This window comes from Engystomops pustulosus, chromosome 7 (genome assembly GCF_040894005.1).
Source record: "Engystomops pustulosus chromosome 7, aEngPut4.maternal, whole genome shotgun sequence".
Lineage (NCBI taxonomy): Eukaryota > Metazoa > Chordata > Amphibia > Anura > Leptodactylidae > Engystomops > Engystomops pustulosus.
Window position 1 is genome coordinate 177,920,401 of NC_092417.1, and position 239,801 is coordinate 178,160,201.

The 239,801-nt window shown below is 47.0% G+C and overlaps 3 protein-coding genes across 4 annotated transcripts; 2 read left to right on the top strand and 1 right to left on the bottom strand.

Moving 5' to 3' along the window:
• Positions 1-11,037: 11,037 nt before the first annotated feature.
• On the bottom strand, positions 11,038-12,985 carry FJX1 (four-jointed box kinase 1). The gene has a single exon (XM_072119047.1). The coding sequence runs from the start codon at positions 12,540-12,542 to the stop codon at positions 11,355-11,357; it is 1,188 nt and encodes a 395-aa protein (XP_071975148.1). The 5' UTR covers positions 12,543-12,985; the 3' UTR covers positions 11,038-11,354.
• Positions 12,986-36,439: 23,454 nt separating this feature from the next.
• Positions 36,440-136,844, top strand: PAMR1 (peptidase domain containing associated with muscle regeneration 1). The gene is made up of 11 exons (XM_072119048.1): positions 36,440-38,482; positions 39,569-39,745; positions 72,868-72,996; positions 77,816-77,930; positions 83,637-83,854; positions 84,996-85,103; positions 88,425-88,637; positions 130,474-130,540; positions 131,318-131,568; positions 132,923-133,215; positions 133,863-136,844. The coding sequence occupies exons 1-11, from the start codon at positions 38,386-38,388 to the stop codon at positions 134,397-134,399; spliced, it is 2,205 nt and encodes a 734-aa protein (XP_071975149.1). The 5' UTR covers positions 36,440-38,385; the 3' UTR covers positions 134,400-136,844.
• Positions 136,845-144,878: 8,034 nt separating this feature from the next.
• Positions 144,879-234,763, top strand: SLC1A2 (solute carrier family 1 member 2). Of its 2 annotated transcripts, XM_072119055.1 has the most exons (12): positions 144,879-145,313; positions 194,496-194,635; positions 195,905-196,057; positions 200,701-200,951; positions 201,220-201,376; positions 202,002-202,128; positions 205,291-205,524; positions 216,259-216,453; positions 216,690-216,824; positions 217,505-217,733; positions 220,943-221,008; positions 227,450-234,763. In XM_072119055.1, the coding sequence occupies exons 1-11, from the start codon at positions 145,297-145,299 to the stop codon at positions 220,976-220,978; spliced, it is 1,674 nt and encodes a 557-aa protein (XP_071975156.1). In that variant the 5' UTR covers positions 144,879-145,296; the 3' UTR covers positions 220,979-221,008; positions 227,450-234,763. The 2 variants fall into 2 exon arrangements, with proteins under 2 accessions (XP_071975156.1, XP_071975155.1); XM_072119054.1 differs by lacking the exon at positions 220,943-221,008 and having other exon boundaries at positions 144,880-145,313.
• Positions 234,764-239,801: the final 5,038 nt, after the last annotated feature.

Here is a 239,801-nt window from a genome sequence, read left to right on the forward strand (position 1 = left end):
ACGGTACATCTACCTCTACACGTCCTTCTACGGTACATCTACCTCTACACGTCCTTCTACGGTACATCTACCTCTACACGTCCTTCTACGGTACATCTACCTCTACACGTCCTTCTACGGTACATCTACCTCTACACGTCCTTCTACGGTACATCTACCTCTACACGTCCTTCTACGGTACATCTACCTCTACACGTCCTTCTACGGTACATCTACCTCTACACGTCCTTCTACGGTACATCTACCTCTACACGTCCTTCTACGGTACATCTACCTCTACACGTCCTTCTACGGTACATCTACCTCTACACGTCCTTCTACGGTACATCTACCTCTACACGTCCTTCTACGGTACATCTACCTCTACACGTCCTTCTACGGTACATCTACCTCTACACGTCCTTCTACGGTACATCTACCTCTACACGTCCTTCTACGGTACATCTACCTCTACACGTCCTTCTACGGTACATCTACCTCTACACGTCCTTCTACGGTACATCTACCTCTACACGTCCTTCTACGGTACATCTACCTCTACACGTCCTTCTACGGTACATCTACCTCTACACGTCCTTCTACGGTACATCTACCTCTACACGTCCTTCTACGGTACATCTACCTCTACACGTCCTTCTACGGTACATCTACCTCTACACGTCCTTCTACGGTACATCTACCTCTACACGTCCTTCTACGGTACATCTACCTCTACACGTCCTTCTACGGTACATCTACCTCTACACGTCCTTCTACGGTACATCTACCTCTACACGTCCTTCTACGGTACATCTACCTCTACACGTCCTTCTACGGTACATCTACCTCTACACGTCCTTCTACGGTACATCTACCTCTACACGTCCTTCTACGGTACATCTACCTCTACACGTCCTTCTACGGTACATCTACCTCTACACGTCCTTCTACGGTACATCTACCTCTACACGTCCTTCTACGGTACATCTACCTCTACACGTCCTTCTACGGTACATCTACCTCTACACGTCCTTCTACGGTACATCTACCTCTACACGTCCTTCTACGGTACATCTACCTCTACACGTCCTTCTACGGTACATCTACCTCTACACGTCCTTCTACGGTACATCTACCTCTACACGTCCTTCTACGGTACATCTACCTCTACACGTCCTTCTACGGTACATCTACCTCTACACGTCCTTCTACGGTACATCTACCTCTACACGTCCTTCTACGGTACATCTACCTCTACACATTACAGTACTTCTACCTCTTCACATCTTAATTATAGTAATGAGATGACTCTGCTCATCATGTCTTAGTCTATTCAGCAAAGCTAATAAGTGAGCAGTTTTGGATGGAACAGAAATGTATCTCCAAAACCTCTCATGATGAAAAATCTACTGTGCTGCATGTACAGCTTATGTGCAAGCCTCTGTGTCTCCTTGGTAACAGACTACAATCCAACTCTTTGTAGTCTGACCCTACGCTTACAGACCTCTTTGTGCCACTTACTTCAGTAAAGATTGATGGAAAAACTACAGCTTCTATGCGTCCTAATATTTTTACTGGCTCATAGTGATGAGATGACTCTGCTCATGTGTCTTAGTCTATACAGCAAAGCTTGAAAGTGTGAAGTAGAATCCAGGAAACAGCATCCTGTAGATCATCACAAATATTTTCAAATACCAGATTTAAATATTATGGGGCAGATTTACTTATCCGGTCCAGTCGCAATCCCGCGACACATTGTCCGACGAGGATTCGGGTCCGGCAAGATTCACTAAGATCGTGCACTTGAGTTCTTGCATGTGTCGCTGCTCCGCCGAGGTCCGCTGGAGTTCACCTTCTTCTTCCTGGTGCATGTAAGTGCGACACAAAGTGCGACACAAATCCTTTTTTAAAATTTCGCGGTTTGTCCGAATCTGTTGGGTTGTCCGATGGCCACCTCCCCCCCCCCCCCATTTCTGTTGCATGCAAGCCAGCGCCAGAGCACCACAATCCGATTACCTGCACCAAAATCCCGGGGAAATAATTGTGAAACCCGACGAAAATGCGGCGTTCGGACCCTTAGTAAATGAGCCCCATTGTGTCTTCCTGATGTTCCTTAAAGGGCCTCCTGTACTATTCCCATTCTTAAAGGGTTAATAAGCGCTGAGTAGCACGAAAGCTCCAGGCGGTGTGAGAGAAGGAGCTCAGAGATCTGCTCTCTCCGCACTTTCCGAGTAGATTAGACAGTGACGAGCAGATGAGACGTCTCTGAGAGACCCGTGTGACCGCAGCCCCCGACATAAATCATCCCCTATAACCTGCCCCCGAGAGGCCCAGGTGGAAGCTGTGACCGGGCCCAGGGCTCAACCTCCCGAAAAATTATCTAAACCTCCCATCCAAGTAACCACCAGCACCAAGGGAACCCGACCCCCCACTTCTAGGACCCACATCCCCCACCACCACTATGGTTCTGATGTCACCAGCACCAGAACCAGGGCTCAACCTCCAGCACATTTACCTAAACTTCCCAGATATGTAACCACCAGCACCAAGGCAACCCGACCCCCCACTTCTAGGACCCAACACCCCCCCCCCCCCCCACACACACACACTGCGGTACTGATGTCACCACCACCAGGGGAACACGACCCCAACTTCTAGGACCCAACACCCCCCCCCCCCCACACTGCGGTTCTGATGTCACCACCACCAGGGGAACACGACCGCCCACTTCTAGGACCCAACCGCCCCCCCCCCCCCCACACACTGCGGTTCTGATGTCACCAGCACTAGGGGAACACGACCCCCCACTTCTAGGACCCAACCCCCCCCTCCACACACACACACACTGCGGTTCTGATGTCACCAGCACCAGGGGAACCCGACACCCCACTTCTAGGACCCAACCCCCCCCCCCCACTACGGTTCTGATGTCACCAGCACCAGAACCAGGGCTCAACCTCCAGCACATTTACCTAAACTTCCCAGATATGTAACCACCAGCACCAGGGGAACCCGACACCCCACTTCTAGGACCCAACCCCCCCCCCCACCCCCCCACTACGGTTCTGATGTCACCAGAACCAGGGCTCAACCTCCAGCACATTTACCTAAACTTCCCAGATATGTAACTACCAGCACCAAGGCAACCCGACCCCCCACTTCTAGGACCCAAACCCCCCCTCCACACACACACACTGCGGTTCTGATGTCACCAGCACTAGGGGAACACGACCCCCCACTTCTAGGACCCAACTTCCCCCCCCCCACTCCACACACACTGCGGTTCTGATGTCACCAGCACCAGGGGAACACGACCCCCCACTTCTAGGACCCAACCCCCCCCACACACACACACACACTGCGGTTCTGATGTCACCAGCACCAGGGTTCTGGATATCAGATGAGGAGATAAAATATTCAGTTGCACGGAATTTCGCAGCTAAAAAGCTTCTAAATATAGAGGAGGTGAAACTCCCCGGAATTATCACACGGAGAATATCAGCAGGGAAGACGTGAGCGGAGGTCGGAGGGTAACGTCTCTCGTGTGCCATGGGCCTTCCATACAGAACATCAATGGGTCCATGTTCTTGTATCTTATAAAGAAGAAGAATCTACATCTTCAGGTTGATATTGTCCATAGGGGGCGCTATAAGTAATAGCTAAATGATTTCTCCTCAGTGGTTGGATAAGCAGTAAAAGTGACGCCCCCAATTCTAAGTAAGAAATACGCTCATAGACGCTTTCCCTTCCCCCGCTCAAGTGAAACACAATGGGGGTCATTTACTAAGGGCCCAGATCGCGCTTTTACCTCGCTTTACCCGAATTTTTCCATTTTGCAATGATTTTCCCTGATTTGCCCCAGGTTTTTGGTGATCGGATTGTGGTGCATCGGCGCCGGCGTGCATGCGACGAAAATCGGGTGGGCGTGGCCGTACGAAAACCAGACGGATTCGGAAAAACCACTGCATTTAAAAAAAAATAAAGTGTGCCCAATGGGGAAGATTTACTTACCCGGTCCATTCGCGATCCAGCGGCGCGTTCTCTGTGAAGGATTCGGGTCTTCCGGCGATTCACTAAGGCAGTTCCTCCGGCGTCCACCAGGTGTCGCTGCTGCGCTGAAGTTCATCGGAACGCACTGCAGTTCACCGAGCCATCCTGGGTGCAGGTAAGCGCGTGTCCAGCGACTTCCGCTGCGTGCACGCCGGCGCCGATGCGCCACAATCCGATTGCGTGCGCCAAAATCCCGGGGCAATTCAGGGAAAATCGTCACAAAGCGTAAAAATTCGGGTAAATCCCCGTGAAAAAACTTGATTCGGGCCCTTAGTAAATTACCCCCAATGTATCAGTCAATAGGGGGCGACAAGGAGAAAACTTCTTCCCAGGATGGAGGATGAGAGAATAATGATCCACCCAGGGACAATCCGCGATTTACAATAAAGATAAGTCAACTGTGGTCCGAGTGTGCATGTGTCTGCTTTGTGTCTACAGCTTCTGTGCAAGTTTCTATGTCTCCACGGTGACAGACTACAGTACAAACCCTGTGTAGTCAGATCCTGCAGTGATACTTCTCACTGCCCTCTACCTACCTGAAAGATGCTGCAAAATGGATGGAACAGAAATGTAGCAAAAAATGTAACAACTTGGAAACATCTCATGATGAACAAAATGACTGTGCTGCATTTACAGCTTATGTACAAACCTCTATGTCTCCATGGTAACAGACTACAAACCTTGTGTAGTCAGACTTTCTTCTATCTTCTTGCCTTGAGGATTTGGGGAAAATGAAGCAATTTTATTTTTTTTTTTAGAAAATCAGATGTTTTGGGACTACACTGTAGCTTCTGTCTCTTTGTCTCTATGGTAACAGACTACAAACAAACCCTGTGTAGTCAGATCCTGAATTAATAATTTTTTTTTTCATGTCCTCTACCTGTCAGAAAATTATAAAAAAAAATGTGCATAATGGAAGGTTTAGTGTATAATAATAATACAGAGGGTTCGTTTTAGTCTATGCAGAAGTGCATTGTGGGTGTGTCTTGGGAATGACATGGACTCCGCCCCTATGTGACATGGTGCACCATGGGTTAGTAGATATCTATAGCCACTGTCATAGGGAATAGTCAATTATCTCTGCTTCAGCCAAGAAGCAGCGTCGCTGGATCCGGCACAGAGGGGGTTAAACATGAGGCGCCATCTGCCAGCGCCGCTTATAGACCCATAGAACATCGCACATCCAGAGCTGTTATCTTGGACCAGAACTCGCCCCATCTGTTGGAAATTCTGTCGACTTTACATTTAATGAACAAACTAGAGATAAGCGGCGCCGGCCGCCGCTACGGAATTTATTATAATATTCGCTACGCGCGATCCATCATCATCAGCATCATCAGTGACAACAGGAGCAACAGAGGACACGGAGAGGTCACAGGTCACAGGCCAAGGTAATGATGAGCATCAATGTGACAGCGGTGCCAGGGGAACAATCACACCTGTACCCGAGGGCTTTAAGGGGCACTAAAGCCCCTCGACTACATTAGAAGGCGCCAGCGTTACACAGGGCACATGGTAGGTATAGAGGTATAAACCTGGTATGTGATGTTAGTAACAGCTGGACTGTGATGTATGTTTTTATATTCCAGGATTGTAGCTTCTGCTCACACTGCTGTGCTCTGTGCTCTCTGCAGCCAGTGTTATGTATTGTCCCTGGAGAGATGTGTAATCAGACCTCACACTGCTGTGCTCTGTGCTCTCTGCAGCCAGTGTTATGTATTGTCCCTGGAGAGATGTGTAATCAGACCTCACACTGCTGTGCTCTGTGCTCTCTGCAGCCAGTGTTATGTATTGTCCCTGGAGAGATGTGTAATCAGACCTCACACTGCTGTGCTCTGTGCTCTCTGCAGCCAGTGTTATGTACTGTCCCTGGAGAGATGTGTAATCAGACCTCACACTGCTGTGCTCTCTGCAGCCAGTGTTATGTATTGTCCCAGGAGAGATGTGTAATCAGACCTCACACTGCTGTGCTCTGTGCTCTCTGCAGCCAGTGTTATGTATTGTCCCTGGAGAGATGTGTAATCAGACCTCACACTGCTGTGCTCTGTGCTCTCTGCAGCCAGTGTTATGTATTGTCCCTGGAGAGATGTGTAATCAGACCTCACACTGCTGTGCTCTGTGCTCTCTGCAGCCAGTGTTATGTATTGTCCCTGGAGAGATGTGTAATCAGACCTCACACTGCTGTGCTCTGTGCTCTCTGCAGCCAGTGTTATGTATTGTCCCTGGAGAGATGTGTAATCATACCTCACACTGCTGTGCTCTGTGCTCTCTGCAGCCAGTGTTATGTATTGTCCCTAGAGAGATGTGTAATCAGACCTCACACTGCTGTGCTCTGTGCTCCCTGCAGCCAGTGTTATGTATTGTCCCTGGAGAGATGTGTAATCAGACCTCACACTGCTGTGCTCTGTGCTCTCTGCAGCCAGTGTTATGTATTGTCCCTGGAGAGATGTGTAATCAGACCTCACACTGCTGTGCTCTGTGCTCCCTGCAGCCAGTGTTATGTATTGTCCCTGGAGAGATGTGTAATCAGACCTCACACTGCTGTGCTCTGTGCTCTCTGCAGCCAGTGTTATGTATTGTCCCTGGAGAGATGTGTAATGAGACCTCACACTGCTGTGCTCTGTGCTCTCTGCAGCCAGTGTTATGTATTGTCCCTGGAGAGATGTGTAATCAGACCTCACACTGCTGTGCTCTGTGCTCTCTGCAGCCAGTGTTATGTATTGTCCCTGGAGAGATGTGTAATCAGACCTCACACTGCTGTGCTCTGTGCTCTCTGCAGCCAGTGTTATGTATTGTCCCTGGAGAGATGTGTTATCAGCAGGAAATACACTATATATATATTCCAGTAATGTAGCTTCTCTGAGTGCACTGGAGGTGTGTCCATAAATGGATTTATATTCCAGGATTGTACCTTCTTCCAGTTCCTCACACTGCTGTGCTCTTAGATTACTGCAATTAACTTCTCTACAGACGCAAACGTTATACCAGTCTTTTAGTTTAATGCTATACCAGGGAAAAGGTTGTGGAGTAGCCCAATGCATAAAGCTGAGAGCACAGCAGTGTGAGGACACGCCTCCGGTGTACTTGCAGAAGCTACAATCCTGGAATATATATATATAATTGGTATTTCCTGCTGCTACTAATAATATACACAAGACCACTCAGCTCTCCGGTGACAATACATAACATTGGCTGCAGAGAGTACAGAGCACAGCAGTGTGAGCATGCTCCTCCAGTGCATTCGAAGAAGCTTCAATCCTGGAATATAAACCCATATTTCACAGTCCTGCTGCTACTTACAACATAAACAAAGTTATGATTGCACATCTCTCCTGGGACAATACCAAACACAGAGCACAGCAGTGTGAGGACACACCTACAGGGCACTTGCAGCAAAATAAATTCATAAACCATAGTCCTGCTGCTACTAACAAGGTCTGATTACGCAGATCTCTTTGTTTTTCCCATACTAATAATTGTTGCGCATTATATTAATCACTTGTGTTAACCCTCTGTTATTCCTCCTGTAAATCTATGAATGAATTGACAAGTGGGTGTGACCATTCTCCAATATCACTGTAGGGGGAGTCTCCATAGTCAGACCATAATACAGTTGGGGTCTAGCACAGATTTTGCAATGGAGCCATGAAGTTATACCCCTCACCCCTGTAATAACGAGGGGGTTTTTACTATTCAGGCCCCTCCCCTTTGACACAGAATTGTAATCTGGCTCTGGAGGACCCAATGCATTGAGCCCTTACATGATCAGCCCTTATGTGAGAGCTGTGTAATACTGCATATCACCAGAGGGGGCGCTCCAGGGAACCTGCTTCCATCTTACTCTCCTGATCCCAAAATTTCCCAAATTTTAATACAAATTTTAAAAATGTTATAAAATTTTATAATAGAAGTTTTTCACCGGTTTATCTCTATTTCTGCCGTATCCATAGCAGCAGGGGGTCACTTTATAATCCAGTTGCTAGGGGTCACGGCGCGGAGTAAAGGTCACCCCCAAAATCCAATCAGCCCTTTCATGTTATTTTGTGTCTGAGAAGCTTAAACTTTATGAATGTGTCAGGATTTAGGGCGGATTAGGAGCAAACGCTCTGGCGGGTCTGGAGACAGAGGAGGCGGGAGGTGGGGGGGGGGGGGGGGGTCTGGCTACAAAAAAATTCGGGTCTTTGATGTGGAAAATCCCTGCCGGAGGAGGGGGGCCGGATCCTCGGTGATCAGCAGGTGATTCATATCCAAATGCATCAATTTTGCAGATTTATGCCAACTCCTTACTGCTATTCCTATAGAGATGTAGCAGAGCTGACCGGGTGTAGGGCGACATTGGGAGACCTATGTAAGTGAGAATAATGCATGGGGTTTGTCTGCAGTCCTATGTAAGAGCAAAAACACATCAAGATACGGGACTAAGAGCTGAAAGTGTCCCCCGACAAACTCAGCTCTGCTACATCACATTCATTTCAATGGGAAATCAAAGCAGCGCTAGATACGTAACACTATTTATTTGGTCCCTCGTTTCTACTACAGTCAGTGGGGAGCGAAGTCCAGCGCTGTCCATACAACACCGGACCCATCGTCATCATCATCATCATCATCATCATCAGTGCATCGGCCTCACAGCGCCACAAGCCTAATACAAAAGTCGTCTAATATAAAAGGTTCTGTAATAACATCGGTAACAACATCGCAATCCCTGGGCAGTAGTCTACATCATTGCTTAGTGGTTTACAGGAAGATATTGTTCTCTGTTATCAGCCACAGTATAATCTATACAATGGTGAATGTTATTAGTAGCTTTAAGGGAACCTGTCAGCAGGTGGGAACCCACAGACTGCAGCCAGTGTTATGTATTGTCCCTGGAGAGATGTGTAATCAGACCTCACACTGCTGTGCTCTGTGCTCTCTGCAGTCAGTGTTATGTATTGTCCCTGGAGAGATATGTAATCAGACCTCACACTGCTGTGCTCTCTGCAGCCAGCGTTATGTATTGTCCCTGGAGAGATGTGTAATCAGACCTCACACTGCTGTGCTCTGTGCTCTCTGCAGCCAGTGTTATGTATTGTCCCTGGAGAGATGTGTAATCAGACCTCACACTGCTGTGCTCTGTGCTCTCTGCAGCCAGTGTTATGTATTGTCCCTGGAGAGATGTGTAATCAGACCTCACACTGCTGTGCTCTGTGCTCTCTGCAGCCAGTGTTATGTATTGTCCCTGGAGAGATGTGTAATCAGTCCTCACACTGCTGTGCTCTGTGCTCTCTGCAGCCAGTGTTATGCATTGTCCCTGGAGAGATGTGTAATCAGACCTCACACTGCTGTGCTCTGTGCTCTCTGCAGACAGTGTTATGTATTATCCCTGGAGAGATGTGTAATCAGACCTCACACTGCTGTGCTCTGTGCTCTCTGCAGCCAGTGTTATGTAATGTCCCTGGAGAGATGTGTAATCAGACCTCACACTGCTGTGCTCTGTGCTCTCTGCAGCCAGTGTTATGTATTGTCCCTGGAGAGATGTGTAATCAGACCTCACACTGCTGTGCTCTCTGCTCTCTGCAGCCAATGTCATGTATTGTCCCTGGAGAGATGTGTAATCAGACCTCACACTGCTGTGCTCTCTACAGCCATTGTCATGTATTGTCCCTGGAGAGATGTGTAATCAGACCTCACACTGCTGTGCTCTGTGCTCTCTGCAGCCAGTGTTATGTACTGTCCCTGGAGAGATGTGTAATCAGACCTCACACTGCTGTGCTCTGTGCTCTCTGCAGCCAGTGTTATGTATTGTCCCTGGAGAGATGTGTAATCAGACCTCACACTGCTGTGCTCTGTGCTCTCTGCAGCGAGTGTTATGTATTGTCCCTGGAGAGATGTGTAATCAGACCTCACACTGCTGTGCTCTGTGCTCTCTGCAGCCAGTGTTATGTATTGTCCCTGGAGAGATGTGTAATCAGACCTCACACTGCTGTGCTCTGTGTTCTTTGCAGCCAGTGTTAGGATTTGTCCCTGGAGAGATGTGTAATCAGACCTCACACTGCTGTGCTCTGTGCTCCCTGCAGCCAGTGTTAGGATTTGTCCCTGGAGAGATGTGTTGCTGTATATGTTGTTAGTACCAGCAGGACTGTAAAAAAGTTTTATTCCAGAACTTAACATGTATGAGAGTCCTCACACTGCTGTGATCTTAGTGCTCTGCACTGAGTTACTTTGCATCTCCTCTAGTCTGAGAAAAAAGGCTTCTGGATAAATACTACAGAAGTCACTAAGAGCAACAGGAAGTGGCTTTGCAGTACAATGCAGAGCACTAAGAGCACAGCAGGGTTAGGATACATTCTAAATCTTGGAATAGGAATCCACAGTCACAGTCCTGCTTCTTCTGTAGAACATACACAAAGGTCTGATTACACATCTCTAGAGGGACAATACATAATACTGCAAAGAGCACAGCAGTGTGAGGATACCCCCAGTACACATGGAGAAGCTACAATCCTGGAATATAATGCAATATTTCACAGTCCTGCTGCTACGTACAAAAAGGTTTGATAACACATCTCTCCAGAGTCTACAATACCTACCACTGGCTGCACAGGGCACAGCAGTGTGAGGATATGCCTTTATAGCACTTGAACAATATACACAAAGTTCTGATGACACATCTCTCCAGGGACAATACATAACACGCTGCAGAGAGCACAGAGCACAGCAGTGTGAGGTCTGATTACACATCACTCCAAGGACAATACATAACACTGGCTGCAGAGAGCACAGAGCACAGCAGTGTGAGGTCTGATTACACATCTCTCCAGGGACAATACATAACACTGGCTGCAGAGAGCACAGAGCACAGCAGTGTGAGGGGTGATTACACATCTCTCCAGGGACAGTACATAACACTGGCTGCAGAGAGCACAGAGCACAGCAGTGTGAGGTCTGATTACACATCTCTCCAGGGACAATACATAACACTAGCTGCAGAGAGCACAGAGCACAGCAGTGTGAGGTCTGATTACACATCTCTCCAGGGACAATACATAACACTGGCTGCAGTCTGTATGGTCACATCTGCTGACAGGTTCCCTTTTTTCATATATTAGGTTTTTTAGTCCCTGAAATGTTAGAATTATCTCCTCCATCCCTGCGGCTCAGAAAGTGGCCCCCAGCCCGTGGCTCTCCGGCTGCTGCTGAACTACAACTCCCATCATGCAGAGCCATCGGCTGGAGACCCCTGACCTAGAATCAGTAGTATCTGGCAGAAGCCCCTCGGACTCCCCCTCTGCACTGGTCCTGGGTAACTGGTCTCTGGCTCTCGGACGCCAGTTAACCCTTTATCAGCTGTACTTGCCTTGGCAGGTCTGTACATGTCTATAAGTGACCCCCACCCTATCCTGCAGGATCTGCGCCTCTAGATCAGTCAGTGCACCCAGATCTGCCGCCAGGGGCTCCCGGGCCGTGTAGAGGGCGTGCAGCTCCTCCGCCGCTCTGCGCCCCAAGTACAGTTCCCGAAGTCGCCTGGCCACGCCCCTGCGGAACAGGCAAACCGTGCCCAGGAGCTGCCCGTTGTATTTGTCCCAGGTGTCCCGCAGGCGGTACCCATGGACCAGTCCTGCCTCGTTATCCAGTAGTACCAGGGTCCCATCGGGGGTCCGGTGCAGATTGTTGGTTCCTCGTAACATGACGCGGGGGTCCCACTGGAGACTGAAGAGGTTGCTCACTAGTCGGTCAAAGTTGGCAGTCAGGTAATCAAAGAGGATGAGATCCCCCCATTGTGCCAGCTCCACCACCCCAGGGTGACCCCAGCGAAGCTCCTCACGTAAGGGGTGCAACTTGCCATCTTCTGCGCGGAGGGCCAAAGGGGGCAACACGGAGCTAAGATTGTAGAGCCAAGGGGTGATAGTGACCAACGACCCCGACGTCCATCCGGTGCCACCCAACTCAGCTTGGACCGGCGCCCACTGAGCGCTACCCACTTTGGATAGGACACAAGGTGGCACGGTGTGAAGACCCAGGAGGCGAGAGAGGTAGAAGGAGAGGACCTCTCCCTGGATCTGCTCCGGGTTAATCCCATAGCGGACGCACGCCCGGCTCCCATCCGATAGGGTCACCAGTCTGTTAGTGCTGCGCCCACATCCCTTCTCCATGGACACCACGCTCGCCGTCCGGGCAAACTCCTGCCAGTGTAAAGTGTATTCATCCGAGAAGCCCTGGGGCAGTGCCCGCTCCACTGCCCGGGCCCAGAAGACCCCCTGCTCCAGAGGGGTCAAGGTCTGTGAGTAGTTTCCCGCATTCGTGGTGCCCACTGGGTGCCCATAAGTCGTAGTTCTATGTTCAGATCCAGGAGAGACCCCCTCAGTTATTGGGGGCGTCTGCGGGGAGAGTGCAGGGAGGCGCAAGGCTCGGGGTGCTCTTTGGGGCAGATATCCTGGGTGATCAGTCGGGTGGGGGTCTTTCCATACCCAAAATATACCCCCAACCAGAAGGAGGACTCCGGATACAATCAGAGCCACCGCTGCTTTCATCCTGGAAGGAAATCCTCGGAATATCCTCAGAGAAGACCCTTACTTGTGGTGTCGCCACATCCCCGGGGTCAGGGTCTGGTCCTTTCCTCCTTGAGGGGGCACATGGTGGGCACGGCCAGTTCTCTGTGCCCTGGAGTAAAGTGCTGTAATGGGCACATTGCAGGATGATGAACTAGAGGAGGCTCATTGTGTCCTGCGCGCGGCACATGCTGGGGGCTTTGTCTCCTGGCGGCGAGACCCTCATGCCAGCCGGGGGGCTCCCAGTTCCTAGAAAGTTGCGCTCAGCTCCTTGGGTAGAGCAGGAGATGGTGCAGTCCCCTTGGAGGGTGGGCAGGGGGCACACAGGGCGGGCAGGGGGCTCAGTCTGCTGCCCCTCTGCCAGGCTCCCTCTTATCTCCTGTGAGGAGCATTAGGCTTTGCATCTTCCAGATGAAGAAGAGAATATTCCCACACCCTCCCCGGCCCACTCATGACCCGCCAGCTCCTCCTCTTAAAGGGGCTGAGTCCTCCCAGGCTAATTCTGTGACAGCAAGTAAAGGATTCCAGATACAGGCGGGGAGGGTCTCCATTCACAGCTAGAGCTGCTGCAACACTGAAGACTGACAATAACCCTCTGGGGAGATAGTCACCAATCTGGGGAGAGCATTCATGGGTTATTTAACCTTTTTGGGAATCCTAAATGCATGAAACTAGAAAAGATTATAAAAAAATCCAATGCAAAACTAATAAATCATATAAAACAAATTTAGGATAAATTCATTAACAAACTCAGCTCTGCTGTACCCGAAACTCAGCACTGCTGCACCACTGTATCTGACTAATGTTATATAGGAATTAAAGAGTAAATGCTTTAAATGTTTGATATTGATAAATAATATTGTGATGTACAGAATGACAAACTCAGCTCCGCTACATCACTACAGCTCCCATGTTCTTATAGTGAATTGAACACTGGACTTTAACAGGTTAATGTCCCGTTTGGAAAATATTCACAAATTATATGATCACATTGTGATCTATGGAAGGACAGACTCTGCCCTGCTACAAATAAAACTAAGCCTCAATGCCCTTATATTGAATATAAAGGGTTAATATTTCAAGTGCAAAATATTTACAAACTATTTAATCCCCTAGGGATATCCAACCAATACAGCTCTGCTACATCTAAAACTGAACCCTAACCTCAGCTCTGCTACATCTAAAACTGAACCCTAAACTCAGCTCTGCTACATTTAAAACTGAACCCTAAACTCAGCTCTGCTACATCTAAAAGTGAACCCTAAACTCAGCCCTGCTACATCTAAAACTGAACCCTAAACTCAGCTCTGCTACATCTAAAAGTGAACCCTAAACTCAGCCCTGCTACATCTAAAACTGAACCCTAAACTCAGCTCTGCTACATCTAAAACTGAACCCTAAACTCAGCCCTGCTACATCTAACACTGAACCCTAAACTCAGCTCTGCTACATCTAAAACTGAACCCTAACCTCAGCTCTGCTACATCTGAAACTGAACCCTATACTCAGCTCTGCTACATCTAAAACTGAACCCTAACCTCAGCTCTGCTACATCTAAAACTGAACCCTAAACTCAGCTCTGCTGCATCTAAAACTGAACCCTAAACTCAGCTCTGCTACATCTAAAACTGAACCCTAACCTCAGCTCTGCTACATCTAAAACTGAACCCTAACCTCAGCTCTGCTACATCTAAAACTGAACCCTATACTCAGCTCTGCTACATCTAAAACTGAACCCTAACCTCAGCTCTGCTACATCTAAAACTGAACCCTAAACTCAGCTCTGCTGCATCTAAAACTGAACCCTAAACTCAGCTCTGCTACATCTAAAACTGAACCCTAAACTCAGCTCTGCTACATCTAAAACTGAACCCTAAACTCAGCTCTGCTACATCTAACACTGAACCCTAAACTCAGCTCTGCTACATCTAAAACTGAACCCTAAACTCAGCTCTGCTACATCTAAAACTGAACCCTAAACTCAGGTCTGCTACATCTAAAACTCACCCCTAAACTCAGCTCTGCTGCATCTAAAACTGAACCCTAAACTCAGGTCTGCTACATCACTACAACCACCTTCACGTGTGAAATCCATCAGAAACTTAACCACAATCACATTAGAACACAGGACGATGACAAACTCAGCTCTGCTACATCTGCAGCATCACTACAGCCACAGTTACACTAAAGAGGTAATAGGCGCAATTTCGCTATATCATCACAGTGCGATGTACAGAATGACAAACTCATCTCTGCTACATCAGTCGCCCGGGTTTATATATTGAATTAATCAGTGACACAATCAGATTGTGATACATACAGAAGGACAGACTCAGCTCTGCTACATCTGAAGCGGCTCGTGTTCTTATATTTGAGCGACACTCGCTGCATTAAAGGGTTAACAGCTCGAATTCAAAATATTTTCTGTTATTTTTTTTTTGTTACTTTGTGTCATTGTTTGCATCAATGTATCGTTTTTTGTCTCCATCTGTGTCAGCAAGGAATTAATTCAGCTTATCCCCCCCCCCCCCAAACCTTAAAGGGGCAGCCTCAGCACATTGTCCTGTAGCCCCCCCTGCAGGGGTCAGGCTTGGGGTCATCCCCGCAGGGTCCTAGACTCCCCTCCTTGTGTCTCCTTAATTAGGATCTGTTGCTTTTCCACCAATCTGCATGTAGTGCTGCAGAGCCGGGGCGCCCCCTGCTGGACACAGAGGGCACTGCAGATAATATTTTACTGGTAAATGAGTTTTTAGGGGAGTATTTTGGGTTTTTTACAGCTCACAGGGGTGTAACAGCTGCGGTATCCGCTCTCGCTAAAGGTCACGGTCCACATTCACTTTTACATCACGTAGAATTTATTTACGGACCTTCCCCTGCACAAGATCCTAGAAGAAGAGCTTCCAGTGTTCCATCTGATTCTGCGCCCCCATGACAACACTTACTGTAAAGGCATTGGGTGACATGAATGGGGTCTAATATAATGACCCTGCACCCATACATCAGATGTGCTGCCGGATGTGGGGCAATTGTGACATTATTTAGTGTTGGTTTAGTTTAGAAATTTATTTTGTGCAAAAAAATATTATAAATCTGGTCCAAAAATGTGTAATACGGAAAAATACAATTTTCTGGATCCGTTTTCAACAGTATCAGGGCTGATCAGATCCCATATTGTTATATAAGGTAACGGGTAAGTTGGTCCTCATCTATGGGATGTGAGGTTAGTATAGGTGATGTGCGATAGCCCCACCCCTGTCCTCAGGTGGCATCTGGTATTGCAGCTTAGTCTCATTCATGTCATTTTCTTTGAAGAGTAGCTGTGATTTCTTGTCCTATTCATCTCCTTTAAAAAGAAACTGTGTGTCCTCACACTGCTATGCTCTGTGCTCTCTGCAGCCAGTGTTATGTATTGTCCCTGGAGAGATGTGTAATCAGACCTCACACTGCTGTGCTCTGTGCTCTCTGCAGCCCGTGTTATGTATTGTCCCTGCAGAGATGTGTAATCAGACCTCACACTGCTGTGCTCTGTGCTCTCTGCAGCCAGTGTTATGTATTGTCCCGGGAGAGATGTGTAATCAGACCTCACACTGCTGTGCTCTGTGGTCTCTGCAGCCAGTGTTATGTATTGTCCCGGGAGAGATGTGTGATCAGACCTCACACTGCTGTGCTCTATGCTCTCTGCAGCCAGTGTTATGTATTGTCCCTGGAGAGATGTGTAATCAGACCTCTCACTGCTGTGCTCTGTGCTCTCTGCAGCCAGTGTTATGTATTGTCCCTGGAGAGATGTGTAATCACACCTCACACTGCTGTGCTCTGTGCTCTCTGCAGCCAGTGTTATGTATTGTCCCTGGAGAGATGTGTAATCAGACCTCACACTGCTGTGCTCTGTGCTCTCTGCAGCCAGTGTTATGTATTGTCCCTGGAGAGATGTGTAATCAGACCTCACACTGCTGTGCTCTGTGCTCTCTGCAGCCAGTGTTATGCATTGTCCCTGGAGAGATGTGTAATCAGATCTCACACTGCTGTGCTCTGTGCTCTCTGCAGCCAGTGTTATGTATTGTCCCTGGAGAGATGTGTAATCAGACCTCACACTGCTGTGCTCTGTGCTCTCTGCAGCCAGTGTTATGTATTGTCCCTGGAGAGACGTGTAATCAGTCCTCACACTGCTGTGCTCTGTGCTCTTTGCAGCCAGAGTTATGCATTGTCCCTGCAGAGACGTGTAATCAGACCTCACACTGCTGTGCTCTGTGCTCTATGCAGCCAGTGTTATGTATTGTCCCTAACTTACATAACACTGGCTGCAGAGAGCACAGAGCACAGCAGTGTAAGGTCTGATTACACATCTCTCCACAGACAGTACATAACACTGGCTGCACAGAGCACAGAGCACAGCAGTGTGAGGTCTGATTACACATCTCTCCTCAGACAATACATAACACTGGCTGCACAGAGCACAGCAGTGTGAGGTCTGATTACACATCTCTCCAGGGACAATACATAACACTGGCTGCAGAGAGCTCAGAGCACAGCAGTGTGAGGTCTGATTACACGTCTCTCCAGGGACCATACACAACACTGGCTGCAGAGAGCACAGAGCACAGCAGTGTGAGGTCTGATTACACATCTCTCCAGGGACAATACATAACACTGGCTGCAGAGAGCACAGAGCACAGCAGTGTGAGGTCTGATTACACGTCTCTCCAGGGACCATACATAACACAGGCTGCAGAGAGCTCAGAGCACAGCAGTGTGAGGTCTGATTACACATCTCTCCAGGGACAATACATAGCACTGGCTGAAGAGAGCACAGAGCACAGCAGTGTGAGGTCTGATTACACATCTCTCCAGGGTCAATACATAACACTGGCTGCAGAGAGCACAGAGCACAGCAGTGTGAGGCCTGATTACACATCTCTCCAGGGACAATACATAACACTGGCTGCAGAGAGCACAGAGCACAGCAGTGTGAGGCCTGATTACACATCTCTCCAGGGACAATACATAACACTGGCTGCAGAGAGCACAGAACACAGCAGTGTGAGGTCTGATCACACATCTCTCCAGGGACAATACATAACACTGGCTGCAGAGAGCACAGAGCACAGCAGTGTGAGGCCTGATTACACATCTCTCCGGGGACAATACATAACACTGGCTGCAAAGAGCTCAGAGCACAGCAGTGTGAGGTCTGATTACACATCTCTCCAGGGACAATAGATAACACTGGCTGCAGAGAGCACAGAGCACAGCAGTGTGAGGTCTGATTACACATCTCTCCGGGGACAATACATAACACTGGCTGCAGAGAGCACAGAGCACAGCAGTGTGAGGTCTGATTACATATCTCTCCAGGGACAATACATAACACTGGCTGCAGAGAGCACAGAGCACAGCAGTGTGAGGTCTGATTACACATCTCTCCAGGGACAATACATAACACTGGCTGCAGAGAGCACAGAGCAGAGCAGTGTGAGGTCTGATTACACATCTCTCCAGGGACAATACATAACACTGGCTGCAGAGAGCACAGAGCACAGCAGTGTGAGGTCTGATTACACATCTCTCCAGGGACAATACATAACACTGGCTGCAGAGAGCACAGAGCACAGCAGTGTGAGGTCTGATTACACGTCTCTCCAGGGACCATACATAACACAGGCTGCAGAGAGCTCAGAGCACAGCAGTGTGAGGTCTGATTACACATCTCTCCAGGGACAATACATAACACTGGCTGCAGAGAGCACAGAGCACCGCAGTGTGAGGTCTGATTACACATCTCTCCAGGGACAATACATAGCACAGGCTGCAGAGAGCACAGAGCAGAGCAGTGTGAGGTCTGATTACACATCTCTCCAGGGACAATACATAACACTGGCTGCAGAGAGCACAGAGCACAGCAGTGTGAGGTCTGATTACACAGCTCTCCAGGGACAATACATAACACTGGTTGCAGAGAGCACAGAGCACAGCAGTGTGAGGTCTGATTACACAGCTCTCCAGGGACAATACATAACACTGGTTGCAGAGAGCACAGAGCACAGCAGTGTGAGGTCTGATTACACATCTCTCCAGGGACAATACATAACACTGGCTGCAGAGAGCACAGAGCACAGCAGTGTGAGGTCTGATTACACATCTCTCCAGGGACAATACATAACACTGGCTGCAGAGAGCACAGAGCACAACAGTGTGAAGTCTGATTACACATCTCTCCAGGGACAATACATAACACTGGCTGCAGAGAGTACAGAGCACAGCAGTGTGAGGTCTGATTACACGTCTCTCCAGGGACGATACATAACACAGGCTGCAGAGAGCTCAGAGCACAGCAGTGTGAGGTCTGATTACACATCTCTCCAGGGACAATACATAACACTGGCTGCAGAGAGCACAGAGCACAGCAGTGTGAGGTCTGATTACACATCTCTCCTCAGACAATACATAACACTGGCTGCAGAGAGCTCAGAGCACAGCAGTGTGAGGTCTGATTACACATCTCTCCAGGGACAATACATAACACTGGCTGCAGAGAGCTCAGAGCACAGCAGTGTGAGGTCTGATTACACATCTCTCCAGGGACAATACATAACACTGGCTGCAGAGAGCACAGAGCACAACAGTGTGAGGTCTGATTACACTTCTCTCCAGGGACAATACATAACACTGGCTGCAGAGAGCTCAGAGCACAACAGTGTGAGGCCTGATTACACATCTCTCCAGGGACAATACATAACACTGGCTGCAGAGAGCACAGAGCACAGCAGTGTGAGGTCTGATTACACATCTCTCCAGGGACAATACATAACACTGGCTGCAGAGAGCACAGAGCACAGCAGTGTGAGGTCTGATTACACATCTCTCCAGGGACAATACATAACACTGGCTGCAGAGAGCTCAGAGCACAGCAGTGTGAGGTCTGATTACACATCTCTCCAGGGACAATACATAACACTGGCTGCAGAGAGCACAGAGCATAGCAGTGTGAGGTCTGATGACACATGTCTCCAGGGACAATACATAACACTGGCTGCAGAGAGCACAGAGCACAGCAGTGTGAGGTCTGATTACACATCTCTCCAGGTACAATACATAACACTGGCTGCAGAGAGCACAGAGCACAGCAGTGTGAGGTCTGATTACACATCTCTCCAGGGACAATACATAACACTGGCTGCAGAGAGCACAGAGCACAGCAGTGTGAGGTCTGATTACACATCTCTCCAGGGACTATACATAACACTGGCTGCAGAGAGCACAGAGCACAGCAGTGTGAGGTCTGATTACACATCTCTCCAGGGACAATACATAGCACTGGCTGCAGAGAGCACAGAGCACAGCAGTGTGAGGTCTGATTACACATCTCTCCAGGGACAATACATAACAGCTGCAGTCTGTATGGTCACACCTGCTGACGGGTTCCCTTTAAGCTTTGGAAGGTTTAGAAGAAAAACATCCTGGATCACGGGAGAAGTCGCGTTTGATTGACACAGGAGCCGATAAGCAAATTATTCTCTCTGGGGAATTCTCCGGGCTGATGGCTCCGATACTGACACTCGCACAGATGCCTAATCACCCTCTGTGATATAAATGGCGCCACACCTGATGCCATCTTATTATACTCCATGTGATTGGCAGCTATTTACACTGGGTGCATTTTAACCCTTCGGCTGATTTTGGCGATTTGTCAGAAAGTTACTTTATTATGAGAAATTGTGAAAAGTCCAGAATCCTCCATTGTTCCTCCATCACCGGCGCAGAGGTGCACGGTCCTTTAAATTAACCATTTGTCATCCAGTCCAAGCTGCTACAGGGGAAATGTGGCAGCATCTCATCCATAACATGATGTCATTGTACGGACTGTGACATTTCATGATGATAAGTGACAACTGACTGATAGATGCTGAAGGTTCTGTACAATCCATAAGGGGTTCACATACTTTATGTACATGAATCTAACACCTGGTTCTGGCTGCTGATGTTACACTCACAGGGATATTTTGTTGCAGTTAGTGTTAGTTACATTTTAACCGGTACAATGCCGCCTCCTGGTGGATAAGGCTGGTACTGAATACAATATAGTGATGTGTAAGAGAAATGTATGATGATCCTAGTGTGCAACTTTACATCTTTCACTCTTTGTTTTATTGCAGCCAATTGGTAAGAAATAAAAATACATTTTTTGCTCATTAATGTGCCCTCTGCCCCCCCCCCCAGTAATGTGCCCTCTGCCCCCCCAGTAATGTGCCCTCTGCTCCCCAGTAATGTGCCCTCTGCCCCACCCAGTAATGTGCTCTCTGCCCCCCCCCAGTAATGTGCCCTCTGCCCCCCCAGTAATGTGCTCTCTGCCCCCCCCCCCAGTAATGTGCTCTCTGCCCCCCCCCCCAGTAATGTGCTCTCTGCCCCCCCCCCCCCCAGTAATGTGTCCTCTGGCCACCCCCCCCCCAGTAATGTGCCCTCTGCCCCCCCAGTAATGTGCCCTCTGCTCCCCAGTAATGTGCCCGCTGCCCCCCCCGTAATGTGCCCTCTGCCCCCCCAGTAATGTGCCCGCTGCCCCCCCAGTAATGTGCACTCTGCCCCCCAGTAATGTGCCTTCTGCCCCCCCAGTAATGTGCCCTCTGCCCCCCAGTAATGTGCCCTCTGCCCCCCAGTAATATGCCCTCTGCCCCCCCAGTAATGTGCCCTCTGCCCCCCAGAAATGTGCCCCCCCCAGTAATGTGCATTCCGCCCCCCAGTAATGTGCCCTCTGCCCCCCAGTAATGTGCACTCTGCCCCCCAGTAATGTGCCCGCTGCCCCCCCAGTAATGTGCCCTCTGCCCCCCAGTAATGTGCCCTCTGCCCCCCAGAAATGTGCCCCCCCCAGTAATGTGCACTCTGCCCCCCAGTAATGTGCCCTCTGCCCCCCCAGTAATGTGCCCTCTGCCCCCCAGAAATGTGCCCCCCCCAGTAATGTGCACTCTGCCCCCCAGTAATGTGCCCTCTGCCCCCCCAGTAATGTGCCTTCTACTCCCCAGTAATGTTCCCTCTGGCCCCCCAGTAATGTGCGCTCTGTACCCCCAGTAATGTGCCCTGTGATCCCCCAGTAATGTGCCCTCCGCCCCCCAGTAATGTGCACTCTGCCCCCCCCCAGTAATGTGCACTCTGCCCCCCCCCCCAGTAATGTGCCCTCTGCCTCCCCAGTAATGTGCACTCTGCCTCCCCCCAGTAATGTGCCCTCTTCCTCCCCAGTAATGTGCACTCTGCCCCCCCCAGTAATGTGCCCTCTGCCTCCCCAGTAATGTGCGCTCTGCCCTCCCAGTAATGTGCACTCTGCCCCCCAGTAATGTGCCCTCTGCCCCCCCAGTAATGTGCACTCTGCCCCCCAGTAATGTGCCCTCTGCTACCCCCAGTAATGTGCCTTCTACTCCCCAGTAATGTTCCCTCTGCCCCCCCAGTAATGTGCCCTCTGCCTCCCCAGTAATGTGCCCTCTGCCCCCCCAGTAATGTGCGCTCTGCCCTCCCAGTAATGTGCACTCTGCCCCCCAGTAATGTGCCCTCTGCCCCCCCAGTAATGTGCGCTCTGTACCCCCAGTAATGTGCCCTGTGATCCCCCAGTAATGTGCCTTCTACTCCCCAGTAATGTTCCCTCTGCCCCCCCAGTAATGTGCGCTCTGTACCCCCAGTAATGTGCACTTTGGGGTTACATGTGATAAGGGGGTGCATTATAGTAGTCTTGTTCCTGTACATAGGGACATAATATCCTTCTCTGCCCCTGAAGCAGCTGCCGGCACTACAGTATATAGTATTGTGTGAAATTTATGGGGAAGCTGGAATATTCCAATGTAGGGGAATTGACAAAAAAATTGCATTGTCAGCATTTTCTTATGGGCTTCATTTCAGCTTTCACCTTGTGTTCTCTTTCTCCTTTGGGTCAGAACCATCCTGGAGATGACACCAAGTGATTAAGGATTTATCATGTTTTATTGCAGATGTCATGAAGCCACCACTGAGGTCATTGGGATGGGTCTATGGAGGTGTCCTATGGGAGGGGGCGACATTTACATTTTTGCCTCAGGCAGCAGAAAGGATTGTACCTGGACGTATTTATTCCGTTTATGTTTTGCTCTCTGCGCTGCCATCTGGTGGTGAAAAGGTGAACTGCAATTCCTAAAATCTTCCCTCCTGTGTGTTCTCACATTTTGTCGTTTTCCCTGCAGCCGCTTGGGAGTCACAGTATTAGGAAACATGTCTGACATTCCCAGAAATTCTACGGATTCTAACTGCTGGAAAGGAGGAGCTGCTGCTCCCTGCTCACTGTGGAGAGAGACCATGAAACGTTCCTCCTCCCTGCTCACTCAGCAGTCATGGATTACAGTATAGATGGTTTGGGCAGTAGCTCGGGGGCCCCAACCTTCTAGGGGTCCCATCGCCATCCACACCACCCACCAAATTTTATACTAAGAAGGACCTTCACCTATGAAATCCTCATATGTCTGTTCCTGCTCCCAATACTCATGTACACTAGAGCCACTTCAGGACCTTTAAAGGTCCCCAAAGGTCCTGAAACTGCAGAGTGAAAGCAGCAGAAGGGACTCCATTCCCTCCATTTCTGGTCGCTTTGGAGAGAAGCTGCTGCTGCTGCTGCTCCCTGCTCACTCTGGAGGGAGGGGAAGATCATGTGATGCTGCTGCTCCCTGCTCACTCTGGAGGGAGGGGAAGATCATGTGATGCTGCTGCTCCCTGCTCACTCTGAAGGGAGGGGAAGATCATGTGATGATGCTGCTCCCTGTTCACTCTGGAGGGAGGGGAAGATCATGTGATGCTGCTGCTCCCTGTTCACTCTGGAGGGAGGGAAAGATCATGTGATGATGCTGCTCCCTGTTCACTCTGGAGGGAGGGGAAGATCATGTGATGCTGCTGCTCCCTGTTCACTCTGGAGGGAGGGGGAGATCATGTGATGCTGCTGCTCCCTGTTCCCTCTGGAGGGAGGGGGAGATCATGTGATGCTGCTGCTCCCTGCTCACTCTGGAGGGAGGGGAAGATCATGTGATGCTGCTGCTCCCTGCTCACTCTGAAGGGAGGGGAAGATCATGTGATGATGCTGCTCCCTGTTCACTCTGGAGGGAGGGGAAGATCATGTGATGCTGCTGCTCCCTGTTCACTCTGGAGGGAGGGAAAGATCATGTGATGATGCTGCTCCCTGTTCACTCTGGAGGGAGGGGAAGATCATGTGATGCTGCTGCTCCCTGTTCACTCTGGAGGGAGGGGGAGATCATGTGATGCTGCTGCTCCCTGTTCCCTCTGGAGGGAGGGGGAGATCATGTGATGCTGCTGCTCCCTGTTCACTCTGAAGGGAGGGAAAGAAAATGTGATGCTGCTGCTCCCTGTTCACTCTGGAGGGAGGTAAAGATCATGTGATGATGCTGCTCATTGCTCACTCTGGAGGGAGGGAAAGATCATGTGATGCTGCTGCTCCCTGCTCACTCTGGAGGGAGGGAAAGATCATGTGATGCTGCTGCTCCTTGCTCACTCTGGAGGGAGGGGAAGATCATGTGATGCTGCTGCTCCCTGCTCACTCTGGAGGGAAAGATCATGTGATGCTGCTGCTCCCTGCTCACTCTGGAGGGAGGGAAAGATCATGTGATGCTGCTGCTCCCTGTTCACTCTGGAGGGAGGGGAAGATCATGTGATGCTGCTGCTCCCTGTTCACTCTGAAGGGAGGGGAAGATCATGTGATGCTGCTGCTCCCTGTTCACTCTGGAGGGAGGGGGAGATCATGTGATGCTGCTGCTGCTCCCTGTTCACTCTGGAGGAAGGGGGAGCTCATGTGATGCTGCTGCTCCCTGCTCACTCTGGAGGGAGGGGGAGATCATGTGATGCTGCTGCTCCCTGTTCACTCTGGAGGGACGGAAAGATCATGTGATGCTGCTGCTCCCTGCTCACTCTAGAGGGACGGAAAGATCATGTGATGATGCTGCTCCCTGTTCACTCTGGAGGGAGGGAAAGATCATGTGATGCTGCTGCTCCCTGTTCACTCTGGAGGGAGGGGGAGATCATGTGATGCTGCTGCTCCCTGTTCACTCTGGAGGGAGGGAAAGATCATATGATGATGCTGCTCCTTGCTCACTCTGGAGGGAGGGGAAGATCATGTGATGCTGCTGCTCCCTGTTCACTCTGGAGGGAGGGGGAGATCATGTGATGCTGCTGCTCCCTGTTCACTCTGGAGGGAGGGAAAGATCATATGATGATGCTGCTCCTTGCTCACTCTGGAGGGAGGGGAAGATCATGTGATGCTGCTGCTCCCTGTTCACTCTGGAGGGTGGGGAAGATCATGTGATGATGCTGATCCCTGTTCACTGGAGGGAAGGGAAGATCATGTGATGCTGCTGCTCCCTGCTTATTCTGGAGGGAGGGAAAGATCATGTGATGATGCTGATCCCTGTTCACTGGAGGGAGTGGAAGATCATGTGATGCTGCTGCTCCCTGTTCACTCTGGAGGGAGGGGAAGATCATGTGATGCTGCTGCTCCCTGCCAGGATGTCGCCCTGCGCATGCGCCATAATATTGTGCCATCGTGTGACCACATATTATGGAGTTGTCCTAGTTAAAGAGAAGGAATATGGACGGATGTTCGTCCCTGGCGTCAGCCCTGACTCCGTAATATCCTCACAGCCACTGATGTGATCATATATAATGTATCCCCCATTATCCGCAGGACCTTTATTATACACCCGGGACCCTCCTGTAGATAATTCTCCTCCATTAATATTCATTTACCATCAGGAGGAAGGAAATTGTGTTGGTAATTGAAGGTAAACAGAATCACGGAGAAGGATTTGCTGACAATTCCTCGAAATGCGCCTCATCATTCCGACATGAAGGGGGAGTATATGGAGGCACGAGGCGCATTGTGCTCGGATCCCTGTGATGTCGTCAGGTTCATCCGAATGGACCATCGGTGAGGTTGAGGAGCTCACATGATCTGGAGCTGCCAATCATATGATTTTAAAAATTAAAGGGGGTCCTAGTTCCATGGACCCTCCTCAGTTAATGTCTGCATTGTATAGGGCACTTTATAATATTCCCAGAAATACTTTCAACATTTGTCATTTTAGAGAAAATTCAGTTTTTATATTAATGTAAATTATCTCCCTGGTACATTGTGGGCGGGGCCGTGACTACTGCCGCACTCATGGTCTTCTTTCTTATACAATATTTCTACAAGGATGTCAGTAACTGTGGCGGGAGCTGGACTGCAAAGATTAAACAGAAGACAACAGCTGCCTGGTGATCCTGCCATGCCTCAGGGGCTCCGGTAGTCACGGCCACGCCCCTTGATGATAATTTTTTATATAAACAAAGGCTGGATTTTCTATAAAGAGTGAGATTAATAGAAAACAGGAGAGGTAGGTCTAGAAAGATTATAAAGTACCCTACACAATGCTGGATTCACTTGTACATTATATGAGATCTGGAAGACTCCTCTTAAAGGAATATTTTATTAGCTTCATCTCTTTGACTCCTTTAATAGGCTGCACTTCGCTGATTCCAACGCAGTTGGAATTTTTTCTCTAGCCATCACCATTCCTGAGCAAACAGTGTTGTTAGTGGAAGCACACAATATTACATACTGAAAAGTGGGCGGAGATAAAAACTCTGCTGTAGCCCAGTACCGCCCTCCTGACTGACTGATGTTGATCTAATATAACTGATTGCTCGGGAACGCTGGGGGCTAGAGAAAAAATTCCAACTGCGTTGGATTCAGTGGATCGGCGGCTATCAATGGAGTGGGCGTTGCTTGCGGTGTTGAGTGGTCTCCTTTAAAGGCAATTTTCCAATAATACCTCCCCTATTCACCGCATTGGAGGTAGGTAAATGATGTTTGGTGGTCGGACCTCTGGGATACCCTATGATCATAAGAATGGGGACCCCGGATGGGTGTCACATGGGTCTTATGTAAAGTCTCAAAGAGGACAAACGTTTTTGCTTTTACACTCAATGTTTTTGCCCTTTTAGTTAACCCCTTGGGTGACCTCTTGTGGTAGATGCGCCTACAATGGATTTCTTGGATCATGTGAGGCCCGGGACATCAACATATGGCGCAACAGCAATAACAGGAATTCCAAAAACTTGCATCGTCATGGTAACGGGGAGTAAACAGGATGATGTCACAGCTACAGCGAGTGGAAAAAAACATCTCAGTATAAGCAACGGAGCCGGAAGGTTTATGAGACTTTGTGACTTTCTTGGTGGTTTTGTCTTCATTTTTTCATTGTCTCATAGTACCTGGTACCTTCACCCATCACAGGAGACAAGTAATGGGTCAACTGAACCCCGTGACCACCCTGGGGGTCCCTGCACTGGGCTCAGATCTACCTGAAAGTCCAGATTAGGCTTCAGGCTATAAGCAGCAGCTTGATGAGGGTCTTAGCTGTTCCTGCCTATGACATGCAGCTAGAAATGGATCATAAAGCTGTGATCCCGGAGCTTCGGTGGTTATAGGAGTCCAATATCTATTCAAAGATGGTGGAAAGAGTCACATGGGAACTGCAAAACATGTAAAAAAGGGCAATGAGCTTGACTATTAGAGCACAGAGCACAGCAGTGTGAGGACACTCCCCCAGTGCACTTGGAGAAGCTATAGTCCCGGAATAAAAATCCATATTTCACAGTCCTGCTGCTACTAACAACATTGACAAAGGTCTGATTACACATCACTCTAGATACAATACATAACACTGACTGCAGAGAGCACAGAGCACAGCAGTGAGAGGACAGGCCCCTAGTGCACCTGAAGAAGTTACAATATAAATCCATATATCACAGTCCTGCTGTTGCTAACAACATATATAAAGGTCTATTTACACATCTCTGCAGGGACAATACATAACACTGGCTGCAGAGAGCACAGAGCACAGCAGTGTGAGGTCTGATTACACATCTCTCCAGGGACAATACATAACACTGGCTGCAGAGAGCACAGAGCACAGCAGTGTGAGGTCTGATTACACATCTCTCCAGGGACAGTACATAACACTGGCTGCAGAGAGCACAGAGCACAGCAGTGTGAGGTCTGATTACACATCTCTCCAGGGACAATACATTACACTGGCTGCAGAGAGCACAGAGCACAGCAGTGTGAGGTCTGATTACACATCTCTCCAGGGACAATACATAACACTGGCTGCAGAGAGCACAGAGCACAGCAGTGTGAGGTCTGATTACACATCTCTCCAGGGACAATACATAACACTGGCTGCAGAGAGCACAGAGCACAGCAGTGTGAGGTCTGATTACACATCTCTCCAGGGACAATACATATCACTGGCTGCAGAGAGCACAGAGCACAGCAGTGTGAGGTCTGATTACACATCTCTCCAGGGACAATACATAACACTGGAGGCAGAGAGCACAGAGCACAGCAGTGTGAGGTCTGATTACACATCTCTCCAGGGACAATACATAACACTGGCTGCAGAGAGCACAGCAGTGTGAGGTCTGATTACACATCTCTCCAGGGACAATACATAACACTGGCTGCAGAGAGCACAGAGCACAGCAGTGTGAGGTCTGATTACACATCTCTCCAGGGACAATACATAACACTGGCTGCAGAGAGCACAGAGCACAGCAGTGTGAGGTCTGATTAAACATCTCTCCAGGGACAATACATGACACTGACTGCAGAGAGCACAGAGCACAGCAGTGTGAGGTCTGATTACACATCTCTCCAGGGACAATACATAACACTGGCTGCAGAGAGCACAGAGCACAGCAGTGTGAGGTCTGATTACATATCTCTACAGGGACAATACATAACACTGGCTGCAGAGAACACAGAGCACAGCAGTGTGAGGTCTGATTACACATCTCTCCAGGGACAATACATAACACTGGCTGCAGAGAGCACAGAGCACAGCAGTGTGAGGTCTGATTACACATCTATCCAGGGACAATACATAACACTGGCTGCAGAGAGCACAGAGCACAGCAGTGTGAGGTCTGATTACACATCTCTCCAGGGACAATACATAACACTGGCTGCAGAGAGTACAGAGCACAGCAGTGTGAGGTCTGATTACACATCTCTCCAGGGACAATACATAACACTGGCTGCAGAGAGCACAGAGCACAGCAGTGTGAGGTCTGATTACACATCTCTCCAGGGACAAGACATAACACTGGCTGCAGAGAGCACAGAGCACAGCAGTGTGAGGTCTGATTACACATCTCTCCAGGGACATACATAACACTGGCTGCAGAGAGCACAGAGCACAGCAGTGTGAGGTCTGATTACACATCTCTCCAGGGACAATACATTACACTGGCTGCAGAGAGCACAGCAGTGTGAGGTCTGATTACACATCTCTCCAGGGACAATACATAACACTGGCTGCAGAGAGCACAGAGCACAGCAGTGTGAGGTCTGATTACACATCTCTCCAGGGACAATAAATAGCACTGGTTGCAGTTTGTATGGTCACAGCTGCTGACAGGTTTCCTTTAAATGTCTCTATGATCTCACAATGTCTACAGGGGGTCTGACAGAAATGTGAATGTTGTGAGATAAGTCAATCAAGAAAGAAAAGTAACATTTCATTGTTTCCTTGTTTTCTGTTTGTGCCAGAAGATGATTTTGCCTGTCCGCGAGTTTCTTGCCAGGACGTGTTGAAATTCATATGGAAGAGATGGAGCAACACGGAGAACGTGTCTGAAGGCGCATGACAAGCTAATAAATAAGAGTCTCCTCATCTCCAGGAGGAAAACATCACGAGGAAAGATAAAGGAGGAATGTAAATATGTCTGGAGCTGCACCATGTCCCGTCTATAAAGAGATGTGCACATCATTACTTGTTATAGCCTATAGATCACTACTATAATACTGCCCCTATGTACAAGAATATAACTACTATAATACTGCCCCCTATGTACAGGAATATAACTACTATAATACTGCCCTCTATGTACAAGAATATAACTACTATAATACTGCCCCCTATGTACAGGAATATAACTACTATAATACTGCCCCCTATGTACAGGAATATAACTACTATAATACTGCCCCCTATGTACAGGAATATAACTACTATAATACTGCCCCCTATGTACAAGAATATAACTACTATAATACTGCCCCCTATGTACAGGAATATAACTACTATAATACTGCCCCTATGTACAAGAATATAACTACTATAATACTGCCCCCTATGTACAAGAATATAACTACTATAATACTGCCCCCTATGTACAAGAATATAACTACTATAATACTGCCCCTATGTACAGGAATATAACTACTATAATACTTCCCCCTATGTACAAGAATATAACTACTATAATACTGCCCCCTATGTACAGGAATATAACTACTATAATACTTCCCCCTATGTACAAGAATATAACTACTATAATACTGCCCCCTATGTACAAGAATATAACTACTATAATACTGCCCCCTATGTACAGGAATATAACTACTATAATACTGCCCCCTATGTACAAGAATATAACTACTATAATACTGCCCCCTATGTACAAGAATATAACTACTATAATACTGCCCCTATGTACAAGAATATAACTACTATAATACTGCCCCCTATGTACAGGAATATAACTACTATAATACTGCCTTCTATGTACAAGAATATAACTACTATAATACTGCCCCCTATGTACAAGAGTATAACTACTATAATACTGCCCCCTATGTACAGGAATATAACTACTACAATACTGCCCTCTATGTACAGGAATATAACTACTATAATACTGCCCCCTATGTACAAGAATATAACTACTATAATACTGCTCCCTATGTACAAGAATATAACTACTATAATACTGCCTCCTATGTACAGGAATATAACTACTATAATACTGTCCCCTATGTACAGGCATATAACTACTATAATACTGCCCCCTATGTACAGGAATATAACTACTATAATACTGCCCCCTATGTACAAGAATATAACTACTATAATACTGCCCCCTATGTACAAGAATATAACTACTATAATACTGCCCCCTATGTATAGGGATATAACTACTATAATACTACCCTCTATGTACAAGAATATAACTACTATAATACTGCCCCCTATGTACAGGAATATAACTACTATAATACTGCCCCCTATGTACAAGAATATAAATACTATAATACTGCCCCCTATGTACAAGAATATAACTACTATAATACTGCCCCCTATGTACAGGAATATAACTACTATAATACTGCCCCCTATGTACAAGAATATAACTACTACAATACTGCCCCCTATGTACAGGAATATAATTACTATAATACTGCCCCCTATGTACAGGAATATAACTACTATAATACTGCCCCCTATGTACAAGAATATAACTACTATAATACTGCCCCCTTTGTACAAGAATATAACTACTATAATACTGCCCCCTATGTACAAGAATATAACTACTATAATACTGCCCCCTATGTACAGGAATATAACTACTATAATACTGCCCCTATGTACAGGAATATAACTACTATAATACTGCCCCCTATGTACAGGAATATAACTACTATAATACTGCCCCCTATGTACAGGAATATAACTACTATAATATTGCCCCCTATGTACAAGAATATAACTGCTATAATACTGAACCCTATGTACAAGAGTATAACTACTATAATACTGCCCCCTATGTACAGGAATATAACTACTACAATACTGCCCTCTATGTACAGGAATATAACTACTATAATACTGCCCCCTATGTACAAGAATATAACTACTATAATACTGCCCCCTATGTACAGGAATATAACTACTATAATACTGCCCCCTATGTACAGGAATATCACTACTATAATACTGCCCCCTATGTATAGGAATATAACTACTATAATACTGCTCCCTATGTACAAGAATATAACTACTATAATACTGCCTCCTATGTACAGGAATATAACTACTATAATACTGCCTCCTATGTACAAGAATATAACTACTATAATACTGCCCCCTATGTCCAAGAATATAACTACTATAATACTGCTCCCTATGTACAAGAATATAACTACTATAATACTGCCCCCTATGTACAGGAATATAACTACTATAATACTGCTCCCTATGTACAAGAATATAACTACTATAATACTGCCCCCTATGTACATGAATATAACTACTTTAATACTGCCCCCTATGTACAAGAATATAACTACTATAATACTGCCCCCTATGTACATGAATATAACTACTATAATACTGCCCCCTATGTACAAGAATATAACTACTATAATACTGCTCCCTATGTACAAGAATATAACTACTATAATACTGCCCCCTATGTATGTGAAAATGTCAGAATCTGGATTATGGTTTGTAAAACCAACTACATACTCCTGAAGTCAAACTACCGATCCAGGACTATATTCTTTGACCATAGTGGGTAGTACTAGTGCTGGTTACAGAGACCTGGTACAGTAAAATAATTTAATATAATATAGGATATAATTCAGACATAAAAAAATCCAGCTAATGACCACAAGGGCAGCTTCTTCTTCTAGATGAAAGCTCCTCAGGGGTGTGGCCACATCAATTTAGATAAAGTGGAATAAGTTCAAGTGGATGGGGAATAATCCAGTGAAATCAAGAAAAAAATTCTACAGCATATAGGGAAGACCATCAAGGGTCGTACAACAGAATTGCGGGATTCAGAGAAGAAGAGTTCTGCAGCCTCCTCCTGGTGAGAATCCCTCAGGGGTGTGGCTAATGATATACGGATAAATTGGAAGGAGACAGTGAACAATCCAGATACAATGAAATAAACTGTGCTGTGTATAAGGACATATCAACTACATATCATCTGGGTTAACACAACAAGGGGCAGCAAAGCTTGGGGATTCCCTTGGGGGTGTGGCCACAGCAAAATTAAGAACATGGAAGCAGTCTGATTAAGGATTGAACACTCAAGTTAAATTATCCAGGGACCAGCAAGGGAAGTATTAACAGAAGTGGATAGTCTAGAAAAGAAATCAACTTAATAGCCACAAGGATTAACAGAGTTCCTGACCCACATGAGAGTCCTTTGGGGGGTGGGGTGGGTGTGGCCACAGTAATATAGTCAAATTTAAATGTACGGCACAGTGTACGGAGTCAAAAGCATCTATAGACCACCAGGGGCAGTACAACATAAGTTCACAGCCCAGAATAGAAATCTATGAGGGGGAGGAGCATCTTGGTCTAGATAACAGCTCCTCAGGGGTGTGTCCTCAGCAACAGAGATAAATAGTCCAATCTAAGAGCACACACTGTATAATCTAGTAAAATTTATCAAAATGGTGTAAAGTAACTAGAATCAACAGAAGCGGAGCCAAAACTCACTGCAAGATTTGGAGAAGAAATCCTCTTACTGATCACAGGGGGCAGCCAAATTTTAAATTGTCTTCCATGTGAGTTCCTCGTGGGTGTGTCCACAGCAATATGGATACATTTGCAAGATCAGGGTAGACAGCTGATAACAAAACTTGCACAAGCTGAATCAATCCTCAAAATGGCTATTGAGGGTGCGGTTGCAATTCCACACAACAGAAAATTCTCAAATTTCTATTCCCAAGTGATGTTTACACAATAAAGATTTGTTTACCTCCTTACTTAACAACGTTACTCAGTTTTATTGCTGTTTTAGCTCCTGTCACTCAGTGATGGTCAGTGTAAGACTCCAGAGTGTGAGTGGGGACACTCTAAGCAGACACTTCATGATCACACTATGCTGTGAGATACTGTGTGATGACAATGTGCTTAGATTATCAGGTTACAGGGTTTATCTACACTTTCATTTACCTTCTGAATATTGTACTAGTCTCTGACACATAGAAAGAGATTAGACAGATCAGAGAAGATGATATCCACGAGATATGCATAACATTCTCAGCTCTGCTACATCTCAGCTACACATTATCTGATCTGATGGCCTCCCTCCCCCTCCCCTGGATAAAGAACTTATCTGTCTGTAGCTCTCCTCACATTGTTATTTGCTGGCAGGAAGTCTGTGTGTGTGTATAAGCTCATCCTGGAATACAAGGTGATGGCTGGAGGCAGCATCAGACAGGAAAGCAAGATGTCTGCCCCGACCCTAAATTCAGAAGATCCAGGGTTGGGTCCAAGGGCAACCAAAATTGTGTACAGCAGCGCTGATAGATACAGGATGGATTTATAGCTGTGCAATGCTGGATATTTGGTAATAACAGTGGATTATAGAATGCGTTATTTTGTTACCCTGAGTATATTTAAGAATCTTGTCTTCAGGAATATCCCTTTAAGTCATGTTTTTGTAATCCTGGACAACCCCTTTAACTGTAGTTGTAATAAATGTTCTTGGGTCTTCTGGGTACAGTGCAGGTGCATTTTACATCCTCTCTTCCCCGTGAATCTCTCCCGGGGCGAGCTGGGTATTTCCTTCTATGTAGATATTTCCAGGCTCTCTGGGTTCTTCATTACAGATGTGATCGGTGGTGGCGGCCGCCTTGTAAAACTTCCAGCGCTGTTCAATGTTCCGCACAGATGTCAGAGAGATTTTCAAAAAACCGCTGAGATCAGGCGGAGAACACGGAGACAAGTTTCCATTTATTAAAACTTGGGCTTCTCCAAGGAAAATGTTTAAACAATGAATTTTATGTAAAAATCCAAGGAATTGTGCAAATACAGAAAGAGAAAGAAAAAAGCTGCAAGTCTTATCTGTCTATCTATCTATGTTGTATCTATCTCCTATCTATCTCCTATCTATCTATCTATCTATCTATCTATCTATCTATCTATCTATCTATCTCCTATCTATCTATCTATCTAATATCTATCTATCTATCTATCTCCTATCTATCTATCTCCTATCTATCTATCTATCTATCTATCTCCTATCTATCTATCTATCTCCTATCTATCTATCTCCTATCTATCTATCTATCTATCTATCTATCTATCTATCTATGTTGTATCTATCTCCTATCTATCTCCTATCTATCTATCTATCTATCTATCTCCTATCTATCTATCTATCTAATATCTATCTATCTATCTATCTATCTCCTATCTATCTATCTATCTATCTATCTATCTATCTCCTATCTATCTATCTATCTAATATCTATCTATCTATCTATCTATCTCCTATCTATCTATCTCATATCTATCTATCTATCTCCTATCTATCTATCTATCTATCTTCTATCTATCTATCTATCTATCTATCTATCTATCTCATATCTATCTATCTATCTATCTATCTATCTCCTATCTATCTCATATCTATCTATCTATCTATCTATCTATCCATCTCCTATCTATCTATCTCATATCTATCAATCTATCTATCTATCATCTATCTAATATCTATCTATCTATCTATCTATCTATCTAATATCTATCTATCTATCTATCTATCTATCTATCTAATATCTATCTATCTATCTATCTCATATCTATCTATCTATCTATCTATCTATCTTCTATCTATCTATCTTCTATCTATCTATCTATCTCCTATCTATCTATCTCATATCTATCTATCTCATATCTATCTCCTATCTATCTATCTATCTATCTATCTATCTCCTATCTATCTCCTATCTATCTATCTATCTATCTATCTATCTATCTCATATCTATCTATCTATCTATCTATCTATCTATCTCCTATCTATCTATCCCCTATCTATCTCCTATCTATCTATCTATCTATCTCCTATCTATCTATCTATCTCCTATCTATCTATCTATCTATCTATCTATCTTCTATCTATCTATCTCCTATCTATCTATCTATCTATCTATCTCCTATCTATCTATCTCCTATCTATCTATCTCCTATCTATCTATCTATCTATCTATCTATCTATCTATCTCATATCTATCTATCCCCTATCTATCTCCTATCTATCTATCTATCTATCTCCTATCTATCTATCTATCTCCTATCTATCTATCTATCTATCTATCTATCTCCTATCTATCTATCTCCTATCTATCTATCTATCTATCTATCTATCTATCTATTCTATATATCTATCTCCTATCTCCTATCTATCATCTATCTATCTATCTATCTCCTATCTATCTATCTCCTATCTATCTATCTCCTATCTATCTATCTCCTATCTATCTATCTATCTATCTATCTATCTATCTCATATCTATCTATCTATCTATCTATCTATCTATCTCATATCTATCTATCCCCTATCTATCTCCTATCTATCTATCTATCTATCTCCTATCTATCTATCTATCTATCTATCTATCTATCTATCTTCTATCTATCTATCTCCTATCTATCTATCTATCTATCTATCTATCTCCTATCTATCTATCTATCTATCTATCTATCTATCTATCTATTCTATATATCTATCTCATAGACAAATCTTCCAAAATACTCAATCTTGGCACAGATCAAACAAGGAGGTTAGAAGGAGTTTAGAACAGACTACACACCAGGCTTGTTTGTAGTCTGTAACCATGGAGACACATAGTTCTGTTAGTAACTGTATACTCTTACACAAAACAATGTAACATTTGAATCAAAACAATTTATACAGTTTTCTTCTTTGGGAAAATTTGTGCAGAAGTCTTCACCCCCTTCTGTTTCCATACAATATTATCTGCAGATTATGGGACACTGACAGATCATTCACACTGAGGGGATCAATGAGCCCCCAAAATATTGGGACACAATAAGAGAACATGGAGCTGTAACCCCTGGGTCTGTTTACATCCCTCCACCCCAGACCCAGGGACGTCCCATTCTACAAATGTCACTATTACGCAAAGTATAAATGACTTCATATTTGATGGGTGTTTGGGGGGATGGCGTCAATGACGAGGAATGTTATTACAAACACATGTATTGGACTCCGAGATGGGAATTTTTTCCAGACTTTATGCCAGTTCAGGACGGGGTCTGCAGAGAGTCATAATGTAGACGTCTCCATCTGCTCAGACAGATCTGCCTGCTGCTGGTGAGTGTACCTGCTCAGCGCTCCTGGCCAATGTGTACAGGGGCAGCTGAGTCAGTGACCCCAGATACTGCTGCAGCGGGTCCCCGTAGACTCCCAGCTACTGTCTGTGGGCTGCTCAGATAGTGACCCCAGATACTGCTGCGGAGGGTCCTATAGAGCCCCAGCTACTGTCTGCGGAGCTGCTTAGTCAGTGACCCCAGATACTGCTGCAGAGGGTCCCCGTAGAGCCCCAGCTACTGTCTGCGGAGCTGCTTAGTCAGTGACCCCAGATACTGCTGCGGAGGGTCCCCGTAGAGCCCCAGCTACTGTCTGCGGAGCTGCTTAGTCAGTGACCCCAGATACTGCTGCAGAGGGTCCCCGTAGAGCCCCAGCTACTGTCTGCGGAGCTGCTTAGTCAGTGACCCCAGATACTGCTGCGGAGGGTCCTATAGAGCCCCTGCTACTGTCTGCGGAGCTGCTCAGTCAGTGACCCCAGATACTGCTGCGGAGGGTCCCCGTAGAGCCCCTGCTACTGTCTGCGGAGCTGCTTAGTCAGTGACCCCAGATACTGCTGCGGAGGGTCCCCATAGACCACCGGGCTACTGCCTGCAGAGCTGTTTAGTCAGTGACACCAGATACTGCTGCAGAGGGTCCCCATAGACCACCGGGCTACTGCCTGCAGAGCTGTTTAGACAGTGACACCAGATACTGCTGCAGAGGGTCCCCGTAGAGCCCCTGCTACTGTCTGCGGAGCTGCTTAGTCAGTGACCCCAGATACTGCTGCGGAGGGTCCCCATAGAGCCCCTGCTACTGTCTGCGGAGCTGCTTAGTCAGTGACCCCAGATACTGCTGCAGAGGGTCCCCATAGAGCCCCAGCTACTGTCTGCGGAGTTGCTTAGTCAGTGACCCCAGATACTGCTGCGGAGGGTCCCCGTAGAGCCCCTGCTACTGTCTGCGGAGCTGCTTAGTCAGTGACCCCAGATACTGCTGCGGAGGACCCCATAGAGCCCCTGCTACTGTCTGCGGAGCTGCTTAGTCAGTGACCCCAGATACTGCTGCGGAGGGTCCCCATAGACCACCGGGCTACTGTCTGCGGAGCTGTTTAGTCAGTGACACCAGATACTGCTGCAGAGGGTCCCCGTAGAGCCCCAGCTACTGTCTGCGGAGCTGCTCAGTCAGTGACCCCAGATACTGCTGCAGAGGGTCCCCGTAGAGCCCCGGCTACTGTCTGCGGAGCTGCTTTGTTAGTGACCACAGATACTGCTGCGGAGGACCCCATAGACCCCGGGCTACTGTCTGCAGAGGGTCCCCGTGGACCCTCGGCTATTGTCTGCAGGGATCTGGTGGAGCAGGGATCCCACCTCTGCTGCTTAGTCACTGACCCCAAATACTGCGTCGGAGGGTCCCTGTAGACCCCCAGCTACTGTCTGCGGAGCTGCTTAGTCAGTGACCCCAAATACTGCTGCGGAGGGTCCCTGTAGACCCCCAGCTACTGTCTACGGAGCTGCTTAGTCAGTGACCCCAGATACTGCTGCGGAGGGTCCCCATAGACCCCCAGCTACTGTCTGTAGGGTTGCTTAGTCACAGACCCCAGATACTGCTGCGGAGGGTCCCCATAGACCCCCGGCTACTGTCTGAGGGATCCCACCACTGCTGCTTAGTCAGTGACCTCAGATCCTGCTTTTGCATTGTGTACGACCGTCATCTGCAGGGCACTAAGGGTTAAGGCAGCGGAGTGTTTTTGGGGTGACGTAGTCTGGAAGACCCCAGTGGAAGCGTCGGCTGAGGGTGTCACTGCCTGAATGATAAAATAGTGTGAAACCTGAGCCCCCGGCAGAACCAGCATGAAGAGACGGAGACCCTGAATCCATGCGGAGACACCGAGCTGGGAGCGACACCATGACCCTGCGCGCGGCTCTGCTCTACCTCTGCGCCCTGCACATCTCTGCCCACCCCCGGGCATCAAGTGAGTACCGGCCGCCCTCCCCCCGCCCTGCAGGGCTCATCTCCTTCTATTAGGTGCAACTGTTACAACTTTCTGCTCTTCTTGCCTTGGTTACATTTCATTACATAATAGATGGAGAATTAGCTTTATTTCTAATAAACAGCGCCCCCCCTGATCCACAGGCAGTGCCTGGTACTGCAGCTCAGCCCAATTTACCCCAATACCTGAGCAGAAGGAGAACAGTTCTGAACACAGGACCTGAACTTATACATTAATAAGAATACGACTACTACAACCAGCATGGAGTGATCATCCAGGAGTAGTAGTACCTCACACATTGCTGCCTGCTCCACCACCAGTGATGCTATAGGGGAACAATGAATACTTAATCCCTACTCCATATATTTACACACACAGCGCCCCCCAGAGGAGGACCCTTCACATCTCCGTGTTTACTAACACAATCGTCTCAGTCCAGCTCTCTTTAACCCCTTAATGGCCAATGACAATTTTGCACTAAAATGTGAACTAGTGAACTTCTAATAATCCTGTAAAGCAATGTAGATGACATATTTCTTATATTCCAGAATATTTGGGAATCCATTACATCCCATATGGATGTAGTGTCTACAGATGACAATGTGTACAGTAAGATGTAGCAGAGCTGAACTGGTCGTTACATTGTTTCATTGTCCAATCACTATTTAAAGTCCGACACCTCATTGCGTTTTGCCAAACAAACTCGGCTCTGCTACATCGTGAGACGCATATATTTGTAAATACAGCAGAACGCCAGGAGTAGTAATAGAAGGAAACCATCAGCATGGAGGGAGAATGTTAGTCATGGAAAACACATCATCATCCGAATAAGAGTAAATTGTGATCCAGCATATTATCCTGCGTCACCACGATGGGGTCAAACAGGGAACTAACCAGGGAGACCCATTCATGTCTATGGGCGAGTGTTGTGAGCATGCTCAGTGAGAACTTTATACATAACCATTAACCAGATCATGATCCTGTGTTATCTCTCTATCACCATTTATGTTACAGCCCCTGCAGTAATGTAATATCTGACGTCTAACGCTGATCATTTGATTTCTCAAGAATATACAGTGATCAATGAAAACTGCCCCGGAGCCGAGTGGAACATCATGTGCCGAGACTGCTGCGAGTATGATGTAGTAGAGTGTGCATGTCCAGGAAGTGAGAAGAAGGTGGGGTACACCATCCCCTGCTGCCGCAATGAAGACAACGAGTGCGATTCCTGCCTCATACATCCAGGTATCCAAAAGCAAGAATATAAGTACTATAATACTGCCCCCTATGTACAGGGATATAACTACTATAATACTGCCCCCTATGTACAAGGATATAACTACTATAATACTGCCCCCTATGTACAAGGATATAACTACTATAATACTGCCCCCTATGTACAAGAATATAACTACTATAATACTGCCCCCTATGTACAGAATATAACTACTATAATACTGCCCCCTATGTACAGGAATATAACTACTATAATACTGCTCCCTATGTACAAGAATATAACTACTATAATATTGCCCCCTATGTACAAGAATATAACTACTATAATACTGCCCCCTATGTACAAGAATATAACTACCATAATACTGCCCCCTATGTACAAGAATATAACTACTATAATACTGCCCCCTATGTACAGGAATATAACTACTATAATACTGCCCCTATGTACAAGAATATAACTACTATAATACTGCTTCCTATGTACAAGAATATAACTACTATAATACTGCCTCCTATGTACAGGAATATAACTACTATAATACTGTCCCCTATGTACAGGCATATAACTACTATAATACTGCCCCCTATGTACAGGAATATAACTACTATAATACTGCCCCCTATGTACAGGAATATAACTACTATAATACTTCCCCCTATGTACAAGAATATAACTACTATAATACTGCCCCCTATGTACAAGAATATAACTACTATAATACTGCCCCCTATGTACAGGAATATAACTACTATAATACTGCCCCCTATGTACAAGAATATAACTACTATAATACTGCCCCCTATGTACAAGAATATAACTACTATAATACTGCCCCTATGTACAAGAATATAACTACTATAATAATGCCCCCTATGTACAAGAATATAACTACTATAATACTGCCCCGTATGTACAAGAATATAACTACTATAATACTGCCCCCTATGTACAAGAATATAACTACTATAATACTGTCCCCTATGTACAGGAATATAACTACTATAATACTGCCCCCTATGTACAAGAATATAACTACTATAATACTGCCCCCTATGTACAGGAATATAACTACTATAATACTGTCCCCTATGTACAGGAATATAACTACTATAATACTGCCCCCTATGTACAAGAATATAACTACTATAATACTGCCCCCTATGTACAGGAATATAACTACTATAATACTGCCCCCTATGCACAGGGATATAACTACTGTAATACTGCCTCCTATGTACAAGAATATAACTACTATAATACTGCCCCTATGTACAAGAATATAACTACTATAATACTGTCCCCTATGTACAAGAATATAACTACTATAATACTGCCCCCTATGTACAGGAATATAACTGCTATAATACTGTCCCCTATGTACAGGAATATAACTACTATAATAATACCCCCTATGTACAGGAATATAACTACTATAATACTGCCCCCTATGTACAGGAATATAACTACTATATTACTACCCCCTATGTACAAGAATATAACTACTATAATACTGCCCCCTATGTACAAGAATATAACTACTATAATACTGTCCCCTATGTGCAAGAATATAACAACTATAATACTGCCCCCTATGTACAAGAATATAACTACTATAATACTGCCCCCTATGTACAAGAATATAACTACTATATTACTGCCCCCTATGTACATGAATATAACTACTATAATACTGCCCCCTATGTACAGGAATATAACTACTATATTACTGCCCCCTATGTACAAGAATATAACTACTATAATACTGTCCCCTATGTGCAAGAATATAACTTCTATAATACTGCCCCCTATGTACAAGAATATAACTACTATAATACTGCCCCCTATGTACAAGAATATAACTACTATATTACTGCCCCCTATGTACATGAATATAACTACTATAATACTGCCCCCTATGTACAGGAATATAACTACTATAATACTGCCCCCTATGTACAAGAATATAACTACTATAATACTGCCCTCTATGTACATGAATATAACTACTATAATACTGCCCCCTATGTACAGGAATATAACTACTATAATACTGCCCCCTATGTACAAGAATATAACTACTATAATACTGCCCTCTATGTACAAGAATATTACTACTATAATACTGCCCCCTATGTACAAGAATATAACTACTATAATACTGCCCTCTATGTACAAGAATATAACTACTATAATACTGCCCCCTATGTACAGGAATATAACTACTATAATACTGTCCCCTATGCACAGGAATATAACTACTATAATACTGCCCCCTATGTACAGGAATATAACTACTATAATACTGTCCCCTATGCACAGGAATATAACTACTATAATTCTGCCCCCTATGTACAAGAATATAACTACTATAATACTGCCCCCTATGTACAGGAATATAACTACTATAATTCTGCCCCCTATGTACAAGAATATAACTACTGTAATACTGCCTCCTATGTACAAGAATATAACTACTATAATACTGCCCCTATGTACAAGAATATAACTACTGTAATACTGCCTCCTATGTACAAGAATATAACTACTATAATACTGCCCCTATGTACAAGAATATAACTACTATAATACTGTCCCCTATGTACAAGAATATAACTACTATAATACTGCCCCCTATGTACAGGAATATAACTGCTATAATACTGTCCCCTATGTACAGGAATATAACTACTATAATAATACCCCCTATGTACAGGAATATAACTACTATAATACTGCCCCCTATGTACAGGAATATAACTACTATATTACTGCCCCCTATGTACAAGAATATAACTACTATAATACTGCCCCCTATGTACAAGAATATAACTACTATAATACTGTCCCCTATGTGCAAGAATATAACTACTATAATACTGCCCCCTATGTACAAGAATATAACTACTATAATACTGCCCCCTATGTACAAGAATATAACTACTATATTACTGCCCCCTATGTACATGAATATAACTACTATAATACTGCCCCCTATGTACAGGAATATAACTACTATATTACTGCCCCCTATGTACAAGAATATAACTACTATAATACTGTCCCCTATGTGCAAGAATATAACTACTATAATACTGCCCCCTATGTACAAGAATATAACTACTATAATACTGCCCCCTATGTACAAGAATATAACTACTATATTACTGCCCCCTATGTACATGAATATAACTACTATAATACTGCCCCCTATGTACAGGAATATAACTACTATAATACTGCCCCCTATGTACAGGAATATAACTACTATCATACTGCCTCCTATGTACAAGAATATAACTACTATAATACTGCCCCCTATGTACAGGAATATAACTACTATAATACTGCCCCCTATGTACAAGAATATAACTACTATAATACTGCCCCCTATGTACAGGAATATAACTACTATAATACTGCCCCCTATGTACAGGAATATAACTACTATAATACTGCCCCCTATGTACAAGAATATAACTGCTATAATACTGCCCTCTATGTACAAGAATATAACTACTATAATACTGCCCCCTATGTACAAGAATATAACTACTATAATACTGCCCCCTATGTACAGGAATATAACTACTATAATACTGCCCCCTATGTACAGGAATATAACTACTATAATACTGCCCCCTATGTACAGGAATATAACTACTATCATACTGCCTCCTATGTACAAGAATATAACTACTATAATACTGCCCCCTATGTACAGGAATATAACTACTATAATACTGCCCCCTATGTACAAGAATATAACTACTATAATACTGCCCCCTATGTACAGGAATATAACTGCTATAATACTGCCCCCTATGTACAGGAATATAACTGCTATAATACTTCCCCCTATGTAAAAGAATATAACTACTATAATACTGCCCCCTATGTACAAGAATATAACTACTATAATACTGCTCCCTATGTACATGAATATAACTACTATAATACTGCCCCCTATGTACAGGAATATAACTACTATAATACTGCCCCCTATGTACAAGAATATAACTGCTATAATACTGCCCTCTATGTACAAGAATATAACTACTATAATACTGCCCCCTATGTACAAGAATATAACTACTATAATACTGCCCCCTATGTACAGGAATATAACTACTATAATACTGCCCCCTATGTACAGGAATATAACTACTATAATACTGCCCCTATGTACAAGAATATAACTACTATAATACTGCCCCCTATGTACAGGAATATAACTACTATAATACTGCCCCCTATGTACAAGAATATAACTACTATAATACTGCCCCCTATGTACAGGAATATAACTACTATAATACTGCCCCCTATGTACAGAATATAACTACTATAATTCTGCCCCCTATGTACAAGAATATAACTACTATAATACTGCCCCCTATGTACAAGAATATAACTACTATAATACTGCCCCCTATGTACAAGAATATAACTACTATAATACTGCCCCCTATGTACAGGAATATAACTACTATAATACTGCCCCCTATGTACAAGAATATAACTACTATAATACTGCCCCCTATGTACAGGAATATAACTACTATAATACTGCCCCCTATGTACAGGAATATAACTACTATAATACTGCCCCCTATGTACAGGAATATAACTGCTATAATACTGCCCCCTATGTACAGGAATATAACTGCTATAATACTTCCCCCTATGTAAAAGAATATAACTACTATAATACTGCCCCCTATGTACAAGAATATAACTACTATAATACTGCTCCCTATGTACAAGAATATAACTGCTATAATACTGCCCTCTATGTACAAGAATATAACTACTATAATACTGCCCCCTATGTACAAGAATATAACTACTATAATACTGCCCCCTATGTACAGGAATATAACTACTATAATACTGCCCCCTATGTACAGGAATATAACTACTATAATACTGCCCCTATGTACAAGAATATAACTACTATAATACTGCCCCCTATGTACAGGAATATAACTTCTATAATACTGCCCCCTATGTACAAGAATATAACTACTATAATACTGCCCCCTATGTACAGGAATATAACTACTATAATACTGCCCCCTATGTACAGAATATAACTACTATAATTCTGCCCCCTATGTACAAGAATATAACTACTATAATACTGCCCCCTATGTACAAGAATATAACTACTATAATACTGCCCCTATGTACAGAATATAACTACTATAATACTGCCCTCTATGTACAGGAATATAAGTACTATAATACTGCCCCCTATGTACAAGAATATAACTACTATAATACTGCCCCCTGTGTACAGGAATATAACTACTATAATACTGCCCCCTATGTACAGGAATATAAGTACTATAATACTGCCCCCTTGCTGGGAGGTTGTGTGTGAGCAGAGCTCCTGAAGTCTCTTAATGCCTGGAGATAGCCCAGGGCGGGGCCACCCTGGGTGGGGAACTTCCCCAAGCAAGGCCCAGGCTCCAAGGCCTTCTCTGGGAGGAAACTCTCAGACACCAAAAACTGAGGATGCAAATAATCCTAAAGTGAAGTCTGTGAGTAAGGTGCAGAATGTCAGTGGCTCCAGTACAGCCGGAGTTTGTGAGATAAAGAAGGTGAATGTTTTGGAAAAGCAAGAAGCAGCAGTGAGTTCCAATCTGGTGAAACCATCTCCCAGTGTTAATGTGCAGCAAAAAACAGTGAGTGAGACCAGAGCGCTGGGTCAGGCAGCAGGGAAAGCTGTGCAGGAGCAGAGGCAGCCTCCATTACAGGCCTCAGCTGTGCCCTCTACACCTCCATCCAGGCACAGGAGGACATCCCTGGAGCGCCAGACCATCCTGGAGAACCTGCAGCAGTCTGTATTCATCCGGCCTGAGAGAACCAGGTCTGGGAGTGGAGGTAACAAGACTGTAAGATCTGTGGAGGCCGAGGTGAGACCAGCAGGGAGGCCTCAAGCTGCTACCAGCGCTGTCACTGGCAGGAAAGTGGGACCCAGTTGCAACATCCCCCACCGGGGCCTAGCCTTTTCTCGGGGCCTGGAGTCAGCCTGGGCCCGCAGTACCTGAGTGGCTGGCGGTTGCGGCCTAGGCACGCTAGTGTCACGGTGCTTGGTATGGGGAACCGGAGGGCTGTCCTACAGCCTGGCAGGTCTCCAGCAGGGTGGTGTTGGCAAGAAATGATGAGGGAGAGGCTGCTATAGCGGATCTCCCTGGGGCAACCCTTTGGTGTCTAGAGTGTAAGTCTCTGTGTGGTGGACAGGGTGCCCGTGATGATGGAGGTTGTAGTAGCAGGGACCAGACGGAGGCAGAGGTTGAAGAAAACAACTTACAGTTCTTTATTGGAACCGCAGGAACTTCAGCAAACGTGCCTTTAACAGAGTAGATGGAGTGCTGGAGAGGTATTCTGGAGGGAGCCGCAGGAGTAGAGCACCAGCCTGGATGCAGGTGGCAGGCTGGGCGGTAGCTGTGTCCTAGTAGGATGCTTCAGCTTGTTCTCAGGGGCTTCAGGTATCACCCTTAAAGGTAGGATGATACCCCTTTCCTCACTACACTAACTCCTAACTTCCCTCTTTCTAGGCAGGGGCTAGGCTCTTCCTGCTCTTGGTCTGGTATGCTGACTGACTAGAACTCTAGCTGGTGTCCTGCAGACCCTCAGGTCTGACCAGGACCGGTCTCTTCTCCCTTCTGGGAGAGACTGCTCTCTTCTCTCTCCTGAGAGAGACTCTTCTAGAATATTCTGAGCAAGGGGTTTTATCATCTCCCCTTGGTCAGGTGGTGGCTGCTCCTCCAGTTACCTCTCAGCTTACAGAATACATAATGCAATACATGTGATTGGTTATTAGACTCTTACATCACACATTACATTTAACTTCTGCCTTGCCAGGCAGGATTAACCACTGCAATGTCCCCTGTGTTATGTGATGACATGCTGTGGGGCTCATTCGCAAGCACTACCTCGCCATTGCATCGGCGAGGGTGTTGCATACCCCGGGGGCAATTGAAAGAGCCGCCCTCGGCTCGACTACAGATGTTTTGGGGCACAGAGGGGGCTAAGGGCACTTCTGGGAAGTGCAGGCTATGTGAAGGTGTAGGGACAAACCGCCCATGGTCCTGGAGACAGGCACCTGGGTTGGTGTCGGACTAAGACAAAGATATGTAGCTGTATGACAGTTGGTCGCTGACGCCATTAAACCGAACTGTACAGTAGGAAAGGTGTGGTGTCATGTCCTGTAATCCACTCCTTGCACCAAGGCCTGTATATTTGTTTTGTAAACACTTCTTCCCTGGCGACAAATATATAATGTGTCTACCTGCATTGCATTAGCACATGCGACACGAGTACCTCCTGACGTCCTTACCCATAGGATGAGTGGCATCCAGGTGCTAGCTCTGTAACACCCCCGGTCCCCGTAGGACCCGCAGTTTACGGACTACCCCCATGTGCAAACCTCGGTTTGGGGTTAAGGTAACAATCAGTGTTTTACACAAAAAGACGGTCCGACACAGCCACACTACAACCTGGAAAGCCTATAAAAGGGTTAATGCATACTACTGGCAAACAGACAGGGTACAAGCATATTGTAAGCTCACATTGGCTTAGGAGCTCAATGGGTACATCTCTTAAACGTTGCAAACGTTACATAGGTAAATAGGCTACTCAGGGTAGCACGGTAGCAAATGTCTCTTTACCTGAAAAGGAAAGGCATGAATGTGCAAACAGAATGTCCGTACCTAAAAAGGAAGGCATTAAGTGCAAAATGATAATAAATAAAGTGGCAACTTTTCCTCAAGATTGGCAACAGTCTCTCAGAAGGTCTCCAATAGGAAAGTCCATCTTCTGGGCACAGCCCTTGATGTGGGGAAAAGTGCAATAAAGTTGCAAAGGGTCTCCTCTAGTGTAGAGGGACAGAGTCCTTTGAAGAAATCTCTTGACTGAGATAAATAAGGGTAAGAGTCTCAGGACAGTTTCTGGCTCTATAGGGGATAGGACAAAAATAAATATTTACAATAGACAAAGTACCTGAAGAGGGCTTTCAGCCCATCAGGGGTCACTCAGTATCGCTGAGTTCAGCAAAAACAGGATCCAGTGGGGAATCCTGTATCTCCCAAGCAGTAGGAGATTCCGGCTGGGGACACCCGGTGGCAGTAGCGGGTACTGCAGGTGCAGCAATATCCTCCTGCCTTTCAGGGGGAGGAGCGCTGTCGCCCGGGATATCAGCTGTTCCAGCCGGGGGCTCAACTGAGCCAGGGACCACAGAGGGGTCCAGCAGTACATAAATGGGAGCCTGCGGCAGCGCCGAGGCTTCTTCCAGCTCCGGTTCTTCCGGGGCCAGGTCATCACCCCAGTGGTAACCAGCAAGGGGAGATGCGGGCCTAGACGAAACCTCCGGACAAGGTTCGCCAGCCGGGACGTCTTCTCCCACAGAGGAGCTACGGGACCTAGCCAGGCTCCCAGCAGGGGAGACAGCGGGGGTGGCGCCCTGTATCATGCCCGGCCCATGGATGGCAATGGGACCCGTACTCACGATTATCGTGGATGGGGCATTCACGTGGGTCACCGCCTGTGGACTCGCAGCCGAAGAGGAGGAAGTGTCTGGAGACTCCGGCCACTCGTCATCCTCGTACGGGAAGTAGCGGTCCTCATCTGAGTCAGGGATCCGGATCACCCCAGCCGCCCACGGTCCTCGGGGACCCTCCTGCAGGGAGAACTCAATGCACTCGCCCGGCTTCAAGTTGTGCTGGCTCTCCGGCAGATCAGGCCTCTTGACGGACCGGCGGGGTATAAAGACTTCCCGTCCGGTGTAGTCCTGGGTGGCGAAGCCATAGCCACGTTTTTTGTCAAAATACCGGACCATGCCGGTGGTGCGGTCCTTCTCCACCCAGGCTCCAGCTGCCGTCCGGCCGGCCATATACCGCTGGGCCTCCTTCTCACGACGGCGTTGCTCCGAGACAGCGTCCCGGAGTCGCTGGCGGGTGGCCTCACCTCGGCCTCGAGGCTGCGGAGGTGTCGGTGCTGGGGCCCGTGGCTCCGGTGCAGGCTCGGGCCTCCGCGTGGGTCGGGCAGTTGCCGGGACAGGAGCAGGAGCAGCCGGAGGAGCTGGAACCGTCTCGGCAGGGCTGGCAGGCCGAGTAGCAGGGACAGCAGGCCTCGCGGCAGGTGGTACCGCAGCAGTAGGCCCAGGCGCTGGCTCGACCGGAGTCGGGGCCTCACCACGTGGCGCCTCCACGTGGGCCCGGGGCATCGGCATGGCAACCGGGAAAGGAACGAGGAACCGCCCGGGGGGTAGCTGGTACTCTGTCACCGTCTGGACGTACCTCCGGGTGACGAGGGCTCGGGTCAGTCCTCGATGCAGCCGGTGCCCAGCAAAGGGCCTCCGGACCGGCTGTGCAGAAACCACGACCATGGTCTCTAACATTTCGTAGAACTCTGGACGCTCCACAGGAGGCAATGGCGGAGGACCCCACATGATGCAGTCCTCACTGTCCAAAATCCGCATGAGTTCTGGCGTTTCTCTGAGGCGGGGCAGGAAGTCCGCGTCGCGCCAGGGGGAGGAGTCCAAGTTCTTCCCGCCAAGAACTGTGGCGGGCTCTAATTTTTCCTGCGCCACAGGAGGCGGGGTTCGCGCCCTTCGCGCGTGGGTGGAGCTTGGTGCGTCGTCTGGGTTTCCCGCCAGTGAAGATTTTGGCGGGCTGGAATTACTTGCTGCGCCACAGATTCTCTGAGGTAAAATCTTGATGTAGCAGAGCTGGTACAGTTCGTGCAGGGATTAACCTCTTGTGTGCTGGAGCGGCGCTCGACAGCACGTGGCAGCAGTAACACAGTCCAATGCAGAAACACACAAAGTCTCTTGGGCCTATATCCGAATTGCAGCAGGGTTAGGCAATACAGTTTTTGTAATAAAGGATAGTCTTTAATGCCGTAACAAGGCACAGAAGTAAATATCCTGTTCGTGACGCCACTTGCAACATCCCCCACCGGGGCCTAGCCTTTTCTCGGGGCCTGGAGTCAGCCTGGGCCCGCAGTACCTGAGTGGCTGGCGGTTGCGGCCTAAGCACGCTTGTGTCACGGTGCTTGGTATGGGGAACCGGAGGGCTGTCCTACAGCCTGGCAGGTCTCCAGCAGGGTGGTGTTGGCAAGAAATGATGAGGGAGAGCCTGCTATAGCGGATCTCCCTGGGGCAACCCTTTGGTGTCTAGAGTGTAAGTCTCTGTGTGGTGGACAGGGTGCCCGTGATGATGGAGGTTGTAGTAGCAGGGACCAGACGGAGGCAGAGGTTGAAGAAAACAACTTACAGTTCTTTATTGGAACCGCAGGAACTTCAGCAAACGTGCCTTTAACAGAGTAGATGGAGTGCTGGAGAGGTACTTGGAGGGAGCCGCAGGAGCAGAGCACCAGCCTGGGTGCAGATGGCAGGCTGGGCGGTAGCTGTGTCCTAGTAGGATGCTTCAGCTTGTTCTCAGGGGCTTCAAGTATCACCCTTAAAGGTAGGATGATACCCCTTTCCTCACTACACTAACTCCTAACTTCCCTCTTTCTAGGCAGGGGCTAGGCTCTTCCTGCTCTTGGTCTGGTATGCTGACTGACTAGAACTCTAGCTGGTGTCCTGCAGACCCTCAGGTCTGGCTAGGACCAGTCTCTTCTCCCTTCTGGGAGAGACTGCTCTCTTCTCTCTCCTGAGAGAGACTCCTCTAGAATATTCTGAGCAAGGGGTTTTATCATCTCCCCTTGGTCAGGTGGTGGCTGCTCCTCCAGTTACCTCTCAGCTTACAGAATACATAATGCAATACATGTGATTGGTTATTAGACTCTTACATCACACATTACATTTAACTTCTGCCTTGCCAGGCAGGATTAACCACTGCAATGTCCCCTGTGTTATGTGATGACATGCTGTGGGGCTCATTCGCAAGCACTACCTCGCCATTGCATCGGCGAGGGTGTTGCACAGTCCCCATCATGGACAATGTCATCCCCCAGTAGTGACAGCCGCAGCGCGCCAGAGCCCACCAGCGGCACAGAGGCCCGGACCCAGCAGCAAGTCATTACCCTCAGCATGTAACCAACCTGCAGCCTCTCCCAGTCCTGTGGCTGAGCGTGCACCTGCAGCCTCTCCCAGTCCTGTGGCTGAGCGTGCACCTGCAGCCTCTCCCAGTCCTGTGGCTGAGCGTGCACCTGAGCTCCACCTCGCTGATCAGATCCCAGCGCTCGTGAAAAGACTGGAAAAGCTGAAGGAGCAAAAACTGCTGCTGCAGAAAAACATCGACTGCGCTTACAAGCTGAAGGCAGCGAATCCTGAGAGACACGAGCTCCTGGACAAGAAACTGGCCACACTGGCCAAGCAGCTCGCAGACAACATTACCCAAACTGAGGCAGTCCTGGAGCAGATGGGACCCCTGGCAGAGACCTTCAGGAATCAGGAGCGCTTCCAGGCACAGACACATGGAGGACCATCATATCCTGCACCCGTGACCTGCCCTGATGTCGTCCAGCAGACCCAAGTAAAGCCAATACTGCAGCCGCAACATTCCCCTACCACAGAGCCAGTGATCAGCCACTTACAGCAGAGGCACTACAAGTCCCAGCAGCCTGCAATCTGCAGCAAGAACAGAGACACCTGACTGATGGTGATGGTGCAGTGCAAGCACCACAAGACTCAGATGACATCTCCTCGCAGAAAGACTGTAGAGACGTTCCTGAAGGTAACACTGCAGCAGCGCAGCAGAGCTCCCAGGTGACACCAGAGCAGGACAATCAGGACTCTGCTGTGCCTGTTACTGACTCTGCTGATCCTAATGTTACAGACTCTGCTGGTCCTAATGTGTCTGATACTGCTGATATGTCTGTGGTTATTGCTGCCAATGTCTGTGATATAACTAATCCCTGTATTGATACCTCCGTATTTGATAATATTCCAACAGAAGGGGCTTCACCATCTGTCTGGGATGTTGTTATAGAGCAGTCAGAGCAGTGTATGGAGGCTGGGCCATGGAGGCTGATGGTGGGGAGGTGGTAGAGCAGTCCAGTGCTCAGGATTTTCCTCCATTAGTTCCTGATGGTGGCGCAGACCCCCCTGTTTCAGGTGCTCAGCAGCGCCCCAAGTCACAGCGTGGTACCGGTCCTGATCAGACCTCCTCTGGCAATGCCTGGAGCCGGGGTGCACCATCCTTTACGTCCGGCTCACATTACACCGGTCAGGCTTTTAAGAGGAGGAACGTGGTTAGGTTTAAGCACAAAGGGGCCAAGGAAGACCTACCTGACCGGAGGTTTGTTGTGAGATCTCTGCTATGTGACCAGATGGGTTTCTCGCCAAGTGACATCCTGGCAGTTATAAACCTCCCAGACCGCCAGGGATATGACGTGAGCTTTAAGTTAATGTGTAACTTGGACTGGTTTTGGGCCATCTTCCCCAGGTTTAGGGATGCTGAGGGGTGGAATAATTTCAGCTTCATCCCCATCTCTAGGCCTGGTCAGGTTACTGTCACCATTATCTTCTGGAATGAAGCTGTGCCCCCGCAGGATATTGTGCTCTGGCTCAGGAGACATTGTGACCTTATGTCAGAGCTCACTAAGACCCGGGATGAGGACCGGATCTGGACAGGAGGGTGGAAGGTCCTGGTAAAATTAAGACAATATAATAACATAACCCAGCATCTGCCCAACTCCTTCTTCATTGGTCGTGAGAAGGGGGTATGCTTCTATCCAGGTCAGCCCCGCAGATGCTTCAAGTGTGGTAGGGTCGGTCACATCGCCAGTAACTGCTCTGTGGTCAAGTGCAGCCTGTGTGGGGATATCGGCCATGTGAGTGCGGACTGCCAAAACATCAGGTGTAACCTGTGCGGTGAGATCGGCCATGCCCACAGGGATTGTCCCAATGCCTGGCACAACATATGTAAGAGCTTCCCTGATGAAGACCTATTGGCAGGGGCAGATGACCTGGGGGAGGAGGAGGCTTTGGTGTCAGGGTCAGCTCAGGTTGGGCCAGAACCTCAGTGCGTTGAAAATTATATCATACCAGACCAGCCTCAAATAAACACCATGCCAGAACCAGACCAGCCTCAGATTAAAACCACACCAGTACCAGACCAGTCCCAAACAAAAATCATTGAGGGGAACATGCAGGTTGTCCAGCAGGTTGTACAACCCTCAGTGCCCATTCCTTCTCCAGCACCAACTTCTACAAAGAGAAGGAAGAAAGATACATCCACCCGTAAGCCAGAGGGTGAGTGGACCACTGTCCAAAAATCATCTAGGATGAGGGTGGATAGAACGGCAGATGTGACCATGACCGTAAACAGGTTTAGTGTGTTGTCAGAGTCAGATGCGGAGGAAGAACTAGAACGTGAATTGCAGAGAATGGTAGCAGAATATGAGGATGAGCCAGATATAGATCCCCCATCCAAACGGAGACCTCAGGCAGTAGGGCCAGAATCTGAATCCGATATGGATACAGGTGGTCAGCAGGAGGGCTCGGACTCAGACTTATGATGATGGGGTTACTCTCTCTGCTTCTTCTTATGGCTCTAATGGTGGATTTTCACCTTAAAGTCATCTCGACTAATGTAAACAGCATTAGGGCAAGGAAGAAAAGACACGCAGTGTATGAACATCTACATTATCTCGATGCCGATGTCTTTTTCTTACAGGAGACTCATCTCAACAGTCTTAGTCACTTAAGAGAAGCAGAGAGGGAATGGCGCTCAGGTCCATCCTTCTGGTCGCTGTCTGTGGAGCCTTGTGCCGGGGTCTCCATACTGTTTAATACACACGATGTCACCATACATAGACTTACCGAGGTATTGATGGGAAGGTGTCTGGTGCTGGAGGTTACCATCCGAGGTAGGAGGCTCCGATTTATTAATATCTATGGTCCACAGACAGTGACTGAAAGGGTAAATCTGTTTAATGAGGTAAAACCCTATCTCTTTACATCTGTGCCTGTAATCATGACGGGTGACTTTAATGCCACCAGAGCATCTAGTGATCGATCCAGTGGTAGACCTCTCACCAGGGACTCCAAGGTCTTGAATGCTATAATCTCGCAGTCAGGTCTATCTGATGTGTTTGTGCAGGGTGGTAGGAAACCCAAATTTACCTACTCCTGTGCTGGAAGATCTAGCCGGATAGACCTGGCGCTGGTGAGTCCTATGGAGGTCATAGGAGAGAGGAGCGAAAAGTGTGTTCCCTATTCAGATCACCTTGCCTTATATTTTTGCTTGGGTGCTAGTGAGCGGCCTGATATGGGAAGAGGGTTATGGAGACTTAACTCTAGTCTCTTGGAAGAAGGTTTTGTCCAGGAACATATCCATTCTCTTCTACAGGGTGAAATGGAGAGAGTGGATTTCTATAACCACATATCTGACTGGTGGGAGGACGTCAAGGAGGAGATCCGGTCCCTCTTAAAGAGACTGTCAGTGAAGAAGGGTAAGAGTAAGTACAGCCAGTATCTCAAGCTGCGGAGAGAATTGGAGTCACTCTATTCGGCGGGTGGGGATGAAAAACAAAAGATTGACCGACTGAAATCTGAAATAAAGCAGTATCAGTACAGCCGCTACACGCCCCTGGTTGTGGAGCGCGACTATGGAAACTTAGTCACGCCTGATCCATATGAGAGTTGCCGGGAACGTGTGGCTAAGAAATCGATCACAGGTCTCACTGACTCCCAGGGAGTTTTGCAGGAATCGCGGGAGGGTATCCTGGGGGTGGTGAGATCCTACTATGCTGAATTATTTCAGAAGAAGGTTTTGGATAAAGAGAAAATGGCTCAATTCTTGGAGGCAACTCCAGGCCCTGACACTAGAGATTTGGACTTTACTCCTTTGACAGCAGGAATAACAGAGGAGGAGGTTAAAGAGGCCATTGATAAGTTACATCTGAAGAAGGAACCAGGTCCTGATGGGATAACAGCTGAATTCTATAAGAAGTTTAGAGACCTCTTAGCCACGATCCTTGTGGATGTATTTACAAATTGTCTAGAAAATCACCTGATGCCTCCATCCATGAGAGTGTCCTCCCTTATTCTGCTGTCCAAAGGTAAGGAGCCTAGTGACATCAAGAACTGGAGGCCGATCGCCCTCTTGAATGTCGACAGGAAGATTCTGGCAAAAATTCTGTTCTCTAGATTAGTCTGTTTGTCCCCGGCACTGTTGGCAGGCTCTCAGTACGGCACAGTAAGAGGGCGGAACATCTCTGGAGCAGTCATCTCGATAAGGGAGATGTTTGAGAGATGTAAAGCTCTGAGGTGTGGGAGATATGTTGTAGGTCTGGACCAGGCTAAAGCCTTTGACAGGGTTGATCACGATTATCTATGGGCCACTTTGTCAAAGTACGGTATTCCGGGACAATTTATAGATTGGCTGAGAACTTTATACAGAGAGGCGAAGAGCTTTCCTCTGATCAATGGTTGGCAGGGGGACACTTTTGAAGTAGAGGCAGGGGTGCGACAGGGCTGCCCCCTGAGTCCACTGCTGTATGTGTTTGCCATAGACTTGTTTCTGCGATCACTGCAGCGGTGTGATTTTCAGGGGGTGCCGGTCCCTCATTGCTTGCCTTTGAAGGTAGTCGCCTACGCGGATGATGTGACTGTGGTGATATCTGAGCCTCGTGAGGTGGAGATGTTGTCTGCAGCCATCAGAAGTTACTCAGAGGCCTCCGGGTCTCTGGTCAACCTTGAGAAGAGTCAGGCTTTCTGGACATTGGATGCTGCTCCTGGCTTTGATCTGCCACAATTCGCCAAGGCCTCCACCCATATTAAGATCCTTGGGGTGAAATTCGGGAGGGAAGATAATGCCAAACTAAATTGGGAAGAGAAGTTGGATACCGGAAATGTAAAGGTTCAGCGATGGAAGAACTGGAGGCTGACCTATAGAGAAAGGGTTACTCTGATGAAGACTTACCTGGTCCCTGTCTTCCTCTACGTCTCTGTCGTCTTTCCTTTGCCAGAATCTTTCTCCGCTAGGCTCTTTAGCCTGTTCTTCCAGCTTTTATGGGGGAACAGGTTGAACCCAGTAAAAAGAGGGATCACCTACCTGCAGAGGAGAGAGGGTGGGCTGGATATGTTAAATCCAAGGGTTTTCTTTGACTCCATGTTTCTGAAAGTTAATTTTGGTTGCCTGGACTCAAACAATGGTCTCCTGTGGGTAAGTAGTGTCAGGGACTGGATATTGCCTTTTGCAGAGTCTTGGGTGCGAGGCGGCAGTCTCAAGAGGGGCCGATGGACTCCTGGCTTCCTCCCCCAGTATCTGGAGTATGGTCTGAAGTGTGTCAGGATGTGGAAGCTGGAGAAGTCCTACATTGTCAGTAACACCAGGAGGGATCTCTACTCTAGGATATGTCGGGCTTTCTACCACTCACCACTCGCTCTCAGAGACTGTGTGACCACCACCTTGCAGAAAAGTCTCAGGTTCCTCAATGTGAAGCGACTTCCCCCCAAGTTGTTTGATATCTCTTGGTTGTCACTACATGGGAGGTTATTTGTGAGAGGGAACCTAAAGTTTGTGAGTGTGGCAGATAGGAAGTGTCCCCTGGGGTGTCAGCAGGAGGAGACGATGGAGCATTTCATCTCTGAGTGCTGGGGAGGGAGGAAGATCTGGAAGGAAGTATCTGACCTGCTGAACATCCCGAGGCTGCAATTCCTCCAGTACCCGGACATCATCTATGGCGTCCCATCTCCAGATGGTATTATAGATCCGGGAACCATGTATCTCATAATAACAGTGATAAAGTATTACCACTGGCACGCCAGAACCCGGGTGTCCCTACACAGAGAGGACTATAACTACACGGCTGTGGTATCCCAAATATTGTCTGAGCTAAGGTGGATAAAATCACTGGAAGTCAGAAAAGACCAGAGAAATAGGAAATTATGGAGGAATATATCTGGTGTTTAATTTCTATATATATTGAATTTACATTTAACTTTTTCCTTTCCAGCAGCAGCAGCTATGGACTCTATAAGTTAAATTTACTTTGAGTTAATATTTTGAATACTAATTGTACATACAGAAGAATGTATTTATGATTTTGTATTTTGCTTAATTGTATTTTTGTTGGTTTTTTTACAATAAAAATTGCCCCCTATGTACAAGAATATAACTACTATAATACTGCCCCCTATGTACAGGAATATAACTACTATAATACTGCCCCCTATGTACAGGAATATAACTACTATAATACTGCCCCCTATGTACAAGAATATAACTACTATAATACTGCCCCCTATGTACAGGAATATAACTACTATAATACTGCCCCTATGTACAGGAATATAACTACTATAATACTGCCCCCTATGTACAAGAATATAACTACTATAATACTGCCCCCTATGTACAAGAATATAACTACTATAATACTGCCCCCAATGTACAAGAATATAACTACTATAATACTGCCCCCTATGTACAAGAATATAACTACTATAATACTGCCTCCTATGTACAGGAATATAACTACTATAATACTGCCCCCTATGTACAGGAATATAACTACTATAATACTGCCCCTATGTACAGGAATATAACTACTATAATACTGCTCCCTATGTACAAGAATATAACTACTATAATACTGCCCCCTATGTACAAGAATATAACTACTATAATACTGCCCCCTATGTACAAGAATATAACTACTATAATACTGCCCCCTATGTACAGGAATATAACTACTATAATACTGCCCCCCTATGTACAAGAATATAACTACTATAATACTGCCCCCTATGTACAGGAATATAACTACTATAATACTGCCCCTATGTACAGGAATATAACTACTATAATACTGCCCCTATGTATAGGAATATAACTGCTATACTACTGGCCCCTATGTACAGGAATATAACTACTATAATACTGCCCCCTATGTACAGGAATATAACTACTATAATACTGCCCCCTATGTACAGGAATATAACTACTATAATACTGCCCCCTATGTACAGGAATATAACTACTATAATACTGCCCCCTATGTACAAGAATATAACTACTATAATACTGCCCCCTATGTACAGGAATATAACTACTATAATACTGCCCCCTATGTACAGGAATATAACTACTATAATACTGCCCCCTATGTACAGGAATATAACTACTATAATACTGCCCCCTATGTACAGGAATATAACTACTATAATACTGCCTCCTATGTACAGGAATATAACTACTATAATACTGCCCCCTATGTACAAGAATATAACTACTATAATACTGCCCCCTATGTACAGGAATATAACTACTATAATACTGCTCCCTATGTACAGGAATATAACTACTATAATACTGCCCCCTATGTACATGAATATAACTACTATAATACTGCTCCCTATGTACAGGAAAATAACTACTATAATACTGCCCCCTATGTACAGGAATATAACTACTATAATACTGCTCCCTATGTACAGGAATATAACTACTATAATACAGCCCCCTATGTACAGGAATATAACTACTATAATACTGCCCCCTATGTACAAGAATATAAATACTATAATACTGCACCCTATGTACAGGAATATAACTACTATAATACTGCCCCCTATGTACAGGAATATAACTACTATAATACTGCCCCCTATGTACCGGAATATAACTACTATAATACTGCCACCTATGTACAAGAATATAACTACTATAATACTGCCCCTATGTACAGGAATATAACTACTATAATACTGCCCCCTATGTACAAGAATATAACTACTATAATACTGCCCCCTATGTACAAGAATATAACTACTATAACACTGCCCCCTATATACAAGAATATAACTACTATAATACTGCCCCCTATGTACAGGAATATAACTACTATAATAGTGCCCCCTATGTACAGGAATATAACTACTATAATAGTGCCCCCTATGTACAAGAATATAACTACTATAATACTGCCCCCTATGTACAGGAATATAACTACTATAATACTGCCCCCTATGTACCGGAATATAACTACTATAATACTGCCACCTATGTACAAGAATATAACTACTATAATACTGCCCCTATGTACAGGAATATAACTACTATAATACTGCCCCCTATGTACAAGAATATAACTACTATAATACTGCCCCCTATGTACAAGAATATAACTACTATAACACTGCCCCCTATATACAAGAATATAACTACTATAATACTGCCCCCTATGTACAGGAATATAACTACTATAATACTGCCCCCTATGTACAGGAATATAACTACTATAATAGTGCCCCCTATGTACAAGAATATACTACTATAATACTGCCCCCCTATGTACAGGAATATAACTACTATAATACTGCCCCCTATGTACAGGAATATAACTACTATAATACTGCCCCCTATGTACAGGAATATAACTACTATAATAGTGCCCCCTATGTACAGGAATATAACTACTATAATACTGCCCCCTATGTACAAGAATATAACTACTATAATACTGTCCCCTATGTACAAGAATATAACTACTATAATACTGCCCCCTATGTACAGGAATATAACTACTATAATACTGCCCCCTATGTACAGGAATATAACTACTATAATAGTGCCCCCTATGTACAAGAATATACTACTATAATACTGCCCCCCTATGTACAGGAATATAACTACTATAATACTGCCCCCTATGTACAGGAATATAACTACTATAATACTGCCCCCTATGTACAGGAATATAACTACTATAATAGTGCCCCCTATGTACAGGAATATAACTACTATAATACTGCCCCCTATGTACAAGAATATAACTACTATAATACTGTCCCCTATGTACAGGAATATAACTACTATAATACTGCCCCCTATGTACAGGAATATAACTACTATAATACTGCCCCCTATGTACAGGAATATAACTACTATAATACTGCCCCCTATGTACAGGAATATAACTACTATAATACTGTCCCCTATGTACAAGAATATAACTACTATAATACTGCCCCCTATGTACAGGAATATAACTACTATAATACTGTCCCCTATGTACAAGAATATAACTACTATAATACTGCCCCCTATGTACAAGAATATAACTACTATAATACTGCCCCCTATGTACAGGAATATAACTACTATAATACTGCCTCCTATGTACAGGAATATAACTACTATAATACTGCCCCCTATGTACAAGAATATAACTACTATAATACTGCCCCCTATGTACAGGAATATAACTACTATAATACTGCTCCCTATGTACAGGAATGTAACTACTATAATACTGCCCCCTATGTACATGAATATAACTACTATAATACTGCCCCCTATGTACAAGAATATAACTACTATAATACAGCCCCCTATGTACAGGAATATAACTACTATAATACTGCCCCCTATGTATAAGAATATAAATACTATAATACTGCACCCTATGTACAGGAATATAACTACTATAATACTGCCCCCTATGTACAGGAATATAACTACTATAATACTGCCCCCTATGTACAGGAATATAACTACTATAATACTGCCCCCTATGTACCGGAATATAACTACTATAATACTGCCACCTATGTACAAGAATATAACTACTATAATACTGCCCCTATGTACAGGAATATATCTACTATAATACTGCCCCCTATGTACAAGAATATAACTACTATAATACTGCCCCCTATGTACAAGAATATAACTACTATAACACTGCCCCCTATGTACAGGAATATAACTACTATAATACTGCCCCCTATGTACAAGAATATAACTACTATAATACTGCCCCCTATGTACAGGAATATAACTACTATAATACTGCCCCCTATGTACAGGAATATAACTACTATAATAGTGCCCCCTGTGTACAAGAATATACTACTATAATACTGCCCCCCTATGTACAGGAATATAACTACTATAATACTGCCCCCTATGTACAGGAATATAACTACTATAATAGTGCCCCCTATGTACAGGAATATAACTACTATAATAGTGTCCCCTATGTACAGGAATATAACTACTATAATACTGCCCCCTATGTACAGGAATATAACTACTATAATACTGCCCCCTATGTACAAGAATATAACTACTATAATACTGTCCCCTATGTACAGGAATATAACTACTATAATACTGCCCCCTATGTACAAGAATATAACTACTATAATACTGCCCCCCTATGTACAAGAATATAACTACTATAATACTGCTCTTTATGTACAGGAATATAACTACTATAATACTGCCCCCATGTACAAGAATATAACTACTATAATACTGCCCCCTATGTACAGGGATAAATATACTATAATACTGCTCCCTATGTACAGGAATATAAGTACTATAATACTGCCCCCTATGTACAAGAATATAACTACTATAATACTGCCCCCTATGTACAAGAATATAACTACTATAATACTGCCCCCCTATGTACAGGAATATAACTACTATAATACTGCCCCCTATGTACAAGAATATAACTACTATAATACTGTCCCCTATGTACAGGAATATAACTACTATTATACTGCCCCCTATGTACAGGAATATAACTACTATAATACTGCCCCCTATGTACAAGAATATAACTACTATAATACTGCCCCCCTATGTACAGGAATATAACTACTATAATACTGCCCCCAATGTAAAGGAATATAACTACTATAATACTGTCCCCTATGTACAAGAATATAACTACTATAATACTGCTCCCTATGTACAAGACTATAACTACTATAATACTGCCCCCTATGTACAGGAATATATCTACTATAATACTGTCCCCTATGTACAAGAATATAACTACTATAGTACTGCCCCCTATGTACAAGAATATAACTACTATAATACTGCCCCCTGTGTACAGGAATATAACTACTATAATACTGATCCCTATGTACAAGAATATAACTACTATAATACTGCCCCCTATGTACAAGAATATAACTACTATAATACTGCCCCCTATGTACAGGAATATAACTACTATAATACTGCCCCCTATGTACAGGAATATAACTACTATAATACTGATCCCTATGTACAGGAATATAACTACTATAGTACTGCCCCTATGTACAAGAATATAACTACTATAATACTGCCCCCTATGTACAGGAATATAACTACTATAATACTGCCCCCTATGTACAGGAATATAACTACTATAATACTGCCCCCTATGTACAGGAATATAACTACTATAATACTGTCCCCTATGTACAAGAATATAACTACTATAATACTGCCCCCTATGTACAGGAATATAACTACTATAATACTGTCCCCTATGTACAAGAATATAACTACTATAATACTGCCCCCTATGTACAAGAATATAACTACTATAATACTGCCCCCTATGTACAAGAATATAACTACTATAATACTGCCCCTATGTACAGGAATATCACTACTATAATACTGCCCCCTATGTACAGGAATATAACTACTATAATACTGCCCCCTATGTACAGGAATATAACTACTATAATACTGCCCCCTATGTACAGGAATATAACTACTATAATACTGCTCCCTATGTACAGGAATATAACTACTATAATACTGCCCCCTATGTACAGGGATATAACTACTATAATACTGCCCCCTATGTACAAGAATATAACTACTATACTACTGCCCCCTATGTACAGGAATATAACTACTATAATACTGCCCCCTATGTACAGGAATATAACTACTATAATACTGCCCCCTATGTACAGGAATATAACTACTATAATACTGCCCCCTATGTACAAGAATATAACTACTATAATACTGCCCCCTATGTACAAGAATATAACTACTATAATACTGCCCCCTATGTACAGGAATATAACTACTATAATACTGCCCCCTATGTACAAGAATATAACTACTATAATACTGTCCCCTATGTACAGGAATATAACTACTATAATACTGCCCCCTATGTACAGGAATATAACTACTATAATACTGCCCCCTATGTACAGGAATATAAGTACTATAATACTGCCCCCTATGTACAGGAATATAACTACTATAATACTGCCCCCTATGTACAAGAATATAACTACTATAATACTGCCCCCTATGTACAGGAATATAACTACTATAATACTGCCCCCTATGTACAGGAATATAAGTACTATAATACTGCCCCCTATGTACAGGAATATAACTACTATAATACTGCCCCCTATGTACAAGAATATAACTACTATAATACTGCCCCCTATGTACAGGAATATAACTACTATATTACTGCCCCCTATGTACAGGAATATAACTACTATTATACTGCCCCCTATGTACAGGAATATAACTACTATAATACTGCCCCCTATGTACAAGAATATAACTACTATAATACTGCCCCCTATGTACAGGAATATAAGTACTATAATACTGCCCCCTATGTACAGGAATATAACTACTATAATACTGCCCCCTATGTACAAGAATATAACTACTATAATACTGCCCCCTATGTACAGGAATATAACTACTATATTACTGCCCCCTATGTACAGGAATATAACTACTATTATACTGCCCCCTATGTACAGGAATATAACTACTATAATACTGCCCCCTATGTACAAGAATATAACTACTATAATACTGCCCCCTATGTACAGGAATATAACTACTATAATACTGCCCCCTATGTACAGGAATATAAGTACTATAATACTGCCCCCTTGCTGGGAGGTTGTGTGTGAGCAGAGCTCCTGAAGTCTCTTAATGCCTGGAGATAGCCCGGGGCTGGGCCACCCTGGGTGGGGAACTTCCCCAAGCAAGGCCCAGGCTCCAAGGCCTTCTCTGGGAGGAAACTCTCAGACACCAAAAACTGAGGATGCAAATCCTAAAGTGAAGTCTGTGAGTAAGGTGCAGAATGTCAGTGGCTCCAGTACAGCCGGAGTTTGTGAGAGAAAGAAGGTGAATGTTTTGGAAAAGCAAGAAGCAGCAGTGAGTTCCAATCTGGTGAAACCATCTCCCAGTGTTAATGTGCAGCAAAAAACAGTGAGTGAGACCAGAGCGCTGGGTCAGGCAGCAGGGAAAGGTGTGCAGGAGCAGAGGCAGCCTCCATTACAGGCCTCAGCTGTGCCCTCTACACCTCCATCCAGGCACAGGAGGACATCCCTGGAGCGCCAGACCATCCTGGAGAACCTGCAGCAGTCTGTATTCATCCGGCCTGAGAGAACCAGGTCTGGGAGTGGAGGTAACAAGACTGTAAGATCTGTGGAGGCCGAGGTGAGACCAGCAGGGAGGCCTCAAGCTGCCACCAGCGCTGTCACTGGCAGGAAAGTGGGACCCAGTCCCCATCATGGACAATGTCATCCCCCAGTAGTGACAGCCGCAGCGCGCCAGAGCCCACCAGCGGCACAGAGGCCTGGACCCAGCAGCAAGTCATTACCCTCAGCATGTAACCAACCTGCAGCCTCTCCCAGTCCTGTGGCTGAGCGTGCACCTGCAGCCTCTCCCAGTCCTGTGGCTGAGCGTGCACCTGCAGCCTCTCCCAGTCCTGTGGCTGAGCGTGCACCTGAGCTCCACCTCGCTGATCAGATCCCAGCGCTCGTGAAAAGACTGGAAAAGCTGAAGGAGCAAAAACTGCTGCTGCAGAAAAACATCGACTGCGCTTACAAGCTGAAGGCAGCGAATCCTGAGAGACACGAGCTCCTGGACAAGAAACTGGCCACACTGGCCAAGCAGCTCGCAGACAACATTACCCAAACTGAGGCAGTCCTGGAGCAGATGGGACCCCTGGCAGAGACCTTCAGGAATCAGGAGCGCTTCCAGGCACAGACACATGGAGGACCATCATATCCTGCACCCGTGACCTGCCCTGATGTCGTCCAGCAGACCCAAGTAAAGCCAATACTGCAGCCGGCAACATTCCCCTACCACAGAGCCAGTGATCAGCCACTTACAGCAGAGGCACTACAAGTCCCAGCAGCCTGCAATCTGCAGCAGGAACAGAGACACCTGACTGATGGTGATGGTGCAGTGCAAGCACCACAAGACTCAGATGACATCTCCTCGCAGAAAGACTGTAGTGACGTTCCTGAAGGTAACACTGCAGCAGCGCAGCAGAGCTCCCAGGTGACACCAGAGCAGGACAATCAGGACTCTGCTGTGCCTGTTACTGACTCTGCTGATCCTAATGTTACAGACTCTGCTGGTCCTAATGTGTCTGATACTGCTGATATGTCTGTGGTTATTGCTGCCAATGTCTGTGATATAACTAATCCCTGTATTGATACCTCCGTATTTGATAATATTCCAACGGAAGGGGCTTCACCATCTGTCTGGGATGTTGTTATAGAGCAGTCAGAGCAGTGTATGGAGGCTGGGGACATGGAGGCTGATGGTGGGGAGGAGGTAGAGCAGTCCAGTGCTCAGGATTTTCCTCCATTAGTTCCTGATGGTGGCGCAGACCCCCCTGTTTCAGGTGCTCAGCAGCGCCCCAAGTCACAGCGTGGTACCGGTCCTGATCAGACCTCCTCTGGCAATGCCTGGAGCCGGGGTGCACCATCCTTTACGTCCGGCTCACATTACACCGGTCAGGCTTTTAAGAGGAGGAACGTGGTTAGGTTTAAGCACAAAGGGGCCAAGGAAGACCTACCTGACCGGAGGTTTGTTGTGAGATCTCTGCTATGTGACCAGATGGGTTTCTCGCCAAGTGACATCCTGGCAGTTATAAACCTCCCAGACCGCCAGGGATATGATGTGAGCTTTAAGTTAATGTGTAACTTGGACCGGTTTTGGGCCATCTTCCCCAGGTATAGGGATGCTGAGGGGTGGAATAATTTCAGCTTCATCCCCATCTCTAAACTTGGCCAGGTTACTGTCACCATTATCTTCTGGAATGAGTCTGTGCCCCCGCAGGATATTGTGCTCTGGCTCAGGAGACACTGTGACCTTATGTCAGAGCTCACTAAGACCCGGGATGAGGACGGGATCTGGACAGGAGGGTGGAAGGTCCTGGTAAAATTAAGACAATATAATAACATAACCCAGCATCTGCCCAACTCCTTCTTCATTGGTCGTGAGAAGGGGGTATGCTTCTATCCAGGTCAGCCCCGCAGATGCTTCAAGTGTGGTAGGGTCGGTCACATCGCCAGTAATTGCTCTGTGGTCAAGTGCAGCCTGTGTGGGGATATCGGCCATGTGAGTGCGGACTGCCAAAACATCAGGTGTAACCTGTGCGGGGAGATCGGGCATGCCCACAGGGATTGTCCCAATGCCTGGCACAACATATGTAAGAGCTTCCCTGATGAAGACCTATTGGCAGGGGCAGATGACCTGGGGGAGGAGGAGGCTTTGGTGTCAGGGTCAGCTCAGGTTGGGCCAGAACCTCAGTGCGTTGAAAATTATATCATACCAGACCAGCCTCAAATAAACACCATGCCAGAACCAGACCAGCCTCAGATTAAAACCACACCAGTACCAGACCAGTCCCAAACAAAAATCATTGAGGGGAACATGCAGGTTGTCCAGCAGGTTGTACAACCCTCAGTGCCCATTCCTTCTCCAGCACCAACTTCTACAAAGAGAAGGAAGAAAGATACATCCACCCGTAAGCCAGAGGGTGAGTGGACCACTGTCCAAAAATCATCTAGGATGAGGGTGGATAGAACGGCAGATGTGACCATGACCGTAAACAGGTTTAGTGTGTTGTCAGAGTCAGATGCGGAGGAAGAACTAGAACGTGAATTGCAGAGAATGGTAGCAGAATATGAGGATGAGCCAGATATAGATCCCCCATCCAAACGGAGACCTCAGGCAGTAGGGCCAGAATCTGAATCCGATATGGAGACGGGTGGTCAGCAGGAGGGCTCGGACTCAGACTTATGATGATGGGGTTACTCTCTCTGCTTCTTCTTATGGCTCTAATGGCGGATTTTCACCTTAAAGTCATCTCGACTAATGTAAACAGCATTAGGGCAAGGAAGAAAAGACATGCAGTGTATGAACATCTCCAATATCTGGACGCTGATGTCTTTTTCTTACAGGAGACTCATCTCAATAGTCTTAGTCACTTAAGAGAAGCAGAGAGGGAATGGCGCTCAGGTCCATCCTTCTGGTCGCTGTCTGTGGAGCCATGTGCCGGGGTCTCTATACTATTTAATACACACGATGTTACCCTACATAGACTTACCGAGGTATTGATGGGAAGGTGTCTGGTGCTGGAGGTTACCATCCGAGGTAGGAGGCTCCGATTTATTAATATCTATGGTCCACAGACAGTGACTGAAAGGGTAAATCTGTTTAATGAGGTAAAACCCTATCTCTTTACATCTGTGCCCGTAATCATGACGGGTGACTTTAACGCCACCAGAGCATCTAGTGATCGATCCAGTGGTAGACCTCTCACCAGGGACTCCAAGGTCTTGAATGCTATAATCTCGCAGTCAGGTCTATCTGATGTGTTTGTGCAGGGTGGTAGGAAACCCAAATTTACCTACTCCTGTGCTGGAAGATCTAGCCGGATAGACTTGGCGCTGGTGAGTCCTATGGAGGTCATAGGTGAGAGGAGCGAAAAGTGTGTTCCCTATTCAGATCACCTTGCCTTATATTTTTGCTTGGGTGCTAGTGAGCGGCCTGATATGGGAAGAGGGTTATGGAGACTTAACTCTAGTCTCTTGGAAGAAGGTTTTGTCCAGGAACAAGTCCATTCTCTTCTACAGGGTGAAATGGAGAGAGTGGATTTCTATAACCACATATCTGACTGGTGGGAGGACGTCAAGGAGGAGATCCGGTCCCTCTTAAAGAGACTGTCAGTGAAGAAGGGGAGAAGTAAGTACAGCCAGTATCTCAAGCTGCGGAAAGAATTGGAGTCACTCTATTCGGTGGGTGGGGATGAAAAACAAAAGATTGACCGACTGAAATCTGATATAAAGCAGTATCAGTACAGCCGCTACACGTCCCTGGTTGTGGAGCGCGACTATGGAAACTTAGTCACGCCTGATCCATATGAGAGTTGCCGGGAACGTGTGGCTAAGAAATCGATCACAGGTCTCACTGACTCCCAGGGAGTTTTGCAGGAATCTCGGGAGGGTATCCTGGGGGTGGTGAGATCCTACTATGCTGATTTATTTCAGAAGAAGGTTTTGGATAAAGAGAAAATGGCTCAATTCTTGGAGGCAACTCCAGGTCCTGACACTAAAGATTTGGACTTTACTCCTTTGACAGCAGGAATAACAGAGGAGGAGGTTAAAGAGGCCATTGATAAGTTACATCTGAAGAAGGCACCAGGTCCTGATGGAATAACATGTGAATTCTATAAGAAGTTCAGAGACCTCTTAGCCCCGATCCTTGTGGATGTATTTACCAACTGTCTAGAAAATCACCTGATGCCTCCATCCATGAGAGTGTCCTCCCTTATTCTGCTGTCTAAAGGTAAGGAGCCTAGTGACATCAAGAACTGGAGGCCGATCGCCCTCTTGAATGTCGACAGGAAGATTCTGGCAAAAATTCTGTTTTCTAGGTTAGTCTGTTTGTCCCCGGCACTGTTGGCAGGCTCTCAGTACGGCACGGTAAGAGGGCAGAACATCTCTGGAGCAGTCATCTCGATAAGGGAGATGTTTGAGAGATGTAAAGCTCTGAGGTGTGGGAGATATGTTGTAGGTCTGGACCAGGCTAAAGCCTTTGACAGGGTTGATCATGATTATCTATGGGCCACTTTGTCAAAGTACGGTATTCCGGGACAATTTATAGATTGGCTGAGAACTTTGTACAGAGAGGCGAAGAGCTTTCCTCTGATCAATGGTTGGCAGGGGGACACTTTCGGAGTAGAGGCAGGGGTGCGACAGGGCTGCCCCCTGAGTCCACTGCTGTATGTGTTTGCCATAGACTTGTTTCTGCGATCACTGCAGCGGTGTGATTTTCGGGGGGTGCCGGTCCCCCATTGCTTGCCTTTGAAGGTAGTCGCCTACGCGGATGATGTGACTGTGGTGATATCGGAGCCTCGTGAGGTGGAGATGTTGTCTGCAGCCATCAGAAGTTACTCAGAGGCCTCCGGGTCTCTGGTCAACCTCGAGAAGAGTCAGGCTTTCTGGACATTGGATACTGCTCCTGGCTTTGATCTGCCACAGTTCGCCAAGGCCTCCACCCATATTAAGATCCTTGGGGTGAAATTCGGGAGGGAAGACAATGCCAAACTAAATTGGGAGGAGAAGTTGGAAGCCGGAAATGTAAAGGTTCAGCGATGGAAGAACTGGAGGCTGACCTATAGAGAAAGGGTTACTCTGATGAAGACTTACCTGGTCCCTGTCTTCCTCTACGTCTCTGTCGTCTTTCCTTTGCCAGAATCTTTCTCCGCTAGGCTCTTTAGCCTGTTCTTCCAGCTTTTATGGGGGAACAGGTTGAACCCAGTAAAAAGAGGGATCACCTACCTGCAGAGGAGAGAGGGTGGGCTGGATATGTTAAATCCAAGGGTTTTCTTTGACTCCATGTTTCTGAAAGTTAATTTTGGTTGCCTGGACTCAAACAATGGTCTCCTGTGGGTAAGTAGTGTCAGGGACTGGATATTGCCTTTTGCAGAGTCTTGGGTGCGAGGCGGCAGTCTCAAGAGGGGCCGATGGACTCCTGGCTTCCTCCCCCAGTATCTGGAGTATGGTCTGAAGTGTGTCAGGATGTGGAAGCTGGAGAAGTCCTACATTGTCAGTAACACCAGGAGGGATCTCTACTCTAGGATATGTCGGGCTTTCTACCACTCACCACTCGCTCTCAGAGACTGTGTGACCACCACCTTACAGAAGAGTCTCAGGTTCCTCAATGCGAAGCGACTTCCCCCCAAGTTGTTTGATATCTCTTGGTTGTCACTACATGGGAGGTTATTTGTGAGAGGGAACCTAAAGTTTGTGAGTGTGGCAGATAGGAAGTGTCCTCTGGGGTGTCAGCAGGAGGAGACGATGGAGCATTTCATCTCTGAGTGCTGGGGAGGGAGGAAGATCTGGAAGGAAGTATCTGACCTGCTGAACATCCCGAGGCTGCAATTCCTCCAGTACCCGGACATCATCTATGGCGTCCCATCTCCAGATGGTATTATAGATCCGGGAACCATGTATCTCATAATAACAGTGATAAAGTATTACCACTGGCACGCCAGAACCCGGGTGTCCCTACACAGAGAGGACTATAACCACACGGCTGTGGTATCCCAAATATTGTCTGAGCTAAGGTGGATAAAATCACTGGAAGTCAGGAAAGACCAGAGAAATAGGAAATTATGGAGGAATATATCTGGTGTTTAATTTCTATATATATTGAATTTACATTTAACTTTTTCCTTTCCAGCAGCAGCAGCTATGGACTCTATAAGTTAAATTTACTTTGAGTTAATATTTTGAATACTAATTGTACATACAGAAGAATGTATTTATGATTTTGTATTTTGCTTAATTGTATTTTTGTTGGTTTTTTTACAATAAAAATTGCCCCCTATGTACAAGAATATAACTACTATAATACTGCCCCCTATGTACAGGAATATAACTACTATAATACTGCCCCCTATGTACAAGAATATAACTACTATAATACTGCCCCCTATGTACAGGAATATAACTACTATAATACTGCCCCCTATGTACAAGAATATAACTACTATAATACTGCCCCCTATGTACAAGAATATAAATACTCTAATACTGCCCCCTATGTACAAGAATATAAATACTCTAATACTGCCCCCTATGTACAGGAATATAACTACTATAATACTGCCCCCTATGTACAGGAATATAACTACTATAATACTGCCCCCTATGTACAGGAATATAACTACTATAATACTGCCCCCTATGTACAGGGATATAACTACTATAATACTGCCTCCTATGTACAGGAATATAACTACTATAATACTGCCCCCTATGTACAGGAATATAACTACTATAATACTGCCCCCTATGTACAAGAATATAACTACTATAATACTGCCCCCTATGTACAGGAATATAACTACTATTATACTGCCCCCTATGTACAAGAATATAACTACTATAATACTGCCCCCTATGTACAGGAATATAACTACTATAATACTGCCCGCTATGTACAAGAATATAACTACTATAATACTGCCCCCTATGTACAGGAATATAACTACTATAATACTGCCCCCTATGTACAGGAATATAACTACTATAATACTGCCCCCTATGTACAAGAATATAACTACTATAATACTGCCCCCTATGTACAAGAATATAACTACTATAATACTGCTCCCTATGTACAAGAATATAACTACTATAATACTGCTCCCTATGTACAAGAATATAACTACTATAATACTGTCCTCTATGTACAAGAATATAACTACTATAATACTGCCCCCTATGTACAAGAATATAACTACTATAATACTGCCCCCTATGTACAGAATATAACTACTATAATACTGCCCCCTATGTACAAGAATATAACTACTATAATACTGCCTCCTATGTACAAGAATATAACTACTATAATACTGCCCCCTATGTACAGGAATATAACTACTATAATACTGCCCTCTATGTACAGGAATATAACTACTATAATACTGCCCCCTATGTACAGGAATATAACTACTATAATACTGCCTCCTATGTACAAGAATATAACTACTATAATACTGCCCCCTATGTACAAGAATATAACTACTATAATACTGCCCTCTATGTACAGGAATATAACTACTATAATACTGCCCCCTATGTACAGGAATATAACTACTATAATACTGCCCTCTATGTACAAGAATATAATTACTATAATACTGCCCCCTATGTACAAGAATATAACTACTATAATACTGCCCCCTATGTACAAGAATATAACTACTATAATACTGCCTCCTATGTACAAGAATATAACTACTATAATACTGCCCCCTATGTACAAGAATATAACTACTATAATACTGCCCTCTATGTACAGGAATATAACTACTATAATACTGCCCCCTATGTACAGGAATATAACTACTATAATACTGCCCTCTATGTACAAGAATATAACTACTATAATACTGCCCCCTATGTACAAGAATATAACTACTATAATACTGCCCCCTATGTACAGGAATATAACTACTATAATACTGCCCCCTATGTACAAGAATATAACTACTATAATACTGCCCCCTATGTACAAGAATATAACTACTATAATACTGCCCCCTATGTACAAGAATATAACTACTATAATACTGCTCCCTATGTACAAGAATATAACTACTATAATACTGCCCCCTATGTACAAGAATATAACTACTATAATACTGCCCCCTATGTACAGGAATATAACTACTATAATACTGCCCCCTATGTACAAGAATATAACTACTATAATACTGCCCCCTATGTACAGGAATATAACTACTATAATACTGCACCCTATGTACAAGAATATAACTACTATAATACTGCCCTCTATGTACAAGAATATAACTACTATAATACTGCTCCTATGTACAAGAATATAACTGCTATAATACTGCCCCCTATGTACAGGAATATAGCTACTATAATACTGCCCCCTATGTACAAGAATATAACTACTATAATACTGCCCCCTATGTACAGGAATATAGCTACTATAATACTGCCCCCTATGTACAAGAATTTAACTACTATAATACTGCCCCCTATGTACAAGAATATACCTACTATAATACTGCCCCCTATGTACAAGAATATAACTACTATAATACTGCTCCTATGTACAAGAATATAACTACTATAATACTGCCCCCTATGTACAAGAATATAACTACTATAATACTGCCCCTATGTACAGGAATATAACTACTATAATACTGCCCCCTGTGTACAGGAATATAACTACTATAATACTGCCCCCTATGTACAGGAATATAACTACTATAATACTGACCCCTATGTACAAGAATATAACTACTATAATACTGCCCCCTATGTACAAGAATATAACTACTATAATACTGCCCCTATGTACAAGAATATAACTACTATAATACTGCCCCCTATGTACAGGAATATAACTACTATAATACTGCCTCCTATGTACAAGAATATAACTACTATAATACTGCCCTCTATGTACAGGAATATAACTACTATAATACTGCCCCCTATGTACAGGAATATAACTACTATAATACTGTCCTTGTGTTGTGACCCTTCTGTAACAATGTTGCCCCATTTTCTCAGGATGTTCTATATTTGATAACTGTAAGTCCTGTAACAATGGCTCGTGGGGCGGGACGCTGGATGACTTCTATGTGAAGGGCCGGTACTGCTCGGAGTGTCGGGTCGGCTGGTACGGTGGAGACTGTATGAGTGAGTATTATCTATCGGGTTTAGTTTCTGGCTGTAATATACAGGGGAGAGTTCTCTAATTAGTAGCAATACTGTGCTGTTCACATTTCCTGCATCGCCCCCCACAGGGGATATGGGGCATTACACACTTATGGTTACAATTAAAGGGATATTCCCATTTAAGCAAATAAATGTTATTGTTTTATGATAAAAAGTTCTACAATTTTCCAATCTACTTTCTGTATCAATTCCTTGTGGTTTTCTAGATCTCTGCTTGCTGTCCTGCAATAGAAATCTTCTTGTGTTTACTAATAGTGGACAGAAATCTGACCGGGGTCACACAGGTGCACAGCTCGTTATGTCGTTATAACCAGCTTAGCACCTGTGTGACATCACATGACCATGGATATAACAAGCCGTGCACCTGTGTGACATCACATGACCAGGGATATATAACGTGCACCTGTGTGACATCACATGACCATGGATATAACAAGCCGTGCACCTGTGTGACATCACATGACCAGGGATATAATGAGCTGTGCACCTGTGTGACATCACATGACCATGGATATAACAAGCTGTGCCCCTGTGTGACATCACATGACCAGGGATATAATGAGCTGTGCACCTGTGTGACATCACATGACCATGGATATAACAAGCTGTGCACCTGTGTGACATCACATGACCAGGGAAATAACGAGCTGTTCACCTGTGTGACATCACATGACCCGGGATATAACCAGCTTAGCACCTGTGTGACATCACATGACCGGGGATATAACGAGCTGTGCACCTGTGTGACATCACATGACCAGGGATATAACGAGCCGTGCACCTGTGTGACATCACATGACCAGGGATATAACGAGCTGTACACCTGTGTGACATCACATGACCAGGGATATAACGAGCTGTGCACCTGTGTGACATCACATGACCAGGGATATAACGAGCTGTGCACCTGTGTGACATCAAATGACCAGGGATATAACGAGCCATGCACCTGTGTGACATCACATGACCCGGGATATAACGAGCCGTGCACCTGTGTGACATCACATGACCAGGGATATAACGAGCCATGCACCTGTGTGACATCACATGACCCGGGATATAACGAGCCGTGCACCTGTGTGACATCACATGACCAGGGATATAACGAGCCGTGCAACTGTGTGACATCACATGACCAGGGATATAACGAGCCGTGCACCTGTGTGACATCACATGACCAGGGATATAATGAGACGTGCACCTGTGTGACATCACATGAGTAAGGATGTAACGAGCTGTGCACATGTGTGACATCACATGACCAGGGATATAACGAGCCATGCACCTGTGTGACATCACATGACCCGGGATATAACGAGCCGTGCACCTGTGTGACATCACATGACCAGGGATATAACGAGCCGTGCAACTGTGTGACATCACATGACCAGGGATATAACGAGCCGTGCACCTGTGTGACATCACATGACCAGGGATATAATGAGACGTGCACCTGTGTGACATCACATGAGTAAGGATGTAACGAGCTGTGCACCTGTGTGACATCACATGACTAGGGATATAACGAGCTGTGCACATGTGTGACATCACATGACCAGGGATATAACGAGCCATGCACCTGTGTGACATCACATGACCAGGGACATAACGAGCCGTGCACCTGTGTGACATCACATGACCAGGGATATAACGAGCCAGGCACCTATGTGACATCACATGACCGGGGATATAACGAGCTGTGCACCTGTGTGACATCACATGACCAGGGATATAAAGAGCTGTGCACCTGTGTGACATCACATGACCAGGGACATAACGAGCCGTGCACCTGTGTGACATCACATGACCAGGGATATAACAAGCCGTGCACCTGTATGACATCACATGACCAGGGACATAACTAGCCGTGCACCTGTGTGACATCACATGAATAGGGATATAACTAGCTGTGCACCTGTGTGACATCACATGACCAGGGACATAACGAGCCGTGCACCTGTGTGACATCACATGACTAGGGATGTAACGAGCCATGCACCTGTGTGACATCACATGACTAGGGATGTAACGAGCTGTGCACCTGTGTGACCCGGTCAGATTTCTCTCCACTATCAGTAAACAAAGAAGCTTCCTATAGCAGCACAGCAAGCAGAGATCTAGAAAACTGAGGAGTTGATACAGAAAGTAGATTGGAAACTTGTAGAATTTTTTTTATACAAACAATAATTTGCTGTAATTGGAAAATCCCTTTAATGTTCCTGGTCATCATGTAACATTCTGAGGGGAGCATCGGGGGGCACTGTTCCTACATCTGCCCCTCTCGTAGCTGTCACTATTCCATAAGTAACAAAATATGTCAGGAATGATCCTCCTTGCTCTAATACCCCCCTTAAAGGAAATGGTCTTAAAGGGGATGTCTCATCTATTTTTCATACTATTTATCTATTACCATTGGTAAGTGTCCGAATCCTGGACCTACCCACTCATCCTCTATTTCAGGCTGTGGTTAGTGTCCGAACCTGTACAGGGGACACCTTAGGCGCCACTTACTCTATAGTGGCCAATTAAGTGAATTGCAGTTCTTCCATTCAAGGGAGCACGTCACATGTCACAAGCCCCGCCCCCTTTCAGACCGAGGAGCGATCCACCAAATTTTGAACACTTAGCAAATGTAAATCTGAAATTCTTTTGTTATTTCTCTGAGATTTCTCTTGTGCAGGATTTCTTGAATACAGTTTATATTGGCTATTGTGCGCATTAATCAAATCCATCTGAACAGGGGGCACAAAAGGGACAGCAGCTGTAGAGGGGGAAGGAGACTGATTCTGTGCAGAGCCTGTCCCCAGCAGCTGTAGAGGGGGAAGGAGACTGATTCTGTGCAGAGCCTGTCCCAGCAGCTGTAGAGGGGGAAGGAGACTGATTCTGTACAGAGCCTGTCCCAGCAGCGGTAGAGGGGGAAGGAGACTGATTCTGTGCATAGCCTGTCCCAGCAGCTGTACAGGGGGAAGGAGACTGATTCTGTACAGAGCCTGTCCCCAGCAGCTGTAGAAGGGGAAGGAGACTGATTCTGTGCAGAGCCTGTCCCAGCAGCTGTAGAGGGGGAAGGAGACTGATTCTATGCAGAGCCTGTCCCCAGCAGCTGTAGAGGGGGAAGGAGACCGATTCTGTACAGAGCCTGTCCCAGCAGCTGTAGAGGGGGAAGGAGACTGATTCTGTGCAGAGCCTGTCCCAGCATCTGTACAGGGGGAAGGAGACTGATTCTGTGCAGAACCTATCCCAGCAGCTGTACAGGGGGAAGGAGACCGATTCTGTGCAGTGCCTGGCCCAGCAGCTGTACAGGGGGAAGGAGACTGATTCTGTGCAGAGCGCCCCCCGCAACTGTAGAGGGGGAAGGCTGATTCTGTACAGAGCCTGTCCCCAGCAGCTGTAGAGGGGGAAGGAGACTGATTCTATGCAGAGCCTGTCCCCAGCAGCTGTAGAGGGGGAAGGAGACCGATTCTGTACAGAGCCTGTCCCCAGCAACTGTAGAGGGGGAAGGAGGCTGGTTCTGTACAGAGCGCCACAAGCAGCTGTAGAGAGGGAAGGAGACTGATTCTGTGCAGAGCTCCCCCAGCAGCTATAGTGGGGGAAGGACACTGATTCTTACCAAAACCCAGCTCTGAGTGATCTGAGAGCAAGAAAAAATAAATAAGGATTTTTCTGATACGAAAATGATTCATGAATTAACCCCTTTTTGCTATATCAGAAGAGGGGGGTAATTAAATCGCTGCCTTCCTCTTCTATACTGAGTGCCCATGATGCAATGCAGGAGCTGTCTGAAATCTGGTTACTGTGTCTCCCCAGGAATATTTCTCCTGTCGGTGTCTACAGGAATTCTCTTATTCATAAAATTCTTGCATTCTTCCATTATTTTTAACCCTCGCTACCCTGGTGCATGCCCTGAAACGCATCATGTGCCCAGATATCTCCCTGTCCCCAACGTCCCCCTATGAACCCATCATAAAAATAGCTGCGGATCGCCCCGGAACACCATCTGCTCCGCCGTCTGCCTCCTCGCAGCGCACGGCAAATGAACTTTTGTGTAGCAGGAGGATCCATCGGCCGCAGCTGTCACTTCCCTTGGAAACCGTGTGTGATGGAAAACACTGAGAAGTCTCCGGAATGCGCTTTTTTATGCATATTTTTGGGTTTCAGGTTATTTATAGCGATGCTCTGCTCCGTTAACCCCGCGCGCCGCCTCCCTCAGGGGGTATAGAGAGACGCAGAGAGGTAATAGGCAGCGTTCCTGGGTCTCCTGTATGGTGGTACCCGTAACCATGGAAACAGTCCAAAAAATTCCACAACAGCAACACTTGGGCAAGACGAGAACGGAAAAATGCGAGGAAGGCCCTTAACTATTTCACTGCTGGAGCCAAGAGGCTGCTGATTCAGTACAATGTATCACAGGCCATATTATGATCTCAATGTACATTGTTACATTTTAAAGAAGGTCTCAGGGTTAGGGGTTAAAAGGGGAATCGCACAGATGCTCCATATTTTATACCCCTGCACCCCTGGAAATAAAAATTAGCCTAAGTATAAAACCCAGTGATTTTTTTGTCTACCGGATCAGATCTGTGATGATAGATTCATGTCCTAATGATGGAACCTACACATAGCAGTGCACAGAGGAGGCCACTAGGGGGAGCTCCAACACATCCCATTGTATCACATGGAGGCGGATGGGGATTAGAAGGGGTTTGATTTAATGCATATTGGATCATATAAATTATTTTTTTTTTTACGCAAAGGGTTAAATTTCTGGTTTCTTCTTGTATAGGATGTGGGGAGGTGATACAAGCCGCCCGGGGAGAGATCATGCTGGAGAGTTACCCCTTCAATGCTCACTGCGAATGGAGCATCCAAGTGTCGCCCGGATATACAGTGCAGCTCAGGTACCGACCCAAGGTCCTATAAGTACAACTGTACGGCCCGATCATGGACGACGTCTGCATGTATGTTCTTCCTGGTATAATGAGATCCCTCCAGATTCACAACCCAAAATATTCTGATCTGATAATTGTCTTTGTATAAAAAATCTTGTATTATACTCCAGAGCTGCAGTCACTATTCTGCTGCTGGTGCAGTCACTGTGTACATACATGACATTACTTATCCTGTACTGATCCTGAGTTACATCCTGTATTATACTCCAGAGCTGCAGTCACTATTCTGCTGCTGGTGCAGTCACTGTGTACATACATGACATTACTTATCCTGTACTGATCCTGAGTTACATCCTGTATTATATCCCAGCGCTGCACTCACTATTCTGCTGCTGGTGCAGTCACTGTGTACATACATGACATTACTTATCCTGTACTGATCCTGAGTTACATCCTGTATTATACCCCAGAGCTGCACTCACTATTCTGCTGCTGGTGCAGTCACTGTGTACATACATGACATTACTTATCCTGTACTGATCCTGAGTTACATCCTGTATTATACCCCAGAGCTGCACTCACTATTCTGCTGCTGGTGCAGTCACTGTGTACATACATGACATTACTTATCCTGTACTGATCCTGAGTTACATCCTGTATTATACCCCAGAGCTGCACTCACTATTCTGCTGCTGGTGCAGTCACTGTGTACATACATGACATTACTTATCCTGTACTGATCCTGAGTTACATCCTGTATTATACCCCAGAGCTGCACTCACTATTCTGCTGCTGGTGCAGTCACTGTGTACATACATGACATTACTTATCCTGTACTGATCCTGAGTTCCATCCTGTATTATACCCCAGAGCTGCACTCACTATTCTGCTGCTGGTGCAGTCACTGTGTACATACATGACTATACTTATCCTGTACTGATCCTGAGTTACATCCTGTATTATACCCCAGAGCTGCACTCACTATTCTGCTGCTGGTGCAGTCACTGTGTACATACATGACATTACTTACCCTGTACTGATCCTGAGTCACATCCTGCATTATACTCCAGAGCTGCACTCACTATTCTGCTGGTGGAGTTTATGCGGTATGTGTCAGTGGCTGTGATTTATAAGGATCTCCTCTCCATTGTGTAATTTTTGTTCTGTCTTGTGAATCGTGACATCTCATGCTCCCCTGAGGTTCTGCGTTGTGGGGGGTCTCATCCTCTCGCCCCCTCAGTGTCACTTTATCAGCAGGGTTACATTTGTTTTCTTGGCTCAGTGGGTAAGAGTGTGATAATGGTTTCCTGGGAGGTCACAGTGTAATTTGGAGTGTGAGCTCCTGTGGTACAGGGCAGATGTGAGTGGTGAGGTCTGTGTACTGCGCTGTGGTATATGTTAGCGCTAGACGTATATTAGGCTTTTATGTATCTTAATTCTTCCAATAATCCATAATGAGTCTAATGAGGATAAATCCCTGGTCCCGGATCATCCCCCTATTACACCCTCCGAATAATAATCACTGTAATTAATCCCATATAATTAGTAGAAGATCTCCTGGAAGCCGCGAATCATAGAACTACAGGAGGTCTCACCAGCCAGAGGTCTCCTCACCAGCCAGAGGTCTCCTCACCGGCCAGAGGTCTCCTCACCAGCTAGAGGTCTCCTCACCGGCCAGAGGTCTCCTCACCAGCTAGAGGTCTCCTCACCAGCCAGAGGTCTCCTCACCAGCCAGAGGTCTCCTCACCGGCCAGAGGTCTCCTCACCAGCCAGAGGTCTCCTCACCGGCCAGAGGTCTCCTCACCGGCAAGAGGTCTCCTCACCGGCAAGAGGTCTTCTTACCGGCCAGAGGTCTCCTCACCGGCCAGAGGTCTCCTCACCAGCCAGAGGTCTCCTCACCAGCCAGGGGTCTCCTCACCAGCCAGGGGTCTCCTCACCAGCCAGAGGTCTCCTCACCGGCCAGAGGTCTTCTCACCATACAAGGGATTCTCCTCACTGGCCAGAGGTCTCCTCACCAGCCAGAGGTCTCCTCACTGGCCAGAGGTCTCCTCACCGGCCAGAGGTCTCCTCACCAGCCAGGGGTCTCCTCACCGGCCGGAGGTCTCCTCACCGGCCAGAGGTCTCCTCACCGGCCAGAGGTCTCCTCACCGGCCAGAGGTCTCCTCACCGGCCAGAGGTCTCCTCACCGGCCAGAGGTCTCCTCACCGGCCAGAGGTCTCCTCACCGGCAAGAGGTCTTCTTACCGGCAAGAGGTCTCCTCACCGGCCAGAGGTCTCCTTACCGGCCAGAGGTCTCCTCAGCAGCCAGAGGTCTCCTCAGCAGCCAGAGGTCTCCTCATCAGCCAGGGGTCTCCTCACCAGCCAGAGGTCTCCTCACCGGCCAGAGGTCTCCTCACCAGCCAGAGGTCTCCTCAGCAGCCAGAGGTCTCCTCAGCAGCCAGAGGTCTCCTCAGCAGCCAGGGGTCTCCTCACCAGCCAGGGGTCTCCTCACCAGCCAGAGGTCTCACCAGCCAGAGGTCTCCTCACCGGCCAGAGGTCTTCTCACCATACAAGGGATTCTCCTCACTGGCCAGAGGTCTCCTCACCAGCCAGAGGTCTCCTCACCGGCCAGAGGTCTCCTCACCGGCCAGAGGTCTCCTCACCAGCCAGGGGTCTCCTCACCGGCCGGAGGTCTCCTCACCGGCCAGAGGTCTCCTCACCGGCCAGAGGTCTTCTTACCGGCAAGAGGTCTCCTCACCGGCCAGAGGTCTCCTTACCGGCCAGAGGTCTCCTCACCAGCCAGAGGTCTCCTCAGCAGCCAGAGGTCTCCTCACCAGCCAGGGGTCTCCTCACCAGCCAGAGGTCTCCTCACCGGCCAGAGGTCTCCTCACCGGCCAGAGGTCTCCTCACCAGCCAGAGGTCTCCTCAGCAGCCAGAGGTCTCCTCAAAAGCTGGGGGTCTCCTCACTGGCCAAGGGTCTCCTCACCATATGGGGGTCTCCTCACCAGCCAGGGGTCTCCTCACCATATGAGGTCTCCTCACCATATGGGGGTCTCCTCACCAGCTTGGGTTTCCTCACCATATGAGGTCTCCTCACCATATGAGGTCTCCTCACCATATGGGGGTCTCCTCACCAGCTTGGGTTTCCTCACCATATGAGGTCTCCTCACCAGCCAAGGGTCTCCTCACCAGCTGGGGTTTCCTCACCATATGAGGTCTCCTCACCGGCCAAGGGTCTCCTCACCAGCTGGGGTTTCCTCACAGGCCAGGGGTCTCCTCACTAGCTTGGGGTCTTTGCAACAGCTGGTGTCTCCTCACTGGCCAGGGGTTTCATCGCTAAACGGGGTCTCACCAGCCAGGGGTCTCCTTACCATTAATGAGTCTCCTCACTATCAGGTGGTCTACTCACCACGGGTCTCCACACCAGCCAGGGCTTCTTCACCAGTGGGAGGTCTCCTCAACAAATAACGGTCTCCACACAAGCCAGAAATCTCCTCACCAACCAGAGCACAGAGCACAGCAGTGTGAGGTCCCACTGTAGTTGGAGAAACTACAATCCTGGAATATAAATCCACATTCCACAGTCCTGCTGCTACTAACAACATACACAAAGATCTGATTACACATTTTTCCATGGACAATACATAACACTGGCTGCAGAGAGCACAGAGCACAGCAGTGTGAGGTCTGATTACACAGCTCTCCAGAGACAGTACATAACACTGGCTGCAGAGAGCACAGAGCACAGCAGTGTGAGGTCTGATTACACATCTCTCCTGGGACAATACCTAACCCTGGCTGCAGAGAGCACAGAGCACAGCAGTGTGAGGTCTGATCACACATCTCTCCAGGGACAATACATAACACTGGCTACAGAGAGCACAGAGCACAGCAGTGTGAGGTCTGATTACACAGCTCTCCAGAGACAGTACATAACACTGGCTGCAGAGAGCACAGAGCACAGCAGTGTGAGGTCTGATTACACAGCTCTCCATAGACAGTACATAACACTGGCTGCAGAGAGCACAGAGCACAGCAGTGTAAGGTCTGATTACACATCTCTCCAGTGACAATACATAACACTGGCTGCAGAGAGCACAGAGCACAGCAGTGTAAGGTCTGATTACACAGCTCTCCAGAGACAGTACATAACACTGGCTGCAGAGAGCACAGAGCACAGCAGTGTAAGGTCTGATTACACATCTCTCCAGGGACAATACATAACACTGGCTGCAGAGAGCACAGAGCACAGCAGTGTGAGGTCTGATTACACATCTCTGCAGGGACGATATATAACACTGGCTGCAGGGAGCACAGAGCACAGCAGTGTGAGGAGAATACATAATACTGGCTGCAGAGAGCACAGAGCACAGCAGTGTGAGGTCTGATTACACATCTCTCCAGGGACAATACATAACACTGGCTGCAGAGAGCACAGAGCACAGCAGTGTGAGGTCTGATTACACATCTCTCCAGGGACAATATATAACACAGGCTGTAGAGAGCACAGAGCACAGCAGTGTGAGGACACGCTTGCAGTATACTTGGATGACTTCCTAGCAGCACATAAATGGTTACGCTGTGGCGGTATTTCAGGACTTGCGCCATTAGGTGGTATGACTGTACTTGAGCTGCTATTAATTAAACGTGTCCCATGTGGCGGCACATAGTGTGAATGAGTATGAATTATTGAGTGTCCGCCCTTCCCCCGCTCTATCTCCTCCTAATATGTGATGTTCCGGGTGGGGGAGTATTAATAACTCGTCAGCCGCCCGGGACTCAACAATATGAGACTAAACGAGGGGGAATCAGGTCCCCAGATCCATTCGGCATCATTGCAGGATTTATCCTTTAATAAACGCAACAGATTCTCCATTACTGTCCGCGTTATTAACCCTTCTATGTCCAGGACTGGAGACCCATATGTATACATCATCTGCTCATCTGTACATCAGTGCGAGTGACCACCAGGGGGAGCTCAGCTCAGAGTTGTATTCATTCAGTTTCTGAGCTCCCCCTAGTGGTGGCTGAAGGCAGGAATAATTTCCCAGACTGATATAAGATTTCTGACCTGAGCAATCTTGCATTGATTGGTCGAAAGTGTGAGACCTTGTGACCTACCAGGGGTAAGCTACATGAAAACATGCAGGAGGGGTCCAGAGTCGCTCATGTGTATGATCAGCTCACATATGAAAAGCCTTCCCTCGTCTATTTTCACTGTTAAAGGGGTTGTCCAGAATTGGAGAATTATAGCTGCATTCTAACAGAAACAGCGCCCTTCGTGTCTACAGGTTGTATGTGGTATTGCAAGACAATTGCATCAAAATGAGTAAAGGAAAGCTGCAGTACCAAACACAACCTGCAGACAGGGGTGGCGCTAGAAGAACCCGGCCATGTTTTTGTAATCCTGGTTAACCCCTTTAAACATGGATGCCTACAAGTGTTACATATGAATTGTTGCACCCCCCCTGACTTGACTCTTTATTTCCTCTGATTTGACCCTTTATTTCCTCTGATTTGACTCTTTATTTCCTCTGATTTGACTCTTTATTTCCTCTGATTTGACCTTTTATTTCCTCTGATTTGACCCTTTATTTCCTCTGATTTGACTCTTTATTTCCTCTGATTTGACCCTTTATTTCCTCTGATTTGACCCTTTATTTCCTCTGATTTGACTCTTTATTTCCTCTGATTTGACTCTTTATTTCCTCTGATTTGACCCTTTATTTCCCTGCAGGTTTGCAATGATAAGTATGGAGTTCGATTACATGTGTCAGTACGATTACCTGGAAGTGCGGGATGGCGACAACGTGGACGCCAAAATCATCAAGCGCTTCTGTGGGAACGAGCGACCACAATCCATCCGCAGCTCGGGGAACGCTCTGCATCTCCTCTTCCGATCCGATGGGTCTAAAAACTTTGACGGCTTCTATGCGACCTTTGAAGAAGTGACAGGTAATCGTTCTACAATCCTGGTATATCATCTATGATCCGGCCGTTAGGGAGAGAGATCTGATGTTCTGCAGCACTCCCGCAGGACAAAAGGAGTATTACACTCTATTCATTGAAATCAATAGGCTGATAATGTAATGAATAGGGACAAACTACAGGTCCTCCAGGCTCTTCAAAGACACTTTCCACTCACTGGTTACAGAAATACAAAGTATTCTGCCAGTGGCTCCTCCCACATTCAGTACTTTTTATCCTTTGGTTCCACCGTTCAGGACAATCTGGACATTGCACTAAAGGATAAGCAAAGAGTAGTCAAGTACAGGCTGAGGTCAGGGCAGGAAATTTGTCATGGGGGGCAGAACATTTACGAGGCCCAGGGGCATAACTATACAGGTAGGAGCCATAGCAGCTGCGTGTGTGTATATGCTGTATGTATGTGTATATAGTGTGTGTATATGCTGTATGTATGTGTATATAGTGTGTGCATTTGATGTATGTATGTGTGGTGTGTATATACTGTATGTGTGTGTATTTGCTGTATGTCTGTATATGGTATTGTGTGTATGTGTGTATATGTGATGTGTATATACAATATGTGTGTATTTGATGTGTATAGACAGTGGTTGTGTACAAGACATATATATATATATATATATATATATATATATATATATATATATATATATACTGTATGTGTGTATGAGATCTGTATATTCTGTATGTATAAATGTGTGTATGTGTCTAAAAGTGATGAATGTGTATGAGTGTGTATGTATATAAGTATATGAATGTATGTGTGTATATATGAGTGTATAAATGTGTGTATGTGTGTAAAAGTGTATGTATGAGTGTGTATATAAATCTATGTATACATTTGAGTGTATAAATGTGTAAAATGTTATGTGTATGTATATAAAATTGTGTACATATGAGTGTATAAAGGTGTGCGCATGGGTGTAAGAGTATGATTGTACATGACTGTATAAACATGTGAGTGTACAAATATGTATATTTTTTAAGGGAAAGGGGGTCCTATTCAGGAGGTTGCTATGGGGTCAGAGACAAATTGAGGGGGTATACAACTATATACAAGCAGTAAGTTCTGGGTTGATTGACCGGTGTTAACCCTTTGTTATGCCTGTAGTGTGCTCCTCTACTCTGTGCTACCACGATGGGACCTGTATAGTGGAGAAGAGCGGATCCTATAGGTGCGCCTGCCTGGCCGGATATACGGGAAGACACTGTGAAAGTGGTGAGTACCGGAGCCTGTAGTGAAAAGCGCTGGACTTGTAGTCCAGCTACCCCTTTTCTAGTACACAACGATATGCTGCTGGCTTAAACATCTGCAGACTGGTACGTTCCCTACATTGTCCGACATTTCAACAATGTTTCCAATCAACAAGGGGAACATTAACACTTAAGTGTCGATCAAGTCTTCCATTTCTAGGAGGAATAACAGAGGAATGACACAATGGGGGTCATTTACTAAGGGCCCAATTCGCATTTTCCCGACGTGTTACCCAAATATTTCCGATTTGCGCCGATTTTCCCTGTATTGCCCCGGGTTTTTGGCGCACGCAATCGGATTGTGGCGCATCGGTGCTGGCATGCACGCGACGGAAATCGGGGGCGTGGCCGAATGATAACCCGATGGATTCGGAGAAACCGACGCATTTAAAAAAAAAGTGTCGCGGGACAAGCGCTTACCTTCATCCAGGATGGCTCAGTGAACTCCAGCGCGTTCCGATGCTCTTCAGCGCAGCAGCAACACCTGGTGGACGGCGGAGAAACTGCCTTAGTGAATCGCCGGAAGACCCGAATCCACCGCACAGAACGCGCCGCGGGATCGTGACAGGACCGGGTAAGTAAATCTGCCCCAATGTTCCTGAATTGTTCCATCTGGGGGGATGATTAGAGATGATATTTTGTGGTGTTAGGGTGCGGTATCCATGTACACTAGGAGGGAGCCGCCGCAGCAGCCGCAGCAGGAGCCGCCTGATTGACTTCCTGTGCTATTTCTAAGGACAGGGGGGATAGTGCGCTGCCTTGTTAATGATCAGAGGAGACGACTTGGAGGACGCTTTATCCATTATTCCCACATTCCAGATGCTCCTGTCACTCGCTCCCGCGCTCATTACAATAGAATTTTTGATGTGAACATTTTTATCATCGCTCATTTCCGCTCCCGCAGATCCGCGGCTCTTGGTTTTACCCAAGTCTCCAGAGAATGAACCTGAAATTGGCTGTCACTTTGAGTTTAGGAAGGGAATGTGGCACAACCTGGACGTGTAATGTTCCTATTATATGAGATCCTGGAACAGTTACGGCTGTAAATGTAGAGAGGTTTCATTCACTATCACCCACAAAATTATCAGGTACAGATAGTGCTCCCTCCTTATCTCTACCAGTAAATGATGGATAGTTCTTTCTCCTTGTCTCTGCTGTACATGATGTAGGTACAGACAGTATTGCCTTCCAGCCCTCCCTGTAAATTATGCGCACACAGATAGTGCTGCCTCCTTATCTCTACCAGTAAATGATGGAGGTGCAGATAGTTCTTTCTCCTTGTCTCTGCTGTACATGATGTAGGTACAGACAGTATTGCCTTCCAGTCCTCCCTGTAAAGTATGTACATACAGATAGTGCTGCCTCCTTGCTCCACAGTATAAATAATGTAGGTACAGATAGTACTGACTTACAGCCCTCCCTGTAAATTATGCACACACAGATAGTGCTGCCTCCTTGCTCCACAGTATAAATAATGTAGGTACAGATAGTACTGACTTACAGCCCTCCCTGTAAACTATGTACCCAAAGGTGATGCTGTCTCCTTGTTCCGCAGTGTAAATAATGTAGGTAGAGATAGTACTGCCTCCTTGTTTCTCCCTGTAAGCGATGAAGGTACAGATAGTGCTACATCCCTGTTCCACAGTGTTAATAATGTAGGTGCATGTGGTACTGACACCCTTTTTCTCCTTGTAAATGATGAATGTACAGATAGTACTGCCACCCTGTCTCTCTGTAAATGATGAATGTACAGATAGTACTGCCACCCTGTCTCTCTGTAAATGATGAATGTACAGATAGTACTGCCACCCTATCTCTCTGTAAATGATGAATGTACAGATAGTACTGCCACCATGTCTCTCTGTAAATGATGAATGTACAGATAGTACTGTCACCCTGTCTCTCTGTAAATGATGAATGTACAGATAGTACTGCCACCATGTGTCTCTGTAAATGATGAATGTACAGATAGTACTGCCACCATGTCTCTCTGTAAATGATGAATGTACAGATAGTACTGCCTCCCTGTCTCTCTCTAAATGATGAATGTACAGATAGTACTGCCACCATGTTTCTCTGTAAATGATGAATGTACAGATAGTACTGCCACCATGTCTCTCTGTAAATGAGGAATGTACAGATAGTACTGCCACCATGTCTCTCTGTAAATGATGAATGTACAGATAGTACTGCCACCATGTCACTCTGTAAATGATGAATGTACAGATAGTACTGCCACCCTGTCTCTCTGTAAATGATGAATGTACAGATAGTACTGCCACCATGTCTCTCTGTAAATGATGAATGTACAGATAGTACTGCCTCCCTGTCTCTCTGTAAATGATGAATGTACAGATAGTACTGCCACCCTGTCTCTCTCTAAATGATGAATGTACAGATAGTACTGCCACCCTGTCTCTCTCTAAATGATGAATGTACAGATAGTACTGCCTCCCTGACTCTCTCTAAATGATGAATGTACAGATAGTACTGCCTCCCTGTCTCTCTGTAAATGATGAATGTACAGATAGTACTGCCACCATGTCTCTCTCTAAATGATGAATGTACAGATAGTACTGCCACCCTGTCTCTCTCTAAATGATGAATGTACAGATAGTACTGCCACCCTATCTCTCTGTAAATGATGAATGTACAGATAGTACTGCCACCCTGTCTCTCTGTAAATGATGAATGTACAGATAGTACTGCCACCCTGTCTCTCTGTAAATGATGAATGTACAGATAGTACTGCCACCCTGTCTCTCTGTAAATGATGAATGTACAGATAGTACTGCCACCATGTCTCTCTGTAAATGATGAATGTACAGATAGTACTGCCACCATGTCACTCTGTAAATGATGAATGTACAGATAGTACTGCCACCATGTCTCTCTGTAAATGATGAATGTACAGATAGTACTATCTCCCAGATTTTCTCTGTAAGTAATGTAGGCACAGATAGTACTGCCTCACTGCTTTTTTCTAGTAATGAAGATGGTACATATACTTCTAGTACTTCCTCCATGTTTTACTTCTTTCTATAAATGTTAATGGTGCAGATAGTGCTACCTCCCTGTTTCTCCCTGTAAATGATGTAGGCACACATAGTGCTGCCTCCCAGTTTTTTCTGTAAATGATGTAGGCACAGATAGTGCTGCCTCCCAGTTTCTCTTGGAGATCGTACTACTTCCCAGCATGTAGTGATAGCACGTGTAGTACAGGCTCCGTGCCTCCTACTGTTGTCGCCTCACACATCATTACTCACGTGGTACTTTCTGCTCCCAGTTATAGAGGAGAAGAGCTGCAGCGATCCGGGACCACCTCTGAACGGATATAGGAAGTTATCGGAGCAGGTGGGCTTCACATATGGGAATCGGGTCAAGATCGGTTCCACCATCCACTTCTTCTGTAACAACTCCCATGTCCTCAGTGGGAATCAGGAACGGAAATGTCTCGAAACCGGTCAATGGTCTGGGAAGCAGCCGGTCTGCATTAAAGGTGAAGTATGACCAAGCAATTAAAGACGCTGTCCAGCAAAAAGCTAAATATAGTCTTACTGTATATATACCTGTACATGCAGAACCTCGGGGGATACAACATACTATACATAGAACTGCCCCTGGAGTAGGGTCTGCAATGACAAAATTTGGTGTCTGGTCCTGACCCCCCCCCTCCCAAACTCTACTGTATGTATAGGAAGCCATATAAAGGAATTCATATCCCATAATCCTCCATTCCAACAAGACAAATTATTAAATTATAGATTACGATCTGTAGAGAGTGATTTCCCCGGAGAACATTCTGGATAAATCATTGCTGACCCGAGCTGTCATTTATAGAAGTGGAGAAAATAGGAAAACACCTCATATACGATTATATCCAGGAATTATCCACAAATTAGTCGGCAGGTATCAAAAAAATAATTTAAAAAAATCTCATTTCATCTATCTGTCACATAAATGTCAAAGCGCCCATGCTGACCCCTGACCACTGCTGGCTATGATAGAAAGGTGTCAGGACACACAGGACATGGCAGCTCGCTGTGTATGGGGGGCGTAGTCACAGAGGGGTCAGAGCACCCATGCTGACCCCTGACCACTGCTGGCTATGATAGAAAGGTGTCAGGACACACAGGACATGGCAGCTCGCTGTGTATGGGGATGTAGTCACAGAGGGATCAGAGCACCCATGCTGACCCCTGACCACTGCTGGCTATGATAGAAAGGTGTCAGGACACACAGGACATGGCAGCTCGCTGTGTATGGGGGGTGTAGTCACAGAGGGGTCAGAGCACCATGCTGACCCCTGACCACTGCTGGCTATGATAGAAAGGTGTCAGGACACACAGGACATGGCAGCTCACTGTGTATGGGGGTTGTAGTCACAGAGTGGTCAGAGCGCCCATGCTGACCCCTGACCACTGCTGGCTATGATAGAAAGGTGTCAGGATGCAGGACATGGCAGCTCGCTGTGTATGGGGGGTGTAGTCACAGAGGGGTCAGAGCCCCCATGCTGACCCCTGACCACTGCTGGCTATGATAGAAAGGTGTCAGGACACACAGGACATGGCAGCTCGCTGTGTATGGGGGGTGTAGTCACAGAGGGGTCAGAGCACCCATGCTGACCCCTGACCACTGCTGGCTATGATAGAAAGGTGTCAGGACACAGGACATGGCAGCTCGCTGTGTATGGGGGGTGTAGTCACAGAGGGGTCAGATCGCCCATGCTGACCCCTGACCACTGCTGGCTATGATAGAAAGGTGTCAGGACACACAGGACATGGCAGCTCATGTGTATGGGGGGTGTAGTCACAGAGGGGTCAGAGTGCCCATGCTGACCCCTGACCACTGCTGGCTATGATAGAAAGGTGTCAGGACACAGTACATGGCAGCTCGCTGTGTATGTGGGTGTAGTCACAGAGGGGTCAGAGCACCCATGCTGACCCCTGACCACTGCTGGCTATGATAGAAAGGTGTCATGACACACAGGACATGGCAGCTCGCTGTGTATGGGGGGTGTACTCACAGAGGGGTCAGAGCGCCCATGCTGACCCCTGACCACTTCTGGCTATGATAGAAAGGTGTCAGGACACACAGGACATGGCAGCTCGCTGTGTATGGGGGGTGTAGTCACAGAGAGGTCAGAGCACCCATGCTGACCCCTGACCACTGCTGGCTATGATAGAAAGGTGTCAGGACACACAGGACATGGCAGCTCGCTGTGTATGGGGGGTGTAGTCACAGAGAGGTCAGAGCACCCATGCTGACCCCTGACCACTGCTGGCTATGATAGAAAGGTGTCAGGACACACAGGACATGGCAGCTCGCTGTGTATGGGGGGTGTAGTCACAGGGGGGTCAGAGCACCCATGCTGACCCCTGACCACTGCTGGCTATGATAGAAAGGTGTCAGGACACACAGGACATGGCAGCTTGCTGTGTATGGGGGGTGTAGTCACAGAGGGGTCAGAGCGCCCATGCTGACCCCTGACCACTGCTGGCTATGATAGAAAGGTGTCAGGACACACAGGACATGGCTGCTCGCTGTGTATGGGGGGCGTAGTCACAGAGGGGTCAGAGCGCCCATGCTGACCCCTGACCACTGCTGGCTATGATAGAAAGGTGTCAGGACACACAGGACATGGCAGCTCGCTGTGTATGGGGGGTGTAGTCACAGAGGGGTCAGAGCACCCATGCTGACCCCTGACCACTGCTGGCTATGATAGAAAGGTGTCAGGACACACAGGACATGGCAGCTCAATGTGTATGGGGGGTGTAGTCACAGAGGGATCAGAGCGCCCATGCTGACCCCTGACCACTGCTGGCTATGATAGAAAGGTGTCAGGACACACAGGACATAGCAGCTCGCTGTGTATGGGGGGTGTAGTCACAGAGGGGTCAGAGCGCCCATGCTGACCCCTGACCACTGCTGGCTATGATAGAAAGGTGTCAGGACACACAGGAAATAGCAGCTCGCTGTGTATGGGGGGTGTAGTCACAGAGGGGTCAGAGCACCCATGCTGACCCCTGACCACTGCTGGCTATGATAGAAAGGTGTCAGGACACACAGGACATGGCAGCTCCCTGTGTATGGGGGTGTAGTCACAGAGGGGTCAGAGCACCCATGCTGACCCCTGACCACTGCTGGCTATGATAGAAAGGTGTCAGGACACACAGGACATGGCAGCTCGCTGTGTATGTGGGGTGTAGTCACAGAGGGGTCAGAGCACCCATGCTGACCCCTGACCACTGCTGGCTATGATAGAAAGGTGTCAGGACACACAGGACATAGCAGCTCGCTGTGTATGGGGGGTGTAGTGACAGAGGGGTCAGAGCACCCATGCTGACCCCTGACCACTGCTGGCTATGATAGAAAGGTGTCAGGACACACAGGACATGGCAGCTCCCTGTGTATGGGGGGTGTAGTCACAGAGGGGTCAGAGCACCCATGCTGACCCCTGACCACTGCTGGCTATGATAGAAAGGTGTCAGGACACACAGGACATGGCAGCTCGCTGTGTATTGGGGGTGTAGTCACAGAGGGGTCAGAGCGCCCATGCTGACCCCTGACCACTGCTGGCTATGATAGAAAGGTGTCAGGACACACAGGACATGGCAGCTCGCTGTGTATGTGGGATGTAGTCACAGAGGGGTCAGAGCGCCCATGCTGACCCCTGACCACTGCTGGCTATGATAGAAAGGTGTCAGGACACAGGACATGGCAGCTCCCTGTGTATAGGGGGTGTAGTCACAGAGGGGTCAGAGCGCCCATGCTGACCCCTGACCACTGCTGGCTATGATAGAAAGGTGTCAGGACACAGGACATGGCAGCTCCCTGTGTATAGGGGGTGTAGTCACAGAGGGGTCAGAGCGCCCATGCTGACCCCTGACCACTGCTGGCTATGATAGAAAGGTGTCAGGACACAGGACATGGCAGCTCCCTGTGTATAGGGGGTTTAGTCACAGAGGGGTCAGAGCGCCCATGCTGACCCCTGACCACTGCTGGCTATGATAGAAAGGTGTCAGGACACACAGGACATGGCAGCTTGCTGTGTATGGGGGGTGTAGTCACAGAGGGGTCAGAGCACCCATGCTGACCCCTGACCACTGCTGGCTATGATATAAAGGTGTCAGGACACACAGGACATGGCAGCTCCCTGTGTATGGGGGTGTAGTCACAGAGGGGTCAGAGCACCCATGCTGACCCCTGACCACTGCTGGCTATGATAGAAAGGTGTCAGGACACACAGGACATGGCAGCTCGCTGTGTATGTGGGGTGTAGTCACAGAGGGGTCAGAGCACCCATGCTGACCCCTGACCACTGCTGGCTATGATAGAAAGGTGTCAGGACACACAGGACATAGCAGCTCGCTGTGTATGGGGGGTGTAGTGACAGAGGGGTCAGAGCACCCATGCTGACCCCTGACCACTGCTGGCTATGATAGAAAGGTGTCAGGACACACAGGACATGGCAGCTCCCTGTGTATGGGGGGTGTAGTCACAGAGGGGTCAGAGCACCCATGCTGACCCCTGACCACTGCTGGCTATGATAGAAAGGTGTCAGGACACACAGGACATGGCAGCTCGCTGTGTATTGGGGGTGTAGTCACAGAGGGGTCAGAGCGCCCATGCTGACCCCTGACCACTGCTGGCTATGATAGAAAGGTGTCAGGACACACAGGACATGGCAGCTCGCTGTGTATGTGGGATGTAGTCACAGAGGGGTCAGAGCGCCCATGCTGACCCCTGACCACTGCTGGCTATGATAGAAAGGTGTCAGGACACACAGGACATGGCAGCTCGCTGTGTATGGGGGATGTAGTCACAGAGGGGTCAGAGCGCCCATGCTGACCTTTGACCACTTCTGGCTATGATAGAAAGGTGTCAGGACACACAGGACATGGCAGCTCGCTGTGTATGGGGGGTGTAGTCACAGAGGGGTCAGAGCGCCCATGCTGACCCCTGACCACTGCTGGCTATGATAGAAAGGTGTCAGGACACAGGACATGGCAGCTCCCTTTGTATAGGGGGTGTAGTCACAGAGGGGTCAGAGCGCCCATGCTGACCCCTGACCACTGCTGGCTATGATAGAAAGGTGTCAGGACACAGGACATGGCAGCTCCCTGTGTATAGGGGGTGTAGTCACAGAGGGGTCAGAGCGCCCATGCTGACCCCTGACCACTGCTGGCTATGATAGAAAGGTGTCAGGACACAGGACATGGCAGCTCCCTGTGTATAGGGGGTTTAGTCACAGAGGGGTCAGAGCGCCCATGCTGACCCCTGACCACTGCTGGCTATGATAGAAAGGTGTCAGGACACACAGGACATGGCAGCTTGCTGTGTATGGGGGGTGTAGTCACAGAGGGGTCAGAGCACCCATGCTGACCCCTGACCACTGCTGGCTATGATAGAAAGGTGTCAGGACACACAGGACATGGCAGCTCGCTGTGTATAGGGGTGTAGTCACAGAGGGGTCAGAGCGCCCATGCTTACTCCTGACCACTGCTGGCTATGATAGAAAGGTGTCAGGACACACAGGACATGGCAGCTCACTGTGTATGGGGGATGTAGCCACAGAGGGGTCAGAGCGACCATGCTGACCCCTGACCACTGCTGGCTATGATAGAAAGGTGTCAGGACACACAGGACATGGCAGCTCGCTGTGTATGGGGGGTGTAGTCACAGAGGGGTCAGAGCGCCCATGCTGACCCCTGACCACTGCTGGTTATGATAGAAAGGTGTCAGGACACACAGGACATGGCAGCTCGCTGTGTATGGGGGGTGTAGTCACAGAGGGGACAGAGCACCCATGCTGACCCCTGACCACTGCTGGCTATGATAGAAAGGTGTCAGGACACACAGGACATGGCAGCTCGCTGTGTATGGGGGGTGTAGTCACAGAGGGGACAGAGCACCCATGCTGACCCCTGACCACTGCTGGCTATGATAGAAAGGTGTCTGGACACACAGGACATGGCAGCTCGCTGTGTATGGGGGGGTGTAGTCACAGAGGGATCAGAGCGCCCATGCTGACCCCTGACCACTGCTGGCTATGATAGAAAGGTGTCAGGACACACAGGACATGGCAGCTCGCTGTGTATGGGGGGTGTAGTCACAGAGGGGTCAGAGCACCCGTGCTGACCCCTGACCACTGCTGGCTATGATAGAAAGGTGTCAGGACACACAGGACATGGCAGCTCGCTGTGTATGGGGGGTGTAGTCACAGAGGGGTCAGAGCGCCCATGCTGACCCCTGACCACTGCTGGCTATGATAGAAAGGTGTGAGGACACAAAGGACATGGCAGCTTGCTGTGTATGGGGGTGTAGTCACAGAGAGGTCAGAGCGCCCATGCTGACCCCTGACCACTGCTGGCTATGATAGAAAGGTGTCAGGACACACAGGACATGGCAGCTCGCTGTGTATGGGGGGTGTAGTCACAGAGGGGACAGAGCACCCATGCTGACCCCTGACCACTGCTGGCTATGATAGAAAGGTGTCAGGACACACAGGACATGGCAGCTCGCTGTGTATGGGGGTTGTAGTCACAGAGGGGTCAGAGCGCCCATGCTGACCCCTGACCACTGCTGGCTATGATAGAAAGGTGTCAGAACACAGGACATGGCAGCTCGCTGTGTATGGGGGGTGTAGTCACAGAGAGGTCAGAGCACCCATGCTGACCCCTGACCACTGCTGGCTATGATAGAAAGGTGTCAGGACACACAGGACATTGCAGCTCGCTGTGTATGGGGGGTGTAGTCACAGAGGGGTCAGAGCACCCATGCTGACCCCTGACCACTGCTGGCTATGATAGAAAGGTGTCAGGACACACAGGACATGGCAGCTCGCTGTGTATGGGGGGTGTAGTCACAGAGGGGTCAGAGCGCCCATGCTGACCCCTGACCACTGCTGGCTATGATAGAAAGGTGTCAGGACACACAGCACATGGCAGCTCGCTGTGTATGGGGGATGTAGTCACAGAGGGGTCAGAGCGCCCATGCTGACCCCTGACCACTGCTGGCTATGATAGAAAGGTGTCAGGACACACAGGACATGGCAGCTCGCTGTGTATGGGGGTTGTAGTCACAGAGGGGTCAGAGCGCCCATGCTGACCCCTGACCAATGCTGGCTGTGATAGAAAGGTGTCAGGACACACAGGACATGCCAGCTCGCTGTGTATGGGGGAGTGTAGTCACAGAAGGGTCAGAGCGTCCATGCTGACCCCTGACCCCTGCTGGCTATGATAGAAAGGTGTCAGGACACACAGGACATCGCACCTCGCTGTGTATGGGGGGGTGTAGTCACAGAGGGGTCAGAGCGCCCATGCTGACCCCTGACCACTGCTGGCTATGATAGAAAGGTGTCAGGACACAGGACATGGCAGCTCGCTGTGTATAGGGGTGTAGTCACAGAGGGGTCAGAGCGTCCATGCTGACCCCTGACTCCTGCTGGCTATGATAGAAAGGTGTCCGGACACACAGGACATCGCAGCTCGCTGTGTATGGGGGTGTAGTCACAGAGGGGTCAGAGCGCCCATGCTGACCCCTGACCACTGCTGGCTATGATAGAAAGGTGTCAGGACACAGGACATGGCAGCTCGCTGTGTATGGGGGGTGTAGTCACAGAGGGGTCAGAGCACCCATGCTGACCCCTGACCACTGCTGGCTATGATAGAAAGGTGTCAGGACACAGGACACAGCAGCTCGCTGTGTATGGGGGGTGTAGTCACAGAGGGGTCAGAGCGCCCATGCTGACCCCTGACCACTGCTGGCTATGATAGAAAGGTGTCAGAACACAGGACATGGCAGCTCGCTGTGTATGGGGGGTGTAGTCACAGAGAGGTCAGAGCACCCATGCTGACCCCTGACCACTGCTGGCTATGATAGAAAGGTGTCAGGACACACAGGACATTGCAGCTCGCTGTGTATGGGGGGTGTAGTCACAGAGGGGTCAGAGCACCCATGCTGACCCCTGACCACTGCTGGCTATGATAGAAAGGTGTCAGGACACACAGGACATGGCAGCTCGCTGTGTATGGGGGGTGTAGTCACAGAGGGGTCAGAGCGCCCATGCTGACCCCTGACCACTGCTGGCTATGATAGAAAGGTGTCAGGACACACAGCACATGGCAGCTCGCTGTGTATGGGGGATGTAGTCACAGAGGGGTCAGAGCGCCCATGCTGACCCCTGACCACTGCTGGCTATGATAGAAAGGTGTCAGGACACGGGACATGGCAGCTCCCTGTGTATAGGGGGTGTAGTCACAGAGGGGTCAGAGCGCCCATGCTGACCCCTGACCACTGCTGGCTATGATAGAAAGGTGTCAGGACACACAGGACATGGCAGCTCGCTGTGTATGTGGGGGTGTAGTCACAGAGGGGTCAGAGCGCCCATGCTGACCCCTGACCACTGCTGGCTATGATAGAAAGGTGTCAGGACACAGGACATGCCAGCTCGCTGTGTATGGGGGAGTGTAGTCACAGAAGGGTCAGAGCGTCCATGCTGACCCCTGACCCCTGCTGGCTATGATAGAAAGGTGTCAGGACACACAGGACATCGCACCTCGCTGTGTATGGGGGGGTGTAGTCACAGAGGGGTCAGAGCGCCCATGCTGACCCCTGACCACTGCTGGCTATGATAGAAAGGTGTCAGGACACAGGACATGGCAGCTCGCTGTGTATAGGGGTGTAGTCACAGAGGGGTCAGAGCGTCCATGCTGACCCCTGACTCCTGCTGGCTATGATAGAAAGGTGTCCGGACACACAGGACATGGCAGCTCGTTGTGTATGGGGGGTGTAGTCACAGAGGGGTCAGAGCGCCCATGCTGACCCCTGACCACTGCTGGCTATGATAGAAAGGTGTCAGGACACAGGACATGGCAGCTCGCTGTGTATGGGGGGTGTAGTCACAGAGGGGTCAGAGCACCCATGCTGACCCTGACCACTGCTGGCTATGATAGGAAGGTGTCAGGACACACAGGACATGGCAGCTCGCTGTGTATGGGGGGGGTGTAGTCACAGAGGGGTCAGAGCACCCATGCTGACCCCTGACCACTGCTGGCTATGATAAAAAGGTGTCAGGACACACAGGACATGGCAGCTCGCTGTGTATGGGGGGGTGTAGTCACAGAGGGGTCAGAGCGCCCATGCTGACCCCTGACCACTGCTGGCTATGATAAAAAGGTGTCAGGACACACAGGACATGGCAGCTCGCTGTGTATGGGGGGGTGTAGTCACAGAGGGGTCAGAGCGCCCATGCTGACCCCTGACCACTGCTGGCTATGATAGAAAGGTGTCAGGACACACAGGACATGGCAGCTCGCTGTGTATGGGGGGCGTAGTCACAGAGGGGTCAGAGCACCCATGCTGACCCCTGACCACTGCTGGCTATGATAGAAAGGTGGCAGGACACACAGGACATGGCAGCTCGCTGTGTATGGGGGAGTGTAGTCACAGAGGGGTCAGAGCGCCCATGCTGACCCCTGACCACTGCTGGCTATGATAGAAAGGTGTCAGGACACAGGACATGGCAGCTCGCTGTGTATGGGGGGTGTAGTCACAGAGGGGTCAGAGCACCCGTGCTGACCCCTGACCACTGCTGGCTATGATAGAAAGGTGTCAGGACACACAGGACATGACAGCTCGCTGTGTATGGGTGGTGTAGTCACAGAGGGGTCAGAGCACCCATGCTGACCCCTGACCACTGCTGGCTATGATAGAAAGGTGTCAGGACACACAGGACATGGCAACTCGCTGTGTATAGGGGGTGTAGTCACAGAGGGGTCAGAGCACCCATGTTGACCCCTGACCACTGCTGGCTATGATAGAAAGGTGTCAGGACACAGGACATGGCAGCTCGCTGTGTATGGGGGGTGTAGTCACAGAGGGGTCAGAGCGCCCATGCTGACCCCTGACCATTGCTGGCTATGATAAAAAGGTGTCAGGACACACAGGACATGGCAGCTCGCTGTGTATGGGGGGTGTAGTCACAGAGGGGTCAGAGCGCCCATGCTGACCCCTGACCACTGCTGGCTATGATAGAAAGGTGTCAGGACACACAGGACATGGCAGCTCGCTGTGTATGGGGGGTGTAGTCACAGAGAGGTCAGAGCACCCATGCTGACCCCTGACCACTGCTGGCTATGATAGAAAGGTGTCAGGACACACAGGACATGGCAGCTCGCTGTGTATGGGGGGTGTAGTCACAGAGGGGTCAGAGCGCCCATGCTGACCCCTGACCACTGCTGGCTATGATAGAAAGGTGTCAGGACACACAGGACATGGCAGCTCGCTGTGTATGGGGGATGTAGTCACAGAGGGGTCAGAGCGCCCATGCTGACCCCTGACCACTGCTGGCTATGATAAAAAGGTGTCAGGACACACAGGACATGGCAGCTCGCTGTGTATGGGGGGGTGTAGTCACAGAGGGGTCAGAGCGCCCATGCTGACCCCTGACCACTGCTGGCTATGATAAAAAGGTGTCAGGACACACAGGACATGGCAGCTCGCTGTGTATGGGGGGGTGTAGTCACAGAGGGGTCAGAGCGCCCATGCTGACCCCTGACCACTGCTGGCTATGATAGAAAGGTGTCAGGACACACAGGACATGGCAGCTCGCTGTGTATGGGGGGCGTAGTCACAGAGGGGTCAGAGCACCCATGCTGACCCCTGACCACTGCTGGCTATGATAGAAAGGTGGCAGGACACACAGGACATGGCAGCTCGCTGTGTATGGGGGAGTGTAGTCACAGAGGGGTCAGAGCGCCCATGCTGACCCCTGACCACTGCTGGCTATGATAGAAAGGTGTCAGGACACAGGACATGGCAGCTCGCTGTGTATGGGGGGTGTAGTCACAGAGGGGTCAGAGCACCCGTGCTGACCCCTGACCACTGCTGGCTATGATAGAAAGGTGTCAGGACACACAGGACATGACAGCTCGCTGTGTATGGGTGGTGTAGTCACAGAGGGGTCAGAGCACCCATGCTGACCCCTGACCACTGCTGGCTATGATAGAAAGGTGTCAGGACACACAGGACATGGCAACTCGCTGTGTATAGGGGGTGTAGTCACAGAGGGGTCAGAGCACCCATGTTGACCCCTGACCACTGCTGGCTATGATAGAAAGGTGTCAGGACACAGGACATGGCAGCTCGCTGTGTATGGGGGGTGTAGTCACAGAGGGGTCAGAGCGCCCATGCTGACCCCTGACCATTGCTGGCTATGATAAAAAGGTGTCAGGACACACAGGACATGGCAGCTCGCTGTGTATGGGGGGTGTAGTCACAGAGGGGTCAGAGCGCCCATGCTGACCCCTGACCACTGCTGGCTATGATAGAAAGGTGTCAGGACACACAGGACATGGCAGCTCGCTGTGTATGGGGGGTGTAGTCACAGAGAGGTCAGAGCACCCATGCTGACCCCTGACCACTGCTGGCTATGATAGAAAGGTGTCAGGACACACAGGACATGGCAGCTCGCTGTGTATGGGGGGTGTAGTCACAGAGGGGTCAGAGCGCCCATGCTGACCCCTGACCACTGCTGGCTATGATAGAAAGGTGTCAGGACACACAGGACATGGCAGCTCGCTGTGTATGGGGGATGTAGTCACAGAGGGGTCAGAGCGCCCATGCTGACCCCTGACCACTGCTGGCTATGATAGAAAGGTGTCAGGACACGGGACATGGCAGCTCCCTGTGTATAGGGGGTGTAGTCACAGAGGGGTCAGAGCGCCCATGCTGACCCCTGACCACTGCTGGCTATGATAGAAAGGTGTCAGGACACACAGGACATGGCAGCTCGCTGTGTATGGGGGTTGTAGTCACAGAGGGGTCAGAGCGCCCATGCTGACCCCTGACCAATGCTGGCTGTGATAGAAAGGTGTCAGGACACAGGACATGGCAGCTCGCTGTGTATGGGGGGTGTAGTAACAGAGGGGTCAGAGCACCCATGGTGACCCCTGACCACTGCTGGCTATGATAGAAAGGTGTCAGGACACACAGGACATGCCAGCTCGCTGTGTATGGGGGGGTGTAGTCACAGAGGGGTCAGAGTGCCCATGCTGACCCCTGACCACTGCTGGCTATGATAAAAAGGTGTCAGGACACACAGGACATGGCAGCTCGCTGTGTATGGGGGGGTGTAGTCACAGAGGGGTCAGAGCGCCCATGCTGACCCCTGACCACTGCTGGCTATGATAAAAAGGTGTCAGGACACACAGGACATGGCAGCTCGCTGTGTATGGGGGGGTGTAGTCACAGAGGGGTCAGAGCGCCCATGCTGACCCCTGACCACTGCTGGCTATGATAGAAAGGTGTCAGGACACACAGGACATGGCAGCTCGCTGTGTATGGGGGTGTAGTCACAGAGGGGTCAGAGCACCCATGCTGACCCCTGACCACTGCTGGCTATGATAGAAAGGTGTCAGGACACAGGACATGGCAGCTCGCTGTGTATGGGGAGTGTAGTCACAGAGGGGTCAGAGCACCCGTGCTGACCCCTGACCACTGCTGGCTATGATAGAAAGGTGTCAGGACACACAGGACATGACAGCTCGCTGTGTATGGGTGGTGTAGTCACAGAGGGGTCAGAGCACCCATGCTGACCCCTGACCACTGCTGGCTATGATAGAAAGGTGTCAGGACACACAGGACATGGCAACTCGCTGTGTATAGGGGGTGTAGTCACAGAGGGGTCAGAGCACCCATGTTGACCCCTGACCACTGCTGGCTATGATAGAAAGGTGTCAGGACACAGTACATGGCAGCTCGCTGTGTATGGGGGGTGTAGTCACAGAGGGGTCAGAGCGCCCATGCTGACCTCTGACCACTGCTGGCTATGATAGAAAGGTGTCAGGACACACAGGACATGGCAACTCGCTGTGTATAGGGGGTGTAGTCACAGAGGGGTCAGAGCACCCATGTTGACCCCTGACCACTGCTGGCTATGATAGAAAGGTGTCAGGACACAGGACATGGCAGCTCGCTGTGTATGGGGGGTGTAGTCACAGAGGGGTCAGAGCGCCCATGCTGACCCCTGACCACTGCTGGCTATGATAGAAAGGTGTCAGGACACACAGGACATGGCAGCTCGCTGTGTATGGGGGGTGTAGTCACAGAGAGGTCAGAGCACCCATGCTGACCCCTGACCACTGCTGGCTATAATAGAAAGGTGTCAGGACACACAGGACATGGCAGCTCGCTGTGTATGGGGGGTGTAGTCACAGAGGGGTCAGAGCACCCATGCTGACCCCTGACCACTGCGGGCTATGATAGAAAGGTGTCAGGACACACAGGACATGGCAGCTCCCTGTGTATGGGGGGTGTAGTCACAGGGGGGTCAGAGCGCCCATGCTGACCCCTGACCACTGCCAGCTATGATAGAAAGGTGTCAGGACACACAGGACATGGCAGCTCGCTGTGTATGGGGGGTGTAGTCACAGAGGGGTCAGAGCGCCCATGCTGACCCCTGACCACTGCTGGCTATGATAGAAAGGTGTCAGGACACACAGGACATGGCAGCTCGCTGTGTATGGGGGGTGCAGTCACAGAGGGGTCAGAGCACCCATGCTGACCCCTGACCACTGCTGGCTATGATAGAAAGGTGTCAGGACACACAGGACATGGCAGCTCGCTGTGTATGGGGGGTGTAGTCACAGAGGGGTCAGAGCGCCCATGCTGACCCCTGACCACTGCTGGCTATGATAGAAAGGTGTCAGGACACACAGGACATGGCAGCTCGCTGTGTATGGGGGGTGTAGTCACAGAGGGGTCAGAGCACCCATGCTGACCCCTGACCACTGCTGGCTATGATAGAAAGGTGTCAGGACACACAGGACATGGCAGCTCGCTGTGTATGGGGGGTGTAGTCACAGAGGGGTCAGAGCATCCATGCTGACCCCTGACCACTGCTGGCTATGATAGAAAGGTGTCAGGACACACAGGACATGGCAGCTCCCTGTGTATGGGGGTGTAGTCACAGAGGGGTCAGAGCGCCCATGCTGACCCCTGACCACTGCTGGCTATGATAGAAAGGTGTCAGGACACACAGGACATGGCAGCTCGCTGTGTATGGGGGGTGCAGTCACAGAGGGGTCAGAGCACCCATGCTGACCCCTGACCACTGCTGGCTATGATAGAAAGGTGTCAGGACACACAGGACATGGCAGCTCGCTGTGTATGGGGGGTGTAGTCACAGAGGGGTCAGAGCGCCCATGCTGACCCCTGACCACTGCTGGCTATGATAGAAAGGTGTCAGGACACACAGGACATGGCAGCTCGCTGTGTATGGGGGGTGTAGTCACAGAGGGGTCAGAGCACCCATGCTGACCCCTGACCACTGCTGGCTATGATAGAAAGGTGTCAGGATACACAGGACATGGCAGCTCCCTGTGTATGGGAGGTGTAGTCACAGAGGGGTCAGAGCGCCCATGCTGACCCCTGACCACTGCTGGCTATGATAGAAAGGTGTCAGGACACACAGGACATGGCAGCTCGCTGTGTATGGGGGTGTAGTCACAGAGGGGACAGAGCACCCATGCTGACCCCTGACCACTGCTGGCTATGATAGAAAGGTGTCAGGACACACAGGACATGGCAGCTCGCTGTGTATGGGGGGTGTAGTCACAGAGGGGTCAGAGCGCCCATGCTGACCCCTGACCACTGCTGGCTATGATAGAAAGGTGTCAGGATACACAGGACATGGCAGCTCGCTGTGTATGGGGGGTGTAGTCACAGAGGGGTCAGAGCATCTCCCCTGCTGGCATAAATGAGGATGCGACAGATTCCAGCACACAGCTGGTTAATCCTGTGGAGCAGGGGTTCCCGGGCTCCTTTATCCGGATTACACGTGTACAGTTAGATAAATTGAAAGTGGATATTTTCTGTGTAATTCCATTTTCATTTCATGGTAATAGCTAAATATAATCTGAAAATATGTTTAAAGAGCAACTCCGACCCATAATCTCAGAAATATTACAGGAAGTGACAGTAAAATTATATCTATCACACTGCCTGTCTATACTATCTGTGTGCTGTGTGCAGGGTCTCCAGTGTATCCTATGAGATGTAACATCACACTGCCTGTCTATACTATCTGTGTGCTGTGTGCAGAGTCTCCAGTGTATCCTATGAGATGTGACATCACACTGCCTGTCTATACTATCTGTGTGCTGTGTGCAGAGTCTCCAGTGTATCCTATGAGATGTAACATCACACTGCCTGTCTATACTATCTGTGTGCTGTGTGCAGAGTCTCCAGTGTATCCTATGAGATCTGACATCACACTGCCTGTCTATACTATCTGTGTGCTGTGTGCAGGGTCTCCAGTGTATCCTATGAGATGTGACATCACACTGCCTGTATATACTATCTGTGTACTGTGTGCAGAGTCTCCAGTGTATCCTATGAGATGTGACATCACACTGCCTGTCTATACTATCTGTGTGCTGTGTGCAGGGTCTCCAGTGTATCCTATGAGATGTAACATCACACTGCCTGTCTATACTATCTGTGTGCTGTGTGCAGGGTCTCCAGTGTATCCTATGAGATGTAACATCACACTGCCTGTCTATACTATCTGTGTGCTGTGTGCAGGGTCTCCAGTGTATCCTATGAGATGTGACATCACACTGCCTGTCCATACTATCTGTGTGTGCTGTGTGCAGAGTCTCCAGTGTATCCTATGAGATGTGACATCACACTGCCTGTCTATACTATCTGTGTGCTGTGTGCAGAGTCTCCAGTGTATCCTATGAGATGTAACATCACACTGCCTGTCTATACTATCTGTGTGCTGTGTGCAGAGTCTCCAGTGTATCCTATGAGATGTGACATCACACTGCCTGTCTATACTATCTGTGTACTGTGTGCAGGGTCTCCAGTGTATCCTATGAGATGTAACATCACACTGCCTGTCTATACTATCTGTGTGCTGTGTGCAGAGTCTCCAGTGTATACTATGAGATGTAACATCACACTGCCTGTCTATACTATCTGTGTGCTGTGTGCAGGGTCTCCAGTGTATCCTATGAGATGTAACATCACACTGCCTGTCTATACTATCTGTGTGCTGTGTGCAGAGTCTCCAGTGTATCCTATGAGATGTAACATCACACTGCCTGTCTATACTATCTGTGTGCTGTGTGCAGAGTCTCCAGTGTATCCTATGATATGTGACATCACACTGCCTGTCTATACTATCTGTGTGCTGTGTGCAGAGCCTCCAGTGTATCCTATGAGATGTGACATCACACTGCCTGTCTATACTATCTGTGTGCTGTGTGCAGAGTCTCCAGTGTATCCTATGAGATGTAACATCACACTGCCTGTCTATACTATCTGTGTGCTGTGTGCAGGGCCTCCAGTGTATCCTATGAGATGTAACATCACACTGCCTGTCTATACTATCTGTGTGCTGTGTGCAGAGTCTCCATTGTATCCTATGAGATGTGACATCACACTGCCTGTCTATACTATCTGTGTGCTGTGTGCAGAGTCTCCAGTGTATCCTATGAGATGTGACATCACACTGCCTGTCTATACTATCTGTGTGTGCTGTGTGCAGGGTCTCCAGTGTTTCCTATGAGATGTGACATCACACTGCCTGTCTATACTATCTGTGTGCTGTGTGCAGAGTCTCCAGTGTATCCTATGAGATGTAACATCACACTGCCTGTCTATACTATCTGTGTGCTGTGTGCAGGGTCTCCAGTGTATCCTATGAGATGTGACATCACACTGCCTGTCTATACTATCTGTGTGCTGTGTGCAGGGTCTCCAGTGTATCCTATGAGATGTGACATCACACTGCCTGTCTATACTATCTGTGTGCAGAGTCTCCAGTGTATCCTATGAGATGTAACATCACACTGCTTGTCTATACTATCTGTGTGCTGTGTGCAGGGTCTCCAGTGTATCCTATGAGATGTGACATCACACTGCCTGTCTATACTATCTGTGTGCTGTGTGCAGGGTCTCCAGTGTATCCTATGAGATGTGACATCACACTGCCTGTCTATACTATCTGTGTGCTGTGTGCAGAGCCTCCAGTGTATCCTATGAGATGTAACATCACACTGCCTGTCTATACTATCTGTGTGCTGTGTGCAGAGTCTCCAGTGTATCCTATGAGATGTAACATCACACTGCTTGTCTATACTATCTGTGTGCTGTGTGCAGAGTCTCCAGTGTATCCTATGAGATGTAACATCACACTGCCTGTCTATACTATCTGTGTGCTGTGTGCAGGGTCTCCAGTGTATCCTATGAGATGTGACATCACACTGCCTGTTTATACTATCTGTGTGCTGTGTGCAGGGTCTCCAGTGTATCCTATGAGATGTGACATCACACTGCCTGTCTATACTATCTGTGTGCTGTGTGCAGAGTCTCCAGTGTATCCTATGAGATGTAACATCACACTGCCTGTCTATACTATCTGTGTGCTGTGTGCAGAGTCTCCAGTGTATCCTATGAGATGTAACATCACACTGCCTGTCTATACTATCTGTGTGCTGTGTGCAGAGTCTCCAGTGTATCCTATGAGATGTAACATCACACTGCCTGTCTATACTATCTGTGTGCTGTGTGCAGAGCCTCCAGTGTATCCTATGAGATGTAACATCACACTGCCTGTCTATACTATCTGTGTGCTGTGTGCAGGGTCTCCAGTGTATCCTATGAGATGTGATATCACACTGACTGTCTATACTATCTGTGTGCTGTGTGCAGGGTCTCCAGTGTATCCTATGAGATGTGACATCACACTGCCTGTCTATACTATCTGTGTGTGCTGTGTGCAGTCTCCAGTGTATCCTGTGAGATGTAACATCACACTGCCTGTCTATACTATCTGTGTGCTGTGTGCAGGGTCTCCAGTGTATCCTATGAGATGTGACATCACACTGCCTGTCTATACTATCTGTGTGCTGTGTGCAGGGTCTCCAGTGTATCCTATGAGATGTGACATCACACTGCCTGTCTATACTATCTGTGTGCTGTGTGCAGAGTCTCCAGTGTATCCTATGAGATGTAACATCACACTGCCTGTCTATACTATCTGTGTGCTGTGTGCAGAGTCTCCAGTGTATCCTATGAGATGTAACATCACACTGCCTGTCTATACTATCTGTGTGCTGTGTGCAGAGTCTCCAGTGTATCCTATGAGATGTAACATCACACTGCCTGTCTATACTATCTGTGTGCTGTGTGCAGAGCCTCCAGTGTATCCTATGAGATGTAACATCACACTGCCTGTCTATACTATCTGTGTGCTGTGTGCAGGGTCTCCAGTGTATCCTATGAGATGTGATATCACACTGACTGTCTATACTATCTGTGTGCTGTGTGCAGGGTCTCCAGTGTATCCTATGAGATGTGACATCACACTGCCTGTCTATACTATCTGTGTGCTGTGTGCAGGGTCTCCAGTGTATCCTATGAGATGTGATATCACACTGCCTGTCTATACTATCTGTGTGCTGTGTGCAGGGTCTCCAGTGTATCCTATGAGATGTGACATCACACTGCCTGTCTATACTATCTGTGTGCAGAGTCTCCAGTGTATCCTATGAGATGTAACATCACACTGCTTGTCTATACTATCTGTGTGCTGTGTGCAGAGTCTCCAGTGTATCCTATGAGATGTAACATCACACTGCTTGTCTATACTATCTGTGTGCTGTGTGCAGAGTCTCCAGTGTATCCTATGAGATGTAACATCACACTGCTTGTCTATACTATCTGTGTGCTGTGTGCAGAGTCTCCAGTGTATCCTATGAGATGTAACATCACACTGCCTGTCTATACTATCTGTGTGCTGTGTGCAGAGCCTCCAGTGTATCCTATGAGATGTAACATCACACTGCCTGTCTATACTATCTGTGTGCTGTGTGCAGGGTCTCCAGTGTATCCTATGAGATGTGACATCACACTGCCTGTCTATACTATCTGTGTGTGCTGTGTGCAGTCTCCAGTGTATCCTGTGAGATGTAACATCACACTGCCTGTCTATACTATCTGTGTGCTGTGTGCAGGGTCTCCAGTGTATCCTATGAGATGTGACATCACACTGCCTGTCTATACTATCTGTGTGCTGTGTGCAGGGTCTCCAGTGTATCCTATGAGATGTGACATCACACTGCCTGTCTATACTATCTGTGTGCTGTGTGCAGAGTCTCCAGTGTATCCTATGAGATGTAACATCACACTGCCTGTCTATACTATCTGTGTGCTGTGTGCAGAGTCTCCAGTGTATCCTATGAGATGTAACATCACACTGCCTGTCTATACTATCTGTGTGCTGTGTGCAGAGTCTCCAGTGTATCCTATGAGATGTAACATCACACTGCCTGTCTATACTATCTGTGTGCTGTGTGCAGAGCCTCCAGTGTATCCTATGAGATGTAACATCACACTGCCTGTCTATACTATCTGTGTGCTGTGTGCAGGGTCTCCAGTGTATCCTATGAGATGTGATATCACACTGACTGTCTATACTATCTGTGTGCTGTGTGCAGGGTCTCCAGTGTATCCTATGAGATGTGACATCACACTGCCTGTCTATACTATCTGTGTGCTGTGTGCAGGGTCTCCAGTGTATCCTATGAGATGTGATATCACACTGCCTGTCTATACTATCTGTGTGCTGTGTGCAGGGTCTCCAGTGTATCCTATGAGATGTGACATCACACTGCCTGTCTATACTATCTGTGTGCAGAGTCTCCAGTGTATCCTATGAGATGTAACATCACACTGCTTGTCTATACTATCTGTGTGCTGTGTGCAGAGTCTCCAGTGTATCCTATGAGATGTAACATCACACTGCCTGTCTATACTATCTGTGTGCTGTGTGCAGGGTCTCCAGTGTATCCTATGAGATGTGACATCACACTGCCTGTCTATACTATCTGTGTGCTGTGTGCAGGGTCTCCAGTGTATCCTATGAGATGTGACATCACACTGCCTGTCTATACTATCTGTGTGCTGTGTGCAGAGTCTCCAGTGTATCCTATGAGATGTAACATCACACTGCCTGTCTATACTATCTGTGTGCTGTGTGCAGAGTCTCCAGTGTATCCTATGAGATGTAACATCACACTGCCTGTCTATACTATCTGTGTGCTGTGTGCAGAGTCTCCAGTGTATCCTATGAGATGTAACATCACACTGCCTGTCTATACTATCTGTGTGCTGTGTGCAGAGCCTCCAGTGTATCCTATGAGATGTAACATCACACTGCCTGTCTATACTATCTGTGTGCTGTGTGCAGGGTCTCCAGTGTATCCTATGAGATGTGATATCACACTGACTGTCTATACTATCTGTGTGCTGTGTGCAGGGTCTCCAGTGTATCCTATGAGATGTGACATCACACTGCCTGTCTATACTATCTGTGTGTGCTGTGTGCAGTCTCCAGTGTATCCTGTGAGATGTAACATCACACTGCCTGTCTATACTATCTGTGTGCTGTGTGCAGGGTCTCCAGTGTATCCTATGAGATGTGATATCACACTGACTGTCTATACTATCTGTGTGCTGTGTGCAGAGTCTCCAGTGTATCCTATGAGATGTAACATCACACTGCCTGTCTATACTATCTGTGTGCTGTGTGCAGAGCCTCCAGTGTATCCTATGAGATGTAACATCACACTGCCTGTCTATACTATCTGTGTGCTGTGTGCAGGGTCTCCAGTGTATCCTATGAGATGTGATATCACACTGACTGTCTATACTATCTGTGTGCTGTGTGCAGGGTCTCCAGTGTATCCTATGAGATGTGACATCACACTGCCTGTCTATACTATCTGTGTGCTGTGTGCAGGGTCTCCAGTGTATCCTATGAGATGTGATATCACACTGACTGTCTATACTATCTGTGTGCTGTGTGCAGGGTCTCCAGTGTATCCTATGAGATGTGACATCACACTGCCTGTATATACTATCTGTGTGTGCTGTGTGCAGTCTCCAGTGTATCCTGTGAGATGTAACATCACACTGCCTGTCTATACTATCTGTGTGCTGTGTGCAGGGTCTCCAGTGTATCCTATGAGATGTGACATCACACTGCCTGTCTATACTATCTGTGTGCTGTGTGCAGGGTCTCCAGTGTATCCTATGAGATGTGACGTCACACTGCCTGTCTATACTATCTGTGTGCTGTGTGCAGGGTCTCCAGTGTATCCTATGAGATGTGACATCACACTGCCTGTCTATACTATCTGTGTGCTGTGTGCAGAGTCTCCAGTGTATTCTATGAGATGTAACATCACACTGCCTGTCTATACTATCTGTGTGTGCTGTGTGCAGAGTCTCCAGTGTATCCTATGAGATGTGACATCACACTGCCTGTCTATACTATCTGTGTGCTGTGTGCAGAGTCTCCAGTGTATCCTATTAGATGCGACATCACACTGCCTGTCTATACTATCTGTGTGCTGTGTGCAGAGTCTCCAGTGTATCCTATGAGATGTGACATCACACTGCCTGTCTATACTATCTGTGTGCTGTGTGCAGAGTCTCCAGTGTATCCTATGAGATGCGACATCACACTGCCTGTCTATACTATCTGTGTGTGCTGTGTGCAGAGTCTGCAGTGTATCCTATGAGATGTGACATCACACTGCCTGTCTATACTATCTGTGTGTGCTGTGTGCAGGGTCTCCAGTGTATCCTATGAGATGTGACATCACACTGCCTGTCTATACTATCTGTGTGCTGTGTGCAGAGCCTCCAGTGTATCCTATGAGATGTAACATCACACTGCCTGCCTATACTATCTGTGTGCTGTGTGCAGAGCCTCCAGTGTATCCTATGAGATGTGACATCACACTGCCTGTCTATACTATCTGTGTGTGCTGTGTGCAGAGTCTCCAGTGTATCCTATGAGATGTGACATCACACTGCCTGTCTATACTATCTGTGTGCTGTGTGCAGAGTCTCCAGTGTATCCTATGAGATGTAACATCACACTGCCTGTCTATACTATCTGTGTACTGTGTGCAGGGTCTCCAGTGTATCCTATGAGATGTAACATCACACTGCCTGTCTATACTATCTGTGTGCTGTGTGCAGAGTCTCCAGTGTATCCTATGAGATGCGACATCACACTGCCTGTCTATACTATCTGTGTGCTGTGTGCAGGGTCTCCAGTGTATCCTATGAGATGTGACATCACACTGCCTGTCTATACTATCTGTGTGCTGTGTGCAGAGACTCCAGTGTATCCTATGAGATGTAACATCACACTGCCTGTCTATACTATCTGTGTGCTGTGTGCAGAGTCTCCAGTGTATCCTATGAGATGTAACATCACACTGCCTGTCTATACTATCTGTGTGTGCTGTGTGCAGGGTCTCCAGTGTATCCTATGAGATGTAACATCACACTGCCTGTCTATACTATCTGTGTGCTGTGTGCAGAGTCTCCAGTGTATCCTATGAGATGTAACATCACACTGCCTGTCTATACTATCTGTGTGCTGTGTGCAGAGCCTCCAGTGTATCCTATGAGATGTGACATCACACTGCCTGTCTATACTATCTGTGTGTGCTGTGTGCAGGGTCTCCAGTGTATCCTATGAGATGTGACATCACACTGCCTGTCTATACTATCTGTGTGCTGTGTGCAGAGTCTCCAGTGTATACTATGAGATGTGACATCACACTGCCTGTCTATACTATCTGTGTGCTGTGTGCAGAGTCTCCAGTGTATCCTATGAGATGTAACATCACACTGCCTGTCTATACTATCTGTGTGCTGTGTGCAGGGTCTCCAGTGTATGCTATGAGATGTAACATCACACTGCCTGTCTATACTATCTGTGTGCTGTGTGCAGGGTCTCCAGTGTATCCTATGAGATGTAACATCACACTGTCTGTCTATACTATCCGTGTGCTGTGTGCAGAGTCTCCAGTGTATCCTATGAGATGTGACATTACACTGCCTGTCTATACTATCTGTGTGCTGTGTGCAGAGCCTCCAGTGTATCCTATGAGATGTAACATCACACTGCCTGTCTATACTATCTGTGTGTGCTGTGTGCAGAGTCTCCAGTGTATCCTATGAGATGTGACATCACACTGCCTGTCTATACTATCTGTGTGCTGTGTGCAGAGTCTCCAGTGTATACTATGAGATGTGACATCACACTGCCAGTCTATACTATCTGTGTGCTGTGTGCAGAGTCTCCAGTGTATCCTATGAGATGTAACATCACACTGCCTGTCTATACTATCTGTGTGCTGTGTGCAGAGCCTCCAGTGTATCCTATGAGATGTAACATCACACTGCCTGTCTATACTATCTGTGTGTGATGTGTGCAGAGTCTCCAGTGTATCCTATGAGATGTGACATCACACTGCCTGTCTATACTATCTGTGTGCTGTGTGCAGAGTCTCCAGTGTATCCTATGAGATGTGACATCACACTGCCTGTCTATACTATCTGTGTGTGCTGTGTGCAGGGTCTCCAGTGTATCCTATGAGACGTGACATCACACTGCCTGTCTATACTATCTGTGTGCTGTGTGCAGGGTCTCCAGTGTATCCTATGAGATGTGACATCACACTGCCTGTCTATACTATCTGTGTGTGCTGTGTGCAGGGTCTCCAGTGTATCCTATGAGATGTGACATCACACTGCCTGTCTATACTATCTGTGTGCTGTGTGCAGAGTCTCCAGTGTATCCTATGAGATGTGACATCACACTGCCTGTCTATACTATCTGTGTGCTGTGTGCAGGGTCTCCAGTGTATCCTATGAGATGTGACATCACACTGCCTGTCTATACTATCTGTGTGCTGTGTGCAGGGTCTCCAGTGTATCCTATGAGATGTGACATCACACTGCCTGTCTATACTATCTGTGTGCTGTGTGCAGAGTCTCCAGTGTATCCTATGAGATGTAACATCACACTGCCTGTTTATACTATCTGTGTGCTGTGTGCAGGGTCTCCAGTGTATCCTATGAGATGTGACATCACACTGCCTGTCTATACTATCTGTGTGCTGTGTGCAGAGTCTCCAGTGTATCCTATGAGATGTGACATCACACTGCCTGTCTATACTATCTGTGTGCTGTGTGCAGGGTCTCCAGTGTATCCTATGAGATGTGACATCACACTGCCTGTCTATACTATCTGTGTGCTGTGTGCAGAGTCTCCAGTGTATCCTATGAGATGTAACATCACACTGCCTGTCTATACTATCTGTGTGCTGTGTGCAGGGTCTCCAGTGTATCCTATGAGATGTAACATCACACTGCCTGTCTATACTATCTGTGTGCTGTGTGCAGAGTCTCCAGTGTATCCTATGAGATGTGACATCACACTGCCTGTCTATACTATCTGCGTGCTGTGTGCAGAGTCTCCAGTGTATCCTATGAGATGTGACATCACACTGCCTGTCTATACTATCTGTGTGCTGTGTGCAGAGTCTCCAGTGTATACTATGAGATGTGACATCACACTGCCTGTCTATACTATCTGTGTGCTGTGTGCAGAGTCTCCAGTGTATCCTATGAGATGTGACATCACACTGCCTGTCTATACTATCTGTGTGCTGTGTGCAGAGTCTCAAGTGTATCCTATGAGATGTAACATCACACTGCCTGTGTATACTATCTGTGTGTGCTGTGTGCAGAGTCTCCAGTGTATCCTATGAGATGTAACATCACACTGCCTGTCTATACTATCTGTGTGCTGTGTGCAGGGTCTCCAGTGTATCCTATGAGATGTAACATCACACTGCCTGTCTATACTATCTGTGTGCTGTGTGCAGAGTCTCCAGTGTATCCTATGAGATGTAACATCACACTGCCTGTCTATACTATCTGTGTGTGCTGTGTGCAGGGTCTCCAGTGTATCCTATGAGATGTGACATCACACTGCCTGTCTATACTATCTGTGTGCTGTGTGCAGAGTCTCCAGTGTATCCTATGAGATGTGACATCACACTGCCTGTCTATACTATCTGTGTGCTGTGTGCAGGGTCTCCAGTGTATCCTATGAGACGTGACATCACACTGCCTGTCTATACTATCTGTGTGCTGTGTGCAGGGTCTCCAGTGTATCCTATGAGATGTGACATCACACTGCCTGTCTATACTATCTGTGTGTGCTGTGTGCAGGGTCTCCAGTGTATCCTATGAGATGTGACATCACACTGCCTGTCTATACTATCTGTGTGCTGTGTGCAGGGTCTCCAGTGTATCCTATGAGATGTGACATCACACTGCCTGTCTATACTATCTGTGTGCTGTGTGCAGGGTCTCCAGTGTATCCTATGAGATGTGACATCACACTGCCTGTCTATACTATCTGTGTGCTGTGTGCAGGGTCTCCAGTGTATCCTATGAGATGTAACATCACACTGCCTGTCTATACTATCTGTGTGCTGTGTGCAGAGTCTCCAGTGTATCCTATGAGATGTAAAATCACACTGCCTGTCTATACTATCTGTGTGCTGTGTGCAGAGTCTCCAGTGTATCCTATGAGATGTGACATCACACTGCCTGTCTATACTATCTGCGTGCTGTGTGCAGAGTCTCCAGTGTATCCTATGAGATGTGACATCACACTGCCTGTATATACTATCTGTGTGCTGTGTGCAGAGTCTCCAGTGTATCCTATGAGATGTAACATCACACTGCCTGTCTATACTATCTGTGTGCTGTGTGCAGAGTCTCCAGTGTATCCTATGAGATGTAACATCACACTGCCCGTATATACTATCTGTGTGCTGTGTGCAGAGTCTCCAGTGTATCCTATGAGATGTGACATCACACTGCCTGTCTATACTATCTGCGTGCTGTGTGCAGAGTCTCCAGTGTATCCTATGAGATGTGACATCACACTGCCTGTCTATACTATCTGTGTGCAGGGTCTCCAGTGTATCCTATGAGATGTGACATCACACTGCCTGTCTATACTATCTGTGTGCTGTGTGCAGAGTCTCCAGTGTATCCTATGAGATCTGACATCACACTGCCTGTCTATACTATCTGTGTGCTGTGTGCAGAGTCTCCAGTGTATCCTATGAGATGTGACATCACACTGCCTGTCTATACTATCTGTGTGTGCTGTGTGCAGAGTCTCCAGTGTATCCTATGAGATGTAACATCACACTGCCTGTCTATACTATCTGTGTGTTCTGTGTGCAGAGTCTCCAGTGTATCCTATGAGATGTAACATCACACTGCCTGTCTATACTATCTGTGTGCTGTGTGCAGAGCCTCCAGTGTATCCTATGAGATGTAACATCACACTGCCTGTCTATACTATTTGTGTGTGCTGTGTGCAGAGTCTCCAGTGTATCCTGTGAGATGTGACATCACACTGCCTGTCTATACTATCTGTGTGTGCTGTGTGCAGAGTCTCCAGTGTATCCTATGAGATGTAACATCACACTGCCTGTCTATACTATTTGTGTGTGCTGTGTGCAGAGTCTCCAGTGTATCCTGTGAGATGTGACATCACACTGCCTGTCTATACTATCTGTGTGTGCTGTGTGCAGAGTCTCCAGTGTATCCTATGAGATGTGACATCACACTGCCTGTCTATACTATCTGTGTGTGCTGTGTGCAGAGCCTCCAGTGTATCCTATGAGATGTAACATCACACTGCCTGTCTATACTATCTGTGTGCTGTGTGCAGAGTCTCCAGTGTATCCTATGAGATGTGACATCACACTGCCTGTCTATACTATCTGTGTGCTGTGTGCAGGGTCTCCAGTGTATCCTATGAGATGTAACATCACACTGCCTGTCTATACTATCTGTGTGCTGTGTGCAGAGTCTCCAGTGTATCCTATGAGATGTGACATCACACTGCCTGTCTATACTATCTGTGTGCTGTGTGCAGAGTCTCCAGTGTATACTATGAGATGTGACATCACACTGCCTGTCTATACTATCTGTGTGCTGTGTGCAGGGTCTCCAGTGTATCCTATGAGATGTGACATCACACTGCCTGTCTATACTATCTGTGTGCAGAGTCTCCAGTGTATCCTATGGGATGTAACATCACACTGCCTGTCTATACTATCTGTGTGCTGTGTGCAGGGTCTCCAGTGTATCCTATGAGATGCGACATCACACTGCCTGTCTATACTATCTGTGTGCTGTGTGCAGGGTCTCCAGTGTATCCTATGAGATGTAACATCACACTGCCTGTCTATACTATCTGTGTGTGCTGTGTGCAGAGTCTCCAGTGTATCCTATGAGATGTGACATCACACTGCCTGTCTATACTATCTGTGTGCTGTGTGCAGAGTCTCCAGTGTATCCTATGAGATGTAACATCACACTGCCTGTCTATACTATCTGTGTGCTGTGTGCAGGGTCTCCAGTGTATCCTATAAGATGTAACATCACACTGCCTGTCTATACTATCTGTGTGCTGTGTGCAGAGTCTCCAGTGTATCCTATGAGATGCGACATCACACTGCCTGTCTATACTATCTGTGTGCTGTGTGCAGGGTCTCCAGTGTATCCTATGAGATGTGACATCACACTGCCTGTCTATACTATCTGTGTGCTGTGTGCAGGGTCTCCAGTGTATCCTATGAGATGTAACATCACACTGCCTGTCTATACTATCTGTGTGCTGTGTGCAGAGACTCCAGTGTATCCTATGAGATGTAACATCACACTGCCTGTCTATACTATCTGTGTGCTGTGTGCAGAGTCTCCAGTGTATCCTATGAGATGTAACATCACACTGCCTGTCTATACTATCTGTGTGTGCTGTGTGCAGGGTCTCCAGTGTATCCTATGAGATGTAACATCACACTGCCTGTCTATACTATCTGTGTGCTGTGTGCAGAGTCTCCAGTGTATCCTATGAGATGTAACATCACACTGCCTGTCTATACTATCTGTGTGCTGTGTGCAGAGCCTCCAGTGTATCCTATGAGATGTGACATCACACTGCCTGTCTATACTATCTGTGTGTGCTGTGTGCAGGGTCTCCAGTGTATCCTATGAGATGTGACATCACACTGCCTGTCTATACTATCTGTGTGCTGTGTGCAGAGTCTCCAGTGTATACTATGAGATGTGACATCACACTGCCTGTCTATACTATCTGTGTGCTGTGTGCAGAGTCTCCAGTGTATCCTATGAGATGTAACGTCACACTTCCTGTCTATACTATCTGTGTGCTGTGTGCAGGGTCTCCAGTGTATGCTATGAGATGTAACATCACACTGCCTGTCTATACTATCTGTGTGCTGTGTGCAGAGTCTCCAGTGTATCCTATGAGATGTGACATCACACTGCCTGTCTATACTATCTGTGTGTGCTGTGTGCAGAGTCTCCAGTGTATCCTATGAGATGTGACATCACACTGCCTGTATATACTATCTGTGTGCTGTGTGCAGGGTCTCCAGTGTATCCTATGAGATGTAACATCACACTGCCTGTCTATACTATCTGTGTGCTGTGTGCAGGGTCTCCAGTGTATCCTATGAGATGTAACATCACACTGCCTGTCTATACTATCCGTGTGCTGTGTGCAGAGTCTCCAGTGTATCCTATGAGATGTGACATTACACTGCCTGTCTATACTATCTGTGTGCTGTGTGCAGAGCCTCCAGTGTATCCTATGAGATGTAACATCACACTGCCTGTCTATACTATCTGTGTGTGCTGTGTGCAGAGTCTCCAGTGTATCCTATGAGATGTGACATCACACTGCCTGTCTATACTATCTGTGTGCTGTGTGCAGAGTCTCCAGTGTATACTATGAGATGTGACATCACACTGCCTGTCTATACTATCTGTGTGCTGTGTGCAGAGTCTCCAGTGTATCCTATGAGATGTAACATCACACTGCCTGTCTATACTATCTGTGTGCTGTGTGCAGAGCCTCCAGTGTATCCTATGAGATGTAACATCACACTGCCTGTCTATACTATCTGTGTGTGCTGTGTGCAGAGTCTCCAGTGTATCCTATGAGATGTGACATCACACTGCCTGTCTATACTATCTGTGTGCTGTGTGCAGAGTCTCCAGTGTATCCTATGAGATGTGACATCACACTGCCTGTCTATACTATCTGTGTGTGCTGTGTGCAGGGTCTCCAGTGTATCCTATGAGACGTGACATCACACTGCCTGTCTATACTATCTGTGTGCTGTGTGCAGGGTCTCCAGTGTATCCTATGAGATGTGACATCACACTGCCTGTCTATACTATCTGTGTGTGCTGTGTGCAGGGTCTCCAGTGTATCCTATGAGATGTGACATCACACTGCCTGTCTATACTATCTGTGTGCTGTGTGCAGAGTCTCCAGTGTATCCTATGAGATGTGACATCACACTGCCTGTCTATACTATCTGTGTGCTGTGTGCAGGGTCTCCAGTGTATCCTATGAGATGTGACATCACACTGCCTGTCTATACTATCTGTGTGCTGTGTGCAGGGTCTCCAGTGTATCCTATGAGATGTGACATCACACTGCCTGTCTATACTATCTGTGTGCTGTGTGCAGAGTCTCCAGTGTATCCTATGAGATGTAACATCACACTGCCTGTCTATACTATCTGTGTGCTGTGTGCAGGGTCTCCAGTGTATCCTATGAGATGTGACATCACACTGCCTGTCTATACTATCTGTGTGCTGTGTGCAGAGTCTCCAGTGTATCCTATGAGATGTGACATCACACTGCCTGTCTATACTATCTGTGTGCTGTGTGCAGAGTCTCCAGTGTATCCTATGAGATGTGACATCACACTGCCTGTCTATACTATCTGTGTGCTGTGTGCAGAGTCTCCAGTGTATCCTATGAGATGTAACATCACACTGCCTGTCTATACTATCTGTGTGCTGTGTGCAGGGTCTCCAGTGTATCCTATGAGATGTAACATCACACTGCCTGTCTATACTATCTGTGTGCTGTGTGCAGAGTCTCCAGTGTATCCTATGAGATGTGACATCACACTGCCTGTCTATACTATCTGTGTGCTGTGTGCAGGGTCTCCAGTGTATCCTATGAGATGTGACATCACACTGCCTGTCTATACTATCTGTGTGCTGTGTGCAGGGTCTCCAGTGTATCCTATGAGATGTGACATCACACTGCCTGTCTATACTATCTGTGTGCTGTGTGCAGGGTCTCCAGTGTATCCTATGAGACGTGACATCACACTGCCTGTCTATACTATCTGTGTGCTGTGTGCAGGGTCTCCAGTGTATCCTATGAGATGTGACATCACACTGCCTGTCTATACTATCTGTGTGTGCTGTGTGCAGGGTCTCCAGTGTATCCTATGAGATGTGACATCACACTGCCTGTCTATACTATCTGTGTGCTGTGTGCAGGGTCTCCAGTGTATCCTATGAGATGTGACATCACACTGCCTGTCTATACTATCTGTGTGCTGTGTGCAGGGTCTCCAGTGTATCCTATGAGATGTGACATCACACTGCCTGTCTATACTATCTGTGTGCTGTGTGCAGGGTCTCCAGTGTATCCTATGAGATGTAACATCACACTGCCTGTCTATACTATCTGTGTGCTGTGTGCAGAGTCTCCAGTGTATCCTATGAGATGTAACATCACACTGCCTGTCTATACTATCTGTGTGCTGTGTGCAGAGTCTCCAGTGTATCCTATGAGATGTGACATCACACTGCCTGTCTATACTATCTGCGTGCTGTGTGCAGAGTCTCCAGTGTATCCTATGAGATGTGACATCACACTGCCTGTCTATACTATCTGCGTGCTGTGTGCAGAGTCTCCAGTGTATCCTATGAGATGTGACATCACACTGCCTGTCTATACTATCTGTGTGCTGTGTGCAGAGTCTCCAGTGTATCCTATGAGATGTAACATCACACTGCCTGTCTATACTATCTGTGTGCTGTGTGCAGAGTCTCCAGTGTATCCTATGAGATGTAACATCACACTGCCCGTATATACTATCTGTGTGCTGTGTGCAGAGTCTCCAGTGTATCCTATGAGATGTGACATCACACTGCCTGTCTATACTATCTGCGTGCTGTGTGCAGAGTCTCCAGTGTATCCTATGAGATGTGACATCACACTGCCTGTCTATACTATCTGTGTGCAGGGTCTCCAGTGTATCCTATGAGATGTGACATCACACTGCCTGTCTATACTATCTGTGTGCTGTGTGCAGGGTCTCCAGTGTATCCTATGAGATGTAACATCACACTGCCTGTCTATACTATCTGTGTGTGCTGTGTGCAGAGCCTCCAGTGTATCCTATGAGATGTAACATCACACTGCCTGTCTATACTATCTGTGTGCTGTGTGCAGAGTCTCCAGTGTATCCTATGAGATGTAACATCACACTGCCTGTCTATACTATCTGTGTGTTGTGTGCAGAGTCTCCAGTGTATCCTATGAGATGTAACATCACACTGCCTGTCTATACTATCTGTGTGCTGTGTGCAGAGTCTCCAGTGTATTCTATGAGATGTGACATCACACTGCCTGTCTATACTATCTGTGTACTGTGTGCAGAGTCTCCAGTGTATCCTATGAGATGTGACATCACACTGCCTGTCTATACTATCTGTGTGCTGTGTGCAGAGTCTCCAGTGTATCCTATGAGATGTAACATCACACTGCCTGTCTATACTATCTGTGTGCTGTGTGCAGAGTCTCCAGTGTATCCTATGAGATGTGACATCACACTGCCTGTCTATACTATCTGTGTGCTGTGTGCAGAGTCTCCAGTGTATCCTATGAGATCTGACATCACACTGCCTGTCTATACTATCTGTGTGCTGTGTGCAGAGTCTCCAGTGTATCCTATGAGATGTGACATCACACTGCCTGTCTATACTATCTGTGTGCTGTGTGCAGGGTCTCCAGTGTATCCTATGAGATGTGACATCACACTGCCTGTCTATACTATCTGTGTGTGCTGTGTGCAGGGTCTCCAGTGTATCCTATGAGATGTGACATCACACTGCCTGTCTATACTATCTGTGTGCTGTGTGCAGGGTCTCCAGTGTATCCTATGAGATGTGACATCACACTGCCTGTCTATACTATCTGTGTGCTGTGTGCAGGGTCTCCAGTGTATCCTATGAGATGTGACATCACACTGCCTGTCTATACTATCTGTGTGCTGTGTGCAGGGTCTCCAGTGTATCCTATGAGATGTAACATCACACTGCCTGTCTATACTATCTGTGTGCTGTGTGCAGAGTCTCCAGTGTATCCTATGAGATGTAACATCACACTGCCTGTCTATACTATCTGTGTGCTGTGTGCAGAGTCTCCAGTGTATCCTATGAGATGTGACATCACACTGCCTGTCTATACTATCTGCGTGCTGTGTGCAGAGTCTCCAGTGTATCCTATGAGATGTGACATCACACTGCCTGTCTATACTATCTGCGTGCTGTGTGCAGAGTCTCCAGTGTATCCTATGAGATGTGACATCACACTGCCTGTCTATACTATCTGTGTGCTGTGTGCAGAGTCTCCAGTGTATCCTATGAGATGTAACATCACACTGCCTGTCTATACTATCTGTGTGCTGTGTGCAGAGTCTCCAGTGTATCCTATGAGATGTAACATCACACTGCCCGTATATACTATCTGTGTGCTGTGTGCAGAGTCTCCAGTGTATCCTATGAGATGTGACATCACACTGCCTGTCTATACTATCTGCGTGCTGTGTGCAGAGTCTCCAGTGTATCCTATGAGATGTGACATCACACTGCCTGTCTATACTATCTGTGTGCAGGGTCTCCAGTGTATCCTATGAGATGTGACATCACACTGCCTGTCTATACTATCTGTGTGCTGTGTGCAGGGTCTCCAGTGTATCCTATGAGATGTAACATCACACTGCCTGTCTATACTATCTGTGTGTGCTGTGTGCAGAGCCTCCAGTGTATCCTATGAGATGTAACATCACACTGCCTGTCTATACTATCTGTGTGCTGTGTGCAGAGTCTCCAGTGTATCCTATGAGATGTAACATCACACTGCCTGTCTATACTATCTGTGTGTTGTGTGCAGAGTCTCCAGTGTATCCTATGAGATGTAACATCACACTGCCTGTCTATACTATCTGTGTGCTGTGTGCAGAGTCTCCAGTGTATTCTATGAGATGTGACATCACACTGCCTGTCTATACTATCTGTGTACTGTGTGCAGAGTCTCCAGTGTATCCTATGAGATGTGACATCACACTGCCTGTCTATACTATCTGTGTGCTGTGTGCAGAGTCTCCAGTGTATCCTATGAGATGTAACATCACACTGCCTGTCTATACTATCTGTGTGCTGTGTGCAGAGTCTCCAGTGTATCCTATGAGATGTGACATCACACTGCCTGTCTATACTATCTGTGTGCTGTGTGCAGAGTCTCCAGTGTATCCTATGAGATCTGACATCACACTGCCTGTCTATACTATCTGTGTGCTGTGTGCAGAGTCTCCAGTGTATCCTATGAGATGTGACATCACACTGCCTGTCTATACTATCTGTGTGTGCTGTGTGCAGAGTCTCCAGTGTATCCTATGAGATGTAACATCACACTGCCTGTCTATACTATCTGTGTGTTCTGTGTGCAGAGTCTCCAGTGTATCCTATGAGATGTAACATCACACTGCCTGTCTATACTATCTGTGTGCTGTGTGCAGAGCCTCCAGTGTATCCTATGAGATGTAACATCACACTGCCTGTCTATACTATTTGTGTGTGCTGTGTGCAGAGTCTCCAGTGTATCCTGTGAGATGTGACATCACACTGCCTGTCTATACTATCTGTGTGTGCTGTGTGCAGAGTCTCCAGTGTATCCTATGAGATGTAACATCACACTGCCTGTCTATACTATTTGTGTGTGCTGTGTGCAGAGTCTCCAGTGTATCCTGTGAGATGTGACATCACACTGCCTGTCTATACTATCTGTGTGTGCTGTGTGCAGAGTCTCCAGTGTATCCTATGAGATGTGACATCACACTGCCTGTCTATACTATCTGTGTGTGCTGTGTGCAGAGCCTCCAGTGTATCCTATGAGATGTAACATCACACTGCCTGTCTATACTATCTGTGTGTGCTGTGTGCAGAGTCTCCAGTGTATCCTATGAGATGTGACATCACACTGCCTGTCTATACTATCTGTGTGCTGTGTGCAGGGTCTCCAGTGTATCCTATGAGATGTAACATCACATTGCCTGTCTATACTATCTGTGTGCTGTGTGCAGTCTCCAGTGTATCCTATGAGATGTGACATCACACTGCCTGTATATACTATCTGTGTGCTGTGTGCAGGGTCTCCAGTGTATCCTATGAGATGTGACATCACACTGCCTGTCTATACTATCTGTGTGCTGTGTGCAGGGTCTCCAGTGTATCCTATGAGATGTGACATCACACTGCCTGTCTATACTATCTGTGTGCTGTGTGCAGGGTCTCCAGTGTATCCTATGAGATGTGACATCACACTGCCTGTCTATACTATCTGTGTGCTGTGTGCAGAGTCTCCAGTGTATCCTATGAGATGTAACATCACACTGCCTGTCTATACTATCTGTGTGCTGTGTGCAGAGTCTCCAGTGTATCCTATGAGATGTGACATCACACTGCCTGTCTAACAAGCCCCAAAGCAAATAGCGAAGGGGCTGAGGACTGTAGGGGGTGGTTTCAAGCCTTCTGGTAGGCTGGTGGGGCTTGCCCCTTTACCCCTCCCGTGTGAGGTCACCGGAGGCGGTGTTTGGGGGCGGGTAAGGACCCGCCCAGTGGTTTTATAAAGTCCGAGAGCACGTGGGGGGGCCTCTTTCCTTCTGCCCCCTGGACCGAAGAGGCGAGAAGTCTGAGACACCTCTGCAAATACCCAGCATGGCTTCCCTAGAAGAACAAGTAATCCAGCAAGTGGTCCTGGATGGTTCAGCCACGCTGGATACCCTCCTGCAGCGCCTTGCTGCGGGGTCGGTTCAAGAAGTGGATGTCCCTGAAGAGGACACCCATCTCCCTGGATCGAAACCCGCTGCAGTGGCTTCCACCCTGGAGGGTACAGCCACCACCCCCGCCCGGCGGCCCGCCACCCTGTCACCACCACCCACCCAGTGCTCCTTACCTCCTCCACGGGAGCAGCTGGCAGAAGACGGAGGACTTCCCCTGAAGAAGATCAGGCCTCATGTCCGTCTGAGTCCAGGATCACCTCCAGCAGCCAGGAAACGCGGCCCGGGCCAGAAGAAGATGGCGTCGCCCAGACCACGCGGGACGCCTTCTGCACCGGAGGATCGTCGTGGGATCCCTGCTGAGAAGAATGCAAAGGGGTAGGTTTCCATCCTCTGCCCAGCACCCCAGCTCTGCTGCCTGCTCACCTACCCCAGCGCTGCTGCCCGGTCACCTACCCCAGCGCTGCTGCCCGGTCACCTACCCCAGCGCTTTTGCCCGCTCCCCCCTCCCCCCCCTGCTCCCAGCTCCGGTCCCCTCACCACCAGGCCCCGGCCAGATGCACCTCCCCGCTCTCCTCACCCCCGGCCAGATGCACCTCACCGCTCTCCTCACCTCCTGCTCAGGCCCCGGCCGACCTCAGCTTTTAGCCCCGATGCCCGGCCTCCCCAGCTCCCGTACAACCAGGTAACCCCCTCACCTCCGCGGCGCCCTCGATCCCGCCCCCCACCGATCACCTCACCTCCGCGGCGCCCGCTATCCCGCCCCCCCCGATCATGCTCACCTCCGTGGCGCCCGCTATGCCGCCCACCAACCTCCAACCCCCCCCCCCCGATCATCTCACCCCCCCCCCCCGATCATCTCACCCCCCCCCGATCATCTCACCTTCCTCTCCTCCGTGATCCCGCTGCCCTCACCACTCACCTCCAGCACCAGCCGGAGCCTGCGGCCTCCGCATCCGGCCGGGCCTCTGGTAAGTCGAGCCGCCTCCCCCTCGGCAGCGATCCCCATCCTGCTCCTCACACTGGCAGGGCCTGCCTTTTCCAGCCCTTCCGACACCCCCATTTTCCCTCCCCCGCCGTGCGGCAGGCTTCAGGCCTACCCGGCGCCTAGGCCGGGGACTTCCGGTAGGCCTCGGGCCTAATTTTCAGCCTGCCCTGGCCTGCTACCAGGCCTCAGGCCCCCACGCCAGCCAGCCCCAGGCCTCGGGCCTATCCATCACCAGCCCCGGGCTCGGCACCAGGCCTCGGGCCTATCCCCCATCCTGCCCCAGGCCCCATAGCAGTCCTCGGGCCTACCCACACTCCAGGCCTCGGCCCTTTCTCCCCAGGCAGCCCCACACCAGGCCTCGGGCCTACTCCCCAGTCAGCCCCAGGCCCCCCTCCCTGTCACATACCCCCCACCAACTCAGGAGCTGCCAGCAGCGCTATCCACAGCCTGCGTCCCGGCACTCTGCTTTCCCCCACCATGCCCCCCGGCCCAGCCAACACCACAGTCCTGGATCCCTGGGCAGCTCCCCTTCCCTCCTCCTCTCCTATTCCCGAGTCCTCTCTGCATACCCTTGATGCGGTAGAGACCTCTATGCCCACGGTGCACCACAGACACAGGAGCCACAGATCCCCGTCCTACAAGCAGCAACGTCACAGCAGAATGGACTCCCAGAGGCCATACCGCAGGCGGGCTGCTGATACTGGCTCTGAGCTCCTTTCACCAGGCCGCAGCCGCCATCATCATCATCACGGAGGACGTCGCAGACACTACAGCAGCCCATCGTCACCGGGTTCCAGTGGCCGCGAGGCGGGCACTCACACACCCGCACCCGTCACCGAGACTACCGACAACGGCACAGACTTCCCTCACCGCCTGACCAAGTGCTCCAGGCGGACATCAGAGCATCCAACAACTCGCCAGGAATCCGAAAACCGTTCCTCAGCTCTTCTACAGCCACCGCAGTTCCAGAGGTCATCCCGTCATGGCAGCCAAGACTCTCAAGCTCCACCTCACAGCTCTGACATCAGCAAGAAACCACCTCAACGCATCACTTCAGCTTCCGAACATCACCAACCATCTGAACAGGACGAAGCACAGTCTTCTCATCAGGACACGCCAGCTCCACCAGCGAAGACTTCATCCGGTGAGTTCAGTGGCCTCCCCTCGTGGTCGGCCATTACCTCCTCACACAAGAGCACAGAGGTTCTCATCACACAAGAACACAGAGGTCATCACACAAGAACACAGAGGTCATCACGTCCATTAGATCACTACTCACACAATTACAAGCCAGTCAGGATACACCTGTGGGCTTAGGGTATTTAGCTAGCGCAGGACAGGGCAACCCATTTAGGGATCGCAGCCCCAGGAATGCCAGTGCCCGGGGCTGTGCTATCCTCCTTCCAGGAGCCGGGTCCGTGCATGCGCAGTGTAATACATTTGTATTACACTGTGTGTGGTGAACAATAGCTTTAGCAAGCGATCAGTGGATTGCTTATCAGGCATGTAAAAACTAAGCCCTAAACTCGCTCTGTCAACAAAAAATATTAAAGTTACGTTTTCGAAAAGATGGCGATTAAAAAAAAAAAAAAAAAAAAAAAAAAAAAAAAGAGATTTCCTCTATTTTAGTTTTTTCAGTAAAATTGTAAAAATAAAAAACTATATACATGAGGTATCAACGTAATCGTAGTGACCTATAGAATAAAGATAATATAATATTTTTAGTGCACGGTGTACGACCTTCAAAAATACAAAAAGAAAGGAAACCAAAATTGACAATTTTTCTTTCACCCATACATTCAAGAGTTACTAAAATCTCATCAATAAGCTACAGACCCACTAAAATGAAGTATTTGTGAAGTGCATCTCATGACGCAAAGAATAAGCCCTTATTTGTCCAAAAAAAAAAAAAAAAAAAGTACTTTCAATTGCATCTGTTTCTGTTTTAACGCCTGTAAAACAGTTAAAGGGTTAACAAACTTCACAAAAGTTGTTTCGCATACATTGAGGGCTGTCCTTTCTATAATGGGGTAATTTATGGGATTTTCTTTTATTTAGACCTCTCAAATTGACCTGAAACCGAGCAGGTCCTGCAATAGCAGGTTTTTGCGTTTTTTATGAAAATATGGAAAATCGCACAGAACATTCAAAGCCCCATAACATCCTGTAAAAAATTTAAATATGCATAAAACATCACGTCCACATAAATTAGTCATTCGGTGAATGTTAGTTATTACATTTTAGCGGTTATGACTATGTATGGGATAAAGTAGAACATTTTGAAGTCCGGTAATCGAGAATTTTTCAAAATTTTCACCAAATATCTGAATTTCTCCTAAATAAAGGCAAAACATACCACCAAAATTTTGTAACTAACATGAAGTACAAAGTGTCACGAGAAAACAATTTTAAAATCACCTGGATATGGTAAACCGTTTCATAGTTATAACCACTTATAGTGACTCAGAACAGTTTTCAAAAATGGCCCGTGTCAGGAAGGTGAAAAGTGGCTCCGGCGTTAAGGGGTTAATGTCAGTGAAGGATAATCCTGGGCAGCACAAAAGGCACTTCTCACCCCATCCACTGCATCAGGTTAGCCACCAGCCCACCGTAATGTTGGTTAATTGCGGCAGTTTAATTTCTTCAATCCAGTATTAGCACTGGAGAAGGTCGGGAATGAGGTTTCCCCGGGTAGGATGGCCGCCCCCTTATAGAACCGCCAGGCTTAGGTTTCCCCGGGTAGGACGGCCGGTCCCTTATAGAACCGCCAGGCTTAGTTCCCAAAAGGAGCCCGGAAAGTTCAGATTAATTGCTCACCTGTCTTTTCCCAAGGGTCCATCGGTCAATGACGCTATATAGGAGGTTGTGGCGGTTATGTACGTCTCCTTTGATAGGGCAGTTGTCTAAGTGCAGAGAAAGATGGAAGTCTCCAAACTTTCCATAACTAGTTGCGAGCTTTTGCGGTTTCGGTCCCTGGTTTTGGCAAATGCAGCAACTTAAAGTCGGTAAAGGATAATCCTGGGTTATGTAAATGGCACCTCTCACCCCGGATAACTAGTCCCTTGCAGGAAGTCTTGTGGGTTTTGCAGGTATGTCTTCGAGCAGTTAATGGGTCAGGCATCCTATTCTCAGCTGCTTTACAGAGAGCAAGGAAAGTCCTGATTATCAAAAATACATGGTGTCCCTGGGTGGAGTGGCGTATAGGCATGAGAATCTGCGGGGGATAACCACCATCTCTTATTATGAGAATCTGCAGGGGATAACCACCATCTCTTATTATGAGAATCTGCGGGGGATAACCACCATCTCTTATTATGAGAATCTGCAGGGGATAACCACCATCTCTTATTATGAGAATCTGCGGGGGATAACCACCATCTCTTATTATGAGAATCTGCAGGGGATAACCACCATCTCTTATTATGAGAATCTGCAGGGGATAACCACCATCTCTTATTATGAGAATCTGCGGGGGATAACCACCATCTCTTATTATGAGAATCTGCAGGGGATAACCACCATCTCTTATTATGAGAATCTGCAGGGGATTGCCGCCATCCCTTATTATGCGACGGGGTCCATCTCAATTCCATTAAGGTGAATATTTTCCTTCTCGGCCTGCAGGAGCTGGCTGAGAAGGCCATGGCCTTGGCCCGTGTGGGGGGTCGCAGCCGGTGGTAGGAGGGAGGAGGCTGCTCCGTGGCGGAAGTTACACAGGCCCTAAGGCGCTGGAAGATGCCCACATGCCGGCTGCAGGGACGCAGCCGCCATTTCGGGCGAAGTTGGTTCTCAAGATTTTGAAGATGCCAAGCGGGCCTAGCAAGTTGGGAAATGTTTTAATTTATAACATTATTTAATAATTTATCTTAGTTGTTAATAAACGCTGTGGCCTTCCCACATTACCCAAACATTTAGTTTCCCAGTCTGTTTATGGGTGGCTAGTCTAGGTACACGGTCAAGTGCGAGACGGTTGGGTGGTTAGTCTAGGTACACGGTCAAGTACCAGACGGTTGGGTGGTTAGTCTAGGTACACGGTCAAGTACCAGACGGTTGGGTGGTTAGTCTAGGTACACGGTCAAGTACCAGACGGTTGGGTGGTTAGTCTAGGTACACGGTCAAGTACCAGACGGTTGGATGATTTCTCAAAGTACAAGGTCAAGTACCAAACGGATGGAAGGTTTATCAAAATACAAGGTCAAGTACCAGACGGTTGGATGGTTGATCAAGGTACAGGGTCAAGTACCAAACGGTTGGATGGTTGATCAAGGTACAAGGTCAAGTACCAAACGGTTGGATGGTTGATCAAGGTACGGGGCCAAGTACCAAACGGTTGGATGGTTGATCAAGGTACAAGGTCAGGTACCAGACGGTTGGATGGTTTATCGAGGTACAGGGTCAAGTACCAAATTTAAGGTTTGGGTTTGTTAATCCCTGCAGTCTATACTATCTGTGTGCTGTGTGCAGAGTCTCCAGTGTATACTATGAGATGTGACATCACACTGCCTGTCTATACTATCTGTGTGCTGTGTGCAGGGTCTCCAGTGTATCCTATGAGATGTGACATCACACTGCCTGTCTATACTATCTGTGTGCTGTGTGCAGAGCCTCCAGTGTATCCTATGAGATGTAACATCACACTGCCTGTCTATACTATCTGTGTGCTGTGTGCAGGGTCTCCAGTGTATCCTATGAGATGTGACATCACACTGCCTGTCTATACTATCTGTGTGCTGTGTGCAGGGTCTCCAGTGTATCCTATGAGATGTAACATCACACTGCCTGTCTATACTATCTGTGTGTGCTGTGTGCAGAGTCTCCAGTGTATCCTATGAGATGTGACATCACACTGCCTGTCTATACTATCTGTGTGCTGTGTGCAGGGTCTCCAGTGTATCCTATGAGATGTAACATCACACTGCCTGTCTATACTATCTGTGTGCTGTGTGCAGAGTCTCCAGTGTATCCTATGAGATGTAACATCACACTGCCTGTCTATACTATCTGTGTGTGCTGTGTGCAGGGTCTCCAGTGTATCCTATGAGATGTAACATCACACTGCCTGTCTATACTATCCGTGTGCTGTGTGCAGGGTCTCTAGTGTATCCTATGAGATGTAACATCACACTGCCTGTCTATACTATCTGTGTGTGCTGTGTGCAGAGTCTCCAGTGTATCCTATGAGATGTGACATCACACTGCCTGTCTATACTATCTGTGTGCTGTGTGCAGGGTCTCCAGTGTATGCTATGAGATGTAACATCACACTGCCTGTCTATACTATCTGTGTGCTGTGTGCAGGGTCTCCAGTGCATCCTATGAGATGTGACATCACACTGCCTGTCTATACTATCTGTGTGCTGTGTGCAGAGTCTCCAGTGTATCCTATGAGATGTAACATCACACTGCCTGTCTATACTATCTGTGTGCTGTGTGCAGGGTCTCCAGTGTATCCTATGAGATGTGACATCACACTGCCTGTCTATACTATCTGTGTGCTGTGTGCAGAGTCTCCAGTGTATCCTATGAGATGTAACATCACACTGCCTGTCTATACTATCTGTGTGCTGTGTGCAGAGTCTCCAGTGTATCCTATGAGATGTAACATCACACTGCCTGTCTATACTATCTGTGTGCTGTGTGCAGGGTCTCCAGTGTATCCTATGAGATGTGACATCACACTGTCCGTCTATACTATCTGTGTGTGCTGTGTGCAGAGTCTCCAGTGTATCCTATGAGATGTGACATCACACTGCCTGTCTATACTATCTGTGTGCTGTGTGCAGGGTCTCCAGTGTATCCTATGAGATGTAACATCACACTGCCTGTCTATACCATCTGTGTGCTGTGTGCAGAGCCTCCAGTGTATCCTATGAGATGTAGCATCACACTGCCTGTCTATACTATCTGTGTGCTGTGTGCAGAGTCTCCAATGTATCCTATGAGATGTGACATCACACTGCCTGTCTATACTATCTGTGTGCTGTGTGCAGAGTCTCCAGTGTATCCTATGAGATGTGACATCACACTGTCTGTCTATACTATCTGTGTGTGCTGTGTGTAGAGTCTCCAATGTATCCTATGAGATGTAACATCACACTGCCTGTCTATACTATCTGTGTGCTGTGTGCAGGGTCTCCAGTGTATCCTATGAGATGTGACATCACACTGCCTGTCTATACTATCTGTGTGCTGTGTGCAGAGTCTCCAGTGTATCCTATGAGATGTGACATCACACTGCCTGTCTATACTATCTGTGTGCTGTGTGCAGAGTCTCCAGTGTATCCTATGAGATGTAACATCACACTGCCTGTCTATACTATCTGTGTGCTGTGTGCAGAGCCTCCAGTGTATCCTATGAGATGTAACATCACACTGCCTGTCTATACTATCTGTGTGCTGTGTGCAGAGCCTCCAGTGTATCCTATGAGATGTAACATCACACTGTCTGTCTCTCCTCTGTATTTCAGCTTGTCGGGAGCCCAAGATTCCAGATCTGGTTCGTCAGAAAGTTCTGCCCTCGCAGGTCCAGTCACGGTGAGCTATCACAGCCCGGGCCATCTCTGGTATAAGCTGCGTGGATCATCTTACTGAACATGAAATACATCATTAGTCGTATCTTAAAAAAAGAGGATTGTTCATGTAGGGGATAATCCGGCCTTATGTCATCCATGTTGTGTCTTGGTTTCTCTATCACTCCATATATAATCCGCCCTGTCTTGGATGATAATGTAAAGCTGTGATAGATAACACTGGAGCAGATGTAGTGGAGTGAGATTCACAATATTGCAGGATGGCGTCAGGAGCTGATTGGCTGCGGCTTTGTGAAGGAGATCAGTGGGGGGACAAGCTTGTTGGTAGAAGTATCACAAAGAGTTCTATCAGAAAAAATTTGATTATTTAAACGAATAAAGGTATAATAATTAATGAAAATAAAAATGTAACAAAGCTGCATGATGGTTCAAGTGAAATTTAGTCTTTTTCTGTATTATAGCTCCTAATTAGATGAATGTTGGTTGTAGAGGCATTTATAGGCGGTGATCCCCTCTGAATCCTCCTATTTACACATCCAATCCCCTAATTGGTGGTGGTGGAGGAACATTATCTGGGGCCACTTACCCACAAGGGGCAGGGATTGTTAGCATCCACTCACTTTTTGCTGAAGTTTGGCTGAACCCCTTCGAAAGATTTGAGATAAGGAAACTATTGGCCACAGACAACTCCTCTAGACCCTAGGAGAGAGTGAAAATTTCTATGACTCGGCTCCTCAGGGGCAGTGCCACTTCCTTGACTCCACCTCCTTTTTTTATTCAGGGAGACTCCTATTCATCAGCTTTACTCCTCTTCCTCCTCCTCATCATCATCATTCACCAAGGAGAAGATTGAACTGTACCCCACAAAGAAGCCGGCTCTACCCCCTGGAGAACTTCCTAAAGGTTACCAGCACCTTCATACCCAAATACAGTATGAATGTGCCTCTCCTTTCTACCGGCGCGCAGGAAGCAGCAGGAGGACCTGTTTGAAAACCGGGAAATGGAGTGGGCGAGCTCCATCGTGCATCCCTAGTAAGTGGGCACCAGCAGAAGGTCTCCTATATCATCACATATAAATCCCCATTCTTGGCTGCCTGCAAACCACCACTAGGGGGAGCTGATCCAAAATATTTGTGCAGAGAGCTCCCTCTGGTGGTGACGGCAGGTAAACATAGGTTAGGCAATGTGTACGCCAAGTTTACTCATCATTTTTGAAGATTTTGTTGCAAATATTACAAAAATCAGAATAATTTCTGCTCGATTGTCAATAATGCAGATCGAATTAAAGGGGCATTTCAAGAATTTTTAATTGATCAGTCCTTATGATAGGAAATCAACATCAGTTCAGTGGCGATCTGACAGTGGCATCTGCTTCCCAGGATTGTGATGTCTCCTCCGTTGGTCACATGACCTGAATGCAGCTTATTCTTGGGAATATATCTGAGATGCAATACCAAGCACAGCCACTATACGATATGCGGCGCTGTATTAGGTAGACTGCTAGGAGGCAGAGCGCTCATCTGAAATGACTTATCTTGTTGTTCGTTGTTAGAACCAACCCGATCCGATATTTTCCTATATCTAAATTCTCGGAGACCCTTAAGTCTCTCCTCTAGGGGCCATTTATTAAGGGTCTCCTCTAAGGACATTGGGGCTCATTTATTAAGGGTCCGTCGGACGCATTTCCGTCAGATTTTCCGAATGTTTCCGGTTTGCCCTGAATTGCCCCAGGTTTTTGGCGCACGAGATCGCATTTTGGCGCATTGGCGCCAGCTTGCATGCGACAGAAATGGGGGGTTGGGGGGGCGTCGGACAACCCGACGGATTCTGCCAACCCCATAGGAGAAAATGTCAGGAAAGTCGACGAAAGTGCGCTTAGAAAATGAGCCCCATTGATTTCCGATTTGCGCTGAATTGCCCCGGGATTCTGGTGCGCGCGATCGGATTTTTGGCGCATCGGCACCGGCTTTAACGCTGGTGGCGTCGCCGTCGTACAACCCGACGGAGTTCGGAAAAACCGCGGAATTTAAAAAAGAATTTGTGTCGCAAGACACGCACTTACAAGCAACGGGAAGAAGAAGGTGAACTCCAGGCGGACCTGGGCGGGGAAGCGACGGATGCAGGAACTCGGGCGCACGAGCTACGTGAATCGCGCCGGACTTCATCCTCCTCGGACCGTCCGAATCGGAGACCGCGACAGGACCGGGTAAGTAAATTTGCCCCATTGTCTTAACTCCCAATAGAGTATATTCTGACCCATTCACTGCAAGTTTTTGTATAAAAAAGTTAAAAACTTCCCCAATTTTGGAAAATCTTTGGCGTGATTTTATTTTTTGCGGTATCTTTTTGTTGTTTATTATCTCTTCTTCATCTTTTCTTTTCTTAGTTTGTGGCAAGCTGGAAAATTTCACCATCCCCCGGGCCTCCGAGATGCGTTGGCCGTGGCAAGCCGCCTTATACCGCAGATCCAACGGCGTGAAAGACGCGAACCTGCGGAAGGGCGCCTGGGTCCTGGTGTGCAGCGGCGCCCTGCTAAACGAGCGCAGCGTGGTGATAGCGGCGCACTGCGTGACTGACCTCGGCAGGAGCAGCGTTATCAAGGTGTCAGACCTGAAAGTGGTGCTGGGGAAATTCTACCGAGACGACGAGCGAGATGACAAGAGCCTGCAGCATCTACACGTCAGTAACCATGGCAACTGGGAGCCGGGATGTATAGAGGACGGCAACGTCTTTCCCATAGGATGCGAGCTGAATGCACAGTGATAGATGCGGGGGGACTCTGAGGAGGATATAGGGGGTCTGTGTTTGTTCAAGGTCTCATCCCTCGGGGGTCTCGCATAACTATATTGAATTCTGACAATAGCCGCCATTAGGCCTCGTATTACACACCACTATCTGTATATAAGGGGGATTTGTTGGGAAACACTGGTTAAATTAGGTATATAACAGCTTATTTTCTTAGTAGGTGTTTTTTGAGTGTCAGGTCCTGCTTTGTAGCACCTCTGATGTTGCCCCCCATCTTGCTCCAGGTGGTGCCGCCTGAGGCAAGAGGCTCAACTTTCCTCATGGCTGGTGCACCCCAGGTCATGAGTTCTAAATAGGCCTCACCCCTTATATTACATCTGATTACATCATATATGATGATGTCAACATGTCCATAGTGGAATCCATGGGGTTTAAAGGTCCCACTCAGGGTACCCAACCCCGAAGTAATTTAAAATAGAGGAGAGTAGAGGAATCTAGCAGATCTCCCCTTCTTCTTTTGAGATGGATTGAGATTTCAATTATTGCAATGTCACCATTTTCCGATTTTATTTCGCCCCCAGATTTCGGCGGTCATCATCCACCCAAACTACGACCCCATCCTGCTGGACTCGGACATCGCAGTCATCAAGCTGCTGGACAAGGCCAGAGTCAGTAACTTCGTCCAGCCCGTGTGTCTCACCTCCACGTCAGATCTTGACTTGGCCACCATAGACTCCAGGATTGTCACCAGTGGTTGGAGGATCCTCTCCAACCCCAAGGCCCCGGGCTACAAGAACGAGACCATACGTGCTGGGCTGGTGCTACCGGTGGACTCACTCCTCTGCGAGCAGCAGTATGAAGAGAACGGGATAGGAGTCAGCGTGACCGAAAGCATGTTCTGCGCCAAACAGGCATCAGGCACCACTTCTCACATATGTCCATCTGAGACTGGCGGCATCGCCGCTGCACTGTTACCCAGCACCACCTCCACCGAACTCACCTGGCAACTGGTAGGACTGGTCAGCTGGGGCTACGACAAGACGTGCCATCAGGACCTCTACACCGGCTACACTAAGGTCATCACTTTTAAAGACTGGTTGGAAAAGAATATGAAGTAGACTTCACGAGTAGGTGGTGGACGTCTCCTGATATTCATGGACTCAAAAAATTTGGATGTTTTTGCTTTTCCTCCTATTTATCATATCATACATCTCAGACTTCTGTCTAGTTGTAATTACTATGCAGATAAAGGGTTAGCAACTTTTCTTTGCCAAAAATCAGTGCATATAAAGGGGTTGTCCAATGAAATAAAACTTTACTTAAAGGGATCTCGTGCTGATGCTCTTGGCCCCCACTGCACTAAGTGTTTTGGGTATCTGCCAACACTACAGTACACTACCATAACTGGTTGGATCCGTGATCCACCTCAGTCTCTGATTGGCTTAAGAGCATCTCCCACTGCTTCCTGTTGTGTTAGGACACACCCAGGAAGTGCAGTATAGTGGAAACCATCAGTATTGGTTATCAAGCGTAGACCAGTAGCATTGATAGTAGAGTGACAGCGAATCATAGCGTGGCTAAGGTACTGATCATTGTTTTCGAGGTTCCTTGTAAATCCCCTTTAACTCGAATTTTAGTTTAGTACTTTGTGCCAACCAGTGGTCCTCCAGTCCATGTTGAGTAGATGATTGAACATGGATACCATTGCTATGCATGGTTTTGGTTTAGCAAACTCCTCCATCCACCTGTTTGTGACCATATGTTGACCATAGTCTAGGCCTCACTTAGTCAAGTAACAAATCGAAGTTTGTAATTTTTTTGTATCATGATGTATCTCAAATTCTTTATGGGACCAATTCACTTGAACGTTAAGTTCTTTGGTCAAAGTCAAGCCCACCATGGACCTCTATGAGGAGTAGACACAATTATCTCCTTCTGTTTTGGAGAATGAAGACTTAAGTTTCTTGCCAATACATCTCAGAAACTTTCCTCAACTGTCTCCTTACATGATCAAGGAGACAGGAGAAGACCCTGTCCATGGGTTAGTCATAGGGGACACCAAATACACAATACTGGAACCAAAGCTTTACAACTTTTTGATTCTCCATTAGGTGCCTTGATACCATTTGAGGTCCAGGCGTGACCTCACCATAGTTGACAGCCCTTCTTCCATATCCCTGACTGAGACTTGCATAACATTGTGTTGTTGACCTACCCTTACGGGAAGTTGTCTACCCAAGACAATCTACTATCATAAGATGGAGATCTCAATGGTTGGAAATAGTTTGAGATGTTTTTGAACTTTTGTATTTGTTACTTGTCTTTCATGGTGAAATATTTCCAGAATGGATCTTGGTTGATATCTTCAAGGGGTTGTCCAACCAATTAAACTTTTTCAAAAACTTAGAAGAGCATAACGTAATACTTTATACTTTCCAATCCCACCACAGCTCCTGTTCTGATACTTTGTAGTCTCATGATGGTCTTCATATACTGGCCCCCAAATCTGAAGCCCAGATAAGGGTTTGTGACCACCATAGTTATTCATTAGCCACACTGGGCTTGTGTTGGTGCTGAGGTCAGTGATTGACTAAGCCCTGAAAATATTCTGCAGTGACATTGGATTGTAAGGGTTAGTATTAGGTTTTTATTATTTTATACTATTATCTGTTGTTTTTGAAAACATTTTGTTGGCTCGACAATGGGGCACATTTACTTACCCGGTCCAGTCGTGGTCCCGCGGCGCGTTCTCTAACGAGGATTCGGGTTCTGCCGAGATTCACTTAGGTCGTGCGCCCGATATCCACTAGGTGTCGCTGCTGCACCGAGGTCCGCCAGAGTGCTGATCTTGGGACACAAATTCTTTTTTAAATTCCGCAGTTTTTCTGAACTCCGTTGGGTTGTACGACGGCCACGCCACCAGCGTTAAAGCCGGTGCCGATGCGGCAAAATCCGATTGCGTGCGCCAGAATCCCAGGGCAATTCGCCGCAAATCGGAAATCAATGGGGCTCATTTTCTAAGCGCACTTTCGTTGACTTTCCTGACGTTTTCTCCTATGGGGTTGCAGACATAAGATTATTTTGCATGGGTGCACCAGAGGTGGCTCAAACAAGAATTACACGCAGCACCAAACAATGGGGGTCATTTACTAAGGGCCCGAATCGTGTTTTTCCAGCGGGTTACGCAAATTTTTCAGTTTTGCGTCGATTTTCCCTGTATTGCCCCGGGATTTTGGCGCACGCGATCGGATTGCGCATGCCACATTTAAAAAAAAAGTGTCGCTGGACACGCACTTACCTGCACTCGCCCCAGCTTGGTGAAGTTCAGTGCATTCCGGGGAACTTCAGCGCAGCAGCGCCACCTGGTGGACGTCCTAGGAACTGCCTTAGTGAATCGCCGGAAGACCCGAATCCTCCGCAGAGAGAACGCACCGCCGGATCGCGAATGGACCGGGTAAGTAAATCTGCCCCATTGTATAGTGGTAGTACTTTGTATTGCAGCTCACTCATATCCTAAGGGTGAGAGATCAATAAACAACACCTGAGACACCTTTAAGATCTTCTTTAGTAGTCAATTGTATATCTATAATTAATTTAAGGGGAATCTGTTCTATCTATCTACTTGTTAGGGCTACCAAAATCTGGGTCAATAAGGCTCCTTCTAATCCCCCCACCCACCCCTTTAATAAACAGCTGTGAGCTTCCTTCTGGCAACATAGAGTCTTTTCCAGGCAGAAGGCGGTGAGAGGAGAACGGCAGAGAAATTCTTCTAGAAGACCCTGTGATGAGCTGCTGACAGGTCAAAGAGTGATGAAGATCGGTCTGCAGGAGCAAATCTGGGGCAGAAGAACAATCCCGTACGTGGAGAACAAGACTGTAAGATGAAATACGGCAGGCAGTGAGGGGTTAATTACCCGGATGGGAAAGCCCTGGATCTCAGATCTTTAGAGACACTAATGATGCCCCCAAAGAGTAGAATAATGAACGTTAAGCACCAAGAGCCGCCGCTAAATGCTGAATTATCACTTGTGTGTGCTGCGCATGCAGAAATCTTTGGAAAGCCACGACGAGGTCGGCACCAGAGGATGAACCCTCAGGAATAGTCAGGTTGTCTTGTAGCTTCTAGTCTAAATTAAGTTCTGGAGAAGGTTTGAGGTGGCTCTACTGATCACCAGAAGCTCCAGGCTGTATGCCCTAGTCATATGTTCTTCTGCCTAGGAAGCTTTGTTAAATAAATCTAGTGGCAAACCCTCTTTGGTTTGATCTCCAAAAACCTACCAACTGGACCCCCAACGTATGGTGATGCAACCCCAAAATAGATAGATCCACAGGATATGGCAGAAACACATGATAGATGTTACCTCCTCTGGGACCAACACTTATCTCCTGAGCAGGGGTTGGCTGACCCCCTTCCTATTGCGAGGCCAAGTGCTGAGTTTGCTGTTAATGTGCAACCACAGTCAAGTAGATTGGAGCAATGAAAATACCCAAAATATGGACCAGGTTGTTTTCAGTGCTTCCATAGATATGAGTGAAAAGTTGTGGCACATGAACCCCAAATCTGTACCTGAGCCTGGATCCTGCCTGATCTGAAAACCCAAACCTGTATTGGGCCTGGATCCTGGCTGATCTAGAACCACAAACCTGTATCCCAGCCTGGATCCCACCTGATATGGAACCACAAACCTGAATCTGTGCCTGGATCCCGTCTGATATAGAACCACAAAACTGAATCTGTGCCTGGATCCCGTCTGATATAGAACCACAAACCTGTATCCGAGCCTAGATCCTGCCTAATCCAGGACCCTAAACCTGTACCTGAGCCTGGATCCCGCCTGATATGGAACCACAAACCTGTATCCGAGCCTGGATCCCGCCTGATATAGAACCACAAACCTGAATCTGTGCCTGGATCCCGTCTGATATAGAACCACAAACCTGTATCCGAGCTTAGATCCTGCCTAATCCAGGACCCTAAACCTGTACCTGAGCCTGGATCCAGCCTGATATGGAACCACAAACCTGTATCTGAGTCTGGATTCTACCTGATCCGGAGCCCAAAACCTGTACCTAAGCCTGTTCCCTGTCTGATCCAAAACCATGAACGCCATCCTGATCAGGAACACAAACCTGTACCTGCCTGATTGGAAATCCTCTATCCTTCTGCATCTGGTACCCTAAACCCAAACCTTTTATGGAACCCTTAAATCCTACCTGATCCAGAACCCAGTCTGTACCTGAGCCGGTATCCTGTCTGATCCAGAACCCTGACCCCCAACTTAATTCGGAACCCTGAACCTGCACCTGAGTATCTGTACATTTATCTGTCTGTTTATCTCTCTGTTCATCTTACTTCTGAGCACATACGCAGAGTAGAGATTGTGTGTTGACCAGTGGTCCCTTACCACTAGGGTTTGCAAGGCTATTAGGTAGGGAATTGGGTTGTGAGCATGGTGGAGGTCTGGTGTCTGAAGCTGCAGAAAATGAGGGACCAGGGATATTTCTGCAGCAAAATCTGTAGTCTGTCATCTTCTATGCGGAAAGGAGAAGTCTCCGGACGGAAAATGTAACAAATTATTTCTACGACCCTAAATGAGACCCCAAAGTGCGTTGGGATAAGTTGAAAGTTCATTAAGAAGATTTGCCACTAGATGTCATTACAATCTCACTAATGGGCTGAACCAATCACGATCCGTAATCTGGATCCCGCTTTGTATTAGCGTTGCGTCGCTTTAACCCGCTACGTATCAACCGTGGTGTATTAAATTGCTTAACAGGATGAGCAGAGCCTCCTGCGATCTTATCATCCCCCGTTATTGTCTCCTCGCTTATTCTTCCTCTGTCTGGAGCGGTCTAATCCCTCGGATCACAACGCTCGCTCAGCGCTGCAATCTCCGCAAGATTGTTGTAGAATCAAATGATGAGAAATGGAAATGTCACGGGAATAAAATCCACGTAACGGAGTCCGGGATAAAAATCTTAACTGTGCCGGAATCTGCGCGGAGACGTAACGATGTTCCGTGGAGTTGGGGACAAGACGTCTTATTTATGGTCTCGAATAAGGGATCAGATAACAGGGTGAAAAATTCAGGTTTAATATATATAGGTTCAAATGACGCTCCTCACCCGCAGGAGAACAGCGGAGACCAAGGGTCATAACCTGAAAAGGTGCATAAGGCAATTTAGAAGTCGAAAAAGGTCTCTCTACACAATACATTGTACTTGGGGGCATAAAGTTTTACCTATGGGTAGACCCCTATACCAAGTAGATGGGGGGCAACTCTTTACATAATCGTCAGGCTCACCCAACCAGCGTCCTGGCCGACTCCCTGCTCACTGTGCACATGACCACTGAGCCAGTCTGAACGGAGACTTATTTCCCAGGTTAATAACAGACAAGCAGAGTAAATCCATCCGATGTCTGAACAGGGACCACAAGTCCATCATTCTATGGAGAGTACAGTGGATATCCTGCCCCTGTCTGATGGATCTGTCTGTGGGTCCTTCTTCCATCCATTGCAGAAGACCTGAGGGTCCTGTAAGTCTTAGGTTTCCCAAATCCTCAAGATTTACCCAAGAGATTCTGCAGTCCTCAGACTAAAACACAAGATTATGTAGAGGACACTCCAGGTTGTGCCCCAAGAATATTCTCCCTTATTAACCCCCGAGGGTTGCATCAAGGTACCAGAGATGATAAGAAGAAGCATGGGCAAAGGTCAGGGCAGTGAGAATCGTGAAAAGAGATAGGGATCAAGATGACAGCGAAGGAATCAGGAAGCATCAAATATAAGAAACACTTCCACAAATAGGCTGGATCCAAGAAAGCTGGTGCTCGGGAATATCATGGTGATCAGAAGTGCTAGCTACCTAAAGGGAACCTGTCAGCAGGTGTGGCCATGCAGACTGCATACAGTTTAGAGCTGTGTGATCATATCTTTGTGTATGGTGTTGGTAGCAGCAGGACTGTGAAAATGGATCTATATTAGAAGACTGCAGTTTCTTAGAGTGTACTGGGGTTGTGTCCTCACACCGCTGTGCTTTTAGCTCTCTGTATTTAACTGCTCGCTCTTATCCAAGTTAAAGCTGTAGTAAGCTTCTAGTACTATAAAAGGCAATTACAGCAAAGGGCAGCTTAGAGCACAGCAGTGTGAGAACATGTGTACCTGAAACTCGGGTGTAAGTTCATATTACACAGTCCTGCTGCTACTAACAACATACACAGCAGTATGATTACACATCTTCCCAAGGACAATACTTTACACTGGCTGCAGAGGGTACAGAGCACAGCAGTGTGAGGTCTGATTACACATCTCTCCAGGGACAATACATAACACTGGCTGCAGAGAGCACAGAGCACAGCAGTGTGAGGTCTGATTACACATCTCTCCAGGGACAATACATAACACTGGCTGCAGAGAGCACAGAGCACAGCAGTGTGAGGTCTGATTACACATCTCTCCAGGGACAATACATAACACTGGCTGCAGAGAGCACAGAGCACAGCAGTGTGAGGTCTGATTACACATCTCTCCAGGGACAATACATAACACTGGCTGCAGAGAGCACAGAGCACAGCAGGGTGAGGTCTGATTACACATCTCTCCAGGGACAATACATAACACTGGCTGCAGAGAGCACAGAGCACAGCAGTGTGAGGTCTGATTACACATCTCTCCAGGGACAATACATAACACTGGCTGCAGAGAGCACAGAGCACAGCAGTGTGAGGTCTGATTACACATCTCTCCAGGGACAAGACATAACACTGGCTGCAGAGAGCACAGAGCACAGCAGTGTGAGGTCTGATTACACATCTCTCCAGGGAAAATACATAACACTGGCTGCAGAGAGTACAGAGCACAGCAGTGTGAGGTCTGATTACACATCTCTCCAGGGACAATACATAACACTGGCTGCAGAGAGCACAGAGCACAGCAGTGTGAGGTCTGATTACACATCTCTCCAGAGACAATACATAACACTGGCTGCAGAGAGCACAGAGCACAGCAGTGTGAGGTCTGATTACACATCTCTCCAGGGACAATACATAACACTGGCTGCAGAGAGCACAGAGCACAGCAGTGTGAGGTCTGATTACACATCTCTCCAGGGACAATACATAACACTGGCTGCAGAGAGCACAGAGCACAGCAGTGTGAGGACTCACCATAGTGTATTTGATGAAACTACAATCTTGGAATAAACAGTGGGTAAGGAAAGTGTTCAGACCACTTTAAATGTTTCACATTTTGTTTCACTGCAGCCAATTGGTAAGATCACAAAAGTTATTTTCTCTTTGCTCATTAATGTGCCCCCTGCCGCCCCCAGTAACGTGCCCTCTACCCCCCCAGTAATGTGCACTCTGCCCTCCCCAGTAATGTGCCCTCTGCCGCCCCCAGTAACGTGCCCTCTACCCCCCCCAGTAATGTGCACTCTGTCCCCCCCAGTAATGTGCACTCTGCCACCCCCCAGTAATGTGTCCTCTCCCTCCCCCAGTAATGTGCCATCTGCCCCCCAGTAATGTGCACTCTGCCCCCCAGTAATGTGCACTCTGCCCCCCCCCAGTAATGTGTCCTCTGCTCCCCAGTAATGTGCACTCTGCCCCCCAGTAATGTGCACTCTGCCCCCCCCCCTCAGTAATGTGCCCTCTGCCCCCAGTAATGTGCACTCTGCCCCCCAGTATTGTGCCCTCTGCCCCCCCAGTAATGTAGCCCTCTGCCCCCCCCCCCAGTAATGTGCACTCTGCCTCCCCCCAGTAATGCACCATCTGCCCCCCCAGTAATTTGCCCTCTGCCCCCCAGTAATGTGCACTCTGCCCCCCCTCAGTAATGTGCCCTCTGCCCCCAGTAATGTGCACTCTGCCCCCCAGTAATGTGCCCTCTGCCTTCCCCCCAGTAATGTGCCCTCTGCCCCCCCCCCCCCAGTAATGTGCCCCCGGTGATGAGTATTCGGCCCCCGTTGATGTCCCCGGCATGTCACAGCACATGAGAATCATGAGGTCTAAGGAACTGCCCAAGGAGCTCAGAGACAGAAATGTGGCAAGACACAGATCTGGCCAAGGTTACTTAAGAATTTCTGCAGCACTCAAGGTTCCTAAGAGCACAGTGGCCTCCACCTGACTGGCCAGCCAAATTAAGCAATTGTGGGAGAAGAGCCTTGGTGAGAGAGGTAAAGAAGAAGCCCAGGATCCCTGTGTCTGAGCTCCAGAGATGCAGGAGGGAGTCACCTATCACTGCAGCCTCCAGGAGTCGGGGCTTTATGGCAGAGTCTTGAAGCCTTTCCTCAGTGCAAGACATATGAAAGCCGCATAGAGTGTGCAAAACATACTATAATAATAAATATACTATGAGGAATAAGATTCTCTGCTCTGATGAGACCAAGATTGAACATTGAGACTGAACATTACTGGGGGGCAGAGGGCACATTACTGGGGGGCGGGGGGGCAGAGGGCACTTTATTGGGGGGGGGGCAGAGTGCACATTACTGTGGAGCAGAGGACACATTACTGGGGGGCAGAGGGCCCATTACTGGGGGGGCAGAGGGCACATTACTGGGTTGGCAGAGGGCACATTACTGGGGGGCAGAGTTCCCAGTACTGGGGGGGCAGAGTGCACATTACTGGGGGACAGAGTCCCCATTGCTGGGGGGGGGGGGCAGAGTGCATATTACTGAGGGGGCAGAGGGCACATTGCTGGGGGGGGCAGAGTGCACATTACTGGGGGGGGGGCAGAGTGTACATTACTGGGGGGGGGCAGAGTGCACATTAGTGGGAAGCAGAGGGCACATTACTGGGGGGCAGAGGGCCCATTACTGGGGGCAGAGTTCCCATTACTGGGGGGAGGGGGCAGAGTGCACATTACTGGGGGACAGAGTTCCCATTACTGGGGGGGGGGCAGAGTGCATATTACTGAGGGGGCAGAGGGCACATTACTGGGGGCAGAGGGCACATTACTGGGGGGGGGGGCAGAGTGCACATTAGTGGGAAGCAGAGGGCACATTACTGGGGGGGCAGAGGGCCCAGTACTGGGGGCAGAGTTCCCATTACTGGGGGGCAGAGTGCACATTACTGGGGGACAGAGTTCATATTACTGAGGGGGCAGAGTGCATATTACTGGGGGACAGAGGGCACATTACTGTGGGGGGGGGCAGAGGGCACATTACTGGGGTGGGCACATTACTGGGGGGCAGAGGGCACATTACTGGGGTGGGCACATTACTGGGGGGCAGAGGGCACATTACAGGGAGGCAGAGGTCACATTACTGGGGCGGCAGAGTGCACATTACTGGGGGGGCGGAGGACACATTACTGGGGGGCAGAGTGCACATTACTGGGGGGTAGAGGACACATTACTGGGGGGGGGCAGAGAGCACATCACTGGGGGCAGAGAGCACATTACTGGGGGGGGGCAGAGGGCACATTACTGGGGGGAGGGCAGAGGGCACATTACTGGGGGGAGGGCAGAGGGCACATTACTGGGGGGCAGAAGGCACATTACTGGGGGGGGCAGAGGGCACATTACTGGGGGGAGGGCAGAGGGCACATTACTGGGGGGAGGCCAGAGGGCACATTGCTGGGGGGAGGGCAGAGAGCACATTGCTGGGGGGGCAGAGGACACATTATTGAACAAAGCAAGAACTTTTTTGATCTTACCAATTGGCTGCAATGAATCAATTAAAGTAAATAATTTAGAGGGTTCTGAATACTTTCTGCACCCACTGTAAATCCATATATCACAGTCCTGCTGCTACTAACAACTTACACAAAGGTCTGATTACACATCTCTCCAGGGACAATACACTGGCTGCATTTTTGGGTGGGTGGGGTAATATCAGGTGTGTAAGATGCTGGGTCTTAGTATTTTTTAGTTAGATTATTAAAGGGGTGGTGGGGGGTAGCAGCCGGGAGCACAGCTAGGAGCTGAGGGTCCTGACCCGACCCCTTCAGTCTCAGCTGTACAATTATGTTGATGGGAAGAAGAAGTGCGGCTAATAAAGAATCAGTCATGTTCTTGCTGATGTATGAGGTTTACTGCGGGTTATAATTAGGGCTCCAGGGCGAAGGCTCAGCTTGGTGTGTAATGTAATGAATATCTCCAGCCATAAACATCAATGTTATAGGGGTTCATATATATATTTTTTTCTTATTAACCAAAAACAGCGCCACTCTTGTTTATAGGCTATGTCCGGTATTGCACCTCCACCCCAATGGATCTTTGGGATCATTGGAAAAACAGAAACTCTTGATTTAATCTTGCAAAACCTAAAATTTGCATATTCTAATCCTCCAAGATTCCCTGGTCCAAGTTATATTATACAATGTAACAAATCCAAGATTCCATGTTCCATGCTACATGATACAATGTAACAAATCCAAGATTCCATGTTCCATGCTACATGATACAATGTAACAAATCCAAGATTCAGCTGTGAAGATGTGAAATATTTGATAAATATTTGATAAATATAATGAAAGGTGAATATTATTTTGCGCGGAGTTGCTGATACGATGTTGTGCGGGCAGAGAATTCCCAGCTCCGAGTGTATTGTGCTGTGCATGCTCATAGGGATGGCTGAGGATTTAAAGGAGTAACAGCGAGTGATGTCAGCTCTGCCTAAAATAGAGAGGGATAGACTGCAAATCCACTGCTAGGAGACTAAAACCTTCCAATCCCGCTCTAGTCAGCAGCAGGTCAACACAGTGCTCCTGGAAGAGGAGAAAGCAAAGGATCAAAGCAAACCCACAAGTCCACCTCCCCCTCTGGCATCAACCTAAGAGAGCTCCATCTTCACCAGGGGTGGCAGTGCAAGCCCTCAAGTCATTTCAGGTCTGGATGCTGGAGAGACAGTGTAGAGAAGCAGGTGCTCCGCGCAGACCGACTCCTAATTTTTTTGGTGGGGGAACTCTGAGGATTATTAGAGACGTCTTATGTCACCACTGAAGGACTTCCCAAAGATCTTTTAAAGTGACCCAATCCTAGGGACCTCTTTGGAGAAGACACCCGAAGCCGTAACATCATGACGTCCACTGAAGGGTGAGATGACTCTTCTTCTTCTTCTCTCTTAGGTTCACCACCGGGACCATTGTGATTTTCGGCTTTCACAATGGGGATTCGCTAGAAGACAGCTGATCCTACTGTGTTGGGTAGAACGGTGTAGGGATGTGAAGGAGCGGGGGGATAGCAGGCATCACAGAGAGCCTATTGAGGGGTCTTTGTTGTGAACAGCTGTTTCTATTCTGTCCGTGTCTTCTAGACAATAGACCCCCAGTCTGATTCGGAGGTTTAATCTGTGGTTCCCTAGTCAGAAGCTCAAGGCTTGTGGAGGAACTGACTATTGTTAGGGTCTTGATTTACGACAGATCTTCTTCTTGATGCACCTTAACCAGGTCTTTGTTTTCCAACGTTTCCATGGGTTGCTTGACAATACTCTAGCAATTTTTTTTCCTTCCTTGATTCACTAATTACGATTAAATTACCATATCCATGTATAATTTATATCTAGAACGATCCAACATGTCGAGGGTCATGCACTTATTTGTTACCAATTGTGGTAAATTTGCTAACGCCTCGTCAACCGGTTCCTCATTCATTGAGTATTCCTTGGAAGAGCCGAGACGTCTCCGGAGGATATCTGGCAGATTGTTCTCAGATTAATACTTTTACTATCTCAATCTAGATGATTCAATTACTTTTTTTTTTTTTTACCAAGAGATAGAGCAGGTCCCGAGGGGGCAGCGATGGCAGGAGGCCATGGATGATGCGCTTTTTACCAAGGCTTGATTAGAGTGCATGCTTACTAACACACGAGACTGCGAAGTCCAATTCTTCTCCGTCCCGACGCATTTGCATTGCATTGGAGTCGTCTCCATCAGTAGGAGGTTGAATTGTCTTGGGGGGACCTTCAATGAACAAGGTGTTGGTGTAAAATTCAAGCAGAGTCTCATTCATATTCTGACCAAATAAACAAAGCAAGTGCCATTGATACCGTAATAACAGGGCACGGCACGGATTCGGAGGTGGGCAGGGGGTTATTAGGTCACACACGACAATTTACTAAATGAAAAGCAATCCGTATTGATCGTGACTTAATTAAACATGCATAGCCCCCAGGTGTTATATGGAGTCATGCTCTGTCTGTGATTCTACATTACCAAACTTCACCACTAGGGGCGATGTCTTCCATTTGTAGCTAAAAATGATATTTTTGTTACATTTTGATACATGTACAAGATGAGAATTTGATCATAGATGGAAAGACCTGATCACGATGCGGTTTAATATAGAGATGCTCTTCCCTTAGAGGTTCCTGCAAGGCACAACATTGGAGAAGATTTGATTTTTGCACAAATAACTAATTCAATGGTTCATAGATCAAAAATAAAATAGAAATAAAGTCACTTATCTAAATACATTGACCAAAAGTCGAGTGGCTTCCGACCCAGTTAGATCACAGATCGGTGCAGTTTATTATTTACTTCTGCAACGTTTTCCAATCTACAAAATATATCGGCGGGTGATTGGATCGTATCCTAAAAAAATTTGCTGCTATTTTTGCATTGATTCGAACAACCAAAAGTAAACAAAATAATGGGCAGGTGAAAGATCTTCTTGATGTTGCTCAAGACCATTGGGATCTTTATAAACACATCCACAACTAATAACGTAAAAAAATATGCTAAAATTTAGGATCATAAGATCAAAAAATCACTGGGGGTCATTTACTAAGGGCCCGATTCGCGTTTTCCCGACGTGTTACCCGAATATTTCCGATTTGCGCCGATTTCCCCTGAATTGCCCCGGGATTTTGGCGCACGCGATCGGATTGTGGCGCATCGGCGCTGGCATGCACGCGACGGAAATCGGGGGTCGTGGCCGAACGAAAACCTGACGGATTCGGAAAAACCGCCGCATTTAAAACAAAAAATCTGTCACGGAGCTTGCACTTACCTTCACTCAGCCTGGCTCGGTGAACTCCTGCGCGATGCTTTTCATTGGTGGACAGCGGAGGAACTGCCTTAATAAATCCCGGTCGGACCCGAATCCAGCGCAGAGAATGCGCCGCTGGATCGCGAATGGACCGGGTAAGTAAATCTGCCCCAGTGTGTGTAAATACTGCTGCTTGATGGTCGATTAGTGGAAACCCCCACGATTAAAAACTTTGTGGTCAAAATGAGGTTGTTGCCTTGGTTTTCATCTATAGGACCATAAATAGTCCAGAGGTGGTCTGAGGCTGAATGGTCAACATTATAAATCAACATCTAGTGGTGGACATCACTTGCTTGGCCTCCAACCAGGGGCGAATTAAGACCACCATGGGTCCTGGGCTGTAAAAATATTATAGACCCTACTAGTCTGGAACCACTTACCACATCTGGTACTACGATCAGCTTCTTGGAGAATGCAGGACGTGTCCCTTCTGCTGCTTTCAATCTGAGGTTTTAGGACCTTTGTAGGTTCTTCAAGGATTCTGAAATGGCTCTTGTGTCCATGTGTATTGAGAGTAGAAACAGATGTATGAGGATTTTATGTTCTTCTGAGTATACAATTTGGTGGATGTTTTGGGTGGCCACGGGCCCCCTAGAATGTTTGGGCCCTGGGCTACTGTCCAAACAGCCTATATTATAATCCATTACTGTCTCTACTCCTTCTCTCACTGATATGGTCCACTTATTGCTACAGCTGACAGACACTTTGATGTTGTTGACCTTACCAACACCAGTGGGATAGTTTAGTGTTGACACAGATGAAGTTCCTTTTCCAAAAAAGAAAACTTAGGCCATGAAATAAATTCCAATATTCTTATTTTTATGACTAAGATTTTGACAACACATATGGAACTGTCCACATTTTGGTAGATGACTTCTCCAAAACCAAGTTGTTGTGAGAAATTGGAGTCCTCATCAAAATTTGTAAAATCTTAATAGTGGGTAAACTTGTATCAACCATTGACCAAAGTTCAATGGGTTATTTGTCAAATCTCCATACAACATCCAAAAATATGGACCTCTAAAAAATTTGGGCCAATCAGACATAAGGGAATGAGAAGAACAATTAATGGGGGTCATTTACTAAGGGCCCGATTCGCGTTTTCCCGACGTGTTACCCGAATATTTCCGATTTGCGCCGATTGTACCTGAATTGCCCCGGGATTGTGGCGCACGCGATCGGATTGTGGCGCATCGGCGCCGCCATGCGCGCGACGGAAATGGGGGGGCGTGGCCGAACGAAAACCCGACGTATTCGGAAAAACCGCCGCATTTAAAAAACGAAAAAGTGTCGCTTCCAAAGCGCTTACCTTCACCTGGTCCAGCTCGGTGCATTCCGGCGCGATGAGATGATTTTCAGCGCAGTAGCGCCACCTGGTGGACGGCGGAGGAACTAACTTCATAAATCCCGGCCGGACCCGAATCCAGAGCAGAGAACGCGCCGCTGGATCGCGAATGGGCCGGGTAAGTAAATCTGCCCCATTGAGTTCTAGAATCAAGTTTGAAACTGCCTTGATGGACAATCTATCCAGAAGAAAGTTGACACAAACTCTTGGTTTCCATAAGCTGACAATTTCCACCGAGACACCCTTGTCACAAGGTGCAAAGTGTCTTTATTTAATAATGCTCTCTATTCTTTACTGTTCTGGACCGTTTTGGGATGTCTTGCCCCCCAAAAACATCTTTCTCTTTGTTAAATGTTGATACTTGAGTATAGTTGAGATACAACTTAAGATCTTATTGTGATGATTCCTACTTTGACCTAGTTCTCCTTGGTTCCAGCCATGAAACTGGGATAACATTTGGTATTAGTGGATACTTTCTAGATCTTTGTGGATCTAGTTGGTCAGTGGTTGGTCGAATGGTACTAAAACTGGACGAGGATACTCCATGATCTAAAAATTACCATTTGTATGTAAACTCAGTTGTAAGTCCCGAATAAATAGTTGATGCAGCAAAGCTGGATGCGCCATTTATCTCTTATTTGCATCTGGGTTCCTTTTCATCTTTGCACATTCCACTAGACTTAGATCACACCTGAAGAATAGTCAAGATATGACGTCGAGAGGGCCAAGTGGGAACGCATAAAACATAAGGAAACACGTGTTCCTTCCTATATCGACGGAACACTTCTAAAGGAATTGCCGCTTCATTTTGATGCCTAAAGCTGAAAAGATCAATAGAATCTGTGGCTTTCCAATCCCAACTTCAAAGCTCGTCGGGGGTCTGTTCCTCTGTCCCTCACAACATGACACTAGAAGAAGGTGACACTTCAAAGCTGCTCCCTCCATACACCTTGGGAGGTTGTAGACGATGATGATTAATACATCAAACACATGTGTGAAGATGGAAATAATGAATTAGCTTACAGATGGGGAATTAAATGTTTGTTCAGTGGGAAGACCAATGAGATGGGTTCCTCCTTACGGTTTCTCTTGATTTTTTCGAGATGGTTAGCATGAGATGACCAGCGAAATGTTTCGGTGGTGATCCCAAACCACAAAACCAAAATGTTGCGCCAAGAGATAAGGAAGGTCACATCTCCAAATGTAGGACAATGCTGGAGATGAAAGAACAAACAGAAGGAGAACATTTGGAGCTGAGAACAACCAACTGGGAGACATTATATGTCCTCATTGACCATAACTGGAATAGCATTGCCCTCATTCACATCCCAGGAATGGAACCTAATCCCTTTCCTATCCCAAGCACGATCTGCCAAAATGGGAACACCATGCTCAGAACCCTGCTTCACCATGTTACCCACTAGGGAATCTGGTCTCTACAAATGTTGGAACCAGAAGTAATTCTTGAGTAAATACTCACATTTTATAGCACATGGGCAGTCACCAGTTGCCTTGGTTTGGGATATAGAATATCAGAAAGCCAGTTATGATACATTTCAGGGATTTGTATGAGGCCCTCTGAGTGTATTGTCATCTGTGCATTATTTGGGAGAAAGCAATGGACATTGGGGGTCATTTACTAACGGCTCGATTCGCGTTTTCCCGACGTGTTACCCGAATATTTCCGATTTGCGCCGCTTGTACATGAATTGCCCCGGCGCACGCGATCGGATTGTGGCGCATCGGGGCCGGCATGCGCGCGACAGAAATGGGGGGGGCGTGGCCGAACGAAAACCCGACGTATTCGGAAAAACCGCCGCATTTAAAAACCGAAATGTGTCGCTTGGGAAGCGCTCACCTTCACCTGCTATGGGATGGTGCATTCCGGGGCGTTAAGATTATTTTCGGCGCAGCAGCGCCACCTGGTGGACGGCGGAGGAACTACCTTCTTAAATCCCAGCCGGACCCGAATCCTGTGCAGAGAAGGCGCCGCTGGATCGCGAATGGGCCGGGTAAGTAAATCTGCCCCGTTGTTTAAGAAGGTTGTCCGTAAGGGGGTCATAGACTTCATGTAGAGCAAAGGTTTGGGGGTTCAACAAATGTGCCTGAAATCCCAGGTCGCTGCTTATAGAGGGTTGGACTGGTCTACCAGAGAAACAGAGGATGGTCCAAACTCTCACAGATGATGGATCGATGGAGAAGAAAATTAGGGTCTAGGGCAGTGGTGGCAAACCTATGGCACTGTTGCTAGAGATGGCACTCGGAGGCATCTCTGTGGGCACACGGGCTGTGTCCCAGGCACAGAGTTTGCCAGACTCTGCAGTCATCTTCCTGCAGTGTCATTTTGGGTACTCGATCTCTAAAAGGTTCGCCATCACTGGTCTGGGGTCTATTGCCTTGGGACTTGATGGAGGTTGGGAGTTGTTCTGATCTTTGATATGGTCTTTGGCCACCATAATGTCCACCGTGGACATCTACTTTTCATCAAGTGTCTTGATCCCTTGGGGGCTTCATTTCCAGTTGTTGTGCTCTAACTACCTACATTGCCATCCATTTGGCACGTATTTGACCTTAAAGGAGCGCTCCATATGAGAGTTTTCATAAAATTGAAATTGGTCTTTCAGAACAGGGATAGGCCATAAATATCTTGTGATTTAAGGGTCAAGTGTAGGCAGTGATGTCTACATAATACACACAATGGGGGTCATTTACTAAGGGTCCGCGGACCGCGATTCCGTCGGGTTTCCAGAAAATTTCCTTTTGCGCAGAATTGCCCTGGGTTTTTGGCGCACTCGATCGGATTTTGGCGTATCGGCTCCGGCTTGCATGCAACACAAATCGAGGGTCGGGCAGTCGGACAAACCGCAGAATTTAAAAAAGGTTTTGTGTCGCAAGATCAAGCACTCACATGCACCAGGAAGAAGCAGGTGAACGGATGCAGGAACTCGGACGCATGAGCTTAGTGCATCGCGCCGGACCCGAATCCTCGTCGGACAACGCACCACAGGATTGCGACAGGACCGGGTAAGTAAATCTGCCCCAATATATCAAAGCACTCTTGGGCCAGGTGTGCATGTATGTGAGGGGCTCAGCGGGTATAGCCATTGGCTAAACCATCAATGGCAATTTTGTATAGCCGAGAGCTATCCCTTCCAACGTCCCTGTACACATGCATGCTCGGATATACTGAGTGTGCATGAGTGAAGGGTGGGAGGGTGACAGAGCCGAACTTTACTGATGCCTGATCTTCCCTTCTCCAGATCTTCCGGCACTCTGTATATATTCCCCCGTTCTCCAGTATCAATGATCTCGGCCATATATAAGGCCATCCTTAAAGTGCCCCACGCTGGAAACCCGTGCACTTCTACATCAGTCTATGACGCCCCCTACTGGCATTTATTATAGAAGCATGTTCCCCTCCCTCAGATCCCTCCTTACCCCATGACTCCTAGGATCTCTTTTTTAATCCTATTTGCACAAATTTGATGTATCTTAAAGGGTTATATATCTTTGTTTCAGTGACACATTGGTCCAGTGCATGGAGTAGGGGGTCACAGGCCGATGACAGGCGAGAGGCGCAGACCGGGGTCTTTCATCAGCCTCATATGATAGATGACAGGCGCCGGGGTCATACATCATCACTTGTCATAGAGGCGTAGAAATCGGATTACAAATCAATGCTGAGGGGTGGGGGGAGGAATCCTACACCCAAATGTAGCAGAGCTGAATGTGTGATCTGTGGCAGGGGCAGATAAAGGCTCCCCTGGCTCCTGGGCTGTATGAATATTATTGCCCCTACAAGTCTGGAATCACCTCCTACATCTGGTACCAGAATCAGCTTCTTGGGGAATGGAGGATGTGAACCTTCTGCTGCTTTTAATCCGCAGATTCAGGACCTTTGGAGGACCTTCAAAGGTCCTGAAATGGCTCTTGTGTACAAGTGTACTGAGATCAGGAACAGATCTACAAGGATTCAATGTGGGAAGGTCCTACTGAGTTGAACAAATTGATTTGGGTGGCCATGGACCCCCTAGAAGGCTTGAGCCCCGGGCTACCGCCAAAATCGCCCATATTATTATAGTCTACTACTGGATCTTTTGTATTGTAGCAAAGGGAAAATTTGGTAAAACTCTTACACTTTATTTTCATGCATTATTTTCCAATTTCCATCTTTCAATGGTTTTTCTGGGTGGACTGAATATCTGCAGTATTTTACAGCAACGGAAATGAAATTTTATCCATAAATTGCACAGAATCTCTGCGGATCATCCTGCGGATGGATCTTACAGCGCAATGCAACTTTCAATGAACTTGCAGCAGTCAGTAGTCCGGTGTGTGTAAATACGTGGTGACTATAGGTCTAGTGATGTGTCGTTCACGAATGAGCCGGCTCTAAGAGCTGGCTCTTGTTCGTGAACAATGGGAGACGGCTCACCTAATCCCGCCCCTAACCGGCTCACCACGCCCCCTTCAACCCGATAGAACCAGGTTAAAAGTGGAGTGGGATGATATATAGGTCACATAATGTTCCAGACCTAGCTGCTGTGACTCCCTTCCATCTCCCCTCTCCATAGACTTGTATGTAACCTGACTCCTCATTGGGCTTTGGACATCTTTTTAGCAATATGGGATTCAGGAAAGATTTCAGAGTATAAAGCAGATTAAGAGATAAGGGGGGAGGGTGATAATGTGGCGTTTTGCTCTGATAAGTTATATTACAAATTGGGGCAGATTTACTTACCCGGTCCATTCCCGATCCAGCAGCGCGTTCTCTGCGGTGGATTCGGGTCCGTTCAGGATTCATTAAGGTAGTTCCTCCGACATCCACCAGGTGGCGCTGCTGCGCTGAAGTTCCCCGCAATACACTGAAGTTCACCGGCCTATTCCTAGTGAAGGTAAGTGCAAGCTCCGTGACACTTTTTTTTTTTAAAAATGCGGCGGTTTTTCAGAATCCGTCGGGTTTTCATTCGGCCACGCCCCCAGATTTCCGTCGCGTGCATGCCGGTGCCGATGCGCCACAATCTGATCGCGTGCGACAAAATCCCGGGGCAATACAGGGAAAATCGGCGCAAAACAGGAATATTCAGGTAACACGCCGGGAAAACGCGAATCGGGCCCTTAGTAAATGACCCCCAATTTCTTATCATTACTTGTACAATTGATTAATGCAAAGTGTTTTGGATAGTTGTGAACTTTTTCAAAATTTTCTTACCAGCTGCATAAATCGGGAGCAGATTTCATCCTTTGAATGCAATTAAGCTTCATTTTTTTTGAACGTTTGCATTAAATATGCTGCAGTTTTTTTCTGCTGATGATTCCGGGCTGCAGCAATTTGCTGCATTTTACTTTTTATATCCTAAGTGAAAATTTGGGAGCCATTCCCTTTGATCTTGCAAATGGGAACACAGCGCTAAACCTCGCGCACAGAGATCTGGATCGGCCAAATTTGCCCAATCATTTCCATGATCAACGCCGTTGATCCCTGCGTACCGGAGCTGTGCCTATAGCTTGCAGCCTAATGGCACCTTATGTGACACTTATCTTACATGCAAAAGGTCGCATTCAGAAATTTCCCCTTGAGGTCTTCACGACTATTTTTGAAACTTTTTGTAGCTAAAAATATTCAGGATTTCCTACGCGCTCATTCAGAAATACAGGAAAGTCGGACGAAATCTGTGGCTCCCAACAGAGGGCAGCACACCCCCATGTTTGCAGGGCAGATGGCGTCTGAATTTCGCTTGTAGATGTCATCTGGGCTTCCAGCTGCTAATTGAGAGGAGCTGAGCGCTCGCTGAGGCGGAGAACATCACACGACAGCGCGGACTGACAGATCGCCACTTACTGACGCCTGTCACTTCGCTCAGATTCTCTGTGTGACAGGAGGAACAAAAGACCAGAATTAACTTCTTCAGAGAAAACCTGGAAGGGAAACGTTTATTTCTGGTGACATGTAAAGCCGTTCCGTGAATACAATCTCGACACAAAATAGGGACCTAACTGGGTAATGGGGGGAGGGGACAACTCAGAAAAATTGGAAATCACTTACTGTTTATTATAACAATGTAGCAGAGTGGCATTAGGACCGAGGAGTGCTGGGTAGATCTCCTTCCCGTATAGCTCCGCCCCTGAGGAGCCTGTACTATACTGATGGTGCTGGAATAGCATATAAAGGACTATAAAACAAGGGTTTACTAGAGGCACTAAACTAGACTCGATAGCCCCAAATCCAGATCCAAGATTGGGCAAGTAACAGATGTCGATTGGATGTGGTCAAAGAAGACACCTACCTATGGGAAATAAGGTGCCAGAGGTTCCACTGGTGAGCCAGGCCCTTATTCCAAAACTAGATCATAGAGGTCCATTAAAGGTCAATTCATTTTGAGGCTACTGGGGTCTTAGCTGATAGAAGGTGGGCCCCCACAATCATGTCAACTTTTGAGTCCAAGGAAGCCCAGACTGATAGACACTACCATTCCACATTGTCCTTATGATCCTCATGAATACACTTACATTGCAAATGTCTGGTGTAGACCAAGAGATGGACACAGTCAACAGTGGAGAACATCATCTTTTTATGTTTTTTTCAGGTCAAAGCATTGTTGGATATTTGACCCAGGCCAAGATTTCACCAAAGCTGCTACCTCTTAAGCTTTCCGCTACAAATTTAGGACGGTTGCTACTAGGGAAGTTGACTTTTATCCAACATTTTGGAAATTCCACATTCCCCTTAATGATCAAGACTGGTTGGGTTATGGCCAACATGACAGTAGATTCCTAGATGTCTACCTCTAAATTGGCAATACAGGTAGTCCCCGACTTACAGACGACCCCTTGTTACAAACGGACCTCTCTGTCCACTGTGACCTTTGGTGATGATCTCTGTATGCCGGTAATTTATAGAACTTTAACCCCAGGCTGCGAGGGTCAACATGAGAGTTACGAAATGTTTCTGCAATGAAGCTTGTCAATTCTTCTTCCCATGACATCCCAGGGATCACCTGTACATAGTCTTGCAATTTTAGTTTTTGGAGGCCTCGGACTAACCCAACAGATGCTTTTTGGGGATGGACTCAGCAGTTGAACTTCAGCTTCTGATTTATTTGGCCTCAGACAGATGAACCGGTGTCAGAGACGTCTGACAATGAATTACTCCCCTCTTCCAGTCAAATTGAGCATGCATGTCTGTGGGGATGGTCAGGAGGAATAGCTATTGGCCGAAGGCTGTACTTTTGATGGTGTATGGGACTGTTATTTGAGTTGAGGCCATAAGGTCTTGCTTCGTATTGGGTGACAATCTCTGTAGGCTTTACGTGTGGATGAATCTTCTTAAAGGGACTGATCTTCTTAAGCTCAAAGCAAAATTTGTCATTGAGATACAAATAGTTAATCGCCCCAACGCATAATCTCTCCCTGTAGTAGACATCTCCAATTTTCTACCAAGTGAGCTTCACGGTCTTCCCGATCTGAGCCATATATCTCAATTAGGCAGCAGCGGCACCGTACACACGCGGCCTGGTATACGGCAGCCATGATAAATGTCCTATTATTTGTGCTGATATCTGGATATTCTACTGGAGGGGAAGGGGGCGACTATCACAGATAAATGGTTTATGTCTTTATGAGAAGAAAACAAAAGCCACAATCCACCCTGAAATAAAGAGAGCTGCCGGGCCAGGGCTCAGCGGGGAGGACATAACAAGATGCCAGTGTTATCCTCAACGGACAGCACCGGCGCGTTGTGCTCACTCAGCAGGTTCCTGCGCTTCCTCGCAGTCGTAGAAACAATATCCAGTCTTGTTAATACAGAGGAGACATTCTCAGAGCTGACGTTGGGGGGGGTTACCATTTAGTGGCTGTTAAATTGGGCCCGGGTGGATGGGAGTGCTGGAAATAGGGGTGTAACTTGATGAGGAGGGTCAGTGGGTGCGGACATACCTGGGCACAGAAGCCTTAGGGTGCCCCTAAGGTGTCTCTTCTCCATATGAGGAGACTAGTTCTATGAATGATTCCTAGTTGGGGGACCTGGGGCGGAACAACTTCCTCCGGACGGAAATGTTCCCCTTGACTCCCAGCACTTACCTGGGCTGTACCTAGAACTCCTACTGCACAGACCTAGGCCTGTTCCTGACCTGCTCTGCCTGATCCCATGGTGCTGTTCAAAGGCTGTTGGCACCTCTGACACCCACAAGGTGACTACAATGATAAGTAATAGACTTGTGACTGCAAGTCCAGATCCCTATATGGAGTCTAAGGGGAACAAGGAAAGGAGACACTTGGAAAATGTCCTTGCTGAACCTGGTAGGTGACATAGAAGATCCACAACTTGCTGCCTAAACGCAAATTGGCCCATCAAAGAACCAAAAGTTGTAGCCCTGACACAAATGTGGACCTGAACAAGAGGTAGAAGGGTAAATAGTAGCAGGGTCGGCTCTATGTTTCAGGAGGCCCCTGGGCGACAGAGCCTCAGTGGCTCCTTTGCAGTGAACTCACGTGGAGGCACTAAAAATTCAGAAACTAAAACAGTCTCCTGTTCCCTAAAATATTTCCTAGATAATCATACCAAAAAGCCCCCTCATGGTTACTTTGTATGCACCCCCTTATGGTTATTTTATATGAAGCCCCCCTCACCCTATGGATTCATTAGATACAACCCTCTCACCCCCATGGATTTCTCATGTACAGCCTTATATGGCTCCAGCACTTGCCGGGTTATGCCCAGTGCTGGCGCAGGCCCTGCATGGTAGGGTTGTAGATAGACATGGAGTGGACCTCAACAAAGGTTCAACCCAACTAAGCCGGGTTCAGATATTTTTTTATAGGTTATCCTACTGCTGTGAACCCCATCAATCAGTTGCGATGTGTGGGTGAACCTGTTGACAGGTGTTTAGGTTCCCTGCAGTGCCCCCAGTGGACAAATCAAGCATCACACATGCTAATTGAACACTAAAGGCTAACTATGGACATGTCGGGTCCTCCAGAGATAAAGACGCTCTTTGTAGCTACTCTTCTCCATCTTGACTCAAACTAAGGTCTTCTTGGTCCAATACGTCTAATATATTGTCCCTTAGACTACAGATTATAGATAGAACTAGCGTGCAATCCACATTTTCAGGTTTTATGGGAAAATTCAAGATAGCAGGAAGTTCCCCCTCACTGATCACTTATACATGTGAGGATATCGGTATATGCTCACTTCTGTAATGTCTCAGCAACATGGAAAACCAATTTGTCCCTTAAAGGGCCATGACGGGTTGTGATAAATATAGAGAGCAGTTGTCGATAATAAGTGATGTGGTCAGAGGGATAATTGCGGCTCGCTTGTTTAACCTCCTGACCTCGGGGATGCTCGGGGCTAGTAATAAATTGAGCCGCAGCCATAAATCTGAGGATATTGGGTGGAGGGTGATTTATGCAGAGCAGATACAAGTATTTCATGAAGGGATCAATACTGGGGCTGACCATGGATGGAATTGTTAAAGTGACAGCTGATGCTCGGGAGATGTGTTAATAGATGTTTGTTAATAGCTGGTAAAGCGCTGGAATTGTCTCTTTTGTGACCCCTGACCCCTGGAAAATGACGGGAGTCTAATTTTGGCTCATTAATAGAGAAGAGTCTGCTCCATTAAACAGCATGCAGATCTGCGTTTCCAGAAGGGCTCTCCATTTAAGACCCTCATCCCTTTAATGGGAATAGTGTAATGCTTAATTTTCCCTGCGGGGGCAGTGTGATGGGATCGTACTGTTATTACCAAGTTCATCTACAGATTTCTGGGGACTGATTCAGGGTCGGCGCAAGCATACCGGGGCAAGAGCCGGGGTCCAGGGCTGCTGTGGGGGGGGGGGGGGGGGCCCACATAAAGCTGTATATAAGGAATCCATAGGGTCTGAGAAGGGGTTTATATAAAACAACCATGAGGGGTTGCCACCATGTGAGTTCACTGCAAAGGGGCCCACTGAAGCTCTGTCGCCCAGAGGCCTACTGAAACTTGGAACCGACACTGGTCTGATTAACGGGATAATCTGTGATTATCCAAATTATTTAAAAAAAAAGGGAACATGGAGAGGCTTACTGCAAATTTTGGCACTGTATGTTATTATTATGTAAGCCCTATATGGTGGTAATATTTTATTATTTTGGCACTGTATAGTATTATTATGTAAGCCCCATATGGTGATACTCTATCTGGGCACTATATAGCAGTGCTATTTGAACACCATGATATGCTATACTATAAGTTCTAAATTATTGGGCAGCTTATGGCCCACAATTATCAAAAGTCGTTCCAACTGCTTGTCGCACTAATGTGCAGAGTGCGCCAGATTATTATAATACTGTTCAATAATGTCTTCAGTAATCTGGCACAGCCTGTACTCCTGGGGTAGTGTACACCAACTTTTCTTTGGTGCACCTTTAATTTGCAGTAATACGAATGTGGCTTACGGACTCCGCACCAGAACGCCCCTTAATGTGCAGAATTTTGTGGACACATTGGGGCAGATTTACTTACCCGGCCCATTCGCGATCCAGCGGCGCATTCTCTGCTCTGGATTCGGGTCCGGCCGGGATTCATGAAGGCAGTTCCTCCGCCGGGTGGCGCTGCTGCGCTGAAAATCATCTCAACGCGCCGGAATGCACCACCTCGGACCAGGTGAAGGTAAGCACTCCCCAAGCGACACTTTTTCGGTTTTTAAATGCGGCGGTTTTTCCGAAAACGTCGGGTTTTCGTTCGGCCACGCCCCCCGATCTCCGTCGCGTGCATGCTGGCGCCGATGCGCCACAATCCGATCGCGTGCGACACAATCCCGGGGCAATTCAGGTACAATCGGCGCAAATCGGAAATATTCGAGTAACACGTCGGGAAAACGCGATTCGGGCCCTTAGTAAATGACCCCCATTGGACACCTCTACACCCAACTGGCACAGACACTTAATAAATATATGTGCAAAGTCAGACAGAAAACTGGCATAAACACTTTACCAAATCTGGGCCGTTGTCTGTATTATTTTGGCGACTTTTAGCAGTGTTATTCGACTGCTCTATAGTGGACTGACATTTGATCTACAAGCAGTCCCCGGGTTACGGACAAGATAGGTTCTTTAGGTTTGTTCTTAAGTTGCATTTGTATGTAAGTCAGAACTGTAAGTAGGGGACCGCCTGTTTTGGAGGTTTGCATCATTATGCATTATTATGTTTGCATTGCTTTGGTGCACTTTTATTAATGTTTAATCGTCGTTTTATTTGATTATCCTCTGTCACGTGCACATGTTGTATTGCAGGTTTGATCATGGGGTACTGTATGGTGATATTATTTTGTCACTATATTGCACATTATTTTTGCACTATAAAGCAGTTCTATTTGATCACTTTATACTGTATATATGTGGATATGTTGTACAGTGGATTTGCACTCTCTGTGGCTTTATGCTTCTGGTACTGTACGGTGGTGGTATTTTGGCATTTTATGGTTGCATTATATTGATACTATGTAATATTCTTACTCTGATACCCACATGTCTTGTATTATACATTGTATTAGGGGCCAATAATAAATAATAAGAATTCCTTTATTTATATAGCGCCAACATATTCCGCAGCGCTGCACAGAGTCCTGTTTTATAACCCTGTAGGGTAGTATTATTTATACACAATATGGCACCATGATTGGGGTAGGGAGTGGGTCGAATGTTCTGTCTATAGACCTTGGCACCAGTAGATTTTTATAACCTCTATATAAGGTTTATGGTCCGTGCTATATAGTTACACAGTAGATTTTGGCATCGATACGACCCCCTCCCCCCTTCCCCTCCTCCGGCATCATTCCCACCTCAGGAATATTGTGTTTCTGCTCTGATAGACTCCAGCCCATTACTTGGAATGGGAATCACCATGGAAACTGTACACTGCGAATACCACATTGATTACTAGGAGATTAAAATAATGGTTTCCCCCATACATATTGGCCTGTGGCGGAGTGGTAACTGTTAATAAGTGATTTGCGGCACATGGTGGGATTATTATACGACCTTCATAACATTTTAATTCCGTAAAACCATTAATGCGGCCTCCAGAGTCACCACTACATCTATATAACAACAAATGGGTTGTCTATAGGTGACATGAAGTGTATATGGTGGTATTTATCTCAGGGGAACTATTACGTGTTCTTCCACTAGAGTTAGCCTATAAAATTCCTTTAGTCTGGCATTTCATAATCCAGTAATCTGATAATCTGGCACATTCTTGTTTATCTAACATCACATGATGCCAGATTATAGGACTTTTCGCTTTATCGTAGTGAATGTTTCTTTAGGTCGCCTTAACGCAGCTGAAACCCAGTGGAGACCTAATACTTCTCACAGCTGAGGATTTGCCACAGTGTAAGCAACCATCTTCGATGAGCTTAGCGACTGACACACTGCTGCAGATATATATGGGCAGAGATTGTCTTAGATCAAGTGTAAAAACCAAAGTGTTGGGTCTGTACACGTTTTTATGAACATTTTCATTTTGGTTAATGGACAAATTCATCCCTGATGCATCAATCCATGTATATAAGGTGCACACCCTAGTGTTAGGGGAGCTGATATCTGCTCAGTCTGTTATATTTATATGGACTTTACTTCAATATTTTGGGGGACACTATGACATTTTAGATTGGGGCCTAGTAGCTTGAATAACCATTAGTGCCATACTACCAGAAATACAAGTGTTTCCTATAGCAACCAATCAGCTCATTGCTTTCATTCTCAGATCTTTGTAAATAAGATCAAAGCTGTGCTCTGATTGGTTGCTATGGGAAACACTTCCACCATGAGGCCTAGTCACAGTAATAATACCTGACAACATCCTGGTGCCTCACTGTAATTTACAAAGATAGAGACGAGATAATCTATTTGTTGGCTTGTAGATTCAGTACGAGGCTGCCAGTTCACAGGCAACATATTGAATCGAAATTTTTTTTCTGCTTCGCTTCAGACACATATTTTAAAATGGCAGCTAACTACCGTAATAATGTCATTCATCCCAGAGCTCAGGGAGTGGGGAGGGAAAATGAAAAAATATTTTAAAAATTGGGAACTTTTCCTGAAAACTAGAGGACTAATGTCGTATACCAATTTCCATGACAATTGGAGAAACATCAGTTCAAATCCAATTGATTTGGATACAAAAGATTTGACAAAGCTTCAGCAAATCCATTCTTGGAGGATTCTCTCATCTCTACTGGTCACAACTATTAGGCTCTTTACTTAAGACTTCCCCCATAGGCTAGAAATTGCTGCTAAAAAAGATGGAATTTGTGACAGATCTTTTTGAATCTTGACATTTTTTTTTTTAAAGTTGGACTTCACAAAAGGGGCATTTGGGACTGGAATCTGTATTGAGCCAGGGGGTCTTATCTAGGGTCTCTATTTATAAAGAATTTGGATCTGGGTCAGTTTTTAGGACTCTGATAGTCTTGTGTGTATAGGGTTTTGGCCTAGGGTCTATATTTAGAGGGTCTGATTTTGGGATTGTTATTGAGGGAGTGTAGTTCGGGGTCTATATTCATTAAGAGGATGCAATTTGGGTTTGAACTTAAAGGTTCTGAGCTGGGTCTGTATTTGGAAAATCTGGGGCCTGTATCCCAGACTCTTGGTGACAGGCTCTGGTGTATCCAGTGGGTATAATCCAGAGCAGTGGTGGCGAACCTATGACACGGGTGCCAACGGTGGCACGCAGAGCCCTTTCTAGGGGCACCCAGGCCTTCACTCCAACAGGACTCCAAACTTCCTCCTGTGGTCCAAGACCACATGCCATGCTCAGCGCCATTTTAAAGCAACATCCTTGGCTGCCAGGACTACAGGAGGAGCAAGAAGTTGTGGATATAGATGGATTATTGTTGGAGCTCCTGCTCTGGATCTCCTGATTCTTCCTCTTCAGGGGACCCTGGAGGGAAGCTACAATCCAAAAAATCTGCATCATCTTTCTATTGTATTGATGAACTCAGGTCGCCAATACGATTGAAACCTGTGATACAGCAGGGATCAGTAAGTTACTTTGCGACATATAAATGGGTATTGGATGTAGTTTGGGCACTCTGTCTCCAAAAGGTTTTGCCATCACTGATCTAGAGTCTTTATTTAGAGTGTCAGATCTTGGGTTTGTTATTGAGGGGGTGGACTTTGGTGTCTATATTCATAAAGAGGATGCAATGTGGGTCTGAACTTAAAGGGTCTGACCTGGGTCTGTATTTGGAGAGCCTGGGGCCTGTATTATGGACTGTTGGTGACAGTCTCTGGTACACAGTATTCAGTGTTTTTGGTCTAGGGTCTTTATTTAGAGAATCTGATCTTGAGATTGTTGTTGATGGGGTCCAGTTCTGAGTCTATGTTTAAGATGTCTGACCTGATATTGGGTCTGTATTTGGAGAGCCTGGGGCCTGCATTCTGGACTCTTGGTGACTGTCTCTGGTGTATTCAGTGTTTTTGGTCTAGGGCAGTTATGGCGAACCTATGGCACGGGTGCCAGAGGTGGCACTCAGAGCCCTCTCTATTGGCACCTGAGCCATCACCCCAGCACAGAGTTTGCCAGACAGGACTTTAAACCTGTTAAAGAGCAGGGAGTAATACGTAACTGCTTAAATTGACGCACTGGCACTTTGCGAAAAATATGTGGGTTTTGGTTGTAGTTTGGACAATCTGTGCCTAAAAGGTTCGCCATCACTGGTCTAGGGCCTTTATTTCGAGAATCTGATCTTGAGATTGTTGTTGATGGGGTCCAGTCTACAGTCTGTATTTAAGGTGTCTGACCTGATATTGGGTTTGTATTTGGACTTCTGGTGATGACCACTTATTAAATGTGTCAATATTGAGGACCTCCATCTGCTTAAGGGTCTCTATCAATATTGAGGAGTGGGATAGGGGGTAAAATAGACTTGAACTGGGGCCTTACGCAATCCATGAAGTCACTTCTCAGTAGATGGCAGTCCTTCATTTCCCATCCATACGTCTCATCCAGACTCCTATTAAAGGGATTGTCCGCCTTTTATTTTTGGCTTTAGCGCATGCAGCCAGCGAGCGAGCCCCATCCTCCATATTTATAGGCACATCCATCCTCTGCGCTGATGGGAATTACAGCCTAATCATTCTTATCTGAAGCCGGCGCTGGAGATTCATCATCAGAGAGAGAGCAGCTTTCTACAGCGACGAGTCTATAAAATAATGACAAGCGGCTCATTAGCGCTCAGCCCGCTCTACCATGGAGAATAAAGACACGGCGGCATCGAGGGAAGCTTTACGAGCCTTCATATGTATGCGCCTCCTTATTAATGAGCCTCCGTATTAATGTCTTTATATTAATGTTCCCGCCTGTGTGATTTATATTCTACATGGAACATTAAAGGGATAGTCTGATTAAAGAAAGACTATACACATTTACACATTTCTTCTTGAGTCAAAGGGAAGCTTCCTCTTCCCTTATAACTGGTGCTGGGTCTGAATCGGTCTCCATCTCCCTCTGGCAGATACCCAGGGGTGGGCTTTGCAGAGAATCGTCCTCTTTTCCACTCTTGCAGTCTCCTCCCCCCTCCACTCTGAATGTAATGCAGAGGCTCTGCTCCTGTCCTGACAAGCAGGGCAAGAAACTATTTTTATTGGCTGCCATGCAGTGCACATTAGGCAACTATACAAAGAACAGCCTGTTGGTAAAGTGCCTGAGCATGTGTGTCCTCCTGCACCCTATTTAGTAGATGGACGTCCACATTGCAATATGCTGTGAACCCCAGATAGCACCATACTATATAGTTAATTATGGTGCCATAATATGTAAGCAACAGAACAAATGTCTTCATGGGATTGATGTTAAAGGACACCTACCACCAGGATGAAGGTTTGTAAACCTAGCACACTCTCTGGCAGGATCTGCAGTTATTTTACTTTCTCATGCCCTGGTTTTCATGACAAAAAAAGGTTTTTAAAAATTATTGAAATGAGGGTGGGGGCTTCCATAGCTGTCAATGGAGCCTGGAGCCCCTCAGACTTATTTGCATAATTTTAAAACCTTGTATTCATAAAAACAAGGGCTTGAGAAGCTAAAGTAATAGATGATCCTGCCAGAGGAGCACATGCCAGTATGTCAGTGTGCCTGGTTTACAATCCTTCATCCTGGTGGTAGATCTGTCACCAAGTTTTATCTCACTAAACTTCTAGCCGTCTCAGGTAAAGAATGAAATGCTCTTTCTATTCTATTCCCTCTTTTATGTGAAATCTCCCTTGTTTACCTATATAAAATCTCCCCCAAAGTCAGGCGAATATGACTCTTCTCATTACATCTTCACATGAGATGAGTGAATTTTACTGGTTGTTGGGTAGAGTCACTTCAGAAGCCCCTATCTTCTGTTCTATAGCACCTAGAAACATGGTGCTCGTGTCATATTAAAGATATGGATATCATCTTTCAGATCAGGCTTATGGTTCTGTTAGCTGCAGACCTGAACATATAGGGGGTCATTTACTAAGGGCCCGATTCGCGTTTTCCCGACGTGTTACTCGAATATTTCCGATTTGCGCCGATTGTACCTGAATTGCCCCGGTATTTTGGCGCAAGCGAACGGATTGTGGCGCATCGGCACCGGCATGCTCGTGACGGAAATCGGGGGGCGTGGCCGAACGAAAACCCGACGTATTCGGAAAAACCGCCGCATTTAAAAAACGAAAATGTGTCGCTTGGGAAGCGCTTACCTTCACCTGGTCCGGCTCAGTGTATTCCGGCGCGTTCAGATGATTTTCAGTGCAGCAGCCACCTGGTGGACGGCGGAGGAACTACCTTCATAAATCCCGTCCGGACCCGATTCCTGTGCAGAGAACGCGCCGCTGGATCGCGAATGGGCAGATTTACTTACCCGGTCTGTTCGCGATCCAGCGGCGCGTTCTCTGCAGTGAATTCGAGTCTGGCCGGGATTCATCAAGGTAGTTCCTCCGCCGTCCACCAGGTGGCGCTGCTGCGCTGAAAAGCATCCGAATGCCCTGAAATTCACCGAGCCGGACCAAGTGAAGGTAAGCGCTCCCCAAGTGACACTTTTATTGTTTTAAATGCGGCGGTTTTTCCGAATCCGTCGGGTTTTCGCTCGGCCACGCCCCCGATTTCCGTCGCGTGTATGCCAGCGCCGATGCGCCACAATCCGATCGCATGCACCAAAATCCCAAGGCAATACAGGGAAAATCGGCGCAAATCGGAAATATTCGGGTATGCTCATATGTGGTATACATTGGGGTATATTATATGTGATGATGTAGTAGAGATACAGATCCACCTACTAAATTAATTCATGATGCAGAATGGATGCAGATCTGAATTGCATCACAAACTCAACCCTGCTGCATCTGAATATGACTGGTGCCGACATTAGAAGCAACTAAATGCAACAACCCAAAGCAACAGAACAATTAAAGTCACTGACGGAACAGATGATGCTGGATCATCACTCCCAATGGAAAACCTCTTATGGTACATGTATCCCTGCAGGCAGCATGTTGTAGAGCAGAAGATGCTGAGCAGATTGTACAATGTGTCCTGTCTGCAGGAAGCATGTTATAGAGCAGGAGTAGCAAAGCAGATTGTACATAGTGTCCTATCTGCAGGCAGCATGTTATAGAGCAGGAGGAGCAGAGCAGATTGTACATAGTGTCCTATATGCATACAGCATGTTATAGAGCAGGAGTAGCAGAGCAGAGTGTACATAGTGTCCTATCTGCAGGCAGCATGTTATAGAGCAGGAGGAGCTGAGCAGATTGTACATAGTGTCCTATCTGCAGACAGCATGTTATAGAGCAGGAGTAGCAGAGCAGATTGTACATACTGTCCTATCTGCAGGCAGCATGTTATAGAGCAGGAGGAGCTGAGCAGATTGTACATAGTGTCCTATCTGCAGGCAGCATGTTATAGAGCAGGAGGAGCTGAGCAGATTGTACATAGTGTCCTATTTGCAGGCAGCATGTTATAGAGCAGGAGGAGCTGAGCAGATTGTACTTAGTGTCCTATTTGCAGGCAGCATGTTATAGAGCAGGAGGAGCTGAGCAGATTGTACATAGTGTCCTATCTGCAGGCAGCATGTTATAGAGCAGGAGGAGCTGAGCAGATTGTACATAGTGTCCTATTTGCAGGCAGCATGTTATAGAGCAGGAGGAGCTGAGCAGATTGTACATAGTGTCCTATCTGCAGGCAGCATGTTATATAGCAGGGGAGCTGAGCAGATTGTACATAGTGTCCTATCTGCAGGCAGCATGTTATACAGCAGGAGGAGCTGAGCAGATTGTACATAGTGTCCTATCTGCAGGCAGCATGATATAGAGCAGGAGGAGCTGAGCAGATAGCACATAGTGTCCTATCTGCAGGCAGCATGTTATAGAGCAGGAGGAGCTGAGCAGATTGTACATAGTGTCCTATCTGCAGGCAGCATGTTATAGAGCAGGAGGAGCTGAGCAGATTGTACATAGTGTCCTATTTGCAGGCAGCATGTTATAGAGCAGGAGGAGTTGAGCAGATTGTACATAGTGTCCTATCTGCAGGCAGCATGTTATAGAGCAGGAGGAGCTGAGCAGATTGTACATAGTGTCCTATCTGCAGGCAGCATGTTATAGAGCAGGAGGAGCTGAGCAGATTGTACAGAGTGTCCTATCTACAGGCAGCATGTTATAGAGCAGGAGGAGCTGAGCAGATTGTACAGAGTGTCCTATCTGCAGGCAGCATGTTATAGAGCAGGAGGAGCTGAGCAGATTGTACATAGTGTCCTATTTGCAGGCAGCATGTTATAGAGCAGGAGGAGCTGAGCAGATTGTACATAGTGTCCTATCTGCAGTCAGCATGTTATAGAGCAGGAGGAGCTGAGCAGATTGTACAGAGTGTCCTATCTACAGGCAGCATGTTATAGAGCAGGAGGAGCTGAGCAGATTGTACATAGTGTCCTATCTGCAGACAGCATGTTATAGAGCAGGAGGAGCTGAGCACATTGTACATAGTGTCCTATCTGCAGGCAGCATGTTATAGAGCAGAAGGAGCTGAGCAGATTGTATATACTGTCCTATCTGCAGGCAGCATGTTATAGAGCAGGAGGAGCTGAGCAGATTGTACATAGTGTCCTGTCTGCAGGCAGCATGTTATAGAGCAGGAGGAGCTGAGCAGATTGTACATAGTGTCCTATCTGCAGGCAGCATGTTATAGAGCAGGAGGAGCTGAGCACATTGTACATAGTGTCCTATCTGCAGGCAGCATGTTATAGAGCAGGAGGAGCTGAGCGGATTGTACATAGTGTCCTATCTGCGGGCAGCATGTTATAGAGCAGGAGGAGCTGAGCAGATTGTACATAGTGTCCTATCTGCAAGCAGCATGTTATAGAGCAGGAGGAGCTGAGCACATTGTACATAGTGTCCTATCTGCAGGCAGCATGTTATAGAGCAGGAGGAGCTGAGCAGATTGTACAGAGTGTCCTATCTGCAGGCAGAATAGAGTGACCATCACCCTGATAGCACCTTAGACATCACCTTGATGGCACCTAAAACAGGATCTGAAAGTGTTGCTGCTCACACTCTGATTGTTCCAGCTCCTGTGATTGCTGAGGCCATTAATTAGCATCAGTCGTCATGTGACCCCTAACACATGGACCAAATCTTTGCCCAGAAAATGTTACTATACTGCACAAATGATTTCGGATAGTTTTCCTAAATCCCTACATTGCACATGAGGAAAATTCAAAAAAATATGTGACCTGTTCTGATTCTGTCTCTTTGTTTCAATCGGTGACCTTTAGAGAAAGGGTCTGAGAAAGGGTTTAGAGAAAATTCCTCCTGGATAAAACCCATCTTGGGTATTCTTGGAATACCCCAAAAATGTAATGGGGAGGAAGAGTCCTATGGGTGGGGTTTCCTGAAGATGGATAATGATGGAACATCGGGTGAATATTCCATGTCGTCGAGGTGAGGATGGTCAAACTAATAGTTGGCCAACAACCTCAAACTCTTGTCCACAGCCTCGTAGACGGGTTCCTCTCGTCCATTTGGTCTTTGAGGTCTACAACTGGTGGTCCCATGGTGGTTTCTGCATTTCGGTAAAAAGTTGTAGGAGAAACCATTGTATCATCCCGGGGGCTTCCATTTTTAAAGGAATTCTCTTCTGTCTTGGTTCGACCTAGAAAATAGCTGCTTCCACTGTATGTCCCCGTCACCTGCCGCCTCTCACCTTGTAGGCATGTGATTTCCCGCAGGAGGTAATTAGCGAGGTAACATAGCAGATTATCCCCGAGGGTTAGAAGACACCCCCGGGGGGCAGAAAAAATAGACCTCTGAAAACAAGAGCTGAGAGAGAAGCTGCTCAGATGAAAGCGAGGACCAGGCAGGGAGGGTGTGAGGGCACAGGACGGGTGCCCATTATGGTTCCCTAACAATTTGTGGAATTTGTTTTATAAACTAAAGATCTTGATACATCGGAACAGGAGACGGAACAATGAGGGAGATCCAAATCCGCCATTCCAGGTCAGTTACTACTACACACAAATTGTGAGTGGTGCCCCATCTGGCCTCACCTCTCATATAGGAGGACCCGGGGTGTCTATGCCTTACATGGACGTCCTATACATTTATCATATGTAGCGTGCAATGCCTCAGTTCTCCTGCGGAGGCACTGTTGGGGAATTGGACACTTCTTGCCTGGTTCCTGCACAGATCACAGATTATGTGTGAGGGTCTCAGCTGCAGGTGCTGAAAATCTTAGAGGGGCCTTACAGAGTGACTATGTTAATGTCAATGCTAATTAGTATTAGTCTAATGTGAGGCCTACAAATCATCCGAGATGTAACTGGCGTCTGATGTCTGATTGCACCATTATTTGTATGTTTAGCCAATGTTTTCTTTAAAGGGAACTAGTCAACAGGTTGTAGGAGCCCAACCCCCAGCATGTGCTACAAGTCCCCCTATATTTTATATGTGTTCAATGAAATGGAAACGGTGATCGCACCAGCATAAAAGTGAGTGCAGCTCTGGAGTATAATACAAGATGTAACTCAGGATCAGTACAGGATAACTAATGTCATGTATGTACACAGTGACTGCACCAGCAGCAGAATAGTGAGTGCATCTCTGGGGTATAATACAGGATGTAACTCAGGATCAGTACAGGATAAGTAATGTCATGTATGTACACAGTGACTGCACCAGCAGCAGAATAGTGAGTGCAGCTCTGGAGTATAATACAGGATGTAACTCAGGATCAGTACAGGATAAGTAATGTCATGTATGTACACAGTGACTGTACCAGCAGCAGAATAGTGAGTGCAGCTCTGGAGTATAATACAGGATGTAACTCAGGATCAGTACAGGATAAGTAATGTCATGTATGTACACAGTGACTGTACCTGCAGCAGAATAGTGATTGCAGCTCTGGAGTATAATACAGGATGTAACTCAGGATCAGTACAGGATAAGTAATGTCATGTATGTACACAGTGACTGCACCAGCAGCAGAATAGTGAGTGCAGCTCTGGGGTATAATACAGGATGTAACTCAGGATCAGTACAGGATAAGTAATGTCATGTATGTACACAGTGACTGTACCAGCAGCAGAATAGTGAGTGCAGCTCTGGAGTATAATACAGGATGTAACTCAGGGTCAGTACAGGATAAGTAATGTCATGTATGTACACAGTGACTGCACCAGCAGCAGAATAGTGAGTGCAGCTCTGGGGTATAATACAGGATGTAACTCAAGATCAGTACAGGATAAGTAATGTCATGTATGTACACAGTGACTGCACCGGCAGCAGAATAGTGAGTGCAGCTCTGGAGTATAATACAGGATGTAACTTAGGATCAGTACAGGATAAGTAATGTCATGTATGTACACAGTGGCTGCACCAGCAGCAGAATAGTGACTGCAGCTCTGGGGTATAATACAGGATGTAACTCAGGATCAGTACAGGATAAGTAATGTCATGTATGTACACAGTGACTGCACCAGCAGCAGAATAGTGAGTGCAGCTCTGGGGTATAATACAGGATGTAACTCAGGATCAGTACAGGATAAGTAATGTCATGTATGTACACAGTGACTGTACCTGCAGCAGAATAGTGAGTGCAGCTCTGGGTATAATACAGGATGTAACTCAGGATCAGTACAGGATAAGTAATGTCATGTATGTACACAGTGACTGCACCAGCAGCAGAATAGTGAGTGCAGCCCTGGAGTATAATACAGGATGTAACTCAGGATCAGTACAGGATAAGTAATGTCATGTATGTACACGGTGACTGCTCCAGTAGCAGAATAGTGAGTGCAGCTCTGGAGTATAATACAGGATGTAACTCAGGATCAGTACAGGATAAGTAATGTCATGTATGTACACAGTGACTGCACCAGCAGCAGAATAGTGAGTGCAGCTCTGGGGTATAATACAGGATGTAACTCAGGATCAGTACAGGATAAGTAATGTCATGTATGTACACAGTGACTGTACCAGCAGCAGAATAGTGAGTGCAGCTCTGGGGTATAATACAGGATGTAACTCAGGATCAGTACAGGATAAATAATGTCATGTATGTACACAGTGACTGCACCAGCAGCAGAATAGTGAGTGCAGCTCTGGAGTATAATACAGGATGTAACTCAGGATCAGTACAGGATAAGTAATGTCATGTATGTACACAGTGACTGCACCAGCAGCAGAATAGTGAGTGCAGCTCTAGGGTATAATACAGGATGTAACTCAGGATCAGTACAGGATAAGTAATGTCATGTATGTACACAGTGACTGCACCAGCAGCAGATAGTGAGTGCATCTCTGGTGTTGCTCGTCAGCTCGTTATCTCTGTCTGTTGCTGTGAGAGGCTGTGTGCTGCTGCTGCTCCTGAGCTCCAGGGAAAACCACCTCCACCTGGGGCCTGCTCTCTCCTCTCCCAGGGAGGGAGTGGGTTTTCAGGCATGAGCCAGGGCAGCAAGTCCCAGGCTCCTGCTTCCCGGTCTAGGCCGGCGGGAGGCAGGGGTAGCCAGGAACCGGCCAGCGCTGCGGAAGCCTTGGGGGTAAGAAGATCTGCAAGGAACAGCAGCAATGCTGCTCCAAGTACCCCCAGGCCAGCTAAGGCATCAAAAAGCACCAAAACCCCAGGAAAGCTGGATACCTCGGGAAAGCTGGGTACCAAGGAAAAGCTGGATACTGCGGGAAAGCTGAGTGCTCAGGGAGGTGAGGCTGACCTCAGTGAAGAGGGCTGGGGAATGCTGAGGACCCGGGAGTCTATTTCCAGCTATGCCTCCCGGGCTCTGGGCCACCTCTCTGAGTACGAAGAAGCCAGCAAGACGGTGAGGAGGCTGCGGGAGGAGCTCAGGTGCGCCCATGCCAGGGCAAGCTCTGCCCCAAAGAGGAAGAAGGAGCAGATTCTGGCAGAGATTTCCAGGCTCCAGACTGACATCCAGGCCTTGGAGGAGAGGAAGGCTTACCTGCTGGAGAGGAGCGGTCCATTCAAGGAAAAGATCCTTAATGATGAGAGATTCCGGGAGATGGAGGAGGAGAAGCAGAGGCGGCTGATGGGGCTTCAGCCTGAGAGTCAGACGGAGGAGGAAAGCCCGGTGCCGTACAGTGGGCCCCCTGCAGGACAAGCGGCTATGTCATCTGGCTGCGGTTCTGCCGGCCCGGGTGAGGATAGTGACAGCCACCAGGGAGGGGCGCTGATGGAGGAGATCCGACGGCTCGAGTCCCCTGTGCACCTCCAGGACTTTACTTTTGGAGACGATCTGCCGGAGGATGCACCGGGGGGCAGCAAACCACGAAAGAAGAAGACCAAATCCGTGGAAGTGGTGAGTCTAGTCTACAGCCCCCTCCCCGTAAAACCCGAGTCGGCCGCAGGGTCAGCTCACTGTGCGAGCCCCGTTACCCAGCCCAGCACGGGTCCTGCAGTGGACTCAGTGCCAGGGAGCGGGGAGATTACAGGTGTGACATCTGATGTGGCGATGGGCTCCGTCTCTGTTTGTGGTAACAGTGGGGGAGCAGGGGAGGCATCGGCCGCAAGGCCGGACAGTAAGGGCGGCTCGGCAGTGGCGATACGATCAAAATCCAGTGCTGTGGTGCGTCCCCCGGTGGGAGGGGGGGATAGCCCGGCACTGGTGGCAGCTTCCGGTGCCTTGGCGCCTCTTCATTCTGTTGCCGCTGATCACTTGGTTATGGGGCGGCGGCAGCGTGGAGGGGTCGCTGAGGCTGAGGGCTCCGAACCTCCCAAACCTAAACCTAAAGTCCTGTTTTGTGTCGGTGTTGGAGATAGTCTGCAGACGAGTGCTGAGGAAGGTGGGGATCAGCGGCGCCTCACACCGGCCAAAGATCAGCGGCGACTCTTACCTTCCCCTAAGAAAAGTAAAATAACATCTGCTACCGATGATGCGGAGGGCACAAGTGTGACACAAGTCGGGGTCCCCTCTGGGCGATGCTCTGCGAGGGGACCCCCGTCCCTTGTGCCTGAAGATGCGGAGGTGGTCATGTCCCCTAATGTTGTTGCTGGTCCAGCCAGTGTGAATGTTGTCAGTAATGTTGTGGTGGATAATGTGAATGGTGTGAGTGGTGCTGAATCTTTTCCAGCTTTGGGGGTGGGTGATGGAGTGACTGGTGGTGTGAGTGGCGCGGCTGAGTGTAACATGCAGGTGGGTAGTGTTAATGTGGTGGGTGCAGGGGTTGGGCCGGTTGCTCCCCCAGTGGCGGCCCCTATTAAGAGCTATGCCAGTGTCGCTGCTGGGGGAAGTAGGGTTCCATCATCCTCGTCTCTGGGCTCTGGGGACGGCTTTTTGCAACGGCGCCTCCTGCAGGCCTTACAGAAGGGTGAAAGGACGATCAATGTAGCTGGGCAGGAGGTTGATTTGTCGTTTTGGATAGAGAGGCACGGCCTGTCTGCCTTCCGAGAGCAAAGAGGCAGGGAGACATCATGGTCGCTCCCAACAACCGGGTCGGGTGCTAACCGTAGGAATGTGGTCCGTCTTCGGTGGCGTGGCAGTGATGTGTGTCCCCCTCGGGCACGGGTAGTTGAGCTGCTGCTGAAGATGGACTTCAAGGCGGCTGACATCTTTGCCTTGATCCATCCCTATGGTACATCTGAGTTTGATATCAGCTTTGTTCGGCCGGAGGGGCTTGAGCTCTTCTGGTCCAACTATGAGCTGAGATACAACGAGCCCGAGTGGCGGGACTTTGCTGTGCAAGCAGTGTCCCGCCAGAGCGAACTCAAGAAAGTGACCGTTCTTACCCGTAACGAATCACTATCTTGCTTTGACATCATGACCTGGATAAATCGTTATGGAGAGGTACTGGGAGTACCCGAGAAAAATCGAGACGAGTTTGGTATCTGGTCAGGGGCCTGGACCTTCATGGTGAAGTTGAGGCGTTCAGGTAACTCAGTCGCCCACATCCCTTCATCAGCCTTCCTGGGGAGGGATCGGATCCTGATCTTCTACCGGGGGCAGCCTAAGCTGTGTCACAGGTGCGGTGACCCCACACATTTCAGCGCAAACTGCACCGTGCAGAAGTGTGCGTTGTGTGGGGGTGTCGGCCATCTCGCTGCATCCTGTACAGGGCAGATTAGGTGTAACCTGTGTGGTGATCTCGGTCACCCGTACAGTCGTTGTCCTCTTTCCTTCGCTAATGCGGGCTCAACCTCAGCGGATGAAAGCCATGAGGCTGAATCTGCTGGGGAGGGGACTAGCAGAGGCGGAGGAATGGAGGGGCCAGGGAAGAAAGACAGGAAAAAGACGCCTGCCCAGCTAAGGCGTCTAGAAAAGCGTCAACAGGAGAGAGAGCGGGGGGAGTCTCGGGCTGCTGGGACAACCTCTGGCGCTATCCTGGAGACCTCACCTGTCGCTGAGGCCCCAGGGGATGATGTACTGGATGAGGAGGTCAGGAGGATCGAGAGAGAGGAAGGTGCCACGTCCTCAGACTCCTCCCATTATGAGAGTATGGACGAGGATAATAGGGCGTGGCTAGAGGAAAAGCGTAAGCGTGGCGCCAAAAAGAAGAAAAAGGGTAAAAAGAAGGGAGGTGTAAGATCTGCTCCCTCCCTGACTAAGGTACCCAAGGAAGGTGCAACCGAACCCCCGCTGGTCGAACTTTCAAATCGATTCCTGGCCCTGGATGGAGCCTCTCCTGCCGATGGAGGGGCTGAGGGTGAAGGGCCAGAGGTGGCGGAGCCTGCAGGGGGTGCCGAGTCTCCCCCTGGGGAGTCAGGGTCCTCAGGAGGGGAGACTGGCCCAGAGTCTGGAGACGAGGATGAGGGGGCAGGTCCTGGATCTGCCCCTGAAGCATCAGAGGTGCGGGAGATGGACACCACAATATGTCTAAAAAGGGGGTGTTCATTTCCCGAGGGTGGTGGTAAGATGGGTAAAAAGAAAGCCGTCTAACTCAATCACTCATGATGGCGGCACCCACTCCGTTGACGCTGGCGTCCATTAATGTCGCCAGCATTAAGTCTGATGCGGCTAGATTTGCGGCCTTTGATTTTCTCGGCCGTGTTGAAGCCGACATTTTATTTTTGCAGGAGACCAGGCTGCCAGATTTGGCGGCCGTGTTTAAAGCTAAGAGGGAATGGAGACACGGGCCTTCCTATTGGTCTCTTGCGGCCGAGCCGTATAGCGGAGTGGCGGTCCTTTTTACCGCACCGGTAGAATGCCGACGAGTTATTGAGTTAGAAATGGGGAGGTGCCTCATCCTGGATGTCCTCATGAAGGGACAAGAACTTCGCCTAATTAACATCTATGGTCCCCAGTCCAAGTGGGACAGGAAGTGTCTCTTTATGAGGATCAAGCCCTACCTTTTTACAAGTCGGCAGGTGGTCTTTGGAGGGGACTTCAATGCTGTCACGAGGTCCCAGGATAGGGGAGGTTCCAGAGACAAGCTGACTTATGATAGCGTCGCTCTTAATAGCATAGCTAGTGAGGCTCGCCTGGTGGATGTCCACATCCGGCACACCCCAGGCCACGCGGGGTTCACCTATTATAGGGGTAGCTGCAGGTCTAGAATAGACAGGTTTTATTTAAAGGAGGAAGCCATTTCTTCAGCAGTGTCCGTTGTTGAGGTGGAGTTCTCCGACCACTGTCTAATTTTGTTTTCTCTGAATGTTACAGAGACCCCCCGGATGGGAAGAGGCTACTGGAAGCTCAATTCGTCTCTCCTGGAAGAAGCGGAGATCAGACAATCCTTTGAGGACTTTCTTCAGAGCCAGGTACCATTGCTGGGCCTTTGTAGCAGTAAGTCAGAGTGGTGGGAGATGCTCAAGAAAAGGGTGGCGAGATTCTTCCGCCAGCTCTCGAGCCTCAGGAGCCTGGACAGGTACCGCCTGTATCAGGGCCTGAGGAGGAAACTCGACCATCTCGTCTCGACTGGGGGTAGTCGTGAGGACATCTCCAGAGTGAAATCCTTGCTGAAGAGGTATCAGTACGATAGACACGCATCTTTGGTTTTTGAGAGGGATTACGGGAAGTACCGCTCGCCCGACCCTTACAGAAACTGCAAGATGTCAGTGAATGGTAAAGTTGTCACGGGACTGGTTGACAGTACGGGATCCCTGAAAAGGTCCAGATCAGGGATCCTGGAGGTCGTCAGATCCTTCTACTCGCACCTCTTGGGCAGGAAGGATCTAGATCGGGATGTGATGTCGGCTTTCCTGGCTGAAACTGTCCCTGAGCCAGGAGTAGACCCCTCTCTTGATGTTTTGACAGAGATGATCAGGGAAGAGGAAGTCAGCCGGGCGATTGAAGGGCTCGCCCTCAAGAAATCGCCAGGCCCGGATGGCTTAACATCTGAGTTTTATAAGACCTTTAAGGACGCCTTGGTTCCCCTCTTGACTGAGGTATTCAATGAGTGTCTTTCCTCGGGCGCTCTGCCGAAGTCAATGAGGAGGTCTGCCCTGATCATCCTGTCAAAGGGTAAGGACCGATCTCGTATTGAGAACTGGCGTCCCATAGCGCTTCTCAATACGGACAGAAAGGTTTTGGCAAAGGTGCTGTTTAATCGGCTGGTGCAGTTTGCGCCCCGGCTCCTTTCGGGGACCCAGCACTGCTCTGTTCCAGGCCGCAGTACATTTAGTGCTGTGCTGTGTGTTCGGGAGGCAGTGGAGCAGGGCAGGGCTGGTAACTGGAAGGGGTACTTGCTGTCCTTGGATCAGGCAAAAGCGTTTGATCGGGTTAACCACGAGTACCTCTGGTCTGTCCTTCTGAGGTATGGCCTGCCTGGGGAGTTTGTCAATTGGCTGAAAGTTTTGTACGCAGGGGCAGAGAGTTTCCCGCTTGTGAACGGTTGGATTGGCCGCTCTTTTGAGGTCGGGTCTGGTGTTCGCCAGGGTTGTCCTCTGAGCCCACTTTTATACGTGTTCGCGATTGACCCATTCCTTAGGAGGGTTGATCGTGGGCCGTTGGTGGGAGTCGGGATGGATCGGGCAGCACCGGAAGCCACTCTAAGGGTGGTAGCGTATGCTGATGATGTCACTGTTTTCGTGTCCTCGGGAGGGGAGGCGCAATGGGTGATGTCAGAGGTTGACCGCTACTCAGAGGTTTCTGGGTCCAAGATCAACCGGGATAAGTGTGAGAGTCTCTGGCTGGGAGAGGGGGATCCAGGCTTTGATCTCCCGGACACTCTTCCAGGGCCCCAGGACTCCGCCAAAGTTCTCGGCATCGAATTTGGCCAGGGGGATTACCCCATGCAAAACTGGGACGGCAGGCTTATGATCGCCGCTCAGAAGGTGGACCAGTGGAAGGGTTGGTCTTTGACCCTCAGAGAAAGGGTTAATCTGATCAAAACTTACCTGCTCCCGTTGCTGATTTATCTGGGCAGTGTGTGCATGTTGCCAGAACCCCTCTGGACTCGGGTGTACAGTCTGTTCTTCCAGCTGTTATGGGGGAATAGGCTGAACCTTATCAAGAGGGAGGTTACTTACCGCACGAGGAGACAAGGAGGGTTGTGTATGGTCAACCCTGTGGTGTTCCTAGTGAATACCTTTCTTAAGATCAATGTAGCAAACCTCTGGAAAGAGAGGGCTCCTCCGTGGGTATACTCCTGCAGGGGATGGTTTCGGCCTTTCTTCCAGGAATGGGAGACAGGAGGGCGAGTGAAGGATCTTCGTACACCGCATGGGCATCTTCCGGCTTACGCTACCCCGGTTCTGAAGGTGATTCGCCGGTGGGGTCTGGGAATGTGGGAGATCAGGACCATGTCGAGGAAAGTCCTTGACAAGAGGGTTCTGTTGACCCATTTCCAGAAGCCTCTGGCCCTCAGGGATTGCCCAAGTCGGGATCTGGGGGTGGGTTTGAGTTTATTGAATTCTATCCGGATCCCCTTGAAGTTTTGGGACTTGGCTTGGCGCTGCTTCCATGGAAAGCTGTGTGTGAGGGACAATCTGAAGTGTAGGAGCTCTGAGGAAAGGGGTTGTCCCCGGGAGGAGTGCGGTGGCCTGCTGGAGAGCATGGACCACTTCCTGCTTCAGTGCCCCTTTAACACAGAGGTGTACAACCGGGTGGGCGTTTCCATCCATTGGCCCGGGTTGGCCGGTCTCTCCTATGCGGAGTGGGCCTATGGAGCATTCAGAGGCCTGGGTGGCCGGGACCGCTGCACGTTATTTCTAGTTAGTCTAGTGGTCAGGTACCACACGTGGAACGCACGGTGTTTAGTATCGACGCAGCGTAAAATCCTCCCGGTGGATGAGGTGGTTAGGAACATTCTGGGTGACCTGGTGAAGGTGCGCTCTCTGGAGTATGAGAGGCTGGGCACGGGGAGGGCCTCTCTCCTTTGGAGGGGCTTCTCCTTTAGTGTCCCTTAGTCTGTCATCTCCTCTCCTGGTGTTGGGCTGATGCTGCACAGTAGATTTTTGTTTTGTATCTGAGCATGAAGTGATGTAGGGATTGCAGGCGCCGAACCTGGGCTTTATGTGGTTTTGATTGAAGTTGTTGAGATTTTATTTGTATTCTGTTTTCTTTATGTTGTGTTGTAATTACTGTATATATATTGTATATATTGTATATAGTGGGGTTTGGGACATAGTGTTAGGTTGGGAGGGGGGTGATGGTGGTGGGACTTATGAACGACCCTGGGCACTGGTCTGGACTACTTAACGCAAACTTTGGACGTTAGACCAGTGTCTGGGGGGAAGGGGAGGGTGCGGGCGAGGGATTTAGTTTAGTGTAGTGTTATGTGTATTATGTATTATATATTTAAAAAAAAAAAAAAAACGGGTGTGGGGTGGTTTGTTATTAGAGGGTGTGGGGTGGGTTTATGTATATTTATAGTCATTTATGTTTATTTGTGGGTGTGGCTTGTCTTATTGTTTATTGGTTTGGTTGAGGATGTGATAATCGGTTGGGTGGGGGTTGTGGTATTTGGTGTTATTCATTTCGGTGTATTGTAAGTTATTGTTTTGCTAGGAGTGAATGTGGCTGGACCAGCAGGTAAGATTGTATATATTGTATATTATGTTTGGTTTGTATTGTTATGTTTTTTACTTTTATATAAAATAAAAGATCTACAGGATGTAACTCAGGATCAGTACAGGATAAGTAATGTCATGTATGTACACAGTGACTGCACCAGCAGCAGAATAGTGAGTGCAGCTCTGGAGTATAATACAGGATGTAACTCAGGATCAGTACAGGATAAGTAATGTCATGTATGTACACAGTGACTGCACCAGCAGCAGAATAGTGAGTGCAGCTCTGGGGTATAATACAGGATGTAACTCAGGATCAGTACAGGATAAGTAATGTCATGTATGTACACAGTGACTGCATCAGCAGCAGAATAGTGAGTGCAGCTCTGGAGTATAATACAGGATGTAACTCAGGATCAGTACAGGATAAGTAATGTCATGTATGTGCACAGTGACTGCACCAGCAGCAGAATAGTGAGTGCAGCTCTGGAGAATAATACAGGATGTAACTCAGGATCAGTACAGGATAAGTAATGTCATGTATGTACACAGTGACTGCACCAGCAGCAGAATAGTGAGTGCAGCTCTGGGATATAATACAGGATGTAACTCAGGATCAGTACAGGATAAGTAATGTCATGTATGTACACAGTGACTGCACCAGCAGCAGAATAGTGAGTGCAGCTCTGGAGTATAATCAGGAATATTTAGCACAGTGAAGACATAATGAAATCTGCAGGGTTGTGTGTAATCCTGATGATACAATAAGACATTCTGGGCGCTCAGCGTCGCAGGAAATAATCATCATGCGGTGATGGAGGAGGAGCGTGCACAGCCCTGGGATCCGGGGTGGGGGAGGGAAGGGTTAATGCACGTGGCCTCAGGGACAGGAACAGGTGAATGGTTCATGGTGCAGCGCGTGGCCATTCCTCCCACCATCTCCTATAGTAACAGGCTGACAGCTCCTCATATAGTCGGGGGCTCTGGCGGAATAGTAATGAAGGCGCCAGATCGGTTTATCTGCAAATATTCAAATTATATTTCTCATGCTTTGAGGGAAGAAAAACAAAACATAAAGGTGGAAACTCTGATCATAAAGATAATTCTCGGAATCTTCAGATAATAAGGACTCCGGAGCTTCTTTTCCTATAACTCTGCTTGCTGCCCCCTCTTTATTCTCTTTAAAATATATTCATAACCGGACAAATGGAAGTTACCATACATATTGTAAAGGGGCGTGTCTTCACAGAGAGTGCGCAGGGATACGCCCAACTGTCAATTTATATGCTAATTTCGAGGAGAAATAACTGAAGCAAATGGGTCCCTATGGCTGGTGGTATTATGGTGTATCTGTGGTTGGCATGTATGTGGGTCCCTATGGCTGGTGGTATTATGGGGCATCTGTGGTTGGCATGTATGTGGGTCCCTATGGCTGGTGGTATTATGGGGCATCTGTGGTTGGCATGTATGTGGGTCCCTATGGCTGGTGGTATTATGGGGTATCTGTGGTTGGCATGTATGTGGGTCCCTATGGCTGGTGGTATTATGGGGCATCTGTGGTTGGCATGTATGTGGGTCCCTATGGCTGGTGGTATTATGGGGCATCTGTGGTTGGCATGTATGTGGGTCCCTATGGCTGGTGGTATTATGGGGTATCTGTGGTTGGCATGTATGTGGGTCCCTATGGCTGGTGGTATTATGGGGCATCTGTGGTTGGCATGTATGTGGGTCCCTATGGCTGGTGGTATTATGGGGTATCTGTGGTTGGCATGTATGTGGGTCCCTATGGCTGGTGGTATTATGGGGCATCTGTGGTTGGCATGTATGTGGGTCCCTATGGCTGGTGGTATTATGGGGCATCTGTGGTTGGCATGTATGTGGGTCCCTATGGCTGGTGGTATTATGGGGCATCTGTGGTTGGCATGTATGTGGGTCCCTATGGCTGGTGGTATTATGGGGTATCTGTGGTTTGCATGTATGTGGGTCCTTATGGCTGGTGGTATTATGGTGTATCTGTGGTTGGCATGTATGTGGGTCCCTATGGCTGGTGGTATTATGGTGTATCTGTGGTTGGCATGTATGTGGGTCCCTATGGCTGGTGGTATTATGGTGTATCTGTGGTTGGCATGTATGTGGGTCCCTATGGCTGGTGGTATTATGGGGTATCTGTGGTTGGCATGTATGTGGGTCCCTATGGCTGGTGGTATTATGGGGTATCTGTGGTTGGCATGTATGTGGGTCCCTATGGCTGGTGGTATTATGGGGTATCTGTGGTTGGCATGTATGTGGGTCCCTATGGCTGGTGGTATTATGGGGTATCTGTGGTTGGCATGTATGTGGGACCCTATGGCTGGTGGTATTATGGGACACCTGTGGTTGGCATGTATGTGGGTCCCTATGGCTGGTGGTATTATGGGACATCTGTGGTTGGCATGTATGTGAGACACTATGGCTGGCAGTATTATGGGGCATCTATGATATGTATGTGGGCTCCTATGGCCAGCAGTATTATGGGGCATCTATGGTATGTATGTGGGCTCCTATGGCCAGCAGTATTATGGGGCATCTATGATATGTATGTGGACTCCTATGGCCAGCAGTATTATGGGGCATCTATGATATGTATGTGGGCTCCGATGGCCAGCAGCATTATGGGGCATCTATGATATATATATGGGCTCCTATGGCCAGCAGTATTATGGGGCATCTATGGTATATATGTGGGCTCCCATGGTAGCAGTATTATGGGCCATCTATGATATGTATGTGGGCTCCTATGGCCAACAGTATTATGGGGCATCTATGAAATGTATGTGGGCTCCTATGGCCAGCAGTATTATGGGGCATCTATGGTATATATGTGGGCTCCTATGGCCAGCAGTATTATGGGGCATCTATGGTATATATGTGGGCTCCTATGGCCAGCAGTATTATGGGGCATTTATGGTATATATGTGGGCTCCTATGGCCAGCAGTATTATGGGGCATCTATGGTATATATGTGGGCTCCTATGGCCAGCAGTATTATGGGGCATCTATGGTATATATGTGGGCTCCTATGGCCAGCAGTATTATGGGGCATCTATGGTATATATGTGGGCTCCTATGGCCAGCAGTATTATGGGGCATCTATGATATGTATGTGGGCTCCTATGGCCAGCAGTATTATGGGGCATCTATGGTATATATGTGGGCTCCTATGGCCAGCAGTATTATGGGGCATCTATGGTATGTATGTGGGCTCCTATGGCCAGCAGTATTATGGGGCATTTATGGTATATATGTGGGCTCCTATGGCCAGCAGTATTATGGGGCATCTATGGTATATATGTGGGCTCCTATGGCCAGCAGTATTATGGGGCATCTATGGTATGTATGTGGGCTCCTATGGCCAGCAGTATTATGGGGCATCTATGGTATATATGTGGGCTCCTATGGCCAGCAGTATTATGGGGCATCTATGGTATGTATGTGGGCTCCTATGGCCAGCAGTATTATGGGGCATCTATGGTATGTATGTGGGCTCCTATGGCCAGCAGTATTATGGGGCATCTATGGTATATGTATGGACCACACAGCACTACTGATGTGTCAGCAGGAAGGGCACAGGGCGGCCAGGAATTACTGTAGGTGATTTTTTTGACTGGCACTCGGGTCCCTGTGCCTTACGCAGCCCCTGCCTGACTCTGATGGCACCGTCTATGTTTATATCTCTCCTGTCCAGGATGGAAGAGATTAATGGGCTCCCCGTGTGACCCCCACAGGCTCGTACATCTTTGGGACGTTAATACATTCCAGCAGTGACATCTGTATATTTGTTATATAGAGGAGGAGTAGGGAAAGGATCATCTATATATCTATACACCTCTATATACATCTATATATTTATACACCTCTATATACATCTATGTATACTGTATCTATACACCTCTATATACATCTATATGTATATATAATGTAGAGGCCCTGTGTATGAATTGCCTTTGCTTCTTTTATTCAATGTGCTATATTTCAGTTCCTAAAGGGATCTTTCATTAGCTATGACCATGCAGCCGACATCAGTGTCATGTATTGTTCCTGGAGGGATGTGTAATCATTGTTTTGTTTCCTCACACTGCTGTGCTCTGTGCTCCCTGCAGCCAGTGTTATGTATTGTCCCTGGAGAGATGTGTAATCAGACCTCACACTGCTGTGCTCTGTGCTCTCTGCAGCCAGTGTTATGTACTGTCCCTGGAGAGATGTGTAATCAGACCTCACACTGCTGTGCTCTGTGCTCTCTGCAGCCAGTGTTATGTATTGTCCCTGGAGAGATGTGTAATCAGACCTCACACTGCTGTGCTCTGTGCTCTCTGCAGCCAGTGTTATGTATTGTCCCTGGTGAGATGTGTAATCAGACCTCACACTGCTGTGCTCTGTGCTCTCTGCAGCCAGTGTTATGTACTGTCCCTGGAGAGATGTGTAATCAGACCTCACACTGCTGTGCTCTGTGCTCTCTGCAGCCAGTGTTATGTATTGTCCCTGGAGAGATGTGTAATCAGACCTCACACTGATGTGCTCTGTGCTGTCTGCAGTCAGTGTTATGTATTGTCCCTGGAGAGATGTGTAATCAGACCTCACACTGTTGTGCTCTGTGCTCTCTGCAGTCTGTGTTATGTATTGTCCTCACACTGCTGTGCTCTGTGCTCTCTGCAGCCAGTGTTATGTATTGTCCCTGGAGAGAGGTGTAATCAGACCTCACACTGCTGTGCTCTGTGCTCTCTGCAGCCAGTGTTAGGTATTGTCCCTGGAGAGATGTGTAACCAGACCTCACACTGCTGTGCTCTGTGCTCTCTGCAGCCAGTGTTATGTATTGTCCCTGGAGAGATGTGTAATCAGACCTCACACTGCTGTGCTCTGTGCTCTCTGCAGCCAGTGTTATGTATTGTCCCTGGAGAGATGTGCAATCAGACCTCACACTGCTGTGCTCTGTGCTCTCTGCAGCCAGTGTTATGTATTGTCCCTGGAGAGATGTGCAATCAGACCTCACACTGCTGTGCTCTGTGCTCTCTGCAGCCAGTGTTATGTATTGTCCCTGGAGAGATGTGTAATCAGACCTCACACTGCTGTGCTCTGTGCTCTCTGCAGCCAGTGTTATGTATTGTCCCTGGAGAGATGTGTAATCAGACCTCATACTGCTGTGCTCTGTGCTCTCTGCAACCAGTGTTATTTATTGTCCCTGGAGAGATGTGTAATCAGACCTCACACTGCTGTGCTCTGTGCTCTCTGCAGCCAGTGTTATGTATTGTCCCGGGAGAGATGTGTAAGCAGACCTCACACTGCTGTGCTCTGTGCTCTCTGCAGCCAGTGTTATGTACTGTCCCTGGAGAGATGTGTAATCAGACCTCACACTGCTGTGCACTGTACTCTCTGCAGCCAGTGTTATGTATTGTCCCTGGAGAGATGTGTAATCAGACCTCACACTGCTGTGCTCTGTGCTCTCTGCAGCCAGTGTTATGTATTGTCCCTGGAGAGATGTGTAATCACACCTCACACTGCTGAGCTCTGTGCTCTCTGCAGCCAGTGTTATGTATTGTCCATGGAGAGATGTGTAATCAGACCTCACACTGCTTTGCTCTGTGCTCTCTGCAGCCAGTGTTATGTATTGTCCCTGGAGAGATGTGTAATCAGACCTCACACTGCTGTGCTCTGTGCTCTCTGCAGCCAGTGTTATGTATTGTCCATGGAGAGATGTGCAATCAGACCTCACACTGCTGTGCTCTGTGCTCTCTGCAGCCAGTGCTATGTATTGTCCCTGGAGAGATGTGTAATCACACCTCACACTGCTGAGCTCTGTGCTCTCTGCAGCCAGTGTTATGTATTGTCCATGGAGAGATGTGTAATCAGACCTCACACTGCTGTGCTCTGTGCTCTCTGCAGCCAGTTTTATGTATTGTCCCTGAAGAGATGTGTAATCAGACCTCACACTGCTGTGCTCTGTGCTCTCTGCAGCCAGTGTTATGTATTGTCCATGGAGAGATGTGCAATCAGACCTCCCACTGCTGTGCTCTGTGCTCTCTGCCTCCAGTGTTATGTATTGTCCCTGGGGAGATGTGGAATCAGACCTCACACTGCTGTGCTCTGTGCTCTCTGCCTCCAGTGTTATGTATTGTCCCTGGGGAGATGTGGAATCAGACCTCACACTGCTGTGCTCTGTGCTCTCTGCAGCCAGTGTTATGTATTGTCCATGGAGAGATGTGTAATCAGACCTCACACTGCTGTGCTCTGTGCTCTCTGCAGCCAGTGTTATGTATTGTCCATGGAGAGATGTGTAATCAGACCTCACACTGCTGTGCTCTGTGCTCTCTGCAGCCAGTGTTATGTATTGTCCCTGGAGAGATGTGTAATCAGACCGTTGTGCATGTTGTTAGTAGCAGCAGGACTGTGATATATGGATTTATAGCTCAGAATTGTAGCTTCTCCAAGTGCCATAGGCACTGTGGTCTTTGCTCTGTGCTCATGAAAGGGGCACAGAGCACACCTTTTATGTGATGATAATACTAAGAACTGAACTGCATGAAACATGCGATAAATGAGGGCAGCAGCAGGGTCCAGCAGCACAGAGTGTTTAAGGGGAAGGTGATGCTGGATGATAGTACCTGAGAGTGTGAACACAGCCTTAGCCCTTGTTGACTCCCAGCTTTGCTCTGTGTCCTTGCCACATGTGATTGTGTAAGTCAGGGTTAGGAGAGGGGAAGATTATTCTAAGTCTCCCCCACATAACAGCCGGTAAATGGGGCTGCATATTGCTGGTTAAAGGGATTGCTGCGTTGCAATGTCTCCTGGCAGATGGCACGGATCCCGCACCATACTGACCGCAGCAGCTTGGAGAGAGAGAGGATAAAAGGCGCACGATAAGCCCTCGGACCCAAATAAAGCGCCTCATGAGATTCCTTAACACTGGGCTTCACTCTCCTAATCCCCGGCCTGAGAACGAGCTGCTGCGGAGACACAAGATAACACTCTGCAAACACCTACACTCAGCTTGGCAGACTGCTATAGGGCCCGGGGGGGGGGGCCACAACTGTGTGGTGGGTAGAAGGGGTGAGCATGGCGGGGTCCGTCATCCGTCCCCAGGGTGTGATATCACCACATGCAAAATCTGTATATCCCTGTGGAGGGCTGGATTCTAAGCAGGGCACCCGGGGTGCGTACCCCAGGGCCCCCACCATGCTGCCCGAACAGGGGGCCCCCACCAGATGACAATGTCTGACACTGTCTAGGTTTGACCTTGTATAATATAATGTCTATGCAGGTGCCCCCTTTATGTACAGCACATCAGCACTCCGGACCGCGCTACAGTAGGTGCACCTGGGGCATACACCTCTGATCCTACTCTGCAGGAGGTATTCCTGAGCATTATATGACATCTTACTAAGATACCGCATGGTCAAGGTGATTAAAGTAAATCTACCATCAGGATAATACAGGGACATTACTCATAGACCCAGGCACCGGGACTGTGGTATCTTCTTATATTTATTATCCATGGCCTCCTTCCTTCTAAAATCAACATTTAAAATTATGCAAATGTGGCGGAGGGGCACTTGTGGTGTTACCAGAGGCCTTCCGTGCTGTACCTTCACAGGCTGTTACACTGTGTAGGGAACACTTCCCACTGTGTGAGATTACAACAGGGAGGAGGGAGAGCGGGGGAGACAGTATAACAGCCTGTGAAGCTAAAGCAGGGAGAGGCTCTGGTAACGCCTACCAGAGGCCAGAGTTGATTTTAGAAGGAAGCAGGTCATGGATAACAAATATTAGAAGATGATCTCATGTAGAGATGTAGATTTTCTTTAAAGGGGTTGGCCATGGAGGTTCTTCTTGACCCAGTACCACAGCTTCTAGCCAAGAGGGTCAAGTATCTAATCAACTTTATCCCCTATAACAGGGGTCAGGAACCTTTTTGGCTGAGAGAGCCACGAACGCTGCATATTTTAAAATGTTATTCCGTAAGAGCCGTACAATATGCACATGCCTCCCAGTAGATAGGTAGTCCCAGTGTCACGGGTGCTCCTGTGATCTACGTCTCGGATCGCAGGCACACCCGTGCCCCTCTCCATGGTGGATCCCATTTCCGAGCTCACGCAACTCCCCACTTTCCGGCTGCAGATTAGTAGGAGATCCCTGCAAATCACATGTAATAAAATTCTATTAGCAATAAATTTTGGATAACGTGGTCATCGCTTTGAAGTTCTCCATCACACTATGGTGCCAGTTGTGGATGATAGTGAATATAAAAGGGGTTGTCCATGCCTTGGAGGAGATGTTGATATAGATGGCAAAGATGCAGAGAGCTCAGAGCACAGCAGTGTGAGGACACATCTCTGATCATTTGTAGATTCTTTTTCTCATGCAATGCACTTATAACACTGTCCATCAGGTTCCTACATTGGGGCTCATTTACTTACCCGGTCAAGTCGTGAACCCGCTGTGCGTTGTCCGACGTTGATTCGGACCTTGCTGGGATTCACTAAGGTCGTGCGCCCGATATCCAGCAGGTGTCGCTGCGCTAGGTGTCGCCTCCGGAGTTCACCTTCTTCTTCCTGGTGCATGTGTGTGCTACTCTTGGGACACAAATTTTTTAAAAATTCAGCGTTTTTTTCCGATTTCTGTCACCTGAAAGCCAGCGCCGATGCGTCACAATCCGATCGCGTGCGCCAAAATCCCAGGGCAATTCGGCGCAAATCGGAAATATTCAGGAAACCCGACGAAAATGCGCAATTCGGAACCTTAGTAAATGAGCCCCATAGTGTCTTCATCATACAGCAGCAGCACTACCTGTCCTGCCCTGATGGTGGCGCTGCTTGATTCTCCTCCACACTATGTAGCCATTGCTGGTTTACTGACCCAGCGCAGAAGGACCTCTGCCCCCCTGGTAGTTTTGAAAGGAGGTAGTGGGGGCTCGGTGGACTGTAGCAAAGTTGTGGCTATCCCCTAACTCTGTTATCCTCCGTGGTATGTACAACAAGACCAGGATGTAATTGATAAACTTGTCATATTACTGTTCTCCCCCCGGGGACACATCAGTGCCCCGCGCCATTCCATATCATGTCTAATGAACATAAGGAATGTGTAATAGCGGTGGCGGTGTAGCGGGGGCCCCGCCGCTCCCCACCATCTCCCATAGAAGCCTCTTGTACTTGTTAATGGTGCGGTGACCCCGCATTAGCCTCCGCTGGATGTGTAATTCATGATAAATGTGTTCCCCCAGAGTCTCATTCATACCCAGGAGACGCCAATGAATTACATTCAGTCTTGCAGAAAGAGACTTGGCAGGGATTTTATTTAGAGCGACGGACGAGGCCAGGAGAAGAATTCTGGATGATTTCACTTGAGTGTTAATGGCTCGAAAAATTTGAGATATTGTTTGAGTACTGGGTGATGTGCGGCAACGAAGAGGATTCCAGGCTTGTCTTGGATTACAGAATTCGGAATGCAATAGATTATGAGGAGATACAAAGTATCGAAGCCTTCAGTTGAGTGGGGTGGTCATCAATGGTGAATGAGACTGGTCCACAAGAGAACGAGAGATGCTTCATTGGCCCAACAGTCCAGCAGAAGACAACCACTATCTAGAGAACAGATAGGTTGGGGATAAGAAAAGGGATAAGTTGCTGTTACATGGGGTTCAACCACAGGGACCCCCAGCACTTCCATGTAAGATAAGAATGTTGTTGAGCACTGGGTGATGTGCGTCAATGACCGGGTCTCCAGCTTGAACTGGTTTAAAAGATTCAGAATCTGGTAAATTATGCAGAAATACAAAGTATCGAAACCTTCAGTAGAACCAGATGGTCATCAATGGTGGATGAGACTGGTCCATTGGAGAACGAGAGATCCTTCAATGGCCCAACAGTCCAGCAGAAGACAATCTCAATCTAGAGAATAGATAAGTTGGGTACAAGAGAAGAGATAAGTTGCTGTTACATGGGGTCCAACTGTCGGGACCCCGGCACTCCCATGTAGGATAAGAATATTGTTGAGCACTGGGTGATGTGCGTCAATGACCAGGTCTCCAAATTGAACTGGTTTAAGGAATTTCGGAATCCGTTAAATTATGCAGAAATATGAAGTATCCAAAACTTCAGTAGAACCAGATGGTCATCAATGGTGGATGAGACTGGTCCACAAGAGAACGAGAGATCCTTCATTGGCCCAACAGTCCAGCAGAAGACAATCTCAATCTAGAGAATAGATAAGTTGGGCACAAGAGAAGAGATAAGTTGCTGTTACATGGGGTCCAACTGTTGGGACCCCGGCACTCCCATGTAGGATAAGAATATTGTTAAGCACTGGGTGATGTGCGTCAATGGCCAGGTCTCCAAATTGAACTGGTTTAAGGAATTTCGGAATCCGGTAAATTATGCAGAAATATGAAGTATCCAAAACTTCAGTAGAACCAGATGGTCATCAATGGCGGATGAGACTGGTCCATTGGAGAACAAGAGATCCTTCAATGGCCCAACAGTCCAGCAGAAGACAATCTCAATCTAGAGAATAGATAAGTTGGGCACAAGAGAAGAGATAAGTTGCTGTTACATGGGGTCCAACTGTTGGGACTGGGTGATATGCTGTAATGACCAGGTTTCCAACCTGAATTGGTGTAAAGAATTCCAAATCTGGTAAATTATACAGAAATACAAGGTATTGAAGCCTTCAGTAGAGCCAGATGGTCATCAATGGTGGGTGAGACTGGTCCATTGGAGAACTTTGGCCCTATGATCCAATAGAAGACAGACATTATCCAAAGAACTGGGGATAGGATTCTGGGGTACGACCACAGGGACCCCAGAAATCCCATGAGCCCTTGGATGAGACTTTGAGGACTTGAAATGTTATTTTTTGTGGGGTGCAACCTCCATTCTTGTGATTGTACAGTTCCGAGTGATAGGACAACACCAGTGGTATCAAAAATTTCAAAATTCGAAAATCTCATAGCAAGATGTTTAGGCTAATTAATGGTGTCCACACAGTATCTGCATATGTCTACATCCCTAGTGTCTGATGAACTGACTCTATTGTGGGGAACAATGGATCATCTCCCATGTTGGAGGACTGGAACTTTGTAAAGCCTTATTTCACCTGCGGAGGAGCTGCCTTAAAATTGACATTTTGCCACTGTTAATATAGACTTTGTTTCCTAACATATCCCATAACACAAAACATGTCAGAACGGAAGGAATGGAAATTATATGTCCATCCCTTACAAATCTATAATTTATATAATATGACAATAGGGTGGAGATACCCAGTTCCTGGTCTTATCTATTATAAAGTACATAAAGTGGTTAAAGAGAAGCATATCTGACTCTGGAGGACCAGAACTTTGTAATACAGTATATAATCTGCAGAGGCGCTGCCGCATAACTTAAGTCCACCATAGATTGTTTATGTTCATAGTGCACAATGTTTTATAAACCACATAAGAATATTATAAAATGACAACTACTCATCTTCTTCCTGTCTAGTTGTTCATTTCATCTTGTTTATAGCCCTCATATACAGCTTAGAACAGAGGCTGGCTATAAACAAGCGTCTCCCACTCTGGAGGACTGGATTTTGTAATTCCCTATTTCACCTGCGGAGGCGCTGTTGTAAAATTTTATCTTACTTTTATCTTACAAATATATATATATATATATCCAAATATATTTTTTATAAATATAATTTCATCTTGTTTATAGCCCTCATTTACTGCTTAGAACAGAGACTGGCTGTAAACAAGTGTCTCCCACTCTGGAGGACTGGATTTTGTATTGGATTTTGTAATGCCTTATTTCACCTGCGGAGGCTCTGTTGTAAAACTTAAAAAGACCATAGATTGGGGCAGATTTACTTACCCGGTCCAGCGGCACGTTCTCTGCGGAAGATTCGGGTCCGGCCGGGATTCACTAAGGTAGTTCCTCCGCCGTCCACCAGGTGGCGCTGCTGCGCTGAAGTTCCCCGAGGCCCGCCGGAATCCCCTGAAATTCACCGGCCTATTCCTGGTGCAGGTAAGCGCAAGTCCCGCGACACTTTTCTTTTTTTAAATGTGGCGGTTTTTCCGAATCCGTCGGGTTTTCACTCAGCCACGCCCCCCCGATTACCGTCGCGTGCATGCCGGCGCTGATGCGCCAAAATCCATTCGCATGCGCCAAAATCCCGGGGCAATACAGGGAAAATCGGCGCAAATCGGAAATATTCGGGTAACACGTCGGGAAAACGAGAATCGGGCCCTTAGTAAATGACCCTCAATGTGTACCTTGACAGTGCTTGTAATACAAACTATGCAAGAATGTTATAAACTAATTATCTCTGACTGTCTAGTTGTTCATTTATCTTATAAATATAACTTCACCTTGTTTATAGAACCTCATACACTGCTTAGACCAGAGACTGGCTATAAACAAGCTTTATCCACTCTGGAGGACTGGACTTTGTAATGCCCTATTTCACCTGCGGAGGTGCTGTAGGAATATTCACAATTTGATACTTTCACCATAGACTACATTTCTACCTGGAAGAATGTGAGATATGGCAGCGCATCCTCTAGTCTAGTCTTCCGTCTGTCTTACTGCCGATTTTAGCGCCTCCCGCAGGTTGTCGTTGGAGGTAGCGTCACACATCACCTTGTCCTATAAATACCACAGCTGACAGAAGATATAATTGTCGCCTCTGATATTCCCGTTTCCATGGCAATCACTAAAATACTCGGCAGATGTTCTCCGCATAACAAATTAAATTAAGCAAAATAAGACAAACTGTTGTTTACTGGCAAATGCTGTTCATCTGCGCCCCGGCTCTGCCTCGCATAAATCACAGTAGCCGGCGACATATTGAGGCTTCCTGTGGATAAATGATGGGGGGGGGGTCCACCTTCCTGAGCTGGAGCTGTGTTTGTTTTGTGGTTGTCCCTTGTTTATACAGTTTCTTTGCTGAAAATATCATCTTAAAGTTCGGGAAATAGCCTTAGCTGTATGCAACCTGGGCACCACCCTGCAGAGGGCGCCATCCAGTAGTATATAAACAACCCCCTTTGCCTCCAAGCCCACCCCCTTCCTGCAGTTGAATTCCATCCATATCCAATATATAGTACCATTGAAAAACACAACTCATCTGACAAAACACAAGCCCCCATACAGAACTTCTAACTTAAAGATACAAAAAATGTGATACTTTGACTCGTAGCATGTACCTTATTGCAGTATTCCAGGATCTGCAGGAATTGCCATACATTGTAACTCATCCCACAAAACACAATCCCCTCCTTGCAATAATTTTAACATAATGGGGCAGATTTACTTACCCGGTCCATTCGCGATCCAGCGGCGCGTTCTGTGCAGTGGATTCGGGTCTTCTGGCGATTCACTAAGGTAGTTCCTCCGCCGTCCACCAGATGTCGCGGCTGCACTGAAGTTCCCCGAGGTCCGCCGGATTTTTCCGGCGTGCATCGGCGCCGGCATGCACGCGACGGAAATCGGAAAAACCGCCGCATTTAAAAAAAAAATGTGTCGCGGGACTCGCTCTTACCTTCACCAGGTATAGGCTCGTGCTCTCCGGTGGACCTCGGGGGAACTTCAGCGCAGCAGCGACATCTGGTGGACATCGGGGAAACTACCTTAGTGAATCGCCGGAAGACCCGAATCCACCGCACAGAACGCGCCGCTGGATCGCGAATGGGCCGGGTAAGTAAATCTGTCCCAATGGGGCACATTTACTTACCCGGTCCATTCGCGTTCCAGCGGCGGCTTCTCTGACGAGCGTTCGGGTCTTCCGGCGATTCATGAAGGTCGTGCACCCGATGTCCACCAGGTGGCGCTGCTGCGCCGAAGTCCGCCGAGGTGCCCCGGAGTTCATCGTCTTCATCGTGGTGCATGTGAGTATGGCCCGTGCGACCAATTTTTTTTATTTAAATGCGGCGTTTTTTTCGAATCCATCGGGTTACCGTTCGGCCACGCCCCCGATTTCCGTCGCGTGCATGCCAGCGCCGATGCGCCACAAACCGATCGCGTGCGCGAAAATCCCAGGGCAATTCAGGGAAAATTGGCGCAAATCGGAAATATTCGGGTAACACGTCGGGAAAACGCGAATCGGGCCCTTAGTAAATGACCCCCAATATGTCAAAAAGAAACATAAAAAAGTTGAACAATTCAAATAAAACACTTGTGCTAATTAGAATACACCTGATCGCAATATTCCAGGATCTGCAAAGTGAAGAGACCTCACTGCAAGAATCTGTGCTTATATCCCAGCCCGGCACCATACACTGTAACCCATCCCACAAAAAACAAACCCACGTACAATACTTTTAACATACAGATACATAAAACAAATCAAACACTTGGGCTAAGTAGCATAGAGCTAATTTCAATATTCCAGGTTCTGCGGAGGGAAAGAACCTCAATGCAGGAATCTAAGCTTATTTCCAAGCCCAGCACCATACACTGTAACCCATCCCACAAAAAACAAACCCACATACAGTACTTTTAACATACAGATATATAAAACAAATCAAACACCTGGACTAAGTAGCTTAACTGCAACATTCCAGGATCTGCAGAGGGAAGGGACCTTACTGTAGGAATCTGTGCTTATTTCCCAGCCCAGCGCCATACATTGTGACCCATCCCACAAAAAGAAAGTCCCCATTCAGTACTTTTAACATTAAGATGTGTGAAAGAAGTGGAAAAAATATAAAATAAAACCACTTGGACTAAAAACATAGACCTGAAAGCAGTATTTCAGGATCTGCAGATTAAAGAGACTGCGCTGCACCATACACCATACAGTGCATAGTGGCTGTAATTGGTATTACAGTGTAGCACTAATTATAGACAGGACTGGTCATGTGATGGATCATGTGATGTGACTTTGTGACTTTGGTCATGTGACCGTTCATATTGCGGTTATGTAATAGATACTTATCTCCACTCTACAGATGAACTGTACTACTGCAGGGCAGTGGGGCGTGTCCTCACACTGCTGTGCTCTTAGCTCTTTGCACTGAACAGATTAGTATTTTTAGCCCAATAGCAGTAATATCAATGGATGTAATCACAGATGGAACAGTGATCCGCTACTGGTGATACACAGATGCATCTGTCCTGGAGCTCTGCTATTGTCCTCATGCTCAAGCGCATGCGGCGCAGATGTAAAAACGGACATCGTATAACAGACCCTAAAATATGGATGTAGTAGGAATCTTCTGAATTACGCTAGAAGCTGCTGCAGGCTTTGGTTTGGATACTCATAGAAGATGGGAGGGGCTGTGGAGCACAGAGCACAGCAGTGTGAGGACTGTACTGCAATTGCATCATATTATGCAATTAGGGGCATTAAAACTGCATCAAAAATGTGTGAGATAATACACGGGTTATTCGTGAGATTATCTGCGCCATCTGAACGCACCCGTATAGTCACCACCGCAGTCACTGACGCATTTCTGAATGTTTCCTTCTGCAGTGCCAACAACACCCCCAAACAGGTGGAGGTGCGCATGCACGAGAGCCAGCTGACCTCAGACGAAGTGCACCCCCGATCACCATGCCTGAGAATGTGCGACAAGATCCGCGGAAACCTCCTGCTATCCCTCACAGTATTTGGTAAGTCCCTGAGCGGGATCTAGGAATGGAATCTCAATTGGATACTTTGTATTCAGCCTGATAGTAGGGGTCAGGGGCGTAACTACAGTGGTAGCAGCCATAGCAGCCACTATGGGGCCCACAGTGCCAGAGGGCCTGCCTCTCCTAGTTATGCCCCTGGTAGGGGTCCCGTAGTGCCGATTACCCCCATATTCCATTGACCCTGACTGGCAAATTTTGTGGACCCACCCCCGACAGACTGATAATCCGGCCCTGTGTGCACAGCGAGTACCCTGCATCTGGGAGCAAAGGAGAGTTTTCTGTGACTCGGGGCCCCTTCTCCTCCTGAACACAGTCACACTCAACCCCCCCTGATGGCCGCCCTGTCATTACCTAAAACTACCTCTGTTCAATGGCCCAATTTTCCTCCCTTTCTACAGGGAAAATATGCACGCTCATCCAATCTGAGCGTGCATGTACATTGGTGATTGAAAGGAATCACTTTTAACCAAATATAGCTGTATTGACCCAATTCATTGCAGGGCATTGTAGTATGTCAGCTTAGCAATATATGGTGGCGCTGTATAATACCGCCATCTAGACACCTGTATAGTAGCGTTATATTACACAGTCCCAGGGGGTGATCAGGCATAGACATCTGTGCACAGCAGGGGCCCCCACCCAAGCCACATCCAGGACCCCGTGGGAGGACGAACGTGCTCCAGATTTTGCTGAGTTAGCAAAATAATGATGAGTGAAGATAATCACAGGTCCTTACACCACCGACCAAGACGACTGATGTCAGCGTTTGGATGTCACTTCCTGTCTATAGGTTCTAAGTGATATTGCATGTCCAGAATGTGCAGTTAGCCTCAGTACAGTAAGCAACCTGTGGATACCTGTGGTTGCTGTTTTCTGTAAGAATCAGACATGTTTTAGCAAACCTGGACAACCCCTTTAAGGAATCTTCATGTTATGCATCCAAAACAGAAAGATGCAGAAACCAGTCATGGACAAGGTTTTAGTTTCTTGAGTATAGTAGATCCACCAGGTGTAAATCTCCACTAATGTGGCTCCAAATTGTCCAAAAATTTGGTAGAACCTTCCTTCTCCTAATAGATGAAGGTCCTGGGGGTCTATGAGGCATATTTAGCATATCTTGAATCATTGAACCATGATAAAACGTTGCTCTGATATCAAGAACCAAGAAGAACTAGGAAAACCATGACACTCTTTCTGATGTTCTAGGTGACCCTAAATGTTCTAATCCATCCCTTGCCTATATTCCAGGTGTTATCATGGGAGCAGTATGCGGGGGCCTCCTTCGACTGGCATCTCCGATCCATCCAGACATTATTATGGTCATTGCCTTCCCTGGAGATATTCTCATGAGGATGCTGAAGATGCTGATCCTACCCTTAATCATCTCCAGTTTGATCACCGGTGAGTGGATTGGTCTCCATGGTTCTAGAGCGATGTCCTCAATCTTTCTCAGCCAGGTCCCCTCATACTCAATGCAGTGACTTCAACGTACCTCAAGACTGTAGTCACATACTTCTTTACAGTGTGATTACTGACTGTACCCCAAGACAGGGCAAGTACCCACCGGTTTGGAGCTTGTGTTCCAGAATCTGTTGACAAATTGGGTTTGGAATAAATTTTTGGGGTTGAACATCATTAGATTTGTGATGTCCACATGACATCTACTAACAAGTCACCGGGGGGAAATTTAGGCTCCTTAACTGCCCCTTAATTGATCAATCCTTATCAAGTCCTGTACTGGTGTACCAATGGTTTCTACAGGGCCCACTTGAAGAAACATCTGGAGCGATGTCCTTCAAGAGTAAGTCCACTTGCCCAAAGCTCGTAAAGTTGAAGTTGAGGCAAGTGGACTTACTTTTGAAGGACGTAGCTACAGATATTACTCTGGGCCTACAAAGCCATCGGTACACTAGTACGGGCCTTATGAAGATTGGCCAATTAAGGTTCGTGAAGGAGCCTAAATTTCGACCCTGGTTCTTAATGTTTCTTCATTCACCACTATCATGTTACACCAAAGGAGAATCTTCAGGAGAAACTTCGGCTGACCACCATTCTTCCCGACACATTGCTACGCTCTATAGACAATGGACCCACGGGTTTTAATGGGTTAATGTTAATAAGTTGCCTATAGATACCTCCTCAAGTTCAACCTTTCTTCTTCTTCCATTGAGTCAAGACAACTCCAAGACTCCAAACTCTTTACACGTTCATCCATTTTCCACTGAAATTGTCTACTTTGGCCAACATGTATTAGATGACCTCTAGTCATGGTACCAATCTGGACCCTGGACCCATGGGTATTAGTTAGTAGTGGTCTACAGAGCTCCATGAATCCATGAGCACCTCCCCCCACCCATGAGCATCACCTATTTTTATGGAGACGCTTTCTCCATGTGGGATCTTTGTATCGGCACAGCCGTCTGGTAGAGATGGTAGGAGAGTTGCTCTCCGGCAATTAAATGCAGAACACGTCAACTGGAAAGGAACATCTGCAGCCCCCGTCTCCTACACACATAGAAATCCCCTGTGACAGCTGGAATTAAACCATATATTAATCCGCTAAATCAAGGAATGCAAGATACATCCGGCCAAATAACCTCTACTGTTCCGGGGATGGTAGATTTTCTGAAACGGATTAGTTTAAAAATACATGAGATGTGTAATCAGACCTCTGTGTATGTTGATAGTAGCAGCAGGACTGTGATATAGGGACTTATATTCCAGGATTTTAGATTCAAGTCCACTGGGGTGTTGTCCTCACACTGCTGTGCTCTGTGCTTTTTGACAACAGTGTAAGGTATTGGAGAGATGTGTAGTTATACCTTTGTGTATGTTGTTAGTAGCAGCAGGACTGTGATATAGGGACTTATATTCCAGGATTTTAGATTCAAGTCCACTGGGGTGTTGTCCTCACACTGCTGTGCTCTGTGCTTTTTGACAACAGTGTAAGGTATTGGAGAGATGTGTAGTTATACCTTTGTGTATGTTGTTAGTAGCAGCAGGACTGTGATAAATGGATTTATATTCCAGGATTTTAGATTCAAGTCCACTTGGGTGTTGTCCTCACACTGCTGTGCTCTGTGCTTTTTGACAACAGTGTAAGGTATTGGAGAGATGTGTAGTTATACCTTTTTGTGTATGTTGTTAGTAGCAGCAGGACTGTAATAAATGGATTTATATTCCAGGATTTTAGATTCAAGTCCACTTGGGTGTTGTCCTCACACTGCTGTGCTCTGTGCTTTCTGATGACAGTGTAAGGTATTGGAGAGATGTGTAATTATACCTTTGTGTATGTTGTTAGTAGCAGCAGGACTGTGAAATATGGACTTATATTCCAGGATTTTAGATTCAAGTCCACTGGGGTGTTGTCCTCACACTGCTGTGCTCTGTGCTTTCTGACGACAGTGTAAGGTATTGGAGAGATGTGTAATTATACCTTTGTGTATGTTGTTAGTAGAAGCAGGACTGTGAAATTGTACTGTGTGAATGTCCTAACACTGCTGTTCTGTCATCTCTGTTCACTACTCTACAGCTCCTCCCAAGTGACTCAGTAAAGTCAGAGGAGAAGGGAGGGGCTGTTAATCCACTCAAGAGCAGAACAGTGTAAGGACACGCTCCCAGTCCACCTGGAGAAGCTACAATCCTAGAATATAAATCCATATTTCACAGTCTTGCTGCTACTATAACAACATACACAGAGGTCTAATTACACATTTCTGCAGGCACAATACTTAACACTGGCTGAAGAAAGCACAGAGCACAGCAGTGTGAGGTCTGATTACACATCTCTCCTGTACATAACACTGGCTGCAGAGAGCACAGAGCACAGCAGTGTGAGGTCTGATTACACATCTCTCCAGGGACAATACATAACACTGGCTGCAGAGAGCACAGAGCCCAGCAGTGTGAGGTCTGATTACACATCTCTCCAGGGACAATACATAACACTGGCTGCAGAGAGCACAGAGCACAGCAGTGTGAGGTCTGATTACACATCTCTCCAGGGACAATACATATCACTGGCTGCAGAGAGCACAGAGCACAGCAGTGTGAGGTCTGATTACACATCTCTCCAGGGACAATACATAACACTGGCTGCAGGGAGCACAGCAGTGTGAGGTCTGATTACACATCTCTCCAGGGACAATACATAACACTGGCTGCAGAGAGCACAGAGCACAGCAGTGTGAGGTCTGATTACACATCTCTCCAGGGACAATACATAACACTGGCTGCAGAGAGAACAGAGCACAGCAGTGTGAGGTCTGATTACACATCTCTCCAGGGACATTACATAACACTGGCTGCAGAGAGCACAGAGCACATCAGTGTGAGGTCTGATTACACATCTCTCCAGGGACAGTACATAACACTGGCTGTACAGAGCACAGAGCACAGCAGTGTGAGGTCTGATTACACATCTCTCCAGGGCCAATACATAACACTGGCTGCAGAGAGCACAGAGCACAGCAGTGTGAGGTCTGATTACACATCTCTCCAGGGACAATACCTAACACTGGCTGCAGAGAACACAGAGCACAACAGTGTGAGGTCTGATAACACATCTCTCCAGGGACAATACATAACACTGGCTGCAGAGAGCACAGAGCACAGCAGTGTGAGGTCTGATTACACATCTCTCCAGGGACAATACATAACACTGGCTGCAGAGAGCACAGAGCACAGCAGTGTGAGGTCTGATTATACATCTCTCCAGGGACAATACATAACACTGGCTGCAGAGAGCACAGAGCACAGCAGTGTGAGGTCTGATTACACATCTCTCCAGGGACAATACATAACACTGGCTGCGGAGAGTACAGAGCACAGCAGTGTGAGGTCTGATTACACATCTCTCCGGGGACAATACATAACACTGGCTGCAGAGAGCACAGAGCACAGCAGTGTGAGGTCTGATTACACATCTCTCCAGGGACAATACATAACACTGGCTGCAGAGAGCACAGAGCACAGCAGTGTGAGGTCTGATTACACATCTCTCCAGGGACAATACATAACACTGGCTGCGGAGAGTACAGAGCACAGCAGTGTGAGGTCTGATTACACATCTCTCCGGGGACAATACATAACACTGGCTGCAGAGAGCACAGAGCACAGCAGTGTGAGGTCTGATTACACATATCTCCAGGGACAATACATAACACTGGCTGCAGAGAGCAGAGAGCACAGCCGTGTGAGGTCTGATTACACATCTCTCCAGGGACAATACATAACACTGGCTGCAGAGAGCACAGAGCACAGCAGTGTGAGGTCTGATTACACATCTCTCCAGGGACAATACATAACACTGGCTGCAGAGAGCGCAGAGCACAGCAGTGTGAGGTCTGATTACACATCTCTCCAGGGACAATACATAACACTGGCTGCAGAGAGCACAGATCACAGCAGTGTGAGGTCTGATTATACATCTCTCCAGGGACAATACATATCACTGGCTGCAGAGAGCACAGAGCACAGCAGTGTGAGGTCTGATTACACATCTCTCCAGGGACAATACATAACACTGGCTGCAGAGAGCACAGAGCACAGCAGTGTGAGGTCTGATTACACATGTCTCCAGGGACAGTACATAACACTGGCTGCAGAGAGCACAGAGCACAGCAGTGTGAGGTCTGATTACACATCTCTCCAGGGACAATACATAACACTGGCTGCAGAGAGCACAGAGCACAGCAGTGTGAGGTCTGATTACACGTACCTCCAGGGACAATACATAACACTGGCTGCAGAGAGCACAGAGCACAGCAGTGCGTGGTCTGATTACACATCTCTCCAGGGACAAGACATAACACTGGCTGCAGAGAGCACAGAGCACAGCAGTGTGAGGTCTGATTACACATCTCTCCAGGGACAAGACATAACACTGGCTGCAGAGAGCACAGAGCACAGCAGTGTGAGGACAATAAACTATGAATAAACAGCTCTCCCAGGCCAAACATTAATATTGTCTGCAGTTTTTTATGCACTTATCTGCTGATAATATCCCTTTAATAATTTTTTGGTTTTGTAATTTTGCTTCATAGGTTTGGCTGGATTGGACGCAAAATCGAGTGGACGTCTCGGGACCAGGGCAATGGTATATTACATGTCTACCACCATTATAGCTGCCGTCCTGGGGGTCATCCTCGTGTTGGCGATTCATCCTGGAGACCCCAAACTAAAGAAGCAACTTGGGAAGGGGCAGGAAAATGATGAAGTCTCCAGTTTGGACGCCTTCTTGGATCTTATCCGAAATCTGTTTCCTGAGAACCTCGTGCAGGCTTGTTTCCAGCAGGTAAGAAGGAGCTTTCTACCACCAGAGGAAGCCCCAAATACAACCCTCAGGGTCAGGGTCTGACTGGTGGCCCAGGCTCTACAATTGCAATCAGAAGTCCATCAGAAAATAACCCAAACTTGAAGGCTACTATGATCTACTTCCCATTGGTTGGTTTATGGTGGGACCTAGAATCTGGTGGACCCAAGGAACCTCAGACCTTTATTGATCCCATGATAGAAGGTAACCTGAACCCTAAAAAATTTAAGTTGTTTTTGTTTGCCCTTAGATTCAGACAGTCACCAAGAAAGTTGTCGTAGAAAACCCAACGGAGGAACCGACCAATGTGACCGACTCCTTCTTTGCGCTCATGAATGACACCGCGGCTACAACCACAACGGAGATCAAAAAAAAATTGGAGTTCAAGGATGGCATGAATGTGTTGGGTAAGACGTCTACCATCGGAGATATTTGCCTACATCTACATCTGATTATAACTTGATGGCTTCTAAAAATAATAGTCCAGTCGTGTCCTCAAAAGTTCTATACCAGTCAAAAAAGTGTTTTTGTAGTCCACATTCATTGGACATATCTGTGACTAATTTTTAGCTACAGTGTCTATAAGGGACATGCCCCCTGCATCATCATTGGTTCAGGTTGCTGCTCTCTCCCGCCCCTGAGGTTCTACCTTTGATGATAGTCAAGTCTATCTCAAGCTCACAGGGGGAGTCTGTACACGGAGAGAAGAATTTTGGGTTCGCAAGGGGATCCTGGAGGGAGAACTGCCTTCAAAAGTTTGGATGTTTTTGAATATGGAAGATTAGATTTTCATCTAGTGTCATGGCCAGGTTGAAGAAGCTCAGTCTCATCCCATGGTCGGGTGGTAGCATATATCCACAAAGAACACAGTAGGGTTTGGGGCTTCATTGACATCTGTGAGTCATAGACTTGAGATCCACGGTCTTTCTCATGTGAGACCTGACTATGACTAATGACAGATGAACAAAACCGTAATTGATTCTTGATGGCCTCTTGATCTCTACGATGACCTTTGACCTCTTCTTTCTACAGGTGTAATTGGCTTCTTCATCGCATTTGGCATTGCCATGGGCAAGATGGGCGAGCAGGCCAGACTGATGGTGGAATTCTTCAATATCCTGAATGAGATTGTGATGAAACTTGTGACCATGATCATGTGGTAAGTAGAAGTGGGGAATCTTACAAAAACGTTGATGTAGGCCCACGTAAGACTTGCAAGTCTTAATTACTATAAAGGCCGATAAACGACTTAGAGTAAACTGGAAAGCTGGATTTTGGAGATGATGGATCTTCTAAATTAGATGTTTGAGCGTAATATTTGGATTATAATTTTTGATCTTCACAAAAAATTTACTTAACTTGCCCAAGATTTTTATACTATCCCATATCTACCACATTCATGATAACATTCTGGTCCTCCAAAGGATCCTCTGAATGAATGGTGGTCAGAAACCTTTTCCAACCCATGCATGGTCTTAGGACCTTAGGAGAACATTCTCATGATCAGTGGGTGTTGCAGAGGTCAGACCCCCAATGTTCAACAACCAAGCCTCTATCCTATAGGTAGGGGATAACAGTAAGTCTTGGTCCAACCCTTAAATAACCAAACATATAGGTCAGTGATGGCAAACCTTTTAGCAGCCGAGTGCCCAAATTGCAACCCCAAACCCCCGTTATTTATCGTGAGGTGCCAACCAAAAATTAAAGCAGTAACTTATTGCTCCCTGTTCTTCAACAACGTTCAATTATGTTGGCCTCCTGAGGAGAGCAACACAGTAGAAAGGAGGGAAACTTTGCATCATTGTAGCTTCTTTCCAGTGTCCCTCTGTACACAGAGAATCATGGGGCCAGCGGGAGGTCCTCCAAAGATGAATTAGGCCTTGTCTACACGTTCTCCCTCTTCCTACATTCCCAAGTAGCCAAGTAAGTCACTTTAAAATATGACTGAAAGCAGCATCTTTGCTTCCAAGTTGCTTGGAACGGCAGTAAAATTCTTTGAGTCCTGTCCGGTGTGCCGGGGCAAAGGCCTGGGTGCCCACAGAAAGGGCTCGGAGTGCCGCCTCTGGCACCGATGCCATAGGTTCACCACCACTGATATAGGTCATAGATGACAGAATCGAGCATACTGGACAACTTACGTCAAAATGAATTGATGTCTAGTGTTCGGTCGAAAGCTTTGGAAGATGTGTGGCCAACGTTAATGGAGTTTTCTGCAACCGGTAGCCCAGTGGCCCCTTGTTTAGGATTGGTTCCCATGGCAATCACATGTCCCTGTATCCTTCCACCTAATCCCTTTTATTAAGATGTCTCCCTCCATGAAAAAGTCATTTTTTTTAACAATAAGTCTTTCTTAATAGCAGACGAGATTTCACAATAAGCGTCAGACCCAGTTTCCACGCTAACAATGACCATTCTATCCAACCATGGAAGTTGCGTTTCCTGTTTATCACAAGTCTTTGTCAATTCTTTGTCAAAGCCACAGACCCAGTTTCTAGGAGACAATGAAGTCTCTGGAGAAATCCTGGACCTGTTACAGGTGGACGACGTCCATGGTCTTGGAGGAAGCAGACTGACACAGCTTGTATTGATCTCTCCTTAAGAAAATAGCCATTAGGAGAGCGAGTGTCGAGAGAACAATGAGTCCCCAGTCGAACACATTAGCATATGCTTTCTTCCTTCTGGAATCACATCTGGTTCCTCATCGTTGACTGATTTGACTTCTACAATTTGCTGCTCACTTATAGTTGTTAATTGATTCAGGACTGAATTGCCGACGTAAGAAATGGCTAGAGACTGCCAACAGTCTGTAGCTCGAAGGAGGAAACCAAACCACCCATCAGTGATCTTCTGCCTTGGCTTGGACACGTGTCAGGAGTTCACATCACTGTTGTCCTTGAGTTGTGACCTCCACTCATTAGCAACTGTTACCGTTCCTGGATACAAAAAACATCTCAAAGGATTTTTGAAACCGATGTCAAGTCAGAGATTTGGATTCTCTTAGGAGATCTAAAGAGCTTCCTCAAGCACCCTAAAACCTTTGGATAATGGTCGGTGGATTTCATGGATCAAAACATTTAATTATTTGATTTTCCCCTCTGGAAAACAGTTCCAGATTTTGTTAAAATTATTAGACCAAGTGTCGGATAGTAGACGACGCATAACGAGAACGAGTTTTAGAACTTCCACCACCTTCAGGGACCTTCAAGGACCTCCAAGTCTAAAGTGACGAGACACGAGTCACATGTTCTTATGATTGGTGGTAGACCCCTTTGACATCCATTCCCTCTGGCCATTTATGTACTGTATCTGAGGACCACCCCTAAACTACGTTTTGAAGTGGGATTTCACAAGACCCTCAACTTTTTGGAGTGGGACATCTCAGACTTTCTCTGGAAATTAGGAACTTAGAACAGTAGTGACCGCACACTTGAGGCGGGTGGTGCTCAATGTAGGATTCTCAATCCACGTTCAATCTTATACGGAGAACATGGCACACACCATGTTGGAAATTAGGAACTGTCCTGGAAAATTCTAGACAATGGGGGTCATTTACTAAGGGCCCGATTTGCGCTTTCCCGACGTGTTACCCAAATATTTCCGATTTGCGCCGATTTTCCCTGTATTGCCCTGGGTTTTTGGCGCACGTGATTGGATTGTGGCGCATCGGCGCTGCCATGCACGCGACGGAAATCGGGGGGGGCGTGGCCGAACGAAAACCCGACAGATTCGGAAAAACCACCTCATTTAGAAAAAAAAAATAAGTGTCGCGGGACTCGCGCTTACCTTCACTTGGTTCTGGCTTGGTGAAGATCAGTGCATTCCGGGGAACTTCAGTACAGCAGCGCCACCTGGTGGACGTCGGAGGAACTACCGTAGTGAATCCCGGCCGGACCCGAATCCACCACAGAGAACGCGCCGCTGGATCGCGAATGGACCGGGTAAGTAAATCTGCCCCAATATGTCAACACTAAAGGTCTTGGTCCTCTTTCTATGGAGCTCTAATACTTGGAGCATCTTCATGACCATGAGGCTGTGGCTCACCTTAGGCCTCACTTTTCTCTCAAATGACAAGGCCCGACCTGTTTACCTCAAACTTGTGTTTCCAGATATTGGCCAACCTCATACATTTCTCTGAGCATGTCCACCATAGGATAGTCTTGTATCATAGGACACTACTACTGGGGCCAGCATTTAGGCCACCATCAATCTTTTGGCCTATGGGCATCCGTCAATCAGGATCATGCCCCAATGCCCAACTTAAGATTCTTAAACACATGTTGGTGCTATACGTTGATCATCGGTTCCCTCTTCTCTCCTCCAGGTATTCTCCCCTCGGTATCGCTTGTTTGATCTGTGGAAAAATCATCGCCATTAAAGACTTGGAGCTTGTTGCTAGGCAACTGGGAATGTACATGATCACCGTCATCGTGGGCCTCATTATCCACGGCGCCATCTTCCTGCCGTCCCTTTACTTCATCATCACCAGGAAAAGTCCCTTCTCCTTTTTGGCTGGGATCTTCCAAGCTTGGATCACAGCTCTTGGTACAGCTTCCAGGTAATGACTTCCATGTTTTATTGGCTAGTGAGCAAACTGAAATATTGTGGACTCCTCTGCGCCCCAAATTTACAAAATTTGGCATAGTTATGAAGTTTTAATTGGTTGAAAACATTACTCATAAGTCCCACCCCCACGGAACCACCACTGTCAACGTTATCCATCAGTTCCGCCCACTTTAAGGCGGGGCTTGTGTAAATCCTGTCCCTTCTGTGCTGGAAGAAGCCAAATCCATCAAGGTTGTTACTGAATGCTACTACATGTTGGCTGGAATAGGTTCCGAAATCCATGACATTTCTGTGAACTTAACCAAATTTACTAATTTTAGACATTTAGGAGGACCTACTGTTTCTAAATTTCACTGATTTCATATGTGGGATGAGCAGTCATGAATAAGTATATATTTTATGGGAGGATAACCCCATGATAAGGTGCACAGGGACCACATGGCAGCACAGTATGGACCTGAAAGGACTTAGATTGCATGCAGGTGGTTCTGCGGGGGTGGGACTTACTCAAAGAGGTGTGGCTTACTGTTTATATTACCTAATAAACACACTTAAAGGGGTTTTCCCATTAAATAAAGTTCTCAAATTGTAATCCCCTAGTGATGTTTACACATTAAAGATGAATTTTAACCCCTTACTATACAATGTTACCCAATGTTATTGTGGTTTTAGCTCCAATCACTCAGTGACGGTCAGTGTAAGATTCCAGAGTGTGAGTGGGGATTCTCTAAGCAGAACTTTGCAGACAGAATGATCCCTCTAGTGCTGTGAGAAGCTGTGTGCTGACAATGTGCTTAGATTACCAGGGTAGAGGGTTTATATACACTTTCATTTAGCTTCTGAACATTGTACTAGTATCTGACACATATAAAGAGAGAGATGAGACAGATCAAAGATGATGAGATCCATGAGATGCATAGAAAACACAATGTCACACTGTCAGCCCTGCTACATCTCAGCTATAACACTGACAGTCAGCTCTGCTATATGCCTCCCTCCTGGATAAAAAACGTATCTGTCGGTAGCTTGCAGAGTAAGTCCCTGTACACTGCTGCTTGCCGGCAGGAAGTGCCTGTGTCTGAGCTGGTCTTGTAACACAGGGGAAGGGGCAGGAAGCAGAGAGCACTGCAGTGCGCAGACAGGAGAAGCTATTTCTGACCATACTCAAAAGATTTACGGTTGTATCCTGGGGCAACCAAAATTGTGTACAGCAGGACTGATAGAGACAGTTTGGAATTATATCTGTGAATTGTTGTGTTTTTGTTTATCTTGTCTTTGCGGGAACATCCCTTTAAGACACATTCTCTAACGATTGGGTGCAGGAAAATTTGGAAGGAGAGGGGGTAATGGCAAATTTTTTTTGGGACAGATATAATGTATTTTTATAAAGAAATATTTATTGATTTTGATTTTCTCGTTGTTCTGTCAATGTTTAGTGTTTTTAAAGGGGCGTCAGATTGTGAATACAATGCAAGCCTTGCAGTAAAACTGACACTGAGCCACAGAGGAGGTAATAAAGCTGTGAGGCGTCTGTATGGAGCTGTATATAGACCACCCGGGAGCTCATGTTGATTTTATCAGACCTCTCCTTAAAGGGGCGTTTTATTGTAATGAGCAGCCATACACTATAAGGTCGGCTCAGTCTCCGCACCAGGTTGCAGTTCTCTGCTTGGAAGCTGTTAGTGCAGTAATCTGAGCCCAGCGCTGATGTGTTGCAGCTGTCTGGTTCTGGAGACCCGCTCCGCCAGTAGCTGGCTGCTAACGGGCCTTTATTTTCTTTGGCAGAGACGCAGCCAAAATCGACTTTCCCTTCCTGGTCATTGTCTGCTACAGGAGCGCGATACTGTTCTGCTTCTTGTCTCTGCTGTTTGTTAGAGCCTGTAAGAAATATCTCTCAACTATCTGATCAGTAGTGATGGCCGTTAGCCGATTAAAGCGATGTGACAGAAGTGTTCTCAATTGGAGACATTGGGGCTTATTTACTAAGGGTCCCGGAGCCGCATTTCCGTTGGGTTTTCCGACTTTTTGGGGATCGCGCCGCCAGGACAGGGATTTAGAAGGGGATTGTGTCGCATGCGATCAGATTTTGGCGCATGGGGCACATTTACTTACCCGGTCCTTCGCGTTCCCCAATCTGGAGTGTCCTAAGAGAATGTACTGTGCTGCGATTCACTTACATCGTGTGCCTGATATCCTGCATGTGTCGCTTCCCCGCTCAGGTCCCTGGAGTTCACCTTCTTCTTCCTGGTGCATGTAAGTGCATTGTCCGTGTATAATGTGCTGTGCGGGGAGTCACTAAGATCCTGCCCCGATATCCTGCATGTGTCGCTTCCCTGCTCAGGTCCCCGGAGTTCACCTTCTTCTTCCTGGTGCATGTAAGTGCATTGTCCGTGTATAATGCGCTGTGCGGGGAGTCACTAAGATCCTGCGCCCGATATCCTGCATGTGTCGCTTCCCCGCTCAGGTCCCCGGAGTTCACCTTCTTCTTCCTGGTGCATGTAAGTGCATTGTCCGTGTATAATGCGCTGTGCGGGGAGTCACTAAGATCGTGCGCCCGATATCCTGCATGTGTCACTTCCCCGCTCAGGTCCCCAGAGTTCACCTTCTTCTTCCTGGTGCATGTAAGTGCATTGTCCGTGTATAATGCGCTGTGCGGGGAGTCACTAAGATCCTGCATCCGATATCCTGCATGTGTCACTTCCCCGCTCAGGTCCCCAGAGTTCACCTTCTTCTTCCTAGTGCATGTAAGTGCATTGTCCGTGTATAATGCGCTATGCGGGAAGTCACTAAGATCCTGCACCTGATATCCTGCATGTGTCGCTTCCCCGCTCAGGTCCCCGGAGTTCACCTTCTTCTTCCTGGTGCATGTAAGTGCATTGTCCGTGTATAATGCGCTGTGCGGGGAGTCACTAAGATCCTGCACCCGATATCCTGCATGTGTCACTTCCCCGCTCAGGTCCCCAGAGTTCACCTTCTTCTTCCTGGTACATGTAAGTGCATTGTCCGTGTATAATGTGCTGTGCGGGGAGTCACTAAGATCCTGCACCCGATATCCTGCATGTGTCGCTTCCCCGCTCAGGTCCCCGGAGTTCACCTTCTTCCTGGTGCATGTAAGTGCATTGTCCGTGTATAATGCGCTGTGCGGGGAGTCACTAAGATCCTGCGCCTGATATCCTGCATGTGTCGCTTCCCCGCTCAGGTCCCTGGAGTTCACCTTCTTCTTCCTGGTGCATGTAAGTGCATTGTCCGTGTATAATGTGCTGTGCGGGGAGTCACTAAGATCCTGCACCTGATATCCTGCATGTGTCGCTTCCCTGCTCAGGTCCCCGGAGTTCACCTTCTTCTTCCTGGTGCATGTAAGTGCATTGTCCGTGTATGATGCGCTGTGCGGGGAGTCACTAAGATCGTGCGCCCGATATCCTGCATGTGTCGCTTCCCCGCTCAGGTCCCCGGAGTTCACCTTCTTCCTGGTGCATGTAAGTGCATTGTCCGTGTATAATGTGCTGTGCAGGGAGTCACTAAGATCCTGCGCCCCATATCCTGCATGTGTCACTTCCCCGCTCAAGTCCCCGGAGTTCACCTTCTTCTTCCTGGTGCATGTAAGTGCATTGTCCGTGTATGATGCGCTGTGCGGGGAGTCACTAAGATCGTGCGCCCGATATCCTGCATGTGTCGCTTCCCCGCTCAGGTCCCCGGAGTTCACCTTCTTCCTGGTGCATGTAAGTGCATTGTCCGTGTATAATGTGCTGTGCAGGGAGTCACTAAGATCCTGCGCCCCATATCCTGCATGTGTCACTTCCCCGCTCAAGTCCCCGGAGTTCACCTTCTTCTTCCTGGTGCATGTAAGTGCATTGTCCGTGTATGATGCGCTGTGCGGGGAGTCACTAAGATCCTGCGCCCCATATCCTGCATGTGTCGCTTCCCCGCTCAGGTCCCCGGAGTTCACCTTCTTCTTCCTGGTGCATGTAAGTGCATTGTCCGTGTATAATGCGCTGTGCGGGGAGTCACTAAGATCCTGCACCCGATATCCTGCATGTGTCACTTCCCCGCTCAGGTCCCCAGAGTTCACCTTCTTCTTCCTGGTACATGTAAGTGCATTGTCCGTGTATAATGTGCTGTGCGGGGAGTCACTAAGATCCTGCACCCGATATCCTGCATGTGTCGCTTCCCCGCTCAGGTCCCCGGAGTTCACCTTCTTCCTGGTGCATGTAAGTGCATTGTCCGTGTATAATACGCTGTGCGGGGAGTCACTAAGATCCTGCGCCTGATATCCTGCATGTGTCGCTTCCCTGCTCAGGTCCCCGGAGTTCACCTTCTTCTTCCTGGTGCATGTAAGTGCATTGTCCGTGTATGATGCGCTGTGCGGGGAGTCACTAAGATCGTGCGCCCGATATCCTGCATGTGTCGCTTCCCCGCTCAGGTCCCCGGAGTTCACCTTCTTCCTGGTGCATGTAAGTGCATTGTCCGTGTATAATGCGCTGTGCAGGGAGTCACTAAGATCCTGCGCCCCATATCCTGCATGTGTCGCTTCCCCGCTCAAGTCCCCGGAGTTCACCTTCTTCTTCCTGGTGCATGTAAGTGCATTGTCCGTGTTTGATGCGCTGTGCGGGGAGTCACTAAGATCCTGCGCCCCATATCCTGCATGTGTCGCTTCCCCGCTCAGGTCCCCGGAGTTCACCTTCTTCTTCCTGGTGCATGTAAGTGCATTGTCCGTGTATAATGTGCTGTGCGGGGAGTCACTAAGATCCTTCCTCCGATATCCTGCATGTGTCTCTTCCCCGCTCAGGTCCCCGGAGTTCACCTTCTTCTTCCTGGTGCATGTAAGTGCATTGTCCGTGTATAATGCGCTGTGCGGGGAGTCACTAAGATCGTGCGCCCGATATCCTGCATGTGTCGCTTCCCCGCTCAGGTCCCGAGTTCACCTTCTTCTTTTCGGTGCATGTAAGTGCATTGTCCGTGTATAATGTGCTGTGCGGGGAGTCACTAAGATCCTTCCTCCGATATCCTGCATGTGTCGCTTCCCCGCTCAGGTCCCCGGAGTTCACCTTCTTCTTCCTGGTGCATGTAAGTGCATTGTCCGTGTATAATGTGCTGTGCGGGGAGTCACTAAGATCCTTCCTCCGATATCCTGCATGTGTCGCTTCCCCGCTCAGGTCCCCGGAGTTCACCTTCTTCTTCCTGGTGCATGTAAGTGCATTGTCCGTGTATAATGCGCTGTGCGGGGAGTCACTAAGATCCTGCGCCCGATATGCTGCATGTGTGTCCTCCCCGCTCAGGTCCCTGGAGTTCACCTTCTTCTTCCTGGTGCATGTAAGTGCATTGTCCATGTATAATGCGCTGTGCGGGGAGTCACTAAGATCCTGCGTCCCATATCCTGCATGTGTCGCTTCCCCGCTCAGGTCCCCGGGGTTCACCTTCTTCTTCCTGGTGCATGTAAATGCATTGTCCGTGTATAATGCGCTGTGCGGGGAGTCACTAAGATCCTGAGCCCTATATCCTGCATGTGTCACTTCCCCGCTCAGGTCCCTGGAGTTCTCCTTCTTCTTCCTGGTGCATGTAAGTGCATTGTCCGTGTATAATGCGCTGTGCAGGGAGTCACTAAGATCGTGCGCCCGATATCCTGCATGTGTCGCTTCCCCGCTCAGGTCCCCGGAGTTCACCTTCTTCTTCCTGGTACATGTAAGTGCATTGTCCATGTATAATGTGCTGTGAGGGGAGTCACTAAGATCCTGTGCCCGATATCCTGCATGTGTCGCTTCCCCGCTCAGGTCCCCGGAGTTCACCTTCTTCTTCCTGGTACATGTAAGTGCATGGCTTGCAACACAATGTTTTAAATCCAGCTCTCAGTCCGAAGACGTTGGTTCGTCTTCTGGGTCACCCCCCTGATTTGTGCCGCATGAAAGGCGCAATCCTTGTCCTGGCGGCGTGATCCCCGAAAAGTCGGAAAACCCAACAGAAATGCGGCCGTGGGACCCTTAGTAAATAAGCCCCAATGTGAGACATTGAGCTTGGAGATATGTTTAATAATATCTTTGTGTATTTTTTGGGAGGTGGAGGGGTTCCTGACACTGCTGTGCTCTGTGCTCTATGCAGCCAGTGTTAGGTATTTTCCCTGGAGAGATGTCTGTTCATTCCTTTGTGTACAGACGGTCCCCTACTTAAGGACACCTGACTTACAGACGGACCCCTGGTGACCTCTCTGGATGTTACTATAGTCCCAGACTGCAATGATCAGCTGTAAGGTGTCTGTAATGAAGTTTTATTGATAATCCTTGGTCCTATTACAGCAACTTACATACAAATTCAACTTAAGAACAAACCTATGGAACCTAACTGTATGTATTTTGTTAGTAGCAGCAGGATTGTGAAATATGGATTTATATTACAGAACTGTAGCTTCTTCAAGTGCACTGTGGCGTGTTCTCAAACTGCTGAGTTCTGTGCTTTCTGCAGACAGTGTTAGGCATGGTTCCTGGAGAGTTATATAATCAGACCTTTGTGGATTGTTAGTAGCAGCAGGACTGTGAAATATGGTTTTTTATTACAGGATTGCAGTTTTCCCGTTCCACAGAATGTATATCCTCACACTGCTGTGTTCTGTGCTCTCGGCACATAGTGTTGTCCCTAGAGATTGGTGTAATTATATAATTATACCTTTGAGTATGATGTTAGTAGGAGCAGTCCTGCTAATTTTGGATTTATGTTCTAAGGTTGTAATGGTCTTCACACTGCTGTTCACTGGGCTCTCTGCAGCCAGTGTATTGTCACTGTAGAGAATCATACATTTAGCTGTGTTGTTAGTAGCAGCAGGACTGTGAAATTTGTATTTATATTCTAGGATTGTAGCTTCTCCAAGTGCTCTGGGGGATTTCCTCACACTGCTGCGCTCTGTGCATTGCACTGCTCCACAATCTCTCCGTTCTCCTATGAGCGCTGTAGTATTGAAGCAGAATCCAGGTGATGTGGTTGTTGTGGATGGATGCGGCCGATGTGATACATAAGAACTAAGAGTTTCCACAAATAACAAGCTCTTGTGCCTCTAGTTTCTTTCGGCTGCTCTGCAAATATTCATCTTCTTGTGCTGTGAGAAGCTCTGGAGAGACAGTCCCCGGGGGCGCAGGATACATAGTAAAGTGCGGGATTATTTATAAACAAGGTCACTCCTCGGTCTCGCTCATCGCTATCTCACTGCTTCATGAATCACAGAGACACAATGGATACACACATGTGCAATGTTTATTCCGTGGAGGAATTGGTGGGGTAGGTACCTTCGGAGCAGATGAGGGGCCATTGGCTTTCCCTTGGCTATTGGTTCACCCCTTGGTTACCATAAAGGCAGACCAAGGGCTTATGGTTGGTCATTTCTTATTCTAGAGGAGAACTTATGGTTGTCTCCTGGTTCTTGCTTTGTACCTTGGGATCGTAGATGTGGACCAGGGTCTTTAGCTGTTGCATGGTTCATGGTTGGCCCTCTGGTGTCCTAGAAGCAGCCCAGAGGCCAATGGTTTTCCCCTCGCTCTTGGTTGGTTCCAGGGAACTAAAGACAAAGGGGCTCTTGGTGGAAGATGATGGGCCATTGGCTGTCCCCTGGCTATTGGTTCACCCCTTGGTTACCATAGAGGCAGACCAAGGACTTATGGTTGGTCATTTCTTATTCTAGAGGAGAACTTATGGTTGTCTCCTGGTTCTTGCTTTGTACCTTGGGATCATAGATGTGGACCAGGGTCTTTAGCTGTTGCCTGGTTCATGGTTGGCCCTCTGGTGTCCTAGAAGCAGACCAGAGGCCAGTGGTTTTCCCCTCGCTCTTGGTTGGTCCCAGGGAACTAAAGACAAAGGGGCTCTTGGTGGAAGATGATGGGCCATTGGCTGTCCCCTGGCTATTGGTTCACCCCTTGGTTACCATGGAGGCAGACCAAGGACTTATGTTTGGTCCCTTCTTATTCTAGTGGAGAACTTATGGTTGTTTCCTGGTTTTTGGTTTGTCCCTTGGGATCATATTGGTGGACCAGGGCCTTTAGCTGTTGCCTGGTTCATGGTTGGCCCTCTGGTGTCCTAGAAGCAGACAAGAGGCCAATGGTTTTCCCCTCGTTCTTGGTTGGTCCCAGGGAACTAAAGACAAAGGGGCTCTTGGTGGAAGATGATTGGCCATTGGCTGTCCCCTGGCTATTGGTTCACCCCTTGGTTACCATAGAGGCAGACCAAGGGCTTATGGTTGGTCATTTCTTATTCTAGAGGAGAACTTATGGTTGTCTCCTGGTTCTTGCTTTGTACCTTGGGATCGTAGATGTGGACCAGGGTCTTTAGCTGTTGCATGGTTCATGGTTGGCCCTCTGGTGTCCTAGAAGCAGCCCAGAGGCCAATGGTTTTCCCCTCGCTCTTGGTTGGTCCCAGGGAACTAAAGACAAAGGGGCTCTTGGTGGAAGATGATGGGCCATTGGCTGTCCCCTGGCTATTGGTTCACCCCTTGGTTACCATAGAGGCAGACCAAGGGCTTATGGTTGGTCATTTCTTATTCTAGTGGAGAACTTATGGTTGTTTCCTGGTTCTTGCTTTGTACCTTGGGATCATAGATGTGGACCAGGGTCTTTAGCTGTTGCCTGGTTCATGGTTGGCCCTCTGGTGTCCTAGAAGCAGACCAGAGGCCAATGGTTTTCCCCTCGCTCTTGGTTGGTCCCAGGGAACTAAAGACAAAGGGGCTCTTGGTGGAAGATGATGGGCCATTGGCTGTCCCCTGGCTATTGGTTCACCCCTTGGTTACCATGGAGGCAGACCAAGGACTTATGTTTGGTCCCTTCTTATTCTAGTGGAGAACTTATGGTTGTTTCCTGGTTTTTGGTTTGTCCCTTGGGATCATAGATGTGGACCAGGGCCTTTAGCTGTTGCCTGGTTCATGGTTGGCCCTCTGGTGTCCTAGAAGCAGACCAGAGGCCAATGGTTTTCCCCTCGCTCTTGGTTGGTCCCAGGGAACTAAAGACAAAGGGGCTCTTGGTGGAAGATGATGGGCCATTGGCTGTCCCCTGGCTATTGGTTCACCCCTTGGTTACCATAGAGGCAGACCAAGGGCTTATGGTTGGTCATTTCTTATTCTAGAGGAGAACTTATGGTTGTCTCCTGGTTCTTGCTTTGTACCTTGGGATCGTAGATGTGGACCAGGGTCTTTAGCTGTTGCATGGTTCATGGTTGGCCCTCTGGTGTCCTAGAAGCAGACCAGAGGCCAATGGTTTTCCCCTCGCTCTTGGTTGGTCCCAGGGAACTAAAGACAAAGGGGCTCTTGGTGGAAGATGATGGGCCATTGGCTGTCCCCTGGCTATTGGTTCACCCCTTGGTTACCATAGAGGCAGACCAAGGGCTTATGGTTGGTCATTTCTTATTCTACTGGAGAACTTATGGTTGTTTCCTGGTTCTTGCTTTGTACCTTGGGATCATAGATGTGGACCAGGGTCTTTAGCTGTTGCCTGGTTCATGGTTGGCCCTCTGGTGTCCTAGAAGCAGACCAGAGGCCAATGGTTTTCCCCTCGCTCTTGGTTGGTCCCAGGGAACTAAAGACAAAGGGGCTCTTGGTGGAAGATGATGGGCCATTGGCTGTCCCCTGGCTATTGGTTCACCCCTTGGTTACCATGGAGGCAGACCAAGGACTTATGTTTGGTCCCTTCTTATTCTAGTGGAGAACTTATGGTTGTTTCCTGGTTTTTGGTTTGTCCCTTGGGATCATATTGGTGGACCAGGGCCTTTAGCTGTTGCCTGGTTCATGGTTGGCCCTCTGGTGTCCTAGAAGCAGACCAGAGGCCAATGGTTTTCCCCTCGCTCTTGGTTGGTCCCAGGGAACTAAAGACAAAGGGGCTCTTGGTGGAAGATGATGGGCCATTGGCTGTCCCCTGGCTATTGGTTCACCCCTTGGTTACCATAGAGGCAGACCAAGGACTTATGTTTGGTCCCTTCTTATTCTAGTGGAGAACTTATGGTTGTTTCCTGGTTTTGGTTTGTCCCTTGGGATCATAGAGCTGGACCAGGGCCTTTAGCTGTTGCCTGGTTCATGGTTGGCCCTCTGGTGTCCTAGATGCAGACCAGAGGCCACTGGTTTTCCCCTCGCTCTAGGTTGGTCCCATGGAAGTATAGACAAAGGGGCTCTTGGGGGAAGATGAGGGGCCATTGGCTGTCCCTTGGCTATTGGTTCACCCCTTGGTTACCATAAAGGCAGACCAAAGGCTTATGGTTGGTCCCTTCTTATTCTAGAGGAGAACTTATGGTTGTCCCCTGGTTCTTGGTTTGTCCCTTGGGATCATAGAGGTGGTTGCCTGGTTCATGGTTGGCCCTCTGGTGTCCTAGATGCAGACCAGAGGTCAATGGTTTTCCCCTCGCTCTTGGTTGGTCCCATGGAACTATTGACACAGGGGCTCTTCAACCTTAAAAGTTGAAGAATTGGAAGCGTGTTTAGAGAGATCAGGTCAGATGGAGGATTCCACCTTCAGGAACCCATTAATAAGTATGTGGTTCTTCAATAAACAAAACAGTGTACTGCTCAATCTACTGACTACCAGGGTCAGACTGGCCGATCAGAGCACCATAGGGTCCTTGTGGGAACTGGCTAGAACACAGTACTTGGCTCTAGACGTTCATCAACTCGATATGGTCTCTAATAGGCCATTTTCACCAATTTCCTAAGGATTGATGGAGTCTTTATAAGAAATTGCTGACGACCAACACTAATAACTGTTGTATATTGCAGTGCCGGTACATTGCCCGTCACCTTCCGCTGTCTGGAGGAAAACCTCGGTATCGACAAGAGAGTCACCCGATTTGTGCTTCCTGTTGGTGCCACAATTAATATGGATGGGACTGCTCTGTACGAAGCTGTGGCGGCCATCTTCATTGCACAGATGAACGGCGTAGTACTGGATGGAGGACAGATTGTAACGGTGAGGTAAGTCATCTGTCACCTAGCGGACATTATGTTAGAAAGGTTCAGCCTTCTCGTTAGGGACGGCCCCTGAGGAACTCTGGTCTTAAGGTTCCACTATCTACGCCAAGGTGTGGAGATAGAAGAGGACCGACCTAGATCCCCTTAAACTGGACTATTATAGTTAACTATTAAGTGTCCATTCCTATATCCCATGCAGTAAACTTGTATTTGTTGTTTTTGTGTTTTTTTTGTCCCAGCTTGACAGCCACCTTGGCCAGTGTTGGTGCTGCCAGTATTCCCAGTGCTGGACTGGTTACCATGCTCCTGATTTTGACGGCTGTGGGGCTTCCCACTCAGGACATCAGTCTACTCGTTGCTGTGGACTGGCTTCTGTAAGTATTAGTCAATGAAACCTTCTTGAGTCCACGTCAGAGGACTGCAAAGAAATATGGTCTTCTAAACTGGTCCAGTATATATAGGCTACATGGGATTGAGGGTCTATCATATTGGTTTGGTCAAAGAACAAACATCTGAAGGTTGTCCGTATGAGTTGGGGGTTGTGGACTTGTAGTCACTATGGGTTTTACTTGGGTGTCATGGCTGAACGTGGCCCTCACAACATTTTATGGACTAAATCTATTTTACCATAGCCAACGAGGTCAAACTTGATACTAAAAAAGGACCTCCACCAACTCCATGGTTCCCAAGAGAAATAAGTTCAACAAGGGCCTGAGTATAATTACGGATTTAAAAGGTTAGAGTAGGTGGAGGTGTAGAGTAAATAAGAATCACTGGAGTCCAACCTTCAGTAGAATAGAGGACCACAAGTCCTCCTAACCTGCTCGTACCAACGTGGACTTCCATAATCGGCAATCGAGTCAATTCACCTCTTTCCTGTGCTCTACTGATGTCCATGAAAGTTTCAGAAAATCCCAGAAGTCTACATCTGGATGGGTCAGGTTGGGGAGACTTGCGGTTCCCTCAGTCAAGGTCAAACTCCGAGCAACCATGGTAGTGGCCCAGTGTGTATTCCTTCTATCTACTGATAATACTTGGGTCTTCTTATTACAAGGGACCGTATGAGGACCTCCGTCAACGTGGTGGGTGACTCCTTCGGTGCCGGCATCGTCTATCATCTATCCAAGGCAGAGCTGGAGAGTCTGGATAAGCAGCACGCACAACAGGAGCTAGAGATGACCAAGACTCAATCCATCTACGACGACATGAAAAACCACCGGGAGAATAACTCCAACCAATGCATCTACGCCGCGCACAATTCCGTTGTAGTCGACGACTGCAAGGTACCATTCACCTTTATGGATATCGAGACCTGTATATAGACTGCATGCTCCGGGGTGGCATCTGCATGCCCGGTCTTGTCTGATAATCCTGTTACCACCACAACAGGCCAAGTCACCCCCAATATAGCGGCCCCCCACCTCCAATGGTTACATTGAATCAAGTTACTAAAAACTCTTGTTCTATCTTTTTGCTACAGTGTATCATGGAACGGGAGAAGGACACCATGAGGAGGGTTGACTAACACTAACATAGCAGTGAGGGGTATAAGAGGATAAGATTATGATGTGGCCCTGGTACTGGAAGAACTTGGAGCCACTTGTGGGGGGGGGGGGGTGGTACTTCTCAGAAGGGTCCCTTAAATATTAAATTGATCCCAAAATATCTCCATGCTAAGACCTCCAGCGATCACATGTGATCTGTGGGAAGTTTTATGTGTTCAATCTCCCTGCAGTGCCCCCGCTGGGGATTTTAAGTATTACACAATCTCCATTCATATCAATGGGATGTCTAAGAGGACACATCGGGGATCATTTTTTAATAGACCTTTCAATCTGGGCAATAGATAAGGATCTTAAACAGAGAATTCACCCCAAAATTTCCAAAAATGTATGCATGAAAATTGGGTTTTCTAAGCAAAACAACCAACAATTTTCATTTGAATGAAATTTGCTTTATGTAAAGCCCTAATTATTATTTCATGGATTTTTTAAGATGTTTTATTTTTTTAATATCTGTAAAATAACAAAATATATGCAATCAATAAATTTTGCGTTTTTATTTCATTGATATTTTTCGGATTTATAAAATTATTTTCATTAATTTTAATTTTTTTTAAAAATCCACATATTTGACTGATATTTTTTGTATAGTATTTTTATTTATTTTTGGTATAATTTATTAAAAAAAAGTTTTTTAAAAATCTAACAGATTTTTAACAGAGAACAGAGAACGTGTCCACCATGTGCCGTGTGATAGGACGTGGTGTCACGTGTGTAATCTCTTTATGGCTTCTTCCATGATACACAGTAGCATCGTAGTTATGCACAAATACGTATTATTCAGTGTAGTTGTTACTAAAATTTTGTGCCTTTTTTGCTGATCAAGGGTTTTGTCACCTGCCGACGGCAAAAGGGTTAATGAAATGCCAACATAATTCTGTATATCTATACATACAATATAGGTTGTAATTACTATGGGATTTTTTATGAAAGTTGACATTTTTCACTTAAAGAGAACCTAACACATTGCTCTATAACATGCTGCCTGCAGATAGGACACTATGTACAATCTGCTCAGCTCCTCCTGCTCTATAACATGCTGTCTGCAGATAGGACACTATATACCATCTGCTCAGCTCCTCCTGCTCTATAACATGCTGCCTGCAGATAGGACACTATATACCATCTGCTCAGCTCCTCCTGCTCTATAACATGCTGCCTGCAGATAGGACACTATGTACAATCTGCTCAGCTCCTCCTGCTCTATAACATGCTGCCTGCAGATAGGACACTATATACAATCTGCTCAGCTCCTCCTGCTCTATAACATGCTGCCTGCAGATAGGACACTATATACAATCTGCTCAGCTCCTCCTGCTCTATAACATGCTGCCTGCAGATAGGACACTATATACCATCTGCTCAGCTCCTCCTGCTCTATAACATGCTGCCTGCAGATAGGACACTATATACCATCTGCTCAGCTCCTCCTGCTCTATAACATGCTGCCTGCAGATAGGACACTATATACAATCTGCTGAGCTCCTCCTGCTCTATAGCATGTTGCCTGCAGATAGGACACTATGTACAATCTGCTCAGCTCCTCCTGCTCTATAACATGCTGCCTGCAGATAGGACACTATGTACAATCTGCTCAGCTCCTCCTGCTCTATAACATGCTGCCTGCAGATAGGACACTATGTACAATGTGCTCAGCTCCTCCTGCTCTATAACATGCTGCCTGCAGATAGGACACTATGTACAATCTGCTCAGCTCCTCCTGCTCTATAACATGCTGCCTGCAGATAGGACACTATGTACAATCTGCTCAGCTCCTCCTGCTCTATAACATGCTGCCTGCAGATAGGACACTATGTACAACCTGCTCAGCTCCTCCTGCTATATAACATGCTGCCTGCAGATAGGACACTATGTACAATCTGCTCAGCTCCTCCTGCTCTATAACATGCTGCCTGCAGATAGGACACTAAGCACAATCTGCTCAGCTCCTCCTGCTCTATAACATGCTGCCTGCAGATAGGACACTATGCACAATCTGCTGAGCTCCTCCTGCTCTATAACATGCTGCCTGCAGATAGGACACTATGTACAACCTGCTCAGCTCCTCCTGCTATATAACATGCTGCCTGCAGATAGGACACTATGCACAATCTGCTCAGCTCCTCCTGCTCTATAACATGCTGCCTGCAGATAGGACACTATATACCATCTGCTCAGCTCCTCCTGCTCTATAACATGCTGCCTGCAGATAGGACACTATGTACAATCTGCTCAGCTCCCCCTGGTCTATAACATGCTGCCTGCAGATAGGACACTATGTACAATCTGCTCAGCTCCTCCTGCTCTATAACATGCTGCCTACAGATAGGACACTATGTACAATGTGCTCAGCTACTCCTGCTCTATACCATGCTGTCTGCAGATAGGACACTATATACCATCTGCTCAGCTCCTCCTGCTCTATAACATGCTGCCTGCAGATAGGACACTATGTACAATCTGCTCAGCTCCTCCTGCTCTATAACATGCTGCCTGCAGATAGGACACTATGTACAATCTGCTCAGCTCCTCCTGCTCTATAATATGCTGCAGATGTTCAATATGATCAATGTTTCAGGTTCCCTTTAAATTATATAATTTTTGCAGGATCCTCAAGAAATGGTGCAGAAAATGTCGGCTTTTATTGTTCTTAGCCAATAGATTTCCTGAAATCCCCTTCCCCCGTCACCAGGAGGCTCTGCCTGGTGATTCTGTATTATATTCGGGGTAGAATGGCTACACTTGCATGACTCATTTTTGTATATTTTTGTATATGACCTTTGCATTGTTACTTTGTATCTTTTTGTAATGCATGCTGACCCCTCTCTCTGATGGACGGGAGGGATGGGGGCTTTTTTTTTTTTATTTTTGTCTTGAAATGTTGGTGCATCTTGTCATGTTTCCATGTTCCAACGCTCTCATGTATCCAGTCTTTCCACCGAGTCGAATACCAGTCCTGTCTGTAGGTGTTCACTGCGGGGACCTTAGCATGTAAGGTAAGGACCAGCCACGCGCTGAGGGGTAGATGTAGTATATGAAATAGTCTAGAAATGTTACTACCTCTCTTTAAAGGGATTGTGCACTATGAAGAGCCAGCCATTGGCATTGGCAGCTTCCCTACAGCGCCCCCAGTGGAGAAATGAAGCATTACACAGTCCTTATTAAAATGACCAGAGTGTCCATGTAATTGAGTCCTCCAGAGTAAGAGACGCTCCTTGTAGCTAATCTGTGGCCGGTGGATACAGGTCCAGAACATGGGGTCTGGGTCTACCCCACCACGGAATTTTTAATAAACAAATTTTAATTGTTTAATTCCTTATATCACATCATCAGAAGTGTCAAAGAAGGTGTCATGTGATGCTTTAAATACAACCTTGTTCACACCTTTAAATTGCATTAATACAGAGTGATCCTCCATGCGGGTCGCCTCTCATCAGGCGTCAGCTTTGACTGCCTACCTATCGTATTTTGCATAAATCAATGGTCCATCTTGTGTACTTGCAGGTTACATAGTTACATACATAGTTTATACGGTTTATATGGTTCTTATTCTCAGTTGTCTCAGAGCCGGAGGCTGGAGACTAGATGCTATGATGTCTCCCATACACTGTACACAGAGGGTAGAGGAGAATCTGCTCTATAACTCAATCAATCAGAAGCATAATCTGAGTAATACAGGATATCATAGAGAAGTACTAACCTGTATTGATGGGAATAAAGCACTTAGGGTAAGAAATACAACTTACTTCTAGCTCCAGCTGCCTCTGTCTGTGCCTGTATCTCTCCTCTATCACTCAAAGGCATCAGCAGGATATGCATATAGGACATTATAGAGAAGTGCAGACCTGTACTGGTGGGAATAAAGCACTTGGGGTAAGATAGTAACTTACTAATATCTCCAGAAGTCTATGTTTTTCCCTGTGTCTCTCCTATATCACTCAGAAGCATTTGAAGGATAAGATAGGACATTATAGAGAAGTTCTGACCTGTACTGGTGGGAATAAAGCACGTGGGGTGAGATAGAAACTTACTATCATCTCCAGTGGTCTCTGTCTTCCACCAATGTCTCTCTTCTCTCTCATTCAGAAGCATCAGCAGAATCATATAGGACATTATAGACCAGTACTGACGTGTACTGGTGGGGAAAAAGCACTTGGGGTGAGATAGTAACTTACTATTATCTCCAGAAGTCTCTGTTTGTTTCGGTATCTCTCCTATATCACTCAGAAGCATTTGAAGGATAAGATAGGACATAATAGAGAAGTTCTGACCTATACTGGTGGGAAAAAAAGCACTTGGGGCGAGATAGAAACCTACTATTGTCTCCAGTGGTCTCTGTCTTCCCCTATGTCTCTCTTCTCTCTCATTCAGAAGCATCAGCAGAATCATATAGGACATTATAGACCAGTACTGACCTGTACAGGTGGGAAAAAAGCACTTGGGGTGAGATAGTAACTTACTATCATCTGCAGAAGTCTCTGTCTGTCCCTGTGTCTCTCCTCTCTCACTCTGAAACATCAGCAGGACCATATAGGACATAATAGAGAAGTTCTGACCGGGGTTCCCATGAATAAAGCACTTGGAGTTGAAAAGTAACTTACCATTAGCATCAGCATCCTCTGTGTCTCTCTCTCACTCCTCTGTTACTCAGGTCTTACTCACCTCCTCCCTCTCCATAGACTTCTATGTAATCAGTATCTTTTCAGTCCATCACAGAAGACCAAGATGGATTCACAGAGTTCTCACGGCTATTGACAGCTTAGAGGGAGGGGGGGTGGGGGGGGAGCAGGATAACAGCCCGAGAGCCTAAGAGGAGGATAATCTCTATTTTTTCCGATTTGAGTTTCTTGTAGTGACCATTGATTTATGCAAAGTTTGCTCAAATGTTGATGATCATTAGAGGCAAATAAGAAGGTGAAGACTGAGGCGCAGTCCACAGGCCCAAAGCCACAACGTAAAGTTCTTCAACGCGATGTATCATATACTTCACTGAGAGAATATGTTCCCTTGGAAATTCTGTAGCTGCAGTTCATCACTCAGGGTCCATCTATGGGAATATTACATGACAAGCGGATACATCTTACAGAACATTCCATCTATTCTGGCTCCACATCCATATGTCTCCTCATAGGACATCAGTGTAACTAGATAGTAGTCAGCAGCCCCATAGTATTCACTGATACCCAACAACCCGGATCAAAGTATACAATCATCTTTTTATAAAGTTAAGTGACTTTGTGTATTTGTTACTTTACTTATCCTGTACTGACCCTGAGTTACATCCTGTATTATACTCCAGAGCTGCACTCACTATTCTGCTGCTGGTGCAGTCACTGTGTACATACATGACATTACTTATCCTGTACTGATCCTGAGTTACATCCTGTATTATACCCCAGAGCTGCACTCACTATTCTGCTGCTGATGCAGTCACTGTGTACATACATGACATTACTTATCCTGTACTGATCCTGAGTTACATCCTGTATTATACTCCAGAGCTGCACTCACTATTCTGCTGCTGGTGCAGTCACTGTGTACATACATGACATTACTTATCCTGTACTGATCCTGAGTTACATCCTGTATTATACTCCAGAGCTGCACTCACTATTCTGCTGCTGGAGTAGTCACTGTGTACATACATGACATTACTTATCCTGTACTGATCCTGAGTTACATCCTGTATTATACCCCAGAGCTGCACTCACTATTCTGCTACTGGTGCAGACACTGTGTACATACATGACATTACTTATCCTGTACTGATCCTGAGTTACATCCTGTATTATACCCCAGAGCTGCACTCACTATTCTGCTGCTGGTGCAGTCACTGTGTACATACATGACATTACTTATCCTGTACTGATCCTGAGTTACATCCTATATTGTACCCCAGAGCTGCACTCACTATTCTGCTGCAGGTGCAGTCACTGTATACATACATGACATTACTTATCCTGTACTGATCCTGAGTTACATCCTGTATTATACTCCAGAGCTGCACTCACTATTCTGCTGCAGGTGCAGTCACTGTATACATACATATAATACAGGATGTAACTCAGGATCACTACGGGATAAGTAATTAATCAAACTGTAAATACAAAGTCGCTTAACTTTTAATTTAGATGAGTTCTTTATGGTAAAGGTGATAATAGTTGAACATTTCTTTTTGATGCTAGAATTGTTGTTGTACAGTTGTATATATTATATGTAATATATGTGTATGGCTTTAGGTTACAGAATTTGTGCATTGTACTCCTCATATCACATAATGCTGACTCAGCAGGTCTCCATCCTGCTCCTCTCTCTAGGATCTAACATTTTTAAAATCGATATGGGTATAATCCCCCCCCCCCACCTGTCATGTGACCTCCCCCCCCCCCCCCCCCCGCCTTGTCCGTTGTACTGTATATACTTGTATACTACTGAAGACATTGGATAATGTGATCTGTACCGCGGTTGCACTTATTCTATGGTGACGCTAATCCTGCAGCTGTTTTTCATGCATTAAAGGAACTTTGCTAGATTCTGCTGCCTGTGTCTTCCTGACTGTCGCCTGCTCTGTGCATGTATGAAGCCGCCCCTCCCTGCATGTGGTTACTAGATCTGCTTGCTTGCTTGCTTGCTTGCTGCATGGTAATTTCTCTTCTTGCTTTCTTTGCACTAACATCACAGACCTCTACACATAAGACAGGTAGTAGGGGATGTAAGTATAATGTGAACACACCTTAAGGATTTCGGACCACCCACTGCAGATCAGGGCGATCGTCACTCACCATACACCCAGCTAGGTACTGACCAACAGATGAAGCAAGTGTCCACTTTAGTAACCCCCCTATACGTTCTGCCATACAAGCTCCATGTGCAGAAGTGCAGGATCTCCTATGTAGTTATCTCAGGGGCTTCCTTGTCTCATAGTTCAAGGAATCCTTCAACTACAAGGAGTTCCTGCACATCTCAGGGGCTTCCTTGTCTCATAGTCCAAGGAATCCTTCAACTACAAAGAGTTCCTTCACATCTCAGGGGCTTCCTTATCTCATAGTCCAAGGAATCCTTCAACTACAAGGAGTTCCTTCACATCTCAGGGGCTTCCTTATCAAGTAGTCCAAGGAATCCTTCAACTACAAGGAGTTCCTTCACATCTCAGGGGCTTCCTTGTCTCATAGTCCAAGGAATCCTTCAACTACAAAGAGTTCCTTCACATCTCAGGGGCTTCCTTATCTCATAGTCCAAGGAATCCTTCAACTACAAGGAGTTCCTGCACATCTCAGGGGCTTCCTTATCAAGTAGTCCAAGGAATCCTTCAACTACACGGAGTTCCTTCACATCTCAGGGGCTTCCTTGTCTCATAGTCCAAGGAATCCTTCAACTACAAAGAGTTCCTTCACATCTCAGGGCCTTCCTTATTACGTAGTCCAAGGAATCCTTCAACTACACGGAGTTCCTTCACATCTCAGGGGCTTCCTTATCTCGTAGTCCAAGGAATCCTTCAACTACAAGGAGTTCCTTCACATCTCAGGGGCTTCCTTATTACGTAGTCCAAGGAATCCTTCAACTACACGGAGTTCCTTCACATCTCAGGGGCTTCCTTATCTCGTAGTCCAAGGAATCCTTCAACTACAAGGAGTTCCTTCACATCTCAGGGGCTTCCTTATTACGTAGTCCAAGGAATCCTTCAACTACAAGGAGTTCTTGCACATCTCAGGGGCTTCCTTGTCTCATAGTCCAAGGAATCCTTCAACTACAAGGAGTTCCTGCACATCTCAGGGGCTTCCTTGTCTCGTAGTCCAAGGAATCCTTCAACTACAAGGAGTTCCTTCACATCTCAGGGGCTTCCTTATCAAGTAGTCCAAGGAATCCTTCAACTACAAGGAGTTCCTTCACATCTCAGGGCCTTCCTTATTACGTAGTCCAAGGAATCCTTCAACTACACGGAGTTCCTTCACATCTCAGGGGCTTCCTTATCTCGTAGTCCAAGGAATCCTTCAACTACAAGGAGTTCCTGCACATCTCAGGGGCTTCCTTATCTCATAGTCCAAGGAATCCTTCAACTACAAGGAGTTCCTGCACATCTCAGGGGCTTCCTTATCTCATAGTCCAAGGAATCCTTCAACTACAGGGAGATCCTGCACATCTCAGGGGCTTCCTTATCTCGTAGTCCAAGGAATCCTTCAACTACAAGGAGTTCCTGCAAATCTCAGGGGCTTCCTTATCAAGTAGTCCAAGGACTCCTTCAGCTACAAGGATCTAAGGACTCTTTTGGGTCATACGCTTAAGCGTTTGATGACTGTGATTGAAAAGATGGGAACTCACCCTGAGACGTGTGGAGGGCTACAAACTAGTAACCTGCAAGCCAAAGATGTCTTCTTCTCTAAACCGCTTGGATAGGTCAGGTTGAAAAATCTTGTCCCACCATAGTTTCATAGAGATGAACAAATGTCCAGATTTGTTGGTCTGATTTTTTTTACTCTGATGGGACAAGATAAGGCACATGATAAAAATGGAAAAAAGTTAGAGCCTCTGGCCAGATCAGAGCTCAGGGATATGGTAACTCTACTTACAGTCATCTTGGTGAAGCTTCCATAATAGAAGGTTCAGCAGGACATCTCTGAGACATAGTCCTCCTTCCAAGGGACGGTTTAAGACCTCCATTGGCCCTGGGCTGTAGGAATAGTATAGCCCCTATAAGCCACTTGCTAGAATAAGCTTCTTGGGGAATCGCAGACATGTTCCTTCTGCTGCTTTCAATCTGAGGTTTCAAGACTTCTGGAGGACCTTTAAATGTACTCTCATGGCTCTTGTGTACATGATGTACGAGGATTTCATGGGTGAAGGTCCTTCTCAGTATAAAATTTGGGGGATGGTTTGGGTGGTCATGGGCCCACTAGAAAACTTGGGTCACGAGCTAATGCTTGGACCACCTGAATAGTAAACCACTTCCACCCCTTTATGGTCAATGGCCATCACCCAATCCTGTTTTCAGGAGAGTCCGGTACATATACCTCAACATGGAGGTCTGATTTTTTTACTAATATATGTCTATTTATGCAGGACAAACCACAAACATTTTGGATTCCCCATAATCTATCATTTAAAAAAAAAAATTGTGATAAATTTGATAATGGCCAAGTCTTTCCGCTCATCTCTAGTCATCAGATATCTCGAGGAAACCCCAAAAACTTTCCAAAGCTTGATTGATCCCCACCTCAGGTATCACCTCACGCCACACACCTTTTGCATTAACAGTCCAAGCTAACATGGTCCGAAGCTTAATATCTCCTACTGCATTTTTCCACATTGCCGACAGTAGATGTCCTAACCCTACGCTCAACCCACCCTTCGACACAACCACGCACCACTTGGCCCTCTCTCTGGTATGTGCGAGATTGATGTTTTCTTTGGAGATGGATGTTAACCGTGATCATTTTCAGGTGACGCTGGCTAACAACGGCAAAACGGCCGACTTCAATGCTGTAGTCGAGGAACCTCTGGATGCGTAAGGGTGATGGAACCCCACCGCCACGGCCTGTCTTCATGAAGAGCATTAGCGTATGATCTGATGAATCTCATCTCACCCGTAGCTACCCAGCACAACCTTTACAGTCATAGCACAGGAAAACTATTTTTAACATTTTTTTTTGTTGGGCGTCCGAATATGCAAAATGGGCGAAAGCAGACCAATGACTGACTTGGTCTTGGGGGGGGTGTCGAGAATGTTTGGATGAACTCACACCTCACTGTAAGGACTCAGGTAACAAAAGGTGCAGAATTTGGGAGGGTTCTGTCTGCAGGACAGTGTTCATTACTTTCCGTTTCAGTGGCTGGTCTCCTATCCCGATTCACGTCAGGATCTACGTTACTTACAAATCCATGGTATTACATAGCGGTGACCAACTTGTTTACTCAACGACCACCTCCGGAGGTCTTGTATTCTACTACCATCTGGTTCTAGAGTTAGATATAAGTCATGAATCTAATATTCCACAGTCTTCCTCTCGTAGGCCTGACGCAATGTTATTATGAAGGAATATTCCGGTCTTCGTACTCTTCAACCATCTAGACCAAGATTCTAGATACTATATTTTATATGCATATATTTAGAGGTTTCAGTCTTAAACCATTTATTGCATAGAACCGATCTTCTAAAATACTTAGAATTCCTTAAAATGTGACATTTTCCTTGACATTTTCAGAAATCTGTGACTTGTATCATTTCAGTGTATGTTGTATTTTATGGTGTTTGTATACTAATTTTTTTTTAAACAATTTTATTTTATTACCTCGTTTGTTCGGTCGATAGGTAGAGATTCGCTGTTACTAATGACTTTTATGGCACATGATTTGATGGTTATTATGGCACATATTAAAAAATTAGATTTCAGGAACTTACTATTTTTTTTAATTTTTTGGGGTTTATTTTAAATTCTTGGTAAAAGAAAAAATAATTAAATTACGTAAATCCCCCCCCCCCCCCCCCCAGGTTATTGTTGCTGCTGCAATATCTATTATCTGTGTTTGTTGTTTGTGCTTATGACATATTAATGCAATAAATATGGAGGGATAAGAAAAATATTACATTATTTTGAATTTTTTTCTACTAACCAATTAAAAAATATGTCTACGCCTTGGGGAAAAAAAAAAAGACTAGAATTTTTTTTCTGCCTACAGAAAAAAAATTCAAATTGGATTTAGAATTAATTTTTTTTGTATATTATTATTACATATTACTGTCTCAGCTGTAACCAACTAACCATGTTTGTTGTTCATGAAATAAATATGGAGGGTTAAGAAAATTTTTTTTTACAAAAAAAAAAAAAATTGCCCTACAAATTGTATGATCCATTTTTTTTTTCAGGAAGGGGGGGGGGGCTGTTTAAGATTAAGGCATATAATTTGATGGTTAAAATAAACCAAATTAATATTTTCTGGGGGGAAAAAATTTTATTATTTAAGTAAGATTTTTTTGTTTCGCATATGACACAATTAACCCCATTCACTGAATGAAATTGGTAGAATACAAATTTTTTTTTACAAAAAAAATTCACTAGAGTAATATATAATATCATTAATTTTTGAAAAATTGCATTATTAATAAAATAAAAATGACACATTTTTATTTCATTTTTTATTTTTGTTACGCTAATTATTTTAAGTATTATTTTAAAAATTATTTTTTAGTTTAAAAATTTTAAAAAAACCCAAGCAGCTACTATTTTCTCCGCGCTCTAGAAAATTTGTTTAAAAAAATGATGTTAAAAAGTACAAATGATTTAATATCTTTCTTATCCCTCTTCTTCAATGAAGTTAATTTTTGTAAAAAAAAAAAAAAAATTCCCATATTTTGCAGCCGGATTCTCTCTGTGTAATCTATGTATCTCTGGGAGGATAGCGATAAGCACAGGAATATTGTTCCGGGGTGCTCAGTGCCTCAGGTATCTGCACCCCCTTAGCACATCCGTGTCCCCTGTTATCGCTCGATGCCGACAGGGGAGGATGGATTAGGATAGCTTTCCCCTGGAGACGGTTGCCATGGTGTTTTTTGGTGTCTGCACCTGGCTCCCGATGCTGGCGCAGCAGCAATGATGCTGTATATAGACATCGCAGGTGATGCTTCCAACCCCCCCGTCTGCTTAATTATAGGCTCCAAATGTCACTGGGCCGGAGCTAAATATGGTCTGAGATGATATATATACATATATATCACACATATCTATAGTAAAATATCATGGGGAAGACTCGTGACAAAATGAGCCAATCACAGAGCAGCTTTCATTTCATATTCTACCTTTGAACAGTGGAAGCTGCGCTCTGATTGGTTGCTATGGACAACAGAGAAAGTTCGGCCTAGAAATCTGCCTCGTTTGGCCTTTTCATATCATGGAGTGTATAGCGTATTTACCGCTTACATGGAGGCAATAGGGGGCGTAACATGACGAAAGAAAAGCACAACACAAAGAAAGCACAAGTTAAATGTCAGCACAAGGATTATAATCCGGATTATATCATAGATCATGTATTAGCGATGCTTCTAAACCGTCTCGGAAGCGTCCGCCACATTGATGACGTCAAAGGAGAAGACGAGATTGAAGATTTGGGATAATGACCCCTGCCACCTTTATTAGTTTTAGCATTTATAGGCCCCGCCCCCATAGAGAACGGCTGCAGTGTAAAGCAGGGGGACATTTTTAGGTTGAAACCTGTAAATATCCTGAACTTTTCTCATCTACATGACTGAAAGCCAGCCCGCCATCAGCCGTACCTCCCCCGACTCCACCCACAACCGAAAATACATCATAACACAAGATTTTTATTCAAATATATGCTAATATATGATAATGTTGATGATTAATAGATATATATATATATTTACTGCCAGTGATGTCGTGTGGTTTACAATTTTCTGACTTTGCCTTTCTAATTATGGACCAAATATTAAGGGTAACGGGACCAGTGATTCACATTCCTATAGATGACTCCAAAATAATACATTCCAGAAATTCAGGAGGTTATATTTTTTAATTTTTTTTACACTATTTTTGGCTCAGTCCTACCTCGTTAAAATATATTTGTATAATATGGTGCCAAATGCTAAAAAAAATTAAAAATCCGGAAACAGCGCCACCCTTATCAATAGGCTTTGTCTGGTATTGCACTTGAGCCTTATTTACTTAAAGCTGCAATACCGGATATAACCTGTGGATAGAAGTGGCGCTATAGCTGTACAGGAAGATTGATAATATATGAGTTGACCAATATATTGTCATCTATATTTTACTGAAGGTTTCCTTCACGAGGATAAGTAGAGCCTCAACTAATAAGAGCCCAACTTTCATTTTCCAATAGAGGTCACACGTGTATTCTTAACTCTGATTGGTTGATGATTTTTGCATATAAAGGACCTTTCTGTGGTGCTGCTGGGAGAGGCTAGGCCAAGTACGTATCGGACACCGCTACCTCAACCCTCCCCAAAACAACGACCCTGACATTACCCTCCAAAAACACCCCAAAAACTTAAATTTTTTGTCTATATGTTTTCTTCAAACTGTTAGTGAGACCCCCATCTGATCGAGTGATATAAAAACCATAAATAATGAAAAAATTTTCATGATCAAAAAAATGATTCCCCTTTTGGTTGGGGTTAAAATTGGGGGCAAAAAGTGTTCAAAAATTGGCAACCTTAGGGTCATGTGTTTGAGTTTCAACTTGGCCTAGCGGTGGCGAAGTCATAGACCCTAAGGGTAGAAGTTGTAAGTCAGTGGGCTCTGATGTTCTCCGTACAAAAGGGATTTTTGGAAACTGAGTTCATTAAAATTTTGGGGGATGGACAAAAAAAAAAAATTCCTACCCCCCCCCCACCCCCCACCACTTTAGGGTTTTACAAAGATCAAAAATGTCACACCTACAATAGGTTCACTAGGTCGTTGGCCTCTAAGTGAACCTTGGTGGCTTACCTCGGAAATTTTTGTTTTTGCCGATAAGATGACTCAACCCTCGGATTCACGTTGGCTGTGGTCGCAGAATTCCCCCGGCAAGTTTCATAAATCGACGTAAAACTGTTGTTCTCATCGGTTTTGTTGAGTTTTTTTTTTGCTAGACCTTGACCCGTGGTAGTCCCATCGTCTAGTCGGTGGAGTGTCGATACGATCGTGAAAATTTTTTTTTTTGAAATGTTGCAGTAGACATGTTTCAGTTTCTTCCAAAAGAAGGCAGAATTTTTGGATTTTTTTTTTTTGTCCCTCATCCCCCGGCGTGGCACCGTGTACATAGCCTATACATATATATACAGCCAGCGTGGTGTAAATATACATGAATGTGTCTCACGGTTCTGTAAGCAGCAACGCTCGTGGTGACTTCTCCAGATTGTGGTGTCCTGATGGCCGTAAAAAACCCGTTCTATTTTTTATTATTTTCTTTTTTTTTTTTTTTTTTTTGTACCCTCCTGATCCGTGGCTTTAGTGACTTAGATGTGTGACGTAGACGAAGAGATTAGAAGATAAAGTAGAACTTTTTTTTTAGTGGCATGTTACAGAAGTAGAGAGACGTAGAGCGTTAGTAAAAAATAAAAATACATAAAAATTTAGCACAATCGTTGGTACTTTATAAAGTTTGATATGGTAATTGTTGTTGACTTTCTTTGTTCCTCAAAGGAGAGTGTCCCGATTCACTGGCCAGTAATGGGTTAAGTGTTCTTTGTTGTCAGATGGGTTGGGTCCTAAATGGACTCTCTCTTTGGTTGGACTTAGACTGGACTGGGGGAATTCAGTCTCCTCTTTTTGTCTTAAAGGGTAGGGCCACCACCAGGAATTTTGGCCCATATGGCCAAGGAGTCTAAGCCAAGGTGAGGGCCCAAAGGTGATGAAATGAGTAGGAAAGGGGATAACAGGGTCGGGCCCCCAACCCCTGATTTCTGTCGCAAGCATGCCGGCGCCGATGGGCCACAATCCAATCGTGTGCGCCAAAAACCCGGGGGAATTGGGGGAATTCAGTCTCCTCTTTTTGTCTTAAAGGGTAGGGCCACCAGCAGGAATTTTGGCCCATGTGGCCAAGGAGTCTAAGCCAAGGTGAGGGCCTAAAGGTGATGAAATTAGTAGGAAAGGGGTAGCATAGTCTGGCCCCCAACCCCTTTACCAAATTATGGTGGTTGTATAAATGGCTAATTTTTAAAGAATTTTTGACTGGACCGTGCCGATTGATAGTATGATAGTAAATTTGGAGTAAAAGCTTTTAGTCCCCCCACCATGAACTTTTTTTCAGTTGCCAAAAATTGGTTCTGGTCCAGAATATTAGTGGAGAGGGAGAGGAGGGGGGTGCAGCTGCAGCTTTTTACTGTGATTTTGTGAGATTGTATGCTGTGAGAGGGGAAGGAGGTGACACCAGTTACACCAGAGTAAGGGAAGACATCTCACCAGGATTGTCCATGCTGAGATTGATGTTATCTTTCCTTCTGGAAGCTTCCAGGAAAAACTTAGCTTGAGATTTTTTTTGCAAAGACTCTTTTTAGGGGGTTATGGGAAAATCTTGAAGGGGGTAAGGGTGATCGTGGTACTATATTGGCTTGTTCCAAGTGATGGAAATTTGGAGATGCTTGAAATTTATTTTAGGGGTTTCTCCTGAAATGCTACCTCACAATTATTTTTAGCCGTCTCTTTGTCAAGTTAGAGCTTCTCATAGATCATCATGTCCTGGACGCTTCAGTCACAAAAAAGCAACTGATGTTATCTCCGTATCACAGATTTCCTCCAATCAGGACATCAGGCTCCGCCCCCCTTATGTTGTTTCCCATACCCAGGTGTCGGTTAAGTCACGTGACATCAAAGCTCCTCCCAGGAAAGGAAATAGGAAATAGAGGAAGAAATAGATAATGTAAAATAGGATAAAACTAAAATCTATAAGAAGAAAACTTTACAAATTTACATTACCAGATTTTTGGCCCATTTCATCACCTTTTGCAAGTGTAAAATTTATGACTGGAGATCCCCTTAAAATGAATTTCACCTTGCACCTACATAAAGTGACCTATTTCTAAATTAATCCAACCCAAAAGTGTAGCTGTAGGTTGACGCAAGTAAAGGATGATAAACTATGTCTGTTTTTGCCTAAAACAGCGCCACTTTTGTCCTCAGGCTATATCTGGTACTGCAGCGCATTCCCATTTAAGTAAATGGTACTGAGCTACTATAGTAGATACACTGGGGCAGATTTACTTACCCGGTCCATTCGCGATCCAGCGGCGCGTTCTCTGCGGTGGATTCGGGTCCGGCCGGGATTTATTAAGGCAGTTCCTCCGACGTCCACCAGGTGGCGCTGCTGCGCTGAAGTTCCCCGGAACGCAGTGGAATACACCGGCTCGGGCTGAGTGAAGGTAAGTGCAAGTTCCGCGACTCATTTTTTGTTTTAAATGCGGCGGTTTTTCCAAATCCGTCGGGTTTTCGTCCGGCCACGCCCCCCGATTTCCGTCGCGTGCATGCCAGCGCCGATGCACCACAATTAAGGGGAAATCGGAGCAAATCGGAAATATTTGGGTAACACGTCGGGAAAACGCGAATCGGGCCCTTAGTAAATGACCCCCACTGTGGCAAATGTCTACCTGAAACAGTGCCACTCTTGTCTCCAGGCTATATCCAGTACTGCAGCTCATTTCCATTTAATTGAATGCTACTATAGCAGATACACTGTAGCTAATTTTACCTGAAACAGCGCCACCTATTTAAATAAATGGGGAGGAGTTGCAATACCATGTTCAACCTGTGTAGAAGAGTGGCGCTGTTCCGAAGTAGAACAATTAGCGGCCATATTATCCCATTTAGTATAATTTATCATTCCATAAGGAAAATCTATGTAACTACTTCACTTTCCCCACAATTTAAGAGTAAAACTTGTGGAACTGTAAATTGATTGATAAGGTCCGTCCTGTGTGAATTTTTTTTAATTTTAAGCTAAAATGACTTATTGTAGTGAATAAATTGTTTAATTGGATGGCTAATAAGTGGGAAGGTCCAGGCAGCCCCGTGTGTCTCTTGTTGACATGTAGGACCTCTCCTTTGTGACTTGTGCTGTTCATGTGTAAAACTTCTGCCTTTTGAGATTTCTAGAAAGTTGCTCTGATGCTCTCAAACCGTGTCACATCTTATTTCTGTAACTTATGTATAAAACTGGAAATTCTTTATACATGACGATATGAATATAATATAATTTGCTAAGTGTCGTACCTCGGATGTACATATAATAAATGTTGGTATATAAAGCCTCACGAGCGAGCGTGTCTTCATTTCAGACCTTCAGATATGACGAGGGTATGGTACCAGTGCCTCCATCTATGGACCTCCCTAGGATGGGTCTTCTAGCTTCCATTCCCTAATATTCTGATCTCCTGTAGGATCCCAACTCTCATGGAAGTGGAGGTAACCCATTGGCCATCAAGAAACCAAACCAAGAAGCCAAGAAGATGTTTGGTGGTGGCCATAGATTCTCTTGGCTCTCCATCGAAGTCTTCAAACATTGATGTGTCTAGAACCTGTTCAATATGTGTCTGCACTAGGGTGTTGGGTGGGCACTGTCAGATTGGAATTCCTTTGGGCCACCCTACAGAAACCAGTAGAAAATAGACTTAAGCAGCTATGAATCTGGGGGTGGGGGAGGGCATTAAGTTAAGAAGATGTGCAGCAGTGGTAATATAGTATCGAGACTTGCTCTATTGGAGTTGCTGTCTAACCCGTACTAACCCACATGGTACCAGTGCCTCCATTACGGACCTCCCTAGGATGGGTCTTCTAGCTTCCATTCCCTAATATTCTGATCTCCTGTAGGACCCCAACTCACATGGAAGTGGAGGTAAGTCAAATTGGCCATCAAGAAACCAAGCCAAGAAGCCAAGAAGATGTTTGGTGGTGGCCATAGATTCTCTTGGCTCTCCATCGAAGTCTTCAAACATTGATGTGTCTAGAACCTGTTCTATATGTGATTGTTCTTGGGTGTTGGGGGGGGGGGGTGGACTGTCAGATTGGAATTCCTTTGGGCCACCCTACACCAACCAGTAGAAAATAGACTTAAGCAGCTTTGAATTTGGGGGGCATTAAGTCAAGAAGATGTGCAGCAGTGGTAATATAGTATCTAGACCTGCTCAATTGGAGTTGCTGTCTAACCCGTACTAACCCATATAGTAACAGTTCCTCCATCTATGGACTTCCCTAGGATGGGTCTTCTAGCTTCCATTCCCTAATATTCTGATCTCCTGTAGGACCCCAACTCTCATGGAAGTGGAGGTAAGTCAAATTGGCCATCGAGAAACCAAGCCAAGAAGCCAAGAAGATGTGTGGTGGTTGCCATAGATGCTCTTGGCTCTCCATCGAAGTCTTCAAACATTGATGTGTCTAGAACCTGTTCTATATGTGATTGTGCTTGGGTGTTGGGGGGGGGGGGGGGACTGTCAAATTGGAATTCTTTTGGGCCACCCTACAGCAACCAGTAGAAAATAAACTTAAGCAGCTTTAAAATTGGGGGGCATTAAGCCAAGAAGATGTGCAGCAGTGGTAATACAGTATTGAGACTTGCTCAATTGGTGTTGCTGTCTAACCCGTACTACATGCAATGGCAATATGGTGTCAGTGGAGGAACAACCAGTATAAGATAGGAATTATTTAGTACCTAGAAATATTGGGGTCACTCAAGACCTAATCAAGAAGATTCAGAAATGCTGGATCTGTAACCTGCTCCAAATAGAGTTCCAAGTGGACTATGGGTAGTGTTACACTGGAATATTTCGGGCCACCCACCATCCATCCATAAGCACCTAGTAGCCTTAGTAGCCTCAAAATTGGAGTCTGTCAAGCCAAGAAGATGTGAAGTGGTGGTCTCCATTGTCTCCATTGCAGTCTTCAGAAGTTTGTTTCTCTTCAATGTGAATTCCTTGTGACCACCCTCCATTAACCCCTTGAAAATAAAGCCTAGTTGTCTAAAAATGTGGTTGTCCTTAGCTAGACTTCTTAGGCACCTATTGAAAAAGATTTTCTGGTGGGCCAGTCTGACTTTTTGGGGATCCATCTAAATGTTTTGCTAGATGCCTCCACCAACCTTCTTTCTGACACTTCACTAACATCATAAAATGAGCACAATGATCCCTACCTCCCACAGGTCAAGCAAACTCTACTTACATGGTGGCCTTTTAGTTATCAATTGGGTAGTTTTTATGAGATAGTCCCTTTAAATGAACCAACTCAATAGTAAAGATCACTGTAACGTGGAATATATTCACAAATCATAAGGAAGCTGCATTCTACGCCTCCTCGTCTGCTCCGTCCATCATTCTCCAGTGTTCTGCTACTAAAGGGACCTCTAGAACAAGTAAACATCTCACCAGACCTCTATGTATATGGACCACGGCCAGATATCTATTGCCAGGTAGCAAGGTTTAGTTAAGCCATACACAGTCATAGCACCTTGAAACCATGCCACTATTATACCATTAGAAGCCACGGAAAGTCGTGCCAGGCATAGAAGAGTTAAGGCTTTAGCCCCGTAGACTGCCAGAAGCTCTTGTATATTTTCCACAATGCTAAGAGTTCTTCCGTACACTTCCAAAACCTCATTCTTCAGCTAGAGGCTTGATTGTCCAGCTGGCGCTTGGCCTGGGAAGCTGGGGTCTATTCATGTGTTTACAATGAAAAGAAGAACCGATGTTGGTGGCAAATTATTCTCTATAGCAAAAGTCCACAAACTATGGGGCTCACTGGTAGAATCCTAGGAGATCCTAGTAGAGCAGCCAGGCCACACAAAAAGATTTCAAGCTTGCAGTGTAGGCTCTCTTCAAAAGTAGACATGGCGCTTTAAATTCTTCCTAACTCTCCTCAAGAGACCCCACAAGAGTCAAGGACTTCTTCCTTTAAGCCCCTCTTTAGGTACAGCCCACCTTGCTCCGAACATCCACATGAGCTGCCACCTGATTGTAGGCCAAGAAGCCTAAAAACTAAGTACATCCTCTTCCAAAGAGCAGAACCAGGGGTTGCAGAACGTTGAGGAGATTCACTTTTTGCACCCTTTATGAAAACAGTGACACTGAACACGCAGTGACCAAAAATTTAATACAGGTGTGGATTGTGAATTTGACCAGGACATCAAACCGGATCTATAAAAATTCCTTGTGGATGCCAACTGGCAGGTAAATAGAGGTGTGTGCAGAAAAACGTGAAAAGTTACATTGGTCATCCGTCTGGTTGAAGACCTGGACGTACATCAAGTTTACACACTGGGGGTCATTTACTAAGGGCCCGATTCGCGGTTTCCCGACGTGTTACCCGAATATTTCCGATTTGCGCCGATTTTCCCTGAATTGCCCCGAGATTTTGGCGCACGCGATCGGATTTTGGCGCATCGGCGCCGGCATTCACGCGACGGAAATCGGTGGGGCGTGGCCGAACGAAAACCCGACGGATTCGGAAAAACCGCCGCATTTAAAACAAAAAAATGTGTCGCGGAGCTTGCACTTACCTGCACTCAGCCCGGCTCGGTGTACTCCAGTGTGTTCCGATGCTTTTCAGAGCAGCAGCGCCACCTGGTGGACGTCGGAGGAACTGCCTTAATAAATCCTGTCCGGACCCGAATCCAGCGCAGAGAACGCGCCGGGTAAGTAAATCTGCCCCAATGTGGTCCTTCAATCTACACAATGGCCACAACCTGAACAATGACATGTATGGATCCTACACAATCCTCTTTTAGGATCTAGAGTAATCTGGGATCTAGTAACTTCTGTTTCACCATCTTAAGGAAACTTATCAAAATAAGCATCAAGAAAATTGAAGTAAATTCCCACCACAGATCCATCTACAGCTGATGGTGATAATTGTGAGTGTAAGGAACCTGATGAATCTCATTTACACCTCTGTCCTGGGGCAATACTCAGTCTTCACACTGATCAGTCCGGACCATTGTAGGCTAATTTGCAGACATCCATGGAAATGAAATATAAAATCAAGGTCTCAATTAACAAATTTCATAAAAAGAGATGATGGAACGTCCTTTAGAACATGGAGCATTGAGACTGAGCCATACATCTCAAGAGAGTGACCCTGGTGTCTACTTGAAAATGGTGCCATGTCTCACACTAGTATTCTGATTAAATCAATCACTGAATCCCAAATTTAGCAAATATTTGTCAGGTTCCTGAAACATTTGAGGTCTTTCTTTCGATGGTTAGCCTTTTGGTGCTTACAAATACTCAAGAACTTGGAGGTGACATATTGGGGCTGATTTACTAAGGGTCCACGGGACCGCGATTCCGTCGAGTTTCGCAAATATTTCCGATGTGCACTGAATTGCCCCGGGATTTTGGTGCAGGCGATCAGATTTTGGCGCATTGGTGCCGGGAAGCATGCGACAGTAATCGGGGGGCGTGGACGTCGGACAACCCAACAGATTCGGACAAACCGCGGAATTTAAAAAAAGAATTGTGTCGCAAGATCAAGCACTCACATGCACCAGGAAGAAGAAGGTGAAATCCGGCGGACCTCGGTGCAGCAGCGACGGATGCAGGAACTCTGGTGCACGAGGTTAGTGAATCGCGGCAGACCCAAATCCTCATCGGAAAATGCACTGCAGGATCGCAACGTGTCCGGGTAAGCAAATCTGCCCCCCCCCCCCCCGATTACTGTCGCATGCATGCTGGCGCAGTGGGCCACAATCCGATTGCGTGCGCCAAAAACCCAGGGCAATTCGGCGCACATGGGGAATATTTGCAAAATCCGACTGAATCGCGTTCCCGCGGACCCTTAGTAAATCAGCCCCAATAGCTGCATCCTCTTGTACTTGATGAAATGGAGGTAGAATCTAACAAGTTCCTTGAGTTCCATGGAATGTAGCCAGACGATTCTCCCTTATGTGACAGGAGTGGACGTCTATATGAAGGTAATGGCGCGGCCACATGAAAACACATCGGGGCTACAAGAGTCAATTTTATTTTTTAGGTTGAAAGCTTTGAAGTTTTGAGATCAAAAAGTTGCATTCAGCTCATCACCTAAATTTGACACTGAGCGAGTCACACAAGATGATTCCGGGGTGGTAGGAAGGACTCTTACTTGTACGTGAGTTTACATGTTGCCATCCTACCACAAAAAAAAACTTCACTGCATCCTGTTCACTTTTCCGGAATGAAGTGAGAAGAAGTGGGCTACCACGCAATATTGAGAAATGCTCGTGTGGGCTGGGAGAGAAGTCCCCGACCTGACCAAAAATGATCTTTTGCTCTTCTGAACTTTTTGAAAAACAAAAAGTCAGACGTAAACTTTTTTGGTA

What these genes read in the sequence shown, in the direction of transcription:
- FJX1 (XM_072119047.1), bottom strand. Translation starts at nt 12,542, where the DNA reads ATGAAAGCAGCGGTGGCTCTGATTGTATCCGGAGTCCTCCTTCTGGTT.
- PAMR1 (XM_072119048.1), top strand. Translation starts at nt 38,386, where the DNA reads ATGCGGAGACACCGAGCTGGGAGCGACACCATGACCCTGCGCGCGGCT. An exon ending in GGATATACAGTGCAGCTCAG is followed by an intron (nt 77,931 to 83,636) that starts GTACCGACCCAA and finishes ATTTCCCTGCAG; the next exon opens with GTTTGCAATGATAAGTATGG. An exon ending in AGAGCCTGCAGCATCTACAC is followed by an intron (nt 133,216 to 133,862) that starts GTCAGTAACCAT and finishes TTTCGCCCCCAG; the next exon opens with ATTTCGGCGGTCATCATCCA.
- SLC1A2 (XM_072119054.1), top strand. An exon ending in GGATGGCATGAATGTGTTGG is followed by an intron (nt 201,377 to 202,001) that starts GTAAGACGTCTA and finishes TTCTTTCTACAG; the next exon opens with GTGTAATTGGCTTCTTCATC. An exon ending in TTGTAGTCGACGACTGCAAG is followed by an intron (nt 217,734 to 227,449) that starts GTACCATTCACC and finishes GATCATTTTCAG; the next exon opens with GTGACGCTGGCTAACAACGG.